The sequence below is a fragment of the Hirundo rustica genome, chromosome 15 (assembly GCF_015227805.2).
Source record: "Hirundo rustica isolate bHirRus1 chromosome 15, bHirRus1.pri.v3, whole genome shotgun sequence".
Classification (NCBI taxonomy): Eukaryota; Metazoa; Chordata; class Aves; order Passeriformes; family Hirundinidae; genus Hirundo; species Hirundo rustica.
The window spans coordinates 7,665,798-7,952,396 of NC_053464.1; the positions used below are offsets into that span (position 1 = coordinate 7,665,798).

Sequence of the window (286,599 nt, forward strand, 5' to 3'; positions counted from 1 at the left end):
AAATCAAGATAAAGGCAAAATTTCAGTGTGCACAACTTGGGGTCCTTTCAACTTCACAAATTGCAAGTTCTCTTCCTCTTTCCCCCCTCCACTGTACCATTTATCTAACAATTAAGATTTTTAAGGACCTGACTCTAGAGATTTATTTATACAAAACTCCTCTCAGTACCACTGGATATTTTTAACATTTATGCATTTTGTTAAAATGATAAAAAATAGATGTTATTTTTTATGTACCCCTGCAAGTTTGGCTTTTAAAAATAAATTACCATTTCAAAACATGTAAATACCTCAGCTAAAAAAGAGTTCTGGGAATCAGTAATCTGGGAATCAGTAATCTACTATCAACTTTATTTTTAGCTTTGCCTGACTTTGAGTTTCATGTTGTTTGGGAAAAAAACCCAGAAGCTCCTTCTCCTCCCATTTACCCAGTGTTATACCGTACAATTTATAGTGACTCCAGATGGAAAAAACTTACTCCCATTTGTTTGCTAGCATGAAGATAAATATAGTCCCCATTCCAGAGAATTAAAAACAGCTATCCCTCTAAATCACTTCTATTTTCTATTAGAATTTCTTTTCCCTTACTTATGTGAAAGTTGCAGCTTCTTTTTAAAAAGAACAATTAAAATGTTTAATTTGAACACTCTCAAAATACCACACAGAATAAAATTGAAAAATTTTATTCAGAAATACAGGCAAAACACACAAAGATAAAAGTGCAGAAATTGTAAGTTATTATATAAAAAATTATTGGATAAACCCACTATATTCAGGATAAATCTAGACACAGGATTCATTAATGTGAGTCCTTATACAGTTTTCCTTCTATAGGCACTGGGGAAAGAGAGCTTTGCTAACACTTAAATTGACAATAAGTATAACCTTGTCATTGTGTCGCTTGAGTAGATGTTAGAAGCTAAAATGGTCCCACTGGATTTATTGGAGAAAGTTATGCAATGAAGAAATGTCCTAAATTGAATCTAACAGACCTTGAAATGAGAAAATAGATAATGCCAAGATATCATCTCTTTATATTTTGTAAAATAAGAGGTTCTTCGATGTTAGTGCCAGCCATCCTTCCTGGTTCTGGAATTCTGTCTGAAAATGAAACACAGACAAAAGTATTCTCATGCATCTGGAGGTCCAAGATGATGTTCTACTTGTCCAAGGTTATCTGCTACTATTATCAACTTTGATGCACAATATCACCATGGAGAACCCAGGCAATTTTACAAATGAATGTTTCCAAGCAGCTGAAGAAGGTAAAAGCTTTTCATCACTAAGATTAGACTTCAGAGAACTTCCAACTGAGCTGCAGTGAATGAGGTAAAGAAACACCATATTCCACACCTTTTATCAGGATCCCTGGTCTGCTGGAATACTCATACATCTAAATAAACAAGGTAATTTCTAACGTGAAAAGCGAGATAGATATTAAATAGGAGACTTGGCTGGTTGAGTTTATGAATGGACTTAATTACCTGAATACGTAGCTTAATGAAAAGAGCTGGACAATTAGTATTTTAAACCCACTGCCTTTAGGTCTCCACTAACATACTCCACAAATACAAGCAGAAAGTAATTTCAGAATATATTTACTTGAAGCTTAAAAGCCTTAAAAAAATTATGCTTTTGTTTAGTTCTAAAAGCAATGTGCTGTTGTGTCATGATTAATCCTGAGTTCTGTAACTAACTGTAACCAATTGAATCTCCATGTGAAGTTATACTGGAGTCAACAGGGCAGGGTGACCCTGCAGAGTCAGCAGAAACAAAAGTATACTTTAAAAACAATTCTATACACTCTGTTTTAAAAATGGACAAATTTCTGACACGAGAAAATGTTTTCTAACAAAGATGTAATTTATAGCAGTTTTGGTATGGAAATTTTGTTTCTTCAGCCCCCTCTTCTGGCAGAAGAAAACCAGCACCGTCTTAATGGATTAAGTGTTAAAAGACTGCTAGTGCTTCTCACACTTAGATGTCAGTAAGACCTCAGGCTTCATACTTTTGAAATTTCTGTATCCAAATAGTTGGTAGTATTAATAGGAGAATAATAAATTTTCACAGTAAAAAATGAAGCAATATGCCAAGCAGACTCTTGGAAGGAAAAAACTGGACCAGTGAACCTTTTCATTCTCTGGCTTAGGCGGTCTTATTTGTAACCAGTCCAAAAACAGAGCAGAAAAGGCAAGTAAGATCTAGCAGTGTTTACTACAGAGCGATGAACTTTGGGTTTAAGCTTTTGTGGCAAATAGGGATATGAATTATGTTCTCAGGAAAGGTTTATGCCATGTAAAGAACTGACAGCTGAAGAGTTAAGAACTTTCTAAAGAAATCAGGTTGGACCAGATAAGATAGACAGATATGCCCACTATTTAATATATTTTATTGAGAATTTAGGTTAAAATGTTGTATTAAATTCCCAATATAGTGAGACTGTCTCTAGCTGACCCTTTTCAGATTTGTAAAAATGTAAGAGGGTACAATTTGGCCAGTTGGACTTTTAGGGAAATGATAAAGCCATTTGGTGCCAGATGAAAGCATTCCTTGCACAGAGCAAGAGGTACATGGTGTCCAGCTGCATGTTTATGCAATGGTACAGGAAATCTATAAAAGTCACAGATAAAGTTCTGCAAAAATGACATTGCACCCACCTTTTTGATTTCTCTCAGCAGGTTGTTTCACAGGGTTCTGCTTTGGATAAGTCAGCAAAGACACTTTAGGAGGGATATTCTGGGTACTTTCTTCTTTATCACCATGTAAGAAATGAGAGAGAATTCCGTACAGGAGAGGTCTGCTTAAGGGGGAAATACAGAAGTAGTCTATAAAGTCTATGAAATATTGAGCATTAAAACTACACCCTTCCCCCAGGACTTCTCGGATCTTAATATTTACTTCTACAATATGTACAGATGTCTTTAATGACTTAAAACACATCCAAATATCGTGACATAAATAAGCGCAAACCTAAGCTCCCTGTGAACATGAACACTGCCCTGAAAAGCTCAGACTACGGGACACTCTCCACTGAACTCCAGCTTCCCTGGCGGGTGCAGAACTGGAGTGTGTTTAGCACAGAGGCACAAATCCACGTTCTCACCCGTGGATCAGAAGGATCCAGACTCACAACACATCTTTGGTGGGCTATATGCCAGCCCACCACAGCACATCTCAAACCGGGCTCCTCCTAAGCACCTGAGAGGTTCAGACAGCACAGGCTACAGAGAATGCTGGACATGTCTGAGCCTGCTTCAGCCCCCAGGTCACTACTGCAATTGTATTGGAGTACTCTGACTTTGTATCTATTCTCACAGCAATCTTTTTATTGCTCCGCACAGCAGCTCACAGCCATGCAAAGAGCAGATCTACTTTCTGCAGAAAACAGACTGTACTGGTAAGAGAGCTGTGTTTTAGTGCACAAGGGCACTATCTGGAGAATGCCACCGTGCTGGCAGAATTCACTGTTAGTTTGGAGTATATCTGAAAATGTTTGGCGTCATGAAGCTGAATCCAGCATATTAGAACAGGCCTGGGATCAGCCACATTTCAATTGGTGAGAACATTTATATGTGATTTATAATAACGCTAAAGGGAAAAAATATACTGGTATACAGAACACAGAATATACAGAATATACTGTGCATTCTGAAATTCCTCCTTACACTGATTTTCCACTTGCATCTTCAACTATATTCAGCTCCTTGGCAAGAAATTGTCTATCCAAGGGTACTTCAGGCTGCCCGGATTCTGGAAAACAAAATCCCTGAATCTTAAGACTGGTAAGAAAAATGTCACCAATTAGCGGAAGACTGCAAAAGATCATGAGAGCACACCCCTCTCCTTTAGACTATTAATAACTAACAGTGTATTTGAATTCCAGGGAACTTGCTTAAGCATTAATGATTGATACTGGCATAATTTACAATAGTACGTTACAATTTTTATCTTCACTCTTAAAGAATCTAAGAAAGATATTAAAGAAGTTTTACAGTATAAAAATAAATTCATCAGACAAACAACTCTTTCTCTAAACTACTCTCAGGGATTTCAAGAAATTTGAGTTGGCAGGCTGTTATCAGGTTTTCCTGCTCTTCAACTACTGTGTCAGGTAAAGGAGCAGAGAGCAAGTTTTCTTGAAAACTAAGGAAGTAATTTGGCTTAATGCTGCAAGTAGAGCTGCGGAGAGATTGTCTGTACCCTGTTAATTCCCAAGGGAAGACAAGATTATGCAGCTTGTCACACTTACTAATTCCATAGCATCAATGGAATTATTCAGCCAAACAATCACTGATTACTATTACAGCGATGACACAAATTCACGGCCAATACCTGCTATCAAAACAGATGCTGTGTATTTATACTTGTTGTACTCCAGGTATTCCCGAATGAGCTCATTGATCAGGAGGTTCTCCCGGGGCAGCGTCGGCCGCGGCTCGCTCTGGTCGTCCAAGGCATTGAACACTTCAGCTCTGATCCTCGCTTTGATTTGGGCAAGAGCTCCTCTTTTTTCCAGTGTGTCCCTTAAAACTATCACGATAAAAAGGCGCGTTAATTTAAAGGAAAAGGCGTTCAAGCAGCAGCATTAATGAGCCCTGATACAAACAGAATTATGGCCTATACCCAGGGCAACAGCGATAAGGTATCTGCACCTGTGCATGTGCCAGTACCGCCCCGGTCTAGGCACGTCACAGATAAAAGTTAAGCCTTCAGAGAAGTCACAAATACAATTTTTTTTTTTTTTTTTTTTTTTTTTTTTTTTTTAGTCGCAAGCATGCGTTCTGGCAATTTAAGAAGTAGGACGTTTCTGCACCAAGATGCGTTTAATACTGAAGTATACTGAAATACAGCCCACAGTACATAACGGGGGCAGCGCCCGCGGCAGCTCTGAGACACATCCGGGTGGCCGCGGAAGGCCGGGCCGCCCTCCCGCCCTCCCGGCGGCCCGAAACATCCCCGACCGCGGCCCCGACCTGCTTTGAGCTCCGCCACCGTCGCCATGGCCGCGCCGGGACCCGGATGGCGCCGAGCGCGCTGCGCAGGCGCGGGGCTGGGCGGCAGCGCCCTGAGGGAACAGTGCGGGGCCGGGAGCTCTCTGAAGAGACAATGCGGGACCGGGAGCGCCCTGAGGGGACAGTGCGGGGCCGGGAGCTCTCTGAAGAGACAATGCGGGACCGGGAGCGCCCTGAGGGGACAGTGCGGGGCCGGGAGCGCCCTGAGGGGACAGTGCGGGGCCGGGAGCGCCCTGAGGGGACAGTGCGGGGCCGGGAGCGCCCTGCGGGGACAGTGCGGGGCCGGGAGCTCTCTGAAGAGACAATGCGGGACCGGGAGCGCCCTGCGGGGACAGTGCGGGGCCGGGAGCTCTCTGAAGAGACAATGCGGGACCGGGAGCGCCCTGCGGGGACAGTGCGGGGCCGGGAGCTCTCTGAAGAGACAATGCGGGATCGGGAGCGCCCTGAGGGGACAGTGCGGGGCCGGGAGCGCCCTGAGGGGACAGTGCGGGGCCGGGAGCTCTCTGAGGAGACAATGCGGGGCTGGGAGCGCCCTGAGGGGACAGTGAGGGGCCGGGAGCTCTCTGAGGAGACAATGCGGGGCTGGGAGCGCCCTGAGGGAACAGTGGAGGCCCGGTAGCTCCCTGAGGGGACGGCGCGGGGCTGGACGGCAGCGTTCTGAGGGGACAGTGCGGCTCCCGCCCGGCCCCTCAGGGAGCGGGAGCTCCAGGGATTCCCTCTGCTGCCAGCGGCCCGCGGGCAAGGTCGTGCCGGGATAGAATAACCAGCATCAGCAGTGCCAGCGTGCTGCCCGTGGAGCTACCGCTCGGTGTCCTGCTCTGCCCGTCCGTAGTCCAGCCCCGCCAGTTGGGCAGTGTCAGGGCTGCCGTGCTTTCTCCCTCTGTATTTTCAGAGGTTGGCAAAGATCGGGGAAGGAAATGGGGAAAATGAGCGAGAATTTCTGCCATGTGTGTGGCGGAGGAGTGTTGCACCGAGTCCCTGACAGATGTACTGTTGATTAAAAGGACTCGCCAAAGCTTGAGCTTCTAATGAAAAGGACTTGCCAAAATGTAACTGTATACGGGGTATTTTGCAAGCCTGAGGATCCCTGGCGTGTCTGGAGGCTTGTGTGTGTGCTTCGTGTTGCTGGGATGAGTCAAGAGTGTTTATTTTGTCAATGCATTAAGTATTTCCCAAAGGAAATGCAGCCGGTGTGGGTGAACAAACTGGATTTGCTATTGTTTAGATGGAGTAGCCTGCTGGGGCTTGAAGGAAAATGTGAGTTGTCTTAGGCACTAAAAGCCTAAGATAAGACTTAAGTGTTGGGGTTGGGGAGGTTGTTAGGATTGTTTTCTTTTGTTTGTTTTTACATTTCCTCTCAAAGGAAATATTTATATGACTGTCTTCCAAAGCATCTCTGGTAGAGGTCAATAAATAAAATTTAGGAAAATCAGAAGTGATGGTGAAATCAGCGTGTTTCCTTAGCCCAGCAGTCGCGCCTCAGGCTCGCTGTCAGTGAGTCAGAGCAGTGCTTGCCCCTGGCCACCCTGAGCCCACTGCCGGATCCCCTGGGCGACTCGGGGGACAAACAGCTGCTTATGTTCAATGTTACGGCATTTTCATAGTCCAAACATGTTTTTCTTCATTCTTCCAAACTTCTCCATGACCTTGTGAGTCAATGATCTATCACACCTGAGTTCCCATTGATAAGTTGTTGCAGTTTGCCACACTGCTTCAATTTCCTGTCCTACTTGAATTTGTATCCGACAAAAAAAGGTCATATAGAATTTCCTGCGGTTCTTTTTATTACTTGAAAGGGAATGTCCTTTTTAAACAAGATTTCAGTTTCTATTTCTTGTATTAATCTGTGTTTTAAAAGATGCCGTTACAACAATGGCTTGTGAAATCCATATTCAGTGACTTTCTGGTACTCTGAAGCCTTGGTTCTGTATCTCTGCAAGTTTGGCTTGTGTCAACTCTGGTTTTTCTCTTCCACAATAAATATTTTGAATCTGTTGCATTTTTCTTCTGAATTCTTTTGCTTCCTCTCACATTAATTATTTACTCTGTGTTTTGACTGTGCTTTGGTTTACAAGGAAATAGAATTAACTGGAAGAGCACTAGTTTGAGATGGAAATAAAAGAATCATTATTTGATTTGAGGAAAAACATTGACATTGAGCATGATGATAAGTGACATTGGGACAGTCGGGCTGAAAGAAAAGTATTTGGAATGTGAAACTTAAATTTTGTTAGTCTTTTAGCTTACAGTAATATCTCAAGAAAAGTGTGTTAAAAATGTATCTTTCTAGACACTTCTCACTTCATGCTTATTTACTGTCTTTAGCATATAAAAACAAAGGGAATCATACTTGAACATTTAGCTGTTCTCTAGCAATGCTATAAAGATTTTAACATGATGTGGATTAAAGTGTGGATTAAACTGACAAACTTGTAGAACTTCTGACACCCAGTGTGTGGTTTGATCTTTCAGTGATGATTCTGCTCCATCCATCAATGCAAATGCGCCTGGGTTGGGCTGGGCTCAGCTGCTGCTGCCCTTCGACCTGACACCCTGAGAATGTGGGATCCAGGGGGACAGACAAGAAATATTGCAGTTGGATGGACAATCTGGCACAGCTCTGAAACTGCAGCTCTGAAAGTGCAGGTGAATAAAGCAGTCTGTGATATATTTTTTGTATGTGTGATGCCTGCTTTTAAGCTATGCGTTAAACAAATGAGACCTGTCTCTTTTTAACAACTTTTTCTGTTACCATAATTGGTAACTGGAAGGACAAGAGCATTTTCAGTTGAGGTTTGTGTGATTAAAGATTTCAGATGTTACTGCAGAGTACTGTGTAACCACCCTGCTATTTCCTGCAGCATGTCATGCCATTCCTACATATGTACCACCATACTCCAGTTGATCTATTCTGGTAGAGTAGTCAGGCGAGCTGACTGTGGATTTAACTGGTGCATTTTAAATAGGATGTGAAGAGTGCACCGTGAGACACAACCTAGTGCAACCACAGGGCTGTGCAGTTAGCTCAGCTACTACATATTTTGATGCAAACCTGGTTTGGATGAAGTTGTTTTCGTTCTGTTCGTGTTAGTCAACTTGAACTAGTTTAGGGCATTGAAACCAGTACAACTGGTTCACGCTGAGAAGTGAGCTATTTGAAGGTGAGCTTAGGCTTTCCCCGGGGCTTTCCCCTAGGACCCTGGCTCAGTGCCGCGGTGCCCGGGTGCCAGCGGGGCACTGCGGTACCTCTCCTCCGCGGACTCGTGCGGACCCAGTTTCCAGGGGCCGGAGCAGTGCCAGGGAGAGAGAGATGCCGTCATGCCTAGCGCTGGCTCCGGTCCAGCCCGGCGGGCAGGTGCGCTGCGGGTGCGAGGCGCAGGACCATGGAGGCTGCTGGGGCAGCTAACCCCAGCAGGCGGGCGCTCCTGCGGTGCTCCGGGAGCGGCGATTCCGCCCCGGGTACGCTGCCGGGGGCGCGGGGCGTTTCTGCGTTGAACAAAGGCACGCGTCGGGCTCTGGCCGAGGCTCCTGGGCCCCTCGTCCGCCCTGATGCGAGGCGTTGGTGGCCCCGCGGGACGCGCCCAGGCCGGCGTTGCGAGCGCACCCCCGGCACCCGCACGCGGCGCTGACGGCCGCCCCCGCCGAGGCTGGGCTGGGCTGCGCGGGCGGCGGCGGCGCCGGGCCCGGCATCCCCGTGACGCGGAGCCAATCAGGGCTCCGAGCTGGCGCTGCCGGCGCGGCCCCGCCCGCCGCCGCTCGGGCAGGAGAGCTGTGCGCGGGGAAGCGCTGCCGCGGGAGCCCGCGGAGCCTCGGCGCGCTCCATGGGGATCGAGAGCTTCTGCAGCGCGGACGCTTCCGAGCCCTTCTGGGTGAGCGGCGGGACGGGGCCGCGGTGGCTCGGCGGCGGCTGCCGGTGTCGGCTGCCGGTGTCGGCACGGAGGGATGGCGGGGAGCCGGGTGGGGCTGGGGTGGTGACGGAGCCCGAGGGGGCCGGCCCGGCAGCGGGGGAGCGGGAGCCTGCGGTGCAGGGGCTGCCCCGGGCAGAGCGCGGGGGCTGCGGTGTTCCCCGGCCGTGCGGGGCGTGAGCACCGGCACGGAGCGGCCGCGGGCCGGCGGAGGGGCCGTGCCGTGCCGTGCCGGCGGCTCGTGGTCTCCGCCTGGGCGCGATGTCCCCACGGCCGGGTCGCGGAGCGGGCGCCGGCGCGCCTCGTGTGCGGGGCTTCCGGCAGGGAGATGCTTGGAGGTGGAACTGGCGAGGCGATGCCTGCCCGGGAGACTGGGAACGAGCTCCCGAGCCGCCGGAGCAGGTCTCTGCCCACGCCTTTGGCCGCTCGGCTGCGTTACTCGGGGCCGTGAGGGTAACAACAATAACGGTGTCTGACGGCGGCCGTCACACGAGAGCGGTGCCCGCTCTGAAGGAGGCCACAGACGCGCTTTCTGCAGCTTTATCGCATGTTTGTAGAGCACTATTTTCGCTCTTCCTTAACGAAGAGAAGTGAGCGCAGCTGTTGCGTGTGAGTTGTAAGGCAGCTGTGCGCAGGTGAGCCATGTGGCGACGTTGCGGTGGGGTTTTCCTCAGCTGAGACACGGAGACCCGAGGGTCCTGGCAGCAGCGAGGCACCTGGGAGAGCAGGACCGCGCTGAAAATTCATCTGGGGAGCAAACTGGTTGTATGTAGAGGGAGGTTGTGTGGATGAAGCAAAGAGCTGGAAGCTAGAAAAACAAATGTGGAGTGAGAGCTACTGAAGTCAACATAAGGAAAAGAGCTACTTGTGTATTCATCGTGCGTTTGCCAAATCGTTTTGAGCTAATGAGCTTCCTTACTAGTGAAAAAATAAAATAGAATCAAATGTCTCAATAAATATCATTGTACTATTTATCTCAAGAACCGTTAGGATATTACTGAGGAGATATTTTTAAAATCTTTGAGATTAAGACAATTTTTTCCAGCTGATCAAAAGTGACCCTGATAACTTGCTTTTACATTGTTTATACTAATATCTCTTTTCTGCTGTTTCTCAGGTTTTTCAGAACTGGCTAAATTATGAGTTGTCATTATACATATTTTTTTCTCTTCCCTAGAAGGAGACTTCATTTGGAGGGCTTAAGAGAATGCATGTTTCAGAATGAGTTTATGGAAAACCTGACTTGAGAGAGTAGTAGGATTGTGAAAAAGAGCTGCCAGCTCATTCTTTGAGCTGTGGAAGCGTAACATCAAGTAGACACAAGAAATACACATAGGATGTTGGAAGCAACTAGTTATATAGGATTTCTGGCAGCAGATTCTTTTAGTACGAGAACTGTTCTTATGTGTATTACAGCCCTTTCTGGTATTTTTGTCAAAACTACTCCATACATTTTTTCCACTAGTTGCATTGATTCACAGTGTGTTGGGATTTGTCATCCTTCTCCAAGTCACATGGACTCTGCCTTTCATTTCTTCCAGCTAAAGATCCTGTGGGTGTGGTTGCTTGATTTCTGGGTTCTTCTGATACTGCAGAAGAATAATTGTGCATTTGAGTCAGGGTTTGATGTGCCTGGAAAAATCTTCTTCCATGCTGAACTTGTCTTCTTAAGCAACACGCTGTTTCCACTTTGTTGTTGCATCATTCCCAGTAGGGGAGAGTAGAAATGCCAGTTCGGGTGCTTATGGGTACTCTGCTGCTGTTTTGTCTGATATTTCCATTATTGCTGCTCTTTAAAGCCAAAGTTGTAGTGGATTTTCAGAAATTGTCTATGTATACGCAATGTTTATTGGGCTTTTAGCTATGTGCTGTGGTTGGGCTGCTGTTCTTCCTGGCTTCTGGACTGCACTCTTGTGCTTCTCAGAGCTGGGTGATAGCTGGATACACAGTGGCACGTGTTATTGCATTCTTGTGGTGGCTGCATCAGCTATTTCGGTTGGTCCTGAAGCCTTGCGAGTGGAGCAGAGGGATTTCTAGCAAACTTGGCTTCAAGGAGATGATGTGTTTTCTGTCAAAGATGATCCTGAGTTGTGGGCAGCTCAGTTTTGAATTGTGGGGGAGACTGTGGCTGAAAGGACCTCATGGACCCTTAAAACTGTGTGCTAATCTTCTTAGGCTTTGCTGGCCAGGATTTTTCTTGTTTGCACACCCAAGGAATGTTATTGTTGAAAGTTCTTGTCTGAGAATTAAACAAATTGGTTTTATTTAATACTTACTCTGAAAGGTCAGGAACCTAAGGAAGATTGCCATCTTCTTCACTCGGTTATTTTTTTTCTTTCTCACTATCTAGCCTATCTCTGTGCCCCTACTCAGTGTGTTAGCTTCGCTGCAATCAGATTTTACTACATATAGTTGTTTTATAGAACTTAACTGCATCGTGCTTTCTTTGAACTTTACAACAAGTACTGTTAACCTTTGCTTCCTTTAGCATCACTGAATGTCTTGGCATGAATATTCCATCCATAACATAAAGAGACGTACAGCTGTGCAAGGTGAAGTTTTTATTTACTGATAGATGTTGATGAGAGTAAAAGCTTGAAAAACCGTAGTGGACTCAGGGTAATGTTTTGCACTACTTGCATTCCAGTTCAGTGAATTTAAGGGCCTGTTCAAGCTGTAAAACTTTGCTGTGCCCTGACACACTGAGATAGCTTTGGCTAGAATATCACTGCTGTCTGAGTGCTGTCTACCTTGTTTCAATAGCAGCACGCAAAAATGCAGAGGTGAAGCAGGGTGAGGAGCACTGTGGTTCCAGGTAAGCAGGATAAGTGTCACAGCAGATGTAGAACTCACTGTACACTTTGGCCTCCTGACCTGCCTGTCTGGAGATATCTGCACATGCACAGTTGGTGGTCTCAGTCCGTGTGCATTTTGAAATAATCTGCTGTTTTTTCTTTGAGTAAAGTCTTGATTTCAGTTTTTTTTAGAGCTTGTAAACTCTGTAGTATCATGTTTAGAGAAGTCTTTTCATGTTTGAAATTGCTAAAGGAAGAGGTTAACAGTTGCAGTGACACTGAGATTTCAAAGCTCTCAGTAGGGTTTTATGAAAAAGAAGTGGGAAATACGCATCTGAAACTTTTGAGGTACTTGCTTATACTTAAGGGAATGTGAGATAAATGGTTTATATAAATATAAATTCTTATCATGTCTCTCACAGGCAGACACGATGTTTTTTTAAAGTTAATTAAGATAAAAGTTCTTTATTTCAGTGGAAATTTAGCAGAATTTTTTCCCACAGTTTTCTAATCGGGCTTTTCATTGTTGGGAAATAATTAAAAGCAAGTAATTGCAATCACTTCTAGGAGAAAAGCAAGTTTTCAGCTTCTCTGTTTTGTTTTGATAAGTAGAGTCCTGTAATGATTCAAGCTGTATCTGTGGCTGTGTAAACCCTGGCCTGTTTCTTCCCTGTTTGTTCAGAAAGCTTTTGTGAAGCCTCTTCACTGTTAGTAAAGAAGGGGCATCCACACACTGTGCTAGGTTTAGCAGTTCTTTGTGTGAAAACAAACTGCGTAAGAAAAACAGCCTGGGTGAGTGAAGGTGAGGCAGAGCCTCACATAAGATCTAGGGACCAACTTGGAGGGATTGGGCTTTGCTACCTTTGCCTTTGTGTAGAGCTCTGTCTGAGGCTTTCAGGTGTGTTTGTCTGCCTAAATAAATGTATTTTCTTAGTGTTTGTGCAAAGATGTTATGTTTTCTATGTGGTTGACATTGTTGTAGTGGGAGAGATCCATAATGTAGCTTGATAGAATTTTATTAAGGGAAAAAAGTATCCATATTCTTTAATGCATTGCAGCTATTAACTGAATTTTGTGAAGTGATAGTGTGACATAAATAGCTGCTGTGCTTATGTTATTTATGAGGACACCGGTAGTTTTACCAAAATAGACTTCTGAAGAAAAAGCAGCCTTCTTATGTAAGGAGCAATTTCGTGTTCTGAAGATCTGTGGCTTATGCTGTCACACATCAGATAGGCAGTAAATTGGCACGTCTCTTGGAACCCTGCAGCTCTTTGCACTGTAAGATATGTCTTTAGTGCTTTTTCAGTGTGTTTGTGGCAAAGCTAGGGAGGGACTTGGAGGTGCTGTGGGAGGGCACTGGGTGAGCTCGATAAAAGCTCCGATTTTAGTCTCTGCTAAAGAGTGCAGATCGCAAAACTGCTTGTATTCACTGACACAGGAAGGTCAGATGTGCACAGCAGTTGGAACAGAGGAGTAGCAGAGTGATAAACAAGGAAACCTTTACACACAATGGTGCTTTATTGTAATTAACAGCAGATTGCATGATTCTCATGCCTTGGCTGTTGAGATTTTTAGCAGTGAAAGCCAGAGCCTTATTTGTCAGCTTTCTTCCATTTATGAACGGGTCTAAATGTGCACAGAAAAATTAGACTTAGATTAGAAATGAAATGGATAACCCTTGATCCAGAATAGATCAATTTGAGGGAAATACAGGGAAATTAAGCCTGATAATCTGTTGTTGATGGCGATTTTCTGAACAGATGACCTGTCATTCTACAGCTGGCAATTCAGAATTGCTCAGGGAAGTTAAATGAGGGAAAAAACCTCGGCAAAATGCCTGAATAACTTGTGCTGTTTCATGCAATTACAATGCAGTTTACATTGAAACACTGTGCTATACTGGGACGCAGCGAAGGTCAGCCCGGGTTGGCTGAAGTCACTCTGGGTCACATCTCTAAAAAGCCTACTGCCGGGTACTGACCTTTTGCTTACTTTTAATAGAGTCAGAATTCCTTGCATTAGTGTTTTCTCACTCTTTACATCTGTGGTAGCTTCAGATACAGTTTATCTCAACTTAAGCTGTTACCTTAGTCTCTTGGTAAGGTTATTGCCCAGGTGTGTTCAAACTTCTCAGTGATTTGAACTCAAGGTACAGGCTGTTGGATTATTAAGCAGAAGCCCTGTGTTCGGTGCAAGGAGATGAGAGCAGGAATCCTTTCCTTCTATCCTTTTAGGTAACTGATTTCAGTGAAAAACTTTGCAGAAGAGTAAAAATGATCCTTAGTCTGACACTGGAAGTGGTAAATATTTTGTTGTTAAGTGGCCAAATGTTTTGTCATGGTACTTGCAGATATGACAGGGTTTGGAAATGCAGTGTCAGTAGAGAGAGGCTAAGTTCTAATTTTGCAAGTGCTAATATAATCTATTATATGTTTCTCTGATACAAAAAAATAGCCACAGTTTGGAGGCTTTTAGTTTTTAGATTACAAAGCTCAGCTCTTGTAAATGCCACAGCTGCAGATGCTCCTTTCTTTGGCAGTTTGTTAGCACCTACTTCTTATTTTAGGCTAAAAGGAAAAAAAACCCCACCAAAATATTTTTTTTTCTTGGAATTTTACACACAGCTGCAGCTGATGCAGTGCTTTCTATAATAAAGGATCTCAGCTTTTTGTAAACATTAGGGAATACTCATGTGTGGGTTTGGGACAAGGAGGGATGGACGCCTGATTTAAGTTCAGGACCAGTTATTGGAAGGTAGAGGCTTTTCCTTGTCTGTGTTAGCAAGTCAAATCTGTGTTATGTAAGTAATTACCGTTGAGAACATAAACCATTAAAACCATTTATAACTTGCTAAAACCATTTCTAATAGAAAACATTATGAGAAATCGAGGGCATTTTCTCATCACTAGAAACAGTGGTGGCTTTTCCCCCAAAATCTTCTTTATATAATGATAAAAAAATTTAGGACCCTTGTTTATTATGTGGTTATTATTTTTTGTAACTTTTCCACCTCTTGCTCTAACAATCTTGTCTTTGACAACATTAAGATGCTTAGATTTCAGAATCTGAAATGAAGGAGAGGCACTGTGTCCTCCCTTTTCTGGGGTCTTAATCTGCATGTGGTATTTTGGGAAGCTGGGCTAGAAAACTTTTGTAGGGATTCTAGAGTACTTTTCTTGTACAAGTATCTGTTGCTTATCTTATCAACTTGTCACTCCCTGTGATGCAGCATGAACAGTAAGCACAGCAGAACAAATCTGATGCTGATGAAGATTGTGCCATTTTGCTTGTTTAGGCTCCATTCTAAATATGCTCTTAGACAAATGGTGAGCCTCAGCACAGGTTTCATGATCTGACTCCAAAACCTGAATGGTGGAATGAAGGTGACATATCAGGTATCAGGGACTTTTTCAAAGCAAGGTCAGAGCTCCTTTAAAGCAGCCTTAAAGAGAGAGGTCCTGTTCTGCACTTCTTTTACCTTGTAGGCTCGGCCAGATCTTCCGGATCTCCTGTCTGGGGAGAGGCAGGAAATTTGCTGTCCTAGATAGATACCATAAGGCCATTGGCTTTTAGCCTACACTGAGAGAGAGAGTGGTTCAGTCAGCTCATGGTTTTATAGGTGCTACACTGGGAGGTTTTTCAGTCCCGTATCTAGAGCTGGCAGATTGTAAGACTTCCTATTTCAGTGGGAAAGTGATGATTCTATTATAATGAAAGCTGTCAGCTGCAATTACAGTGTTAGTGCCTGAGAGAGCTAATTACTTTCACTTAACTAAATGTAAACATTGCATAAAACAGAAGGTCTTTTACTGTTGGTGAGATAAAATTGAGAAACTTTATCTTGGTATTACAAGGGAGGTGGTTCTTCTGTGGGTGATATTGAAGAGTGGGTGCACAGTATCAGTATCAAACTCCATTTGAGGGAGTAAGTGTTGACCATGATGTTAAGATTCCAGCATGTTTTTGTAATTTCATTTTTTACATAGCTGTGTGGTAATGTTTTAAGTCACTTTTCAGTCACAGTTTGGTTCATGCAGGTGGATTTAGCAGTGTGGCTGGCAGCCTGCATCTCTACAACACTCGCACACAGCAGGCATGAAACCGAGCAATTTGGGACTCTCCATTTCTGCCATTTAGAATTTTAAAATGTGCTGTGGGTCAAGTGGGATTATTGATGTGAGAACAAGCAACCCCTGGCTGCTCACTTGACAGCCTTTCCTGGCTGCCAGGAGAGGCAGCCAGCATCAAATATTGCTGTTCCTCAGATTAGCCATACTGGAAACGTGCAAGTGTCCTTGGTCTGTCTTCCCTCAGCAAAGGCAGAATAATTGGCCTTTTGTGTTGCAACTTTGTCTTACAGTTCTACTGCCAATGCTTTTATCTTAGCCTGTTCCTGAAATTTTAGACAGGAATTAGTATAGTTCGTAATTTTCCTCAGTTTTATGCACTGTTAAGTAAATGGTTTACCTGTGAATGGATCCACTTGATTCTGGGGAATGCCAAGCGCTTTTTGTGCCCTTCTCGTTAACAGAGGGTTTCATTTCAGATGTGATAGGAAGCTTTTTTGTGCCATGAGAGAAAACATGCTACAGGGCACTAAAACTGTGGACTGGTATTTTTGAACTATAGTGCTGATGATAGAAAAGAAAACTGAGAAATAGGTCAGGTAAAGTTAAAAATACCCATCTGCTATTCTGGGAAACGTTAAAATCGTTAAGAAATTTTTGAAAAGAAAAGCCAACCTGAAATTACTTCACATCTGAGATGTGGCTCCTCTGGACTACGCTGAAACTAAGCCAACAGTGTCTCTCTCCCAACATCCACCAAGAAAGGAACAAGGATCAGACTGTTTCTTCTCCAGTGAGTTCCTGCAGTCACAGCTTAAAATAAAGGCTGCTTCTAGATTACACAGTCTAATAGCTAGAGACTTCACCCCAGTTTTTCCACCTCTTCCTTTATGGCAGGAGGCTGTTAGTTTGTGTAGGCTTTCAGGAGTTGTATGTCTGTCATTTGATGTGACTTTGCAAAGTAGGAGAGTTAACTGATTGGTCAGAGTGAAAATTTTTAATCTTTGAGCTGAGAAAAATGGAGTAACTTCATATTTTAATAGAACTTGCTAAAACAGTGTTTCTAAAACTTGAGTCAGAAAAAATGTCATTAATGTGCTAATTAATGTCTGTTAAATACAAAGGTCTGCTTCAGTGAGTGTTTCTGCATTTTGTTTGTGATGGGAAAAACACAAAACTGAGACTGGGTTTATATAAAGCAAAGGAGAAGCATGTACTTTCCACCGGCAGAACTAGTCCAGACTTGTGTAACTGAACTGTAATTTAAATGTGAATGCATGCTGGTTTCATGATGAGAGTGACATGTTTTCCAGTCGCAGTGGAATCTCCTGAAGCTGTGGTGTCCTCCATGCAGAACTTAGGGTGTGCCTGTGTTTTGTAATGGATTGAGTTCCTATTTGTCCCCTGAGGGTGATCCCAGCTGGGTTCAGACTGAGAGCCTGCTGCTGATGTGTCCTACAGACAATCCCTTCCTGCTTGGTGTGTCACTCCAGTGCCCCAGTGCCTTTTGGACTGGTGTGAACTGGGAGCCTCCAGTGGCTGCTGGCCAGTGTGCGGGGAGCCCAGCACGTGTGGACCTGAGCTGGGGGGCTCGGTGAGGACACTGGGGGCTCAGCAGCAAGGATGGAGTCTGCAGCTCTGTTCCTGTCTGTGCTACTGCCTCGTGGGGAAACAGCAGGGAAATACTGCTGTGTCTCTCTCTTCACGTGTTCCTTGCCTTTTGCCACCTGAGGTGAATGTAAAATGGAAGTGGCTTCTGCGTCTCGCTTGTGAGTTGCCATTTCTTTTGTACAGAGGAGTGTTTTTAAAGATAGCATCAGCCTCTGGATGAAATCCTGGAAACATGAAAGAACTGATGTTGGTGTTAAATTCTAGCAGTAGTCTTGCCCAGAATTGCCCATGTGTCCCACTATTTCTGTTCTGAACCCTGAAGCGCCATTGCATGCTACGCTCTTGCCTTTTATGCAGACACCTCCTGATACCTTGTAAATATAAAAGTCAGATGGAAGGTTGCACGTTTTTAGACTGTCCTCCAGCCAGTGTGCGCAGTAGTCATGCATACGGCACTTCTTGCTTTTACTTTGCCACGTGGCAGTGATGTGCATTGCCTGCTCTGACCTTGCTGGTGTTTGCCAGATTCATTTTATAGCAAGCATTTACAAACAGGGAGAAATAAGTTAACTTTCTAAACAGTGTGTAGATCTCCTAAAGCTTACTCAATAGAAAGCACTGACGTGCTTTTGTTTGTTTCTTGTAAAGCTGATTACATCCTGTTGATTTACTTGTATAATCATATAACTATCTTTATTTGTGAATTGTAAACTGTTCTGCAGAGTCATGAGGCTTTTTCTTGGCTGTTGTGCTGGAGTAGAGCAGCTGGGACTTGGAAAGCCAAAAACATTTGTGTGGTGGCTAAATGTAAGGATGACTCAGCTGAAATTTCTGATGAGTTATGCAGTCAGGAAACTTAATAAGCGTGTGGCTTGCCCACAGCGTCTCACAGCTGCTGCCTTGTCATGAACAACTTGTGACCCCTCTGCAGACACAGTCAAACATAACTGGGCATTCTTATGTTCTACTAGTGTCAATTCCCTTGAATTTGCTGTAGTAAGCACAGAGGTTTTTTTTAAAATGAAAAATTAGAAATGACACGAAGTGAGAAGAATTTTTAAAATGCTGTGGGATTAAAGGAGAAAAATTACAGCTGAGTGTCCTGTGTATGCTGTGTGTTTTTTCAAGTCCTAGGTTCTGATAGGAATTGAGGGAAATGGGGAAGGAAAATGTCTTCTGTTCCTCTTTAGATCTATGTTCTCTTTGTAATTGCATTTGAAGCTGTTTATTCAGTGGAACAAGGGGACAACCAAGGATCAAAGTGTGGTGATTCTGGGCAGTGGGATCTGCTTTTGGCTTTGATGTTGGAATAGAGGGAACAGGCACTATAGCACCTTTTGCTTCTGTTTCCTCATCTATAAAATGTGGATAATGGCACCTGTTTCAGTGACCACCTCAGGCTTTTATAAAGGAGTAGGATTACTGATGTTATGTCCCAGTAGTGGTACTGGTGTTTTGTGTGGTGTAAGCTGGTAAGCTGTGCAACTGCCTGAAAAAATGCTTTGCCAGTGAAAAGTTAACACTATAATCAAAAAGCCTTTGGGCATTGGACTGCTGTTCTTGCCTCAGTGGTTTTTAAACAGAAGCCTGAGAGCAATGCTTTGGCTGTTGAATAATTACAGTCCATCTACAGCTGCAAAATTGTGCATTGCATTATTCTGTTGGAGCATCAAAAATCTACAGCACTTGAGAGAAACTGTTGCATGTGATAATTTTTCAGCAAAGTCAATGACTTAAAGGTAAAATTTGCTGAAAGAGATTTTCCTAACTCAGAGCAACTATAAATATGGTATGAAAACTCATGTTACTACTAAATAGTCTGTCATTGTGAATAAGCCTTGTGCCAGTGGATTAAAATGGTCACATTTTTATTACTGTGAGCATCAGTTTTGATTTGATTGTATGGTGATTTATCTTGGGTTTGAGAATTGTGTTGAGAGAAGTAGGAAAACATTGAATTATGTCAGTTTACATTCTTTCCTTGTTGAGTAGGAAATGAACTGCAAGGGTGAGACTTTTACTTGGTTCTATGCCTCGCTGTTGTGGATTTTTTTATTCTGAGTCCCTATTTCTGATTTTCAGATACTGAAGTTTGGTGTTGGCTTTTTCTGTAACTTCGCCTGTTTTCTTGCCCCAGGATTGGAACCTGACATGGCACACAGAAGATCCAGACTTCACCCTGTGCTTTCAGAACACAGTCCTGGTCTGGATTCCTTGCATTTACCTGTGGCTCTGCTTCCCAGTGTACTCCCTGTACCTTCGCCGTCATGACAGGGGCTACATCCAAGTGTCAAACCTTAACAAAGCCAAAACGGTACGTGACTCTTTGAAATCAGAACTCACCAGCCTTGTCTGGGAATTGGAATCTCTTTCCAGCTGTTTTTTAGCACTGTATTGTTTTGAGCATCAGTCTTGACCTGTGTGCCCACTTCAGGTTCAACTTATTTGTTCTGCTTGTGTTTGATTTCCCAGCCTTTCCTGTTTCCACTGCCCTTTCCATTGTTATCAGGCTTTCTGAAATTTACCCTGGCATAGCAACAAACATGCAAATCCTTTTAAAGACCAGTTGGAGAAGACTGTTTTAAGGCAGCTCAATCTCAAATCTTATTTCTATCGTAAAAAGAATTTATTATCCTGTCAGCTTCTTAAGTTACACTGCATACATTTCTAGAGCTACTGCAGGTGTTCTATTCCACTTCTATTATGAAATAGGTACTTAATGTTTTTGGTTTTTTTCTTCCCTCTAGAACAAGTGCAAAATTTTAAGAAGGGCTGTAGTAACATGGTGTATTGGAGAGTTTTTTTTTCCTCAGCAATCTCTTATTCAGGAGACCAGCTTTCTGCTCCATAATAGACTGAATTACATGGTATTAAAAATCAGTAAACTTTTTTCTTCTAGTAGGAATTCAAATAATTAAAGCCAAATTGCTTTTCTTTTGTGCATGACGTAGAATTGCCCAAATGATATGATCTAATTATGACTCCTGCTAACATATCTAGTGTTCATCTGTATATTGTGCTGCATTATCTTTGTGAATTGATGTATTAAAGACACTTTTTTTTATTGCAGGCTTTGGGCTTAATACTGTGGATAGTCTGCTGGGCAGACCTTTTCTACTCTTTCTGGGAAAGAAGTCAAAATATTTTTCGAGCTCCATTTTTCCTCGTTAGCCCTACAGTACTGGGTATAACAATGGTAAGTTCTGCACGGCCATTGTCCATGCAAAGCTGTAAGCAATAACATCATCTTGCTATTATTCACAGTGCTGTGATCTTTTAAGCTGCAGCCTTTATGTACAGGCTTACTCTGTAGCTGAGCTGTGAAATATTGACTCTGAAATACCTGCTTTTTTTAACTAAAAAATGAGAAAAACCAGACTCACCTGTCTGCTCCAGTGCGTTGCACATCAGCACACAAGGCACTTTCAGTTGTCTTGTCTTATTTGGTAGGCCTGAGATAGCATCCATTTAATGGTTTGGTTCAGGCATGGGGTAGAGAAATCAACTCAAGAGAGCTGATGGAACCTAGATAATACAAACCACTGAACTTGAGGGAGACTTTTGAAGCATCTCATTACAAACCCTCATGTATCATTCTTGAATGTGTGTGATCTTTGTTACACTTGATGTCACAGTGGAAAGTCTTGAAAGCCATGAGTCACACAGGTGTCCCCAGCTATCTCCTTTGAGCTAGATGTGCTGGGGTTTTCTGCTTTCACATCCCTGCAACCTGCACTTCAAGGAAGATGCCTTGCTGTTCATTGCTGTCAGTTACCTTAGGTTTATCTCAGACTTGGAATGGCAGTGATTAAACGTGATGCTCAAGGGGACACAACAACCAAACAAAAACCTCAAACAGCCCTCAGACATACTGACAAGTGCAAGAGCTGTTAAATAGTTTGTGGTCATTTAATAATGCAACTGTCAAGCTTTTGTCAGGCTGATTGAAAATGCATGTTGCAGTAGATAAGTGAGATGTACCAGCTTCCTAAAAGACTCTAAAAACACACAAAATACAGAAATAGATTAATACTTGGTCAGTGTTGTTTGGTGTTGTGGCTTGTATGGAAAGAAATCTATTTATTTTAAAAAGAACTAGTCAGGAAATGCCGTAATTCCACGTTGATTTGTGATATAGAACCAGAAAAGTAAAGAAGTAAAGGTTGGCAGCTTTTGACAGTACTTCTGTGTATGTGATTGTTTATTTCTATGTAATGCATATTCCTTTTGCCTTTTTTGTCCGCTCCTTATCTTTACTGATACAGAGAATTTCCTATTTAAATATATTTTTGAATTACACTTAAAATTTAAGGGGTTTACAAGATCTGGGAAATACTGGATTAGAACTGTTAAATAACCAGACTTTAGCACAGTACGTTTCACATGTGCATAACATATAGTGAAACTTAATTTGTGAATATGTTTTCATCTTATTTATCTATAGTTGCTGGCCACATTTTTAATACAATATGAAAGAATAAAAGGAGTCCAGTCATCAGGTGTAATGACGATCTTCTGGTTCATCTCATTGTTATGTGCCACAGTGATTTTTATATCCAAAATAAAGCATGCCTTAAATATGGTAAGTGGTTTTTAGCCTCATTCAGTTGAAAATAATCCCAAATGCTGCAGTGATAGAGCAGTTGCTTGGTAATTACACCAGTCAAATCCATTAATGGTTCATTTAGTGTACCTTCATTCCTTGCGTTGTAACAGCCAAGGAGGCAAGAATGAATGTCTTCTGTTTTGAAAAGCTCATGACATTCATAATGACTTTAACTGTAGCAGCAGTTTCCGAGAAAGTCGGGTTGGCTGTTGGAGGGAGCGGATGTGTTTGCTCGAGTGCACTCGAGTTCTGTGTAATCTTTGATATCAAACTGCTCTGGCTGTTGACTCTTACGTCATCTTCCTGTTGACTCTGTAGTGGATTTCCTGGAACGCTGTTCAGTGCTGCTGTGGTCTCACCTGCTTGGACAAAATCAAAGAAATATTTTTATGCCGATTTGCCCTGTAGTGAGACCATGTCAGATATCAGATTAACTGTGGAGCTGTCTGAAAATAGCGCTTTTATTTCTTGAAACCTTTAAGCTGCATTGGCAATTTTGAGAACTTTCAGCCAACTTTTGTCTTCAGCTGTTGGGAGTGGGATTTTACTGGGGGTGTGTGTCCTTCTATCCCTGTGCTTATCAGTCCCAGTCCAAAAAACTGAAGGAACTTAGGAATTTTGCACACAGTGGAACAAAGTGTAATGTAAATTCTGCTCCTCTGAATCTTATCTTCTGTGTGCATCCTAATTAAAACAGTTTCTTTCAATTTCCCTTGCTACCCAGTGCAAAAATGTTTTGCTCCTGTAAGGAATACACTCACTTCAAACTGGGGCTGTGTTGGCACAAACCATGGGTTAAAGAGAATTTTTTACATGAGAAATTCATGCTTGTATTTTAATGGTAGTGATTGAATAAAACCAAATGCCTTTCACATTCACTCCCCTCTCATTACCTTCCCTTTACCAAAATAGACATTGACTTTAATTTGCACTGGGGTGAGTAATGTAGCACTTAGCTTGCAGAATTTACAGTAAGGAGCTGTGTTGTTTTTCATCATAACGTGTTATTTAAAATAAATTCCTCAAGCCTTCTAATTGGAATATTCCCTTCCTTTGCAGGGTGCTGATGAGGATGCATTTCGTTACAGCACCTTCTGCATCTACTTCATCCTGGTATTAGTAGAGCTCATCCTGTGTTGTTTTCCAGAGCAACCACCTTTGTTTTCTGAAACAGTAAATGATCCTGTGAGTGCGTCTGTACAGAGTGCCAAGTATCATATATGCAGTATTCTGTGTAATGAGCCACAGGCCATAGTCTACGAGATGACAAATAATTAAAATTCTACTTTTTAGTTGGTGATAAAAAAGAAGCCCGTAACTTGTAAAAGGGGCTGTATGGAAGAAAAAGCACAAAAATACTGTTGCACTCGTTGCTGAATAGCATTCCTGACGGATAAGTTATATGTATTTATATTCAGTAGTGCTGCTGGCAGTCAGTGGGAAATAGTGGTCTGAAATGCTGTGCTCCTGATTATCTGATATGTTCAGTAGGCAGTAGCATGTGGATTCGGTTTCATTTGAGCATGGGGAAGAATTTAGACCGGGAAAGCTTTTGAACCTGGGCAGATGTGTTTGATTTCTGTTTTTATCTCTCTTGTGTCATGTGAAGATTTAACCAGCTCGGATGTAAGAGCAGCTAATGTTAGAGGGTGGTTTGGATGTAGATGTTTAATTTTACCTAGACATGATCTTTTTTGCATGTGCTCTTAATTATATGTAGCAGCTCTATGGCCTGTATCTAAAGTGATCCCGGGGATGCTGGATCATCCTTGCACCACCTCTGGGTTAGATGTTCAGAGTCACAGGGGGGTGAGCTTGGATGTGCCAAGTTTAGGAATTCCAGTTTTATACAAGGTCTAATTCTGGGAATTTTTCCTTTGTGATTAACTACCTAATTAACATATTTGTGCCCTCATATGGTAGCATACCTTGCATTGACATGGGCACTGGAGACACTGTCTGGCCTCCACTGGCCTCTAAAATTCCTTCAGCTGTTTGTTGTGTTGTTGATATGGAGCACTGCTATTCCTGTGTCCCAGTGGTGGAGCCTGCAGACAGCCCTGGAGCTGTGCTGCTGTTTTCTGAACATAACAGCAGCATAAATGGCAAGTTTCAGTAATGTGAAAAACATAGTGTAAACAAAAGGAATTTCAAAAACACCTTTTCTGCTTTGTTTGTTTCTTTTGGCCCTGCAGTCATTCTGTATGTGGATTGATTTCTTTTTCTCTCCTTTAGAATCCATGTCCAGAGTTCAGTGCTTCTTTCCTCTCCAGAATCACATTCTGGTGGATCACTGGGTAAGATCAAACTGTTGCATAAGGCACCAGTCCAAGTTAGATGGCATTTTAGGTTCCTGCTTTCAGAGTTTAATTAGGAATAATAATGCAACAATAATTTTGGTTGTTCTGGTTGTTTGTTTTGTACATACCTTAAATTAATAATAAAAAAAACCCCTTAATATTTTTTTTTAACTTCCTTTGTAGGGTTTTTGAAATTTCACCAGTCTGTATTTAATATGTTTGATGAAGGAATATAATGAAAAAACAATCATTGGGAAATATAAGAAAGGAGAAATTGTCTGCTGTATACAAAAACTAAGACATTGAAAACTATTACCTCTTTTTGTCCAATAGGCTCTTTTTTTTTCCATTAACTTAATTTTACTTACACTGTATGATCTGTGAGCTAAAACACAGAAGCATGTAAAATAATATTGGTGTATAGTTGTGGCTGGTACTTGGCCAGAGTTCCAACAGAAAGCTAGATGAAAGGAATTGCTTTGTGAAATTAAAGGCTAATAAAGATTTTGAAACTTGCTAGGCATGGGAATATTAATTGCCTGGCTGATTTTCAAATGAGATCATTTTATCCTTTCTTTTATTTTCCCTGGAATTTGAATTCAGTGGCATAGCCTGGATCCTTAGATGTTTTGGTGTCTAGTTCTCCCAGTAAAGAGAGGAGGATGTATGTTTTAGCATCTGGACCTGTGTTGCTGTGGGCACTAATGCTTGCTTGCATCTTTGAGGAGAGCTGGCTCTGTTCTGGGGCTGGATGCAGCTGTATCTATCTCTATCTCTGTATATACACAAACATTTCTAGTGTTCTTAAAGTTATCTTGCTGATTCCTTCTAATACAGGTTGATGATTCAGGGTTATCGGAACCCTTTGGAAGCCAAGGATTTGTGGTCATTAAATAAAGAGGACAAATCAGAGGAAATAGTGCCAGATTTGGCTAGAAACTGGGCAAAAGAATGGTCAAAGACCAAGAGGTAAGTTCAGTTATCCTGCCTTTCAGTTCTGCCAAGATGCAGAGGTTTAGAAGCTTGAGTGACTCAGCCTCTGCTTGGAGGCGTTTGCCATTTGTTACCAAACCTGCTTTTGGAGGCCCATGTGGCTGCTGTCTTTGTCCTCGAGTGCACAGAGAGCAGGAGCCAAGGAGGGCACTGTGTTTCTTCTTTATGAAGAGCTGCATTGGCTTTCCCTTAGTCTTTCATGGTCCAAAACTTATTACTGTGACTTTTGATGTGTGGGTTTTTTCCCTGGGCAGGGAATGTTTGGACACAAACTGCTGTTGTGTAATTTCGGAGCTTGGGCTCCCTCTGTAGTTGGCGAAGCCTCGGGAGGGTAATTCAGGATGTAAAAGTGAGCAGCTTATTCTTTTCTTTTGCCTATATAGGGAGTCTGAGCATCTAAGCCAGATGACTAAAATTAGAAAGGCTGCATGCCTGCAGTCTCTATCCTACTTTCATCATCCTTGGCTGCAGCAAGTAGGAGCACCTTTTCATTGAAGGAAAATTGTGTGCTTGCTCACACAGTGGGTTTTACATACAGCTTGTCCTCAGAAGTTCAGAGCGTGGAGTTTAGCATAAGCCAGATGTAAGAGAAGAAATGTGTTCAGTCCATTGGGGGTGTCTTGGCATTAGCCTGACTTCAGTTGTTTAATTCTGGTGGTACAGTGGAGCATTGATTTCGATTAAAGTTCAGCATACTGGGTTCTAGGATAATAATGTCCTCTGCTCTTTAAGCATATGAGTTACAGCTCTATTCCTCATTCCCCAGGGCAGACTTAAGGGAGAGATTTACAGGAATGTCACCTATCCAAGCAAAGAAAGCCATTTCTGAACAGTCAGCTCATTTGGTTATGTTGTGTGATTAAAAATGTTTGACAGTAAAACTCAGTTAAACTGCTAAGAATCACAATAAGCAGCTCATTTACATTTCATTTGTATAGTGAACATTTTTCCAGTTGGCTTTATGCTTGAATAAAGGCTACATTCTCTACCTAATCTTTTTTCAGGCAACCACTAAACATGATATATGCACCCAAAAAGCAGCAAAAATCAGGCGACTCAAATGGTGATGTGACAGAAGAGGTTGAAGCTTTGATTATAAAACCATCTCAGAAGAGCTCTGAAGCATCTTTATTCAAGGTGTTATACAAAACTTTCGGACCATATTTTCTCATGAGCTTCCTTTTTAAAGCTGCACATGACCTCTTGATGTTCGCAGGCCCACAAATTCTGAAGTAAGACCTATATACTTTATTGCTGTATTAAAAGTGTGTGAACAGGATTTAAGACATGCTGGTATTTCACTTCCCATGCTGCTTTGCCTTCAGCTGATACCACGAGGAATAGATGTCAAACAAGGGAGAGACCATGGACAGACATTATTTCAGCCCATAGCTTTTCAAATTACAATGTTATGCAATAAATGTTTGACTTCTTTTCCTTTCCAGTACTGGGAAGGCAGGGAGGAACATAATCATCAACAGCAGGAGAGTTTACTCAGTTCTAATCTGTAATTATTCTGTGCCTACACATCAGAGTATGTGATGCCACAGAGAGCTGAGGGGCTGGGAGGGGTTGTATTGCTTTGAGCTAAGGAGTAAAGGAGCTGCAAGTGATTGTATTTCAGCTGGACGGGATGTGAGACTTCTCAGTGTAGCTCCAAGAGGATGCTGCACATGTAAGCTATGTGTTATTTTGTGTTTCAGACTGGTGTGTTGAGGAGGGAGTGATGAGTGCTCATACAAATTGATCTCCAGTTTCTAAGAAGTTTGTGTTTTATCTAAGTTTGGTACTTCAGGTGCTTGCATGACCCGTACAGTGTTTGAAATAACCTAAGGCTGAAGCCATGACATTTGTTTTCCACCTATCAAGAGAACTCATTTCTCTCTCCACAGGTTGCTGCTTGACTTTGTAAATAACAAAGCTGCCCCAAACTGGCAAGGCTACTTTTATACAGTACTGCTGTTTGTTTGTGCCTGTCTTCAGACACTGATTCTTCACCAGTATTTTCATATTTGCTTTGTAACTGGAATGAGGCTCAAAACAGCCATTGTTGGTGTGATTTATCGAAAGGTAGGTGTTTCTTTAGATGTGTGACAATGCTGCAACTACAAATATGCAATATTTGGCACTGTGAGAATGCATCGTTAGAGTCTGAATAATAAGGTAGGAGACTCTGGTATGATGATTCCTAACTCTTAATAGAACTAAGAGCATATGTAATTTAGAAATAAAAGCCTTTAAGCCTGGGCAGTTTTCTAATTTGCTACTTAATGTGAATCTTCTCGCTGTCAAGTAAGAAAACTTTCCTCATTTAGACTTGGGGTGTGCAGTGCTTCAGTTGGTGCAGAAATTAAAGATGTATCTACATTTACAGCTTCCTTTGGGATTTACCAGCAGTTCCATCTCACCTTAGAATAAACTGGCACATTTTAGCCTGGACTGTGGACTGACAGCTCTGTGTGAGGAAAAACGTGTCCCAGCAAATGAAGATTCCACTTCTTACACTAAAACAAGAACATGTAACAAACGGAGCAAACGATACCCCAAGCAATAAAACCACCAGCCCATACCCCAAAGTTTGCTTATTGACTTTAATTCTATATTAACTTAAACCCAGCTGATTGATTCAAACTGTACAACTTGCATTTTGCAGGGTGTACAGGGTAAACAGAATAAATCAATCATTTTCACTGCTTGAAATTCTAAAGTAGTTCTGTAAAGCACTTCAATTCTGTGGATAAAATGAAAATGACTAAGTGTGTCCTCATATTGTTTTAATTGTTATTTATTTTTATCTACACACAGGCACTTGTTATCACAAATTCTGCTAGGAAGACTTCTACTGTGGGTGAGATTGTGAATCTGATGTCTGTGGATGCTCAGAGGTTCATGGACTTGGCTACATATATAAACATGATTTGGTCTGCCCCTTTCCAGGTGATACTGGCGCTGTACTTACTGTGGCGGGTGAGCATTGTGTGTTTCCTGTTTTGGCTTTGGCACTGCGCACACCTGCTGTTCAGACCACTGGAGGGTTTGCAGCAGTGAGGGGGAAACGCTGTTTGTTAAGAAGCCATTCAGAGCTGCTGTTGCCACTGCTGGCAGGAAGGAAAGCAGGAGATTCTGAATTTGCACATCTCAGTCCCTGTGGGGAGGATGCAGAGAGGAGCTGTTATCTTTTGGGGGCCTGCAGCACCCAGAGTATCTCACTTGTCCCTTGATTTGAATAAAAGTGGTCTTGTCTCTGTGCTCAGGGTAACCATATGAGATGTTTGCTGTTTCTAGTTCACGCAGCACTGGGCTGACTCTTCTTCAGAAGAACAGTCAAATCAGACAAAAATGGAAAGTGTTAAAACATATTTGCGTGTGTGTGTATAGAGATCTGTTTGGAGAGAGATTGATCTATATGTTTTTCTATAGGGGGGCTATATAAATATAAATATATATATATAAAATGTTTGTTTCAAGAGACAAAGTATATAGCTATTAACCTAAACCCCTTCTTGATCCTTCTCTTCTTCTCCCAAGCTGAAAACCTATTTCAGAATGAGTTTTTGTAATGTATGCAGTGGTTTGAGCCAAGATTTAAAAAAATTAGTTTGAATAAATACTTACAATTACCTACTTTTCAGAACTTAGGTCCTTCTGTGCTGGCAGGTGTGGCTGTCATGATCCTTCTGGTTCCAATAAACGCTGTGATGGCAGTGAAGACAAAAACCTATCAGGTTAGCATCTCTATATAGTGCTTTTAAGACACATGTATTCTTTGGCTTATTCCTGGAGGTTTTTCCTTTTATTTTTTTCCCTATCCCTTAAAAAAAGGGAAGGGAAAGAGATGTTGTGCATTCAGAATAAGCAAACTCATGTATTTTTCAGCCTTACAGCTTATCTGTATTTAATGATCTAAAAACCTGCAGTAGTGAAGACCAAGGCAGCACTTTAGGCAGCTTCATGAGATGTCCAGTTATTGAATTATTAGGAAATAGTTCAGTTTTTAACTTGCCTAAGAACTAAAGTACGAAGAAACTAATGTCTGCCTAATGAACCTAATGGCCATGAATGAAATATTCACATTTCCAGGATGTGTGGCTTGTTCCTTTTTGTTTGTTTGTTTCCTGGAGAGGTGAAGAAGCCTCAGTTGTTGGCTGTTTTTATCCCTTGTCAATTTTATTTAGTGAGGATCAGTTTGTTACAAAGAGCGAGCATAATTAAACATAGACTCAAACTCAAGTTGGTAGTGCTGAAAATAAAGCAAAATCAAATTTGGTCTAAGGTTAGATGCAAGCTGCACATCTTACACTGGCTTATTTTTTAGCTGCATGTTGTACCTGAGTCCCAGGGCTCCCTGTTGCAGGGTTAATCACACTTAAAGCAGTACCACACTTGTTTTGATCTTGGTTTGGATTTGTAGTTACATGAAGCATTCTTTTAATTGGTTGAAAACGTCTTATTAATTCTGCATATTTGTTTGTTCAGATAGTATCTCAGATTTCCTGCTTGGGAAGCTAGTAAGCTTTTGATGATAATGAGGTAAATTTGCCATTGCAAAATACAAAGCTCAGAACTTTGAGGTTCTGCCAAGTATTGTGCTCTGTTAATTATTTTTTGCAATGTTGTTTTTAGGTGGCTCAAATGAAGAGCAAAGACAACAGAATTAAGCTGATGAATGAAATTCTCAATGGGATTAAAGTTCTGAAACTTTATGCTTGGGAATTAGCCTTTAGAGAGAAGGTATTAGAGATCAGACAGAAAGAACTCAAAGTCCTAAAAAAATCTGCTTACCTTGCTGCAATGGCGACCTTCACTTGGGTTTGTGCTCCGTTTTTGGTAAGTGAAACAAATCTAGAAGTCTTTTCTCCTTTTTGGGATTGTGCTTTCCAAGCACTTGAGGACATCTTTTGGTTTTGTGTTTTAATGAGTTGAGCCAAAGTGCCCTGCAGAATTGTGGGTCCTTGAACACTTAGGGGCACAGTTCTCTGTGGAAGGAGACTACTGTTTTCTTGGAAACTCAGTAACATCCAGTTTGGATGTGTTCTAGAAGTTAATGGCCAAAGTACTGGAAAATAAAAACCTCTTCTGCATCCTCTCCTGTTTTTAGTAGAGTGCTTGAGGAATCCAGATGAAATGTGTGGTCAGATTTAGGAGAATAAAATATCCCTTATTTCCATATGTTTCTGAGAGCAGCGTGTCCTTACATAAGAGTTCCTGACTCACTGGGATGTTGTGCTCCAGGAGTGTCTCTGGCTGGGATTCTCCCAGCATCTGAGTAAGAACAATATGAAAGAGGCAAAACCATTGCGTAGCCTGAGATGGCTTCAAATTGTTACTTAAAAAAATAAAAATCTGTGATATGTGAAACATCCCTCCTGTGTTTGTGGTTAGCTTACATTTCAACTAATACAAGGGAGAGAAGAGTGAGATCACATCAAAATTGCTTCAGACCCTATTAGAACAAGGGGCCATTGCTCTTGTCTGCAGAAACAATTAAAAGCCATGACTACATTAGGATAAAATATGTGCTGTTCCAGTTGAAGGTGTTTAAGTGTACTTTCCAGTCTCAGATTCCTTCCCTGCAAACATTTTTAGTGTTTACATTATGCTCGGGGCATGATGAAAGGCAGAGAAGCAGTGCCCTGGGTAGGAAGCATCAGCTGCATTCTTAACTGAATGCTTTTCTAAAAGAAGTCTGAGATTATCTTAATATAAATACATTATTCAATGAAATTTCTAAATAAAACTCTGCAGGTGGACTGCCTAATGCTGCTGTGTGGAGCCTGAGAAGACAGATTGGTGTAATGTGCAGCTCTGTTCCAGCACACGGGGGATGTGTGGCCCTGGCTCCACGGGGGCTTTGCCACTGGGGCACAACCCAAAGGACAAGGCTGCTCTTCAGCATCTTGTTTCTAGGATTTTTGGGGTTTTTTTGTATGTTTTGATGAAAAAATCATTGCAAGTGCCTACTTGAAAGCACTTTTGACATTCAAAGCTTTTATTTCCTCTACTCCTTCCCATTTCTGAGGCCAGGGTTTTTAAAACCATTGTTTCGTAACAATGTCAGGGAATCACTGGTTTTGCTGTACCTCCCCTGTGCTTCGTGTGCTGATAAGGGTGTGTGTCGGGCTAACTGCTGGTAACACAAGAGTGCAGACATAGTGAGGTTATTCTCTGGACCCTGTCTTGTTTCTGATCTCCATGGGAGGGCTTTCTCCCTGGGATGTGGTTGTCCAAACTAAGGGCTGTACAAACAAGCTACTGTCAGCTGCTGGGCCAAGAACAATACATGTCTTCACAGCAGTCAGGCTTTTTTACAGAAATGCTGATGTCTTCAGTGGATGCTGTGCTTAGATGAGACTGTTCCTTAGGTGGAGAGCTCATTATTTCAAGTCTTTTAGAAGGGGGGTTGCCAGAGGTTTATCTGTCTTGATTGCTTGTTTTAAGTGACAATCTGTGGGGAAAAAGCTGCTGGATCTTGTGATATGCTGAGGTGTGAGGGTGTTATCACAGAAGAAAACACTATGAAGGGAATAGTTGTGAAAGCAAACATCTGCTTTTACTTGGTTTTCTTTAATTTTACTATAATTTATTCAACACATTTAAAAAAGAAGAGTGTATGGATTTTTGGAATTATTTTTATAGCTTATGGTTCATGATAAAGATGGCTCAGTGTAATTTTCCTGTTCAGTATGAAACTGGAACAGTTCACAACAGAAAAGGCTTCATCTTTGCAATGCAATAACATTTCAGGTTTCTTGTCCGTGATAAAGTGGGCTGTATTTGGAAATCTAGGGTTGTGGTAGTCTCTACAAAGTATAAAATGGGATAGTATTGAGGTGCTTTTAACTTTTCTGTCATTATATGTTACTGATCCAATATCTGATTCTTTGAGGAGTGTCTAAAAACTGAAAGAGATCAGGAAAAAAGACAAATGATCATTTCTCTACTTCCCTTCTCCTGCCGTGTGACCACAAATAGCCTGGGACATTTGCTGTGTGAGGAGAGTGAGCACTTGCCTCTTTTTGAAGAGGAGCCATCAACTTTTTACAACAGCAGATTTTTCATGTGTGTGTTTTGCAAAAAATCTTGTCAGGGAGAGAAGGTTATGAGAACATTCCTCTTTCTTTGATTTAGTCTTATTCCAGTAGTCAGACTGAGTACTCCTGATCTGGTGGCTTTAAGACTTGACCCTCACTACAGCCTTTGCTCTTGGTTTCAGGTTGCCCTGTCCACGTTTGCTGTGTTTGTCCTGACAGACAAGAGCAATGTCTTGGATGCTCAGAAGGCCTTTGTTTCTCTGGCATTATTCAACATCCTCAGGTTTCCACTGAACATGCTTCCTATGGTCATCAGCAACATAGTGGAAGTAAGACTTCAGTCATTAACAGGGTTTTTTTGTACAGAAGGAGGCCCTGGGTGGAAGGATTACATTCCCCTGCTTTAGAGAATGACCACTGGGGAAGTGTGGCCATCTCTGGAAGGGACCTTGCAGTTCCTGTGTGTGAAACAGTCCCAGTTATGGTGGATAAGTGTTCCTCACATCACCTGTATTTCCTGTGGGTTGGGAAGCGAAAGCTTGGCTCTCCAAGCAACTATGCAATGGATTTAAGGAGGGATTAGGAGTGCATAGTAATGATATGAAGTGTTCGTGGCACAAAACAGTGAGCACTTAAATATGACGAGCAGAGGATAAATAATTTTGTGCCCTTTTTCTATGCAGGCCAGTGTCTCCTTGAAGCGCCTCAGGGTGTTCCTGTCTCATGAAGAGTTAGATCCAGACAGCATTGTCAGGGGTCCCATCAAAGAGGGTGAGTTTCTTTGCCTGTTGCAAATCAGTGTGTGCAGGTTTTGGGTGGTTTCTTTCGCTTTCTGAAACAAATTCACTGCATTTTTGGTGGATTTTGCTGATAAATTTGAGCCAGACATGAGAGAAGGGAGTTTGTAAAATAAAAATTATATAAAAGTTCTTCCTTCTCAGATAGTTTCTTTCCTCTCCACAACTGATTATGCAGTGCTGGAGATGCAGCTGAATTAGTTGGTATCTCTGTGTAGCTGACAGTCATGTACCTCCTGGTTCCTGAGCAAGGGTAACCTTGGAACCTCTGCTGTCTTGCTAAATTCAGAAAAAGCAGAACACAAGTTTTTGGTAAGCAGTGGGTTGTTGTTCTTCTGAAAAAGTAGCTTTATACTTCTGCCCATGTGTTTTAGATTGACTTTGGATTGTGAGCACACAATTTAGCTGTTTGCATTGATTAGTACTTTTATAAATACGAGTTTTCTCTTTCAAGATCAAAGATGCATTGTTGTGAAGAATGCAACGTTTAGCTGGGCCAAAACTGATCCTCCTTTGCTGAACAGGTAAAGATTGGTGCCCTTTATTCCACTGCATAATCTTACTGCATCATAAATGATCTATATTGGAATTATAACATACATACGGAGAAGAGCTTGTTGCCATAAAGAAAGAGAACAAATAACATCAGTTCTATATATATATATTTAATTGGGGCTTTATGAACGAGAGGGATTTACAGTTTGTTGCATTTATGGAATGCATAGAGAGAAGCAGCAGGAGAGGTAGGGATCGAGGAAGAGCGGGCTGTGGGGATTTGAGCTGCGGCTCTGTGCTGCAGAGGGGATGAGCTCCATCTAGGGGATGCAGCCAGCTCAGCCCCTCGCAGGCAGCTCTGCTGCATCCCCCAGATTCTCCCTGTACTCTGCTGTCCTTGATCCTGGGCTGCAGAGAGCAAACAGTGATGCAGCTACAAGCTGTCTTCCCTGTGCCCTGTTTCCTTCCTTAACTTCGGCTGCTTTTCTTTAAATGGCAAATTCTGTGGGACAAAACCACTGCATTTATGTTTGTGTTCATAGGACACTTGAGAGAAATCTTGGCAAGATTGGGTCACAGTGCTTTTTTTTCTATTTTCTTCCCCTTTTGATTAATTACATATTAAGATTATGTTCTATGCTGGAAGTATGAGATGAATTAGGTGCTTTCTGGCTGAGAGGTTTGGATTTTCAAACAGTTACAGTCTCAGTGCTGAGTCAGTGTTTGCAGTGGGTGTTCATATTGCACCTGGTTTTAGATGGGCAGTTCAACTGACTGTTTAACTACTGGGGTGTGCCAGCAAGCAAAGCTGAATTATGTGCACTTTATTTCAGCATTAATTTCACTGTTCCTGAAGGCTCCTTGGTGGCTGTTGTTGGTCAGGTTGGCTGTGGAAAGTCTTCACTGCTGTCTGCATTACTGGGGGAGATGCACAAGAACGAAGGCTACGTGGTTGTCAAGGTGTGACATGTCTGGAGGATTGTTCAGCTGTTTGTGGGTATTTCCAGAGGGATTCTAGATCTCCAAGTGGTGTGAAGAGGGAAGAGACAGCCTTTCGAGTGAATGCACTTTTTAGGCTGTTCTCCTGGCAAACCATGTGTATGCCTTAGCCTGCACTCTGTAATTGCCTGTTAAACCTTGACCAAATAGCATCCAAATCTCTTGGTGTCAGATTTAGCCAGATAAAACAATGGAGCACTCAAAGATGAGTGTTCTGGTGAGTCTTGTTAGCAGCTGGGTATGAGCTGGGGAGATCCTGTTACGTATTCTCTGTGGGAGAGCAGGTTTGGGTTCTACCTCCTCAGACATCAGAGAATTACAAGGAGAGAGGGTGCACCCAGATACCTGAACATGGAAAAAGCTGCTGTTGCAGTTTATTCTTTCTTGGACGTCAGAGCTGCACAGAGCTAACAGACAAAAAATGACCTGGAAAGAAAATTGCTTCAAGAGCAAAACAAATCTGTCGCATTTAAAAGTCTGTAGGTTTGGCCACTTTCAAAATTGTTGTGGAAAAATAAACTAGTCGAGATCTGAATCACTAATTATTAGTGCAGCAAGAGAAAGCAGAACTGATACTCAAAGCAAAATATTCTGCTATTATCTCAGTCTCCTCCTTTGAAGCGACTTTTATAGAAAACCACTTCCTCTTCTTTCTGCAGAAATCTCTTGGCAGGGGTGCATTTGTCAAACACTTTCATTCCAGATTAAACTCTTTTGTGCAGAACATAATTTATAATTATATGAAAGAAGTAATGACTTTTGACATGCAGTAATTGTGCAAACGTTCTCTAAACAAATATTTCCTCCAGATTTATGTTAATCGTATTTTGTTTGAAGTCCTTTATTTTCCATCAATGCACTTTGTTACATTCACTTGTAGAGAGGATTATAAAAATAACATTTTGGAGGAGGTGCGGGCCCAAGAACTGCTTTGTTTGGAAATGACCGTAGGTAATTTGTGAGGTGATTAACACTGCCTGCCTCACAAAGCCCTGCTGTGCCTTGACTCTGTGCAGACTCTTAGTCTAAAGTACTGAACTTCATTTTTCTTGCAGGGTTCCGTAGCCTACGTTCCTCAGCAAGCCTGGGTCCAAAATGCAACTCTGGAAGATAACATTATCTTTGGAAGGGAGATGAGCGAGAGCCGGTACAAGCGTGTGGTTGAGGCTTGTGCCCTGCTGCCTGATATAGAGATTCTTCCTTCAGGAGACAAAACTGAAATAGGAGAAAAGGTATTTCAACACCCACTCCACCATAACAGTGCTATTGCTTGTAGTTAAGGCTGTGTGGCTCTTATTTTACTTTATCTCCAAGTTGTATTGAATTTAAAACATTCAGAGCGGAGATCCTATGGAATAAGAGGCAGGTTTGAACTCTGTGTTTTCCTTCTCTTTAAGCCTCAAATGGGAGGAAAGTTACAGTCCTGTAACAAATATAGTCGTGTCCTTAGTTACAAATATAAAACCATCTTGTAGTGACAGTTTTTAATGGTTTCTAAGTTGCCACGGTTATAGAGCAGAAAAATATATAGAAACAGGAAGAGAAAAATTTTCTGAACACTTCCGTTTCATTAAAAACAAGCAAAAACCCCTCCAACCTCACCAAAAAATCCAAATCCCAGTCCACAAGGACAGCCATCACCCCAAGTCTGGCCCTTGATTACCAAAGCAGGTGTGGTGTGGGATTTGGAAATGTGCACGGATGATGCTGTGCTGTGCAAGCAGGACCCGCTGTCCTGTCCCAGGAGCTGGCAGATGGTGTCTGTCTGTCTGTCTGTGTGTGTGTGTGTGTGTCTGTGTGTGTGTGTGTGTCTGTGTGTGTGTGTGTCTGTGTCTGTGTGTGTGTGTGTCTGTGTGTGTGTCTGTGTGTGTGTCTGTGTGTGTGTCTGTGTGTGTGTGTCTGTGTGTGTGTGTCTGTGTGTGTGTGTGTCTGTGTGTGTGTGTCTGTGTCTGTGTGTGTCTGTGTCTGTGTGTGTGTGTGTCTGTGTGTGTGTCTGTGTGTGTGTCTGTGTGTGTGTCTGTGTGTGTGTCTGTGTGTGTGTCTGTGTGTGTGTCTGTGTGTGTGTGTCTGTGTGTGTGTGTCTGTGTGTGTGTGTCTGTGTGTGTGTGTCTGTGTGTGTGTCTGTGTGTGTGTGTCTGTGTGTGTGTGTCTGTGTGTGTGTGTCTGTGTGTGTGTGTCTGTGTGTGTGTGTGTGTGTGTGTGTCTGTGTGTCTGTGTCTGTGTGTGTGTGTCTGTGTCTGTGTGTGTGTGTGTGTGTGTGTGTCTGTGTGTGTGTGTGTCTGTGTCTGTGTGTGTGTCTGTGTGTGTGTGTGTCTGTGTGTGTGTGTGTCTGTCTGTGTGTGTGTCTGTCTGTGTGTGTGTGTCTGTGTGTGTGTGTGTCTGTGTGTGTGTGTGTGTCTGTGTGTGTGTGTGTCTGTGTGTGTGTCTGTGTGTGTGTGTCTGTGTGTGTGTGTCTGTCTGTGTGTGTCTGTCTGTGTGTGTCTGTCTGTGTGTGTCTGTCTGTGTGTGTCTGTCTGTGTGTGTCTGTGTGTGTGTGTCTGTGTGTGTGTGTGTCTGTGTGTGTGTGTGTGTCTGTCTGTGTGTGTGTGTCTGTGTGTGTGTGTGTCTGTGTGTGTGTGTGTGTGTCTGTGTGTGTGTGTGTCTGTGTGTGTGTCTGTGTGTGTGTGTCTGTGTGTGTGTGTCTGTGTGTGTGTGTCTGTGTGTGTGTGTCTGTCTGTGTGTGTCTGTGTGTGTGTGTCTGTGTGTGTGTGTCTGTGTGTGTGTGTCTGTGTGTGTGTGTCTGTGTGTGTGTGTCTGTGTGTGTGTGTCTGTGTGTGTGTGTCTGTGTGTGTGTGTCTGTGTGTGTGTGTCTGTCTGTGTGTGTGTCTGTCTGTGTGTGTGTCTGTGTGTGTGTGTGTGTCTCTGTCTGTCTGTGTGTGTGTGTGTGTCTCTGTCTGTGTGTGTGTCTCTGTCTGTCTGTGTGTCTCTGTCTGTCTGTGTGTCTGTCTGTGTGTCTGTCTGTCTGTCTGTCTGTGTGTGCCTGTGTGGCTCTGAGCTGCTCGCAGGGACTGGGATGTGTGCTCTGCCTGGCTGCAGGGGGCCTGTGGCTCCCAGCTGGCCACAGAACTGACAGCCCCACGTGCAGTAGAGGTGCAGCTTTACCTTCCTCATTGGTCAGCAGGCCGGTCACATTGTAGAGTGTGAACAGAGTTTGGTTCTTAAATCGCAGGCAGCACTGCAGAAATACAGCTGAGGAGAAAAGTAGCCTCTGGATGTACAGAGTTAGCTAGGCCAGTCAGGGTTCATTGCTTTACAAGACTGGCAAATGTTATTTCTTTTTGGCTAGCCCCTCACTGACAGTGAGAGCAGAGGAAATGTGCTTCTTTGCAAGAAGGATTGTGACTGATTGCTTATGCTGTTGTGGTACTGAAATTATTTGTGGAGATCTGTTTCATGCAATGTTGAAATTCCTCTAATTTAAATAAACCACCTGTGGCTTGTGTCTTTCGTGAACTGTAGCAAGATATCTTCTTTCAGCTGTAAATAAAGGATGGTGTTTTCTTGTTTCCCCAGGGTGTGAATTTGTCTGGAGGACAGAAGCAGCGAGTCAGTCTTGCTCGGGCAGTTTACTGCAACGCAGATGTCTATTTACTTGATGATCCTTTATCAGCTGTTGATGCTCATGTTGGGAAACATATTTTTGAAAAAGTTATTGGACCAAAAGGAATCCTGAAAAATAAAGTATGTTACAATGTCTCTAGAGAATTCTTTTTCTTGGCTGAGGTCAGATGATTCCAAGTTTGTCAAGTTGCATATTTAGACTTCTGTTTCTAACATCTGAAAAATGAAAGGATCCTTCTGGAATTTTTAGAGAGCTTTTAAAAAGCACTGACATTTTTGTAGTGAAAGGTGCTTTGGTTTCTGTAATTCAAAATTATTTGATGGTAAAATCAAGATAATGTTCTCTTAAAAATGCCGCATGCCTGTCCCTCATTACTGTTCTCTTATGCACAGAATTCAAGCAGTAAAGAGCAGTAGTTCAACTGTGTATTCACTAATCTGAGATGACAAAAACCCTTTATGATTCTTTTGCCTTTTAGACTCGGGTTTTGGTAACCCATGCAATCAACTATCTGCCTCAGATGGATACAATTCTGGTAATGACTGATGGAGAAATCTCTGAGATGGGCTCTTACCAGGAGCTGCTGGAGCAAGATGGGGCTTTTGCCGAGTTCCTTCGTACATATGCTAATGCTGAACAGACCATGGAGAACAGTGGTAAGCTCACAAATAAACTCTCTTGATGTCTGTCATGTTAATAAGGGAGTCCTGTTACAGGAAAAACAGTAGTCCTGGTAGGAAAGCTAAAATATATTACTGTTTCTTGTGATTGCCTATTTAGGTAGAGGTGCTTATTAAAGGTGTTGAAGGTTGTGAGGTTAAAAATTCTTTCCTAAAATGAGGAAAACGTGTAACAGATCTGCAGTAAAATTTCCTCTCAGTGCATTCAGATGGTAGTGAGACTGCATAAAGGCCAGCTGGGCTTTGTACACCCTTCCTGTCTCTGTTAAGATGTGTCTTCTTTATGCAACTCATTCCTTTGGGTTTGGGGAGGAGGAGGAAGCAGCTCAGTGTTCTAGCTATTGTCCTTGACTTCTGCTTCTGCTTTACAAAACAGCTGTAAAGCTGCCCTGGTACAGGAATACACTTCAGATCTGTTTTTCTTTTATCTACAGACAGTTGCAGTATTGGATTTTAATAGGGGAATTTAGTCTTTGCCTCCAGCCTGTTTTCTTCACTGGCTTGCCTGTGGTGATTTCCTGACACTCCTGCTGAGAAGTGCATGGGGTGCCTGCACTCTGCTGGCTGGGGTAAAGTTGGTGACACGAGTTTGGGAGCAGATGCTGAGTGCTGCAGAGAAGGCTTTGGGAACAAAGAGGGCCCCGAGCCTGCTCTGTGCTTTGTCTTCCATTGGAAAACCACTGGCTCCTTCCCATTCCCTGGAGGGAACACAGAGGTGGTTTTTGGTGTACTCCTCATGCATCCATCACTGGCAAAGTGGAAATGGTGCTACATTTACCTGCACTGATGCAGCTGGGAAGCGTTAGAGATGTGTTGAAGAGCTTCCTTTGGCAAGGAGCTGCTCCTGGTGCTCTGTCAGGGTTGCCTGTGGGAGGATGGTCTGCCTTGCTCTCTGAAGCTCTACGATCCAGGCTGGCACCAGACTGCCCCTGGAGTCTGGGGGTGGGCAGGGTTTGTTCCTGTGCTAGGTGGCACCTTCTCCTGGCTCCCTCTTCCAGGGAGTTGGATTTGGGGATGATCTGTCATCTCAAAGCTCGAGGTCAGGCTGCCCTGCTGTGGGCTGGCATTCCTCTTGGGAAGCTCTTGTGGTAGTCCCAGTTGTTGCTCTGCAGACTGGGATGCTGGCTGGGGTGGATGCTCTAAACAGCAAATACTGCGTGGGTGGGTGTCTCACTGAGGAAGGCACTGTGGGAGCAGGATCAGGTTAACTTCTGTGTATTTTCTGTAGGTGCTCTGTAGCTACTTGGGGCACAGTCAGACTTGTTGCAGTCTTCAGCACGTGTGAAATTTGTAGGCAAATTAGCTTCCTCTGTGCTTCTCTAGGCAGTTAGCAAGTTAACTTTAATATGAAGATCTGCCTCATTTAATAGCCTTGTTCTTTTAGTCTTTGCCTCATCCCATTTTCAAATGTGGAAGAGTATGATTTGGAATCCTTTTCATTAAACTGAATTGCTTTATTTTTCCATTTAATTGCTGAATTTTCTTTTGGAAAGTGAGCCAGTGCTTTTGCCATGGTTCTCTGCAGTTTTCTAATAAGAGGCACTTTTTAACTTCAGATCCACCCTGGTGATCTGGAGGGGATTGCTGTTTCACAGGGTTGGCCTGTTTGCAGCAAATTTGTTCATCAGTTCCAGTCAAGTGATCTTCTGCCAGTGGTAAAAAGTGAAAAGCAGAGGCATTGTTTGCGTGATTCATTGGGAGAATATTCGTGTTTATTGGATGTGTAAAAGGTCACTCTTACTGGGAATCACAGGCTCTTGGATGAGCACAAGTAGTCTGTGGTGGGAGTCAGACTGAGCTGGCTGCAGGGTATCTGCACCCCCACTTTCCAAGGGAGGCTCCTTTATGTCTGGAGCTCCGTGTTGGCAGCCTGGGAGCCCAGTGGGTTGGTGTTGTGTGCCTCTGGGAGCCCAGTGGGTTGGTGTTGTATGCCTCTGGGAGCCCAGTGGGTTGGTGTTCTGTGCCTCTGGGAGCCCAGTGGATTGGTGTTCTGTGCCTCTGGGAGCCCAGTGGATTGGTGTTCTGTGCCTCTGGGAGCCCAGTGGATTGGTGTTCTCTGCCTGGAGTACCTCTGCTGCTGCAAGGCTGGGAAAGCCTCTCCTCCTACCCAGCCCCTGAGGTCTGGCTGCAGCTCTGGTCCCTGTTACCTCCCAGCCTTCCTCCCTTTGGGATTCCTGGGGGAATCCTCCCTCTGCCCGTGTGCTGTACCGCTGCCTTTCCCATCCTCAGCTTCCTGGGGTTTGTCTGGGAAAACTGCGCTTGTGGCTTGGGATTAAAAATTGGTCCATTTCAGCAAATTTGAATCTGCCTTGGGTTTTGTGGTTTAGGTTATTCTGCTTGGATGTGAGGCTGTAAAGATTGAAAATGGTAGAGTGTGTTCTGGAAAAAAGTTAATTATATATGCTTTTAGAGTCAGATCCTTCATTAGAAGGAACGATTCAACCTCTGGAAACAGGTAACTTTGCCATGTGGCTTTGTGTTAGTGCTTGCCTTGGAGTAATATGAGTAGCTGCAGTTTATTTACAAGCGACTGAGTCATTATTAGAAGAATTTATCTGTGCAGTAGAAGGTATTTGCATGATTTGCATGTCCTTAGTTGTGTGAGCTGCAGCAGTTGGTGTGTGGCAGCTTGTAGGGAACTCAGCAGCAGCAGTTCTGTATCTCAGAGGCTTCCATGAGGAAACTGTAAATTACCTTTGTAAGAGACACCCTGGACCGAGAAATGTAGTGAGTGTACCAGGAGTGTCGGTCAGGATTGAGCCCTGAGGGTCCCTTTTGTTCTCAAATGTGTATTCAGTACTCACAGCTGTTCCCTTCTACAATTTCTGGGTACTTTTTTCAGCAGAGCCCTCATTAGGGGGCTTATACCCTAAGTGCAAATGTCAGATTTACCAAGGCAGTCTTGAGCTTTTTTTTTTTTTTGTTGTTGTTCTCAGAGCTAAATGCAGTATAAGCAAGAAATCTTTGTAGCCTGCAACATGAAATCAAATTTGAGCTTTTAGGGGAGGATGGTTTATTTGTGGTTTTGTTTTCTTCAGCAATGTTCTAAAGCAGGATGTTGCTGGAATGCTTGCTGTTTTTCATTATGGGAACCTTTCAAAACAAATGCTGTCAAGTGCTTAAAATAACCAGCAGTCCCATCTTGGTTTGGTCTTATTCACATAAATAAGAACTAAGTAATTGAACTTTTTCACATTTTCTCCTTTTTGTCTTTTTAAAACCACGCTGAACATTTTATTTTTGGGTTTTTAGAGTAATGAACCAATATTCAATTTGCAGACACAGAAGGGAAAGCAGCCCACACTTAATGTGTTGCTGATTTGTTTTATGCATAAATTTTCCTTTCGTATAAATATGAAAATGTCAGACTCAATCTACACAAATTTTCCTGAGTACCTTTTGAATATATTCACGTCAATACCTTTGCATAAACTATGCATAGGTCCTTCAAAAATGCAAAACTCTTTGTTGCAAATTCTGAATTAACTTCCATATGTGACAGTAGAGTTCCATGTACTGACAGTTAACTTTTCAGGACTCAGACATTTGGTTTTTGTAAGGAAAATTGACATAACCTGTAAACCTAGAAGTTTTACTCATGGCGCTGTATTACACTGAATTAAATTTCTCAGAAAAGGTCAATATTTCAAGCTGACAGGTTTTCTGGTGTGTTTTAGACACGTGTCTCGTGTGTGCTGCATCTTGGTACAAGCAGGATGTTGTGGGATAACAATTCATGGAAGGATCTCTTGCTTAAAATTATCTGATTCTTGTAGTTGCCTAAAACACCAGGATTTTGCACATTTCTTCTTGCTCAACTTTGCAGGAAGACTCAAAGTTACAAGCACGTGCCTGCTGTTCTTACAACTTCACTCCATCATTTATAGAATGTCTTCTCATTGCATTTTAAAATAAAAATAAATTTTAACTAACTCTGTAGAAGCTGTGGTTTGAAAAGGAGTGGCTGGAATGTTGGGTTTGTTTCCACGGAGTGGGTCACATGTGACTTGGTATTGCATGCTTGAACATAAACTATGTCCTCATAATTGTATTACATTATTACTGACCTACATTTGCTAGAAAAATAAATGTTCCCTGTCTTGGCAATTTACCCTGTTGGGAGTTGAGCTGAACTGATTTGTTCACCTGGTCAATTTTCTGTTATTATCTGTAAATACTTGTGCTCTCTGCTTTGTTTGCATGTTAAAACTGCAGCTGGCAGTTAGGATTGAAATGAAATGCTTGTGTCTCTTAGCCTAACCATTTTCATGTTTATTTTTTCACCCTCTCAGATACGAATAGTCCATCTGCAAAGGAAGGCAAGCCTATGGAAAATGGAGTCCTTGTGAACGAAGCCCCTGGAAAGCTGATGCACAGGTGTGTGTTCTCCTTTTCTTCTTTTTTTTGCTCTTGCCCCCCATCCTTTCAATCCAGCCACTCAGAAGTGAATAAACAGTAATGTGATGGTATTTGGTAGAGGAAGATACATCGTGCTGGATCCAGAGCCCGAGCAAGGCCAGGCTGCTGCTGCTCTGTGGCTCCAGGTGCAGCAGTGGGAGTGCAGCAGCAGGCACCTGGAGCCCACACACACACACACAGCCTCCCCCAGGCCCCTCTGGCTGGGCAGGACGAGGTTTGCTGCTGGCAGTACGAAATGCGTGTGTCTGTACAAGGTGCATCTCTGCAGTGGCTGGGCTCAGCCCTCCCGGGGCCTGGGAGCTGCCCCTGCTCCCAGCTGCTGGCACGAGGCATTCGAACCTCTGGGGCTGCAGCTCCACCCCAGGCTGGCACAGACTGTTTGCACATTCATGTCTGCGCTCACACAGCTCTCATGATGTTCTTTCCATGTGAAGAAACTCTTGTGTAATAGCAGGACATTGTGGGTTTGGCTTGCATAAAAGGGAGAGTGTTTTATTGGCTACTCCAGCTTTTGTTGTTCCTAAGGCTTCTGCATTTTACTGCTGTCAGGTGGGATGAAGTGCCAGCTGGACCTTTAATCTGACCTCATGCAGCTGCTATTCTGTTTGCAATGCCTCTGATCATCCCTTTCCAAAACCATCTCCTGGTCTATGCCTTATTCTTATGGTGCTCTGGGGACACTGTATTTCTGGAAGCTATCGAGTGCCTGGGAGTTAAATGGCCATTTTTGAGGGGAGTGTGCCTGCCCTTCCTGCACTCCAGCAGCTGCTGTGCTGATGATGGGGTTTGGAAAGGCTGCTCTTGATGGTCACAAAGCATTTTCTTTCTGGAGTGTGAGTGTGCAACCAAGACTTCTTTATCTGGTGACTCTTACTTGCACCTGAACGTGGGTCCTTGGGACCTGAGTGCTGTCAGGGAGGGGTAGGAGCGTGCACTGAGGGGAGGAGGGAGGCTCCAGGAACCCACGATGACAGGTTGGGACATCTCCACAGGAGGGTAAACCACCGATGGGAGCTTCTTTCAAAGCCTAGTTCTGGGGTAGCGCTTCTCCTGGGTCCAGCTAGGATTAAAAAATTAATGTCTTCAAGCAGGCAACTCAGTAACTCTTCAACGTACAGCAGAGACACCGGGAAGCCTCAGCACCAGAGCAGCACAGCAGAGCTGCAGAAGCCACTTGCTGAGAAGAATTCCTGGAAACTGACGGAAGCTGACACAGCCAAGACTGGGAGGGTAAGGTCTCTAGTTCCCAATTCCTGTGCTCTCTTTCAACTTTGGAAAAATCTGTTTCAGAAGAAAATAACTTCTAAAGACCATGTAACTGGTATGAGAATGGGCTGAGGGAATTCTTGAGCTGCTGCTTGTTGTGTAGTAGTTGATGGAAGCGTTCCTGTGCCCTCTGCTCCCGAAGCTGAGCCCTGTGTTTGCCTGCGGGAAGAATGTCAACACCAAAGCGTGTGAGATGATGGGCCTGACCGCATCAAAGTGTACGGGGAGAAAGGAAAACCTTGCAGCTATTTCTTGGAGAGAAGTTGTGACAAATTAGGTGACCTAATGAAAAGTGCCCTTCAGTGTAAGGAGCTGCAGTTGACTCAGATGAATTTAAGCCAAGTTTCCACTGTAGACATAAGAATCTAATCCCAGGATACCCAGGGCTTTTTGAGAAACCTGAGACTGAGGTTTCTGGGAAAGTGGCAGTTACAGCTCCTAGCAGTGTTGCTTGAATCCAAGCTTGGATTGCTTGTTGCTGGTTAAAGATAGATCATAGGATACAAGCCATGTGGAGCAAGGGTTGGTTTAAAGGCTTTATCATCTTCTGGTACAGAGAGCCAGAAACTGGAACTCCTCAGTGAAGTGCTTGGCTCTGCTGGTGATGCTCTGTGTTACTTCAGGCAGCTCCCTCCCTACTCCTCCCTTCCCTTGGATGACAAGGGAGGGATGATGTGTGCCTGCCCTGGGGGAATGCTGCATTTGGCATGTCTCTTTGCAGCATGTGTTCCCAAGCAGAGGCTCTCTGGAGTGCAGCTGCTGTGTTTTCATGGCCTGATGGAAGGGTACTGCCTTTAAATAGATATTGGACAAGGGGGAGTTGCTGGTTTTGAAACAGAGCTGCAAAATGAGTATTTCTTTTTGTCTTCTTCTTCAGGTAAAGGCATCAGTGTACTGGGAGTACATGATAGCAATTGGGCTCTTCATGTCTTTCTTGGCCATTTTCCTCTTCATGTGTAATCACATAGCCTCCTTGGCTTCCAACTACTGGCTGAGTTTATGGACAGATGATCCTGTTATCAATGGGACACAGCAGAACACGACTCTCAGACTGGGAGTATACGGAGCACTGGGAATTTCTCAAGGTTTGCTTGGTCTTGTGTATTTTAAGATTTGCTGATTGAGTGTTTCTAATGCTCTTGGTACCTGCAGTAGCATTTTGCTAAGGATTTGAGTATGGGTTTTCACAGAAAAATGAAAAACTTGAATTAAAAAAAAAAGCAAGCAAACCAATCTATACAATTATTCTGTTAAAAATGTGGTTTTCCTTTAATTTGTAAATGACATTTCTGAAAGTGAGAAGTGTTTTTCTGGCAGAATTGTGACAAAATGTGTGATCTCAGATGTGTCTCCTTGGCCTGTCAGCAGACTGCTGGCCTGGTGTGCAGGGGCAGTTTGCACAGGAGGCTGTGGCTGTGCTGCCTCCCTGCAGCCCCAGCTGGCTCAGCTGCCCTGGCTGGGGTTTGTTCTGCCTGCTTGTGGCTCCATCCAGGGCACTGTGGGGAGGCTGCTTCAGTGATGTTTTGTTTTGTGTCCTCTTTGTGGTTTAGAGTTTGTTTGCCATGAAACCCAACACTCCAACTACCCCACTTCAGAACTGCCTTGAAAATCCCACATTAAAAAACAAATGCCAAGTGCAAATTCAGTGATTTTTGGCCAGGGAAAGTGTTCGAATACTACACAGATTTTTGTAATGGGAGAAGCAATGAAAGGAATGTGATGTTTTCGCTGGTTTTGTTTTTTTTAACTACTTGACATACTTGCTGAGTCTACCTGAAGTGACTCCTAGTTCTCAGGATTATCATCCTAGAGGCATGCTAATGCTAAGTGATGACAAAATGAGGAAAATGTTTTGTGTGAGAGGTGGCAGCAGTTCATAACGAGTCTCCTTTTGTAGGTATTGCTGTGTTTGGCTACTCAATGGTTGTGTCAATAGGAGGAATCTTTGCGTCACGACACCTGCACCTCAACCTGCTGCACAACGTCCTCAGGTCTCCAATGAGTTTCTTTGAGCGCACTCCCAGTGGGAACCTGGTGAACCGTTTCTCCAAGGAGTTAGACACCATTGACTCCACCATTCCACCCATCATCAAGATGTTCATGGGCTCCACGTTTAACGTGATTGGGGCTTGTATCATCATTCTGCTGGCCACACCCATAGCTGCTGTCATCATTCCACCCCTGGGACTTGTCTACTTGTTCGTGCAGGTAAAGGCTGTTGCCTGGGGGAACCAGGACCAGCAGTCACATCCTCTGTTATTTAAGACACTTCTTACCCTGCACGAGGAAGGATTTTAATGTGTTGGATTTGAGTCGTGCATGACTGACTGTGCTTTGCATGGTTTACTGATAATCTGACGGTAGCACAGCATTTCCTTCCTTTGTCAAGTGTAAAGTGACTTCTGTGCGAAAGTTAATCCTTTAATACCTACTTTATAAAAATGCCATTAGATTTTGTGGCAAATTTTGCATGACTTGCTGCTCAGAGCCCAGATATGGAAAACGTGAGCTTTTCCAAGACTTCTTTCCAAACATGAGAGTGCCTTTACAGGGGTGTGTGTGTGTATTGCTCATGTGCCTGTTTCATCAGAGTATTGTCTGCAGAGCAAGAGTGGATGGCAGCCTTTCACTCCTGTCCTGTGTGGGCAGGGTGTGCTTGCTTCACTCTGGCTTTACTCCTAGAAACTGGTGGAGCCAGCACAGATCGAAGAGAAGCAGCTGGGGTTTGACTTTGGCTCTTGAATTTGTAAATCCTTTTGGCTCCATTAGTAAACCTTAGGGTGGTGATATGTGTGTTTTATACTGTTGAACTAAACTTGCTGATAAAAGGAAGAGGAGAAAACGGCTCTGGCACGAGATGGGTTGATTGGCAGTTGTGTAGAGGCAGCAGAGTGCACATAATGGTCCTTTAGGCCTAAAAGTGTGTGTTCCCATGTGTAAGTTGGACCTCTGTCACTAACAGCCCAGATGGCAGGGGACTGTTTATGATTCCCCTTGTCCTTCCAGACACAGTCTGGGTGTAACCGGAGTTCTCATGCTCTGATTTGCAGAGGTTTTACGTGGCCACTTCGCGGCAGCTCAAGCGCCTCGAGTCCGTCAGTCGTTCTCCCGTGTATTCCCACTTCAACGAGACTCTCCTGGGGGTCAGCGTCATCCGGGCCTTTGAGGAGCAGAAACGTTTCATCAAGCAGAACGACATGAAGGTGGATGAGAATCAGAAAGCTTATTATCCAAGCATTGTTGCCAACAGGTACCAGTGGGGCTGCAGCAGGGAACAGCAGTTACCTGGGGAGGACGTGGATGTGCTGGCTGTGCTCCTTGTCAGTCACAGCTCTTGGCACGCTTGTCCAGGGCAGGGAAGCACGTGCGGATAAATCCGTTTCAGAGATGTTTTGTTCAAACTTCTCTGATGAAATTAAGATTACTTCTGAATCTCTCACCTTTCTGAGAGTTCCTGCCTTGCTTCTGGGTTATATTCTTTTAAAAGTTTTGATTTATTGATCCCTATGTTCAGAAAGCAGTTGTAGTTAAGAGAGGAATTTATGCACCTGAAAGACTCATTAATTTTGGATGCTTCTGGGTTCACAGGCTGCTGAAGCAGAACCTCAGACATCTTAGAGTGCCTGTGTCACTAGGAGGACACACATGCTATATTATTAATCTTTAAAAAAAAAAAAAAAAAAAGGTGTTACAGACCATTTGTCGTCCTGATCCCTGTGGGTGGAGGATGGAAAGATGTTTTTGTGCTTTGCAGGTGGCTGGCTGTCCGTCTGGAGTACGTGGGGAACTGCATTGTCCTGTTTGCAGCGCTGTTTGCAGTGATTGCACGTAACAAACTCAGCGCGGGGCTGGTTGGCCTCTCAGTGTCCTACTCACTGCAGGTAATTTTGCCTTTTCTAAAAGGAGCAAAACCTCTGAATCGTTAGACTGCATCAGAAAGTCAGAACCTTGATATGGCTTTGGATGGAAAACTAATATAAGGAACATAGAAAATAATAATTACAAATAGTATCTGAGAAGGCGCTGGGAAGTTTCTTCTGTGCTTTCCCTGTGTGAGGGGATGTGGCCAAGGGGTTTTGACCCGTGCATCTTCAAGGCATTTAGGCTTTCCTCCTGTCCAGCACTGATTAGCCAGGATCTTGCCTGTGTTTAGCATTCCATGAAACTGCAATGCTTTGGCTGTTCCATGTTTTTGATTTATTGCAGGTGACCTATTTAGTGTAATCTGCTCTCTGACTTCTTTCCTCCTTGCAGATTACAGCGTACTTGAATTGGCTGGTTCGCATGTCATCCGAGCTGGAAACCAACATTGTTGCTGTTGAAAGAGTCAAAGAGTATGCTGAAATGGAGAAGGAGGTACATGGAGTTGTCCCCACACGTGGGGAAGCCAGTGCCCTGTTCTGAGGTCTCGGCTGCCCACTGCATGGGCGGGGTGTGCCTGTGCTCTGAGCTGAGGGGTGGGACAGGGCTCTGAGTGCCAGGGGCTGGCTGGGTCTCAGTGGGAAGCTCCTGTTGGTGCTTTTGTGTGTATCCACTGGTGTTTACACAGTGCAATATAGGAAATGGACTCTTCTGTTCGAGGCTGAGCAATAGGACAGCACAAATGTTTTGGTTTCCTAAGATTTTAAACATCATATTTTTATTTGTTTCTCTTTTTGGACTCAGTATGGGGAATAAAAGAGTTATATTTTTTTCTTGTTTTGATTAAAATCACATAACTCATTTAATGTGCAGTTGTTCCCTTTATGGTTACAGAGTTCCCTGGGTCTTCTCTTTGCCTTGCCTGTCACTTGAACCCGACCTGGGTCACTATTTTTGCAACCAAACATTATGAAGATCCTTCCTAGAACTTTTTCTTAAGTTCTGGTAGCAGACCAGTGTTTATACATGTAAAAGCCTTTTTATTTGGCAGTGGCAGTGAATGCAGTGGGGTGTGTTCTTTCCTTTCTCACCTCTGTGGGACGCTGAGGCAGCAGCTTTTTAGCAGCTCATTACTGGTTTTAGTGCACAGTCTCAGCTATACTGCTGCTGGTTGCTCGTGTGGCTGCCCCGCGTTTCCGTGCCGTGGTGGGGTGTACAGACAGGTTGTGTGAATGTGTGCTGCCTGCACGATTCTGCCATTGGCAAGAGGAAAGTTGATCCAGCAAGTGGGACTTGAGATAGCCAAGGCCTTGGCTACTCACTTTCATCTGTGTTGAAACAACTCTCTCCTTCTCTTCTCATCACAGTTCCTTTTGCAAATTATCCCTTAAGAAGGATTTTTCTTAACTGTCACCTGAGTCCTCTGAGGCCATGTTGGTTGAAGCAGGAGCTGATCAGAGGTGTTTGTGTGGCTCTTTCAGGCTGAGTGGAGCATTGAGCAAACAGCCCCAGCCAGTAGCTGGCCCCAGGAAGGGAAGGTGGAGTTCCGAGGCTACGGTTTGCGCTACCGTGAGGACTTGGACCTGGTGCTGAAGAACATAAATGTTACCATCAATGGGGGTGAAAAGGTAAGGGCTGAATTCTGACAGGGTGTTGACTTCACAGGTCTGCATGTGTAAGCAGAAGAGGGGCTTAACCCTGTTCTGTTCTGTGTCTGGGGCTCTTAAGAACTAGAAAAACTTCAGTGGAATCAGCCCTGTTGTAACTGCAGATGTTGTGGGCTCTCAGCCTTTGCAAGGTGTGTTCTGCATCGTGGATAAAGACACTGTTATGTGGGGCTGCCAAGTATCATTTGGCCTGGTTTCACTGGGAGGTGAGGTTTATCCTGTCTTGTCTCCCCTTCCCAGGGAATTTTACTAAATTGTTTGCCATAAGCAAAGAGTAGGTTGCAGAGAGATTAAGTTAATTATAATCTCAGGAAAATAGCCTACAGTAGAGGGGGGAAGTGTCATCTAGGAGCAGAAGCTGCAAGATGAAAGTGCAGGAAAAAATGGGAATTCAGGGCAGATTCTCTGGATCTGGCCAAGCCGATTTGTGTCTTTCTCCTCCTGCTTCCTTGCCCATGCACTCACACGTCCCACCCCAGTCCTGTGTGGATTCTCTGATGTCTGTTAATAGTATGATTTTGCACAGCAGCTTAAAAGGTGGCCATGACAGATCTGCTATCCAGCTTCCTCATTTGTGGTAGCCAACGGGCCATTTGTTTTCTCCTGAGTGCACACCTTGTACCTACAAATACAGGCAGAATGCTACCTCAGGTGGTTAGAATGGGCAGATGGCAAGAGGTCTATCAGCCAACCAAAGCATCAATCTTTTATATTTCAAAAGTATTGATCGACACTTCAGTCTAACTGGGAAGTAAAACAACGTGAAACTGAATGCTTTTGGCGTGTGGATAACCCCAAAAGTGGGACAATGTGTTGGTTTCAGGTGGAAATGCTTGGAAATGCTTTAGCTCTTTCCCAGAGTAAGTTGATCTTGTATTTCTTCCCAACAGATTGGAATAGTTGGAAGAACAGGAGCTGGAAAATCCTCACTCACTTTGGGTTTGTTTCGGATTAATGAAGCAGCTGAAGGTGAAATTATTATTGATGGGATTAATATTGCGAAGATCGGGCTCCATGACTTGCGCTTCAAGATCACCATCATCCCTCAGGTAGATGCAAAGTCCTGCCACTCCCACAACTCCTCTGCTCTTTGCACTCTCTTTGCACTCCAGTGCTCTTTCCATAAAGTACTGAGAAGAAAATTGTTATTCCTCCTCTGATCTGGGCTGTGAAGTTCAGTCACTTCAGCTTGCTCTTTCATGGACTTGAAACCAAGCTTTTTTCCCTAGGCTGGTTTCAATTTGCTGTGCCAGGTAACAAGTAGGAGCTTGGCTGTGCCTGAGCCATGTTGTGGAAGCAAAACATTGGCCTCGGGATTCAGGAGCTGATCACTTACATGCTACAGGCAGCTCAGCCTGAGTGGGAAGGGCTGATCCCAGCTTGGGATCCCTTTGTGAACTGGGCACAGTGTGTGCTATCAGGGCTTTTCTTCCCAGAAACCTGCACATAACCATCCCCAGCAGCTGGGGGTTTGACAGTCCTAAACATTTGGAAATACAGCTTTATGAGCATTGGATTTAGTCTCAAGTGTTTTTGTTCTTACTGTGTAGCCTTTATTGCCTGTTCTGATTCAAAGAAAGACTGTAAAATGTGATGTTTTGAATTACCATTGCAACACATTGGCAAAAACAAGTGAGCTCACTGTAAAAGGTTTACTGCAACACCTCTTTTGGAAATCGGGGGGGGGCATTTTGCTTTCTCCTTTTGATTGTTTTGCATCAGTATTTCCAAAATAGTATTTCTCCCTGTCCGAGGGGAAAAAAAAAAAAAAAAACAACCAACTAATCTCATTCATTCTGCAGCTGAAGAGTTTGGAAATATTTACAGATGGTTAACTCCCTAAGAAGTGAAAAGTTGACCTGGTAGTCCTGGCTGACAGAAGGTTGAGCAGGGAGGGCCTCTTTTTTAGCCTAGAGGTCCAATAAAAAGAAAGTTGGCTGGGGTTTGGGTGCTTTGGTTTGTTTGTTTGTTTGTGTTTTTTTTTTGGTTTTTTTTTTCCTGAATTCATGAATTACTGACTAATGGAAAGGTCTGGACCGCAAGAATCTGCAAAGGGAAGAGGTCAGGCCCCCCAGAAGCAATAAGAGTGAGGGAGAATAACTTTTTATTGGGAAAAAAACGAGTCCTCACTCCTAAATTCAGTAGATTAGCTTGTTTGCAATTGCATCTGTACAAATTGTTTCCCTTTGTTATCAAAGAAATATTTTTGGAGCGTGTGCCAATTGTCTGTGAACGTTGTCAATTACCTCTTTCCATGACCAGGATCCAATCTTGTTTTCTGGCTCTCTGCGGATGAATCTTGATCCTTTCGACCAATACTCCGATGAAGACATTTGGAGGTCTTTGGAATTGGCTCACCTGAAGAACTTTGTATCGTCCCTTCCTGATAAACTGAATCATGAGTGTGCTGAGGGTGGTGAGAACCTCAGGTAGGCAAAAGAAAGTATGTGCTGAACTGAATCATGAGGGTGGTGTGAAAGTTCTGATGCCCCAGCCTTGTGTGAGAATCTGGGAAGGCAGCTGGAGAATTCTTAATGTGTGACCAGGCAATCAACCAACTAGGTTTTATTCAACATGTTTTCAGCTCTTGAGGTTGGGAATTTCAAATAATTTAAGAAATACTTTGAATGCTGGGAGGTTTGTCAGCTTGGGCAGCCTTGGAAAGCACTTAGGCAGCAGCAGTTATTCTAAGGAAGATGCTCACTTGCTATTTGCAGCTTATCAGGGTTTTATATGTTCCGTTTGTAGAAACCGTTTCAAGTGCACTCCTCAGCACTGCACTGATTCAGTGAATCAGCCTGATGCAGTTATGCTGAAACCACTTGTACTCTCTTACTACAGTGCCAGGACCTCATGTGGGGAGGGTGTAGTTTCAGATGCTGTTAGATATTCTGCAGGGAAATCGTAAGACCCACCTTGTCTTTGGAACAAGGAATTGCCAGGTTTCAAAATGAATACTAATAAATGCCCTAAACTTGTTCTGACTTTTCTCCCCACCTTCCCATCCCATCTGTGCAGTGTGGGACAGCGCCAGCTGGTGTGCCTGGCACGAGCTCTGCTCAGGAAATCCAAAATCCTGGTTCTGGATGAAGCCACAGCTGCTGTTGATCTTGAAACAGATAAGCTCATACAGTCAACTATAAAGTCTCAATTTGAAGAATGTACTGTATTAACTATAGCACATCGTCTGAACACAATCATGGACTACACGAGGTAAAGTGATACTGCTTTTATCTTGCTGTGTTCCACTCAAATGGGATCTTTGTGTTTAGTTGGAGGTTTACTGGTTCGTTTTTAGCTGCCTCTGCACAGAGCTGCTGCAATCCCTGTTTTGAGGGGTAGGCTGTATGTGTTGTGGCTTGTGGTGGCTGGTCTCGGCCTGGGGAGTTCCTCTTGTCCCTCTGTCACACTGCTGTTGTGCTGTTCCTGCCTGGGCAAAATGGGAAGGGGAGAGAGGCAAGGGCAGGGGTCTGTTCCTGGGTCTTGCCCTAATTTAGGTACAGACAGCATAAGGAGTCCAAAGGGGCAGATCCTGCCCTCTGAAGTTTATTTGGTGTTTCACTTTCCATCCCTCCTAGTTATAGTTCACACAGCCTCCCTTGTGCTCAGCTGCCTTGCTAAGGTGTCACTGAGGGCCAAGTTGTTGTCTCACATTTCAATTTTAGGGTCTCTTGTCCCTTTTATCACAGATTGGCAGAGTGACCAGTGGTAGGATTTCAGTGTAGTTTTGTTTGTTCTGTCAGTAGTGACAGATGAGAGAGAGGAGCGCTGCCAGCAGGGAACACGCAACTGGGCCGTGGCAGGTGACAGCGGGCACCAGCCCCTGCCCAGGGCTTGGTGACCATCCCTGCAGTGCCTTGCCATCCCTGGGGGCAGCTGGAACAGTGAGCAGTGAGCTGACCACTGACTTGGACATCCCTGTGCCAGCTGCATGTGTTTGTCACAGAAGCTGTGTAACAGCAGTTGGAGACGTGTTGAGGGAAGCTTATCCCAGCTCTTGCAGGGTCTTGCATGCCCTCACACACCTTGACAAGAAGTGCTGCCAGCTCCCTTCTGGCTGGCTCAGAGAGCAGTCCAGAGTCTCCTCTGCAGGAGGAGGTGTGTGCCGTGTGTGTCCCTGTGCTGGGTGTGTCCGTGTGTGTGCCGTGTGTGTCCATGGGCCGTGTGTGTCCATGGGCTGGGTGTGTCTGTGTGTGCCGTGTGTGTCCATGGGCTGGGTGTGTCCATGGGCTGGGTGTGTCTGTGTGTGCCGTGTGTGTCTGTGTGTGTCCATGGGCTGGGTGTGTCTGTGTGTGCCGTGTGTGTCCATGGGCTGGGTGTGTCTGTGTGTGCCGTGTGTGTCCATGGGCTGGGTGTGTCTGTGTGTGCCGTGTGTGTCTGTGTGTGTCCATGGGCTGGGTGTGTCCGTGTGTGTCTGTGTGTGCCGTGTGTGTCCATGGGCTGGGTGTGTCTGTGTGTGCCGTGTGTGTCCATGGGCTGGGTGTGTCTGTGTGTGCCGTGTGTGTCTGTGTGTGTCCATGGGCTGGGTGTGTCCGTGTGTGTCTGTGTGTGCCGTGTGTGTCCATGGGCTGGGTGTGTCTGTGTGTGCCGTGTGTGTCCATGGGCCGGGTGTGTCTGTGTGTGCCGTGTGTGTCTGTGTGTGTCCATGGGCTGGGTGTGTCTGTGTGTGCCGTGTGTGTCCATGGGCTGGGTGTGTCTGTGTGTGCCGTGTGTGTCCATGGGCTGGGTGTGTCTGTGTGTGCCGTGTGTGTCTGTGTGTGTCCATGGGCTGGGTGTGTCTGTGTGTGCCGTGTGTGTCCATGGGCTGGGTGTGTCTGTGTGTGCCGTGTGTGTCCATGGGCTGGGTGTGTCTGTGTGTGCCGTGTGTGTCTGTGTGTGTCCATGGGCTGGGTGTGTCTGTGTGTGCCGTGTGTGTCCATGGGCTGGGTGTGTCTGTGTGTGCCGTGTGTGTCCATGGGCTGGGTGTGTCTGTGTGTGCCGTGTGTGTCTGTGTGTGTCCATGGGCTGGGTGTGTCTGTGTGTGCCGTGTGTGTCCATGGGCTGGGTGTGTCTGTGTGTGCCGTGTGTGTCCATGGGCTGGGTGTGTCTGTGTGTGCCGTGTGTGTCTGTGTGTGTCCATGGGCTGGGTGTGTCTGTGTGTGCTGTGTGTGTCTGTGTGTGTCCATGGGCTGGGTGTGTCTGTGTGTGCCGTGTGTGTCCATGGGCTGGGTGTGTCCATGTGTGTCTGTGTGTGCCGTGTGTGTCCATGGGCTGGGTGTGTCCGTGTGTGTCTGTGTGTGCTGGGTGTGTCCGTGTGTTTCTGTGTGTGCCGTGTGTGTCCATGGGCTGGGTGTGTCTGTGTGTGTCTGTGTGTCCGGATGTGTCCATGGGCTGGGTGTGTCCATGGGCTGGGTGTGTCTGTGTGTGCTGGGTGTGTCCGTGTGTGCTGGGTGTGTCCATGTGTGCTGGGTGTGTCCATGTGTGCTGGGTGTGTCCATGGGCTGGGTGTGTCCATGGGCTGTGTGTGTCCATGGGCTGGGTGTGTCCGTGTGTGTCCATGGGCTGGGTGTGTCCATGGGCTGGGTGTGTCCATGGGCTGGGTGTGTAGATGGCTTTGTGTCCACGTGCTGTGTGTGTGTCCACGTGCTGTGTGTGCAGATGGCTGGGTGACCTTGTGCTACATAAACAATGCACCACACACACCATCTGCAGAGAGGTGGGGAAGGACAGTGAGAACCTCAGCCTCTTCACACAGTCAGCACTGTCTTCGCTTGCAAATAATGGCTGTGCTGCAGTCTCTGTCTGTACACATACATCCATCTTCACTGGCTTTCTGGATCTTCTTGTGACCATTTTTTCTTTTTTTTTTTTTTTTTTTTTTTTAATATCTCCTTGTTTTACAGAGTCTTAGTCCTGGAGAGAGGAGAAGTGGTGGAGTGTGGTAGCCCAGACCAACTACTTCAGGAGAAAGGCATTTTCTATAGCATGGCCAAAGATTCAGGCTTGGTGTAGCATCTGAACTTGGCTATTTACTGTGGGGAAGAGGGAGGTGGTACATTTGGGGAACTGTAACTTCCCCTGAGCTGGACTGAACCACACAGCTGAGTTTCAGACAGTGAAGTTAGCCAGAGCATGGCAATGGAAGTAACATAAAGATGCAATTTTTTCTTATTTTTTTATTTCTCCTTAGCATTGATTTTAGCCACCTTTAGGAGAAGCTCATACACTGTGCAAGACACTTCAGAGACTCCTGGTTTTTGCCTGAAATCTGTCATTTTACACTCAAGTGTACGGTGGAGTGATTAATCAGAGAAGTTCAGAAAAGCTTTTTCTTCTCATCTGCTCTTATGTTCTGAAGTTTTCTCCCCTTTTATTTTTAGTTTAAAACATTTTTGCAAAAGCTAGTTATTTGCTTTTTTGCGGATTCCTCATTTCATGAGCCATCTATTGTGGGATGCACTTGGAACATTTTGTGGCATATAGTACTATAGTCCAAAGATTTTTCTTCTCGTGAAATAAAATGTGTGCCAGACTTTCTCATTATGGCATTTACTGTACATGGTTAATGCTTTATGCATTGTCCTAAAGGTTTCACGTGTTTACAGCGTAGAGCAGCGAGTTCACTGTCACGTCAGTAGCGCTGATGTGGAAAAGCACAGTCACCTTCAGAGCAGTGTCTGAGCGCGTCTGGAATGAAATCGCTCCAGACGCAGACTGTGCAGCAGTGGGTGCGCTGCCGTGTGCAGTCCCTGATCTCACCCGGCTCGCTCAGGGGCTGCGGTGCCCGGTGCTGGTGACACCTGTGGGGACGAGGCTGAGCACTGAGGATCCGCCTGAGCAGAGGCTGCAGGCTCAGGGGGACGCTGATTGTAACACCCTTGGCTTTGGCAGTTCTGTGCTTTCATAGCAGCTCTGCCACATCCAGGACCATTAGCCTTATGTCAGAGAAACATGCCCTTCATGCTGCTGCTGTTGGCTCTTAAATTTTGTGGGAAAATGTTCTGTTGCAGTTGTTTAAAAAAAAAAAAAAAAAAAAATTAGTGTTTTTGAAGTTGTGTATTGGAAGGGTCTAACAATTAAAATGGCAACAGAGTCTGGTTTTCAAGATCCGTGTTGAATTTTCATCCTTTTGTGGTAAGATAAAAGTTACTTTTCTAATGTTCTGATTAGTCTTATTTTAAAGGAAAATGCTGGAAGAAAGCAAACTAAGTCAGATGGATCCAAATACTCAGCACTGAGAATGTGGACTTCTGTGATTGATATTGCTGACCTTAATACTAGACAATTGTCCTTAGAGTAAAGCTATTTATTTTTTTTGTAAATTATGACTCTCTGAAATTGAATAGACTGAAAATTTCTTTGGTATTTTTTGTAATGACAATGCAAATATTTGCAAAGAACTTGCAGTAAAAAATTGTTTGAAAGAAAACGTGTTATTTCTTGCCGTGTGTTTGACAAAGGGTTTGCTTTGTCAGTTCAGCTTTTTGCCTTGAAAATAGAAGTTGTTAGTCCTGCTTAGACTAATCATTCTGCTTGGCCTGATGTCTGGGGCTGTTAGGGTGCTGGGTCAGATGTCATCAGTGTAGATAACTGTGCTGTGGCAGGGCTGGATTGTTTTGTGGTTTGCTGAGCAGACCAGGTCGTAAGGATGGATCAGCAGAGCAGGAGTCACAGTGCCGTGGACCTTTGTCACCCGCAGTGGTGTCCATGGCCTGTGTCTGCCACATCTCCCGAGCTTGCTGTGAATTTTCTCTGTGGAAATGGAATGAGCAGGAGCTGACTGGGGAGTTTGGGGATGAGCTGTGAGTTTTAGTTTTTCAAATCCCCCACCAGTCGTGCAGCACTGTGATGGACAGAAAGGTGGAGGATGCTTGGAGCACGTGGTTTACAGGAACAGAGCAGGGGGTGTGTGGATAAGGGCTGTGGCTGGTGATGTACACTGAGGTGGGGATGGAGCTCCCTGCAGAGACCCAGGGGAGGAACTGTGAATACCACTGAGACACCTTTCCTGCTTGGGAACAGTCATCCTCCAGGGACACTGAGATCCTCCCCTTCCACCCCATCCCCGGAGAGCCTTGCAAGGAACGGGGAGAGGAGCTGCTGTACGGTTGAATTCACTGTATCTGACGTCAGTGCACGTTGATGTATCTTGGCTGACATTATTTACTGCAACATGGAAGATTTCTCACATCTGGAAAAGCAGATGCTGCCAAAAAAACAGCTCAGAATTTTTAGGAGACCTGCAACAACCACCCTATTTCATGTGTGTGAACAGAGCTACTTCGGCAAGTGTTCCAGTCCTGACCCACAGGAAGATCCTTTCGTGGTGTGACAACAGGAGCAACTGTGGCACAGGAACAGCTGTGCTTGGGGTCACTGACACCTTTAACGTTTTGGCGTTCCCGTGCATCTTGTGACCATCTGGAGACTGGGAGTGCCACTTGCACAGTACATGTTTGGCACGAACTTGGTGTAAATGAATGCGTGACACCTTTGATTTATTTTCTGGCTTTAGCAGTTTCAGTATCGCCTTAAACTTGGAATCATGGGACAAGGATTTTTTTTAAAGTAGTGTTTCTTTCCTACATGGTATCTCCAAGTGTTAGCTCTTTATTGCTTCAACCAACTTCCAGATAACTTCTGTGAGACTTGAGCTCCAGATTCATCACAGTGCTTGGACATATCCCTGGGGATTCCAGCACACCTGAAACATGGCAGCTTTTTTCATATGTAATTTTGGAAATTGCTTTTCTTTTTCCTTTTCAACACAACTTGATGTGTGAAAGCTGACGGTATTTTTGCTTGCTCTTAGTTTGGGTTAGCTGACAGCAAAAATGTGCCCTTTCAAAGGTCACCAGCGCAAAACTGTTTTCATAATTGTCTCCTGTTGCCTTCCCTCTTCATTACCAACTTAGGAACAGAAAACGAGGAGAAAACACTTGAAGATGTTTATATTGGAGATTATGGAACGCTAAAAGATGGCGTTTCAGAATTACCCAGCAATGTGGGCAATTCTGTTCCTCTTTGGCCTCAGTTAAAAAGGAAAAATACCTAACTTTTATCTCAGTATTTCTAAATGCTCCTGGTTTTGAGACCCATTGGTAAACCTTTGTGGACCACTCATAACTGGTATCTGGTTTTGGAATTGTTTTGTCAGTGCCCTCAAGTATGAAATTTGGAGAAGGGAGAGAGAAAAAAATTCCCAGTACCTGAGCACCAGTGTGGAAGCAGGCACTGGACCTCAATATCTTACGGACTTTTCCAGCAGAAACTGTTCTTGACTTGGGTGCAGAGGCCACTGAGCAGCTGTTGGAGAATGAACTGCTGGGTTTTGCCAGTGTGGGTTGATTTTTGCAGCTGGAACTCTCCCATTCCCTCCCCCTTGCCCCTTTCTATGTTATATTTGCTTTAGTTTACTGAAGAGACCCGTTTCAACAGTTGATTCTATTTTTATTTCAGCTCTCTAGAAAATGGGGTGGTTTAACAAAAGTCACAGTAAAGAGCAGTATCTCACAGTGTGTATTTGTCTGTCACACTGTCATCCTGTGATTCCTGAGGAGGGACTTGGGGACACCTCTGGCTGCAGATGCTGTGGGAAGCCCAGGAAGCTTTTGCTTCTGTTTTGGTTTGTCAAAGCAACATCTGACAGGTGACCATGCCAGAGGCTCTGCAGCACCAGGGTGGCACATGCAAGAGTCAACCTGCACTCAAAAAGGAAACCAGGAAAGAAGCACCAGGTCAACAGGTGAGATCCCGCTGCTTTCCTCATGTGCTGCAGGGGTCAGAGAGGGGAGGGCACTTCCAACCAGGCCAATTCCTCATGGCCAAATTCAATTTGGAAATGTTGTCAACGTTTGGACATGCCCTGCAGTGAGCACCTGGCACTTGGCAGTGGGAATGCTCCAAGCCCTGGGTAGGAGTGATGGATGCTCTGCTGCCGCTCCCAGCCACGTTCCTGTCCTGCACTGCTGAGCCCCTGCTGGGGCTGGATCTGATCCCCAGCTGTGACAACAGGCAGCCTGTGCTCCCCTGCTAAGTGGCATCCTGCCTCCCCTTCCTCCTCCAGTGTTTGTGCACTTTGGATGACGAGCTCCAGCTGCTGCCCTGGAGTCCACAGCTGTGTAAGAACAGTGCCTGGGTGAGCAGTCCTTAAGACGCTGACAAAATACAACATTTGTTCTGCCTGGAGCTTAAGATCAGCTGAAAACAGCTAAATTTCCTTGCTACCAGTTAAATTCTTCCTCGCTCTCCATAAAATCGTCTTGGCTTTTAAAAATAATTGTGTAATCTTGAAGTATGATGGATATTTGGGCTCTATTTACAGTATAAATTGGCAATGCTGTGATCTTTCTCTTCTGGCTTGCTTGCTTTTATACCAGAAAAGTATTTAGGTCCTGACTGGCTCATTTTCAGCAGTCGAGTGAGGTTTTGGTATCTGGAAACATAACGAAAGTGGAATTGCCGAGTTTCCTATGGAAATAATGTGTATCCCAAGTTACCCCTTTCCATCTACTCACTGCAGTTCTGGCTCAAACAAGCTTTGCTTGAGTGTCAGGCATTTTAGAGAGAAACCAAAACAACTCAATTATGAGGTCAATTACTTCTGGTGCTGGTGCTATGGGATACTCCATGAGTGAGTCATGCAAGGCCTGATTCTTCCATCAGTCTGTAGAATAGTCCCTTCTGAGCTATTAAATGTTCTGGAGTATCAAATTCTGCTATCCGACCATTCTCCATGACTAAAATCCTGTGAACATTAAAAGAAGTGTAAGTTTGGGGATACACCAGCACATATAATAAAATTGGTAATTTCTACTTAGTTTTAAAATAAGTTTCATTACTTGCTGGTTATTCAGCCAGGCTTTCCAACAGCTTTTCTGCTGGGAAACAGTGCTGGGATAGAAAGGGTTTCTGATCAGTGACTGTTCAAGTGCTGGGTTTGGAAGGAGGGGTTTTTGGCAGCTGAGACTGGAATGAGGTTTATGAACGGGTATTGGGTATTTTAGTTTCACAACTCTCAGGTGATGCAAGGAGCTGTAGTCATGGTTTTGCTGTGAGTGAGGGGGAGAGGGCTGTGACACAGCATGAAAGGCATCGTGTGGGAGTAAAGGATCTCTGATTAACCTGCTGGTGCCCTGTGGTTTAAGAGAGATCTTCTGAATTCCAAAGCTCGGAGGTTTAAACACAAAGAGGACAGAAATGAAATCGCTGTTCACCAGCTCGGTGTGTCAGTCACATCAGCTGCCCGTGTGCCCCCTGCTCAGAAATGTCTTTACCTGTCACAGTCCAGGACGGTGTTTACCCGGTGAGCGATTGTCAACACGGTGCTGTCTCTGAACTGAGTCCTCAGCATGGACTGAATCTGGACATCAGTTTCTAAATCCACTGCTGCTGTGGCCTCATCCAGAATGAGGATTTTGGCTTTCTGCAGGAGTGCTCTGGCCAGGCAAAGCAGCTGTTTCTGACCAGTGCTGCAAAAGCAGGAGGAAGGATGGTAGACTGAGGCCGGTAGTCACTTGGGGTCAGAACTGATGATTCATTTGAAATCAATAATGAAAAGGTGATTGTTCCCTTTCTCTGAAAGGGTGATTGAGGCTGGTGGCACTGCAGGTAGGTAACAGCACAAAGCAGCCTAAGGGAGGGAGGGGAAGGTATTACCATGGCACCCAGAAGAGCTGCACTTGGAACAGATTGCGGGGTTTTAAGTACTGCACAAATGCAAACCACCACAATGACTAAGTCTGAAAGGTCTTCCTTAGTGTCTTATGATTTGATTTCATGCTGCTAAACAGGACAGTAATGGAACAATTTGCAATCTGGATATCATTAAAGAATATTTTTTTAAAGGAACTATTAAAGCCTCCTTATCCAACCAGCTCTGTTCTCCTGGCCCAGGGGCTGACACTGCCCTGCCACTGTCTTTCTGCAGATACAGGTACCTTAGGTTTTCCCCTTGGTCGGTGCACTTGTATTCCAGCTGCTCTGGCAAATCTGCAACAAAGTTCTTGAGCTGAGTCAGTTCCAAAGCTGTCCAGATGTCTGCATCAGTGTATTGGTTTAATGGGTCGAGATTCATTCTTAGGGAGCCAGAAAACAGAACTGGATCCTGAGCACAGAGACAGTACAAACAACTCCTGAAATGAATTATAAAAACGAGCTCCTGGGTCCTGCCTACTGGGTGGGAATCTGTGACTGTTACACTGAATGGCAGACGAACTTGGCATAGAGGTTATTTCCAACTTGGAAACTGCTGAATGTCCCTCCTCTCACAGCACCTCATAAACCCTTCCCAGGTGTTCAAGACACCCTATGACTTTGGAAATGAGTTTCATACCTGGGGAACAACAGTGATCTTGGTTCTGAGGTCATGGAGACCGAGCTGGGCAATATCCTGTCCATCGATTAGGATGGCTCCTTCTGCAGCTTCCACCAGTCGCAGCAGCCCCACTGCAAGGCTGGATTTCCCAGCTCCTGTTCTGCCAGTTATGCCAATCTGAAAAGTGCAATGGAAGGACTTGGGTTTGGATGTGGATTGTTTTCTCACAGTTGGACAAACGTGTCATGTAGTTCCTCTTGGCCTTTTGACGAGAGACAGCTTTGCATGGATCTGATCTTTAGGGCTGTTTGTGATTCACACAGTCTGGCAATACTTTCTTAAATGGATGCATTTATAGTTTGCAATTGTTATGTAGAAAAAAGGAATCACAAAATCCTTTGATGGGAAGAATAATTACAAGACTTAGCAGTTCCAAGAGGGCATTGATGTGGAACTAGACTGAAAAAGTGGAATTCTTTTGCTGGACAAGGTGTGCAGTGTGGGAGATGGGCTCCTGCTTTCCGGCAGCTGCCGGGTTGCTGTTGCTGGGTGCAGGCAGGGGCTGTCAGTGCCCAGCACTGCTCACACTGCCAAAGGAGGGGTTTTTTACCTTCTCGTGCCCGTTGATGGTCACGCTGACACGCCTCAGTGCTAACTCCAAACCTGGTCTGTAGCACAGGCTGTAGTTTCTAAATTCAATCCTTCCCTCAGTGGGCCAAACTTGCCCTTGAAGTTTGCCATTCAGAGTCCAGGGTGCCTGAAGAGATGGAAGCAAACAGCAGTGTTGAAGGCTGATTTTAATGACTCAGTCAAGTGGCAATACTGGAATGGGAAGTTCATGAAGACACCCGTGCCAACTGCCCTCCAATTTCTCTGCTGTTTTGAAACCAGAAAAAGGCCTCTAACTTTCATACTGCACATGCTGGCTTTTTTACTTTATCCAGAGATGCCAGTCAGATTTTCTTTACTGAAAATGGGGAAGAACGTTGCTTGCATGTCAGAGTTCTGACATTAAGTGGTTCCATAAAAAAAAAATTTATATGCTCCTATAAACAGGACTGTGAAAGCCTCCTCTCTCAGGGCAGCATATGGAGATATAATTTTAATGATTACAGAACAAAAATTACTGCACTGGAGACTTCAGCAGCTCAAAGGCTATCTAGGAGCCATTAGTTATCAGAAAGTTACATCTGAAGTCACATAATAAGTACTCCAAATATGGGCAGGAAATGTCTCATTCCATGAGTGTTAACAAGTGAAGCTATTTTAATGGCAATCCAAGGCCTAACTGTGTCTGAAGGAAATAATGATCAGAGGTTATAAAACAAGTCTAGTCAGTTGGATAAAACCCAAATGCTACAGTTCTTTAAAGGAAACATGAGTGGCCTTTTAGAAGGGGAAAACGAGAGTTTTTTCAGGTGCAACAGGAAAGTTACTCATTGAGTTTGCAGAGATGTTCAACCCCTTCTAGTAAGGTCAGCAGTGGATTAGTTACCTCCTTAGGAGTCCTCAGGTATTCTCTCAGTCTCTCCACAGAAACAATGTTGTTCTCTATTTCTGTCCAGGAGCGAACCATCCAGTTCAGAACTCCAGTTATCTGCCACATTGGAAAAGCAGCATTAGGGCAGAAAAAAGAGCCCTGACCTGTGGTCAGGAGTTACCTGGTACTTTGTCTTAGTGTTTATTTCTAAAGATCTCCTCATCAGCTAATTATATGAGAAATTAGATTACATCAGAAAACCTTAAAATGCTGAAGTGAAAGCCAGGTCCTGCCATAGTCCCTTCAGCCTTTTTATAGAGAATGAAATGCTACTGACTTGGATGCTAAAAGATGGTGTAGCTGTTTTTTATTCTCTTGTGTTACTAGTCTACAAGCAGGTAAGACAGGTGCTAAAGACCTTGCTTCAGCTGCCCAGGGCTTGCTTTGACTTAAATATAAGTTCAGGTGCAGGAAGAAGAAGATGGCCCATATGTGTGTTTATGAGGTGCAGCACCTAAGGGGCCATGTGCTCCAGATGCTCTGGATTTCAGCAATGACAGCAGGATTTGGTAGGAAAAGGCATCTAGAAAGGCACAGAAATAGTTCGTAATAGGAATTAAAATGCAGTTGCTTTTGATGAAGGCAAGCATGGTACTTTTTCCACACTGGGTTACCTGGAGAGCATAGGAAAGGGAGAAGCCAGCAGTTCCTGGACTGAGCTGTGTCCTGCCCATGGCTGCAAACAGGGCTGCAAACAGCACGATGCCATTGCCCAGGAACTCCAGGTTTGTAGCAAGCCACCTGCAGGAGGAGGGAGCACAGAGCTGTTGCTGGGTGCCCTCTCCCTTTCTCCCAACACAGGATTACTTTACAGAACGCTCGTGGAGCTGCTGGGCAGATTTGTACCTGTCAGCAACAGCTCCAGGAAAGCAAATTCGCTGGTTCTCATCCACTAGGAAATTGCTCTTTGAAATAAACCTCTGCTGGTCTTTGTGAGCACGGATCACGCTGCTGCCTTGGAAGGTTTCTGAGATGTGGGAGTAGATGGGTGACCTGCTGGCAGCCTCCATGCGCCTCAGCTGGCAGGAGGTGGTGACATAGAAGTGCTGGTGCAAGGGGGACAGAAGGGAGAGTCGGTAGAAGGCTTGTGCCTCTGGGGAGGTACTCTGCAGGAAATGTGGGGAGGCCTCAAGCAGTGCAATAATACACACTATCCTTGTATTACAAAACCTGTGCATGTAGGAGATGACTCTGGAAGATGAGGCAATCTTCCTGCCTCTGTTATGGCCTGTCTGTATTAGGAATAACTCCGTGGTTGGGGTAAAGGAGCCAGGGTGCTGTGAACCCAAAAACCCTCTCCACTCAGTTTCTCCTGCAGCTGAGCCCTATGCTTGACAGAGATGTATTTACCCTCCTCCAGTGCTCAGTCTTGGCTGGCAAACATGGATATATGAAACAGTAGCGTAGGAATTCTGCAGGAAAGGAAAAATGTTTTGGTTTTCGTGTGATTTACACTAATGGAGATGAGGGATATAGCCCTAGGCAGGATTTGTTTCAGACATCAGAAAAACACAAACCTCTTTGTGAGGGTTTTGGGGTGCTTTGGAAGGTTGAGGTGATGTGGGAAAGGGACTGACATTACTCTTGCTCAGATGCAACTTGAGATGATGAAACTAATTTCAGCATGCTTTCACTCCTAAGAAACGGAAGGAGGCTTTCTGCAGGGACGTGGCTGTGCTGCTTCAGCCTCTCCTGCGTGTGCATCTGTGAGCTCCTACCTGGAATGCTGCATAAAGAACAGTCAGGGGCACTATGGCCACTGCTGCCCATGGTGTAGCCACCACAATCACCAGGTAGATCTCCAGTAAGTTGAACAAGAATCCCAGCACGGACTTCAGCTTGTCAGGGATGACAGAATCAACAGCATCCATGTCTCTGGAGAAGCGGTTCAGCAGGTGTCCAATGGGTGTCTGCTCGAAGAAGAGCATTGGGGATCTCATGACGTTGCTCAGCAGCTGCAGGAAGAGCTGGTGTGAGGCCAGGACACCCCCCAGCAGCACGGCTGCTGTGCAGGCAAACCTGCCAAGGGCTGGAAGAGAAAAATGATCATTACTAGGTCTGAACAAACCCACCTTGGAGTTCTCCTTTGCAAGACGTGATTTCCACTTAGTCCTGTGAATGCTGCACCCGTGTGCATTCAGGAAGGTGCAACAGGAATTCAGCCACTGTTTAGCAAGAATTAAACAAAGCCTCAGAGCTGCAGGGTCAGCTGCCCTTTCTGTAGAGTAGTTACAGAGCGGCCAAAGACCTTCTAAGCCAGCTTGATGGGGGGGCATGGATTCAGGAACTTAAACACGCAGAAAAAATTATTCATTCATCACAAAATAAGCTTGACTGGGATTATTTTAAATTGCTCAGTGATATTTTTTCTTTTTCTTTTTAAATAGAGTGACTGAAAGAATTGTGGCTATTTTAAAAGAAAAAAAAGAAATGTAAAAGTCCACAAGTTTCTTCTTTTCTCCCTTATGGGACCTAAGCCAAGATTTCATTCAGCATGGAGAAGAGCCCCCACTTGCACTTTGATATGATTAATTTATGCTGGAAGAACGAAAAGAGATAAAAAACATTCAGGGTTGTGGCCAAAAGCCCAGGAAGCTGAAATCCCAATGATATGCACTTGTTTATATTCTGAGAAAACATTCTGGACATGGGAAAGGGAGGCAGGAATACAGAGAAAAATTAGGTGAGCAACTTAAACGAACCTTGAACCACTCCTAAGGCTCCAAAGACTCCAACTCGGAGCTGTGTGTGCTGCTGTGTCCCGTTGTGCACGGGGTCATCTGTCCAGAGGCTGAGCCAGTAGCCCCGTGAGAAGGCCATGGCCTGCTGGCACGTGAAGGACAGGACAATGTACACACACAGGGCTGGACCTGTCGCCTTCAGGTAGGCTCCAAACACCCCAGCACTGACCTGGAGAGAGGCAAGTGGGGAAAAAGAGGAGGAGAGGTTGGGAGGGTGGAGGTTGTTAGCAAAAAAAAGCAGCTCTGAAGCAAGCAATGATTTATTATGGCATTTCTCAGTTATATATCACAGCCATAGCAACCATGTTGATTCTTGTTTTGTTTGCTCATGGATGACTAATGAAGGCATACTTAAAGAAATCATTAATGAATGATCATTATCAACTGATGAATGTTATGCAATAGGCTCATGTTACTTTGGGATTGCATGTGAGGCTTTCTTTATGTCAGGCAGTGGTTTTCCTGTGCTGTTGGTGTGAGAGAACCGTCATGTTCACGCTGGGTGCTTGTGTGGGGGCCTGCTGATCAGGGGAGGTGAGGAGATCCCAGTCTGGTGAGTGCTGGGGTTCCCTGAAGAAAAAGCTGCCTCTTTTGGGGTTTCTGACTTAGTCTAATTATTCTCAGTATAGTATGTCCTTGTCTCAGTTATAGGGCAGACCTGTACAGCTCAGCTGCCTCCCCTGGCTGTGCTTTAGCTGAGGCAGGGAGCTGACCTGCCTGCCATGAGCGTGCTGTCCCCATGGAAGGTGCTGTGCTTACCCTGCCGTGCTGAGTCCTCTCTGCCTTGGTTAATCCTCCCCTGGTGGCTGCAGCACTGGTACACTCTTGGCTCACAGGAATGGTTTCCCTTCTCACAGCACATTTTACCGAATTGCCACTTCATGAAGAAAACAAAAATACTTTCAATTTTTAGCCACCCCTAAATCCATGCCTGTTTTGAGGGCTGCAGTTTTCAGGGTCCTCCAGAGTGACCCCAGCCATTGTCCATGTTGTCACAGGGACTGGGCTCTGTCAAGCCACTGAGGAGCAGAGGCTTCAAGCATTCGCTCTCTGAGGCTGCTTTGGGATGAGTCTGACCTTACAGCCCCACAGGGAAGTGAGCAGCAACCAAATGTAGCAAGGAGCCTGTACCTGAGCTCTGTCCTGCCTCCTTGTGAAATACAGAAGAAAGGTCAGTCAACTTCCACGTTCAGGAGCAGCCTTTTACCTATTCTTCAGTTTTGCTGGTTTGCTCTTGTTATTAATTTACAGCTCCATCCCAAACCTGTATCATCCTCAGAAAGAGCCTCTGTGTAGGCTTGTGTGGGCTTTTGGAGTAAATTCTTCAATGTCTGAGACTGCTTTAAGCTCACCTGAGGGGTTTCTCCTGAGATGGACCATTCCCAGTGGTGATAGCGCCTTTGGTGTCTCCCACAGCTGTGAAAGAATGTAGTTTTATTCTAAATGCTTTAGAATCCTGTTTTATCCTATAAAGCTTTTGAAAGACAGGTAATATGGAGGAAAGATTCATGAAATTTTTTTCTAAAAGTAGAAATATCAAGGTGAGGCTTGAAGAATAGCACATACAGTGGGTAACAGTGTACTGCATGATTATTGTCTACTACTACGGATTCAAGAACCAATTTTGAGGTGATGAGTCAGCTGATTTGACAGGCATATTTTCCCCATAAAAAGCAACACCATACTGTGATTGGATCTCTGCTTTTAATGTCCATAATAAAACAGATGTGATATGAAGGGACCCAACTGACTGATAGACCTAGGAAGAATGATTCCAACCCATCTGGCTTACCTGGAAAACCAGCATGTGGCTTCTCTTCTGCAGTAACGTGTGAACGAAGAAATTCTGCAAAGGCCCCGTTTCTCTGTAGCAGTTCTTGGTAGGAACCAGTTTCTGAGATCATTCCATCCACCAGAAAGACAATGTTGTCCACTTGAGGCAAAATGTTAATTGTGTGAGTCACCAGCACACGAGTCTGCTTGAATGAAGAGGGAAGAGTTACAATTGTTCTGCTGTCAGTGCTGGTATCAGTATTTCAGGATCAAATTTAGGCCTCAAAAATTCATCAGCCCGAATGGAATTAAAGGGTATTTCCTTTTATTTACATTTCTGAGCTTATTTGCACAGATAATTGGAGGACAAGATATAAGAAAACTAATTTTCCCTAGATAAATTGGCATATTCTGAATTTCTAATAAAAATCAAGCCCTTTGATTTTTATTAGAGTACACCTTAAGTCTGATACATTCTTTTTAGCCAGTCATTCTGTTTCAATACAATAATTTTATTTGGATACTTGCAACCAATCCTCATGGACAGAGAGATATTTATAACCAGATATGGTTAATTGGACTTTCTAATGCAAGAAATTGCCTTCTTCCTGTTTTCCTTCTATAATGGGAAACTGAATTGAGTGTTTCTAGGCAATTTGTAGTATGAATCCAATAGAGCTGCCCTAGCATCCCTTCTCATGTAACCATGTTAATTACCCAGATTGCCTGACAGCAGAGGAATGTCAAGGAAAAACAAAACACAACCGATACAAAAAGCATGGAGGAGAAGTGTTTAAGTGATGAAAACTGTAAAGGTGCCGCTGAACTATTCAAATGTAATGGGATTAGACATCATGGTGATAGAATTTGGAAAAGATCAGGCAGCTCTTCTGAACTGTGCTAGAAGTAAATTTCAAAAGGAGGGAAGGATGTCGACAGAAGAACTGTAAAAAGAACAAAAGAAGTGTAAACTTGCTGGGGCAGTAAGGCTGGCATGAGGCATGTGGTTTGCATGAGGATAAAGACAGCCTTTCTCCTCCTGGCTGAGATTCCCTGCAGGACTTGGAGGTGCTGTGTGGCCTGCAGAGATTCACCAGTACCCAGCTGCCACTGTAAAAAAGCATTTGTGAGCCCTTGATAAAATGAGCAACCCACCCTACTGGGAATATTCTGGGGGCTCTGCTAACTCGAGGCATTGTGCAATTGTTTCCAGTTTGGGTTCAGAACACACCTTGTCCTTCAGTAAACCATTGGGTCCAAGGACCTGCTCAAAAATGTGCTGCCCAACGTGGGCATCAACAGCTGACAGGGGATCGTCGAGCAGGTAAATCGAGGCCTTCTGGTACACGGCCCGAGCGAGGTTCACCCTCTGCTTCTGCCCTCCAGACAGATTGATTCCCTGGAAAATACATCGATTTTGTTTATTTCAAAGCTACAGTGTATTTCCCAACTGCTGACTCCCTTTTATAGTGAGGCTTTATGACTTCCTTATTCTTAAATCAATGCATCTCCCCCACTCCCTCCCTCCAAAAAGAGTCTCTTGAACAACTCCTCTCTCCTGAAAAAGAGCACCCAAGAATGACCTGGATGTGTTGATTTTGGTCTTAAACATCTCTCATATCTCTGGTTAATCTGTCAGAAAATGGCTTAAATTAAATTACATCATGGCCCAACTTTCCAGAAATTCTTGAGCACCGGCCTCTTGTGAGTTTAGTTTTTTTGTGTTTTCATCACAGCTCCCAAAGCTGGCCAAAACATAGACCCAAGGCAGTACCTTTTCTCCTATTTCACTCTTCTGCCCTGCAGGAAAGGTCTCCAAATCAGGGTGCAGTGCACAAGCCTCTGTCACTCTATTGAACCACGCTTCATCCATCTCTTTCCCAAACAGAATATTATCTTCCACTGAAGCATTTAGAACCCAAGCTTGCTGGGGGACATAAGCTGCAGTGTCCTATAAAAGTGGAAGAATTGACATTGTGAGAAGCCACCTTCAAAGACAAGCTCTCTCAGGTGTGGAAATCTGGGATGATCATCACCACTGACAGTTCTCAGAAGGCTTTGCAAAATCTGAGTCTGCACTGTTACTACCCTACAGGGGAGTAAACAGAGATGCAGGTACAGGATGCAATTTACCAGGATGAGACTTCAGCTCACTGTCAGAGGGGGAAATAGAACTGGATCTTTGAAGTACTATTCCAGGTCCTATTCCCAAAGTTCAGGCTCATCTGAGAGGTCAGCAGCACCTTCAGATATTTAAATATGGACAGATACATACAGCCTGTGTTAAAATTCAGCAGTAAATGGGTTTTCCTCAAGTACCTGATGCTGTGCTTAATACCTCACAGTTCCTGGAAGCAGCCAAATTACAGAAGCAAATGCTGAGGGGAACATTCACCTTCATGGTCATGCAGCCGTCCGTGGCCTGCAGCTCGCCCAGCACCGCTGCCAGCAGGGAGGATTTGCCTGCACCCACCTGCCCAACCACAGCCAGCAGAGAGCCCTGGGGCACGCTGAGCTCTATGCTGGGGGAAGAAGATCACCCTCTTACCACATTTTAGATAGACTTTCTGAAAAGAAAGCAGTTGTAATAAATAATTGTAATTGTTATCAAAATCCGTGCTGTTGTTGGGTATGTATTGAGCAAATCCCCTCATTTCATCCCTTCAGACACCTCCAGCCTGAAAGTCTTCGTCCACGTCTCCATCCGAGTTTCATACCCAGATCCCCATTCTTTGGCTAGCCCAAAGCACTGCATACAGAACACTCCTGAACATCAGAACTTTTCAAAGCTTTTCTTTTCTAAAACATCAATGCATTTTGAAATAAACGTGTAGTGATGTCATATATAATATCTGCATTCCATCTGTTCTACTCTTTTTTGCCTTAAATCGCTGTAATTTCGTATTTGCTCAAGAAAACTGTATAAAGAAAACAGTCTCCACATAATAAGGCAACAGGCATCTTCCCATTTATGTGCTCCTCAACATAAAAGCAAAATTACGTCTTATCTGATTTTATAATTTTTAGAATGCAACACTGAATATGAATCAAACTCAGAAGCCTCTGGATATTCCACCCTGGTTTCACTAAGGCCCTGAGGAGTTAGTTCACCCAGCCTCCACCCTGTAGTAAGGGTAAGTCTGTACCTTCTAAGACAAGGAGAAGTTTCTTTGCTCCAGCAAAAAGTCCCATTTCTTATGGTGATACTTGCCTGTACTAAAACATCAAGAGAGACCTCTTGTAAATGCAAAGATGGCTACAGAAACGTTCCAATTTATGTGATGTTATGTTTCAGTGTGTATTTATGTTACAGAAAAGCAACCTTTATTATGAAAAGAAGGGGTAAATCACCAGATTAGATTTAATTGTAAGAAATAATGAGGACAGAGAGATAAAGTGACAGTAAGGGGCAAATATTTTTCTCTTGACTATATGGTGTATATACCCTTAGAAGCTGAATGATGGAAATTATTCCTCTTTTAAGACAAAAGTGCTAAAATAAAAGCTCACCACAGCCAGAAGTGTTTCTGCTTGAGCTCTCAGGATTCAGTTCTTCCAGATTCAGAAAAGCTGCTAAGCGGTTTAAGGAAACTTTGGCCTGAAATGAAGCAACACACAGAATAAAATAAGATTTAAAGTAGAAAGAGAGCACAAACCCAAAGTGGAGACAGCTTGAATACCCACTGAGAATACTGACTAGTGCTATGCTGGAGATGCTGTAGGCTTAGATGGCCAAGGCAGCTCCTCCTTATGTTACCTGCCTTTATTCCCACTTAGCTTAGGAAAACCCCCATATCCTTCCCTGTGCTTCTGGATCAGTAAAATTGGTACTTCTTCATCCAATTCTTCCTGCAATCTTTCCAGTGATTGCTTCTGTACATGAAAATCTGTGACAGTCTTGGAGTGTAAGAGGGAAATGAATTTCCTAATTTCTTACTGAACAATTAATTGCTTTTCTCTCTAGCCTGGACTAGCAGGGTCTCCCCTACGGAGATTTTGCTCCACCTATTCTGATTTCTGTGATTAAAAACAGAACTGGAAGCCCCTCTGAGATCTAATGGTGCTTGTACTGAGCTACAAAAGACTTAGGAGTAATTCTTGTTGACTCTTTTGTCAATATAAAGGAGCCTTTCTGAAAAGCAATGCCACAAAGTACCTTTAGCTGCAAGCCCTTGCACTCCACCGTTTCACAGTGGCAATTAAATAGCTGATGTGCAGAGCCCTAAGAAATCCCTGCCTTTACCTGCTAATGGGGATATGTAAAAAACCCTTATGGCCAAAGGAGGAGGGGCAGGGCCTGCAGTTAACCTGGACAGCAGCATTGATGGAGAAGGGCAGGAAGGAGTGGGCAGTGTTGAGGATGTTGATCAGTGTTAGGGACACAAAGGCCTTCTCAGCATCCAGCACGTGCGTGTTGTCCACCAGGGTGTACACAGCAAACATGACAAATGTGATCTGAAAGGGAGCAAAAGACAAACCACTTGCTTCAGAATGGCTCAAGGAAGACAGGCCCTCCAAGACTCTGGGATCCACTTGGTTAAATCCAGGCTATCACCTCCTGCAGGTACCACAGGAAAAGGTCTGGCGTGTTGGTGACACAACCACGTTTGATCATTGGATGTTTGTTCTGCTTTAAGGAGGTTTTGGTGCAGCAGCCACAGCAACTCCTGTGACCTCCAGCTCCTCCAGGGAGATATAATCTTTAGCTGTCCACAGGAAAAATCTGTCCAGGCAGGAGTACAAAGAAAAAGGGAAGTAACAGTACATGTTTTATGTAGGAAGGTGATCCACTCACCAGGAAAGTTGATGAATGGAAAGAAACTAGGGATGCTGAGAAGAGAATCTGAGATCTTTTTAAGGCCTGAAGTTCTTGCCTTCGTATTCCAAGCACTTTCTCCATGAAGGTTTTCTCCCAGCCATACAGTTTGATTACTTTAATGTTACTGAGAATGGCATTGGTGAGTTTGGCCCTCTCATCCTTATGTTTCATCTGGGTTTCCTGTAATACATGTTTGAGTTTTATCATTGAATAGGCTGAATGTTTAATGGTGCAATTATTCTGAAGAAAAAATACCATATTCCTGCCTCCAAGTTCTGAATAAATTTCCCTACAGTTGAGCTGTGTATACTGTTTTGCTTATGAATCTTCCAGGCTGGGAAATATTTTACTTTTCATCTTCAGAGCTTTATTTTTACTGGCAGTACATGAAAATAACAGAAAAGTAGGGCGAACATAGTAAAAGACTGAACATGGAAGAGCTTACTCTAAATTTCAAGACACTTTGCAGGCTTCAGATAGTCCTATGTTACTTCAGACAGTCACGGTAAGCATGAATAATAAATATAAGTAATCACATAACTCAGTGAACCACTTCATTTTTATGAAGGAAAATGTACCTGAAACTGACTCCTCTTCTTGGTGATCACAAAATTCAGAGGCAAAAGAAAAAGAAATACAGCAATTGCAGTCAAGGCAGATGGCCCTAGAAGCTGTATGGAGACAAAAGGAAAGAGAAGGAACTCCTGGTGATGACTAGAAAGATTTTTTTTTTTTGTTCCCTTGTTTACCTTCCCTCTTATTTGAACTCATGTATAACATCCCTCTGGCTAAGCCTTGACTCCAATCTTGCCTTTGCCTTTCCTGGGAGCTGTGCTCCTAAGCACTGTGGATTGTTAACTCTCCAGGCAGGATAACTCCTGTCATCAGGCTGTGCTGAATTTATTCGCTCCCTTGTTAGGAACTAGACGGGCGCTGAAGGCGATCCAGAGGCACGCTGGCAATCCCAGCCATTCCCGGCGCCTCCCGTCCGTCCTGGATGCGTTCAGGAGGACATCTTGTGGCTGCACAGAGTAAGCGACCCCAGACGGCACCAGGTTCTCCCTTAACTAACAAACCCAAACCCTCAGCAAAGTATTCTTGTAGCATAAATATCCCAGCTTGTCTGCGTGAGATGAAACGGTGGCATTATCCTGGGACAGCTCTTGGATCCCAGGGCTCATAACAATTCTGTATCAACACCTGTTTGTCATGGGTTCTCATCCCTAGGGATGGCTGGAGAGGGGAGTGCTGGTGGACACAGTTACAGGTACTGTGCACAAATGTCTGGGAACACCAGCAAAGAAATGTAATTATGCTCCAGCCGCATGCAACTTGTCAACGTCATTCGAAAAGGGATGATGACTCCTCACCAGTCTGTACCACTGATTTTTCACAGCCACAGCATCCTGCCAGGCACGAGGCACAATCCATCCTGGGTAGTACAGGAATGCCTCAAAGGCCTCTGGAAAGCTCCTGTGAATCACTTGTCTCTATACTGCTCACACTTCCATTTGCCAAAACCAGGGACTAAACAACAGGGCTCTGTTTTGCTGAGGAAATACCATACACTGATTAAAAATGGATCTTTTAGATTACCATCCCTTATTTCTAATTCATGTTTTGCTCGCTCCTTGCTAAACTCCTTGGTACCTATGAAATTCAAAGCATCCAAGACTCCTTCTGAATGGCATGTAACTTTGCTTCAAGCTCTTTCACTGATCTTGTGGTAATCAGGCTTCAGGATGAAGTATGTCAAGTTGCTACTTCAGACCATTCCCTATTATGTTCGGGGACTGTTCCAAGGAGCTGGAACTGGACTTTCAGCCTACACTGGGCCACCCACCACCTCTTGGCTGTAAAGAGAAGTGACAGGAAAATCTGAAGCTGAAGTTTATCAGTCAGCTCACAATAACCATACTCAATCTCCTAAAAGAGACTGAATACACAGGTGAGAAGATGAACTGAAGGATCAGACAAGGAATATATATCAATACAAATATCTTTCAGAAAGAAAAGTGAATGCACCATGCTACAGAGCTCAGAAAAATATGGCAATTTCATGTAATTCAAACCAGTAAGTAGAATTTTGAATCCTCCTTCTTCCTTTGATATTTAGACTAGAAAGAGATCAATAAATAGTGTCATATTTTACCTGCCACAAGAAGACAAAGCAGATGATAATCCGAATGGGAGCCAGCCAGGTCCCATTGAAATAGATAATCAGATCCATTAGCTTCTGCACATCAACAGATACCAGATTAACAATTTCACCTGTGGTTGCTGCTTTCCTTGAGGCATTTGACATAACTAGGATCTAGACAGGGCAGAGTAGAAAGGACATCATCAAATAATAGCTTTGGTCCATAAGTCAAGCAACATTCTTTTCCTCATAGAGAACAAAAAGAGGGAGAAAAACCTGAAATCCCAGGTTTGAAACTATGCTGCTACCTGGGCCATGTGACTTCACTTTAATATAAAGCATTTTCTCCTTTTCCCCAGCCATCACCTACAGGATAAGAAAAGTTCATGCTGATTTTTTCTGTTTCCTTTTCTTGGCTTTTCCTTCTTAGGGAAGCTCTGAAAAATGTACCTGCCGTGTACTCGGCTCAGAGATGAATACAGGACAGCTACATCCTAAAACTAACGACCTCTCCCCTGATATTGCTATGAACAATGTGCATCATTTCTGCTAAGGTAGGGCTAGAAAAAAGCACAGCTAAAAAAGGAGCTGCAGCCTCACCTTCCTGTACACGAGGCCTGTTACTGCAGTTCTCAGCCTCAGCCCCAGAACAAGGCACATGTACATATAGCGCTGCTCAAACACGGTCTGGAGACAGCCCAGCAGGAACATGCTGAGGGCATAGAAATAGCCAAGCCAGCTTGGGGCTGCCTCATCCTCAAAGAACTTCAGGAAAAGGCTGCAAGACAGGAGCAAAACGTTGCTGAGCCCACACAGAACCGATGAAATATCAGACACACAGAAATAAACTGGCAGAAATATTGGTGATTTTTTCTGTATTCTCTCTGGCTGAGGTTTATCAGTAAATAGCAGAAGAATTGGAACAGATAATATCCTGATTTTTGAAATCTAGCCACTCGTGGTTTTGAAGCAATCTCTGATCTCAGCATCCTCTTTGGGTAGAGCTCATCCTCAGTGTTAAGGATGGCTCCTGATTTTCAAGAATTTGTCAGAAATATGCAAAGTGGTAGCTGTAATCTGAGTCATTGACATTTCCAGAACTTCTCCTAAGCTTAATGACTAAGAAAGGATTTTGCTCATGAAAATATAACGTAATGCAGGTTGGTGTGTACCAACAGAACCCACAAAGCATTTTATCAATGAACAAAGATATTTAAGATGTGTAGAATGCACAGCTGTGCTCTTTCTTAGCAAGGGAACATGGAGCCTTAAGATTACAGCAAGTGGCAAGTGATGTGATATAGAGAACCATCAAATAACTCCTGTTGTAGTGAAGTTGTCAAATGGCTTGGTGCATCCTGTCCTTCCCACTGCTGGAGCACAGCAGTGCAGACAGTGTGCACAGCTTCACACAATGGCTTTGTGTCTTCTCCTCCTGAACTGACCCTGGGTTTAGCACAAATGACACCTGAGTTCCTTTCATCAGCAAGAGCAAATTTCAAAAGGTTTGTGTGTGTGTGTGCTGATATACACATCTCCGAGCTCATGCACACAGCAATCTTGTACATGTGACAGAAACAGATCATAAATCTGCACATACCTCAGTACCTTTGGGGTGGAGAACAAGAAGACATCACAGATAACTAAGCAGACAGTGCTGAGAAGGAAGTAAGTTCCAAACATACTCCAAAACATTCTCAGTAAGAGGCCGCTCTGACTCTGCTTTGATTGCAGTAGAGCCTCTGTCTCTTCAGCTTCTGCTGTGCCACTTTCAGTTTTCTGACCCTTCCTAAATGTAGCAGACTCCATTTTCCTGAAGGAAGAAACAATGACAAAGTTACCTACAACTGGAGAAAGGTTGGGCATTTTGTACCTTCACAAAAACACTAAATATCTCACTCTGGGTCTCATACCATGTCCAGTATAAAAGCTCATCAAAAACTGGCCCCTCTCACAGAAAGTTATTTCCGTGCTTCCAGGAGTGGGAGGATTTTCTCCAGCAGATTTTAACACTTAAAACCATATTTTGCACAAAGGGACTCCCACACCAGTACCTGTGAGGGTATTTGCTTAGATCATGTAGAACTGCCCAGCTGAGCCCATGGTTTGCTCTCCAGATCAAATACTCACTGCTGGGTTCTGCTGTGACATTTCTTCCACTCTCTTTCTGCCCAGGCAACAATTTCTTCAGAGGAATCCTGTTTCCTCACTGGCCACAAGTCATCCACTCCCAAGGCGTGCTGAGAGCCTCTCAAGAGGAGCCTGGAGGACACAGACTGCAGTCAGGGGAGCACAGCAGGATCCGTGGTGTGCGTGACACTTCCAGAACACAGGGGCATCAAGGCAGTGCACCACAGAGAGCACACAGGCACTGACGTCCCAGCCCTGCTCAGGCCTGTCCTGCCCCACAATAAACATCAGTGTCCAGGAAGAGCAGTTTTGCTGGGAATCCCCAGGCTATCTTCTGTCAGCACAATGGGGATTTGCAAGTCAGCCCTAATCTCTGGTCCATACTGAGAGTCCTGGGCAGTGGAGAAGAAAGTTCAGTTTAACTTTCTCTGGGCTCCATGAAAGGCAGATGAGACCTGATCACAGTGGGTGTGAAGGAATATAATTGTTTTACTTGTGAATGCTCAGCAGCACGCTGAGCCTATGCCCTCTTCACTGTTTTCCCCTTTCCCAGCATTTGTTACAGCAAGGTCTGGCAGGCAGAGAGGGCTGTGGTTGGTGTACAGTGATTTTTTGAGATTGATGAGATCTGTTTCAAGATTGAGAGGGCACTGGAGGGGTAGTTGGGAGGCAGAAGAGAATTATCTAAAATTACAAATTTAGGTTTTAAACTATTTTGAGAAAAGTAAATTAAATTTTTATAATTTGTTTTTCTGAGAATACCTCACAAGGGAAATAATTTAAAGAAATAATTTAAATCCTCACTCCATAAGCTAACTCAGGGGCTGAGATATTTCCTGCTGGCTGCCATCCATACCCTCTCCGATCTCTGCTGCTGCTGCTTTTTTCTGATATTGTAGCAAAACCACATCTTCTGTTTGCTTACCCAGAGAACCACCAGTATGTGATTTTGGAAAGAAAAGAGCTGCTGGCTTCTGGGCACTGATTCTGATGGGAGAGAAAATGTGTGATATTTAAATATAGAAAAGGGCATGTGTCAGATGAACATAGTTCCCTTCTGTGCTTCCCCAGGAAAAGAAATCAGGGTAATCCCCCCTCCCCATTCACTGAACCAGAGTAAGTGTATTGTGGAGCCTCAATGGGATTGGGAGATTTTGGAGAATTTGGCTTTGCATAATGTCTCAGATGGAAGAACAAAGAATGAAGTTCTTCACACCCAGAGACATTTATCTTCTTAAGCACAGAGCTTTTCCATACTCATACCACAAAGAGAGTACTGCAGCACAGGAGAGCAGCACTAGGGGAAGCAATAGACCCTATCCACTGGTTTCAGTGACAAGAAAAATGAGTATGGATGGGTTTTTAGTTTTAAAAAACTTACATAGAGAGACAGAGCACTGTTATCCCGAATTTTGCCAGTTACCTTTTGAAACTGTCAGCTTTTTGACAGAATGATGTATCTTACATCACCCAGATACTCATGTGCCTGTGAATCCCCATATATTTAAAATCCTGTTTCAGCAATGAAGCAAACGATTAGCAAAAGCTACCTTATACTTACAGGATTGTTGTCAGCTTTAGAGAAGAAGGGAGGGTGATCAACTAAGCAGAACAACACAAGTTCTCCTAGCACCAGGCCAGCATAAAGGTAAGTTGTAACATGGTGGAAATGGTCTTTCAGGAAGCCCTGAGGAATGGAATACTGATGAAAATGAGGAAAGAACCTTCATGCTTAACCAGCAGAGAAAGAGCATCTCATATTCTACCTCTGCAAATAAACATTCACCACAAACATAAAGTGTCATGAATCATTTTTCTCAGCACATATTTTAAAAGAGGAATTTGATTCTCCCCCTTGCAGTCAATGAGACAAAACCAGCTGTTGTTTAGAGACTTTGTAGTCTACACATTAAAGGTATATTATCTCACTTACTCTTTCCAGGGCATGCTGAATTTTGGAACTAAACATCGCAAGTGCAGCCATAAATGAGAGCAGCCAGTAAATCAATAGGACCCCTGAAGACTGGATGCCCATCATTCTTTCTGCTTGGGTAAGGAACAAGGCAAGGACCTGTGGGGAAGTACAAATTTGTCCAAATAAATACCTGGTAATGGATGCCAAACATTGTTATCATTTTAATGAATACAATAGAGAAAAACCAGTTAGCTTCTTGGCCAAACATTTCAAGATGCTCAGAGTTGCAGTACTGTTCCTAAGAGGCTAACACTGAAAAGCTGTATGTGCAAAATGTGCACTCAAGAATGTCTACAGAGAAGGCAAGCAATAAAATTACAACTGGGCCAACAGGCTGGAAGGATTTAGGCTATGAAGATACAATGACAGAAGGGGAGAATTGGCACTTTTTTATTGAACAGAAATCACATTTCATTCTAAACCATACTAAATCACATACTGTGGTTATGAGAAACGAAATCTTGTCTCATTGTTGTGAGACCTATTTCTAAACCCTACTGAAACCTCAGCTCCTGCCAGGTGTGCTCTGCCCACAGGGTCTGCCCCAACTCCAACCCCCTGATGTGTCACACAGCAGAGAGGCACAAAGTGCATCCCCAGCCTTCTGCTCCCCATCAGCCAAATTTGTGCTCAGAGATAGCGAGAACCACGGGAAATACCAGCTCTGCCCCAGGGGGGCTAAGCCTGGCCATGTGCAGGCAAACAAGGGAGGAATTACCATTGTGATTCCCACCACAGCAGGGCTAATGAAGAATGCTGGGGTCCGTGGGGTTCCTTGGCTTTTCTCCCACACCATGAAGAAGACATTAGAAAAGCACAGTATTACCAGGATGAATCCAAGGGCCTGGGGCAAAGACAAAAACCACACACTGGAATGAACTGAAATGCTGGGACAATCTATCAAATTGAATGATCCAAGCTGCCTGGGCAGTAAGACTGGAGAAGTGGAAGATCAGGCTTGGGACAGAGAATGTTATGGGTAGTGTCAGGGAATCAAACGGAAGGAGAGGGGAGAAGATTTTATGACGTATCTTCCTAAAACTTTATTTGATTTATATTGACCTGAGTCAGGAAATATCAAAAAAAACCTCATAGACATGGATTGTCAGGAAAGAATGAATAATTCAGGAAAGTTAAGATCTGCATCAACACTGAGGTAATTTTAGGAACAAACCCTATGCTTTACCCTTACCATTTTGGCCTTGAAGATGTGGGACATCCTGATGTAGCCTCTGTTTCTGTGTCGAAGGTACCAGTAGTAGAAAGGAAAACAGATCCAAAGATAGGCACAAGGGATCCAGGCAATGATGGAGCTCTCGAAGCACCAGGTCATTCCCGGGATGTTTGCATGCCATGTCTGGTTCCAGTCCTGAAACAGAAACAGTGCAGAAGTGAAGGACATGATGGAGAGCAAGGCTGGGGACAGGAATCCCATGACGGAAAGAGGAAGCAGATAACGACTCGCAAACTATGACGGTAGTTTATCCACTTTGGGGATGGAAATCTATGAGTCCGGACTGATCGACTCACTAGAGCCCTTTTAAAGGTATCTCTGTAGTGGGTCCGGACTGCGTCCTCACTCGCAGCTCATCACATTTACTGCAGCCTTCGGGCGAACACTCGTCCTGGGCAGGCAAAGGCCGCGCCACAGCCGCCCCTGACGGGCACAGCGCGGCGGAGCGCGGGCCGCCCGCCTCCCCTCAGCGCCGCACCCCGCTTCATCGCTCACTCACCCGGGGCCCGCACAGCGCCGTGCCCGCACCCATGGGCGCTCCGCCCTGACCCTCGGCCCGGGACCCTCGGCGCGGTGTCCGGCGGAGTTTCCTCGCTGCGCAGAGCTCCGATCCCGCCGGGCCTGGGAGCGACAGCGGAGAGCTCCGTGCGGCCAAAGTCCGGCCGCGGCAGCGCTCCGAGGCGGAGCCCCCGCCACCGCCGATCACAGGAGCTCCCTAAGCACAGACACTGAGTGTAGTTTGGAAAGGAGACATCGTTTATTCCTTCCACAAATTCAGCACGCCAAGGGGGTAACACCAATATTTTTTAATACAGTAAAACTTACAGGAACGCGCCCACCTAAGACATATTCTCCACCTATCTGATGCATATTTATATGGACATAACTTTACGCAATGCTTGAAACACGAATTTATTTTCCTTATTGAGCAGCTTCTGTTGTAGAAATTACCTGACCTCAGCTACGTTCACAAAAGGTGAGCACATACAGATCGAAGACGAGAACTCCTTTTGTCCAAGCAACCTGCACCAGCCACACCTACAAAGGTTGCGAAGGTGCAGCTGGGGATGGATAGACCCGGTTGAGGCACCACCGGGATGGGGCCAGGCCCGGATTCGGGGCCGGGCTGGGATCAGGGCCGGGATCGGGGCCGGGATCGGGGCCGGGATCGGGGCCGGGATCGGGGCCGGGATGGGGCCGGGATCGGGGCGTGTCCAGCGGGGCGTCCCCGGGCAGCGGCCGGAGTCCTCCGGGCCGGCAGGAGGCGCTGTGGCGGCGGGGCCCGGCCCTTCCGGCGGCGCTGGCTGCGGGCGGTGGCGGCCGTGTGGGGATGCGGCCCCGGGCGGCGGTCGCGCTGCTCTGCGCGCTGTGCTGCGCCGTGGCGCGGGGCTCCGAGGACATCGTCGTGGGCTGCGGCGGCTTCGTCAAGTCCGACGTGGAGATCAACTACTCCCTGATCGAGGTGGGCGCCGCCGCCCCGCCCGCCGCCGGCCCCGGCTGCGTGCCGGGCGTGCCGAGCGCTGCCGCCCGGGCCGCGGTCACAGGTGGCGGTGGAACTTCACTCTTCTTCACCCTGGCGCTCTGCAGCCTGCTTGCCATAAACCCTGTCCTGCTGCCCCCCTGGCACGGCTGCTGCCGGTGTGCACTGGGTTAAAGTGCCTGGTTACAGCGCTCCTCGCCTTTTAAAAAAATACCTTTGTGTCTGTTTTGTTTGCTTCTTTTAGATTAAGTTATATACAAAACACGGTACTCTGAAATACCAGACAGACTGTGCTCCGAACAATGGGTATTTCATGATTCCCCTCTATGACAAGGTAAGACACAGGTAAATGCCTGCGCTGTCCCCTCTGTGCTGGAGGCAGCAGCTGCCTCCACCTCCATCTGCCGAAATATTAAATCTCAGAGTAGCACCCACCCATGAAATATTTGAATCGGGGCATCATTTAGTTTGGTTTGGATCGAAGTTTCAGCTTTTTCTTTTTGTAATGCAACGACTTCATTTCTCAGTGCTAATTATTAAGAGAAAAGCCAGCTAACTGTAGCTGCAGTTGCATTAGTGCTGTTTATTGGAGTGACTGCAGCATTGGGAGTCTGAATTCCTGCCAGCAGCTGTGTGCTGTAGCTGTACAAATACTGCACAAAAAGTACAGGCTCCTACAGAGTACAGATAAAGCTTTCAGATTTTTACCTAGAGAAATGGAAATAAATGTATATGAGAAGGTGTTTTGGTATGACCACATTGAAAATAACCTGAATGGTTAATTGCATATATTAAAAATGTTTTAAGGAAATAATGATTCAGAAAGCTCAGAATGTATCAGTAATTTGATGTCTACTTAGACAGGAAAGGTGTTTACAGTCAAGTTAAATTAAATACAAGGTACTCTTTGGTGGTCTAGGTGTTTTGCTCTTTTAAGGAGCTAGTTAGCTTAGGGTTCAGAAATAGAAACTCAAAATGGTTTGGGTTGGAAGGCACCTTTAAATGTCATCTAGTCCAGCCACCAGATAATTCCTTCCCTTCCCAATCTAAGAATGTAACACAGAACACATGTGGTGCTCTCTGGTACAAAAGGATCCCTTGTATTGATCCCTTTTGGATCAGAGCTTTTAGGAGGATTGGAATTTTGTTATCCTGTGTCTGGGCAGAATGGTTGAGTGTGACCCAGCGGAGAAATACCAACAGCTGATTTAGAGCCCATCTCTAGGGGCAGGTGGAGGTGGATTTGAACACTTTCCAGCACTCAGCTGCTTGACTGTGAGCCAGGTTTGTGCTGGAAGCAGGATAAAGATGGTGATACTTGATTTCTTCTCTTGACTGGATGTGAGCCCAGCATCCCAGCCTGTCTGGGTAGATATGGCTGCTTCTTTGAACAGTGTCATAAGCAGGAGGAAAGGAGAATGGTGGAGAATGGTACACTCAAGTCTCTGCAGCATGATGCTTGTGTTCTGACTTTCTTTTTCATCCTTTAGCTGAATTGAAGTTAGATCAATGAAGACAGTTACTGCTTTTTATTTTTTAGGGGGATTTCATTCTTAAAATTGAGCCTCCCCTAGGGTGGAGTTTTGGTAAGTGCTTGCATGTCTTCTTATAATAGGACACTATCTGCAGTGTGGGACTTATCTCTAACTTGCAGCTGGCAGGGAAAATGGAGCACTTTTCGAAACCTATAAACCATGCTGCATGGTTTAATAACTGAAATGTATTTACTGTACCAGGGGGACGTAAAAATGAGTGGTAGACACTGACAAAGTCACCCTTGAACTGATTTGAAGGAATTGGGTTTTTGACAAAAAGGGCTGCAGCAGGAGGAGGGGAAGAGGATTTTCAGCATCAGTATTTGGGGGTGCTTTAACTTTGCTGAAGAAAGACTTTCAGAGCAACACTTGCCATACTTGAATGTATACATTTCTGTGACGTTTGTGTAAAGCTGAAGCAGAATTTCCTTGTGGTTGCTCTGTCACTATCATGCAGTTTCATCGTTCTTCTCTTCCAGAACCAACCAGTGTAGACATCCATGTGGATGGCATTAATGACATTTGCACGAAGGGAGGTGATATTAACTTTGTGTTCACAGGATTTTCTGTGAATGGAAAGGTTAGACTCTTTTGTCTTTATTTATTCCACTTTATGCTAATTCTGCCTTCATAAAAACATTCCGATTCAGCTCTACACGTTATTTTCATTCATTTATACTTCTGTTTCTTTTTATTTTGACAGGTTCTCAGCAAAGGTCAGACATTGGGTCCTGCTGGAGTTCAGGTTGTACTGAGAAATGCTGGCAGTGACTTAAACATACAAGCAACCATTACACAACCTGGAGGAAAGTGAGTGTGGGTGGTGCATACTTAATTCATCTGTTCATTAGCACAAGATCCTTTCAGTGCAGCCATACTGTCTGGGGCTGTACGAATTCTGAAATATTTTTTCTAACGTGTGACTAGAGTCTGAATTGTTTTTCTGTGAACAAATGTTTGTGGCTGTTTTTGAAGAGACATGATCCCTTTCTTGCCTTGCAGGTTTGCTTTCTTTAAAGTGCTTCCTGGCGAATATGAAATCTTTGCATCACATCCTACCTGGATGTTGAAAGAGGTTAGAACCTACACAAGTTCTGGTTTGCCTGTTTAGAGAGGATGGATCTGCTAGACCTTGTCTGCATCAGTTAGTGTGAGGAACGGGTTTTGTGGGTTTTTGGAGTTCTTCTACATCTAATTCAGGAAGTCAAGAAACTGCCTTGTACAGACCGGTTTGGGGATGGTGAAGCCAGCCAGGAAAGGACTGGAAAATGAGCTTTTGCTTTCCACCTTCTGGTCCTGTACATTTTGCAAGAATGTTGTAGCTCAAATCCTTCCCTCTCAGACTGCTTGTTTTTTGAGGAGCTCCGATATCCTGACCATTTTCTAAATCAGTGAAGCGGGAAAAATACTGTTTTAGAAGGTATCTTTGCTTTAGTGTCTTAGTGTCCTGAGTAGCCTGGGGACCCTCTGAATCCTGCTGCTCTGGCTTCTGTTCCTGTTGTTGAATGTGCAATCTGTGATTATTCTCTAGGTGCTGTAAATGAGGCTTCATGCCTGCTTTTGATGAAGATGTTTGTTTCTGTATTTCAGTCGAAGACAGTGGTGCGGGTGACGAGTTCCAATGCTTATGCTGCCAGCCCCCTGGTTGTTGCAGGCTACAATGTCTCTGGGTCTGTGAGGAGTGATGGAGAACCCATGAAAGGGGTCATGTTTCTCCTTTTCTCTTCTTCAGTCTCTAAAGAGGTAATTCTTGATCAGTGCCTTTTCAATATGAGTATGATTATAAATACGAAAAACCTTCTAGAAGATTCTAGAAGAATCTTCTAGAATTGTATTGCCCTGATACTTGTCTGTCCTTCAATGGCCTGTACAACATCTCAAACGTGCATTTGGTTCATTTGTGTGAATTTTTTTTTTTCCCAACAAGGCCCTTGTAATCTAATGTGACCTCCAAAGAATTATTTCATAATTCATTGTACAGTAGCTGTAGTTTGTCTTCAGCATGACATTTTAATTACTCTTTGCCCTTTTGATGGGAAGACAAAGTTCAGCAGCTTCTATTGCCACCTTACAAGTGCATCAAGAAATGAGTGTGAAACACTAGGTCATGTAGAGGTGAGCTCTGTTGTGCGGTGTTAACCCTGTCCACAGAACTGAAGTCAATTAAGACACATGGTGGAGTTCTGGGAATGTTGACTTTCCTGGTGTTCTGTCCTTGTTACCATAAAGTTGATTATTTGCTGTTTCTTCCTGGTTTACCTCTACATGAATTTTAAGCCATGTCATCAAACTTTGCCTCTGAAATGGTTTTATACTTCCCATCACTCATTCACAGCTGAGTATTTTGAACCCTCATGTATCCCTCCTCCACCCCAATTAGTTTCTCTGTTCTTCTTTGAGATAAAAAGTTGTATTGCATTTATTACTACAGGATGTTGTGGGTTGCAATATTTCTCCTGTGGATGGGTTCCAATCAAGAGATGAGTCTTTATCCTATTTGTGCAATGTTGTGTCAAAAGAAGATGGATCTTTCAGCTTTCTTTCTCTGCCAAGTGGAAAATACACTGTGGTAAGTGAATAGAAATTCATTGCTTGTCTATTCAATGGGTTGTTCACTTTCATTTTCTAAACCAGAGTGTGCTATTGCCACCTCTTCTCCTTTAAGCTGTTTCCCTTTTTTCCTGATCTCTTTCATACATCTGGGTGCTGTGGGAGCATGTTCTCTGTGCATTGTCTGCAGTGATGGTCCTGCATTCTCAGTCTGTGTGGTTTACAAGTGGGATTCAGGCTTCTCTCATTCCTTTAATCCTTCTAGCAATCATGCAGTCTCCTGTCTGTAAGCTCTTGCACATCCAAATATGCTGTATTCTGACTAGGGGGTTGCTTTTCCATCTTTTCTGATAGTTTCGTGGTTTCCATCAATCTTAAAATATTGCCCATACTTATGTCTCCCTGCCCCTGAGTAAATTTTTCCGGGAGGTTTTGCAGCTCATTTGACCCTCGGTAGAGGTGTCTGATGGCAATAAGGACATGAAAAGTGGTAGAGGAAAACCATTCTGTCATCACAGCTTAGGAGTCAAAGCCGTGTGTCTTCTTTCAGATACCATTCTACAGGGGAGAGAGAATCACCTTTGATGTTGCTCCATCTAGACTGGACTTCCTTGTAGAGCATGACAGTTTACAGATTGAGGTAAGGACTGCAGAGGGAATAATGCTTTTGTGCCACTCATTCCTGTAAAAGCCTAACTGATTTTAGCAGAAAGCAGCTGTATTGTGGAAAAACTTCTTTGTAAGAAGTGGAAGACACTTGTTTATGCGCAGCAGGGAGAAGTTTCTAGTACCGAGCTGCGTTGCAATACTTGGGTCCCTTTTACTAGGAAGAAACAAAATAGGACAAAGCTGTCTGCTGTGTTCGCTTTCATGTCCATGTTGTAAACAGGCAGTAATCTTCCAGGTTGCTTGTATTTCCTTGTTGAGATTGTCACATCTCTGGAGAAGGGCCTGTAGGGTTTTCTGGTTTGCAGAGGGCCTTGTGCAATGGCATTATGATCTGTGACTGCAGCCCGCTGAGCTGTACCAGTGCAGATAAATTGAGAATGTGTGTTTTGTACTTAGGGGAGCAGTATGCCTGGAGATCAGTTTGTACTTTCACTGTGATTATCCTGGTACATTTTTTTCCTAGAGCTGTAAATAAGTGTCCTTTTTATGCGTGTGGAGAGAAAACAGTTGGTGTTGATTGCTGTAGGTGTGTGTTTGCATTTCCTGGGTAAAGACTGATGTTAATTTTTTCCCATTTCAGCCTGTTTTCCATGTGATGGGTTTCTCTGTCACAGGGAGGGTGTTGAATGGTCCTGAAGGAGAAGGAGTTGCTGATGCCACTGTGACTCTGAACAATCAGATTAAAGGTAGGCAGTGCACTAGATCTTTGTTGCTACAGGGAAGCCTTTATTAAACTCAGGTGCAGGTCTAGTGTATGGTGTGGAATTTACCCTTCAGGATAATACGCTGCTGTTCTTGCAATTTATTTGAAAAATTAAAGTGGCTTTCATGCAGTTGATAAATTTTGCATTTTCTGGTTTAGGTGCGAGCAATAAGTATTCATTTGTTTGGCAGTTGAAAATTTCTTAATTGCTTTCAACCATATATGTCAGATTGTACTTTGAAATACAGAAATGAAGGTTCATCTAGTAAAAAAGCGTAAAACTATTTGTTGTGTAATATGAATTAAAAATAGCCTAAAGCAGTGTATGCCCTCTGGATCTGTTGATAGATAGGATTAACATATGCTCTGGCTTTTAACTCTTGTTATTTGTTACAGTGAAGACAAAAGCTGATGGCTCTTTCCGCCTTGAGAACATAACAACAGGTACATACACAATTCATGCCAGGAAAGAACACCTGTTTTTTGATACTATTACTGTGAAGATTGCACCAAATACACCTCAGCTGGCAAACATCATTGCAACAGGGTAAGGACAGGTGTCAGGATGAAAATGCAATTTGATGTGTGGATGAGGCTGTGAAAATGGGTGATCCTTTCCCATGCCATGCCCAGAGTTGTGTAGTGTTGTCAGGGGCTAGATGTTGCTGAAGAAATTCAAGGTAAATAGGGCAGCATGAGTGCAGGTTTTATGCCCAGTATTTGCTCAATAATAGTTAAGGTTTAGAGCATCCTCTTAATAAGCTCTCCCTTGCAGATGAAGACACTAAGGAATGGGTAAATTAAGAATTTTAGAATGGCTTGTGGACCAAGAAAGCAACAGAGAAGCTTTCTGCCACTTCTTGCACAGAAGGAGGGTATCTGGAGTCACACAGCTGTCTGGTGCAGTGTGGTACCAAACCTCTGCATTTTACTGCTCACTCTAAAGGTCATTGTTGCCTTACCTGAATTTCTTTTTCTGGTTTGATGCCTTGACTGTGGTCTAAGGCCGTGCAGTGGTGGGAGATACAGTGTGAGCTGAGGAAGATGAAAGGGTTGTGGTTCTGTGTCCAGGACTTCAGGGGAGGAAACAGTGGCAGTGTTCTGGAGAAGTAAAAACTTGGAATTATACTGAGTCGAATAGCAGTCAGCTCCTACAGACATAGCCAGCCAATTAGAAAAAACCCTGTGTGCTGCTAAATAATGGGGTACAGTTTATTCAGTGACTAAATATGTTGTGCTGTTGAAGGCAATAAGCAAAACTTACCAGCTTCTAATTTGTCATCTTGTCCTGTGCTTTCACAAGTGCAGGTGTACCAAGGTTGTGTTCCAGTGGATTACCTATCATATTTGAGATTTTTGACACAAAACATTTGAAACTATTTAAAACCTGAGGGGAGAAACTCCTAAATCCATTGCCTGCTTAGCACAAAAAAAAAAAAAAAGGAAAAAAGCTTGAAGTGATTGGGTTGGTGGCAGGGAAGAGTGAAGCCGGTTGCTTGCAAATCTCTCAGGAGAAACCCTGTACAATCCTGTGTTATTACCTCGACATAGTGAGGTTTACTTTTTAAGCAAGTTCTAAAGCAAGTGATTTTATATGATCTTTGTCAGATCAAGGTATTTGTTCTCATGACTGGCTTTTATTTAACAGGTTCAGTGTGTGTGGCCGCATCTCAGTTACTCGATTCCCTGACACAGTCAAACAGATCAGTAAATACAAGGTAACCATGATACCTGAGGACAAAGACAAAGCATCACTGGTTACAACAGAAACTGACCCTCAGGGAGCGTTTTGTTTCAAGGCAAAATCGGGTACATACAATGTTCAGGTAAGAATGAGCTTCCATTTCTTCACTGTAGGACTGTCATGGTGCTTTAGAAGATTTTGAAATTTTGGAAAGCATGTTGGAGAGGCTGGTTTTGCTTTGCCTGGGATTTACAGTAGATTTCCATTTTGTAATTTCTGATAAATTGAAGACAGCAGAGTGGGTGTGTTTGGTCTGGTGTCTGAAAGGTGGTGATGCCTTGATGTTATATACTCTACAGGTAATTATTCCAGAGGCTGAGACCAGAGCAGGGTTGGCTTTAAAACCCAAAATGTTCCCTGTCACTGTTACTGACAGACCAGTGATGGATGTGACCTTCTCTCAGTTTTTGGCATCTGTCTCAGGGAAGATCTCTTGTTTAGGTAAGTCCATTGTGAAAATGAAATGGCAATGGGATGGAGAACTTCAGCACTGCATGTGTGAGTGAGTGTTGTTGACATCAAGAAAATTGCTGTGGTTAGTCCCATCAGCAGATAAGTAAATGTAACTTGCAGTACATGGGAAAAGCAGCTCTTCTTGGCAGATGTTGTGGCCTAGTAAGGAACCTTAACAAAGTCTGGAGTAAAGTTACATACCTACTTCTAATACTTGCTAGGGATAAACAACTCTTCCTTCCTCAGAAGATGGCTGGGTTCTGGAAGGAAATGGTCCTGACTGCTACTTGAGATACTGTACATCAATCAGAGAAGTACTGGAGGTGAAAAAGAAGTTTACCAAAAAAAAGGGGGAAAAAGCAGTGCATGTAAAAACTGTAGGATAGATGCTCAAGCGGTTGGCAGAACCTTTCAAAGTCTGTTCTCTTTCATAAGCTTGTTTACATTTTAGTCTAAGGTTCCTCTCTCCTGCTATTTTTCTTGATTACCCACTGATTTCAGCAGATGATTGGAGCCTGATTTTTATCATTTTTGCCCTTCCTTTTTCCTCTGAATCCTCCCTGCACTTTGCTCTGTCTCTCAGGTGTTTACTGGGCTCTTAACTCTGCAGAGTGAGGTGAACCCAGGGATTTAATGTTGGGCTCAGGTGTTTTCTTGCCATTAGATAAAAGAACACGATTAACAGTCTCAGAATCCTGCAGAATGCAAAAAACCACTGGTAAACATGTGCCTAAGAAACAAGTTTTAGTTGGAAGCATCCTCTGCTGGGAGGCAGGAGGGTTTCAGCGTTAGCACCCCTGCGCTGTGGCGGGGCGTTGGGTGCAGCCTCAGTGCCGTGTTCTCTCCAGACGCGTGCGGTGAGCTGGTGGTGACGCTGCACTCCGTGAGCCGCCAGGGCGAGAAGCGCAGCCTGCAGCTGGCCGGCGCCAGGGACTCGGTGCCCTTCACCTTCGAGGGCGTGCTCCCGGGCAAGTACAAAGGTGAGGAACTGCTGGGGGGCACCTTGCTAGCTCGGCTTGTGACCTAATCTGAGCACTTCTGTTATCATGGACACCTCTTGCGGTTATGCCCAACACAGCTGTGAAACTTGAGAGAATCTGGAAAAACACCTTAAAACAGTGCATCAGGTTTTCTTAATGTTGGATGTTTAACCCAGTTCAGCCCAAAGGTTACTGCTCCCTCTGAATTTTAGGGTCTGCGTGGGTGGTGTGGGGGAAGTGGGCTTTATCATGAGCTAGCTTGTCCCAAGCCTAAGAACAGGGACCCACTCTAGTTCTGCTTCCAGAGTGTTGCTCCTAAGAGGAATATGTATTTTGGCCAGCCTCTCTTGGCCTGGGAAAATAATTTGTTTCCAGGGAAGGGTGTAGAATGAGTATGTAGATCGCACTCTTTATACAGGAGTGGGAACATCTTTCCGCCAGGTTAAGTTGGGGTTAGGTTGTGATATCCTCTGGGCTGCTTTGCCTGTCACAGTGGTAGTGCCCATTGAGGAGCCTTCCAGGGTGGCCAGGCTTCATTATTCCTTTTCATAGCACAGCTTTCCTGCTAGATGTGTTGGGTTCCTGGTGATGCTGCAGTGCTGTGAGCCAGGTCTGTTATTACAGGCGTTGTCGTGTGTTTATATTTGAAGATTATTGTCAGGAAGCTAGAGAGACACAAACTTTTTATATCAGAAAACCTGCCCTTATTTACTCAGTTTGACATTACCAAAATGCTTTGTGTGGTGTATATTCTAGTAAGCATTGTACATGAAGACTGGTGCTGGAAGAATAAGTCTTTGGAATTGGAAGTCTTGGAGGAAGATGTGTCAGGAGTAGAATTCAGGCAGACTGGATATATGCTGAGGTGTTCTCTTTCTCATGCAATCACACTGGTACGTAGGAAACAAATGTTCTTGTGTGTTTCTAGTGACCTTGTGAAGGTGGGTAGGATTATGCTTGGAATCAAGGCTTTCTCCTGTCTGTGGAGGGTCACAGAGCACAGGAACAGTGATCTTCAGAGTGCTTCAAGATTTGTCTTTTAAGACGGGTAAAATGGTCTTGTGATGTTAGATGTTACAAAATGGCTGGGATTGATGTATCTTTAGGCAAATATTGTTTTCATTTTGATGTGTGGTAGTTACTAATAGTGAATTGTGCTGTGGCTTCACAGGAATTTTATCAGGACGGAAATGGACCTGAGAATGTTGGTGTTTATAACCTGTCCAAAGGAGTTAATAGATTCTGTCTTTCAAAGCCAGGTAACAGCTTTAAAATATTAGTTTAAAAAAAAATGAAAAATAACCAGTTAGCAAATACTGCTGGGAACTTCAAAATAATAAATTGTTGTGGTTTCTGAAAGGCGTTGTTTTAATTATATTTGTATATAAATGATCTGTTCCAAGTTTTTAGAATTCTCCATTTCTTCTGTTATTTAGTCCTTCACCAAATCTAGATTCCAGAATTAAAATGTTACTTTTTTTTTTCTTGATGATGGAAGTATTTAATCTTTGATGAAGGAAGATCATGCTAAAGTAATCTCATTCATACGTGTTCTGTTTGTCAGACACATTAGCAGGTGTCTGTGTGAAAGGCAGCAGATGTACAGTCACATTTTGTAGCTGTTTCTGTACCTCTGCTCTCATGTGATTTGGAGAATTCAGCCAAGTTGAATTTTTCAGTGGGTCATTCTTTGCCTTGCTGTTTGTAGGTGTGTATGAAGTGACCCCGCGCTCCTGCCACCAGTTTGAACACGAGTATTACACCTACGACACGTAAGAGTGTGACTGTTCTCACCTCACACCTGCCAGCAGGATTTTCCATAAAGCTCCCTTCTCCTGCTTCCTCTCAGCAGGACAGGATGTGTAGAGGGAGGCTCTAGCAAGGTGTATCACGTGTCCTTTTGTCCTTTCTATCTTAAAAGTAATAAAAATCAACTGAAGATAGAGTTTAAAGATGCTTTAGTTACTTCAGATGGGTATTTTTGTCAGCTTTCTGTCTATTTAGTGTTGGGTTTGCTTTGTAACAGAGAAGAGTTATTTCAGTGAAAACTGTTGGTCTCTTCTGGGAGCTGAAAGGCAAAAGATAGGATAGTAAGATTACTAAGAGGCACTTTCCACTACTGCATGCCACTGGTGCCATGACCTCTGGTGATCTGATCCTGCTCACCCCATTTTTTGCAAGCTGAATAAATGCTCACCCTTATCACAAGTAAGCAGTGCTGAACTTCCTCAGTCAGGCAAGTTTAATTAGTTATTTATAGATTGTGGTCTGGTGATGCGTTTAATGACACTTTGACAGATGAAATCAATCAGATCAGCTTTAGCTTGAGAGGAAGCAGAAGGCACAAAGGAAGGAATTGCTTTGGGGCTCGAGTTGGGAAATGCTTCCTTCCCAATAGATGACCATCCCAGTGCTACAGCTTTGCTGTGTAATTTCTGTATCATCTTTTATAAAGCAGTTCAATCTCAGGGGTGAGAGCACAGACTCTGCTAAATAAGATTTGCTTATTTGGGAAGAGGACCTTGGATCCATGTCTTTGTTCCTTTGATTTGCAGGTCCTCTCCCAGTATCCTGACGCTCACTGCAGTTCGCCACCATGTCCTTGGCACGATTGTAACTGATAAACTGATGGATGTGACTGTTACCATTAAGTAAGGACAAAGAAATCGTGGGGCTATAAAAAGTGGAATAAAAAGACATTTCTCTCATAAAGCTTTACTCCAGTTTTAGTGCTGCTGTGGCTGCTTTCTAAGGGGATGGCATCCTAGCCTGGGCTGCAAGAGGTTTTTCATGCTAAGATGTACCTTGAGTTCTTTGGAAATCCAGCCTCATTTTGAGCATTTTCTTGTGATTTCAACATTGGCCCTCCTTACTTTTGTGTCTTGGTAAAAAGGAATGATTTTCTGAGTTTTTATATACATAATGAACTGATGTTTCAGAATTCAGAGGGTCTGAGCTCTTTAAGGCACTGGTATCTATTTTTTCCCTTTTTTTCTTTCCTCAGAATGAGAATCTGCTGCTTTAGAGCATTGTAACTGGTGTGAGGAGGGTTGTAAAAGGAAAAGCATGCAGTGTGATTACACACTAATGCACCAATTTATGTTCAGCTGAACAGACAGCTCACTAGGGAGCACTGATTTGTGAACAGCTTTAATTGTATGAGGTGCCAAATCTGTCTGAAAGTGTCTGATAATGATGAGTGTTTTATTGATACTCTGCTGGTGTCTACTTGTTCTAGACTATGGGTTCTCAAAGTTTTTTGAATGCAGAAAACATCATCTTAGATGCCTGCAGAGCATTGCCTCGAGTTCTCCAAGATTAATGACCCTATCACTGCCACTGCTGGGCAGCTCCAGCAGCTGGAGAGGAGACACAGACAGCAGAGAGCCATTAGGGTTTAAAAAACAACTTAGTGAGGAGGTGAATATTGTACCAACCTTCTCAGCTTGCTGGGTTTTTGGAGACTGTTGTCTAGTGGCTTTGAGGGCAGCTTAGTTGCCACAGATATCTCTGATCAAGCCTACCTTAAGGTTTTCAGCTGGAGTCCAGTTTGTGAAGTGCCAGCAGCATAAAGGGAACAGCTCTGGGTTTTAAAGCAAGCCAGTTGTTTTTACAAGTCTGTGTACCAGATCCATGGCTGTGACCCATTAACTTTCAATTAACAAAAAATCCCAAGCAACCTCAACCAAAAGCAAAGCTGATTCGCACCAGTTCTTGATAATGGCTTGGTATTAAAAATAAGACTTTAGTAATTTATTATGAGTATCTTGAGATTGTGCCTGTACAGATTTTTAACAGGCTTTCAGACAAAAAAAAATTTACATGTCTCTGTATTGTGTCTGGACTGCAGAGAAAGAATATAAAGCCTTGATGAAACAGTGTGATAGAGCAATTGTAACTATGTCTCTTAAAAAGACAAAGTAGAATATAGGTGAAGACTGAAGCAGGAGGCAGAACTCTCCTGATAATCTAAAGTGGCTGTAGGAAAAGTGATTGTGATCATTTTGGTTCAGTCCTCAGAGAATTCAGACTGTTGGAGAAGAGACAAATGATAAGATACAAAGGATGATTGGAGTCTAGAGGAAAATGCTAGAAAAGAGTGGATGTAATATTGGGGAGAGTGGAACGAAATGCATTGTTCTGAGCTGATTCTAAGAACTTGGTTGATTTATCTAGCAATCTGTTCAGTGGACAGTGACAAAATAGCTGGGTAGTTCAAATGTATAGAACAGATAGGTGAGAACTCAGAGCTTTTCTTTGGAATTGCTGGCTCTCAGAAGTATTTATGTGTGATAAAAGTTATTTTCTCCTTATATTCTCTGCTCCTGAGGGGTAGGTTCTGAGACAAAAGTTCTTAGCTTGGAAAAAAAAAGCAAACTTAGCAATCTTTTTATTTATTTTGTGCAACTCATCCTTTCTGTATTAAGCTTGTTCTCTGGTTTGACATTCCAGCCTTTCTCTTTTGGTTCAGGTCCTTGTTAAAGATACTCTGGCAAACTGATCCTTTTGCCTAAAAATTTATGACTTCTGTGCTTTCACCAGAATAAACAGGGCAATTAAAGAGGGATGGGTTTAAAAAATATACTGGGTCTTAACTGCAGTGGTGTAAAGGCAGTAATTAACAGATTCAGCAAGCTGTTATCTCTCTGTATGGAAGGAGATGATTGTGGTTTTTGTCCGTATTTTCAGGTCATCCATTGACAGTGAACCTGCCTTAGTTTTAGGGCCCCTGAAATCTGTTCAGGAGCTCCGTCGGGAGCAGCAGCTGGCAGAGATCGAGAGCCGCCGGCAGGAGAGAGAAAAGAAGGCTCAGGAGGAGGAGGGAACAAAGCCACCAGTGCAAGAAATGGTGGAGGAGCTCCAAGGACCATTCTTATATGACTTTTCATACTGGGCAAGGTAATACCAAGCTCCAGTGGGCAAGGTGTGTTCTTTGTACTATTGTGTGGAGTTTCTGCCAAATAGAACAGTGATACAGTTCCAGGTAGGACAGAGCTGCTGGCTGTGTGCCTTTGGAGACTCTGAGCTGCAAGGAATCTTAGTACCACATAGTGAGAATTTTGCTTGGGTTGTTGTTGATACTTTCTTGGAGTATTTAGATGCATTCTTGCACTCTGCTGTACATGAGAGCTGCTAATTCAATTTTCTTCTAATTATATCTTATTTGTGTTTTACAGGTCTGGAGAGAAAATTACTGTAACACCATCATCAAAAGAGCTGCTCTTCTACCCACCTTATGTGGAAGCAGTTGTTAGTGGAGGTAAATATAAATAGTTTATTGCTTGGAAGGATTAGATTTTTATGGTTGAAATGTATCTGTGTAGATAAATGTATGAATAACTCAAAAAGTAATGTATGAATAACTCAAAAAGTAATGTATGAATAACTCAAAAAGTAATGTTATGGAAGTTTCAGTTGCAGCTATTTCTTTGGTCCAGTTTAATTCTGGAATTTGGAAGTTATTTGATAGAGGCTGCAAGTACAGTTTTTATCAGCAGAATATTCTCCCAAGTGCTGAAAAACCACCTGGCACAAGAGGAAGGCCAGGTTTATGGGTATTATACCAGGTTCTCAGAATTGTTCATAGTACTGTGACCTAGAAAAAGAGCTGTGTAAAAACAATGTTTCTATTTTGAATTTGTTACCAAATTCAAGTTTCTGTTGAAGTTTTTTTTACCCACTAAATTACAGTAATAAAAATATTCACAAAAAAAGATAAACTTCAGATTTGTCAGGGTTATTATCAATTACTGATGCTGCTTGTTAGGTTAGTGTCCATCTTGTCCTCAGGTTCTTAACTTGAACATATTTTGTTTGAAATCACTAGGAAATGTTAAGTGCCTCTTTTCACGTGACTCTGTTTGCATGTTCTAAATGGATTTGAGGGAGGGAAATAAAATTTTGCTTAATGTCATTAAACATGACATATGCTCACCTGAATTTGAACTCAAAAAATCTGGTCAAAGCTCAGTGTAGTCTGGCCAGAAGGGAGTTTCATTGCCGTTGTCTCCATGTGCAGTGTATGTAACTCACTGAGACCTCCAACCTCTTCAAAAATCTGTCAGTTTTTTGGGGAGATGTGCTTATAGCTTCAAAATGTAGTTACTCATTTTGGTACTGTTCAGGTGTTGTAAGATGTGTGAAGAGGCCATGAAATTGTGTGGATTGATACCTTGTTTTAAGATAAAAGGCCACCGGCTGATCACTTTGGAAGTAGTTAAACTCCTGTTGTAAGCCAGAGTATCAAGTGTATTTTTGACCTTTTTCTTTGCCTTAAATCCCCTTCACAACGACCAAGAGAGTTGTCCTGGGAAGCTGATAGAGATTCATGGAAAAGCAGGCTTATTTCTGGAAGGGCGAATTCATCCTGAGTTGGAAGGTGTTGAGATTGTCATTAGTGAGAAGGGAGCAACTTCTGCACTCATCACAGTTTTCACTGATGACAGAGGCGCTTACAGGTAATGAACAGATTTGTTTTGAACCTTTGGATTCTTTAGTTAGGCAAATATGTATGTGATATCCAAGTGCCTTTTTTTCTGAAGCGGTTTCTGTTCTCCTTGTATTTGAAGTGTTGGGCCACTCCACAGTGACTTGGAATACACAATCACTGCTCAGAAAGAAGGTTTTGTTCTGACTGCAGTAGAAGGAACAGTTGGAGACTTCAAAGCTTTTGCTCTTGCTGGGGTGACATTTGAGGTAATGTTCTGAACATTTTGGGTTCTAAATGAATAGTGTGTGCAGTTTGAGCTGGACAGGCAAAAAGTTAATCCATGTCTTCCAAAGACAAATGGGTGTGGGATTTTGGGATAATTTATTACTATTTGGATAATGATTTTTGTCATGAGCCAAATCTCAGTGGATGAGTTCAGTTGTAGACCATGACTTGCCATGCAGAAGGTACTTTGCAAGGTTTATAGAGTGAAAGTTGGAGTCTGCAGTCCAAAAGACTGTCTTTATTTGCTTTTGTAGAGTTGGACCACTCTGTTTTAATGAGTTTTATCTCTCAAGGTGTGGGTGTAGGGGTGTTCTGGTCCAGCTAATGCCTGGTTCCAGTCTTAGGGATGCTTTGTTCTGCCCCCCTGTGGGTTCTCTGGAGTGGTAGAGCATGGCTGCTGTGGTGGCACATGTTGTGCCATGGGCTGTGACTGCTCAGGCTTTGGGAGCAGAGGCTCTGCAGCCCTGGGGTCTGGCAGGAGGGGCAGTACAGATGTGGTTAGTTCTGCTCTCAGCTGGGTGCTCAGAGCCAGCCCAGCTGGGCACTCTGCAAGGGGCTTTTCAACTGAACCCTTCTCCAAAAATGTTTCTCCTTAACACTTAAAATTACTGGTTTTTCAAAAACAGATCAAATCAGAGGATGACCAGGCTCTTGCTGGAGTTCTCTTGTCCCTCAGTGGAGGGGTGTTTCGGTCCAACCTCCTCACACAGGATAATGGCATGCTGACGTTTTCCAATCTGGTAAGTTGAAGTTTTTCTTCTGTGCATGGCCATGTGTGGGGCTGTGTCCTTTGCCCTCCCAAACAGGGCTCTCTTGAGTGGCAGGTGTTCTTTGAAACCCTAACCCACCATGAGAGATGCAGATCCCTGAGAAAAAACACTTAAAATCATAGCAAGGGAAAGATGTGAAATCTAACATGGCAAGAGGTTTCTCCCCAACAGGTCGTAGATGAAGTTGATTGATCTCAGTTACTAATTTGCAGTCTGTAAACATGGAACAAGCCAATTTGTTGATGATCATTGGAGAGTCTTTAGGGGGAAGGAAATCTAATTACATTATTGATCTGTATGTGTGCAGACATGCTTGAATAGTTTCTTTGCAGACATCCTTCTTCTGTGGTCACTTTCCTGTCCTTGAGGTCTTGTAAGGTTTTAGGGTTGTAGTTTCCTTTCTCTCTTAACACTTTGTCATCAGGTGGAATTCCATCAGTTCATTGTCCAATGTGCTCCCTGTTTTTCACTGCTTACTGTTCACAGTGCCAGGTTTAACCTGTGGTTGGAACAGAGGATAGCAAAGCATATTTGTTTGGAGTTGGTGAGTTTTTGCATCACTATGAGTAAACAGCTTGTTTTGTGCCTCTTTGCAGAGCCCAGGGCAATATTACTTTAAACCCATGATGAAAGAATTTCGGTTTGAACCATCATCACAGATGATTGAAGTGCAGGAAGGACAAAATCTCAAAATCCAGATAACTGGTTACAGAACAGCTTACAGGTCAGTGGAGCTGGAATCCATGGAAAATGCTGTGGGCTGTATCAGGATGTGTTGTGCCAAATGTGTTTCCACCCAGCACACCTCTGTTCTTGTAGGTTTGGAGGAGACTTTCCAAGTCTCAATTTAACTTAAGTGTGCTGTGTATAAGTACTTTTTTTGCTCTTTTTTCATGGATGTGGATATATAGCTAAGCCCAGATGGCAGAGCTATAGGAAGAAACATGACTATGAAAGCACTGTCTCAGTGGCACTGGAAACGGTTTGTGCTGTGTCCAATGGGAGAGTATTCCAGTTATGGTAGACCAATTCACATATCTGACTTCAAGATCCTTCCTTTCCTTGCCCTCAGGGGTAAGAAAGTACTGCTTTTCATGGAGTTCTGGGAACTTGGATTCCTAAAGTTGTGCTCTAAACTGCGGCAAATTTTAATGATTTAAACTGTTTTATACACACATTATAAATACCCCTTTTATTCTCCATGCTGTGGGAAATAACATTAAGTACTTTTCCCATCAGTTATAACAATAAAATGTCTTTAAAATTGCACTAAACCAGCATGTGCACACCTGTAGCAACTGGTTCTCTTTATACCTTTAGCTGTTACGGCACAGTTTCCTCTTTAAATGGAGAGCCCGAGCAGGGAGTCTCAGTGGAAGCTGTGGGACAGAAGGATTGCAGCATCTATGGAGAAGACACAATCACTGATGAAGAGGGCAAATTCAGGCTCCGTGGCCTTCGGGTAAGGAGTAGGAGGCTCTCTGTCACTTACTTTTCTGTCATTGTGACAGTGGGGCAGTGAAATGGCTTCTGTTCAGTAGTTGCTGGTTTCTGTTCTCCCATCATGTTTGCCAGCTCAGACTCCCTTGAGTCTCTCTGTGTGGAGAAACACGGTCATGTAGTGAACATTGAGCCTGATCAAAGGGGAAGGGGAAAGCTTGTGGTGTGAGTCTGTGAACTTGCTGGCAGCATTCTGTGCTGGCCTCCACAAGCACTGAGCAGTTGGTGTGGCATGACACAGTCCCCTGGTCAGTGCTCGGGTGACCAGCAGGGAAGTTTCATAGGCAACAGAATTCAGGGAAGTGTTTAGTTTCTCTTGTGAAGGTACCAACAGCCTGTTTTTAGCAGCATATTGGGTGTGTGTGTGATGTTGGTTGCACAGCATGTATGTGGAGTAAGGGAATGGGGGAGCTGAATTTATGGCACCATTATGTAAGGAGTCAACAATTTCCTGAAGTAAAAGGCAAAGTTTGATCAGGTTTTAATCCTGTGTTTTCCTTTATCACAGATTATTTCTTTTAATATGATGATGTAACAAACTAATGAAAGTTCTATATGGCCTTTTCTTACTTTCTGACAGTAAACATTCCTAATAGTGTTATTGAATTAAATTTTCTATTTGAGATATGGAAAAACTTAAACTGCACATAGTTACATCTGTTTGGGTGGCGTATCTTAAATGGAATGTTAGAAGATTTCCTGTACTGCTCTCTGAAAATAAAGTATGTATTACTCAGTGTTGGGATTTATCATCTGAATGTTGCTTTCAGCCTGGCTGTGTGTATCACGTCCAACTCAAAGCTGAAGGCAATGATCACATTGAAAGAGCTTTACCACAGCATCGGGCAATTGAGGTAATTTTTTTCTCTTTTCTTCTAGCATCACTTAAATATGAAATGGGTCTGTCCAGGAATTCTGTCTGTTCTGTCAGCAGCAATGTAGTGAAGGCATTCTGTTTAGACAAGTGCCTTTCAGCAAGTTAGCTCCCTAAAAACAGGCCCCACATTGTGTGTTAGCACCATAGCTCAAAACTGAAGTGAGATAACAAACAGTAAACAAGTGAAAAGGATTCTTTCACAGTCATGAAAACTATGCATCCAGGAATAAGAGAATAAATGTATGGAATATCTTTCAGCATTTCTTTGTGATGTGGAACAAAGCAGTGGTAGCTTGAGGACGTCATAAATTATTGTATTGTCCTACCATTGTATTCAGTTATGGACTGATAGACATTATTGTTTTATTGGGTCCAAATCATGCAGTCTTGATGTAAGTGAAATTGTAATTTGGACTAGCAAGTCTTTATAAAATGCAGTAATAACTTTGAATTGAAAACTGGTGGAGTCTTGTTAAATATTCCACATTAATCAACATCTCTGTGCATCTCTCAGCACAGATGCAAAATACTGAGACCAATGTTCTGAGATCAGGCAGTCCTGTGGATGTACCTCAGCCTTTTCCAGAATCATTTGTTCTTGTGGGACTTCCATTTTTAGTTTAGCTTAATGTCACAAACCTCATGCTGATAGTGCCCAAGTCTGCAATTGCAAGCTGTGCACTCTGGAGAACTAGGACTTGCAATGGGAAAGCTTTCAAGCTTCCATGTGGATAGTATAGAAGAAAATTCACTTTTTATTTAAAATGATCAGCAATATTTGTGTTGTGTTACCAGTTGTGTTGCTGTCCTGTGTTAACTGTGTCTCTGTAGGTAAAAACCTGAGTCTGTTTTCCATTGCAGGTTGGGAACAGTGACATTGATGATGTTAATATTATAGCGTTCCGGCAAATTAATCAATTTGATTTAAGTGGAAATGTAATTACAGCTTCTGAATATCTCTCCACATTATGTGTAAGTTCAAGCCTTTCATCTTTGTCAAGTGTATTTGTTACTGCTTTCACAATGATTTTTTTTTTTTTTTTTTTGCGGGGTCACTGGAAATGGTTCAGTAGCCAGAGTACACATTAAATTCATATTAGAACTAATAGTTTAATGAAGGTGAATTTAAATTCCAGATAGAATGAAGATTACAGTGTTCCTGATGCTTTGCTTTAATGTTTCCATTTTTCATGGGAGTATGTTTAAGAAATACTTTCTCTGGTCGGCCTGTACATTTTGGGATCTATATCCCTGATTAGGGATGCTCTGTCTGTAGAGAGATCAAGTCAGCAAGGGTGAAATGAGTCATTTGTATCAGAACTGCATTAAATCCTGAAACATCTGAAATTTTTGACCTGTATGTCAAAACATGAAGATACCATGTGAATCCAATGGTACCACAGGACATGTGAATTTAAAAGTGCATAATGATAGACAGTATGAGACAAATAGGAGAGTTGAAATTTTCAAAGTTCAAAACACTATTGTGGTCTGAAAAAGCTTGCTAAACACTTCTGATCCTTTTGGTTTAGGGAGCAAATGCTGGAAGTGTCTGCAAGAGGTGTTAGTAGGGTAGGAATTACAGTGTCATTTCTCAGGTTTAAAAGCTCCATAAAGCGTTACCTATAAATCTAAATTCAGTGTTTGGATTTCTTTCACACTAGTTTGTTATGCATCTCACCTGCCAAGATCTCACTGCTAAGCTGTTGGGTTTTTTGGGAGACATCCAAAGGATCCAACACTCCGAGCAGGTGTGAAGGGAAAATGTGTCACCTTCCTGAAGAGCCCTTGAGCTTGTGTCCCATCTTTCTGGGGAAATTTAAACCCTTGCAGTTCAGCCTGAGCAAATAGGAATTGATGTCAAAATTTGATTATATGGAAGTTATCCAAGCCTGTGCCTGCTTCATATGAGGTGGGGTCTGGTGTTGCATGTACTGCATGTGAGCTGTTGATGGGTGCATGTCATCACCCTGGCCTCCAATGCAGACATTCTTGTCTCTGAAAGATGTGCTAAGACTGGATGCAGACGCAAGTGAGAGTAGTTTTGTGATCAACAGCACAGACTGCTTTTCATACATTGGGTATGTGAAAATGTCAGACAGCAGCCGTTCCTAAATTATTTCAAGTTCTGTAAAAAGACTCTTTCTGTGACTTTTCACATCCCAGATTAGAACATTTCCAGGTGTTCTTACTTGACAACTTTATATGATGAATATAATACTCTGTTTACATGATGAATTTTGAAGTGCTTTTATCCCTGAAGATGTGGGATGTCTGAAATATCTATTGTGGTGCAGGCTTGGAAATACCTGGTTTGTGCTTTCTTCTTCACTTTCAGGTGAAGCTCTACAAGAGTGAAAATCTTGACAACCCAATTCATACAGTCAACTTAGGCCTATCCCTGTTTTTTCATTTCCCACCATTACTCCGAGATGGAGAGGTAAGAATATTGCTGGAAAATTAGCTTAGATCACTTTATTTTTTTTTCCTCTAAGGACACTGAAGTGTAATTTGTGGTGTGCCTGCAGAGATGTATTCATGCTGGACTAACCAGTGTCTTGGAAGATTTGAAGCCTGTTTAATTGCCCTTTGCCTTTAATGTGATTTTGTCTCAGACTGCTCCTGATGCTGTAGCCTGAGTGTGTTTTTTACCCACAGAATTACGTGGTGCTCCTGGATTCCACACTGTCTAAATCACAGTATGACTACACCCTGCCTCAAGTTTCTTTCACTGCCGTTGGATATCATAAACACATTACACTGGTCTTCAGTCCCACTGTAAGTACTGAATATTTCCATGTTCCAGTGTTCACCTTGGGAACAGTATCTGGTGTTACAACCTGCACGTATTTCCTGCTCTTGGCCAAGCTTTCAATTGGTGTAAATGTAAAGAGGCTTATGAGTGGCATTAGAATGACAATCAGTTTGGATTTGCTGTGTGTTCAGTTGCTGGTGGAACAGGAGGGAGACATGGAACATCAGCAGGAAATGAAGGGTGCAGATGTGCCTGAAAGGTTCTGTGCTGACATGGCTGCTGCAGTGGGGTCACACAGGTGTGGGCAGCATGGGACAGGTAAATGGAAGCACAGCAGGCTGACTGTCAGTGGGGACTGACCATCAATGAATTGGCTTTACAAAGCAGCACGCCTCAGGAAGGGGTAATACATGAGTGACTGATCCAGAGGGGGCCTTTGAAGTGGAAAGTAAAGAAAAACCTAGAACAGCACTTGGAAGGAAGTCAGATGAGAAGGGCTGGCTATGCCTCATGATCCTATTGCTGATGTTTCTTAGAGCTGAGGGATTTCACAGTCAACTATTAAAAAAAAAAAAAAATAATCTCTGCGCTGTTTCCAGAGAAAGCTGCCTGAACAGGATATTGCCCAAGGGTCTTACATCGCGTTACCGCTGACGCTGCTCCTGCTCTTGGCTGGTTACAACCATGATAAGGTGGGTCAGGGGTGGTTCTGCTCTTACCAAATATTATTGTCCTATCAATGGATGTGTTGCACTGTGCTAAGTGAGGGTTTATTTGGTTGTTACCCAGAGAGAGGTGCAGTCACAATCCTCTTATGTGATACGTGAAAAGCCACAATCTAGCCGTGTTTTTGGACAATTACCTTCCTTTAAAAAAGCTTAGTGTGATGGGGAGTTCCTGTGCTGTGGCTGAATTTTGGCTTCTCATTTGATGGCTCTGAGAAAAAACAATATAGCATCATTAAAATTCAGATAACCAGTGATAATAGGAATGAACATAATTTTATTGGCTTCAGGAACAATCAGATTGGAAAAAGTCTTGCAAATCTTCCAAGTCTGGTCTCCTCAGCTTTATACCCTACTCTTTATATCCTCCCTAGTTCAAAAGCTCTCAAGAGGAATACAAATGCCTGCTATACAACCCCCTCTGTCTTTGTTATCAAGCTGTGCACTTTTAGTCTTTTCTGATATGACTGGATTTCTGTTTTACCAAGAAGAGAAATGAAATTTGCCTGCGCAGTTTGATTTCCTTTCAGACAACCACTTTAGGTTTTGATGATCAGAAATTCCCAGAAATTTGGTTTGATTCCTCCCCAAGATTTGCTGCCGTGTTCTGGTGTCTTTGTAGATGGGCCATTGATGCAATAGATTCTGTTACGGGCTACACATCTAAAGAACCATACCACTCAGACCTTCCACACCGCTGTAGCCACAACTTGCTTCCCTTTTTTTTCCCCAGCTTATTCCCTTACTGCTGCAGCTGACAACTCGACTGCAAGGGGTCCGTGCTCTTGGGCAGACCGGCTCCGACACTGGGGGCTCAGAGGATGCAAAGAGACAAACGAAAAAACAGAAGACGAGACGGACGTGAGCTGAAAGGAAGGATGGGATGAAGTGATGCTCTGTCAAACTGGGGCCTGAGGAGGCAAAGCCACTAAAACACATTTTTGTTGAATTTGCAGACTTGACATTTTCTGTTTTTGCTACATGAGCACCATTTGTCATGTTAGCTCAGTTTTGGTTGTAAATTTTCTATGGAGTCTATAGATTTCCTTGTTGTAAAGTGATTAAATGAATGCCTCTGCTGTCACTGTGAGTGCATCTCTCATACTTGAAGACAATTAATGTTTTTTTTTTTTTTTTTCTTTTCACTGGAACAGGTCATGCTGTCCTTATTAATGATTTATAAAAGCAGTGGTAATAGATAATACTTGATTTCAGTCTCTAGATTCTGGAATGATTTTTCCTTACCTTTTGAAATACCCACTTTACAGAAGCAGCACACAGGGATTCTACTAAATTGGTGTTGCTTGAAACAGAATTTATGGGGACATAGCTGGACTGGTGAATTATGTCATTGTCAGTTCCAGTTCAGCATCTTGACTGAAGAGTCTCTGTGACTTCAGTTCTTGTCTAGTGATTGTTGTCTTTGATTAAGTTTTTGCCCAATGAAGACAAATTCTCGTTGTCAGGTAAGGTTGGTTGTTAATATCAGGTAAGTTCTAATGTTCCTACTGCAACAGCAGTGTTTCAGTTTTACCTTCCTGTGCAGTGTGATCTCTGTAGACCTCCAGTATTCCGGAGGTGGCTCCAGCTGGCTGCACTCCTCCTTCCAAAGCTCTGCTGTGTTCTTGGTGTTACCATTCACCCATGATGGTCACATCTCCTGCTCAGGCCATGCTCAGCCTTTTTCCCAATTAATGATTGATTGATTTGTTTACCTTTTTTTACCTTTTGGGGTTTTTAACTATAAGGAACATGAATTTTTTGAAATCTCCAACGTGTACAATCCCAGTAACATAGTCTGTAATAAATAACCGTTTCTTACAGGTTCTCTTTTGATTGCTGCATGAAGTAAGTAGTTGGACATACACAGTTTAAATGTTAATGAGGCTTTTTATTGACAAATACTATAAAGGTTAACAGAGCATTTGAAGATGCACATAAATGCCTACAAATATTGCAAAGACATTGGTACTGCCAGTAAGTGGCAATGTTTCTCTTTTACAGTACTTGAAATAAAAGTCCCCTTACATTTAAATGTTAAAGCTCACAAACCCTGCAATTCTTAGAAATTTGGATGCTGAAGGTTTTACACTGTTTTTGTTGCATTTTGCAAGATTTTGGACCTAAATAATTATAACTTCATTCGGTAATGATTTTAATCTCTCAGAGGGAAATTTTGTCAGGACCATAACAAGAATGTAGAATGTTGAAGAAGCATTATGTATAGAGCTTGAGATGAAGCTCTAATAAATTATCATGCTCTACTTAAATGACTTTGAATTTCATATTGCTGTGATGAAATATGTGGGGAAAAGACAAGGTGTTCTAAGACTTACAATAAATTGTACATTTTCAGTACATTTTTATTTTAAGCTGGTGAATGTTAAGAAAGTTATTGCTACTTTGGGGAATGTATGAGGAAGAAATGCACATATCCATGTGCCTCAGAGGAGTTCAGATATTCTGATCTCTGAACTGTGAGACTGACTGATGATTGAACTTAAACATTGGAACTGCTATTAATAAAAAGAAAAAAAGAAAAGTGGCAATTCTTGTTAATTTAATGTTTGCTTCTAAATCTAGAATTTGCCCAGTGTCTCAAAATTGTCTTTTTCTTGCCTTCTGCATCACACTTGTCACTATGAGTCCCATGTTTTGAGGTTTATTCTGCTGTTGAAGTGTTAATTCCTACCAAAAACTATAGCTTGAAGTTCCTCAGTTGGCAAAGAAGTTGTACTCTCTGAGAAAACGGGGAAAACTATAGCATGAGATAGTTTTCCAAAGCAGAACTTAATGCCGAGGAATCAGTATCTTCAATTACTTATAGAAACCAATAATCATATACACAGGCCCAAGCAGAAAAACGAGTGTGGCCTCTGCAGTGCCCAGAGCCAGAAGCCTGAAGCAGGACAGACAGACAGGTGTGTGTCCCTGGGCACTGCCAGGGGGTTTCTACAGACACTGGGGGTGCAGGGGCTGTACCTGGCCCCTCTGCAGTGCTCCCAGCCCCTCCCCACAGCTGCAGAACGGCTCTGGAGCACGGACAGCATCTCCTTTGGGCAGCAGCCTTCAGTGCAGAAATGGGGATTGGGGTCAGCTCTGCCCTCTGTTCCCTGCTGGGTGCAGTGCTCACGTGGCACTTACCCTGCATAGCTGAGCTTTGAGATTGTGCTCTTAAGACTTCAGTACTGGTTGGACTGGCCCTGTCCAAGTTATTGAAGATGTCAGTTAAAGCTGCTTGTTGCGTCTTTCATTAGTTTATGTTAATGCAAGGAATAAGTGCAGGATGGGACTAACACAATATGTTGACTTACTGGAAATCTTTCAAGACTCAGTGTTTGCAGGCACAGCAGTGAAAAAATGATTAATTAATTTGCTTGGTGGGTTAAATATGGGCAAATGGCTGAATTCTGTGGGTAATGAGAGAAAGGCCCTCTGGATAAAGATAGCATTGCATTTTACTTATTTTTTCTGTCAGAAGTAGCAATATTACATCTGTTTGGCTGATTCATCAGTGATGCACAAAACTCTATTGTTTAAGATTGAAATGGATCATTAATATTGAGTTTTAAAATTTCTTTATAGATGGTTCAGCTTAATTTCTAAATTTCTTTATTAGATGTCTGTCACACTCCAAGAACAAGTGTTTTGATTAGCATGAGCACCAGTGTTAAAGATACAGCGATTAAAAAAAAAGTTGTGCTTTAAAAGCAAGAAAATAAATACTTAAAACAGAGAGCTCAGTGCTTCCCTTCCCACTGAGGGCAGAATTTCAGGAGGAAACCTCAAATCTCTGTTTCTTCTTTATGTGCTGATAAAGTGACCGAGGCTCCCCACCTTCTACTGGGTTACATTTTACTCAGCAGAACATGAACCTTGCCAGCTTCTCTAACCCACCCAGGAGAGAAAGAGATGAAATTTAAGCAAACAGGCCATCCTCTGACATGGCACTTCAGTGCTGTGGGGTGATCCTTAGGTATTTTCCTTTGTATCAGAAAATGTCCCTACTGGGAAAATAGATAGGCAAATCTGTGGGCTTTCAGCATTGCCCATCTGAGCCAGAAATTTGATTCCTGCTGCTCATCTTCATGGGAATTTTGTTCCTCAGACACTGGAAGTGCAATTGTAAAAACAGCAATTCTAAAAAATAATGAGTACCCCTGTGCTGAGGAAACGTGGACTAAGCAGTGAGGCTTTTGAAGGTGAGATGGCTTTAGAATTCCTGCCAGAAGTCTGAGTAACTGACTTGTCCAGCAGACCTGAGGCTGAATGTGGAATTGAACCCTGAGATGACTGATGTCTAATTTTCCTTCTATTCAGTATTCCTTGTTTTGTACAGCATCTGTATTTCTATTTTTGTCCACTCTGAAAGTAATTTAAATTGGGCTTCTTGCAAAGGTAAATGCAGTAAAATGAGTGATGTAGAAGAGGCCTGAAAGGCAGCAAATTTCCTGAGCTGAGCACAATAGCGTTGGCCCACATCACACCGAGTGGTGGGTTCACTTTATATGTGGTAAGTCATGATTTCCTTGCAGATAGATTAGTGGCTTTAGAAAATATCTAAAACTCCAGTAAATCCATTTCTGGTGCATTATTGACTGATGCCAGAATTCTTAGTGGTGTTTTTTGGTTTTTTTTTTTTTTTTTACTTTGAAAAGAACATCAATGAGTTTAATCTCTGTCATTCAGTCATTTGTTTAAACCTGGAATGGGCCCATATGTCCTTGTACAAATGAAGAACAGCTCAAGGCTGATTAGTATTCCCTGAGCCTTCATGGATTATTATTAGCAACTTTTCCCCCTTGAATGTTTACAGAGCTTTTGTGAGCTTTTTACATCAGTTAGCTTGTCCTTTCAATTTTCTATTATACCTTTTGTAATTGCTTTCTGTCTATATTTGATATGTTGTTGCTTTACTCCAGTAACTTCCATTATCACTTTTAGCTTTGCTGTTGCTGGGATCAACCTGATTGCATTATTTACTCTGTTTGCTTTAAAAATCACTTCTTCCTTGTTCTCCCCCCTTCTCTCCCACCATCTTTCTGGGAATATTTGAGCTTAGCAACATAATGCTGTCTGAAGTCTTATTTGTTAGCTTCATAGCCTAAGACCATGATTGCTTGAAGCCAAATGATATGTTATCATAAAGCACTAAACACCCACAGACCATTATTGAATTTATCATAGCTACAAGATACACAGTGAAAGATAAACTTGTTTTTTACTGCCTGTGGAAGCCGGCAGGTTGATTCCTCCTTTAATTCTCTTTTTTGTCAATACCAGAATAATTAAATCCCCATCACTAAGACCCTTTTTTTCACAGCTCTCTCGCCACAGCCAGTCCAACTACTTTTTTTGAGTGTAGGGTTGTGGTAAAACACAACGAATTCCCACTCCAAGCCTTCCTGCTTGTTCATGTGCTCCAGTGCCTACCAGAGGCTCTGCTCCCTGCCACAGGAGGGGGTGGGAGGCTGCCCAGGCCCTTCTCTCCCCTTCTCTCGGTGTGATGTGTGACAGACGTGGATGGTTCCTCTGCAGACAAGCTCCAGAGTTCATGAGGTGTGTAAGGGGTCTGGGTGTGTTGGTTCCTGCTGCACACACACAGGTCTGACAAAGTTCAACCAGCACCTGCCATTCCCAGCCCATCCAAACCAGCCCTTTCTGCTCTGGAGGACTGAAGTCCCTTATTTGCAGAGTGAAAAAATTACTGTGTTATAATAAACATGGAACGTGGACCCACATTTTCTTACGCATTTAAAACCAGAAACGGAGTTTCCCTTCTGTTCCACGCTCCAGCTGTATGTGCTGTTATCCTTGGGGAGGCTTGGTGGGATTGCAGAGCACAAGAACAAGCAATTCTCAGTGGCATTAAGGAAGGCAGGACCCACTTTAACTACTAAGTGCCAGCTCTGTAAGGAATCTGATTTGCACATACCTCACAAAACTCTAAATAAAATCTCTAGATAAAAACAGAAAAGATTTATCCTGCACTTCATTAAACATGAATATTTGGTAAATTTAATTACTTAATCTACTACTTGAGAACTCTGAAGAGTCAGCTTTGTTTATCATTTTAGGGAATGGGGCAACATTTCTGCTTAAGAATTAATTACTAGAACATAACACAGTTGTGATACCTTGTAGGGATTGAGAAAAATCCCACATTTCTCAGGAGAGCTATTGGTCTTTTTGTCATTTGTAAAACTGACTTTAAAATGATAGCATTAGTGATTAAAGACTGAAAGGAAGAAGTCTCAGAATAACCAATGGATTCTCTGGCATATGTTAATATATTCTGTTTGGAAAGGTTACTTCCATTTATATTCCAGATGAAAATACTTGGTGACTTTATTGCATGTAATCACATTTTTTTCCTACAGAAGCCGAGTACTCTGGTTAGCACTGGGAATAATAATAATAGTAATAATAAAAAAAAGGTGTTGAATTAAGTGAATAAAGAAGTGTTGATTTAAATAAAAACACATTTTAAAAGATTAGAAATAAACATACTGATAATTTTTTTATTATATATAATTTTTCTCTTGATTATATCTTCTATAGTAAATTTCATACTATAATGTTAAAAAAAAGGAACAAGAACATTCAATTTAATTAAAAAAATCTGTAAATTGTTGATCTAAATTATTTTAATTGATTTTTATGGTTGTTTCATTTCATTTGGTGACATTAAAAAATCCAAAATAAACAAGAATGACAGAAACGAGTCCAGAGTAAGCCTGCTGGTGGCAGGGCTGGAGCACCTCCCTTTGGAGGACAGGCTGAGAGAGCTGGGAAGGTTCAGCCTGGAGAAGAGAAGGCTCTGGGATGACCTTGTAGCATCTTCCAGTGCCTAAAGGGGCTGCAAGAATCCTGGAGAGGGACTTGTGGCAAGGACATGTTGATTGGCCAAGTGGGAATGACTTTAAACTGACAGAGGGTAGACTTAGAGTAAATATCCAGAAAAGAATTCTTCCCTGAGACATTGATGGGGCCCTGATACAGACTGCTCCAAGAAGCTCTGCCTGCCCTGTTGGGGAGGCCCCATCCCTGGAATTTTCCAGATCTCTAAAGTGGTTTGAAGTTTAGAAGTTTTTTTTCTCTTACTTTTCTAGGTTAAGACATAAATGAGACTTTTCTCAGTTTTTCCCTGAAATCTTTTCCACTCCTTTACATTCAGTGTCACCTTTGTCACTTGAAGCACTCATTTGAAGAGTAGGACATCATTCAGATTCCAGTCACTCCTCCCTGCTGGATTGGGTGAAGGGGATCTCAGCCTCTCAAGAAGGTGTTTTCAACATAAAGATAGGAGATCTGGGCTGTGAATCAGCTGCTGCAGCGTTTAACCCAGCACAGAAAAACCTGAATAAAGAAACTGGGGATGGCAACTTCAAAGCACCCTGTTAAAAAGCTACCAGCATTGAAGGGAAGTAGTTTTAGGGAGCTCAGGCACACTGCAGTCAGGTGGCTGTGAGCATCCCCTCAGCTGACAGCAATGTCATCTGCAGGTAAAGATAATCTCAGGCAATGTTTGCAGGATTATTTAATCTTTGCTGGGGGCAGGACCAGCAAAACCCAAATCTCTGAACAATCCAACCAGCTGGGGCCACAAGGATGTCTTAACTGGGGAAAGAAACAAGTGGCCAGGTAGATTTATTGCAGCTCAGAACATGCAGGTTCCAGGCTGTTCCTGGCTGCGTGGGTGCTCGTGGCTCCTGAGGAATCGTGATTAATATCTCAGAGAGCCATCACCTGTACCCTCCTCTTCCTCACTTTCGAAATAACCTGTCTTGCCCGGCTCTGCAGCTTAACCTGAGGCAGCAGCAGCTTTGCTGGACTGCCCAGGCTGGAGCAGCCCCAGGGCAGGAGCTCGAAGGCCAGGCTCGGTGGGGAGATGGAGGGCTGGGATAAAAGGGCCAGCCCACAGAGGTGAAGCCCAGGATCAGGGGCAGCTGGTGAGGGAAGCCTGCACGGGAAAAGGGCTGATGAGAGGGGTGCCTGGGGTCTGCAGCACTGGAGGGACCCAGCTATGGCCAAAATCCCTGCAGAAAGAGGTGCTGAGGAGTTCCCCTGTTACGGCAGGAGGAGACTGTGCTTAAACCCTCAGAAACAAAGAAACCCCTCACAGCCAAGGTGCTGAATCTTGTGGATGAGATGTTTTCTACTTGCATCTCCTGAAGAAAGGCTTTACCCTGGAAGCTGCAATGCAAACTGAGTTTGCAGAGTGGGAGGCAGTGAGGAGACAAACCTACAAACCTTTCCCCTGCACCACAAGGTCAGCTCTCCCACGAGGAGCTTGGTCATTTTTGGGGATAGCTGTGCCTCAGTGCTCCTGTGTGGCTGCCAGTTGCTGTGATGGTGTTCAGTGGCGTTGGCTCCTGCCTTCTGTGGGCAGTGAATTACAAACTCGCAGCCTCGCGTGTCTGACCCGCCCTGTGTGGGAGAACACACGGCGATGGTGCTGAGGGCAATCCTGCCCCTCATCCACTGCAGCTGTGTGAATTAGCAAAGAGTGGGAACAGCCTTGCCCTCACAGCTGTGGGTGATGAGAGAGTGAATTAGCTGGAGTTAGTGGGAGTCTGCTGGCTGTGCTGTGAGGGGGACGGGACGGAACAGGATGAGCTGGAAATGCAGAAAGAAGAGAGAAGAAGGAAAGAAAGAGCCAGAGCTGTGTGGAGCAGCTCATGGAACTGCAGCATAGCAAAGGTATGAAAGACTTTTAGATAACCAGGTACTGATACTTGAGGCCCCCTGAAGTTTTTAAAGAAACTCTTGTGTGCTGGGGCTATCTTGACAACAGTGATGGTGTTTACTGATGTTGGCTTGTGTGGGCAGTGAATTAGAGACTTGCAGCCTTGCATGTCTGACCTGCCCTGTTCCAGGAGCCTACTGTGTCTGCCTGGAGATTCCTTGGAAAGCAGGGAAGAGCCTGTAGCAAAGTTCTGGGCTTTGTGAGCCTGGGACAGCTTGCTCATTGCAAATGGGTTCTGAGGGCTCCTCTGCTCAGCTCTGACCTCGCTGCTCAGTCCGGGCTCTTCAGGTGCTGCTTTGCACTGAGCTGCACTTGCTGTAAATGAGTGCTGCTTCTCCTGACTGGGGATCTAATTATTACTAAACTGCAAATGCACTTGCAAGGGAAGTGTTTGAGCTTGTAGACTGCTTTGGAGTTTGCTTTTCTCCCCTGTGTGGTGTGGTTTTTTTTTTTTTTTTTTTTTTTTTTTTTTTTTTTTAAATATTCTTGTTCCTCTCCAAGTCTTTCTGTTCCTGGGAGGACTGAGGAATAGATTGTTTTCATTATCATTATTTCAGAATGGGGGGCAGGAATGGATAATGATGCTATTTCACACTTCCTTGGGTTGCCATGTGGTGATGACATATGCCCTCCAGCAGGGAGTACTAACAAGTGGCTCTCAATTTGCATTGAGCCATACTGCCATTCCCCAAACTCTGTATGTTTTCTGCAGTACGTACAACCTGGTACTCCCTAGACCTTTGTAAATACTGCTATTCAAAATTGCTGTGCAGTCACTTGAGGATTTTTAGTAACATCTCTGACATTCTGCCTTCTACCTCCTCCCTCCTCTTTTGGTCTCCAAGCAGAAGAGGTTTTAATAGGCACCCCAATAATACATGCCCCCAAACAGAAAACAAAATAGGCTTACATAGTAGTTTAGAGGACTCTTAGTAGGGTATAATTATGGATGGATCCCAGGCAGCACACAAGAATTAAAATGTAACTTTTAAATTGAAGTTAATATTTCCTCTTGACCTGCTGTGATCTAAAAGGAAGATCGTCATCTGTGTCTCACGTGTGATCTAGGGCAACTTTTGTCTCTGTTCTTGCCTTGGATAATACTGGGTGTGCCCATGTTCCCCCTGGGGACTGCAGTCTGAGAAGGTGTGAGCCAAGCAGGACGTTTGGAGTTGGATGCTTGCAAGGAAGGAGAGCAAAGCTTTGCTGGTACAATGGGAACTGAAGTATTAAAACACATCTGGTCCTCCCTGAAGCGGAAGAGCTGTGGGTGTTGGGGTGTGGCTGTGCTGGGGCACATGCTGGTGCTGTGCAGGATTTTGAGGGCTCAGTGTTGGTGTGTGCAGAGCAGCAGGTCAGTGTAATGAGCTACAGTGAAGAGCCAAAGAATGGATTAATTTGGAGGCGAACCAAAAGCTGTTTAATGTATCCATTGCAGCAGCAGTGCAATATCTCTGCAGAGAGCACTGGATGTGTGAGGTACAGACATGTGATTCCTGGTGTGTGACAAAGAACAGACTCGCTCTGTGTCCTGGGCATGGGCCAAAGACTTTTCCCTTTCCTTTGTAGTAAGGAGAAAAGATACCATAAATAAATCAAACCTGAGAGGAGCAATTCCTTCTCCTCAGGTGGCTCATCAGAACTGAATATGATAAACATTAAGTGACAGCAATTTCAGTATAAAGTCAATTATCTATGCATAGCAAATTAAAATTAGACACATCCTTTAGTCTGGAAATTCATCCTAATGGAGATACAATTCTCCTTCTGTTGAAGAGCAGAGTCCCTTGAGTATAACAGCGATCAGTGTGCATCAGCTCGGGAGGAGCATGGACTTGACAGGCATGGGAGGCCACTGGCTCTCCCCTCCCTGATTCTGCTGGAGAACTTTTACAGGATTGAGACACCAATCTCTCATTACCCTGAATGTTGACTGAAAGCTTGGAACCTTTAGAGGATAATAAATGTGGCTTTTATTTTTTTCTTCAGAGCTGTTAGAATTTCCCCTACTCATGCAGTTTTCAACAGAGGCAAATAGTGCAACCAGAAATTATGCAGAGTTACTGGAATGCAGCCTTTTAAATAATGGAAACAAACAGGAAAAGAGTTCAGAACTGCCAGCTGGTGGTGTTTTCCTGCTCTTCTAGAAGTGGAGGAAGGAGTTGGCTTGAAAAAAGGGAGGCAGGTTCAGAAAGAGTTTAGGATGGGGACACAGATTTTTGAAAAGATATTTGCTTTCATTTCTGCTCTCCCATATAACCTGAATTGACTCCTTAACTTTGTCTGCTGTTTTCCCTTCCTATGCTTTACCTTCTCTGAGTTTTATCTCACTATGTTGGATAGTGTTCCTTTTGCTTTATTTTTTTTTTACTGCTCTGAGGCACTTGAATATTGCAGTCTTTCATCAAAAGCATAAACAAAACTGTCTTCAGTTTAATAAAAATAAATTATTAATTGTATTGAAAATTGATAAGAAACCTGGAAATTTGGATGTCCAATCTACTCCTCCCCTCATCATGTTCTTCATACTCAGCTGGAAATAATGTTTGAACCATTTTGAGGATGGGGTGGAACTTCCACCTGCTGTGTGGATCAGGTTTTTCTAAAACAAGTTCTCGTGTGGCTCAGAGAGTGAGAAAACTCCTTCAGAGCTCCCTGCTTTTGGCTAGGTCACTTTTATTTTCAGCTGGCTGGGGAGGTGTGTTCTGGTGTGGTGCAGGATCTGCTTTCCATGGCAATGCCTGGGCAGCAGTGCCTCTGCTTGGCTGAGCAGCCCCTCTCTGTGAAAACTGGGGAAAAAAATCCCCAAAATCTGTCTTGCAGGAGTGGAGTGAATGTGCAAGATTACTGTATTAGCTCACTGATGGATTTGCTTCTGCAGAATGAATAACTGGAAACTAGCATCCAATTTGTTTGATGGGGAGGAGATAAATCTCTAAGTGGGATCTTAATGACTGTAATAATTAATGGTTTAATCTAAAGCACTTGGAGGATGCCCTGTGAATGTCCAGTGTCACATACTGGGTGTGGGCACCTGCACAGAGCCAGTGCTGGGGGTGGGTCTGGGTGGGACCCCCAGATCAGATTGGCAGCCTGGTTTGGTTTGAGGTTTGTAGGGAGAGGTGATAGCTCTTACTGCACCAGCAGGTGAAGCTGGAAGAAGCAGCAGGCTCTAGGGTGTGTGAGCTTTTCCCTCTCATGAAAACACAGAACTGCAGGATATTCTGAGTCGGAGGGGACCCGCAGGGAACACAGAGTCCAGCTCTTAGCCCTTCACAGGACATCCCCAAGCAGATTTTCATCAGGTTTCTGCCTTCCCTATGGGGTGGGGGCTGCTGCTTCCCACGAGATGCTGGGGCTGTGTCTCCTGTTCTCCTTGGGGAGATGTGGCTGCCAGCCCTCTGTACGTTCCTCTTAAGGCATTTGGTGACCCTTCAGGCTCTGCAAACAGGGCTATTGTGTGATATTTTCCTATCCCTGAAACTATGCTTTTATGGCTAAGAATATTTAAATAGCTTGGGGAATTCTTGTTTTATCCTGACGTTTATTCCACAGCATCCAGTGCTTCCTGCCAGACTGCAAACATTTACCTCATGTATTGCTTTGTCTGGTGAGTGTTGGTGTTTGTGAGTAAATCACATCCTTGCAAGTGTTCCATCCCATGGATTTTTGCTTAGGATGGGCTGACCTGCAAATTTGTGGTGTTTTCCTTCCATTCCTTTCCTTGTGGGCTGTACCAGTGCAATCTGCTCCCAGCCAGGCTTTCTGTGCTTGCTCGCCACACTTCATCATTACAGAGCAAAACCCTGTAACAAAATGTTTGCTATTCCTCCCTGCTGCAGGGAGAAAGTTCCTTCAGCGAGCTGTTTCTGGGAAAGTTGTACCTGGAAGGTTTCCCATGCTGTTTGTTCAAAGGGTGCTTGAACAAGGTCATGCCTCCTTTGTGGTGGAGCTACCCTAGGAGAAAGTGCCGCTTAAAATCAAGGGACTTTCTCTATGTAAATCTATTTTACTATTGCACATTAAGGAAGCAGTTAACCTTAAGTCGTCCTTCTGCTTGGAGAGAGCTGCTGTTAAGCTTTTTTGACCTGTGGGCTTTTAGAAGTTTTAAGCACATGTTAACAAGATGAGTTCTCAAGAGGAATGCGAGTAACCTGCCAGTCAATCCTGGCTGACAGGGACCTGTCACTAAGTGACACTTCCTCTTGGGGAGGGCTGAAGCAGACATTAACAAAGCCTTTCTCCTCCCTGAAGGAATCCTGCCAGCTGGCAGTGGCTGTTCCAGCAATGGGAGGCTTTGGCAGGCAGCAGGGTGAGCTGTGGTTATTGAAAAATAGGCTGAAGTAGCAGCAGCTGGCAGCTTGAAGCATCTCTGACAGTGTGATGATAACCTGTCTAGTACTGTCATCATTTGAGCTCAGCAGGACCAGAAAAAATCCTGATGATCTAAGGAGGATATGGAAAATCTGAGTTTTTTCTACTTTATCAAGCAATGGTTGTTTTCTTGCAGCATGAAGGATTGTTTTAGCATTTGCAGAAATAAAGCTGGAGCATCTTGACTGGTCTCTAAGGATGACCTAAGTTTTACAGTTACACTTTTAGTGGGAAAATAAAAATGAGTTTGAGCATCAAGTTTCTTTCAGAAATCCTATTTCTACAGCAAACACCTTATCCCTTTGAAGGGAAGGAGTGGGTGTTGCCCTCTCCCATTTATTGTGTGACTCGGGCAGTTTGTTCCAGCTTGGTGAGGTGAGTTGTGTGATCTGCAGCGTAACTGGGAAAAGAGCAGCAGAAATGCTCAATGTCAGTGGGGGATTTCCATCTGCAGGAGCAGGCAGTGTTCCCCATGACTGGGGGATCTGAAGCTCTGCAGTTTCAGGGTCAGCAGGGACAACTTTCCCCCCGGACAGGTCAGCTCATCCTGCAGCCACCCCAAGCCCACTGCAGAGTGCCTAATTAATAGCTGCTTAAATGAGCACCTGAAGTGCACAGCAGGGAGGAAGCCAGGGTTTCAGTCTGGCCTGGAGGCCTTTTGTCCTGTCTCTGAGAGTGTTTGGCTGGCATTTTAGAGAGCAGCATTATTGACTGTCCAAATGAATTATTCCACACAGCCAGACTGAAGCTAAATAAGCCCCAGTTGTCCCTTCTGGAAAGGATTGGTGCTGAAATGAGGACTGCTGTGGTGGGCATTGAGAGAGGAGGATGCCAGACAGACTCATTTCAGCTTTTAGTCTGGAGAGAAGGCACAAATTTGTATTTACATCTTCAAAAATGAATGAAGCTGTCTTTTTTCTGGTGAGTGGAAAAGGTGCACCAGAGGGATTGATATATTCATACACACAGCACTGAGGTGTTTCTGGGCTCATCCCGGGACAGGATATTGTCCTAAAAAAGCCAAAATAGGGGTATGGCAGAGCTCTTGTACCTTGAGCAGCTGGACAAGCTGCACAAAGTATGGGTTGGAATCAAAAGCTTTGGAGTCAAAGACGCTCTTGGGAATCATGGGCACCTCTTGAATTCTGGAACAAAGCTTTGTATTTCAGCTCAGTCCAATGCTTTGCTCCAACAACCATTATTTCTCATTAGCAGGTACCTAAAATTGCTCTGGAATCTGTCTTGTACAAATGTAATAAAGTATGTTCTGAGTATTTATACAGTGCCAAGTATTAATTAACATGAAAGATACCAGCAATTGACTGAACCCTCTGCAAGTAATTTTATTAATGTTTAATCCTTATTAATGGCATATTATAATTATTTGGGTACATGTTTTCCTATCACATTTAGCACACTCAGGCTCCATCATTTCCTTCACAATGGAGGTAAGCTAAACCTCAGGAACAAAGCTGAGCTGCAGTTTCCCAGCCTGCAAGCACTCCACTTAGAAGGAGCTGCTGGAAAGGGATGGAGCATAGAAACCTCCCCAGGGAACTTCTGAGTGCAGGTATGGATTTGGAGCTGGGCAGGGAGGCCAGTGCTTTTCTAATAAAACCAAATCCTGTTGGAAGGTGTGTGCCTGACTCCTTGGAGCCCTTGAAAATCCCGTCTGGGAAATCTGCCTTGGGCTGTTTTTGGCTAGATTTAATGTTCCAGCAACACACTTGATTAAATTTTGCATGATGGAATTGAAAGGATTCTAAGCACCTGATGAAAACTGTGATTCTCTAGGGCTGCAGTCCTGGTACAATAAACACCTGAGCTACAAGTTTGAAAATTATATTTTCAAATGGCACAATCCCTTTTCTAGCCCCCCTTTTCCCCACCAATCCCGAGATGGAGAGATGGAAGCCTGCACTGAGTGTGTTATCAACACCCTGGCATTCTCTGAGTGGTGGGTGATAATAAATTGATGACCTTCCAGTGATAAGAGTTGCAAAGAAAAACAACAAAGGGGCAAAGAAGGTAATTTACACTTGCAAGGACAAAATGTACAAATCATATCAGAGATAAAGAAATGCCCAGGTTTATGATGACGCTCTTTGTTGTATGTGATGTTATCACAAGATGCTGTAGCTACTTTATCTTGTATCTCATATAGAGACTAGATGTGACAAAAAAAGAGTTCTAAATCAAAAAAAGCTGTGGGAATTAGTTTTGCTGTGGGCATTCTTCTTTTCTTGAATGAAAACAGTAAGAGCTAAATGAGAGCAGCGAACACTCTAACCTACAGCCGTTGGTGCCTTCCTGGTGGCTTTTTTTGTCCTTTTTGGTTGTTAATGCAGGAGCATCCAATTTCAGCCTTGGAAAGTGTGCAGCTCTACAAATGCCTGTGCATCATTGCAATAGGTGTTAAGAGATACTGTTAGAATAATATTTTGGTTCTAGAATAATGGCTTGTTAATCTAAGGAGTGAATGGGAGTGAAGAAGATAAATGAGCAATGAGTTTGGTTCCTGAAGCAATGTTTCATTAACTGGGGAAAAAAACTAACCCTGCATAGCTGCAAAGTTTGCCAGTACAAGCAAATAATTACTTTGCTTTCTACCAACTAGATTTTGGTTTTCAATAATTACAGGAAACACAAAGGTTTCTTCTAGGAATTGTTTTTTTTTCCTGTTACTGTATTAGTTGAAAATATTTACTAATGGCTAAATATAATGAATATTACTTTTGACTATCTTAATTTTCTTTAAATGGAGCTTGCTGAAGGCACTTCTAATTCATCCCAATTACTGTATCGCACAGTTCCTGTAAAATTCATAATTAGACATGATGCTTTTTTGAGTGCAGAGCAGGAAGCTTGCTTTGCTAATAAGGTGTGATTTCCCCAGTCACCTTTTTAGTGACAAATGTTTATTACCATAAATACTGTAGGATACAGCAGAAGAGTTAAAGGAGTTGATTTCTGTAGTGCAGGGGGCTCCTGGAAAAACACTGATGGGAGGAACTCCTTGGCTGATACGCCAAGTGTTGGCATATCAATGAATATTAAGGGTGTCAAACAGTGGAGAGTAATCTAAATTAAATTAGCCGAACAACCTAAGACACTTAGAAGAACAAATATCTCTAGCCACAAGAGGCTCATTTTACTTAATTCAGAAATATTGAGCAGTTTGTATAAGTGTACTTGGAATGCTATGGAGATGAGAATAGCACCCTTGCTAATCTACTGAATGACAGAGTTAGGAGTGTACACCAATACCTAATATCTCCTTGTTTTCATTAAAAACTGCAGCCTTCTGCTTGTTTTTATTAAAAAACTGCAGCCTTTTGCTTTCTTCAGCTGCAAATTATATTGACCACACAATGGAGCAAGGCACCTAAGCGTGTCAGTAAAAGCAAAAGACATGATATAATGAGATACAATGATGAGGAGTGTGGCACAGCCTTTCCTTACTGTGCAGCCACAAATCCATTGCCTGCTGCTGCCTATGGGATGGTGTAAAAGGGGTCTAAACAAAATGTGTTCAGTGTCTCTGGCCATGGGGTTATGTGAAAAGAGAGTCTTGCTGATGGCTGGTAATTCTGCTTAGCTGCCCTTTAGTTGTTTGCCATGATGGGGAGGATGCTTCACTTGGGGGCTTTCCTGGAGCCAGTTGGCCAATTTTGCAAAATAAAAAACCTGTTGATAACCACGTGGTGATGACAAAGTTGTTTCTGTGCACAAGTTTGGTACAGAAAGGATGTTTTTCCTATTAAATAAATAGACCAGGTTGGCTCAGTCTTCAGATCTACCAAATTTTTTTCTTTGTTCTAAAAGCTAGAAAAATAGCTTGACACTTGTAAAATAATCATCAATATCCTCTTTTCTCGTCTTTAGTGCATTTAGATGTCAAACTTTTCTCTTAGCGTATAAATAGTCTCTATGGATTGCATTGTAGTTTTTATGGGGACTTTAAAAGGTATGGATTAACTATTTACCGTTCCCAGTTAAATCTGTTATGAGAATTAAAAGAAGTCATTAGTAACCATTCAGTGTATAAAGCCAGGGAGAGATAAGATCTTCCTAATTTATTGATCACTGTAGTGTCAGTCTCAACACATGGGATTATCAAGGAAGAAAGTGGCATGATTTTTTTCTGTGGTTGTCATTGGTAGAGTTGAGAATAAAACCCCTCCTGGGTCCTCCAAAGGCACATGGTGTTTACTGGACAACGTAGGCAGGGTTGAACTTGCCCCTTCTGGCCACCCAGTCACCACTGTGAGGGGAAGATTGAGTTGTTCTGCATCCTGAAATTCCTGATTGCACTGGATTTGTGTGAAATTGGACTGAAGGAAAAGACCAATATGGGTAGTTCAGCGGGGAAAAATATACAAGATTCTTAGATCATGGCTTTTATATTATTTTTTTTTTCATCTACCCATTGAGCTTTTCCTCTGTTTGGCAGCACAGAGCACTATGGCAGTCAGGGACGGACCTGAACTGAAACCAGGCTGCTCCCCCAGGTCCTGGGTTCCTGTCACAGCAGTCTCAGCTCTCCCATTTGGGGAGATTCAGTGCTGAGCCTGTGTGCTGAAGAGCAGGGTTGGAGCTCTGCAAACAGCTGCATTCTAGAAATTCACATGCAAGTGTCCCCTAATAACAGAGGCTGCACAGTCCCCGGGCTGCCCTGGAATCAGCAGCAGCACTTTCAGCACAAGTGGGGTCAGGTGCCAGTCACCAGTGCCAGGGTGAGATGTGCTGCTGCTGTATGAGGCAGCAAGGAGGTCAGCAAGGCAAAAACACCCCCACCAAAAAATCAGAGCATTTTACTGAGGAAAAAGGGTCCCACACCACTGCATGAACACAGACTAGTTAGAGTTTTAACTGGAAACGTACCAGAGAATTGGATTTCCTCCTAAATAGCAGGCACTTATTGACTGCCAGCAAGACTCAGATCCTTCATAAATCATAAACCAATCAATTTAAAATACTTTTAGTGTGTTAATCTGTCTCAAACAGGGGTTACCCTGGCAGAAGTTGATGCAATGGCTTAAAATGGGAGCTGTGAATGCAGAAGAGGAGGACTGTTAAGAAAAGTAATTAATGTTATTGAAAATAGAATTTGTTCTTGTGAGGTGGGAGTGCTGATTGAACACATGAGTTCCACTCAGGTTTTGTTGTGTGCTGGATTATTTTTTTTTAATAACACTGCAGGCAAATTGTGATGGAAAAGAGAATCACTGGAGTGGAGATTTTTTTTTTTTTTTTTTTTTTTTTTTTTTTTTTTTTGAGTGTTTTATTTAAAGTATCCTAGGAAGGATGCAGGGTGTGTTCTCTGTGAAATAGCTCTTCTGCTATTGTGGAAGAGAAAACCTCCAAACTGATTTTGAAATTAAATAATATCTGTTTGATGTTAGTAATTTCCAAAGTGTCACATTTAAAATTTAGAATAACAGATTAGCTTTGGCCTCTGAACTTTATTAATAAATTTGTTTCCCCCCCTCATCTGACAATAGAATTTTCTTTACGCTAAATAAAGAAATTTTAAAGAAAAACATATTTCTAAGCCTTAGGTCTCTTCAGGAGCACCGAAATTATGGATTTACTTTGTCCTCGATATGTAAACACAGATGCAGTAAATTGTTTGTGAGATGCTTCTGTTCCTACCTGAACTCCTGCAGCTGTGACAGCAACAGGCACCTGTGAATGTGCAGTGGGGTCTTTATTTTAAGAAGGGTAGAATAACCCTCTGCTGTTAGTAAAAGCAGGGGTTTTTTTTGTTCTGTCAGTGAACCAAAATAATCAATTTGCTTGTACAGCTTTGCTGTGGAGTAGTGTGCCATTTTTGGAGCACTTGCATTCTTGACTGGAATGCATTTTAATTATCTTTTATTTTAACATTTTTCCATCTTCCAGGGTTTTTCCTCACTGTTTTTTATGTGCAATAGTTGAACTATGGGCAAGATAAGGATGCTGCTCATTGAGAAGTGTGACAGGCTGGCATTAACCTGTCCAGAGCTGTGGCTGGTGGAGCAGATACTGTTTAGATGAATTGTATATTTAGTCCCTAAAAGCTTTTCAACACTAAACCAAAGCCCTTCATTTTTTCTAATGATGGTGTAGCATGAGATCAAAATCCTTGTGTTTGTTCAGTAAACCATGCTCAACAGGAAGGCACCAGGACAGTATTGCAGGGGGATTCTGCCTTTTGGAGGGGTGCAGCAGGCTGTTCTTGTCCTTGAGCTGTGGTTGCAGGGCTGTTCCCTCTCGTTGCTGCCCGGCTGGCAGGAGCTGGGCTCCCTGGTGTCCCTGGTGTCCCTGCTCTGCTGCCTGAGGACACACTGCATGAGGAAGCTTTTGCTCTCTGGCCACCCAAGAGCCTGCTCTGGGGGCACCAGGTGGGGCTTTTGCCCTGTCCCCTGGCAGAGGGTGCTCTCTGATGCCCAGCTCAGTCTGTGCCACACGTAGTTGATCCTCTAAGGCAGTGCCCGTGGATTTGGGTGTGTGAAGGAGAGTGCCAGGGGAAGGCTGGGTCCATTTGGAGATGGAAATCGGAGCAGGGATGATTTGCAGCAGATGTTGCTGCGAGGGGATGTGCGCTGCTTTTGTGGATTTATTTTCTCATGGGCTGCTCTCCAGGGCACTGGAGGTGGAAGGGATTGCTGGGGTCCCTGCCAGCTCCTGGCTCTCTGATGGTTGCTACAGACAGAACGTCCAGGGCTGGCTGTGGGAGAGCTGCCTGCTCTCTTTGTGCTTTTGGACCCGAGGAAACCCAGCTGCTGTCCTGGGCAGGCAGGAGCCTCCAGCTGCTCCCTGGACACAGCTTGGGAACCAGCAGAGACCCAGCTGGGAGCAGGTTCCCATCTGGGGGCTGAGACACGGGCACAGGACATGGCCCTGTGAGAGGGGCAGGAGGGTTTGGAAAGGAGATGGAAAAGGCTTTTAGAGGTGTTGGTCACCTGTGCTCTTATTGAAACATCCTTAGCAGAGCCCTGCAAGTGATCACTAACTTGTCACTGCATCCTTTGAGCCTTTTGGAAGGAACTGGTTTTGGATCTAACATAGCATGATTGCTGCTCCTCCTGGAAACCTACAGATCTTCTAAGTTAAGGATTTTCACTCGCCAAAGCCCACAGGCGGGAGGCCAGGGCTCTGAAGCCAGTGGGTTTCTCCTGAAGATCTGAGGCCATTTGGTTTGTAATAAACCCATTCTCTTTTTTGCATTCACCAAACCAAAGGTCCTTTTTCTGCTCTTAGATCCCATCAATGGATGGGACTCCTGGAAACCCCGGAGAGGTGGCTGAGGTGTTGTCCAGGATGGAGATTTCGGCATGGAAATTGAACGGGATTTACAGCCCAAGTGTGTGAAACTCCCACTAGGAACTGCAGAGAAATGCAGAGCAATGAGAGGACGGTGGGGAGTGAATCACAGGAGACAAAATTCGTGTTCCTAACTTGGGCTGAGAGTGGCTGACTAAAATGGAGATGGCAAATCTAGAGTGGAGCTGTCATCACTGCTTTGCTGTCTGCTGCACATCACCAAGGGTGGAATCTCCCTTGTTGCAGATGGTGGGGGAGGAGAGAAACAGATTGGGCTCTTGTTTTGAATCAAAACTCCAGGAAGTTGTTGCTTGGAGAATTAATTTGGCCTGGTGAATGTCATATTAGCACATTCAGTGCACAGAATGCCCTTTCTGGAAGTTTCTATTGATTTTTATGACAAATGAAATATTGCAGAGTATGAACACAAATGTTATTTCTCTTCAGCAGAGATATTACAAAATCCTGTATAATTCTAGTAAGACAACTGCTGCAAAGGGACTGTAGGAGTCTTAAATGTGGAGGGACCCGATGGTAAATCTCATATATGAGAGTTTCAGCGTGAAGATATTTCTGTTTGAGCAATCTAAGCCCAGGTGAATTATACTGAATGCACACCAAGTAATTCTTCTCCTTTTCTGGGATTTTTATGACTGAGGCACAGGTGACATTCAGTCATTTCAGTGTGTGTAATTCAAGCATCAGTTTTTTGGCATTTGTGTCCTTAATGCTGATTAAGAGCTCTGCCCTGTGTAATTCCATGAAGCCCTTCTGGGAACAGGTTATCAGAGGATCAGGTTTTACAACCTCTACATGATTGACACTCTGTGTGTACCCACGTACCCTACGCACACACCGTTCTGCCTGGGCTTTTGCCCCTCTTCCTCACCCCACGCCTTGCTTGTGCAGTCCCTGAGGATGTGAGGTCTGATTAAAGTTATTGGTGCTGCTGTGTCAGCAGCTGAGCCCGCCTGGCTGACACTTGTCACAATCCAGCAGAGCCCTGCTGTCCTTGTCCCCTTCCCTCTGAAAGAGACTCAGCTTCCCCTCTCCTGCATTTCAGCCTCCCCGTGTCTGGGTCTGGCAGTGGCTCCAGGGACCTGGCACATGCCAGAGGCTCAGAGGTTCCAGTGGGAGGATGAGAATTGGGAGGGAATATGTAAGACCCACCTGAATGACTGGGCTTGAAATGTGAGGCAGCTGAAGAGTTCTAGAAAGGTCTGGGAACATCTTGCTCCAAAGCCCTGTCGTGGGCAGGGACACCAAAGGTTTTGTGAAGGTTTTACTTAAAAGGAAATACTGTGCATCTAAATTGCAGCCACTGATGCAGACTCTCTCAAAGTGTCAAACTTTGGTGACTGTACATGGTTGGATTAATCTTTGCCTACAATAAACTTATGAAAATATATGAAATGCCTGCATCTATCTTGCTGCCACTTCACAGCTCTCTGGAGATTGACATGAGTGCCCAGAAAAGATGGTGAGATCAGATGGAGCATATTGCTGTAATCTGCTGGGATGATTTCCCAGGAAAACTTGATTGTTTTACATAATCCTGTCAAAGGCCTCCTAAGGTAAAGTAGGAATGCAGTTAAAGTGATTTTTTTTTTTTTTTTTTTAATGTCAGTCTCTCCCTATTTAAGCTATCCTTGCCTTTTTGTATGGCACTTGAGCTAACATCTACCCCATCTGTTTTTTGACTCTGAGATGTTGTTTACACTTACACAACTGCATTTTAATTTTGATGTCAGTTCTTACTGGCAAGTGCTTATGTGTATGGAATAACTCTAGCCCTTCAAGAGGGGGATTGTAAGATATCAGAGATACTGCCAGGATAAATGCACCTGCAGTGAAGTTTCCCAGCCTCCAGACTGTGATAAATGATGCCTCCTTCTAAATTTTTGATGCTAGGATAAATCTTGAGGTTATATTAAATTGTGCCTTTTTTTTTTTTTTAATAACACTTCAAAGGCACTTTCTCTTGCCAGGATATGTTTAGAATAAATAATGCTTAGCCCTGTAGCACCGCCTCATGTCTCTTCTGGATGGAGATTAAAGAACTTGAAATCTGAATACTCCCCTTGCACCACCCCCTGCTGCTCCTCCCTGGGTGTAAAATCCCAGACTTGCTCTGGATGCAGTCTGGATTGAGACAGGCAGCCAGGAAATGTCAGAGGCTCAGGATTTTTCTGGCACCTTGCAGTTGGCTTAGAGGAGCAGGATGTGCAATGTAGCCAGGGGACAGCTGTGCTGCCTGTGCACTGCCACCTCGGGAGGTATTCAGCCATCAAATGACAAAATTCAATGGCACTTCAATGCACCAAGAAATTACCTTGTTTCCCCATTTATTGATGGTTTTGTTTTTACTTTTTTTTTTTTTTTTTCTTTTGTGGAAAACCAGTTTAATACTCTTTTCTCTGAATGAAAACACGTGAGATCTTTGTGACGTTTGTGTTACTCAGTAACTGTACTTTGCCCATAGCAGTTAATAGGCTTTGCTTCTCTACCTGCAGCCAAGTAGGACAGAGGTGGTTGTACAGGGAGCTCCTTGAGAGCAGCATAAACCTTTTAATAAATTTAATTTGTCTGCAAAATTTGTGATTTATGGTTGTGTTTTTAAGAAAGCTCAAGGAGTAGGGTTCTGTGTTTGGCTGACTTTGACAGGTATGGCTGTATTCTGTAAAAGGGAGGTATAAGCTGTGATTGCAGGAAATATGGATGTGTAAATACTGGGGAATTCATGCTGGGAAACATTCTTGGATGACCGAGAAAACTCCCTATACTATTTAAATTTCATTTTTAAGGTTATATTTTTTAGCTTTTGGTTGAAGCATTGTAAAGCAAACAAGATAGCAGTTGATTTGGAGGACAACATTGTGAATTATGTTTCTGGTGGCAGAATTGCAATTTCCTTGCAAGAGTGAGATGCTTAAAAATGAATGAAGGCTGCTAATAGTACTGGCTTGGCAGTCCCCCTTTGTTCATAAATAACCAAAAATTGTATTGTGATTTGTATTGGCACAACATCAATTCAACAGACCAGCATTTTGGAATCTGAGTGTTTAGAGGTAGATGGCATAGATCATATTCAAACAGCTTTGTGGCTTTTTTTTTTCCTTTTTAAGAATAAATTTTCGTCACTTTAACTATACTGTTTAAAATCTCTGGCTTAAATATGGGAAGGGGAAAATGTTGTTGTTTGCTTTTAAATTTCCTTACATAATATCCAAAAATGATGTTCTGTAATCCATCCCAGTGTAAGCTAAATTAAAAATGCTCTGTCTTTCTACAGCAAAGTTGGTCAATAGCTAACCTGGAAGATTTCTGTGCTGTTCTTTTATACCAGGAACAAAGCATTAGAAATGTAGTCTGGTCTAGCTGTTCTTAGACAGAAATACCTTTAAGCAAGGAGGGTATTTTTGTTATTGTTTCCAATATTATGCCCATGAAGGTAAACCAGCCTGACCCTTTTTTAAAAAGAAACCAAACAATAACCCCATAACACCACGCACCCAAGGACCCCACTGAAATCATGGAAAATTTTAAAGAAAAGGTAGGAGCAGAAAAGCCCCAAATTGTCTGGATGAGATTAACTGGTAATTAAAAAGCTAACAAATTTGAGTTGAGTGGATTCACTAGATAAAACACCAGGAAATCTAATTTGCTCAGCCATTTATTTTATATTATTTATTTTTATTCCAGGAAGATTTTATCATGGCTTCTATGAAGCTCATAGGAGCCCAGTCAGATGTAACTATACTCCTGTGTAATGATCCACATCTCTTACATTTTATATGTGTTATAATTTATTTTATTTATGAATAAAAGTACACTGAAAATCTAAAGAGGGTATCAAGACCATTTCATTGGCAGTTTTGGTGCATTAATGCTGAGACTGCAGAAGGAGGCAAAGTTTCAGGTCTCATCCCTGAAATACATCTGGTGACCTAAAGTAGGGCATTTTCATGGTTCCCTCCCATTTGTAAAAAAAGCATTTCTCTGTTTATGATGTTTGAAGTGTCCTCTTACTGCTGGGTCCTTAATTCTTTACAGAGCAGGATGCAAATGCAGCTGCACTGTTTGGTTAAATATGCTTTGGAAGCTAACTGTTGTCTTAAGCACTTTTCTTCAGACACCTTTGGCAAATCCAAATATCCAAAATGAGAATTGCACAGACTGAAAGAGGGTACCAGTGAAGACTGTGCTGATAGCCAGATTTGTGTGGGATTAGATGAAGCTGTGCAATAGTGAGGAGCTTTGCAACGTGGCTGCACAGGCGGAGTTTTATCGAGTGTCCCTGTATGACTGGAAGCGATTTTAATGCCCTGTGTAAACTGAGCTGGCACTGATTCAGCTTTATCTTATTTTATGAAAGAACACGAAGACTGGGAGCTTTCAGGCCTGTTCCATGGCTGCAGGAGAAGGGCTGGGTCACTTGTTCCCCTGAATCCCCAGCAGGACACGTGCCCAAGGTCAGAGCCCCAGCACAGCTCCTGGCAGCTCACCCTGCTGCTGCACCTTTGAGCTCTGCACTGGCCTTGGAAAGCAGGGGCTCACACAGGTCTGTGTGCAGTTAGAACTGGGGGATGTTTTCTGGGGAGGAAATTTGCTGGATTTTTTGAGGAGACAGATCTCTTAAACTTGGGTTGCGTCTTATTCAGATGTGATCTAGTATTCCAGAAGTGGCAGGAAACTTTTCAGGAATGTTGGTGTTTGTAATTAGGCTGTTCCTAAACTTCTGGTCCTCAAAAAATCCTTCAGGGGTTGATCTGAAAAGGGAAATTTATTTCTTTAAAAAAACTCAACATTCTACTTTTCGCATGAGTCAAATGAACTTCTAATATACATTTTAGTTCTGTTACCAACCCAATATATACATTATTCATGCAGATCTGCATCTCCAGATAATTATAAGGAACATCCTGAGTAACATCAGAGGTTTTTATGCTGGTGTAGGGAAGTGACTCATGCAGCAAGAAAAGCTCCTCATGTTTCAGCCTGTGGAGAATGACACCCTAGAAGGGGCTGGCATGACCAAAGAACAAACTGTTGGAAGTGAACTCTTTTGAAAAATGAAATTTCTGTTCGTCCAGAAAAATCTGCATTTGCAGGTCCACTCTCAGATTTTGTTATTGAAACTACAGGTCAGATCTGAATGTTCTTATGTACAGCAGTTAGATTCCAGCTGGTAAATGTAAATTACAGGTTAAAACACTGATTTAAGGGAGGCTGTGGAAGGGCAAATAGAAGCAAAAGGGGAGAGTCCTTGAGTGGTGGGTGGTACAAGCAATGATTTTTGTTTCTAGGAAAGGAACAGTTGTAAGCAGAATTTTTGAAATGTGTGTAACTTTAAATAAGAATGCATAAAACCTAAAAGCTCTTGGGAAATATAAAGTCTATAAGTAGAAGGATTCAATTAAAGTCAATCTACATGTCTTTGTTGGAAAAAACCCCTAGGCAAGCCTAGAGTTTTCTCCTGAGATTATAAGTTTGGATATAATTGCATTCATTTAACTTCCCTAAACTGTTTAAAGATACTTCATTTAGAAATCCACAGTTTTCATCCTGAAGTACAAGGATAAGAATGGGAAAACTGAGAAATTTCAAAGGCCAATAGGGCATCACTTCCTTGGCCCAAAGTTCTGTGGGATGTGTTCCAGGACCTGTTTATTCGGTGATCACAAGGTAACTTAAAAGCTTAATATTGTTTGGGAGTGACAGGTGAGTTGTGCTAAATAAAGCCTGATTTTTGTCACGTGCACTCTAAGACATGGGCTGTGAGAGATGTTGAATGAAATTAATATCCTGGGGGAAAAAAAAAATATCCAGTAGGGACTCTTGGAAGGGGAATATCCTGGGCAATCAGGAGATGTGTGTTACCCCAGAGCAACATGTGACACTGGGCAATAACGAGCAGAAATCTGGGGAACAAGAGGCAAACTTCTGTTGCAGATAGTCCTGGACTCTTTTAAAATGGAGGTTGCAAAATTTTAGGGTTTGGAAAAAAACCATAGTGCTTCATAGGTTTCAGAATGTATCTTCAAGTGAAAAAACATATGAATTCAATCCACTTAGTGTATAAAAAGAAGATTGAAAAGTTGCTTGATAAAAACATGCTTAAAAGGTATACATGGGGTTAAAAACCAGGGCACTACTATATATTTTTTTCACTTGTGTTGCTAAAACAGGACTAAACCTTTTTGGGAGAGATTTTAATAAAACATGAGTTCTCCTAATGGTAACAAGAATCAGTTGGCAGTTCTTTTTTTAATGGAATGGGAGCTAACCCACACCAGATTCAGCTAGGAAGCGATGACCACGTGCTCTCCAGGTCAGCAGTACTTGAGTGAATAAAGCTGTCTTGAACATTCTCATAATGTTCTGGTCTTACCCTGAAGTAGTAAATAGCAATCAGGTGTTGATCTAATAAAAATATTTACCCAGGGTTAGCCAAGTCTATTGGTGCAGAATGTCTACAGTACCTGCTAGTCTGCTCTGTTTACCCAGCTTGGACCAGAATTTTCCTTTTTCAGCAGCTTAGACCCTCTGCAGCATTCAGAGATTCATTTTCATGCCCTCTCAGCCTCTGACCAGGTGCTACCTTGCTTCTCTTGATTGAAATCTTGCCTGGGTTGACCTTAATGCATCTCCCACCCTCTGCGGAGTTCCCTGCTGTTTCTACATTTGAAGCTGTGTAACTTAGCTGGTCAATATTTCCATTCCTGTCTGCAGACCTTTAATTGCACCTTTGATCCCTCAGCCTTCCCAGCTGGGTGCCTGGTCTCTGAGGCTCAGATCTGCACTCCCCTGCCCTTTGGCTCTCCCAGCTCCTCACTTTGCTCCAGTTCAGTGGCCGCTGTGGGTGGCTTTGCCCAGCACCTACAGCAGAGACATTTGTTGTGACATCCAGGCTGCTCCCTCCTGCCAGCAATGAAGTGTTTGGGTTACAAGGGTATCTTATAATAATGTCTTGGGTTTTCTTTTTCTCCTAATAACCCTCTGATCTACATGCTAGCATTTCTGTCCTGCTGCTCCTGGTCTGTAAATGCTGTGTGAGTCAGTTCTTCTGTGCATCATCTGAATCACAGAGCCTCTTGTCCACACCAAACCTTTCAGGAGCTGCTGGTACCTACAGAAACACAAACCCCAGCTACACCTTAGTGCCACAAAAGCCACTTTACCAACAGAGTGCATATTTTAATCCATCCTCTCCTGTAAGCATTTTAGGCACTGAACTTACTGCTGCATGCAGAACTCCTGATTCTTCTGATTTGTCTGCAGCCTTGTCCTCCCTGGCTGTGGGTGTCAATGTGCTGGGTGGATCCTCAAGTGCATGACCTGAGCTGGTCTCCTGAAGCCTCAGGTCAGAAACTGATGTGTTTTACACTGTAAAAATGGATTGCTCTGTCTGATTCCCTCGTATACATGTATTAAAGCAGTCCTGAGCAGGGAAAAGTGCGTAAAGCTGGAAACTGAAGCACCAAGCTTATTCCCAACTGTGACTGGTTTGCTACTGGAATTAAGCAGTTCCTTTGCTCATTCTGATTTAAATTTATTCCAGTAATGGCATAGATTGGATGGAAGGTCAGCTGCTAAATAGGAAGTTTACTGATCACTGCCGCACATTAATTATTTGTAATTGTAACACTGCTGCTGCTATGTGCATTTTGGGCAAAACCCACAGAGAAAAAAGGTCCCCCTATGTCACCAGGTAGATTGGATGACTTTGTTTCTGTGGTGTGGTTGGTTGTTTTTTGATCCTGTCTGTGATGCTTTAGTGGCACTTTCAACACTCACAGTCAGGCTGAATCCAGGAGTTCTGAATGGAGAAACTTTGGCTTAATATCTTCAGTAAACATACTTGAACCCCAGGGATTGTTTTGTTATGCAGCTGAAATCTAGATAATTTTCTGATAGTTTGTAATCTTTTCAAGTAAATTTTTTCTAGTTTCAGAGAAGACTATAACTGACTTGGAACTCCTACCAAACTCTGGCAGAACCTTGCTGAGAGGAAAGCTCACTCTTATTTACAACATGCAAAGCTCTGTTTTTTTCTTACCAGAATTTAAAGAGACCTTTGTTCCTATTCCCCTATCTAAGGATGCTTCTCTGTCTTTACTGGTTCACTAACAAATACTATCAGTGCTGGAAAATGGGTTAAACTAAATGAAGTGCTACCAGTACTTAGGCTTAGCTTATTGCTGTGATTCTTTGTTTACTAATTGCCAATATATCTACAAAACTCTCGTGATGGGTATTTCTGTGGCCAGATTGAGAGACAGGAGCCTATCTGCTGGAATTATGTAATAATAGCATTTATCAGCTTTTCTACAGGTTGGCAAAGCAACCAGCAACCAGCACACAGCTGCTGCAGTGGCACCAAGCTGAGATGCCCTGCAGAGATGCTGAAATGAGCATTTTAGAGGGGCTTTCACAGTAGCCTTTTGCTTAGAGGTGCCTGAGGACAAAAGTGGGGGCTAGCAGGAGGAGAGAGCAGGCTGAGCACCAAGCCATAACGTGGACTGGGAGGTATTTGGAGGAGTAAGATTTGAGGCTGCCACTGCAGGTTTCCCTTCCTACAGCTACTGCCCTGCACCTCTCACACCAGATGAAGAGCTGCTGAGGGCAGTCTCTTCCTGATTCTGTGCAGAGCTTGATATAAACCAAGCTGCCTTTATTGTCATCGTCACTAAAGTTTCTGCATAATAAATAGCCCCCAAGAGTGAGATTTGGATTCTTCTTCTACCTACAGTTTTAAGTCTGTGCACTAAAAGAAATGCAGAAGCTTCACTCTGAATCGAGGACACTTATTCCTGAATGTCTTACCTGCAAGAGGAGTTTGTGCATTTGTGTCCAGTAGTTGATGTTAGGATTTTATAGAAGTAGGTGTTATAAATATTTTTAAATAATCTCATTGCTAAAGTAGGTAGGGTAAAATCTGTGAAGGGTATGTGGGAGAACATGAGCAAAAGCGTTTGCCAGGCTGCTGAGCTCATTTTCTGTTAGTTTGCTTCTTTTCATTTGATATGAAAGTGGTGTAAAGTGGAAAAGAATCAAGTCCATCTAGGAAAACCAAATACATTCTTCATGTTGGCCTGTGGGACAAGGGAATAATTTTCTTTGAGCAGAGAGAAAGCTCAAAAGTTCTATCAAGTCCTACACTAAGAATTTAGAGCATGCTTGTTCCTCTATCCTACTTCTGCTTGAGAGCTGATTTTGGCTTCATGTGCTTGTAATTGAAATTTGATGTTGATCCTATTATAATATCGTTGGTATGCAAAATGGCACACACTGACTGTTTGATTTGTAAATGGCCGCTTTAAAATGGATGATCTTGAATATTAATGAAGCAGGCTTTCAAACAAATTGCCATTTTCTTCTCCTTCTCCTGTCCCTTTTTTTTAATGTAGGTGCAAAGGATTTGACAGTATGGAAATCATGAAAATAAGCAAATTCATTTCATCAAGTGCACCATTAATTATTCATTAACTATTTGAAAAGCAACATCTCAGCTCTGTGTGTATATATATAGTGTCATTCACCATCTACTCTATGTAATGTTCTCTGTCCTGGTTTCAGTAGGTGTTCATTATTAATTTTTATCCTAACTTAGAAGACTGTGGTTCCCTTCCTTAGGTGCTTTTGAACGGATAAGACCATTGCTGCTTCTGCTCTAACTACAGGGGCATTTCAAGTGATGTATTGTGTGCAGGGCAAGCCTTTTATCAAGGCAGGATACAAGTAACTTCACAGCTAGATTAAAGGTGCTTTCATACTTAAAATGAACATTCAGTTCATCTTGCGTACCCTGTTCTCTAGAGCTGGTTTGTTTCATTCCACATTGATTTATATTCTCAGGAATCTGTATTCCAATTCTGAAGAAGAGATTAGAAACTGCATTGCAATGAACTTCTTCAAAAAGGCCAAGTTCTGTCATGTAATGAAGTAAAAGAAAAATATGAAGTAGAATTTTTTTAAAAGCAAATTATGAAATAGTAATGAAGTTTATCCTGTCATTACTAATAAGAAGATATAAAAATGAAAAAATCAGCACAGCAAATGGCTTTCAACTCCTGGATGGATTTCAGTAGACTGTCCTAGGCAGAACCAGTGTTGCTTTGACTGTAAATCCAGGTGTGAGACCTAATGTTAGGGTGTCATTCTGAGAACATTGAGAGCTGACTGGCTTTACTTGGGGCACTAAAAGTATTGTGCACTTACAAGTGCATGAAAGACTTATGGAAGTGGGTTTTCTGACTCTTGTTGGACTCTGAACATTATATTTTGACCTCATATCTCAGAATATAAAGCTTTTTACCAAGTCCTGAATGTCATGCAATTAGATGCAATTGAAAATCAATAATGTCTGGATAAGTGATGTTGAAAAATTATTATCAAACATCCGATCAGTTAGGCAATGGAATCATACACTGAGCTAAGCAGGAGGGGAAGCCATTATCAGCAAAAGTTGTGCAGATTTCAAAGAGAACAGATGCCCAAAGACAAAGTTGATAATAAAATCAGAAGCATCCCAATCTATGTAATTTATTCACTTTACTAAGCTCTTGATCCAATTTGCCATATGCTATTGGATATAAATTTTGAGTATATGTTCTGTTTTTCTCTTATGTGCTTATCATTACACAAAAATATGAAGCACTTCACCAGGAGAATGTTAAGGATCTGGTGAGAGCAAGGACATCCCAGAGGTTCCTCCTTTGGTTGTAACAAGGGCCGTTGAGTCTGGGTTTGGCAGCTCAGGTTGGTAGTGTGTGGTATGGACTGTGAGGGGTCCGTAATTGCCAGTAAACTGCTCTGAGAGCAGCCAAGGGAAAAGGAGGCTGGGACCTGAAGTGAAAATTTACTTTTCCTGGTGAAAGCTCTATGGGAAAGTCAGAGAAACAGGGTGAAATATTGGTTTCCACTGTTTGTGGGGAGGTGGCAGAGCTGATGCACCTGCTGAGCTCTAGAGGGAAGTCTGTGGCCGTAAATAAACATTCTTGATGCAGGAAGTCTGGAACTGTAGAAGTAGTAGGAGTTTGGGGTGATATCCTGTTCTGTCAGAGTTAGCCTGCACTTGCTAGACCTCTGCAAACCTGTGAGGTATCCAGGTGTGCCCTGCTTCACTGCCAGAGGCATTTCTCATCTGCAAATAAATATTCCTAGATTGTAATTCTCCAGATAACTGGGGACAGCAGAGTTGTTTGGTGTTTCATGTCCTGAAGGGACCTGCCTGTCGTGGGTTTTTTTGGGATATGGGAAAATCACGTAGGAATGGTAGGGAGCTAGAAGCTAATAGTGAAACCTGTTTATTTTCAAAGAATAATAGAAGACTCACCTAAAGTCAGACAATCTAGAGATGTGTTCAGAATGTATAATTCAGCAAACACTAAGGAATAAGACTTGAAATATGAAGGAACAAAGCCTGCAGTTAAGTTAAATATCCAATTAAGCTATCTGCTTGGCTGCAAAACATCATCCTGACAGACAATTTGTTCTGGGCAAGTCAAACATTCATTCAGCTATGAATTTATACAGGGCAATTAAAGAAACGAATCTGTATTTGATGTGAAGGAGTGGTAAATTGGAAAGCTTCCGAATTAATGTGGACTTCCCTGCAGTCTTGCCACAGAATGGGGAAGGAAGTAGTGATTTTCTAGGTGACCCTGTAGTACCATTCTTCTCTAGAATGTCTCCAGCAGGACAGTGGTACTGATTTCTGATTACTGCTGGAGGTGCTGAGTGCCAACTCAATTTTAACAGCCAGACACAAAAGAAGCATGGACATGGTTAAAGATAATATGTGGAATAGACTTGCAAATTGTTTTGCTAAAATGGGATTATTATCTTCTTACGTGAAAGATTTCAGGGGTTCTCTCCCTGACTGTAGGATTGCTTCTGGCTCTCAGATGTGCAGCTCACTTGGTGTCTGGACCCTGGCTGGCACCACTGAAATCACCAGCAGCATCTTCCCCCTGCAGCAGGGCCAGCTGGGGCTTCCAGCACGTTGGGTAATTTGGATTTTGCCATCCCAAGGGTGATTATCTGTGGCTGGCCTGGGGCTGGGCTGCTTCTGCCCAAATGAGAAGAGCAAAGGGAAAGATTGTGCAGGGGGAGACATCCCAGAGCTAACTTTGAACCTCCAGCTGCCTCTGAAGGAAGCAGGAGCAAGGAACAATTGGAGGATTGAGAAATGACAGTGTCTGTTTCTTTAGGGCTCATTTCAGGAACTTGGAACTTATCAAATGTTCAGCCTGAATGCGTGTGTTACTACTGTCTCATTTGCATGCTGAGGGTTACAGAATGCTCCGAACTTTCTCTTAAAAAAATGTCTGTTATTAATTTTTATGAGATTACTGTTTATATGAGGACTCTGATATAGAGCTGAGAACCTATTGTAACCTATTAAATTTAAGTAAATTTATTTTTCCTGCTTCATTTGTCTCCTCTTCCACTTAAGAAACTGCTCTCGATTCTTCAGCTTCTAACGAATAAAAATTTTGCACGTATGGGAAGTTCAGGGCATGGCCTCCCTGTCTGAGCTGTAAAACACACGGTGCATTATTACTGCAGGTACATAAATAACTTCCCCACTTTCTTCCCCACTGCCCTTGCTTTTGGCTCCATGGGCTTTACTTTAACCAGCCAAAGGATCTGTTCCATTCCTTTTCCCTGCAATGACAGAAACACTGAGAAACCTGGAAAGGCTGTGATATTTCTATAGCTGATATTATCTTATTGTTCACTCGTGTTCCTGGAAGCAAACCTTTTACTCCAGACTCCCTCTCCCTAAATATATCCTGATCCTAAAAATGGATTTTAGCCTTTTGAGGTGTGGAGAACTGCATTTGTGCTGATAACTTGTTGATATGGCAAATTTTAGTTTAATGCAAACTGGAATTGCTGTGCTCTATGAAAGTCTTGAAAAAGCAGAATTTATAATAGAAGTGGCAACTGACCAATGGGTAGTGAGGTTATAGAGGTACTGCTATAATAAATTGTTTTGACTTTAACGGTGACATAAAGAAAGCCCATTTGGTTTTAGAGCATAATTATCCCATTATTCTACTCTCTAAATTTTGTTTTACTGCTTTCTCCTAAAATAAATTTTATTACAACCATAAGCATATTAAGCCATAAAGCAGTCTGTCCCTTGGGCAAGTGTTTGCAGTTATGGTGTGTGCTTTGTGCGTGTAAGACAAGCCATATATTATGTGACATGTGCAGGGACCATAAACTCCACCAGTGCCTGAAAACCTTAATGTCCCACCATAATCACAGTTCAAAAGTTTGTGCAGGTTTCCCCATTAAACCGTTGCTGAACAAGCATATTCGGTACACAGAGCACAGCTGGAAGGTGTATTTCCTTAAAGTTCGGAAAAGGAAACCAATTTCTTTTAGAGTTAGTGTCTGTGGGGTGTTTTTTTTTTTTTTTTTAGTTAATTGAATTAACATTGGTTGTGTGAAGTCGCATCCACAGTTCCTTGAAATAGTGTGTTTGATATTTTATTTTGGAAAGGCAGTGAACTGAGGACCTGAACTCCTTTGGAGCTGCTCATGGCAATCAAGTTGCTGATGCTTAATCTCTCCACCTCTCCTTCACCACCACAGGCTGGGGTCCCCCAGCTGCTGCTTCCACTGTCTCCTGTTCAGCTGGAGCTGTTCTATGGCTGCAGACCTCGGGGTTAGAGGGCCAAACTGCTAAATCAAAGCAGATGCCCAACATCCAGACAGGCAGGCTGCCAGTGGGTGAACCTGCTGATGTAAAGATGGATACAGACATGTACAGATATCTGCATTCTGTTTTGCTGTAACTTCAAAATGGCACATTGGTTGAGGAAATGTTTTCCATTCCTGCGCGTGTTGTGGCAGAAGTATTACCCATTTTTGAGAAAATGTATAGGTAGTGCAACTTGTTTAGTCAGTATGAATCTTCATCTGGTTACCTGATTTTTAGCTGTGTTTTCCTTCATTGGTTGTGGTTTAACAGCTGAATGTGCCAGCAAGGGTTGGATCCCTGTTGTGACTGGAGATGTGCCGTTAGCAAACACAGCTTGTCTCTTTTGTTTATTAATTTCTGACTCACTGAAGTAATCTCTCTGTGGGTAAGGATTATTTTAAAACAATGAAGATGGGCAATAATTTGCTTGGATGAGGTAGCCTAGTTTTGTTCATCCAAGCAGGGAATGCCAGATAAAGAATAATAAGGCTCTGCTGTAACAGTGCTGAAGTTCTCGATTAGCTTGGCCATACAAGAGCTCTCAGGTGAGCTCCCAGCCCAGCTCTGCCCTGGACAGCCTCTTTTTGCCATCAGAGCCCTCTGCTCTTCCTGTGCCTTTCTGCATAGGATGATATTAGTTATTGCTTTCCCCACAAAGCTCTGCCTTGGGAAAATATTAGTGTTAAATGCTATTTTGCAGCAGGCACCTTTTTGCTGCCAGCCTGCCTAATTTTCTTTATAAGGGGGCAAGAGTGACCTCAATCTCTGGCTCCTCCAGGGCTGCAGTCTCCCAGCACTCCTGCCTCAGGTCTCATTTTCCATCCCATACTGGCCGCATCTCTGTGTGTGGGTGCTCCATCACAAGCACCCCTCCCACGTGCTGCATGCCCTAAATTATGGCTGTGGATTTGTTCTGTCTCTGCATTGACTCCTCTGTATCAGGGTGAGTGAAATACCTCATACCTATAGTGCTGCTGGGGTGTGACCATTCATATTGATCAGACAAAATGATGGAGCAGGTAGAAAAAGAGATATCAACAATGCCAGCTGTCTCCTGGGTGTGATGGAGCACACTCCAGAGCTCTTCCCCTCTCCCTGATCTCCAAAGGTATCAAGTAAGAGAAATCACTGGCAACTCCTGTACTGCACCATCTACAGAAATAACTTATGCTCGTGAGAAATATTTATTCACTGTTCTGGTGATTATGATTTCATGTTGTGATGGATTCTATGCGTCTAAGAAGAAGTACACTGATATTAAGTGTATATTTAAAGCCGCTATTAATAACAAGCAGTAAAATCTTTGTAACTCACCGAAAAAAAAAAAAAAAAAAAGGAGGAGAGAAGAATGAGGTGCTATGGAACATCTATCAGCTAAAGAAGAAAAAAACCCCCCTTCCTTCTGTATTTCATATAAACAAGTCCTACCTAAAGCTTGTTTGCTTAGGTTAATTCCTGTGAGGTGGGAGAGAACTACCAGCCTGCATGTGGACCACCTCACAAGGCAAATGCATCATTCATGGGGAGGTATTGACTTGTGTACTACACTGCACGTGCTCTGCCTTAAATCTGGAAAGCCATCATTTATCAGTTTGACATTTTCTAAATCTTACCAAGCACTCTAATCATTGGTTGCCTGCTCTCATTGGGGTTTAGCTGGGCATTTGACCTTGCCAGCATTCCTGACTTTCTTTATCAAGAAGAATGTGTTTGAAAGGGGTAATGTGCAGCAGGTATCCTTTAATGATTAATGTAATGGAAAAAAAAATAATGGAAGGTTCTAGGGAATATGATCAACATTTTTCAATTAGAGAACTGGTAACATTTTAATTAGTTACCACAAAGTTAGTCGATTAAGTGTTATCCCTTTCAAAGATGTTTGTTTTCCCCTCCCTCCACTCCCTGCTTCCACAGGTTAAACCAGGGAAATTGGTCTTTCCTGGGAATTAAAGTGAATGCACCACTGGCAGCACTTTCACAAATTTGGTAATGGTGGAAACAGTGAATTCCCAGCTTGGATCTGCCTTGTGCAGTTCACGCAGGTGATGCAGCCTGCTCACCTGAGGACAGCTTTGGGGAACTGGAATGTGGGGGAGAGAGACAGTGACACAGGGAACATCATCCTGCTGAAAATCCAACTCCTTCAAGTTACGTTGGCTTCCTCCTGTAGTAATTCTGGCTACTGGAAATGAGTGAGAGCTGGAATGCTTCCAGGAAAGATCCTTCACATCCTGCGTCATGCCCTGTCTGGAAGGAAGCATTTTGTGCAGAGACTCAAAATTTATTCTGACCCAGGTGGAGCTTGGGGAAGGAAGGTATAGTTACCCTCCTTCCAGATTCTTATCTCCCCATCTCAAACACTTTCATCCACTGTTTGTTAGGGTGTGTTGTCATCTCTTAATTATTGTAAGAATTAATGTAAGAAATTAAATTACTTTTATTTTTATTTTTTTTAATACATGCATTTGCACATAGGAAAAAGGTTTCCTGCTAGGGCAAAAACCCTTTTTCTCACTTATGTCTCATGTTTTATCTTGCAACAGAAACATTTGTCTGATACACTCTTGGAAGCGAAACACTGCTTGCTTTTTTTTCCTCCATGTGGTTGCTTAAGGGGAGAAGTACGCCAAGATGATCTATTGTGGGCAGTTAAGTAAATCCAGCACCGATTTGTATGCTGCACTTTTATCAGTAGAACATTTCTCATGGCCTTATCAGGGCAATTTAAAAATATGCAAACTATTGTCAGGTTCCATGGAGAGGAGGAAAAGGATTGCTGAATAATTCAAAGTGAAGCTCTAGTGGTGGGCCTGTCTCCAGCTCTGTCATTTTTCACCATGCTGTGTATAAATGACTGTCTGCTCAGTCCCACTCTTAGATGTTGACCTTCCTGTACTGACAAAGAGATTCCTTACTCCTCTGACAGTAACCTTTTCAATGTGATCACTTCTGTGCCATACAGTATTAATGGAGCCACAATGAATAATAAATGCTTTTCAAGGCAGCCTGCTTGTTTCAATTAGATCTCTGGGTTTCCCAGGAGCGGCTCCCATTCATTGTCGGGTGTGATGTAGATGCTCATGCTGGCATGTGCAGGCTGCTGTTGTAAGAAGAAAAGGTAAATGGCTTTGCTTGAACATCAAAGGATACTGTGTGACAGATAAAGATTTTATGGATTGATGCTTGCCGTGCAGAAGTACATTTATATGGTGCAGTGTGTGGAACAGAGCAGGAATTTTGGACCAAATCTATGTGGGCTCTCCAGCTGAACAATGTTAACCTTTGTGCAAGGTAGCTTGGGCCTGAACCTCTGGCCTGTGTTGAAGATGAATAAACACAGATTTGGGTTTTTTTTCTTTTTTTTTTAGCACTGCCATGATCATTTCAGTAGATAGGACTAATCTGATATCTGAAATTGTCAGGAACCAAAAGCGTTCATAGCACTTTTCCAGCTGTAACAAAAAAGGACTTTCTCAAAGTCTTTATATAGACCCCAGAATCTTCCACCTTTTTTTGACATATTTGAAGGAAATGAGAAATGTTCTAAGGTTAAAATAAAAACAAGTTAAATTAGCATGTAGACTCCAGATGATGTAGAGTGCTGGAGACGATTAATCGTAATAAGGCTGTGAGGGGGGCTGTGGTTCCACTGCAGGACTGGGTTGCCTTGGAGGAGCACATCCCACCAGGCATTTCCTCCCGGGCTCTGCAGAGATTTTTGTGTTTCTGGGCAGCTCACTGATCCTCACTCCTGCCAGCTAGTGGGGATTCAGCAGGTGAGAAGTTGCACATAACCAGACAACTAAGATTTAGCTAAAACTATGGGAGGGGTGGTCAAATGTTATCCAGCTCTTCAGACTCCAAACTGATGTGGTCCACACCAAAAGTAAGTGATGTTTGGAAGTGTTGCTGCCTTTTCTGTCCACAGAACAGAATCCCTTGTGCTGTTTCCATCAATAGACATTGGGCAGAAGGGTGAAAAACTGTGCGTCTCTTACCTTGCTTTAATTTTGGTTTGACTTTGATTTAATTATTTATGCATTGCTATTAAACTACGACGAGGGAAAATTTTCTGTCTAGTTTAAGTAGCTGAATGAGCTATGGTCATTTATGACTTTTTTTAGCTGATTATAAAATCTGACAAACCTATTAAGTGGAAATTTAAAATGAAGCCCCTCTGCTGATAGTTAAAGTAGTGTATTGTTAACAAAACCTCCTGCAGGCTCCCTGTAGGCATTTCTTACAGGGAAATAAGCAACCCAGATTCTCCTCCTGTGCAGCAGAACAAAAGCCCTGCTTTTATAGCTTCGTGCAGGGTTTTATGCTTGGTAATAACATGAATTTGTTTCCATTGACGAATTATGTTGGAAGAAAAATCCTGTTTTCTGGTATATCTTGCCTAAATACCTTGGCTGGCTGGCTGCCCTGCAGGATGCCTTGTAGGGCAAGAGAGTCTGCAAATAGACTAATCACATGTTTTAGTGCATCTAAAATGATTTCTTTTCTTTTTTTTTTTTTTTCCCCCCCTCAAAATTTTCTTGCAAAGGCAGTGTTTTTCTTGTGGCTCCGTGTGGGGTTTGTTCAGCCTTTTCATGCTTCAGCCAGGGAATTTTGCATATTTTTTATAGAATAGAGAAAGAGCCATGGTGCTGAAACAGAAGGAGATGATGCAGGCTGGTGACAGAGTTCTCCTCTTTGTCTCTACCCTTCCTGCAGCTTAATTAAATTGAACACCCTGTGTCCCAGCTAAGGGCGGGGTTACCCGAATGGCACATAAACTCTGGTGTGAGTGTCTGTACTTCCTTCTGAGACCAGCACGCCCTGCTCCTGTCCATTTAACTGGTGTTAAATGCAAAGAATTTTGCTGTACAGGGTCAGTGTTCCTTGGCATCTGTCACACAAAGAGCCTCAGTGCATCCCTTTCTGCACACTGCTCTCCCAGAAGATGAGCCAAGAGCAGGCAGAGCTTCTCTCTGCGCTCCATCTCAGCCTAAACTTTCTGCAATGCCTCCCTCCTCGTGGAAGCCCCTCTGAAAGCCTCTATGGGGAATGGTGATGGTGTGGGAGAAGCTCCCACCTGGACTGCCCCCCAGCTTTCCCCTTCTCCAGCCTCTGCTTGAGGAGAAGGAAGGACCTGGTTCAGAGCCCTGAGAGCCTTTGCCTGCCATTTTCCCCAAGGCTGGCAGCTAAACGATGTGTTTCAAGAACGTACTGTGTACTCCTAGAATTTCTGTGAGCTTTAACAATATGAGTGCACTGAACCGTGCTTTGAACCTTTTTACAGCATCTGTCCTCCATCCCATTAGATCCTGGATGCTGCTCCTGCATGATAACCTAATTGCTTAATGTCATCTTCAATGCCTGGCTCTCGAGCTTGGAGCCACGAGTGAGTGTTTTAAGTGAGTATGAATATGTTTTAAGATGAATATGTTTGAATATGCTTTAACTGGATATGTTACACTTGTGAGTGTAGCTGGATTGTGGAAGCACAGATTTTGCCATGGGGGGAAAGGCTGCTGGATCCTGCTCCCTTAGCTGCTGCCCATGGGAGGTGATGGATCCAGAGAGAGGTTTTTATTTTTTTATAGGGATCACACCACCACGGCTATGACAAGGCACTGTCATTGTGTTGGATGTACCTGTGAGCTGTGATGACATCATATCCTCACAGCCCTGCAGGGATGGCTCTGCCAGGCACAACAAACCCAGCAGCCATGGGAACATCCTGGCCACAGCCGGGGCATCCCCTGGGGCTGCTCTTTAGGAAGGATCAAAGCGCGAGTGACTTCAATCATCCCTTAATCTGTGACCTGGGTGTGTTTTAGTGGAACAGCTCCAGGCTGAACACAAAAGTAATTCTGAAGGATCCAAGGATCCACAGGGAGAACAGAAGACAGACTTGGCATGTGATTTCCCTTTCAGTGATACCAGGGCTGAAGTGATTGACATAAACTTACCGCTCTCCAGAAAGGTGGCTTAATTAAATTTACACTGAAAATCTTACAGAAGAAAAAAAACTTAAAACATGAGCATAGAGTAGTTTGAATGTTACCTTTGTCAGCTCTCTTCCTCCTCTTTCCACGTGTTTTCTTATGACTATTCTTTTCTTTCTGGAATGTCTCCCAAATTCACTTTAGCCTGTTAAGTCTGTAAACATTTACTCAAAGGGGTGATGCAGATTTACTGGGAGGAAGGGAAGTGCCAGGGCTGTTTGCAAGGTTGTTTTTGAACCAACCAGCCTCATGTTTCTGTAATGAAAAAAAACCCCAACCAACCAAAAATAAAATCCAGAATGGAGTGGCTTTAATTATGTTGCACATAGTAATTTGGCAGGGAAATCATTTTGAGGAAAATCTACTCCCAGAGTGCAAGCGAGCCAAAAAAACAGGTAATGAAGAAAGAAGATTAAAAATGAACATTGTTGGGAATATTCTTCAGCTCCTGCATGACAAAAACCAAAGTGATGAAATATAGATATGCAAGCAGGTGAAGGCAGTTCATAGCATCCTTAGGTATACATCAGGCATTCTTTCTGTCATAAATTTTACAGCACCTTTTGCCACTCTGGATATTTAACTTGCAGATGAATTACTTTTGCTTGCATCAAATGCATCACATGTGGATAATACTTATGCAAATCACAAGCTGGTTTATTTTATGGTTAAATATTTGAAATAATGTCTTTGTATGGGTTTGATTTTCTGCCTTTGACTTGACACCATTCTTCTGGGGGAGAGGGTATTGGATGCATTTTGATAAACAATGCTGAAATGACAGATTTAGGCTTTAAATGAAATTGTGTTCCATAAACTGTGAAACAAAGAGTCATAACTTACCCTTAGCTACATACATTTCAGGGAAAATTATCTTTCATGCTTTGATCTACACTGTATCATTTTACTGAGTGGCCTCATGTGCTGTATCAATCAAATCCACTGAAGATGGGTGAGAATCTCATTTAAAATCAGAGAATACAAATCATAGATTCATCTGCCTGGTGGAAAGGGAAAATGTTCCATGAATCCCAGCTTCTCCAATTACAACTGAATTATTTTTGTAAAACTCTGGAGAAGAAAATCCTGCAGTCCTGGTTCTCATGTATTTATCTGTTTGCTTTCACTGCTTATGAGAGCCCCCAGCTTCCATCCTGAGCACCTCCCAGCCCTGCTTGTCCTTCTCCTGAACACCTGAGCCTGGCAAAACAGGGTGGCAACCTCCAACAGCCTTTGCCCCAGGATGGTTATCACACACACCGCCTCCCTCTGTGCCCAAGGCCTCGGAGAGCTCACACCTGGGATCTGTGCCAGATCCTTTAACGATGATCACTCACACCCTGATCAGGGGCTGCATCCCCTGATGAGGCTGGGGAGGGGAGAAGGCAGAGGGAGGAGGGATGTTCCCCTCCCCAAACCCACAGGTTTGCTGGTGAATGCTTCCAGATGCTGCTGCCTGGGAGTTCACCCCAAGCTCTGCTGAAGGACTGTCCTCAAGGACTGGGATGGGAAGTACATTCCCCAAATAAATAATTTTAGGTTGCCAGTTCCCGAATTGCAATGCATCTGCTGCAGTCTCTGCAGAGGGGAAGAAAACAGGAACAAAATCTGGTTCTTATAAGAGTTTTTCGAGCTGGAGTGAGAGTTGTGTTTCAGATGGGGAATCTTCATGCAGGGCAATGCCTCTCTCTAAATAGAGGTCTCTTTTCCAGTAATCACTTAGTGTCTCTTGCTTGGTATTTGTAGCTCTGTCAGGGTGTTGTCAGGGTAGTAAGGCTTCTGATGTGATAAATTTCATCTTGCAACTTCAGTCCCAGGGAAAATGAGATCATAGACTTGAGAGGAAAATACTATTTTTAAAAGCCAGAGGTGGTGCTAGTAAGAAGTTGAAGGGAAGTTAACTGCTGCAGGTGAACTCTGGGAAGCAGGAGCCCTTGCAGAGCTTATGTCTACCCACTTTTTCCCCTTCTGTTTCTTCATCTATTTTGAAGTGTAGTTTGTGTTGCTTAGGATACTTCCACTGCTTGGTATCACGCTGTTCTTTTACCCTGCCTGGCAAAGGGAATGTCTGTGGTTTCAGGAAGTCTGAGTGACAGGAGCCCTGCAGGATAAACTGGACTCCAGAATTCCAGAGTGTGATCTCCCGCCCACCTTGCCCCTGGTCTGTGAAGAAGATGATTTAAGGAAAACATACAAGGCTGCCCTTTGACATTTTTCATTTATCTATTTATTTTAGGAGAAGTTTTGGAGAGGTTTTCACATTCTCCCTCTATCTCCTGTGCTTGATTTTGGACTTTCAGGAAGAAGGTCGTTCTACCCCTTCTTTTCTGTCACGTTTCAAAATGTCACTTTCTTTTCTTCTTTGGGGTGCAAGAGCAGTAAGGGAGGGCTTTGTGCTGCTAATGAGCAGTGGCTCTGATATTGGCATTAAGGCTGTGTGTTAGCAATCTGAAACCTCCAGGAATGCGTCCTCTTCCCCTGTGCCAGTGTGGGAACAGCAGCAGGGACACTGGCAGCTTTTAGCTTTATCTTTTTAACCTGGGAGCTCCTGGGGCAAGTGCAAGCTCCTTGCTGAGGATTCTGCAATGCTCAGAACAAGGAGACCCTGCGCTCTGAGGCCTCATGGTACTTTGTGATATTTGTAATAAATCCCCCAGTTTTCATTCTTTATGGAGAAGATCAATTATTCACGTCCTTAGTTACCACAGAAAAGCTGTAGCAGCCAAGGTGGGGCATATCCCACTGGGAACTGCTGAGGGTACGTGTGGATGCAGAAGTCCTTTCCTCCTGGTTCTGGCTGCTTGTGCAGGTATCACAAAATGTACATACAGCCTCTAGCAGCTGCCTGCATTTTGGCATGAGAACATGGAGTTTCAGAACCGAGGTAGAAATTCCATTTAAAATATACTAGGAGGGGAACATCTGTGAAAAATCACAAGAGAAACTTAAACATCTGCCCCTTTAGAGGGAAATTGCCCATTTTCTCATTTTATTTCAGATAAATCTGAGTGCTGCACTGTTTACATATGCAAATACTGATTTGAAATGGAAGAAATGACTGATTAATTTAGCTCAAACTCTTAACAGATGCATTGTTTTTAATGTTAATTGAACATTTTGTTCACAGGGTTACTGATTTTTGCCACAGCTTAGCCTTTACCTTTGGGTGGTTTTGCATCTAATCTAAACCTGCATCCTGTGCTGCTTCTGATGTTAAAGAAGTTATTCTTAATTCAAGTGAAGTTCTCTCTGTTTATTGTGATACTGAGAGACAAGGGAGAAGGGAAGAAAAGAGTTCTTAGTCTTGGCACCTGATTGCTGGGCCTTTTTCTTTGGTTACTAATTTAAATACTGTGACTGTTGAAATAATTCTTTGTAATCTGTGAAGATGCCTTCTAGCTCTCGCCTGTGCTTAGTTGGGAAAACCTGGACAGCTCTCCCATCACCTGGTGAATTCCAGCCTTGGCTGAATACACAAAGCCATAGTAATTCTCCAACATTTTAAAAGCCATTAACCTCAAGTTTTAATGGGAATCAATGCTAAAGCTTCCAACTTTAGACCTTACCAGTCTGGGTAAGGACTACTTTGCACAAACAAAAAGAGGGCTCAATTTTTCATTTAACCTTTCTTTTTTCATCTGTCAGCAGTCTATAACTAATCCCTTTCCTGCATATCCCAAGGTGATTTGAAAGTGGGTCACCACTGAGCAAATGTGTGATTAACTGATGGAAATGCTGTGTTGCTGTAGTTCTCTCGTGTTTTTAGCAGCAGTACATTTACAGAGTTTGGTTGTTTGCTCAGTCTGGGAGGAGACAGAGATTGCTGTGAGCAGATGACAGGGTGTCACACTTGGTTTTGTATGTGAAGTACAACGTATTGTTAAAGTTATATCTTTAACCTTTGTCTGTCCCTGCTTGTAACCATAAATTTCAATTATCTTACAAGCACTTCTTTGTTCAGCTTATTCTGCCAGATGTAGAGGTGTGCAAAAATGCTCCTCTTTCAGGAGAGACAGCCAGAATTGTCTTCTTCTTGCAAACGAAACAATTCTTTCCACTTCCTAGCAGCAGGCTTTCTTAATTAGAGAAGAGACTTTGCTGAAGGTCAAAGCCTGTGACACTGAATTTCACTCAGGCTGGGTGTTACCCAAAGGATTCACCAGCTTCAGCTGTCACAAAAATGCTTTGGCAGTGGAGGCAGAGCTCTCACTTTGTGTGCATGAGAGAACAAAAGGTATATCACATTTCCCTGAGACACTGTGTGATTACTGCCTGTGCTTTGAAATCTTCACTTTTAACTGATGAATTTTTGGACTTGAAAGGTCGTGGGGATAGTTGTTGTTTTAAAATGGAGTGATTTTTAACTTACTGTTTTGTCTGTTCTGTAGCAGGACCAGCCATTAGTGGTGATCAAATATGCACGTGCAGTTTGGGTGATGCTGTATTTGGAGTGTCTCCGTGGAAGTTAAACCTCTCCCATTAAACTTGGGTGTGAGGGAAAAGAGATGTTTGCACCATAACAGGATGTAGGAGCTGAGAGCAGAAGTGTAAGGTGCATGCAGACCTTGGAAATGGGAACTTGTGATATGCTGGAACTTCTCTGAAAGGGGAAGAAGCTTTGTCTTCACTCCCAGGTCCAGCCAGCAGAATGGATGAGAGCTGAGCTGTGCTGATCCACACAAGCTGAACCAAAGGCCGCTCTGTCTCTAGCTGGAATAAATGTGTGCTGGTCCTTTTGTCTCATTGGGGTTAACCTGTTATGTTCTCAAACACCTCCAGAGCATCCCATTGATAATTTCAGTGTTATAGTTAAGAATGTTTGTTGTAATTGCATAACGTAATCCTACATATTTATTAAGTCTTTGTTCTAGCTGGCTAAGTCTGTGCCATCCATCCACCCACAAAAGAAAAAATACAAAAAGTGCATCTCTTACTTAAAAAAAGTTTCAGGAATTGATATTGTTGTGAATTAATTCCGCATGACAAATACTGTGCAGCCTCTTACTCTTGTCCTTCCTGTCACCCCATGAGGGGGGAGAACTGGGTGCAGAAGAAGTAAAACTCTTGGGTGGAGATAAGAACAGTTTGATAATTGAAACAAAATAAATGATAAGAGCAGTTTAATAATTTTGGAAGGAATGCTCCAGTGGTGGTGTGTGCAGCTGGGCCCGCCTGTGCAAGCTGATGGGATCAGAAGAGGGGCAGCGCTGGCCTGGGGTGTCAGACCAGCTTGTCTGTTCCCAGGAAACTTTTTTATTTCCAATGTGAGCAGTCGAGTGCTGTTTGCTTGTGAGAAAGTAGGGTTACACAAACCTGTTTCTGCAGAAAGCCTTTGTCCCGTGGGTGGGTGCCAGACCCTCAGCTGATGGCTGAGCAGATAATCACAGCTGGGCACAGCCCTGGTGGGGGGGCTGAGCTCTGTTCCTGGCTCAGCTGGAGACTCCAGCAGCTCTTCTATCCCATGTGCATGCCCTGACTTTCCAACTGCATTGTTCTAAACAGGTGTGACTGTAAAATACAGAGGTAACATTCAGCATATTCGAGAATATTTACTGTTAACGCAGCAACAACTTTGGTTAAAAAAATATTTGCCGTAGGACTATATGTCCTTCTGAAAGTGAAGCTTGAATTAGGTGGAAAGCTTGCTTTCTGTTAATTAATTGCCTGTGCTGAAGTCAGTAAATCACTTCCATGTTTTTAGATTTCTTTTTCCCCCTCCTCAACTTTGTAATTGAAATTTTTCCCAGATATCCTTGCTTGGTAGGATTTTCTCTTGGAGAGAAAGTTTTATTGCAAGCTTCTCTTACGAATATATTTTTCCTATGATCTCTAAATCATTTGGTGTATTTCTATCCTGCTGTCAAAATGCAAAAGCTTAATATAGATCTATCAATCTTACTTGTCTGCAGTCATATATCTATATATGCCAACTCATTTCTAGTAGCATAGCTTTCATCTTGAAAATTGCTTCTGTATTTCTGTATCTACCAGTGCACTACTTTTGAAAATGTGGCAACTATTTAGCCTGCTTACTACACCTAAAAAAGCACTTAAAGCTTTTCAGGGTGAGGTGTGGACTTTATGACTAGGAAATCTATCTACATTTGAAAATGGTATTCTCTGGAGAAAAAGCAAAACTTTGCATCTTCCTTATGTGAATGTGGGACAAGTTCATAAGGAGTCTGTCACTGGCAAAACTTGTAATTGAAGGTTTTTAAGCACTGTCAGAGTATCTTTACTTCTGGCATTCTGGCTTGATTGAAGAGATGTAAATATCAGCTTCATATCCACTCATCCATTATATTTATGAAACTGTGGGCTAAGACACAGAATTCCTATTTGTAGCTTTATTGGTTGTTTTTTAAGATGTCTTTTAATCCTGCCAGTAGGAAGTCATAAAAGGTGTACTTTCCCTTATGCCAGTGAGAATTCCTGCAGCTTTAGTTTTAATAAAACGTATAAACCAGAACAATATCAACAATATTGGTAGATTTAGTATCCCAGCACACATTTGAAGTAAGCATGCCAGATATGAAAGGCATAAACTTTGTGTACATTTATTTGTATTTTAAATGTCCTTGCAAGATAACCTTTGAGGAAAGAGTTGTTTGTGCAATGATTGAGAAGCAGCCTGACTTCATCACAATGACTCTTGATAAAATTACTTTTGCACAACACAGTGAACAAAAACCTAATTTAATTTGTTTTATGATGCATAGAGATGAGCTGGAAGTATTTGTTTATTTCCTTTCCTGGTTCTTGACCACAGATGTATTTGGAGCAGTTAATCTTCCTTAGTTTTGCTGGACTTGTCCCTTGAACGTGGGAAAGCTAAGCTTTTTAATGTCATTTTTCTCTGTTTTTTACTTCAGAGATGTCTGTATCTTCATTTTATACAGAAATCTTCTTTCCTATTAGGTTTTTATTTTTTTAGTGGAAGATGGTGCTGCTGAAAAAAAAGTGAAATACAATTATAATATTGTGTCAGAAGCTTCCTTCTTATTTCACTCTTTGCACAGAAATAGAGAACATTTATGTCTGGTTGTTGGTGTCCTAAATTGTCCATTTGCATTTTCTTAAAAAGATGTGGTATTTAAGATTTTTCAGGTTAAAAAAATTCTCTTTTAAATGGTGGTTTCCCATATCTGATCATCATAGGGGAAAAAAAAAAAAAAAAAACAAACCTTAAATCAGTTTCCCAGTTCCCAAGACACAATTTGCTTTTCTGTCATATTTTCAAATGTAACAGGACAATTTGCCCAAACCTAGAGCATTTCTGGGTGCAGATGCCTTCATGCTTCAGCCATTACCTACATCATCATTAGTCAAACCTTAAAAACGTTATTCCACAGCTACTCATTAATCTGGCAGCAAGCTGGAGATGTTATAATTAAGGTGGTGGCAGGATTTCCATTACTGGCTATTTTCCTCAGCAGAAGGAGCAGTTAGTGCTTGCCAGCCAAGGGAATGAATCCTGATGCAGGCTGCCTGGTGCAGCCATCAATTCCCGGTCCTGTCTCGCTGACCTCCAGCCACGCTCCCGAGCCCGTCCCCGACAGGCAGGGAGAGCTGATTAATTAATTAGCAGTGAGCCCTGAGGAGCGTGGGGGATGTGGGGATGGAGCACAGGGGCTGATCCATCGCTTACACCCTGCCCAGACCCTGGCTGTGTCTGTGGCCTTCCCCCCTGCTCTGCTGAGATGAGGTGTAGGGGCTGAATCCTGTGTGCAGGATAAGTCATTTGTAAATAGGTATTTTTTAAGCTGGTTAGAACTCAGCCCTCCAATGAAATACTCTTGTAATATTCAAAGGAAGTGAATTCTGTTGAGATTTTGAAGGAAATGGAGCTAACCCTTGTAAGGCAAGCATGGCATCCACCATCAACGTTGCAAGATACAGATTAACAGATCACCTTGATTGGTGTTTGCTTGCACTGAATTATGCAGACAAGGGAGTAGAGGGTGATGTTGAATGACTTTTTGTCCACTACACAAATCAATGAATCAAGACATGAAAATTTGGTGTTTGAAGCATCTTTCTCTTGCCCCTTCTTAACTTTATTTTCCCTTGCTGGGTGTCTCATTCTTTGTGAATCCCACAGCGTGTAGAGCACACCTTATTCCTGCTCTAGGAGACAAACACCAGGGAGATGATGTTTGTGTTGGCATCATGTGAATGTTTTTAGGAGGATCACACAGTGTCAAGAGGATGCTGCCTCTGGGTGCCATGAGCTTCCTCAGGATCTGACACACCCCTATGATGTGTTCACACACCGTTGGAAAACAGAGTTTGGGGTACAGGTTGTAGCATTTATTCACATTCAAAAAAGGGCTTAAAATGTAAAATTTGTATGGAAGTTGATAGGTTTCTTCTCTAACTTCCACTGATTTCTTCAGCTGGCTAGAACAAGGTGATGCATTTTATTTCTATTTTGCATGCCTTTGTCCAGACCTTCCCTGCTCTGCATCAACCCATGTAGTGTGACTGCAAGAGCATCTGTGGTGGCCTTTGTCTGAGTAACAACCTTCCACTGACACTGCTGGAGTTCTCACTTCCTGAGGCCTGATCTCCCTCCTGGAGTTCTGGTTTCCTACTTTGGTACGAGTCTAGTGCAGTTCTCTAGAAGGCCATATCCCAGCTTTACCTGTAATTCCCTTTTGAGGTATCTTTTTTCCTAACCTTTGCTTTTAGCCCTGGCATCTACAGTTATTTTCCCATTTTCTTCCTTTTTTTTTTTTTTTTTTTCATATGGCCACTTACTCCTTTTTTCTACAACTATCCAGTCTTCTGAATCTTTTTGAGTACTTAAGACTCCTATAGTCCCTTTGGTACTATATATATTATTCACATTTATAAATTTGCTTGTCAGTCTTGCTATTACTGTCTCTGTCTGCTTTACTGGATGTTTTACTTTTCAGTGTAATTTTCCTCCTTTATGCTGTTTTTAATGATTAAAGAAAAAATTAAAAAGAAATTTTAGGTCTGCCTGTTAAATAAAGCAGAATTTAATTATTTTCTTATTTTTCTTAGAGTAATCTATGACAGGCATGGCAGCACTTATTCGTTGTATCCTAGGGGAGGAGGATCTGAATTTCTGTAGTCCTCCTTCTGAAGAATCTTTTGATCAATACAGAGTAATTTTACCATCACATTGCAATATTATTGAACTTCAGGAATGGAAGTAAGAAAGGAAATAAAGCCCTGTTTTGCTCTGAGTCCTGAATTTGATTTGCATTCTAGCAAGGAGTAGAGGGCATGCTTTAATTATTTAGGAGGATCTCTTCTTCCACTGTTACTTTTTTCCCAAGATTTTTGTGTATTCTTCATTGCACTGGCAATCCCTCTCTTTCCTCCCAGTCTCGATTTTATGTTGCAGATCTGTTCCTTCCCATGGCTTCTTCCCCTGTGTCATTTTAGAAGCCTGATTTCCGAGGTTTGGCATCCCATCACCTCCAGGGATGAGCCCTCTGCTCCCCCCTGGCAGCTCCATGGGTTCTGTGTGTTCTCAGCGCTGTTCTGCATTTCCACCTCTCCAGGAGCTTTTTTCATCTCATCCTCTCTTGGGGATTGTGGGGAGAAGATTGATCTGTGCTGCTGTTCCACAGAACTTGAAGAACTCTCTCCTTCAGACTCTAGAGACCCTCTCTGAGCACATCACTGTCCTGATGGGAACGTGGGTAGTTCTGAGGTGCTTTGTAACCATTTCCAAAGGCTGATGCTTTTCAGTCAATTGCTGTTCTGCAATCCAGCACAGGAGTTTTCAAGTCATTTTTAACGAGTGCCTTGCTGTGCAGATGGTTTGGGAACATACTGCCAGTTGTACCAGCTCCTGAAGACTGATGGGTGGTATTTACAGTCTTGCAAGCTACACTTGTGTGTGGTAATTGGATTTCTCTTAAACTGTCCACCCACTTTCCCTAATTATCGCTTAACGAGGTCCTTACCCATTAAAAGGATCAATAATGTTCTTCCTGGAGCCTTCAGACCGAATACACACAGAACAGACACCTGAACTGGAATGGATGAGAATGTAATTGTTTATCTGAGTAGTTTGCAGAAGGTGAATGTTGCTGGTTTCAACTGGGTACAAGCCAACAAATTCCTTTTTGCAGTCTTGCTGCCTTTTCTTTTAATGCTGCTTGGGTTTTTTTTTTTTTTTTTTTTGTGGAGAAATTAACTTCTGTCCTTGGAGCAAACCCTAGACCCCAATCACTGAAATTATTTAATTAATGCTTTTTGCTGTTACTTTAAAATTATATTAGAGGGCATCATAGTTGTTCTGCCTGCACTGCACCAGCCCCAGTTTTACCTGGCGGGTCACGGTGTGGCACAGTGACTGCAGGCTGCGTGTTCTTGTGCTCTTCAGAGGCTGGAGTCCAAAGGATGCTCAAAGCTTTGTGGCTGCTCAACCCTGAGAGTCAGTTAAATGTGAATTCCTAGAGCTGTGATGGGCTTTGCTTTTTCCTTAAAGCCCAGAAAATACCCACCTTTGTCTGTGAGAGTGTTGTACATAGGTTTGGCTTTTCCCAAATGTAATTTTGATTATTTTTTTATCTTGCCTTAAAAACTGAAATGAGTGAATCAGAGTTTTTAAAAGAAGGCTATTAAAATAGCCACCCCATTAATATTATTAATAGATTACCACATAGTGGCTTTCAAGCTGGAGGATCAGAAAACAGCAGACAATGTGATGATTTTCATGCTGCTGAAATGGAACTGCCTCCATAAGGAGAACCAAAACTGTATCAGGCAGTCTGGAGTTCCCTTGTATTTAGGAAAAGAAAGGAAATGAAAAGCAGTTTAATCTGCTGGGAGTCTTAAAGAGAAGTCTTGAACTGTGGGGGCTGTGGTGACTGGCAGTGGACATCTGTGACTGTTTCCTTGTGCATTCTGTGTATTTGAACATATCCAGGTGCCGCAGGAAAGGATTCACCTGGCTTTGAAAAGGCTGTGCTGTGAAAATGGAGAACTTGCATGCAGTCCCCTATTACTCCCTGTTCCTACATTCTCCAATCCCAGAGCAGAGAAATTATGTGGAAGAGAACTTTGGATAAAATAGGATAACAGCCAAGAGCTTTGAGAGTAAATGACCTTAATTTTTGTTGATGAACCTGGAGAGATGGGTTTTGATGGATAGTTTTTAATGATTGGTGCAAAGAGGTGACTGGCAGATCAGGGCCTGTGTGGAAATGATCCTGGGAATACGAACTGTTGAGGATGCTGGCATCACTTGGAAATTCCTCTGATTTTAATTAGAGAAGCCTAGAGGGATTAAATAAAACTATTGGAAGCTGTGGAGTTCTCTAACCAAAGAGGTTTTTTTTCCCCTCAGTTTGCCCTATTTGGCAGCTGACTTTTTTACTAGGCTCACAGTAGTTTTGGAGGTTTTAACGGTGTGTCAGTGCAGGGTAAAGCATCTTCTTTATCTGAAGGAGTGTGTAGGGAGAAAAGGTTTCTTCTCTTGTCTCGTTAGCTTCCTGCATGCCACTCCATGCAGTGGGAAGTTTCAGAATTTTCATGGCCTTGTTCATCTGGAAGGTGAAAACTCTGTCCTGTCATAGTCTACTGACCTGTTTATTTCAGACAGGCATAAAAAAGCAGCATATTCTGAAATTCTGTATTGCTTTCTGTCTCTTTTGGCTTCAGAGCAACTTTTTGAAGCAAGTATAGACTTGGACACCAGTTACTTAGTCTGGGAAATTGTTTTTTTAATCTATTATGCTGCAATTACATTTAAACCTATGGCAGCTTGTGGCTCTTATATGAAGACTGAGTTTTATAAGAAACAAATTTGTGTAAAATCCTTTCAAGCCAAGAGGGGCTTTGCACCCATTCACTGGTTTGTCTCTTGGGAGCTGCTGCTCACGTGGCTGAAGCTGGCTCCTCAGTGGAGCTGCTTCTCTGTTGTGCAGGTGGTAAAATATTCAGTATTTTTCCAGCAGATGTGTGCAGAGAAGTTCATTAATTGGCCAGTTCTTCATCCGTTCTTGCCAACACTCCCTGGTGAACAGACATAGATTTTGGCAGACGGATACAATAATGTCCTAATTTGGAAATAACTCATGTCCTACTCGATCTTGCTGCAGGAATTTTATTCACGCTGAAGCTGGATGGCTGTGCTGGGGTTCTCAGCCTGCAGGATGGGGTTTGGAGCTCCTTTCACCACATGTGTGGAGCAGCTTCAGAGCCCCAGCCAGACACCAGCTGTGGCAGGGACCCCTGCCTGCTTCTGGAGGGAACCTGTGTTTCTGGAGGGGAGGAGTGAGCTGAAAGCCAGGATGCAGCACCCTTGGCTTGTGCCAGAACCCACAGCAGCCACGGCTGTGGCAGGGACAGTTCTGTGGCCTGACCAAGCAGCCCATGCTCCACAGGTCACCCCAGTGAGTGAAACCACTGTGGCAAACAGCACCCACTTCAGCCTGCTCTGTAACAGCTGCAGGAAGAGCTTCTGCCCTTTGATGCTTTTAAAAAAATCCAGAGTGGGGCCTTAAATGATTTTCCTCAATAAAAAGAGAATCCTCTAAACCTTCACTCTTGTTTGTGAGTAGCTAGAAGTAAAATCCTGTGTAAATTAGGGGGTCTGAGAAGTTTCTGAGGAATACTAGTCAATGAAATGTAGAGTTTTACAGCTGGAGCTCAGCAGTGGGGTACACAGAAAAATGGAAGAACAGGTAGGGGGAGTGTATCATGCTTGGACTTCAGATGGTAAGAAAAAAACTTAAGGTGCTGAAGCTAAAATATAGTTCAGAAGTGGTTATAGGTATGATCCTAAGCAGGAAAATCAAGAAATACTTGTGGAGATTCATTAAAGGGATGGTGCACTGATCACAGAGGATTTTAATTACTTCAGGTTTGACTGGAATAATAATTGCTTAATGCTTGAGAAAAGATACATGTGTTAGTGTAAGGGTTTGTTCACTTGCTTATACAAATTATAAGGGAAAACAATCTTAGAGGATATTTTGGACACAATCCCAGGAACTGAAGCAGGACCTGTATGATAAATAAGATAGATGCTGGTGAGCTTTTACAAGGTTGAGTGATCATACTGCTATTGGATTTGAAATATTCATGAGGGTACAATATGAACAAAGAGTAATGGCATACAAATATTAAACTTTGAAAAGTCAGTATTCGAAGAAGTACATTATGAATTGGAGAGAATTGATGGGGATGCAACTATTGTCCCCAAAAATGTGTTGGGAGAGAATGGAGGAAATGCTTTGGGAACTGATAAGAAAGATGCAATCTATATTCTTTCCAATAAAGTGTAAATGTCAAACATGTCATCAGTCATCTCAAGGCAACATTTTAGCAGTGAAATAGGAGACTGCAGAGAGATTAGAAAGAAGAACCAGCCTTGGTAAATTATATAAAAAAGAAAATAACGTAGGAGCAAAAATAATATATGGAGGATACAATGTGAGACTTGCAGTACCAGAGAAAACAGCAAGGCAATTATGTTTGGAAAATGAAACCTTTTTCTGCCTTAAAATAATAATGGGAATTAGAGAGATTAGAACTAAGTGAAGTTCAGTTCAAAAAACCCCCATCTGTTCCTGCCACTTCATGGTTTCCTAATCCTTTTTATCTCCACAGACATCAGTTCTTGCTCTTCAGAGTGATCATTTGCGTGATTTGTTCACTTACATTTCTGGCCAGAATGATTCCTAATGAAGATCATGTTTGATTTTTGCATTTATTATTCCTGTGTAAATTTCCAGCCAATTCCTTGTATTCCCCTATTCCTCTAAAGAACGCACTGCCTTTTGAATTTATTGATATCATTCAGAATTTCAGTGGTTTAAGGTTTCAGATTGGGCTGAACTACATACTTGAGGTTTAAATGGAAATAATCTTTCTCCCCATGGTAACCATTAATATTCAGACATTGGGTTGGAAAGTGTAGCCTTACAAAGTGCATCTGACTTGTTCAACTACCTCAGTGAAGCTTCTACCCCTCCCATGTAGGAATCAGGCTCAGACTTGGTGGTTCCTCAGAGCGGGTGTCCTTGCTCTGGTAATCCTGATAACCTTGTGGATCATCCAGGTTTGGGGTTAGCCCCAGCTCAGCTCCTGGCTGCCAGCCCAGCTGTGCATGGAGGTGTGTGCTTTACAGAGCAGTGACTGCAAGCACCACACCCTCCATTTGTGCCTTCTCCTGCGTCTTCAATATTTTGACCATATTTTAGCCAACAGGTGCTTTGCTTTTTATTCCTCTCCTTCCCTCTTTTCTCATTGAAGAGAAACCTTTGTGCCCTTACTTTTTACAGAGTTGGATTCCCCTACTCAACTGACCTTAAAACATTGACTGTTCTGTGGGTGATGTAGCGTGCTCACTTACGTGACTGATAACAGCACAAATGTCATGAACCCTCTGTCTTCAGGTGCTGAAGGGAACCCAGCATCCATCAGCCCTGCTCCTTCTGAGCCAACTCCAGGACAGCCACAATCATAAAAATGTCTGGTGCTGGGTCCAAATTTTCAGCAGCTGTAATAAGCCTTCCAGTGAAGGCAGTGGAATTGCAACAATTTGTAGCACACAATGAGATCTGTCTCACCGTGTCACTTGTTTTTGAGAAAAGTGTCCCAATTGTGCTGCGCTGTGAAATTCCTGTAGCGTTACTTTTGTTCATGATCTATGTCCTTTGCCAGGTGCACTGTGATGTGGGGATCTGGTGATTCTTGTAATTCAGGAGAGAAGACTCAATGAGATGGAAAGAGAATGCTTCTTTTTTTTTTTTCCCCTTGAAAAGCTGTTTTCTATGTTCATTTCACATCTCTTAAGTATTTCACTGTGGGCTGAATGATGTGAAACAAGTTGAACACATTCAACTTCTCTCTGGTGGGACTGCTTAGAATTTCTTACAGATACCCTCAAATATCTTCTGAACAAAGTCAGTCACCAAACTGTTCAGTTCAAGACTCTTCTAAGTGTCCTCCTTTTGTGATGAGGATCTCTCAAATCAGATCCAATTTTCACAGGAGAGCAGTTTCACTGCTGTTTCAATGGAAATTATGCTTGTAGCCTTGTACTTATTCTGTGGGTTTTAGCTTGAGTAATTCAAAGATATATACCTGTGTTTTTTTGTTTTAAATGTCTGTCCCGTATAGGTTTTGATCTTTGTGTTCTGGAAAAAAGTGCTTGTTTTGTAGAATTGAAAATATTTTGAATGCATCACCAATAAACAAAAACTGAAATAATTTATGGAGAGGAATAGAGCCTAAAATTTATGGATAAACATTCCAAAGCTCCTTTCAAAAGACTATAGATAGGCAGTAGTACACTAGGCTGTTCTCTTCTGTTAGTGTGTACACAAACATGGCCATCAAATGAATCTCCTTTAATTGAAGTTTTTAGTTGAAATTAAATCTCTCTGTAATAAACAATGGGGATTGTTTTTCAACCCATTTATACCTCTAGTAATGAAATCCAAGGATTTGCTGCCTGTAGGGGTGTTAGGAGGATAGGGAGATTTGATTGTCTTTCTTGAGACCATATTATTTTAATTTTTCTGCCTAGACTACGGAGGCACAAAAAGCAATAACTCACTTATATGAAGACAAAATTCTCAGGGTTGTTGTCATGGAAACGAAGTGGAAGCAGCTCCTTTCCCCTGAACGAATTCGATAGCCAGGCTAACCAAGATTGAGCACAGGATTGTGAGCAGGCTCTCCCTGAGCAGGCAGCTCGGGGAGCCCAAACCTGCTGGGCATCCCCAGCAGAGCTGAACAGGTGGCCTTGGGCTGGTGCAGAGTGTGACAAGGACAATATTAATTTGTTTGGACAGGGACATCACCAGACAGGTTGCTTTTCTTCTGTGTTTTATGTTGGCTGGACTCAGAGTTCATGTTCATTAACCCTGTTAGTTTTTGGATTCTGAATCAGAGAGGCTTCAAGAGCTGTTCTGGTCACTGGCACAAATCTTGTTTGTGCTCACAAAGCTGGGTAATTATATTGAGGAAACGAACCAGGAGCTCAGGAGCGTTGGTTTCTCTGCCCTAAAACGTGCCTCAGCTAGTGATCTTGTTTTTTCTGTAGAGAAAAGCCAGCAGATTGCTAACCTTGGTGCACACTTTTGCACCTGAAATATGGTATCTTGCTGCTAAAAATTTATCATAATACAGCTGTGTTCTCCCTTTAAATACTTGTTTTATGGGTTTGCTTTATGGGCTCTGTCAAGGAGGAAGAGCTTGCTATCACATTTCAATCCTGATAGCTGCACAGCAGCAGGGAGTATAAGGAAGAGAACTTGGAGGGAGATGGTAGGATAAGAAATGGTTTTATTTTAGTGGAATCTTGGTAATTAATATCCCCCTGTTGGGCCTGACCCGAAGTATATTCAACACCAATGGAAAAAGCTCTTGCTGGAGTGTTAATGGCCTTTAGGATGATGATTTCTATGTTACCATGAAACAGCCGAGTTGTTCACGAGTGTGGTCAGTCTGCTCTAGTGTGACATATCCGAGTATCCTGAAATAAACTATGGAATATGTGACACTCCTTCAAACAGAGACCGCTTAATGCATGGATACAGAAAGCTTGAGGAGAACTGAGGTGGGGAAGATGAAGTGGTATCTGCTCTTGTCTTTCCTTAATGTCCCTCATTACTCCTTTCACAGGAAATGTGAGAAGGGCAGGAATTACCCTTGCAAACTCTCCTGAAGGCTGAGTTACGGGTTGTGCAAGTATTTTCACAATTCAGAAGCTTGGCAGCAAGTACCTTGTGCCAGCACGTGTAAATGCTGTGGAACAGCAGGGAACCTGATCAAAGTTCATTGTCACAGCAGAGTTAATTAAACTTGGATAATCTCAGTCATGAGATGTGGTATCAGAGGTTCATGTCCATTTTGTGTGAGGTACAATGGGAAGCATGGGTTGGTCAATGAGCAATACTTCTCTTTCTGTTGATGTTTAAGAAGATATTTATTGGTTTGTATTGTATCAGAGCACACAAGTGCAAATCAGTCCAGCTGCAGAGCTGGCATTCTGTGTCCACAGAAGATTATATTTAATTTTTCAGAACAGCTAGAAAAGTGAATCCTTAATTCAATCAAGGAAAAATAGTCTCACAGAAATTTGAACTTGAATCTGAATTGAATTTACTTCAGTTCAACTTAGGTGAGAAAATATCTGAAGAATCCAAGTTTTCAGTGTGCTTGTGGTTTGCTGTTTATGTGTTTATGTGGCAGGTAGAGTCCATTGCTGCTTATCATTTGCCTTTTTATTTTTTATTGTGTAGGTTTTAAAATAACACTTTGTTGTTTTGTTTTGTTATTGCTTCTTGCTGTTAACCTTGTGTTTATTGATCCGTTCTTATTCTGGAGTTTCCCACTGCTTTTTCAGGGAGGATGTCTATAATGGAGGTATGTCTGTGTGCTTTATTAGGGTTTTAAAAACACCCCACTGTTTTGCATACTGGGTAAAACCTGAGTTTCTTGATATCTCTTCATGCTTTCCACACCTCTGCGTGGCAAAGGTAAATCCATATATTAGAGCTGCACGAAACAACCTCCTTCGCTACAGACATTTGAACAGCTGCACGTGAAAGGATGAAAATGTTTTGCCAAGTTAATCTCATATGATTTACTGCCTATGCCTGATTTGCTTGGAAGTGGCTATGAATATTCTAATACCTTTTGGAAATTACTGACTGGGCTGACAGCAGCTGGGAAAAGCTGGGAACTTTAGGAAGGCTGCCTGTGGAACACACACCTGCCTGCCTGCCTGGAGCAGTTGTAGGCAGAATCTTGGAACAGTGAAAATTCATTGGTATTTGTTGCAGCAATAAAAATGATGCTGTCTGCATTCCCAGGAGCTTCTGGGAGACTGAGCAAATACGGGCATGGCATTTGCAACCTGTTAAGTAAATTTATGGCTGGCATTTAGGGAGTTAGTGCTAGCAGGAAAGGTGAGGTGGAAATCCCAAGGAGGGTCTGTGCCAGCCCTGCAAACTCTGGCCAATCCTGTGGATTTTCCCCATTTCCCTGTTTCAGTGGGGAGCTGCAGCCAAGGCATGGGGTGGGCATTGCCCCTAGGGTGTCTGTGCCCCTACACTGGCCTCACTGCTCTGATGGGGCTCCTAAAACTGACACGGGGACCCATGTAAATATGGAACATGGACATGCATAAATGTATTATTGTGTCCTACTTAAAAAAAAAAAAACAAACTAAGCAACTTTTCACACAAAATTCTTTCTGTGCAGTTGTTGAGGCAATCTGCAGTTATAACTGTCTGCTCAGTTCAGCAAGGTGGCTGAATTAAATGCTGAGGGTTAATTAGCTGATATCTGTGTGTGGTTGGATGATGTCTGTAAACCCCTACAGTTTGTACTATAGAAGGGTGTTCCTGACTATGTTTTTCCTCTTTGACAGAAAGGTAAAACAAAGTGTTGCAGAGAAATGAGCTCCCACTGAAGCAGGAGAGTTTGGAAGAGTTGCAAAACGTAAAATACCTGGCTATATATTGTGTTGAATTTGCAGTTAATTTGTATCGTGTCACTGCTCATTTAAAAAAGAGAAATTACCTGTACAACAAAGGCAGAAGGAGGTTTAGTTGGCAAGGTCATGTTTGGTTAGAGTTTGGACTTGATCTCAGAGGACTTTTCCAACCTGAATAACTCTGTGATTCTGTGAAATATATACTTATGTGATACATATATGTCCCTTGAACTGAGGCGTTGATATTTCAGAGATATTTGAATCCAGGATTTGGAGTGCTGGAGCCTGGTGTGAAGCCCTTTTCTTGTCAATCGTCTTGCTGACTTCAGATCTGAGTCTTTAGATCTGAGCTAGCAAAATGCAAATGTTACAAATAAGTTTCAAGGAAAATAATTTTTTTTTTTTTTGATAGCTGTGGAATACTGCTTAATGACATTTAAAAATTAATTTTCCTTATGTATTTATTGTATGTTATAAATGAGTCTTACTCTTCACAGTAATCACTGAATGCTGTTAACAGTACAGGCTTGTTTGACAGTGCTGAAAATTTATGGTAGTAATTTTAAATAAAGGCAGTTTATGCATTGCCAGAAGAAAGGAAATATTTTTTTATATTTCATCTCAGGTTTTATAATTCTAACTGCTAGCATACTCTACAGAAAAGTTCATAGACTTTGCAAATACATTTCCTAAATACCTTATTTTAGCTATTTGTTTCTGCAGTCATTATTCTTTACAAGTTTTACGTTATTTTAAAATAATACAACAATTCTTGCAAATGCAGCTCATTAATTTTTTGAGACTTAATTTGAATTGAGGATTTCACTCAGGGGGACTTGTGAAACTAGTGAAAAGTGATAGATTTTGCTAAATGCAGCTGTTGCTAGTACATACCAGAGGAAAAACTTAAATTACACAATGCTCCGTATTTAGATTTAAATATCTGTCTAGGTCTGACACTGAGGTATCTCTGTGGGGTACTTCATGTGCAGCTGCAATAAAAAATACAATTTTTCCATGCACGGGCGATGTGACAAGTGATGATGCAGCTGGGAAGATGTCAGTGCGCAGTGAGCTGTAGTTGTCTATCCCTGAATTTGTTGCAGAACTGGGGCAGGTTTGGGGAGGAGGGAACAGTTACATGAGAGACATTTAAAAAGATGATTCCTTGATGGCAATTGAAAAGATAATTGATGATTGATTTAGGATGTTTTTAAAATTACAACATTTGTTTCTCCTTTTTGCCTTTAAATATTATCGAATACCTTTTATCAGATCTTCAGGAAATTCTCATATGGCAAGAGAAATTAATTCTCACCCACTGCACAGGACTCACTGCCATGAGGGTTAACCAGGATCCAAAAATGCAGGGTAGAGCTGGGAATCTACAAAAGTAACAGGACTATTTAATCTACAAGTCTTTGGGGGGGAAAAAAAAAAAACAAAACCAAAAAAACCCAACCAACAAAAAACCCTTGTGCTTCGGAGTTCAAGCTCACTTTGACCTAATGAGAGCTGGGAATTCACCTCTTGCGCATGTGATTATCTGTTTCTAAATCCTCCCTGAAGCATCAGGTAAGAGTTCAGCCACAGGAACACCCTGTCTGACATGCTGAGGTATCTCTCAGGAATCACTTGTGTGACCTTCTATAAAGGGCCGTAGTGAAAGGGGCAGTAATTTTCAGTAGAAGTGATGGTGTAGGTCCCTGGGTGTCTGAGCTTGGCCCTTTGTGCGAAGCTTTTGCATTAATATGGGAAAGTCACCTGGACTTATTTCTAGGAGGGGCTGTTGGGCTCTAAGGCTTGAATCAAACCCTGAAAATTTTAACTATTATTCCAGAGTTACCTGGTATGCTAATGCAGCGGTTTGCCTATACTGATCACACAACTAACAGAGAGCAATTAAGCTCCTGAATTAGCCAACTCAGTTAATTGCCAAAGGTAACTTGAAAGACGGATCGGGGCATAATGTACTAGCAAAGAAGAAACGCTGCAGATTGAGCTAAATCAAGTTAGCTGAGATCAATGTGTCCTCTGCCTTGTGGAGAGAGGGACAAACCAGTAACATGAGCTTGCTTAATTTGTGCCTGCCTCTCCCAGGAAGAGTATCTGCTAGAGTCAGTGCTTTTATTTTTCAGGAGGGAGATAACAATAGAGAGGAAAGCAGACCTGATAAAATTTTCCCTTTGTTCTGACTCTTTACAAATGTTATTTTAACGCTTTGTGTACTCCACACGTTCAGGAAAACCCCACAATGTATTCAAGGGTGACTTTTATCAGTCAGTTGCCATCAAGTCTCGTGTGCTTTGAGCAGGACAGGAAGGCAGCTCCCTGATCTCTCGTGCCTGAGACAGTGAGTCCTCTGTGAGCCCAGCCTGTCCCTTCAGAGCAGCTTTGATAAGCTTTCAAACGGGCATCTGCACTGCCAGTCACGAGTGTCAGGCTCTGGGCTGGGAGAATCAGGGTTTGTGTCAGCTCTGACACTCTGTCACTGGACGTAGCACTCACCCTCCATTTCTTTGGTTACTTGTTTTTTCACAGCTGTCAGCTGGGGTAATTCAGAATCTTTCCTGTTAAATCCTAAGCTCTCTCCTAGCTTGTATTTGTTCCAGATCTCTGTTTATTATAGGTGGCTGGATATGTCTGAGGAAAGGAGAAAAACCAAAGTTTCTGTTTCACAGATATTCCTATTGTGCTCAGTTTGAGAATGAATTCAGAAAGTAGGAGTTTCTGTATAAATAATGATGGATTTTTGTGTTTGTGAATACAATTTATTGCAAGCACATAATCATAAACATGTGAAAGGCAAGGATGTTTTTCTCCTCATCTTGTGCAGATTGTTAGAAAACGGTGTACTTTTCCATTAGCAATGAAACAAAAGATCTTTTGGAGGCATCTGGGGGGATCTGGGAAAGGAGAGGGGAGGATCCATCAGTCAGAGCAAGAAGAGAGAAATCGTCTTCTTCAGGTTTTCACAGACCAGAGTTCAAGTACTGGGGAGAGAATCTAGATCAATATTCTGGGTACTTTTGAGGAAAAAAGGAAGTGTGGGAAAAACTTGGGTTTAGGTGATATTTTTGTTCTTTGAGGAAGATGTCTTCTGTTAAATTCCTCGTTTGTCTGCTCTTCAGGTGAGATATTCTGTGTCTGGAAGACAGAGTTATGGCTCTCATTGCCATGCCAGGAAAAAGAATCCATGGCTCTTCCTGGCTCTGTCTCTGGGCTGCGTGAGTGGGAAATGTTTTAACGTGTTTGCAGGTTAAATGTTTTCCCCCTGTTGTGACCCTGTTAAATGTTTTAACCCCGTGTGTGCAGAGGGTTCATCTCCTGCCTTGTTTCCGTGGGGCACAGCCTGGGAGGGCTGAGCAGGAGTGGCTGCTGTCTCTCTGCAGGGTCAAACACAGCATTGTTTGTAAACCTCAGGCCAGATCAGAATAGGTCCCTGAAAACCCAAGAGACATTAAAACTATAAAAATGATTCCAATGTGTTCTCTGAGTCAACAGGGACTTGGATTAGTTTCTCAGGTAGCTTTAGTGATGGTTCTTCCTTTAATAGATCTTGCTTTGGCACTTGAGATTATTTATTGCCGTTTATTTTTAGTCCTATAAAAGAGGGGCTGCTCTTTAGGAAGCCCTCTGTTAGCAGTAAAATCTGCTGTGCACAGGAACACACTCACACCAAAACCTCAGCTGCTCCAAAATCATCTCTAGAGGGCTGATCTACATCACTTTCAGATGTTATCTGTGATTATGGGATATAGGGGCTCACTGAAGGAACTTTGGAAGAGGCTGTTGTAAAGTTGGAATATGACTTTATTGATGTTGTAACGCATTTTTATGTAACAACATATTGATAACAACTTTTCACTGCAAGTTAGTCAGAAAGGCTTTCATTCCTCGGGGGCACGTTGTGGAGCCAGTGATATACTTTTAAAAATAAGGTCATTGCTGTGTGTCACGACTCATGCACTCTAGAGCACAGTAATATTTGGAAATTTGGTTTGGGGTTTTTTTAGCCTATACTTGGGATCCTAAAGAGCAAAGGTTGCTGGAAGAGGCCAAATTATACCCAGCAACCATGTTTTTCAGACCTTGTTCCCTTTTCCAAAAGTGATTGCTGCTGCCCCAGGGAAACACTGGGATGTATTTATGTCACTAGGGATTGTGCACTTATTCTATTGTTTTTTCACGGTGTTCCATGTCTGCATAATTGATGTTTTAGCACTTTGCATGTATTTATCTCTTTGTTAATAAGACAAATACTCTCAGACTCATAAAAAACAGCTGACATGAGCTAAAATGGGATGTCCTGACTAAAGACCTTAAGTAAATAAACAGCCTTTAATATGGCCAAGTAGTGCAAACTGTAATTACCTGGGGCTCCGTGCTGTGGAACTGGAAGAAAAGTCAAACAAGCTAATTTCATTATTTTAATGGAAGTTTGCATCCCATTCATTAGACTGACATATGACTTGTCATTAGTAACAGTTCGTTTCAAAAGCTATGGTGGATAAAAGTTGATTAAAAATTAATGAGGCCCAGACCCATTGCATTATCATAGTGTCAAGTTGTTTAAGTCTGTGGAGCTAAAATAAGAGCAGGCTTTAAATACTCTCTTGAGTTTTTCTGTTTCACATGATTTATATATTTACGCTCTCAGTCATGGAGGAGCAAGGACTTGTGAATACTTTTCCTTGCTATGGATATCATCAATAAATTATGCAGTTAAATAAGTTGCTAGCAAAACCGATTGCTGTGTCATACAGGTGCATTTTTGGAAAATACATTTTCTTGATAATCCAGTAAATATAGACTTCATTATCTGGAGCTCTAGTTGCCCTCAATTCCCTGGGAAGTCAGTGGCATTTGATTGGCGCCTAAAAAGCTAATTGCCCATGGCTGGAGCTGCCTGTCCTCCTGCCAGCATCAGTGCTCATGTTTAGTTTTAGGAGCAGGGCTCTGCTCTGAGCAGGCCAATCTCTTTAAGCATCAGCACGTGGGTAATTTCCCTGGCAGCACTAACTGGAATACTGGATGCAGGTGCAGTCAGTGGAGGTGGAGCTGGTTTCTGGCACGGAGCTCCTCTCCCAGGCTGTCAGCAGCCCTGGTGTGACGCCACAGCGGGGTCAGCAGGACCTCAGGGACAGGCTTTGCTTCAGCCCAGCAGCCTCCCTGGGGCCTCGTGAGGCTGAGGTTCAGCTTACACCCAAAGCACAAAGCTGCTGAGCGTTTTATTAACAAATATTGACTGATTCAAATAGCAGTCTGCATTTCTCAGGGATTTTGCAGCCCTCCCCGAAATATCTTTGTTGCTTACTGTTATCCCTTCAATATGCTTAACTTCAGTTCAAATGTCCTGTGAAACAGCTGAACTTAAACCAGGAGATTGTCAGAGAGCTCTGTAGTGACCATATGGTGTTATAAAATCACAAAAATGTGAGAGAGGGTTGAGCCGGTTCCGATTGCCAAACTTGCTACTTGCTTCTAATAAACACTGAACTATCTGGCATCTGCTATCCCTCAGGTAATACCATCAAGAGTGGAAGTAAATGTTTCCTTTTAATTGCATTGTTTATGTCTAGAGGGTCCAGGGAGATCATGTGATGTTTATCTAGCTTTTTCATGCGTACGGAATCAGCCGTTTCAGGGAGAACTGTTATTCTTGCCAATTTTCTCTTCAATTAGATTGAAGTTTCACTTGTCATTTTTTTGGAGTTGTGTTCTGTATGAATTCAGAAGTGAAAATCCCAGCAGTTAGTTTCAGTATGTTTCTTTTATTTTCACTCTTACTTAGTATTTTGACAAGGAAAAAAACTAGGTCAGTGCTTTCAAGGAAACCTGTGGATGAAAAGTGCAGAATGATCCAGATGTAGGGTTCTTTGGGTCAGAGAGGGGTTTGGGAATTGAGTTCTATTATTCGAACCAAAAGGAATTTAGTAGAGTTACAGTTGAGGGAATTTCTGTGAAAGCCCTACTGAATGTAACTGCCCCCACCTCCCCTGCAAAAAGTAGGAATCTATTACATGGAGAAAATTCTTTGCGCAATGACTAGAATTTTGTACAGTTATACAGAACTCTCTCATGCTTTCTGTAAGAGATAATTAGAATAAATTGTGCATGCACCTCCTTGGAATTTTCTTCCTGTAAGGAGAGGATAATCCTGTCAACAGGACATTTCCCAGCAATGATCCCTGGGCTGGTTTTGGCAGGGACAGAGTTGATTTTCTTCACAGGAGCTGATAAGGGGCTGTGTTTTGGATTTGTGCTGGAAGCAGTGTTGATAGTTCAGAGGTGTTTTGTTCATTTCTGGTCAGCACAGCGCCGAGGCCTTTTCTGCTCCTCACCCCACAGTGAGGAGCCTGGGGATGCCCAGGAGGAGGGAGGGGACACGGCTGGGACAGCTGAGCCCGTGACCCGAGGGGTGTTCCAGGCCTCACCATGTCGTGCTCGGCGTACAAAGCTGGGGGAAGGAGGAGGGACAGGCAACACACACGCGCCTGGAGTGGTGGCATTTCTCTCTCCAGGACAGCATGAGGAGTGCCAGAGCCCTGCTCTCCTGAACACCTGCCTGCCCATGGCCAGTGCTGAATGAATTCCTCCTTCTGCTTTGCTGTTTCTTTATCTGTTAAACTGTGGGGAGAGTGAGGGACCAGCCGTGAGGTGTTCAGCTGCTGGATGAGGTTCAACCTCCATAGTTCTGAGCAGAAATGAGCTGTTCCTTTGCCAAGGTTAGGAAACATCAGGGATATGCTCCTGACTGAATTGGGAACTGACCCAGGGGCCCAAGGAATTACGTGGGTTAAGGAAGGATTTGCTGTGTCAGTGGGAGGATCTGCTGCCTGTGGGAAGGCTGGGATTTGGTTCAGCTGGACTCAGCGGCTGCAGGAGCCACAGCTGCAATGTGCTCAGAAAAAGCAGCTCCAGAGGAGCAGTGGAGGCCTGTCAGCTTGACAGACACTGCTGTACAGCTCATGTCACCCAGGAGCAGTAATTCCCATGTCTGACTGGCAGGACTCTGAGATAAACTCACCTCCTGGATGAGGTGCTCTGTGGCACCGCTGTGAGCGGTCACAACCTCTTCTTGGGGCTCTTCCGAGGGCTGGGCACGGTTTTGATGATGCAAATTGTTAAATTCCATTAACATCTCCTTAAGTATTTGAAATTTCCTGCTCTTCCACAATGTGTGAGGTGTTGAGTGGTGGTGTAACCCAGCAAACTTACAGGCACTTGTTCCTCCAGCATCGGCTCAGTGCACAGAGCCTCCTGGCACTGATGGATGCACCTGCCTGGGACAGAGAGAATGCCTCATCAGGAGTCCCTTCTGTCCTCTCCCCCTTTCCAGAGCATCATTTGCTGCCAGGGGAGTCTGGTGTGAGCTGGGGCTCTGCCTTGGCAGCTGCTGGGCAGGATTCAGGGCATGGGGAGTGGGGCAGGAGGGTCTCACTGGCACCTGAATGCCATGAGCTCCTGGAATTCCCTTGAGACCAGGGCTGAGGCCAGAACTGAGAGCAGGTAGGAAAGTGCCATTTTAAATAAAAAAGGCTACCTGGGAAGGTATGCAGTGTGCCCATAGGCTCCTTGGGCACGTTGGAGTTATCTCAAGGGCCGGTTTCTAGCTGTTTGAGCCTGATCTCTGTTGGTGCTGGCAGCCCCTGGCAGATGTGTTCATCTTTTCATGTGCAACTAATTAAGTTTCTGCCTCTTTATCACCACCTCTTTTTGTGCCAAAGGAACACAGAGTCTTATGAAAAGCAATGTCAGACTTAATATTTGAACTAGAGAAGAGAGATAATAAAGATGACATATTGTTGGAGGGTCATCTGTTTGTGGTGATTGAGTCATAAATAATTCATTGTGTGGCTACCAAGGATACAGAAAAGAGATTTGTAATTTCCTTGAGCCTGTAAATATCCAAATGTTATACTCAAAAATTAAATAAAAGCAGTTATATCAAATGTATCCTGTAGCACATCTTGTTTAATCTGAATATGTAGAGCTGGCCGTTTTTCCAGCCTTGGAAATAAAAAGAATTTTATAAATGTTACATATATAGGTGCTATGGGTCGTGGAGCTGATGAGTTGTTTATCATGATCTTGTCTAATTTGTGTTGTGGTGAAGGAATCATGCAATAGATGTTTATATTCTTAGGTGAGGAGTTTCTGTAGGGCCGGTGGGTGCTGAGTCTGAAGTCACTCCTGAGCGGCTCCGTGGGTGCGTGGAGCTGTTTGACAGCAGATGATTTGGCAGCCTGTGCTGCATTGTGCCGATAATTTCTGTGGCAGTGCCGAGGCTGTGGAGGAGCCCCTTTTGGCACCTCAGAGAGGAGCTGTGGCCTTGGGTCAGCCCCCCGAGGGAGCTGCACTGCTGGGTTCCTGTGGATGCACCATGGAGGATGGTGGTCCCCATCCTCAACACCACGTGTAGGCATAAAAAAGTCCCAGGGTATCAGTGACTTTGCAAAAACACTGTAAAGGCAGTGATTTTAACTGAAAAATCAGTGTTACTTTCATAAATAAAACAATTATTTTCTTTCTTGACTGGGATGGCTTTCTGCCGAAGGGACTGGGGGTGCTGGTGGCCAGCACACACCCATCACTGGGGGCAGATTAAACAGCTTCTGCTTCTTGATTAAAGGAGGAATGAGGCCAGATTTTTAAAGACAATGAAAGAAATGCTTCTGTGTGACAGAGGCACTGGGGGCAACTGGACTTGGTTAGAAGTGATACCAAGATTAATGTATTTTTAAAGAATTAGAGCTAAGAAGGTTTGGTGGTTGTTGTTAGTTTTTTTTGTTTGTTTGTTTTGTTTTTGTTTTTTCACCTATAGAAGGCTTCTGTAGTGGCTTGGTTTTTTAGTTTGGTTTATGTGGTTGGGTGTGGTTTTTGTTTTTTTTGTAACTTAATTCTGTAAACGAGAACTCAGATGAAAGAGTAGAAGACTGGAAAGTGTAACTCTAGTTCTGCTGTACTTTCCCTTTAATTTTTGAAATTTAAATCTGGGATTTTTCTTTTTTTGAGAGTTGGTGTATTTGGAATTGTAGGTACCCTTTAATCTTTAAAATAAGAGATTTGTTAAAAGAATAGAGATTAATCAAAGGAAGATTAAAGTTAAATAAAATTCAAGTCTTTGTTTAGGGCTGATTTTAAAAAACATGAACTCATGACATTCCTACTGAATTCACTAGGCCTGGATTTCATCCAGGTTTTCTCCCAGTTTGATTTAACTGCAGATGACTGGAACAGATGGGAGAGCCTTGCTGTAGGTGTGTAGCCAGTGACATTGTTCAATGATTCCTCCCTTTGCAATTAAGTTTGAGATGGACTTCGGCAGAGCATCCATGGTGCCTTTCGTGCTGGCTGAATTGTGTGATGCTGCTCAGGTTGGGTCTCTTCTCTGAAATCAAACACAGAGGGAGGCTGTTGTATTCTCCCTTGCTTTTACAGATAATACCCAGGAGAGGAGCTAACAAGAATTTGAAATGACATGATTTTTCTAATTAGTGTAAAATTGAATAATTTAAGGAATAAAATAAGAGCAAAACAGCAATGAAAGCAATAACTTCCGCTTCTTTGTTGTGGTAAAATGGAGTGTTTGAGAACCTCAAGCTTATTCTAACAGTCCCTCCCCAAATAGTGGGAGGGGTATTTATTCAACTGGAACAGACAATGTATATTTTTAAATACCTGTCTCAGATTTTATAAATAATAGTTAGACCCAATCATGTACAGGAGATGTAGTGTTTGTTTGTTTAATTAGGAAGCTGAGCTGAGCTAAATCCTGTGGCAGATGTTGCCATGTATAATGTAATAAATAAAAGTCTTTATGGGACCCAGCAGGCAGCAGAGCTCTCAGTTAGCAGATGGCAAAATATTAAACTGGCAGTGCAGGAGCTTAGCTGGCTGTGTCAGCTGGACCAGACCCAGGTTTAGCACAAGCATGAATCAGCCTCACATAGGAGGTGTCACCCAGCCATGGATGCTCATGCTATCTTTAATACAGTACATGATAGAAGATTTTTCATCCAGCAGGATGATGTTGCAGCAAGAGTCAGTCTAGGCTTAGCATGATCTCTGCTGTGCGAGACAGCAAAAGATCTTTCACAAGAGAAGAACAGAGCAGATGTGCTGCTCAGTCCAGGCTAAGTGGTGGTACTGAGATGTCAAACCTGTTAGAGCTAGCCCTGTGGGGCCTGGCAGGTGAGAGAATGCCTTGTGCTTCGGAGAGGTTGCTGCGTTGGGCACTTGGCATCAGCTGCGGGTCTGTGGCAGTGCTAATGCACAAAAGCTGTCCCTGTGCAGTGAGCCAAGCTGCCCTTTCCCCCAGAGATCAAAGTCCTGCAGGATGAAAGGACTTCTGCCCTTCATTGCTGCGCAGACAGGTCGTGCTTTTCCCCTCAGTCCTCATCCTGGCTTTCCTTTTGGTGTAAATGCACACACATCTCTTGAGGCACGACTCCCTGGGCGTCAGTTCATCTCCTGAGCTCCCTGCCCTGCAGAGCAGCTTCTCCAAAAACCTCTCTGGGTGTGTTCTCCCTGCAGCTCCCCAGGCCCCTCTGTGATGTGCCTCCCAAGGGGATGGCATTTTCCTTGGGCCCAGCTCAGGCTCTAATTTAGGACCAATATCACAGTGTTTTAGGCAAGTCTCATGATGTTTAAGCCCATCTTAAATGCAGTTGTCTGAACAGCAGGTGTTTATGACAGTAAAACAGGATAGATTGCAAAGCAATGGGGAAGGGAAAATGCTTTGTACAAACTGCAGGATCTAGCACAAAGCAGTTCATCACCCACTTACCACAGTGTCTTGCATGTGCATATGTTGATTTTAATATCCACCTTTGTGGAAAAAGAAGGGTTTCCAGTGATTAGCTGCTTTCTTTGGCTTTAGAGAAGGTCATACAAGGATGATAGTGAATACAAGACTTTTGGCTGTTTCATTCTTTTATCTTTTCTCTCTCCTGTTGGTAGGCAGCTCACACCAACTTTTGGACAAAGTGGAAAATTAGGAAGATTTTAAAATTATTTTGAAAAAGAAAGCAAGTTGTTCACAAGGCTCTGTCTGAAAAATACACCCCAAGCAAAGTGCACCTTGTAAAACAGCAAATTGTTTACAGAAAATGGTGTAGTGTTTGCTGTTTTAGTTATGCTCATTTAAATTGAAAAAAATGTACTAAACCTTCTCTCTGAGGGATAAAACATACTGCCTTTTTAAAACACACATTGCCTTTTGAGAAAGCCACTAACCTAATTTACTGCAAGTTTTCTTGTGGTGTTTTTTTTTTTTTTTTCCCCCTAACACCTCTGGGAAGATGGGATGGATTGAGTTGAGGTAGAACACCCAGTATCCTCCAAAAGGACATTGGTACCCTCTAGCTGAGCTCAGCTATGACTGTGTTGCATCAAAACCCCACAGGAACAGCACCAGTAACTCATTCCCTCAGAAAACACTTTGAGACATTGGAATATTTTGCGTTATTTGAGGTACCTAAAGGATATAATAGTAGACAAGCTTTATTTTCTCCCATGCATAATGAAGCCCAAAGCTCTGAGCAGTTTCACAAGGTGGGATGGGAGGGGAAGGTGACTTTGCACTGGTTTGGTTTCCCTGCATTAGGAGATGAGCCAGGATTGCTCCTGCTCCTGCAGTGCAGACTCTTCTAACAGCTGACACTCAAAGAATCTCACCTAACTGCTCCAAAGGCTTTCTGACTGTACCACACAATCTGCTGGTAGCCTTCAAAAATCAGCAGGTCCTTCTTGCCAAGAGAAAACAACAAAGCTTTACTCCGGGAAAATCCTGTGGGATGTGATGGCTAAGTCTCATGTACAGAAAATGACAACGCACAAAAAGCTGATTTCCGTCTTATCTTTTTCTTAGTACGTGAAAAAGTGACATTTCAGTAGTTGCCAGAACTTCTAGGCATTGATATGTTGGCCCTAAGTTAGGAAGGATCTGAATCTGTGTGGTATGGTCAATTTGGTCGCTGAATTGAGATTCCACCAGAGGAGAAATTCGGAAGTGTCTGCTTGACTTCAGTTCTGTTGGCTTCTTCCAGAAGCAACGATCTTGGCAAGAAGAATGGTCACCAAGATCACCCACAGATAACTGTATTTGGGGATGTGAGAAGTTAACTGAGAAACATCAAAATTATTGAAGGGATGTGTGTTTATTTTTTTATATATATATATATATATATTTATATGTTAGGAGCACCAAATCAAGGACATCTAGAATGAGAGTCATGTTCAGAAATAAACCCATTAAATACTAAAAATCCTTGATTTCAGACAGTTGAGGTTTGGAAAATCTCACCCTAAAATCCATCTGTTGAGTCCTGACACCTAAAACATCTTATTAATATTAAATGGAGTTCCTCAATTCAGATTATTCTCAGTCTGAATGTTTGATGAGGAAATCTTTCTAGTGGCCACTTTTAAGCCCATTTAGGTTTACACAGTTCAAGTTAGATTCAGATCAGTACAGTGCCTGCAGTGATGGTTAACAGTAATCCCTTATCTCCTAAAGAATTATGTGGGAATTATGTTCTTTGTAAGAATTTACAAAGCAACAGATGATGTGTCAAGACATTAATTTAAACTATGAATCTGCCCTTGCTTAAAGATGATCTTCTGCAAAAGAAAAATGAATAAAATGCTAGTGCCAGACAGGCAGAATCTGTGGATAAGTGCATCAATTTCTGTTACTGACAGATCTCATGTTTGTAATAAAACTGAAGTGCTGTGAGGTCAGTATCAGAATGAAACGACACTTGTTTTCACAAACATGCTCATGTGATGGTAATAGTAGCTATTAACAGGGTTGGCACAGCTCTCTGCCAAATAGAAAAATGAGTTCCCCTCATCACAAAATGAGCAAAGGTGGAGGAATAATAAATCAGAAAATTAGTTAAGACATCATTTATCTTTCATGGCTTTGTGACATTGCAACTTAGAGTCCTTCAGGACATAAATTTATTTATTGCATTTCATGGTTATGAAAACCTGTCAAGGCTGGTATCAGGCTCTGGGAAGTAAGATGAGCAGAGGTAACTCTGTGGTGTTAATTAAATGTGTTTGCATGCTTTTGTTCAAGATATGGCCACTTTGCTGTGACCTGTTGAATTATTCTTCTTCCCCTGAGCCCTTTAAGGAAAATGAGAATTCCAAACCGAGTAACTTCTGTCTAAGAACTTGTAGCTCTGGGTATTACAGGTGCTGGTGGATGGATGGCAGTAACCATTACATAAAATGAGATGAGGCTGTGCTCTCTTCAGCTTTTCAGTTCTATGTGTAGATTCTGTGCAGTTATTCTAGACTTTCAGTTTTTAGTTTTAGGCTCTGTCAGCATGAATAACTGGTGCTATCTACATTTTTTATTGGGTATTTTTTTTGTCCTTTAAGGATTCCTAAGTATTTTGTAGTTATATGTCAGAGAATTGCTTCACTTGTCACAGAAATGCACATACTATTTCTCTTCTTCCAGACATTCCATCGCATGATAATTAGAGAGGGAAGATGAGATGAATATGTTGATCTGTAACTCTAAAGAGGAAAAATAGTAAGATTCTATCAATTTGTACTTTTCACTCTGCTATTTCCTTTGGAAAATAGCTAATCATATATGATAAAATTGTTTCCTCAGTGTAGAGTTATTAACAATTTATGCAACATTTTGGAAACTGAAGGAAAAGTAATTGCCTAATACTTACATGCATATTTCAAATGCCTAGCTTCAGTTTTGCTTTTGGACCAGAGATTTTTAAGTCTGTCTTCAAATCCTAGAATGAACATGCCTGTAAATATAATGCTAACTCTTCAACCAAGGAACTCCCTTAGCTGTGCTCTTCCTCCAGAGGTTTGTGACAACTTCTACACAGGAGTCACAATGACCATGAGAATGTGCAAGGTGTTGAAATGGAAAGAAAATGGATTTTTACTTGCATTCCATTTATCCTGTAAATATTAAAGGATTCCTTTGCATGGTGCCTTAAGGTTTAAAAAAAATCCCATCCTGAGACAGCAGAAAGTGTTGGAGGAAGGATGGAGAAGGAGGGAAGGGAGGGAAAGGTGTCCCCAAGGGTCCATCTTGCACACTAATGCTTCTGCAAAGGTCTTACCAGATATTTATGAGAAATGCTGTAGGACTGGGAATCCTTATCAGAGATGAAGAGTGGTATAGATGGTTATTGGATGGGAGAATTCCCAGTGTAATTCGTTAGCAAAATGACAATAAAAGAAGAAAAAAGACCATACTGTTAGGCTTTTTTAGCATTATTTAGAGTAGAGACCCAGAAATTTCATCTGGTTGGATTGTTTTGTTCTTTTTCTGCTGAGCATGTTTTGCTATTTAGTTTTCCACAGGAATTTTAGCATCCCCAGCAAGCAGCATATCACTTGTACAGGAGCACTGTCTTTCCATCTGCCCTGGGAGCTGAGCTGCTCACAGATTGCTGTGAGTGCAGCGCTCTTTAATGAGTTGAGTTTCTGGAATAACAAAACTGGTTTGTTTCTTTGAAATGCAGGTCAGGTGCCTATGGCACTGGGCACAGAATCCATGATGTGGCCAGCAAGCTCCCAGGGTCACCTGAAGGCTCTACACACTCTCAAAGGCACAAGGGATGTGTCCTGTGTATGCAGGAACAAAAAATGAAGGATCTGATTTTGCTTTTGATGCATTGTGGTATTTTCTTGGGGACCTGGAAAAGGAGGTATTTCAGCATGGATTTGCAAAGGGACTTCTCACTTGTGTGACAGAGCAGGGAGGTCAGCTGTAGGTCAGCATGGACTTTATTCTAGGCTGTTATTATTCAGTGCTGTTTTCACACCTCCATTCCTATAGAAAGCTGATTTTTGCATGCAGCAGATCTTTGCATTCACAGAATATGCTCTTGAAGCAAAATAAATTGGTCTGGTCTTTGGAGACTGAGAGCCTCAGCGGGGTGTGGGGCAAGGAGGGATCAAAGGAGACCTGGGATGCTGCAGGGAGGCAATGGGCCAAAGAGCGGGGCAGCTGCATCGTTCTTAAAACAAGGTAATGTTGTCTTTGAGCTCTTGTGCAGAGGCACTTTGAAAACCCCAGTACAGATGGAGACAGAATGCCTTCTGTAAAGAGGAGGTGGAGGAGCCAGCTGGGGATGCCTCAGGCACCGCTGCTGGGCAGATGGAAGATTTGCTGGCTCCGTAGCTCATGGCCTGTGCCCTTGTGGCAGAAAAGAAAAGCGTGGAGGGTGGCTAAGGAGGCTCCCTGTAGCAGCACGTGTTTGGAAGAGGAGGTTGTTCCCACAAAGGTGGTTGTGGGTTTTTTTGGATGCCTACAGTTAGGAGCACTGGGAAAATGGATTAAATGTTTGATGAAGCATGGGATGCAGCTGTTACCCTCTTCATGCCTTTACTGTTCTCTCCTGTGTACTGCCAAATATATGGTGGGCATCTAAGAGCAATAATTAGCAATTTAGTGGCTTAGGAGGGAAATCCCAGAGTTAGATATATTTTAAAGGGCACTACAAGTGCTCCTACGTGCCCTTTGGGTGGTGTGGCCTGATGGCCCTGCCACAAGCACACCCTTCCTCCCTGTGCAGAGCTGCTCAGATCTCCATTCCCCAGGCTCTGCACACACAGCTGTGCTGCTCTTGTGCTCTTTTGGAGCTTAATCCCTTCTGTGCATCTCCACACGTGTGTTGTGTTCGTGATTATGAGACTTGATCCTTACAGAGCTGCTTATACTCCTGATGCTGCTTTTTGCTTCTCCCCTGCTGCCCTCTGGTACCCTCTGCTTTCCCTCACCTTCTGCTTATTTACAGACATTTGTCCACCTCCCTCTTTTGCTGTCAGGGCTCCATGAAGAGTGAGCCATCAGCTTTGCTGGGCTTTTTCATCAGGTGTGCACAACACTTCGGGCTTTGGAGTTTACACTGCCTGCTGTTCTGAGATGAATATTGTGTATCTGTGCTATGCACAGCAAGTAACATAACACATCCATAATCTCTGTGCATTGGGCAGAATTTCTCACTTCATGCAACATTCTCAGCTTGCTCCAGCAATTTCACAAAGTCAATCCTTATCTATTAGCACATAGCAAAAGCAGCAGAGAAATATATATGTGGCACAGGGCTATTTATTTTGAGAAAATTTTCTAAGTGTATTTGATGAATAATTAACCTATTGCTTTGGAGCCAAACCTCCTTTATGCTAAATAACAACAACAACAAAAAAAAGCCCAAAAAGCAAACCAAAAATTTAGGCTTTGGGTACTTGACACGTTCAGTGCAAGAGCTGACTCAGCTGATCTCTGAACTGAGTTGATCACAGGTCTGGCTTCCTGAGTTATGCAGTTACTGTACATAGATGTAGATGATCAGCTCAGCATAGCCACCCTCACCCTTGAGGGTAACTTGTGATTACTCTCGGAGCTTTACATCACTCAGGAAGTTCATTTATTATGTGCCTTTTTGGGAGAGGTCCTCTAAACTCAGCCAAACTCACCCCTGCCAGCCCTCTAAGTGCTCCAGTTTGTCCCTGCTGCTCATGCTGACTCCTGTCCAGGAGGGAGATGTGGTCTCCAGAGCAGCTCAAGCATTCCTGGTGTCTCTTCTTTCCAGACACCTTTGGGGTCACGCTTCCCTCCAGCAGTGGTGCTGCAGATGGACCCTGCTGTGTTCCTGAGGTATTTGATACTGAGCTGAGGGGCTCACCTGAGTGAGATTGATTTGGGGAAGAACAGTTGGGAGCTGGGGCAGGGAAGGGGCCCTGCCTGAGAAGGGGTTTGTGCCTGTGGCCCTTGCATGTTCCTGTGCAGGAACTGCAGCCTGGCGGTGCCTTGGTCCTTGGGAAGGGAGGCTGCTGTCACACTGGAGCAGAGGGACAGCAGGCCAGCCTCTGTGGTCTCTGTGCCAGTGTCACAGGTGCCAACCTCGTTGTGCAGAGGCAGGGGGGACAGGGCCAGGAGGGAGGAAGCCCAGGCAGCCAGGCTGTCCTACAGGCAGGGCTCCCTGCTCCTCACACACTGCACTTCTCCAAGCAGCTGGGTGGGCTGGCACCAGGGAAGGAGAGCTGCTTGTCCCACAGACACCATGAAAATTGTTCCCAAGAAAGAGCGACTTGGCAGCAGCTCCCTGGGATTTGTGACTTTGGCAGCTTGTCAATGGTAGGGGGTGAGAAAGAGGCGTGGATGAATTATTCTGTCTCCACAAGATTTTTTCCTCTAGGGGATCCAGGCACAGTCTTCCTCCTCCTGAGCTTGCCTTGCTGATTTTGTAAATCTACAGCATGCAGGAAAGGTCCTAAATGTCACCTAAAAATATCTGCCCATCATGGAGGCTTATTCATGCTGGGCCCTTATGGAGCATCTCAGCCTAGGGATGATTTTTCCTTGATGTGCAGAGTTATGTGGCAGTTATATGCAGACATGGGACTGCCTCTGTCTCATTCTGGTTAGGTGGGTGGAAAATAGTGTGAAGAAAGTGTAGAAAAAAGCAGGAGAACAGCACTGACCCGGGCAAATATATTTTCTCCAGCCAGGAGAAACCTTTGTTGAGTAAAACAAGGAAAATGCACCTATTGTCTGCTCTTTGCAATGAGATTTATGGCCACAAAAAAGTGATTTCATCACTGCCACTTCCAAAAATAAAAGGTCAGCAATGAAGTCCCTCCCCAGTCCTGAAAAACACTTGTTATTTTCCCAGCAGTATTTGAAGCTAAGCCCTATTTGCAAGTGTCTTACTATAATTGTAAAATTTTTTTGTTTTTAAAAAAGGGATTCATTCGCACGGTTCCTGGGTTTGGGACATCACAGGGACTGCCCAACCCTTGGGAAGCTGAGATAAAGTGGTGGGAGCTGTTTGTTCTGCATCTTGCCCCTTCCCCATGTCCCCAGCAGATATTTTCTGAATTAATACTGATTTTCAGCAGTCAAATACTTAATGGATTAAAGGCAGCAGCGAGGGAAAATCCCAATTTCTGCAGCCAGCAGTGCTGTGTGAGGGTGTGGCAAGAAGTGGTTTGCTGCTGGAAAATGTCAGCGTGGTGTGTGTGGCTTTGGGTGACAGAGGAGAGGACGGAAGCTTTGCTAGACGGAGCCACGTTCCCCGTGTCACTCGTGCTGCCAGCAGAGCTGCCACCGCGCCGAGCTCAGCGTGGGCACCTTGCAGCCCCCGCAGAGCCACCTGGCAATGGCAGGGGCCAGCTGCGGGGTGCTGGGCTGGGAGATGGATGGATCCTCAGAGCCCCCCTGCCCCTCTGTCACAGCGCTCAGCAGAAGGGAAAATGCTGAAGGCAAGTGCTTGCTACCTCATAAACAAGCTAATCTCTTATCAAGTCATTTATTTTATGTAAAGGAAGAATTCTGGTTTGCAAAGCTAATCTGTCTTGTCTAAACCCTCTCTTTTTTTTATCTTTGAAACCCAAGTAAGTGTCCAATCTATAGTATTTAGTAGATAGGGTTTGGGATTCTTATCGACGTGGTAATCTTGGTTTTGCACTTTCTGGTCACGTTTCTGAAAAAAAAATCAGCTTGAGAAATTGACATATTTGACAGGGCATTTGCTTTTCTTTCTTTTTTTTATTTTTATTTTTTGAATGTCTGAGACATTTCTGCTTGGAAAGTGTGTATTATAATTATCAGAAGGTTATAACTAAAATTTTCCTCAGACTAAATGACTTTAAAAGTCCTGGGTGAGACAATTTTCTTATTTCTTTGTCTTCTGTATTGTCAGTCAAAATATTTCACAAGAGCCAGGAGATGCCATATTTTTCAGGGGAGGTAGAAATCAGTGGGGAAAAAAAAAGAAGAGATTTAATCAGATTTGATGGTTTCACTTCAAGACACGCCAGCAAATTTTTACTTCTAATTATTTCTGATGTTTGTGTCTTGAGATTCTGAATCTGACGAGCAGGAGGTGTCTCTTTAAGGCACTGAGTACTTGCTGGGGTCTGGAGGGCTCAGGCCTTCAGCAGGTCAGCGTCACATCTCCGAACTCAAATGTCCCATCTTCACGAGCATTTTGGTAGAACAACATCAGTTCATAAAGACAGGGATGAAGCTAATGTGTGTAGCCAGGAAAGTGCCACGTGTGGGAACGATGGCAGGTTTGTGCAGTGGCACCAGAAGCTGGCAGGTGAGATGTCTTTGGGCAGGAGCAGTGGCTGGTTTTGAGGCACTGAGGGTGTTTGTGTTGTGGCTGTAGTGTGGAAGGGGGACAGGCAGCTGGAGTCCGTGGTGTTTGTTAAGGGCAGGGCAGCCTTTTGAAACAACAGAAATGGTGTAAGGAGATGAATGTAACAGATGATGGGAAAGGAAGAGACGGAGGAGAAGCCAGAAGGGGGAATTAAAAATTTAGGTGCTGTCAGTCTCAACTGTTCTCATGCTGTCCAACACAGGAAACTACTAAATGCTTTGTTTCCTGGTGCTTGGGGCAGACAGGGTGCGCAAGAGTCTGGCAAAGAAACACTTCAGGTGTTGTTGCACAGTCCGTGACTCCCTCCTGATGCTGATGGTATAGGGAAAAGTTGTCTAAGTTGAGGTACCCAGCTGGGTAATGTGTTTGTCCTCAAAATCATGTTTTCCATAGCTAAAGAACAATTCCACTGTAAAAAATTATTATCACATTATTAGCTCACCTTCTGATTTTTTTTTTTTTGTTTTTTTTTTGACACCATCTTCAAATAATAGATATGGCAACAAACCAGGCTGATTAAAAACAGCAAACAGGCTGAAACCCTTTTCCCTCTTCAGGAAGTAAGGCTTTCTATCCAGCTTAAAAATAACTCTGCAGATGAAATTCTGTAGTGCCTAATTCAGCAGTATTCTTATTAAGCTGTCAAAGCCCCATATGCAGTGGTGGGTAATGTTAACTCATCTCCTGAGGGAGATGTGGGTGAGGGACCTGATGTCCATTAAGTCTTGGGGCTGTTTCTTCACATCAGCTTTTATTTTTCATACAGGAAATCCAAATGTATAGCTATAGAGATAATTAGCAAGTGTGAGACTAATGTGGTTTTTTTGACTTTTGAATGTGCATGCTCTATTGGTAAAGTGTTGGCTCCTTTTAGGGCTGGGGTATTGTGGAAAGCAGAGGGAGGAGAAACCCACAGCAGGAGTCATTAATTAGAGGAGATGATAGTGTGAATGTGCTGTAGTACACTCAGGTGAGTCTTTGTACACATTGATTTATACATTATTAAAACAAACTCCTCAGTTACTTTTAGGATTAGTGTGACAATGTATTTTTGTTAAAGCCAGGCACAGGGGACAGAGAGCATGTTCTGGGGTAGGAAATTAGTTTCCCTTTTCCTAGTCTTGCTGGACCAACTTGATTAAAACTGATTTCTTCACACATTGCTCTGCTTTATCTGTCTTTGGCATAACTTCTTTTTGCATTTTTCATCATCACATAGGTAATGTGTGAAGGAGAAACTGGTCCTTCCATGACAGAGGAGATTTCAGCAGCTGTTGCAGGATAAATGCAGGACCCAAAGGGGACTTGTTGTGAAGTGGTTTTAAACATTGCTTTGACTTAAAAGTAAACTTGCAATGTTTGTATCTTTATGTTATTGTTTGGGAACTTCATTTACTAACTGAGGAAAACATTTTTGTTCCTTCAGGGGGCCAAAGCCAAGCTCTAGACTTTGTTTTCTGGGAAGGATCCTGATTCTAGTCTGGAGACAAAGTCCAAAGTTTAGTTGTAATTCCCTACAACCTGTGAAAGTATTGGAAAAGTTTTGTCAGTCCCTGTGCTGCCTCAGGGCCACTGTGGGACTAAGTAGGGCTCGTGTTGGCTGCAGTTCCTCACCCAGGAGAAGTTTCTCCACCCTGCTGAATAACTCGCAGTGTGTAGCATACCCAGAACCCAAAATGAGAGAGGTTTGGGTGGGCAGTAGGGCAGGGGGATGGAGGACTCCGTGGAGTGATCAGCTGTGACCAGTCAAAGCTGGGACTGTGGAAGGTGTCACATGCTTGGGACCGTGCTGTGAGTTCCCACTCTGACAGTGTTAACAAGTTTTGCTATAATTCAGTTACTCCTTGGAAATGGTTAAAGCAATTTAACAGCAAACTTGGCATAATTACTAGTTAATAGCCAGAGCCAGTGCTCCTGAAGTGTAAATTGTTTTGGTATTGATCTAAGCTTACACTGTCAGCATTTTGTATAGACTAAACTTTAAGTGCTTAATTCAGCTGTATGCAACCATTAATTTTGTTTCTTATCTGCAAACAAAGGTGCAAGTGGTTATTCTATTTTTCTGCAATAATAAAATCAATTAAACTGTTTTTCCCCAAACATAGATGACCTTTGTAAGCAACACATTTGAAATGCCAACAAGTGAAAAGAAAATTATGACAGGATCTTGTGTTTATTAAGAGAAATGGAGGACTAGATAGCAGGTGAACACTGTAGCTGCTGGCCAGGCCTCCTTTGCACTGATTTCCTGGAGTGGCCGTTCTGTGGTCTGACCTGTGTTCCATCAGCCTTCCTGCAGTTAAGCTTATGATTTTGTCTCCAGACCTCTTCCAGTGTAGTTTATTTACATCTTGGTGAACCCCAGGAAAGCAGAGAGAAGGGGAGACCTGTGTCACCATCAGCTCAGAGGAGTATGAGCAGAGTCAACACACACATGAATAATTGGAGACATCTTTGCAAGAGCAGTGCTCCATCTCCAGCATGGAGGAGTTGCACAGTTAGGATCATTTACATTTACTGATAGCAATTGGTTGTTTAATACTTATTACTTTCTGCCCAGATGTTTCTGGTTTGCTCCTCACACGGGGCAGTTCAGGGCTAGTTCCTTGAATTTAAAATCCAGTGTCTCAAGTATTTATGAAAGTTCGTTTTTCCAGTCTGCCTCAGGGTGTAGATGATTACAGAAACAAGTTCATTATCCGTGAGTGGATGCATTTAATTCTGTTGCTCAACACCAGCACGTATCTCTGTGCACTGCACCCCGGGTGCCTTAGCTCCACACTGAACATGGTGTTGGTGTTTGGCTCTTTCTGTGCAGCCAGGACTGCAAATGCACAACTGTGGGTTCATAATCTTTTAACTGCTGTGGCATCAGACTGCCTGAATGGCAGTGTACTGGCACTTCATGTCATTTACAGCATTTTTTCCTGATATCCAGAAGGGCTTGATTCATGCTTTTCAAGTCTTTTCTTAGACCTCATGAAGAAGGAAATGAAACTGATTAAGGGCCAGTAAATATAACTAAAATATATATATATAAGTATCACAACTTTGGCTGGATCTTTGTTATTAATCAAATGTTCTCAGTAGCCACAGGTTTAGCTTTTTGAAGAGTGTAATTGCAGCATGTGTTGAGTTTTGCTAATTTAGAGCATCAGACATTCTCCAGTGAGTTCAATAAAATAATTTTGTACATGTTCATATCCATCTGACAAAGGCATACGGTTTAGTGGCTTCATTATTTGTCTTAAATTTACAGAGAAATATTCACATTTCATTAATTGGAAGTATTAGAAAATACCCTAATTTTGAATAAGGAATTAAGAAAATATGCTTACTTGAGAAAACCAGCTTTGAAAAACAAAATGGAACATTCAGCACTGCAGTAAAATTACATCAATAAATAAAATTATAGAGAAACGGAGATTACTGTAAAGTGGCAACAGTAATGGTGGTTATTCAGTGTTACACTTCAACTTGAAATGATGTACTACCTTGTCAGCAAAGAAAATTCTTAGTTCTCATCTGCTAAGGGCTCTAACAAGCAATAAAAGAAAAGGCTTTGGTTCATTTACCCCTAGAAGTCGACTCAAATTCAAAAGTTATTTGAGTTAATGATGTATGACCAGAAGGATATAATATAGATTTGGCTGACACGAAGGTCTTGTACCTGATGTATGACAAAATATGCATCCCCACCAGTCCTGATGCCTGTGTGGTGCCATGTTCTGAGGTTTCTTGAAGTTTCTCAGGAAATGGGCTTCAGCATGGTAGAGTCATCTGGACAATCAGCACATCAGCAAATCCTCTTACAATCACTTTCCTCTCTTTTCTCTTTAGAATATCGCTTTGGAGACACATTTCCATTCTGTTCTCAACTGAGTGTGCTCACACATTACTTCCCTCTGCTCTCTAGGGAATCCTCCAGGGCTCCTGAGCCTCCTGCCATCACAGCTCTCGATACACAGTCCTGTTTCAAGGGATGGTAACTGATAAGAATAGATTGTGTACTGCAGATCTAAATGCAGCTTAGTCAAGATGAAGCTGCCCACTGGCTTCTAGCAACTGTGTTGGACCTAAGTTTTGCAGTCTCATATTGGAGAGTGTGGAAGTGATGTGTTCCTAGCAGAGTGCTGGGAGGAGCTGTTTGTTGGGTTTTTTCAGGTTTTGTACAGGAAAAGGGAAAATAAGCCAGCTGGTGGAGTGCATTTCCTTGCTGCCTTGTGTTCAATTTTCAGGCCAAGGATAGATGTGGTGCAACACCTCACTCCCCTGTTTGGAGTTAGATGTCATCAAAACATGGATGGAAGGAATTCAAGAAACATATTGTGGCCTGTTTTGCTTGCTCACAAATCTTTGTTGTCTGTTTTGTTGCAGACATTGGTGGGAAGGTTTTGCAGCATGGTTCTATTCACTTGGATTTCCAGATGAGGTACTTTCAGTGATTGATTATGATCTTGCAAAACATATTTCACTCTCAGACACATTTTGAAAAGCATTCTCTGTTCCTGGGGATGATATTTTGCAAAATGTATGCGTTCACATCTTTCTCTCTCCTCCTCCTGCATGGGGTTTCTAACAACCTAGAATTAAGGTGGGAGAGATGAGTAACACAGAATTGAAAATATCATCATGGCTCTTGCATATGCAACAACAGCTTTGGAAATGCTAGCTGATAAGTTTTCTTCACATTTGCATGTAAAAGCACTCAACTTTGCCTTCCCACTTCCTAGAGTGGAATTGAATACATTTCTCTCCGTGACAATCAGTTCTACCTCTGTAAAAGTGATGAGAAGAAGCCTGTTACTGTATGATGTATGGTCACTTAAGCAGCTCTAATTCTTTCAAGGGCTCATTTATCTCTCTAAGGTGGTAATGGTGATAATCCCATTTACGGCAGTTGTGCCATATTACCAGGAGGATCAGCACACTCTAGCAGCTGACCTGGGGACTTGGTACATCCTCTGCTCCCACCTTGCTGCTGACTTCCTCTATGACCTTCAGCAAGTCCCCAGCCTTTCCTGGAACTGCCAGAAATCTCCCCATTACTGAGGGTAATGATACTGAAATATCTTTGTAATAGCATAGGAGATCCTTGGAAGTAATAGTCTTACTGTACATACCTTGCCATGTATGCTAAATTCTCTTCTTTTATTATAATGTTGTTCCCAAGAGAATATTAAGTGGACAGGGTGACATTTTCTGTAACACAAAGTTCTGGTCTAATTCCACTCTTGTAAAAGTTTATGAGCACTTTGACTTCACTGTCCTGTAAATCATTCATTGTGCTAAACTCTGTCTGAGAGCCATTCCAGAAGATGGTACAACAATTTTTGCTGATTTCCTTTTCTTCTCATATTACATAAGTACTTTTTAATCTGGACTGGAAGAAACCAGTGGAACTTCAGGGGATGATTTTGTGGTTTTGAGTCACATGGTTTAGGTGCAGAGTGTCTGAAAGACCATTTTTTTTTTCGAGTGATGACATAATGTTTATCTCAGGATGGTGTAAGTTCTGGCACATCTGGTTGGAAAGAAATGAAGCTGTTGACACGGCCTTATTTAAAATGATTCTGTCAGTCCAGGGTAGTTTTCAAAATCCTGTGGTCCAAACTAAAGCCCATTTTTAATCATAAAAAGAGATTGAAGAAGGGAATGTCATTTTTTATGTGCTTTTATGGCATAATTCACAATGGGACTGAGGCTGGGTTGAATTCTGCTCACAGCTACAGTAGCAGTGTTTTAAATCAACAGCAATGGCATTGCAGTCACAGTGCTCTAAGGATGTAAAAAATATCATGTTCACACAGTGATGTTTTATCCTTTGTTCAACCAGTGCAACCAGATAAAGCAGGTAAACTTTCAGGCAAGGGTGGTAATTGTAAAATCATAATGTTTGCGGTAAATGTTAACGTTAATAAAAATATTGCATGTTTCTTAGCAATACAGAGTTAGAAAAGCTTTGTACCAAATATAAAATAATTGCTAAGCTAGAAATTGTACCGTGTTTGAATCACTACAAAAGGCCTTAGCATTAATAATCTATTACTGATTTTCATGAAATAGTTATTATAACAATAATTGTGGTTATAGGCTTAATTATAATCACTTGTACATGGACTGCAACCATGCCCATGCCAATATATTGCTCTAATAGTTTGATTTTCTGCTTTATAGAAACCTTACCAGGAAAAGCATAAACATATGTGTACAGTAAATTAATATTAATATTAATCAAATGAACTTCAGAATACTATTACAGCAGTTGGTTAAAAACATTTCTTACAGCAGTCTGGTTCCCCAGACTCATCTGGGACGTGTCCTCTCATTTGGGACCAGATGTTGCTATTTTGAGGAATAGTTGCCATCTCAGTATCTTGTGGCTGAGGCTCTTGTGCTGGAGGAGGGGCTGATGTGGCTCCTGAGCAATCCACCACCCCAGTCCTTTCTCCTGCCGCTGCCGGGAAGTTTGTCAGGAGAAGCAGGAGGGACTCCCTTGCACGGGAGGGAAATGCTGGATGTTGGGGTTAGCCTGTGTTTAGGGCAGGCTGAGGACAGAGCAGAAACCCCGATACACCAAACTGGGCTGGCATGAATCTTCCAGACAGCAATTCCTGGCAAACAACTGGTTACTCGAGAGCATGTGGAGCAGGACAGCTTCCTCAGATTTGTTCTCTTCCGCAAGCTAAAAAAGAAGTGCATGCTGTCTAATTATGCGAGTTATTTTTAGCTGGTTGCGTGCTGTTCTGGTCGTTGTTGTGGAATATTCAGAACAGGAACTCCACTTTTCCTGTCTGTCATCTCTTAAAGACTTTCCGCAAGTGAAGGTTTTCTCCGTTTGTACCTATTTTAAAAAATCATCTCAGCAGCTGTCAGAGGTTTATGGGGAGGGAGAGGTGTCTAAATCTCCTGAGAGGAAAGAAAGGTGGTGTGCTGATCACTGCTCAGTGGTGAATGATGTGGTAGTTCCAGAGGCAGGTATGAGCTCTGGAACAATCCTGCCACAATTTCATTTTCCTTAGTGCTACAAAATAATGCTGTAATGAAATATTAGTGTGTGTGCAATCTCTGCGTGTCACTGCAATTATTCAGGCGTTTTCGTGCTCGTTGCAGGAAAACTTAGTCAAGCACAGCTGTAAATAAAGAGGAAAAACACTGATTAAGAATGACTTAGGCCACTGGGGAAAATTGTGTCCCTCCTAAGCAGTACAGATTCCTTTGGGCCTGCTGCATTGTAAAGAAGTATTTGACTTCTGGGCCCCAAGGAGCAGAAAGGTTGAAGAGCTTCACCAACACATGTAGAGCATTGATTGAAGAACACCAACACACTGCTGTTATTTTATGCTGCTATCATATGCATGAATGCAATCTGAGCAGCCTGAGGGACATAGAGGACTCCTAAACACCAAGGTACAATGAACAGGGAAACAAAAAGCATGGAGGTCTCTCTTGCTGCATGGGTGACAACATTTTGCCAAACTTTGCACTGCTGTTTGAGCTTTCCAGGGAGGAGAAGTCAGGCTTCTCAAGGGCTCTGGTGCCTGGCTCAAGGCCACCAGGCTGGTGGGAGCTCCTGCCTTGCCTGCTCAGTCTTAGTAGATCAGTGTCTGTATCTTCAGATAACTAAAAGTGGTTTTTAGTTTGGCCTCCAAGAACAGAGCACAAAAAGAAAATAAAGGATATCTTTTTTGTTTTGTGACCATTGCCACACCTTCCTTACAGGTTTGATCCCTGGGCTTTTTGCCTTAACTGCATGGTTTTTTTCCCTAGAGGAGGCACCCACTGCTTCCCTCCTAGAGTAGCAAAGCACACACTTCATTTGTAAATTCTTTTTCCCCCTACTCTTTTTGTAAAAGTTGTTTCAAAGCAACTTGTAATTTTACCCCCTAAGATTTAATCATTATTTTGTATTTGAAATACTTTGGCTAATACTAATAGCAGTCATGTTCTTCCAGGCAGAACTTCCCAGGTGACTGCAGAATTTTAGAGAAAAATTCCCTAACTGCATTAATCATTTTTACCATGTTACTTTCACCATATTTCAAATTATTTTGTGCTGTTCATATCTGGTTTGGTTATAGGCAGGGGACTGTCATACTGATTTCCATATTGCTCTCACTGCACTGATTTAACCCATCCTGGTCTTTAGGTGATTTCCCTTTGTGTTCTATATAGGAGACATTTGATAGGAGGAAACCTAAGTGCAAGGTGATGAATTTATTACTCTGGGCATTTTTTATAGGAAGAAAATTCCTATTCCCTTTTAGTTTTTTTTTTTTTCTTGACTCTGTTGATTCACTTAGAAATAAGCTTGGAAAAGAAATCAGCGTTCAACTGTGCTGATGGTCCACAGCTAGATCTGCACTTCCAAGAGGTGAGCTCCAACTTAGCACTAAACAAGGGACACAAGGATTTCCAAAAGCATTTGGCATCCTCAGCTCTACTGGAAATCTGAGCTGGTGCATTTGCAAGTTAAACTTTTTAAATGCTCTGTCACTGTTGTCAGCATTTCATTATTCAGTGATGAATTAGCCAAGTAGAAACATTAACTTTTCTCTGGGATGCAAATTTGCTGTTGCTATTTTTTCCTATTTATTTTTGAGACATTTATTTTTATACAAAAAGCCTGAAGTGATGATGATGATGATGGAAAAAACCCAGTTTCTTTCATTATTTTCTCATTCTTCCCTGGATGAATCCTGCTCTGTAATGTTAATGTGAACAAAGCCATTCAAATTTTAATTCTCTAGCTTGGTGCAGCCTTTCAGGGGGACAGTTTTAACTTGACAATGTACTAATTCCTGAGGAAACCATCCAAAAAATATGCTTTGGCTGTCATTTCACCCACTCCCGTCTCGCACTCTCCATGACAATCAGTTTTCCAGTGGTACATTACTAACACTTTGAACAGAAATACCGTTATTTATCTAGCAGGCTTTCGTTGCCTGCTGCTGTCTTGGTCGCATAATTAGACATAACTTTTTTTCTTAACTTGCAAGAGCCTCCCCAAAAAAGTAGATTAGAAAGAAATGGAGTCCAGGAAAGGGAAGAAATGGAAAGTATTTGACAGTGTTTCTCTGCAGGTTTTTTTTTTTTTTATTCTTAGCAAATATTAAGGAGAGGTGCTGTAAGCTCCCTTCAAAGCAGGGTGACATGCCTCCTGCTGCAATAGGAATTTCATTCCTCACTGGAAGTGCAAAGGTGTCTTTACATGTGTAAAAGATGTATGTTTGCAGGGGAAAGACAAACAGCTCAGCATTTTTTAAAGGGGAAAAGAATTACATATTTTTTGTCACCTAAAAGAGGAGCTGATGCATCTCACCCATAGGTGAGCAGCAGTAAGCAGTCACAGCTGGTCACTCATCCCTTGGGGTAATCCAATAGAGCACCAGTTATTACTCTTAATTGAGAAAGTGCCTTCAAGTAAAATTAATAATGTGATAATTAATTTTACTGACAACAAAAATCTTCACATGACTCCAGATGTACCCCCTTAAAAACAATGCTCTCTGCAAATTAAACTGGGTTAGCATTGGCAGTGCAATTCTCCAGTATTTGATGGTAGCATTAAGAACACTGTAAACATTTTCCATTAGTTTTCTCTGGCTTTGCTTTGCAATCAATATGAATCAGTGAGAAATATGTTGTTGGAATGTAAAAAGCAAAAGTATAATTTCTTATTGATTATTCTAACATAGCCAGACACAAAAGAAAACAGTGCTTCAAATGCTAAAACAGGGAGGAAAGAAAGTTAAAGAGCATGATCAATTTATTGAATTCCAAAAGTTTGTGGCTTGTTTTGAAAAAAATTCGCCATGAGTTTCCAGTGATTTGGTTAATGAAACTCTTCCTTGATCTTCTCTGGACAGTGTTACAAAGAAGGCAGAATTTGGAGTGAAGTGTGTATGGAAAAGCCTGTCCCCCATGAAGATGGGAGATCCCAGTCTGAACTCTGTTAGATTGTCTCAGTAAGAGAAGAGTTAAAGGCTAACTGAATTACTCCGTGCAAGAAACTTCTATACAAACTCTTCCAAAATGTTTTTCCATCAAGATGTACCACCTAGGTCAATAACTCATTTGATTACTCTGTGTTGCATGCTCTGGGTTACAAAACCCTGCTTAAACTCAAGGAACAGTCTGGTCTTGTCATTGTATCTCTCCTGATTTCAGCCTTGAAGCTCACTTTGAGTTCTGAGATTTTTTTTCAACACTAGGATGAAGTTGATGAGGTCTTTAAAATGTGTACTTGGAGGTATAAAGATATAAATCTGTGTAAATGTGGGGCGTTTTCCCATTTAATCAGACATTAAGATCTCTCCCTTCTCTTTTCTTTGCTGAGGATTAAATTCTTCTTTAATTTTGGGGCTAGTGCTGTAGAAAGAAGGCAGAGGTGTTGCATCCTGGCAGATTGTCATTTTTCACCCTCAGCCAGGGAAATGCACTGAGGACAAGCTTCAGGATCTTGCTTCAGTGTTTTATCTTGATATTTTGTGTGTTTTCACCTGTAAGAAACAGTAGACTTCGGTTGTCTGAGCCAGGTTTGTGTCTGTCTTGTTTTCATTTGAGAGAGCAGTCTCTGCTCTGCAAAAGGAGCCCGAGTTCCTCTGTAGCAGACCTGAAATACTAAAGGTCCTGGAGGTAGTCTAGGCTCAAACTGTTGTTGCTGTGGTTTTAAGGACATCTGATGGTATTATAATTGCAAATTCTATTTTGGAAATACATTTCATGTGGTAGTTAAGTGCTTTGATGAAGTAGTGTAAACAACAGAGTCAACACATTTGATATAGTGCAAGTCTGGAGATTCAATTTCATAAGAAAGAAATCCTATCCAAAATGCGACGGGGAATCTGAGGAGCCAGCGCTTATGGTAATATATATAGCTTGGTGCTGGCAAAGTAAGCTAAGGATTGCAAAATGTATTTGATTTGGCTCTTCTTGGAGATATTCAGTGTTAAATTATCTAAGTGTTAAGATTGTGATCTGGTCTTTTCTTGTCAGAGTGCAGTGTCTAGTTGTTTTTTACATTTTTTTTTTAAGGGAAAATACAAAAGCTAGAAAGAGGTATTTAGAGTTGAAAGATGTTTGCCAGCATATGTCTATGGAAATTGATGAGAGGAAATGGTAAAAATGCTTCTCAAACCCAGCACTCTACTCCTCCAAGCCCTGCAGAAGACCCAAAGTTCAAATCTTATCAGTGTGATACAGCTTGTGCTCAGAGCTGCTGCATTTCAGGAAGGGCTTCTGGGAGCAGTTGTGAGAGAGATGTAGATTCTGCATATTTTCTTCCTTTTTATAGAATAATTTACAAAGTTTATTGGTTCTTCTCCAAGTATTGGCACTGGTTTATGTGTGGATTAAGGCTGTGCTGGTTGACCTGCCCTATATCTTTGTCTTCTCAGCTGTGACTGCAGAAAGTGGCCCTAAGGCACAAGTCCCACTAATGGTTAGGGAAGCCTTGTGTTTGAACTTTCAAATCCTCTCATAATTGGAATTTGTCCCTAATACTGAATGACACTGAAAACACCAGAATGTGCGAAAAAAATCTTTGCCATTTTGAAATATCATCATCTGCTCTTTGCTGGAATATCATTTAATTCATCAAACTGCTTCATTAATCCAACAGACTCATTCAGAGAGACATTTGATCACATGCATTGAGTCATAATGTCATCCTAACTACTTCTGAAATCATCTGAAAATCTATTCCTGCCACAGAAGCAGTAACAAGACTGTAAATTTGAAATGAAATAGAAAGGTAGATAACTGGATCGATGATTTGTTAATGATGATATTGAACACCCTTGCTCTTGATCCCCCAAAAAATTTTAAAAAAGTGGTGTGGGCAGGGTGTCCAAAACTGACAAGGTGCCAACACAGAGCTTGTGTGCAGGGATAATGATGCTGCTCGTAGGGCTCTAAGCACCATGCCAGGGTGCAAAGCTTTTGGCACAGCTGGCTGTGGTGGAAACCCATCTGTATTTCTCCCTGCACAGCTTTGGCTTTTGTTAGATGAGAGGGAGCAATTGATCCTGACTGTTTCTTTTCAATATGCTGTGCAGGAATTACGAGTGCCAAACCCAGAGCATGAATTAGTTCAGCCTTTTGGTCCTTCCTCTGGGCCAGGCCAGCTCTGTGCTGCAGAGCAGCTGCAGTGCTGTGGAGACACGACCCAGGGCTGCTTTGTGCATTGCTTGTGGTCTTCGTGACAACGGCAGCATCACACGGGCACCTTCTGCTGCTTCATGGCTTGTGCCCAGGCAGTGGCAGAGGCTGGGCAGTGCCAGCCTGTCACCCCGGCTGGGCAGGAGCTGCTCCTGCTCCCGCCACTGCTCCGTGCTCTGGGAGCCTCTGCGGGCCCATCGCACGCTGCTGCTTTGAGGGCTGACAGGGAACAAATTTCTGAATCTCAGCCCGGTATCTACTACACAGATGTCTGGGAAAAAAGGCCTGATTTTAAGGTTTTTTTGTGCATGGTGACTCAGGCAGGCAAACCTGGGTGTTGATTGAGGATGTGGGTGAGTGGCAAATCTCTCACCTGGTGTTTCACCCCATCTGCCTCCTGCAATAAAAGTTATTCCTTGCAGGATGACATTTAGCTTTAGGCACAGGAGGCTGTTGCCTAGAGCAGCACGTTTCCTGCAGATGGGCAGCCAGGACCCATCACCTCTCTCCTCCTGGCAATCCATTGCTGTACTTGCTGCTGCTGAGGAGGGCAGGGGAGCAGCTAATGGCCAGGGGTTCCAGCCTGCTGTGCCACAAGGGTGGGAGCAATTCCTGGGCACAACAGTCCCAGTAAATCCCTGATTTGGAGAAGGAGAAAGTATCTCCAAAGATTTGCCCATGCTTCTCCAAATTCCTGAACTGGCCCTAGTAAATTAGATACGTGGAAACTCATTGCTCTGTCTCAAAAATGAGATTACAATCACCTACTACAAAAGATGACTTTCAATTTCAGATGGCCTTAAGCTCCTTATGCCTCTGGGCGTGTGCTAACTAATGGCACCGTTTAGCAGCCCTGTTTGCAATATATATTTTGTAAATTATTTCTGCCTAGATTTCCCCAAATAAATTTAGTTTGCTGTTTAAATGAGTCTCAGATACAGTCCCAGGCTTTGCTTTCAACAAGCAGTTGTCGGAACAAACCATAGTGCTCATAAATATTTGCTGAAAGCAAACAGCTGGGGCAAAATTCTGGGCTTTAAGTGGCTGAAATGGCTGTGAATATATTTGTTCTTTTCTCACTGTGATTATTCATCACTCTTCATCTCAAAAGGAGAATGAAGCTGAAATCATATGCAGTGCTGCTAAGTAAGAAAAGCAAAGGCTTTGTTAGAGAAACTGGGTGTTACATGTCCTTAGGTCTGATCCCCTTTACTGCTTGTATTTAGTTTTTCACTGAAACAGTAGTTTCAGGAGATGCATCTTGCTCATCCTGTGTGCAAGCTTGTGGGATTTTTTTTCCTAGTATCACTGTCATAACGATTTACTGATAATATCAGAATCCATGGACTTTTGATCTTTTATGTGGAATAAATTGGTACATTATCATGTACCCCTGTCAGTGATGCCAGAATCCAGCAGTTACTAATCACTAAAGGTTGGCTGACATTTACCCTGGAGTTTCCACAGCTATTCAAGTGCTGTATCATCAGAAATGGGACTTTTGCTGAAGTGACAGCTGCTATCTGCTGCATGCAGCTGATCCCATCTTGATTTCCAGCTTATTCTGACCCTGCTTACAACAAGACAGGCATTGCCTGGGTGGGTAAATTTACAGTGAGGGAACCCTATGATTAAGGATTTGACTTTAGCCAGCTGCTTTTATTCCCCGTATGACAAAAATAAGACTTGCCTTAATTCATGAATTTATAAATTGGTCCACCAGTTTCTTTTTAAAACACTGTGTGGTTTCTAGAAGGGAATAGAATATTGACTGGGCCAAGAACCATCTAGAGTTTCATCAGAACCTCTGTGAAAGCTGTCATCTGATGATAAAGTTTGGGCACTAAATTGCAGCGGGTATGTTTTAAAAAAATAATTTTACCAATGGCAAGAGAAATTTCCTGAATGTCCAACCTTTCCAGCGTGTAGCAGATACAGGTATGGATGTGTGTTGATGAGTTCCCCAGTAAGCTGGAGAAGGTGTGAAAACGGCCTCTTGAAGAGCCTTGTGTTTCCAAAGGCATTATTCCACATATTGCCAGTGCCAGAGCCAATGAACAGCTGACATGATGCACGTGATAGGTGATGTTCTCTAGTGTTTGAAGAGGAAGAGATGGTTCCAGTCTTAACTTTTGCTTATCTTGCATTCCTTGGGAGATAGAGGTAATTACAGTATCCAGTTTTAAATTACTTTTGTATCTGCAAATACTTCCCAAGATGATAAAATGCAAGCAAAGAGTATACAATTAAATTAGGTAGTCATTTACTTTCCATTAATTAGATTTTGTCCAAATCTCCTTTCCATTTTTGCTGGCTCCTGTCTATGTTCTCCTGTTTAAATACTTAAGCTAGTTGATCTGTTGTTGGAAGGGCTGTTCTTTTGTACACAGGTAGTTAAAACATGTCATCACCACATTCTTGTTATTTAGTTCTTGTCTCTTAAAGTCTGGTCCCTGCTTTGCATCTCTCGCTCTACCCAGTGGAGTAAATTACTGCTCCCCTCTTGGAGGACAAATGTGGATGGCCAGGTAATGGAAGAAAAGGAAACAGTTTTCAGAAGAAAAACACACAGTTCCAAATTTTTATGCCCTAAATCTTGAGAGTAACAAGATAAAATTCAAGTTCAGGTGCCGCAGGAGCCCCAAGGCATATGGGAAGCCTTGTAAATATCTCCTGCATGATGTCCTGGCAAGGTGCATTTGTTCAACCCACCCTTTGGAAACAGGGAAGGTATTTTTCTAGAGAATGAAAAAATACCAGTCTTCGTTCTGCCCTCATCTGGAACTGTACAAACGAGTTTGCAGAGGAGTGTGCTGGACATTTTAAGTCTGTTCTGCTTTTTCTCAAAGGTGATGAGAATTAGCATTGATGCCACCAAACAGATTTTAACAGCATAGATCACGTAGTTCCTATAAACCAGTACTCGGTTTCTGTATTCTCTTAGTTTATACATTGTCGGCTTTTTCTTTAATGAAACTGCCACAATTTAGGCTCTTTCCTGGTATTTAATACCTGTCATTGAAAGGAATTGTTGCAGAATGTCTGTTTCTAGAATATCTATCTGTCTGTCTGCCTATCTACCCTAACAGTTTCTGTTTTTAAAAAAATGGTATCTTGCAAGCACCACCAGTCTCCAACATAAATTCTCTTTAGTCATGCTGCTGCGTTTAAGTCTTGGCTGTTTGAAAGAAGCCAGTGCAATCAGAAACACTAAATTGCTAGGATTATAACAAAAGTGAATAAATGCTTTGAGTATTTGTCCAACATCAAACTGTTAAGATAAATTTTATTATTATTGCATAATATACCTATATTTAAGCTTCCTGAAATGAGTACTTAAACCAGAATTTTTCTTTCCAATATGAAATTGTCTGAAGAAAATGGCCTGGTAAGGTTAGATAATATATCCTAGTTATAGAACTTAAGCCCAATAGGCTTTATCAAATTATAGTAAATGATGAAGTATAAACTAAAAGAAAACAGTTTTGTTTGAGTGATTGGAACCTGTATAACAGAAGAAAGCAGAAAAGATTAGTTCCATAAAATTGGTTTGAAACAACATAAAGCAAGCTAAAGTTTCTGGGTTCTAAGCACGTGGGGAGACCAAGGGACCCTGGAAAGCTGAAGATGCAACCTTGTGTGTATAATGCAGTATTTATAATTAATGTGAAAATGGTTTGCATCCCCTTTACCTGCCCTTGTTATATAAGTAAGATAAAAATAAATTGTGCATTGCTTGAACTCTTCATTGTCAGGATAAACATTTCTTGGAGCTGTTTAAAGCTCCAATCTAAAAGTATATCATATATTGAGAATAAATTGGCAAAATCTGTTCATGTGATTAAATTATAAGTCTAAAACTGCCTCATAAATAGAATGCCTTGTGGAGGAAGCCAGTAAGAATGAAAATAGTTTGTTTTCTATTGAAGATAGATAAGAAGCCATAGATCTCTGGGTAGAGAGCACAGAAGCTAAATGGTTATTTTCATACTGGAGTACACACCACATGGTTTTATGCCATGAGTCCTTGTTTAAGAGCACCCTCCTTGTACAAAAAGGTGAGAATTTTAATATAGTTGTGTGCTACCGATGCTCCAAATAGAACTTGTTATTAGCAGCTGCAAATTGGCAAAATGTGTCAGCGTGCAGTGACCCTGGGAATTAAACTGAGCCAGGACTTGTCCTGTGCATCTCTGGTACCTGCAGTATCCAAGGGCTGGTCCTTGATCAGCTCACAAACTGAAGTTCTGAAGAAGTCCAAGTTACTCTTTTGCATCAGAAAAACTCTGCCTTAAAGGTGTTATGGTTATTTGTAATTCTCAAGGATCAACTGTATATCTGATCTTTAGATATTCTGCTGTGCCTAGCCAGCGATTCCTTGAACTAATTCTGTTGTAATTAATGAAGACAATATCTAATCCCTTTTTACCGCAGTCTTCAAGCAGGCTCGTATCTTCTATGCCACCAATCCCAATCATCAGACAGCTGGAGCCATTCACTCTGTAACTTTTTAAGGAGATAAACATAGCCAGAGTCCAGTGGCAAAGTTCCACGGTTTTAATGTAAAACTGCCCTTCTGCTGGGGAGCCAGGAGGAGCAGGAGGGAGATGCACAGGAGTTCCACAGGTGGGGTGCTGAGGGGAAAGGGTGCTCTGAGCCTTTGCTGGGCTCCTCTGTAACCAAGAACAAAACGGGAGGAAATTACTGATCTGCTGCTGTGATCTAATCCTAGAATAGACAGGCTGTACAAGAGCTTCTGTTTTTGAGAAAGATTCCTTTAGTTAATTTTGGGTGCCTGCTGGGGTCCGGATTTGGGCTCTTGTCACTTATTTTTTGAAGCATCTGCAGAGAAAAGCAACACGTGCTCCGCTGTGCTATTCTGAACTTGCTGGCTTTGCTGTCAGGCTAATGAGCCTGTCACATGAGGCTGCTTTCCAAATGGTAAGGATCATTTGGATGAAATAGTACCAGAACGTGTAAGAAAAATAAGTTGTATTCTATTTTTAATGTAAAAGGGAAAAAATTACCCGGCAAGATCCAGCAGCATCTGCTGCTTTCAGTTTATTGCACAGTCACAGGCCTCTGGGCTTTTTGGCAGAGAAATGGGCCCCAATGCAATTAGAAGATACTTTTGGGATCTGAAAACCTGGCACTTTCTAGGCCCTTTACCTGGTGGACTTTGAAGCTCACGCTCTCTAGAGCATTTTTTCAAATAGCTGCCAGCTCTCTGGGCAAGCAGCACATTCCTGAAATAACTTCCATTCTGGTACTGGGTGCTGCCTGGATGGCAGCAGTCATGCTTCCAACCCCTTTACATCTGGCTCATATTTAGGATATATGGTACAGTGAAAAACTAGAGATTCCTCAGCAATCTCTGGCCTGAGAACTTAGTTAAAATGGGGTTGAAGGTGTTTTGTTGTTAGATAGAATGTAGGGAACTGCAAGTAGATTGGGTTTTTTGGTAAGGAATTTTGAGACTATTGCCATGTCAACTTTTGTTCTGACTAATAGAGGAGTATGGCTATTTGTCTGTGGTTCCTGAGATCACATACTCTCTCCTGCAGATGTGGGTAAAAACATTTGTTAGTTAGCATGGCAGTAATTTTAAGGATCATTTACTATGTTTTGTTACTGATTTTAGAGTATTGCAAGGAATTGACTGAACAGAGATATCTCTGGTTGAGAGTTGAAAAATACAGTGTAATAAATATAAAAGGTCTAATGGTCAGAAGAACCAAGTTTGAAAACCTCTGAGGTGTGGTTGTTGTTTTTGGTGGGTGTGGTTTGTTGTTTTTTTTTTGTGTCAGGAGAAATTCCCTGTAAGAGTAATAAATGTTGATCTTTTGTCATGGGTAACCTGACTTATGAGCTCAGAGCTGAATAGAATCATTCTTAGAGCCCCTCCTCGGGGACAGCTGGGGGCTCTCCCAGCCACAGACATGTGCAAATGGCTGTAGCAGACAGAGGGCTGGTGGTGGAAACAAACCAACATTGCCAGGTTAAGAGAAGTGGGTATAAACAGTGAGGGAGCAAATAGAACACATAAAAGGGAAGGAGAGCATTGCTTGGGATGGAAACCGCAGCAACCATCTCGGAGGCAGCCTCAGTGACTGCAGGTTCCAGCAGTCCTTATCAGGACCAGGGTAATTGTTCAGGCAGCTTCAGCAGAGCAGTTGATTTCCAGAGGGAATAGCCTTTGCCAAAACATCAAAAGAAGCCTTGAGTTAGTTTTGAAGGCAAGAAGAAAGTGCAGGGACAGCTGAATCTCCAGCCCAGCAAGTTCTGAGACTCACCTGCAATCAGCTTCTCTGCTAAAGAGACATCGGCCCTGCTTGTCCCCTCTCATAACCGGGAACCTCTGGTTTCTGCAGCTCTGCCTGATACAAATTTATGCTTTCAAAGTGCAGAGCAGTCAGCGGGTGTTGGCCATTCCAGGCAGTGATTAATGCTCTCCTGGTTTTGATAAGCCTTTCTGCTTCTGAACTTTCAGCTTGCACGCGAGTTTTCTGCGTAACCTTTTCTCAGCATCCTTGAGGGCTAGAAACTGGTAAGGAGGGAGCTGAGTTTCTCAACTAATTACATCAGTCCCAGTAAAAAGTTTCAACAGCTGCCCCAAATACTGTAGGACTCCAGATAAAACTTAGATAAATGAGACGAGATGTTCTGGAAAAGGAACTGCAATGACAAACATCAATACGGAAAAATCAGGAACAGCAGCATACTTGGAGCTGTATTAGCCTCAATATACGCAAATACATTTCCAAGCACCAAACTGTATTTTCAGTCAAAAAATATTTAAAAGGAAGAAAATGAAGGTCTTTAAGTTTTAACATCAGTTAATAATTTCTGACATCATATATGTCTCTTTTTCTGCAAATGGGAAGTATTCTTAGTTGTCCACTGTGCTGTTGAACACTGACAAGTAATTACTTGGACAAGTAATAAGTAAACTGTATTTTAAATTATAAGGATGATCTTGTATTTAAAACTTATATTTTTTAATAGTAATGTCTACTTGAAAGGAGTTCTCAAAACTGTGCTACCAAAATTCAAATGTTCCTGCAGGCAGCAGTCATAGGAAAGAGTTGCTTCTAAAAAGAGTTTAACTTTGGGAACTCCTTTGATGCTGTGCCCTGTCTGTGTGTGCTGGGGACAGGGGCACACAGAGGGTGCTGTGCCCTGTCTGTGTGTGCTGGGCTGTGTTGGGGCACACAGAGGGTGCTGTGCCCTGTCTGTGTGTGCTGGGCTGTGCTGGGGCACACAGAGGGTGCTGTGCCCTGTCTGTGTGTGCTGGGGGCACACAGAGGGTGCTGTGCCCTGTCTGTGTGTGCTGGGCTGTGTTGGGGCACACAGAGGGTGCTGTGCCCTGTCTGTGTGTGCTGGGGACAGGGGCACACAGAGGGTGCTGTGCCCTGTCTGTGTGTGCTGGGGGCACACAGAGGGTGCTGTGCCCTGTCTGTGTGTGCTGGGGGCACACAGAGGGTGGTGTGCCCTGTCTGTGTGTGCTGGGCTGTGCTGGGGGCACACAGAGGGTGCTGTGCCCTGTCTGTGTGTGCTGGGGGCACACAGAGGGTGCTGTGCCCTGTCTGTGTGTGCTGGGCTGTTTTGGGGCACACAGAGGGTGCTGTGCCCTGTCTGTGTGTGCTGGGCTGTGTTGGACACACAGAGGGTGCTGTGCCCTGTCTGTGTGTGCTGGGCTGTTTTGGGGCACACAGAGGGTGCTGTGCCCTGTCTGTGTGTGCTGGGCTGTGTTGGACACACAGAGGGTGCTGTGCCCTGTCTGTGTGTGCTGGGCTGTGTTGGGGGCACACAGAGGGTGCTGTGCCCTGTCTGTGTGTGTTGGGCTGTGTTGGGGCACACAGAGGGTGCTGTGCCCTGTCTGTGTGTGCTGGGGGCACACAGAGGGTGCTGTGCCCTGTCTGTGTGTGCTGGGCTGTGCTGGGGCACACAGAGGGTGCTGTGCCCTGTCTGTGTGTGCTGGGGGCACACAGAGGGTGCTGTGCCCTGTCTGTGTGTGCTGGGGGCACACAGAGGGTGCTGTGCCCTGTCTGTGTGTGCTGGGCGGTGTTGGGACACACAGAGGGTGCTGTGCCCTGTCTATGTGTGCTGGGCGGTGTTGGGACACACAGAGGGTGCTGTGCCCTGTCTGTGTGTGCTGGGGACACACAGAGGGTGCTGTGCCCTGTCTGTGTGTGCTGGGCTGTGTTGGACACACAGAGGGTGCTGTGCCCTGTCTGTGTGTGCTGGGGACAGGGGGCACACAGAGGGTGCTGTGCCCTGTCTCTGTGTGTGCTGGGGGCACACAGAGGGTGCTGTGCCCTGTCTGTGTGTGCTGGGGACACACAGAGGGTGCTGTGCCCTGCTGAGGGGCTGCTGGCTGTGCCACCTGCCTGCAGAGCAGAGACCCCTCACAGGCACAGGTGGGGAGAGCTCTCTTTTGCCAGGTGTGGCCAGGGAAGGGGTTGTGACCACAGCCCTTTGTCTCCTTGCCTGTAGGAGTAGGGGTTGGTGGAACGTTCATTTCTGCAGACAGCCCAGCGTTCCAGTGTGCAGCACCACTGCTCATAGTGCCTCTTGCCATGTTTTATTAAAGCAGCAAGTGGGAAAAGAGCTCTTCTGACAGAAAGGAAAGGTGTTTAATACTGGAGAATACGTTTAATATGTTTCCCTTTCATTAAACTGGAATAGAATTCACTCTTTTATTGATGGGAGGAACCGCATTTTATTAAGAGTAAGGTATTTTATGCATGGGGAGCTATTAATGTTTGGGAAGTTTTGTTTTTATGAAACTTGAAATGCTTCTTGTATAAAAAGTTTTATACAGGAAACAGAAGGATTTGAAGGAAACAGGTCTCAGGAAGGCTGAGACAGTACTGATCAGCCAAGGGAAGGCAGCATGGATTTGGGAACAAGCACTGAGCAGTAAATTTTGCATTCTCTTGCTTTGCGGTCAGTCCTGTCCCAGCTGACCTGAGCTGCAGCCCCTGGGGCTTTGAGGGTCAGCGCTGGGTCCCAGCTGCCTGTGCCGCCTCATCCTGCACCTGCACCTTGGTGCTGCAATCTGCATTGCCTGAGGGACCTGTGGCTGTTAAAAAGCACTTCACCTGTACCTTTAATGATGAGTTTCTTGGTGTCAGATCTAGCAGCAAAACATTTCACTGACCAGACTGTTTATCCTTACATGGTGTTTCTACAGAGAGGTTGCCTGTAGCAACACCATTAGCAAAAAGCCTTACAAAGAATTTACTCTTTGGACCTAACAGAAATATTCAAGGATTTCAGCAAAAGGTTGGTATTTAACTAGCAGATCTTACTGGTGTTTTTATGTGACAGAATATGCTGAACTTGAAACAAGAAGCTTTTCTTTTGAATGAGGATATTGGCCTCATAATGAAATTGGGAAAAAGAAATCTGTCTTAAACAGAAACCAAAGAGAATTACAGACTGCTTTCAAAGTTTTTTGTGTTTTACAGCTGGAAAAAAATTTCTTCCCTTTTAGAGGTTCTGTTTATTTTTAAGATAACAATGGCCTATTTAAAAATTTCTATACAACTGTGTTTTGTCACGCATTCATGTCCATTTTGCAAACAGGTACTTGGTACTCATTAATTAGACAAAAACAGTTCTGAAGACTTGAGGTGAGTGGTCATTCTCTGGAGAGTAATGCAAAAATATGAGGAACATCCAAAACAGGAGCAGGAGAAACAGGTGCCACTAACACCTGACAGGGGAAACCTGAGTGGCTAAAAGAGTGCCTGTGAAAACCACACATGTTCTGCATTGCCTGATTAAGTGAGCTTGGAATGAAAACACTGTGGAGCTTTATATGGATTGATGCTGCTCTTTGCTGTAATTTTCAACACCTCTTTCATCAAATTAATATCTGGAGCTTTACCTAATATTCTTCTTCAGGAAAAAAAAAATCCCCAAAACAATAACCAGCACCTGCCCTTGTTTTGGTCTTTGCATGCAGCTGCTTGGGAAAAGAATGCCTCATGCCGAAAAAGCAAGGGGCTGACCAGAGGGAGCAGAGGCAACCTGGAGGGAAATGTTATAAGCTCAATTAATCCACAAGCGGCATGAGTTTGGCAGTCTGTGATTTCACAGGTCTGGTTTCGAGTACCCAAGGCCACCCCATGGCTTTGTGCACCTGTCAGGTCTGCTCTGCAATTTGGATCTAAGCAAGGGGCAATGCAAGGGAGCAGAGCTGGACGGGCTGTTTAATGTGTGGCTGGTCTGCAGGGAGTGCCTGTGTGTGCAGCTCTGGCTCATGGAAACAGATTGCTAGGAGGAAGTTCAAATTTTGGGTGATGCTCAAATCGCTGTCTGTGAATAGCGAAGTCCAGAGGCTGCAGTTCTGCAGCCATGGAGAATGAGGGGCAGTAGCCAGCAATCGATGTGATTGCATGGAAACACAAATAGCAGGTTGTTCCTGAGGCTTGGCTCTTCTCTCACACCATCACACACTGCTGGACGTCGTGAAAAAAGCACTTGAGGGAGATCTGACACCAAAGAATATTCCTTACAAGTGTAGACCAACCTTGGGTCAAGAGTGAAGTTTATCAGCGTATAGAGGGACAAACAAGAGGATACAGGGTCTGATAAAGCAGCTGGCTGCCATTACAGATGAAATTCATTAGAAGTATAGAGCCAACGGCCTCTTCCCCAAGCAGAGCACAAGCATGGCACAGACTGGTGCTGCAGCCTGTGCTCCTGCTACAGCAGCACAGCAGCGAGGAACAGCCCAGGGGGCAGCTGCTGTCTGCACACACACCTGGGCATCCTGCACACCTGGGAGCTGTGGATAAGGACTGGGTGTAGTGTGTGAGCTCTACAGAAAATGGGATTTTCCTGTGTAATTTACAGACAATTCTGGTATTCCTTGGCATAGCTGGGCAGCTTGGACTTCACTGGTAGGGTTTGGAAGCTCATTCAGAGAAGTCTTGGGGCTGGGCTCCCTGGACCCAGGGCTTCAGACTGTGTTGTCTGTATGGTGTTGACAAGGCACAGGGCCAACATTTAATCCTAAATGTAAAAAAGAAAATCAGCTTTAGATGTCACAGGTTTATTTTCAGCTGCAGCAAAGGCATCGTACCGCAGCAGCAGAGCAGTCAGAGGTTTGATGCTAACCAGGACGTGTGATGTTGGCTTTATGAACTGGCAGCTCCAGTATTCCATGGGAAATGAGTAACCTCTCCAGCAGGATTATGCACTCAGCAAAACGAGTGACTGAAAGGGACAGGGCCACCAGTGCTGGGGAGATGACTCTCTCATCCTATGGCAATGGATGGGGGCTAAGGGAGAGATTTGGTTCCCAGCTCTGCTCCCAGGACAGCGTGATTTCAGTTAGGTTGGTTTGCACTGTCCTGTCACAACGTTCCTGTCTGTGTCAGATGGGTTAATGCAGCAGGTGAGCAGAAGGATGTGTTTAGCACAAGTCTCTGGTGCATACACACAGTTTTGTTCTAGAAATTACTTTCCAGGGAGCTTTCTCAAGCACTCTGAGAGAATAGTATCTGTTAGCTTCTGTTACATACTTGCTTTGTTTTCAACTTTACATTCTAAGCTGGTCTGGATGGTTTCATTTGTGTGAGCATACCAAATGTTTAAAGTGTAGTTTCATGTAGCATTTCTTCTCTAGCTGTGTGAGGATTAATCTCAATGGATGCATTTTGGTGAAGGAAAGCGATGCTTTTCAGTAGAAAAAAATTATTTTGTCAATAGATCTTCTCGCTCTTATTTCAAAGAATATTTCCAACACAATTTTTGTCAGGCAGACAAAGATAGAGCACCTTATTATTTTAGTATTCAGTGCTAATTTGTCTGTATATTTTATTTCAACAGCTACCCTAATTTATAGCAGATGAGCATGTGACATAATTAATTTCAATTTTAACACTAATGATGGATAATATAAAATCTCTAAAGGCTTACATGTAAACAGCTTTATGCAAAGGAACTATGAATAATAGGAAAGGGAAAAAAGAGTGAAAGTTTATCTGTTCATTTCCTTTTTACTCATGTTTCAGTGTTTCTAAATGAGGAAGTCTCTTTAAATCTATTTGTGGATCATTGAGTGTCAGTTGGAGGAAGGTTATTTGGGCTCTAAACATTGATGTTCAGATTTTCAGACATTTTCTTAGTATTTCTTTATTGCATCTGACCTTTGGCATTAATTTTCCTTCATTCAAAATTTCCATTATATTTTTCTGAAAATGCCAGGGTCAGGAACTTAAAGAATAAGTAACTGTTTGCTTTGCTTTTCATCAGTGGTCTGATTGGAAAATCCTATTTCCCAGGAGCCCTGCTTATATAGAAACACCTGGAGTAGACTCATCAGGAAATTAATATTATATATATTTTAAATATCACTAAGGGGGGAAAAAATCTGGTTATTGGGTGTTTGGATCTGAGATTATTTTGCTAATTGCTAGAAAACCACACCTGTGTGTGTAAACTATGTTGTTGTCTCTCTTTTCAGCCTACTTTAAAAATTTGTCCCTCTTCCTTTTATGATTTTATGCTTTGAAGAAACCATTTAAAAAAAAAAAAAAAGGGAGCTGGTAGTGGTTACTTTGATTTTTCATAGGCCAGACAAGGAACCCATGTGTATTTCCACAGGGGTAGGGGTGATTATGAAGAAATGATGATGCTTCATCAGTGTCATTCAAATTATGCACTAGAGACATGAGACTGAAAAGCCCACAGCTGAACCATTAGTCCAGTTTGCACACAGTTCTACTCTATAAACATGTATATAAATATATCACTTTGTACACCATCAGAAGACCTGGACTTGGTTCCCTCTTGTGCAATAAATGTACACTGTGACCTTGGATGAGAGGTGGGCCGTGCTTTTACCGCAGCAATTCATTATTTTTGAATGTCCAAATTATCACAGCAAATTCATTTTGTTCTCCTTAATTAATTTTTTAGGAATGCTGATAACCTTCAGCTCCTAACAATTCAATGGGATTTGTGTGTAATTGGTGCTTCTGGTAGATGAGGTCTGTAAGCTCCAGCTGAGCTCTCAAACATGGCAAACACAGGAGCACTGCAAAAATCGGTAGCCACTTTGGAAATGTTGGACCTCAGTACTCAGTGTACTTCTTCCCAAAAATACAAAGCTGGGATAAAATTCCTTTGACAATGCTTTCAGAGCTGTGAGGGGAAAAAGCTGCCATAAATGAGTATTGTTTGTTACTAAAGCATCCTGATGGTTTCTGTGCTCAAAATGCTGTTGTAACTGGTACATCATTCCCGAGTTTGTTCCCAAATCTCACCTACCTTCCTTCTCCACTCTCCTCGGAGTCAGATCTCAGGGGACTGCAGTGGGGTGTGACAAACATCTTTGATGAAAGAAACAAAAGTTTCACTTTCTTTGTAAAGTTTAACAAATATTGGTGAGAGGAAAGTGAGTTCAAACACAAGAATTTCGGTACTTCCACGCTGGGGCTCCTGGGTGGCAGCTCCGTTCTGAAAGGGAGGGCAGCTCTGATACCTCCCTTAGGGTCCTACAGTGCTGCCCTGTGTTTGTCCTTAATTGTGCTCATAAAAGGCTGAACTGTTTTCCTTCTGGCATGCAGGAGCCACCCTAGCTGGGCATTATTTCTAGAAATGACAATACAGAAAAGGAAGAGCAGATTTTTTCTCAGCACAGAGAGGTTTGGCTTCTTCCTCCCACTGCGATGGGGGGGGGAAAATCACTCTTTAATTCCCACCTGTGTCTCATCAAGCTCAGGCATTTACTGGGATAATGCAGTTGTTCAGAAGTTATGCTAAAAGTATCATGAAGAAGGGCTAAGCTTTAATTGAAGTTTTTCTGTTCTCTACAACACGGGAATACTTGCATAATTAGCTGGTTTGACACAAGATATTCTGTATATGCACCTGAAAGGGGCACAGGCACGGGGAATGTCATCTACTAATATTCCCATCAGAAAGCAATGCTGTTTTAACAAAAAAACAAACCAACCAAACAAAAAAGTGTCACTTGAGCACAGAAGAATTTCTGGTGCAGGTGAAAAAGACAGGAATTCCAGGAAGCTTCTGCTGGCTTAGGCAGGAGCTCAGGGGTTGAAGGGCAGCACCCCAAGGCTGGGATGTGTTCAGCCCATTCCTCCCAGCAAATCTGGGTGTGTGTGAGCAGGAAGCCTGGGGCTGGCTCCCTGGGGTGCCCTTGGAGACTAAGGCAGGTTGAGACAGGCCCAGCTTTACGTGCCAGGGCAGGCAGAGCCTGGTGCCACCCTGCCGTGAGCCCTGCAGCCTTGTGGAGGGGCAGTGCCCGGTCACAGGTGTGTGCAGACCCTGCTGCACCCTCCCTGGAGCTGATGTGGAAAGGGAGGAGCATGTGCAGGAGCAGCTCTGCAGAACAATATGGAAGCAAAGCATTTGGAAAGTTGGAGCAAATTTTTAGTTTTTCCATAGAGAAGTGAATGAGCCACCTTGAAATTTGCCCCGTCTTCTCATGATGTAAAAACTTTTGTTCAGTATGGTTCTGTCTCTCCTGTTTGAAATACACACAGAAATGTAGGAAGTCCTGCAAAATTTAGATAATTGAAATATCTGCGAAAAAAATGCCAGGGACGCAATGGAAAACAATAACATGACAGGAGAATGCCTATCTGAATGATCATTTTGAGTTTGGTATTGAATATATTGTCTGGCTATGGAAGTGATCGATGGACAAGTATCTTAGACTGACAAGCTGATTTTTACATTGTTGATTGCTGCTCTCTCCTCTCAGCTGATGTTGTATCCCTTGAATGTTTCTAGGACACAAGGGAAAATAAAAAATACATTAACTGCTCTCTTGTTTCCAATTGCTGTAATTGATTTTTGAGCGGGACCTCCACTGGGAAGTGAGCCTTACTGTTTAAAATGTGAAGTAGCGCCATGCAGGTGTGTATTGATCTTTGGTCAAGGTGGAATACAGAAGGAGCTGTGTTCAAAAAATCATGGTAGTTGGAAAATTAATTATTTTGAGGAACCTCTGAACAAGGCTGCCTTTCTCAGCAGCACCTGTGAATGCATGTGAGATAATGGGTGGATCCCCTAAATCAGTATTTCCTGTTGAAGTCTTTTGTTGCTGATGACATTGAGATAGTATCATGCTGAGTTATGGTAACAATTAAGAGGTTGTACTACTGAAACCTGTTTTCATCAGAGTCCCCTTGGATCAAAGCACTTTTATGTCTCTCAGCTTCTGTATCCCAGAAGACTTTGATCATAGGGAAGGGATTCAGTGTGATAAATTTAGCAAAGAATGAGAAATCTTGTAAGACTTCTGAACAGAAAGTAATGACTTTAGCTAGGATCTTGTGTAATTGGAAGGAATTATCCTACCTACAGGATACAAAGGCCACAAAATCTTTTGTTTTCCTGTTTATAGCCCCATCACTGTCTTATGTCCTGATGTGCCTCTTAAAATTGGAATATTTATGAAAGTGAAGCATTTTTTTTCCTTCACCAGGAGTCATTTCCTGCAAGTGTGTAACCAAAGGGGTGGCTGGTCTGATGAAGACACTGTAGCATGGACACAAAGGCTGTGATAATGTGGAACAGGTTTTTGTTGGTTTTGGGGTGGGTTTTTTCCCCCCTGGTGGAGGCAGTGGAAGAAAGGAAATAAAGCCAATGGACAATTAAGGATGTCTCATCCTTTGAAGATCTGAAGGGGAAAAAAAAAAAAAAAAAAAAAAAAAAAAAAAAAAAAAAAAAAAAAAAAAAAAAAATCTCTGCCATTCCATATAGTCTAACAGCAAAAACATTGATCTTCAGAAGCAGCTTGAGGTAGGAATAAGAGTCGTACCAAAAGAGCTCAGCAGTCTCCGGAGAAGGCAGTAAACTTTCCTGGGGTGTGGAAATCTGCATTCTTTCAGCTGCCTCAGAAATGCTTTAGGAAGACTCCCCCTCAGTTTGGGGATTGTCTGGAGCCTCTTGGTTTTATCAGCCAGTTACTACACTGTCACTAGAAGAGCAACTTTACCCTTAAACGCTTTTGCAAACAGAAGTATCTTTATCCTAAAGTGTGGTGTTGTACCACAGCATCTTAGGCTGTGCAGCCCCTGCAGAGGAAGATGTGACCATGGTGGGGAGATGCCTGCTCAGTTTTTTGGTTGGTAGCTGTCAGAAAACTTCTTAGCTGGACAATTCTGTCCCATTTTGGGTCTCTGGAGGAGGACACTACAGCACTATTTATGGACTCTTCCACCACTTGCATACTTGGTTGTATGTAATTGATGGATTAAGTTGAGTAAGTGCTGCTGCCTGTTCAGCTTGTAAGGGACAGCTTAATCCGCCAGTTTTAAACTGTCATTCTGTGCTCAAAGGTTGAGTTTTTCCACTTCAAAAACCATACAAAGTATAAAATCAGTATTTCTTATTTAAATTGGTTTCTATTTTTCAGCTTGAATATTTAAAATAGAGTCTGGAATTTGAAGGTGTTATTTTAAATTTAAGAAAGTAATGTTGCATAGTACTAAAAGAAATACATTGGCATAGAATCTGTTCTTGTGAAATGTATATTTTATTCTTGTAAACTTGTTCCCCTTTAGTAAACAAACAGAACCAAAAGATATATGACCTTTACAAGGAATACAACAGGTCCTTTGTGATAATACTATGTCCTGAATAGCTCTTAGACTGTTGAAACTATACAGTCAAATGCTGTAGATTTCCACCTTCCCAGCCTCCCAAAGGACTGGACTGAACACAGCTTTGAAGAGCACACAGACTGGGCAGCTTACTGAAGAGTTCTCTGTAGCAGACATCGTGTTTCCATTTTGTCTTCTGCCTTTTCTCATGGCCTATCCCACACAGAAGATCCTCACCTCCATGATCCAGTGTTGCCAAAGTCTGACAAAGCTTTCTGTTGATACCAGGCAACCCCAAACCAATGCAGGCTGGCAGATGAATGGATGGAGGGGAACCCTGCCAAAAGTAACTTGAAGGTGGATGAGCTGGTGAATGTGTGCTTGCAGCCAAGGGAACCAATCATATCTTGGGCTGCATGAAAAGAAGTGTGGCCAGCAGGCTGAGGGAGATGCCCCATCCCTGGCAGTGTCCAAGGCCTGGTTGGACAGAGCTTTGAGCAACCTGGTCCAGGGAAGGTGTCCCTGCCCATGGCAGAGGGGTTGGACTGAGGTGATCTATAAGGTCTCTTCCAATCCAAACCACTCCATGGCTTGAGGAAAGCTAAATGAGATCACCACCTTTGTTTAAGTTTTGGACCAGACTGTGTCCAAAACGTGCAATGAACACAACTGACTGTAGTTCCTGGTGAAGCTGCAGAAAGTGCCACAGGTGAACCTGACAAGTCCTGTTGAATGTGCGTGTTGTGTTCTCCTGTGATTTGTGTAAATCTTCTCTGTGAACAATTTTTGCCTCCAGATATTCACTACATTCTACCTTAGTCTCATTTTTCTTTAAAAAAGTCCAAGTCCGACCTCCTGCCAGGTGCTGCTATTGCAGCTATCAGTCTCACTTCTTGTCCCTTGTACAAGACATTTCTCAGAGTCCTGACATTCACAATGAAGAAGGAATCAAAAGATGGAGCATTTTCCTTCCTCACTTATCATCCAGGGGACTATGTCTCTGTTAAGTGAAAGTCAGTGACATCTGTGTCTTAATTATAGCAGACAGTGGGAGCTGGATATACCCGCAAGACTTCATTATAATAGAGGCAGCCTGAAGAGCTGGTATCAACAGACTCATTAGTAACCATGGAAAGAAGGTGTTAATTAGGGAATGTGTGATCCTACCATAAGACCAATTTGGGGTAAAAATTCAGGTGAATGGTATGGAGATGAGCTGCCAGTGATATATTATATCAAAATTATCGTGCACATTGCACTGGCATTAATGGTGGCACAGCAAAGTGGGATGCCGGTTGATTTGCATTAGTGTCAAGTCAGGCATTTAAAACCCTAAAAATTAAATTAGGAAGTCTAATTGCCTGTTCAGAATCAAATAACACGCATTTTATTACCAAATTCCACCATTAACAGCCCAGAAAACCAATTGTGGCTGTCAGGAAAAGGGACAGCTGAATGACAAATGTAAGGGGGGAACCATCTGGCTGGGCATTGGGTACCGGTGGTGGTCCTGGTCCAGCAGCACTGCAGGGCTCAGGAGAGCAGCTGCTCGTGCTAAACTCAGCTGATCGTATGCTGGAGACTCTAGAAACAGAGGTCATGTGCCGGTTAAGGATAAACTGCAGCTTCACGCAGTCAGTGCTTGACAGAGATTTCCACGGAAACAGAAAGGAAGCAGTGCAGCTTGGCCTGAGGAGGGTGGGATCCTGTGACTAAGCTGCAGACAGGCAGAGGTTGAATAATCTTGCCCAAGGAGAGATTTTTTTTCTATTAACTTCCAAATATTTAGAGCTTGGCTTAAAAAGTGGCGTCACAGCATACATCAAACTGTGCTGATGGTGCAAACTGCAGTTTCTACCCCTGAGAGCTGGGCCTGTGCTCTGAGCCCTGTTGATTTACCCCCAGGTGACTGCACTCAGCTCAAAACCGCAGTCAGTTTGATCAGACCATCTGCAGGTTTTCCAAGAGGAAGTGGATGTATAGTCCGTGATGGTTTTACCCTTCGCTAATCTTTGCAACTGCGTATCCTGTGGAGGTTTCTCTAATGCTCCTCAGTCCCAGCGCTCACGCACGGTCAGTCCCTGTGCCAAACGAAGTGCCTCAATCAAGGCAGAGCTGTTTCTAATCAGCGCAGGCATCCCAGGGTAATTCCGTGATTTCCTTCTGCGCAATGTGAAGCCGTCAGCAGGTTCATACCATTTTGCTTTTATTTAATTACATCCCAAGGAGAGGACTGAGCTGGCAGGACAGCTGAGAGCTGAGGTGACCCAGTAAGGACTCCAGGCATGAAGGTTTCTTTCTTAATATTTCATGCAACATCCTCGCAGCAGCCCACGGCAGGAGGGCCCTTGCACACCTGCAATGTTTCTGTCCACAGCCACAGAAATATCCATTACTGAGGCTATCATACAGAACCATCAAATGGGAATTCGCTCTTGGAGGTCCAACGACACTTCCCACATGAGCTGATTAGGCCAGAGAGATGATGCTGAGACCTCTTTTTATTCTCTTGGGCATTCAGGGTTTGTGTCTGTCAGTGAAACCCACAGCAGTAATGAAGTCCACTGTGCTCTGAAGGGATATTTCTGTTCAGACCCCATGCACCTTACTGGCGTCTGTTCTGAGGGAACCTGCAGTGATGTCTTGGGGAAGATGTGATTATAGGATTCATTGCTGGTACCCTGTAGCCTCAGACTTTGGTGGGAGCTCTTTTGATTAGTGCTGGACAGCCTCTGGTGGCTGCAGTCATCTGCTTCCACATTTCCATGGCTGCACACACCTCTGGATGAGTGTTCACTAGAACGCACGCACGAGAAATTAGGTAAAAAGTGACAAAACATTATCCAGAAATTAGTGCTGGATATTTCTTCAGTTAAAAATAATGAGAGAAAGTAAAAAATAGAATCGTAGTCACTGTTCTTAAAAAAACGTGGGGATAATTTGGACTGTTCTATTTCTCTTGTACACAGAAGCTTAGGTGACTAAGGGCTCTATAATGTAATTAACATTTTCTACTGATAAGATTCATACTGTTTTTCCTGTCTTATTTTCTTGTGTCTTTTATTTCCTCAGCTTGCTTTCGATCTACCTTTCCAGCAGAGAAAAATAACTACTTGCTGCTAAATTAACACTCACAGATGGGCAATTTTTATAGGAATTCATTCTCCTGGTCTAATTAATGATGCCTAAATTTCCACTGGTGCCTCCAGTAATCCTTTGACAAAGGGTGTCTTCACAACCTCTGGAAGTATTAACTTTTCAAGGAGAAAATGAAGTGAAGCTGGAACTATTTAGGATGGGATTAAGAAGGAAGCATAATTAATAACAAATGTGCTTTGGAATGCCTTTTTGGTAAGGGAGTGAGTCCTATGCTAGCTTCTATGGAAAGTGTTCCTTACTAGACTGAGTAGGGAAAGGAAGGGAACAAGAGAGAGTAAACTTACAACTTACTGGAGGAGATGGAGCAGAGCAGAGGTGAAGCATCGTGCAAGCTTCTCCCCTGGCATTCCACGCTGACAAGAGTTTAGCGTTATAAAGAAGAGGAGAGTTCAAAAGCACAGAGGGAGACTCAGGAGCACAACTCCTACTCATTTTCATATACTGGAAATTTGGGAGCTGCTGCTGTGGATTTGACAGGGTCTCCCACCATCTTATCAGAAATAACACCTATTACTTTATCCAAAGCCTGCTGAAAGCAAGAGTCTCCCCCACTAATTTCAGAGTGTCTTCTGGTGAGCTTTAATAAAATGTCACTGTGCTGTGGCATATTACTCAAATGAAGCTGTCAGTCAGGACTCATAGCATCAGTCTATATTTCATGAGCTGGGAGATACATCACCCAAAAAGTCTGAAAGCACAGTCGGCTGAATTAGCTTCTACGATATAATTATGGTAAACCTGTTGATCAATACTGTGTGCGTTTTTAATACCTTCATATTGAGGCTTCTGAGCTCTCTATATTAATGCTGATAATAGTTCTGCTTCTTTCTGCAATCAAAGAGCTTAAGCTTGAGGTTTCTTTCTTCTTGCCTCTTGCTCCCCTAGTTAATTACTCCTTTAGCTTGGTAAAGCAAATGGGGATTCTATTATTTTACTAACTTTGAAAGAAAAGAAAGCAAGAATCTCCACACCAGGAGATGGGCTGATGGAGCGTGGGCACGTGAGGACTCTATTAGTGCAGTCCCTAATAAGAAGCCTTCATAAATCCTTTAAATATTGAAGGCTAAAAGAGCAGCTCTTTCACCAATAAGAGCTTATTATTCACCTGTCTTAAAAAAGGAATTGAGCAGTATAATCCTGTGTTCATCCTTCCTCAGAACTTGGTTCCAGTTTTCTGTTTTCTCTGCTTTCCCCTTGCTTGCCCTCTCCTCTGCATTGTGCTTTTTCATCTCAGTTGTTTCAGCACCATCACGCTTGCTCCAGGGCTCGGGCAGGACACAGGGCACAGCTGTTCCTCAGGAATCACTGCAAGGTTCTTTGAGGAGCTCTGAGTCTACCTGCCTGCCAGGCCACCCTCAGTGGGGGTGAAAGGGTTTTCAAGGAAATAAATCATCTTCATCAGAATTCAATTTAAAGATTAATGTATTTGAGGTCCTAAGATGATGTTGAATTCTGTTATGTGCAAGTCAAACTTAGGGATACCTACAGCCAAGGACTTCAGGAGGCATCTAAGTAGATTTCATGGTCTATTCATATATGTAGAAAGCAAATTAATAGATAAAGAGAGAGGTGGGACTCTTCTTCTATAGATTCTGATTTCACTGCCTGTAACAGAGTGCAGATCACACCTCCACCTTACAACCTTGCCTGTCATTACTTGGTGTAACCCATGCACCTCAATATGAATTGTATTTTACACAGGATTTTAGCTGAAGCTCTGATTGGACCCTCAATGTATTTTATGAACACCTGTAGTTAGCACAGGGGTTATTTTTTTCCCAAGAACTGTGCAGGGAGCTCCCTGCATCAGCTAAACCCCATCAGTGTCAAATGGGAGCAGAGGGTGTGTGGAGGATCAGAGCTGTGCTTGGCATAACAAACCCCCAGCAAAGCCAAAGTGTGCAAAATGTGCAAAGCCTACAGCTGCTCATCAGAAAAGGCAGCTTATAAATCCCCCTCTCCCATTACCTATAGGACTCCCGTGGACTGCACAATATATCACATTCATGCAAATGGCAGTCTAACTTTCCTAATGAATGCAAAGCCTAGTAATCCAATATATGTCAGAATATAGCCACAGACTCATAATCCTCTCTGTCTGCTGTTTGATTCATTCCATTCAGATCCTAATTTGTAGTAAATCTTGTATTTGGAAGCTGCTGTGGCTCATACCATTTGTATCAAGGCCAAGCTGGTAACAGGACTCTTAGCTGCTGATAAAATGCTACAATCAGACCCCTATATGTAATGGATTCTTCAGAAAAAAGTGTCATAGGTGATTATCTCAGCTATTTTCAGTAGGATTGGGGTCCTAAGTTCCTTTTCAAAATGCTCACCAGGATGTACAATTTCTTTTCTGTGAAAAATATCAGCTCATATAGTTGGAAAAGATTGAAAAGTATTTTCTCCCCCTAATAGAACAAAAATGTTTAAAAATAGATTAGGAAATGGCACTATTTACCATTCAAGGAAAATTTTATTTTCTATTAAATGAAATTAAAGTTATTCTTAAGTTAGTTTAGTACACAAATTCTGTTGCCTGAAGTATCATGTTCCCTGGTGCTCATGTAGGGTTGCATTTGCTAAACTTGGTGACCTTGATTTAAGCATATCAGTTCAGTTCAACAACAGGTCACCACCACATTAGCTTCAGGTGAAATAACTTAATTTGATTTTCCAAAGCAAGATTTTCTTTATGTTGAAAATGCTTATTTTCTGAGAAGCTGTTGATTCAGTGGAAATTAAGCGTTTAGTCAAAAGCCATTCAAACATCAGCAGAGGATTTGGAGCAGTTTTCTGGTCCATTATGCCAGTACCACAGTGCAGGCAGTGCTTTGATCCCAGTGTGGGTATTGCCAAGCTGGCTTTAAAGTAAAGCTTCCTGGGTGCTGGGCTTAGTTAAACTGCAGCAGCACAGGTTCGGAGTCCTGCTGAGAGGCAAAGCAAACTGCTCCGTGCTGAGAAGTGACTCAGCAGTGTAGGCACAATGCATCTTGTGAGGCTGTATTTGGAAATGTGGGAATCACCCAAAGGCCCTGAGCTGTCTCAGTGAGCTTGGAGCAGGCTGGATGCTCTGGTGGTGTTGGTTCCCTGGAAGGCACCCGAGGTGTCCCACGGCACCACGTTTCCTCCTGGGGAAATGCTGGCACCTTCCCTGGAGTGAGACCTGACACAGCTCCCACCAGCAAAAAGGGAACTGCTCATCTTCTCTCGCTTCACAGAGGGTTTTAATCACCTGAATGGAAGGGGAAAAGTGACGCTGTGTTATTGAAGCAAACAGCCCAAGTACCTAATGCAAAATATAGCAACTTGCTAAAATCTTATACATTTCAGGGTGAGTCATGGCTGTGAGAAATGAAACAGGATTTGCATTTCACACCGTGACTCAGCCTCTGCTGAAATAGCTGACAGCACCTGAAAGAAACCAGTAAAGGATCATGGCAAAGTGCACGATACTGGTTCATTTGGGCAAGTACTACAATATGTTTGTGCTTCTAACATCAGGAATATAAAAGTTTATTTTTGGAAATTATTCTCTGAAGGTGACCGAGATGTAAAATATGATTTTAGAGAAGTGCAGAAAAGGAAATAATTTCCAAGCTGAAAATGAAATTTATTTTCTTGAACAATGGGTATTGATTTTCTTTTTTTAAACAAAAATCTCCTGTGGGATGAAAAAAAAAACATTGCTGGTAACACCCTTGTGGCATAAAAATACTTCACCTAAAATATATTGACATTAAAATACTTTACTTAAAAATATATAGACATAAAAATTGTATTTTTTTTTTCCACATTTCAGGACTTCCCATTTTCTCAATCTGCTGCCGTGTTTGCGGAGTTCAGATACGTTTGGCTCTGACAACAGAGCTTCACGAAACAAACCTCTAATTTCCTTCCCATCTGAGATAATTAACTTTTTTTAATTCTGGAAAACAAATTGTGCCGCAGTTTCACGTACATCCAAGCTGTCACAAATTCCGATTTTTTTCCCCCCCAAAACTATTTGTTATGGGAAGAGCGCAGTCCACGTTGTTCCTGTCCCAGTGCGCCTGCTCCTCATCATCTAGGCTCGATGGCAGTGCGGAGTTTCATCCTGGACCCTCAGGAGCCAGGTGTGCCTGTGCCAGGAGGGAGCGAGGCTTCAGGGCTCTCTGCTTTCTCATTTGACCCCAGGGCTGAAATGGGCCCTTCAGAGATGCTCTCCTACAGGTGGGACAGGAGAGATGATCAATTAGTGTTACTCTGGTACTCAGTCATTAGTGCTCAATAGCTGTCACCTTACTTGGCTGGTGCTGGCTGATGCTCATGAGTTCTGATATGTTTTTTAATGATAAGTAGGTTAATCCCTCTTCTGGGCTGAAAACCATGAAGTTAGATGCAAAAGTCCCCAAAGCAAGAAGACTTGCTTGGAAAAAATTACAGAATTGTAAATCAAGAAAGCAATATTGAACTTTAGAAGACAGCTTACAATAATATGACACTTTATTCTGCTGCTGCCTGAGGTTTATAGATACTACTGTCACTTTCTTGCTGTTCTCCACCAGTAGTAATTTTCTTTCAATCTAATTTTTATTTCCCAAGGGTTTGCTAAGGTTAAAAGTGCTAGAAAACCAATGACTATTCACTTGCCAAAGGACAATAAATTAAATTAACCACTCTTGGTAGCCAAGTCAGGTCTGAACTATTTATATGTAAATAGGTGCAAAACCCTGATGGCATAGTGCATGATTATTAGCAGCTCATTGCAAACTCCGTATTGAAAATTAAATACACTGGAAAAGCAAAGCGTTTCCTTTAAATTCTGCCTGCAAGAAAAACTTCTGGATTCCTGTTTTCACGGTAGCTTGTTATTACTGGCTTGACTATGCATTAGAAACCTAATTATTCAAGGTCAAACTTGATGGGATATTTTACTAACTTGTTTTATTTTAATTATCTTAATAATCGTAACCACATAACCATAGTAGTGATTTCCAATCGATGGGGTAGTTTTAAAAAGGGTCACATTGCTCTGCTGCTGTCCAGGAAACGGCAGCTACTGTCCAGGGGTATTTAGTGACCACGCTGGTGTGCTAAGCTCAAACCTCTCAGTGACCCTTTCCCACATCCAGTTTGGTGGCCAGGTAATAACAATTCATCTGTCAGTGTCACGCTGCTGTGGCATCTTTTTCTCACAAGATCCCTTGGATTGTAGGTATGGTCCAGGTTGTTTGGGATCTCTGGGATGGCAGCTGGAGCTGTCCCACGCCAGCTTGGCAGCATCAGTGCCCCGGAGGTCCCTGGTGCCTCAGCTGCCAGCACAGGCTCCAAGGGTTGGACATCTCTGCTGGTCTGCTCAGGGCGCTCGGAGAGCTCTGCAATCCACTCCCTTGGTTAATTCTGACACACAAAATTGCGAATTCTGACAGTGCAAAATTGTTAGAACATGGTATTCTGAAGAGAAAAAGCCCCCAAAACAACAGTGTCTAGAACTCGCCCATTTCCCAAGCTGAAAGGATTTATAGAGGTTGTACGTTTCTTTCCAGATGGCCAGCACTGCTGTTGTTTAATGCAGGATTTTTTCTGTACATTGTCATGATAGAATTCTCTTGGTTTTTTTCCTGTGGCAGAAAACTAAATTTTTGTGAGTAAAACGAAACAAAAATTGGGCATTATTCAAAATATAAGTTTGCTGGTTCTGTTGTAATGTGTATTTTAAAAGTATGTTCAAAGACGTGAATACGCATTTGAAAAACAATTTTTAAAAGATTCATAATCTGTTACACTGCATTTTTGATCAAACAAATGTATTTGCTTTACAACTGAGTCATTTTAATGATTGGCGTATTCTGCCATGAGAAAATTGTACCTATCAGAATGATCAGAAAAAGTACCAAATTTTTAGAAAAAGTACCTCATTATAATCCTACTAGCTTTGAAATGGAACCATTCCAGGACAATCCCAACATCAATAAAAATATCTCATTTAAAGCAGAAGCTTCAGCCATAAAATATTCATTATTCTGTCATTAAAAGACAGTTAAAATGTGCATGTCTGGTGAAAACTCCTGAATTGTTTTGCTCGTTTGAATAGGAAGAGAGAGTTTGCTGGGAGCCCTGTGGGCAAATCCATACAGAAATTGTTTAAACATCCCTTCAATATTGTTTAATTATGACTGAGTGTGCCCCAAATAAGTAAATGAGACAGAGAAATAGCAGCACAAGCAATCTTTGTGTTCCCCACTGATCCTCTCTGTTATTTAACACAAAGCACGTGGAGGTTTGTACACACTGTGAAGAGCATTGTGGGCAATTCAGGCTTTTTTTGCAAAATGGGATTTCCTCAGTATATCACTGAGCTCTTTTTAATGCCATCCTTTTCAGGGCATCTGAGAATATTCAGCATCAGGTCCTGTCTCTTGATGAACAAATATGTGTTTCTACAGCTGCGTAAAAAATTGCTGCATTAATTAATGTCCCCATTGAACATCTGGATCTGTAAGCCTGAGTATTGACCTTTGAATTCGTGCTTAACCTCATTCAGCTTTTTTCCTGATTTAAGATTGTTCTTCAGTACTTACCTGTGTTTAATTAGCTTATCCTACAGATTACTAAATCCTTCCTAAAGGTCATTAACCATCCAGTTCCTGCTTTCATTGGTAAGGGAAGCAGGTTGTGGAGCTGAGAGTGTAGGCTGGGTTTAAACAGGTATTTAATAGTTTTGTTGTTGGCATTTAGTCTGTTAACAACTACTTTTCTCTGAAATGTTATCAGACAAGCTGTCTTTAGTGGCTTTAGATGTGGCCCACAATTTACTGAATTGACTACCGAAAGTAGTAAAAAATATCGAAAATTGATTATTTCTGCAGAGTTCTTGTGGTTCCTGCAGTGCCTCTGTGAGCAGAGGATTTACCCTCCAGAGGCTGCAGCATGACACAGGTATCAGGGCTCTCATTCCAATTTGTGAAGGAATACTAAGTGAGTATCAGTCCCTGGTAATTCCATCTGTACGAGGCTACTGCTCTTGAGACGTTACAGCTTTGAGATCACGAGCCCGTAGCTGCAGCATCAGAGCACCATAGTGCAAATACAATCACATCTTTCAATAGGCTGAGGGCTGGCTGCATGCAGTAAATGACATTTCCATTAAAACACGTGTCAGTCAGTACACTAATATTTGAAAAAGCCTGTGTGTACACAACAGGCATTGATTTCACATAAAGTGTCCCTCCGTTCAACATACCCCGAGGTTAACGCTGAGACACAATGAATATGGCTATAAACCACTTTCTTTAATGTTTTCTGCTTCTATCAAATAGGTGTGTATTCTTTCTTAATTCTGTTTGGGCAAATAACTATATGACTCTCCTAAGAAACTGACTGTGTGAGGTGCTGCTATAATTTTTTCACATAAAATTGATATTTCAGTTAATGTGGAAGTTATGGCTAAACAATTTCTGGAAAAACAAAGACCAAAACACCACTCTAGTGTGGTGAGCAGCAAATCTATAAATTTCTGGCATTTCTAATTCATTAATCACAGATGAGTCTAGGTGCAACTGAGCTACAATATCCTGGGAGAGGAATGGTCCTGGGAAGGATTCTGGCACAGACTCTTCCTCAGACATTTTTCTTTCAAAAATCTTTGGTTTCCCACAGAACATCTCAGTTACAAAAGTTTGTGGTTTTTGCTTTTTCCCAAGTGGTACCATGCTGTGCTTTAGTTGTCGTACCATGCTGTGCTTTCTACACAAATGTGTAGAAAGATTGGTAATTTTGAAGTAAAGTAATTTCAAATGGAAGCACAAATCTGATGAGCAGTGGCTGAGGGAGCTGGGGGAGTTTATCCTGGAGGAAAGGAGAAACTTCTCTCCAATTCTGACTGGAGGCTGGAGCCAGGTGGGGTCAGGCTTTGCTCCCAGGGAACAAGCAATAGGATGAGAGGAAACGGCCTCCAGTTGTGCTGGGGTGGGGCAGATGTGTGAAAATTGGAGTGGGTATTTGGGAACATTTCTCCCCCAAAGATTTGGCAAGGACTGGACCAGGGTCCCCGGGGCAGCGCTGGAGTCACCATCCCTGGAGGCGTTTTAGGGGACAGGGTTTAGTGGTGGATGTGGCAGCTAATTGTTGATTTGAGGACCTTAGGGCTCTTTTCCAAATGAAATCTTTCTGTACTTCTAAGAACAACAATTCAATTGTTTTAGATGGAATTCTTTCCCATAATTATCTCTGCTCTTGCTGCAGGTCTGCAAAACTTTAAAAAATAGGTTAACAGTTGGACTCAGTGATCTTAAGTCTTTTTCAACCTTGTTAACTCTATAATTTCATTTTGTCATTAGTCATAAAGACCTGTCTTTGCAAGAGTCTGTGAGTGTCTGTCAAATTCACAGGTAACAGAGGGAGGTCTCTCTTCTCTTTTGTAAACCGTCGTTGACAGAATCATACAGATAACAAATATTGCCCTTAGCTATATTTTCCTTTGTTAACATTATACAATTTGTGACCATATAACAGCAGATTTTTGCCTAAAAATTCTTTTGAAAGGCAGACAGTGGACTGAAACCCCCCTCAGATATCTTTAAATAACAAAATGAATTATTGCAAAGCACTTTTAAAAGTACTTGCTAGGCTCTGCATTTCTGTGAGTGTATTTCTTGTGTTTAACAGAAATCAAGAAACTCTATCCTGGGTGTAGGTGACTGATCTATCACGATTCTTGTTTTCCCTATCATAATATCACGCTCTCACAGATTGCGGGGGTTATTCCAGACTCTTTTGCCATCTCATGCAAAAACTTTCCTTTAGCATCAGGAAATAATTTACTTAATGGGAGAATAAGTTATTACCCACTTCTCCAAAGGAGCTTTGGGCAATACTGTGAACAATAAAACTGATCAATGTGAAATCTATTAATTTTTCTTTTAATTCTACAATATCATAGAACTACTCAATCCGTACACTTTGCTATGCAAATTGTCTCCTTTTTATTTATTTATTTATTTTATTTTTTGTGAACTGCACGTTGTGCATTTTCCTTACCCCTTCCACGGACACCAGATAAAACATTTTCAGACATGGCTGAGGCTGCTCTTGCTGGGATATGTTAGTAACAAATCAGAACTTGTAGGGATAACATAGCCGGGAGCAGGGGCTGGAATTACCTGCATTACTTTATTACTTAAAAATGTTTGCAAAGAACAAATTGAAGCTTGGCTGCCTGCTTTGTTCTTGCTATGTTAATTGTGAGTTTAATTTTAGTTATTGACAGTACATCAGATGGTACTTCCTCTTTATGTGGAGTTTTAACAACTTGTTCTGGAAAATGATGCAATTTTCCAGTGGTTCTTTTTTTTTTTTTTTTTTTAAAATATTTAAAAAATGAGATGCAGTTGTTCTAACAGCCTCTGGCAATCTGGAGAGGAACATGCAGGTGGAGTTCACTTTGCACATGTTCCTGCTGTGTGCAGGGGTTGTTTACTGCTCAGCAGAACAAATTGCTGAGTGTCCTTCTGGAGGTCTCGAACAGTTTAGCAGAGAAATCAGAAATTATGTTGCAGGGACTGTTGTTTTTCACTACGTGCGAAGTCAAACAAATGGTTTGTGAGGGGTCACTGCCTGCTGTTCCCACAGAACCTTGCAGGAAAATCCCTTCTGGCATTATTTCTACAGAGGTCTGCGTTGTTTCCTACTCAGATCAAGATGAAGGACTTTTCTAAGTGCTTATACATTTGCTGATAATCAGTCTCCATAATAGAGGTCTGCACACTTTTCTTCCCTTTCATATCTGATTTGGTTGACCTGTTTACTTAGGGGTTTTTTTATCTTCCCATTACTGTTCTGGTATTTGGTGGTGGTGGTTTTTTTTTTAAGGCATGCCAATCTCAGAGAGGTTAGAAACAAATAAATTATACTGTACTTCAGAGTCAGAACAGGAGCCATATCTGGTTCTGTCGTTCTGCTAAACTTTATGCAACAAGAGAGACATAATTTGAGAATCATGCTTCCTGCAAATATTGAAATATTATGCCTTTTTTTTTTTATTTTTAAACATGGTAACACCCAAAGTTATTTTGGATGAACATTTTTCTTCTAAGAGAAGAAAAAAACATTTTCTCTTTTCAGTCCTTCTATACAGTTATTTTCACTATTTCCCTGGAGAGTTACATCCTCAAATTCTACTAGCCACAACTGAAAATGTCGGTGTCATCCCAGGAACATCATAGAGTGTGGGACTGCTCCCCTCAGGAGCTGAGTGTGTAAACAGAGCATGATGGCACTTTCTGTAACGTGCTGATGAGGCAGGCACAGTAAATGACTTTCCTGAGGCTGCAGTGTCAGTGTGACAGGTGTCGCTTTAGGAGAGCGATGTTTTACAGCATCCTCTGATCCCACCATTCCTCGCTTCGTGGACACGCTGTTGGTATCAGCTGTTATTGCAAAGGGAACTAGGGAAAAAAAATCAAGAAAACTCTTGTGAGTACAGCTACAGCATGTGTCTGGAGGATGTTTCAGCCCCAGCCTGAAGAGATTAATCTGTGGGAAGCTCCAAACCCACAGAGAATAAAGGATGATATAGATCCCCCAGCCTGGAGCTGTGCAGTGGTGCTGACCTAATCAGTAACTTCAGAGTGCGTGCTGGTCGCTGGTGAGAGAAGGGCAGGCGGTGCAAATGTCACCCCTGGCATCCATAACTCCAGGAATAACTGCACTAATGACATCCCTGCTGTGCTGCACTCCTGGCCACCGGGACACGGCCTCCTGGAGGTGTCTTTGCTTTGAAATAAAGCAGCTGAATTCTGTTATTCTGATGTGAAAATCCACTGGGAGTGGTCAGACACGAGGTCAGCTGCTCTGAAGGGTTTGTTCCTGAGTTTAGCCATAGTAGACATCCTGCTGGAAGCTCTCTCAGGTAGGATGGATGTGACAGAAAAGCTTGGATATTGCTTTAGAAGTGATGAATTTTAAAGGATTTGTTAGATTCATTTCAGAGGTGAGAGGCCTATAGTAAGAACAGAAGATAATAATTAATAGGTGTAAAATAAAGTTAATGTACAGAGGGAAAAACTATCGTGCAGCATAATGAGGAAGAGAAGGATGAAGGTCTGAGGAACTTGATAATTAAACCCTTGCTGGGGGGGGAGTTTAGAGAGCCCCTATGTCTTTGTACAGGAAATAAAAGTCCTATAATATTCATTGGAATGCTTCAGAAGTAACACAAAGTGCTATTTTTCTCTCTCCTTACACAAGAAACAAACTTCTGCCCTGTGGTGCTTCTGCTAGACCTGAGAAAGGTGTCAAAGAAGCACCAATGACAGAGATTTTATTCTTCATTTCCAAGCAGGAGTGTTTATTCTCAGAGACTTCCCAGCCCATTTGGATGAAGAACAGTCTCTCCAGATGGCCACGCTCATTTGTTCAAGGGCTGGAAAGCAAATTCCTGTTCTTGAATGTTCCAGCCATATTGTAGATGTATTAATGAGATTAAAAGTAATGCCTTGTTCAAGTCCTTAATTTCCCTTAAGGGGTTTCTTAGAACACAGACCAAGGCCTGACTTTCCTGCTCAGCTCTTCTCTTCAGCTGCTGCCACTGCTGTTACCCTCCCCCTCAAAACAGATGGTGTTGTTTTCCCTCGGTTGAGTCCAATTTGACCATTTTCATTTATCATGCAAACCTCTTGAGGCTTTTATTCAATCTCCAGGGAACTTTAAGTCTGATCTTGCAGTCTTAGGCAGTTCATGTATTAAAATTCAGACTAGGAAATGAATACATTTTGCTGTTCCATTTCATTTGCCATTAAGCTTTAATTTTACTTTTTCCTGTTTTCTTCTGGTTGATATACCTTCCAAACAGGTTCTTCTACTCTTAAAGCTCATTCAAAATCAGGTTATCTTCATTTTCCCCCAAAAAGAAATATTGGCATCATCTTAAAAATGTGGTATTTATGTACAAATGCCATATTTATATCAGTTAATATGAAAATATATTGGCTTGCAAAAAGTATGTGCTTAACCTTAGGCATGTAGATTTATTTCTTTTCTTGCTGATTTTTCCAAGTGGAACATACTAACTAGCTGCTGGCTCAGTATGAAATATATAGATGTGACATTCAGCTTTAGAGCTGGGTGAAATACCTGTAGTAAAAGACTTATTCATTGCTCTAGGGAATCAAAGAATCCGAAGGAAATAGAAAGTTAGTGAAATCTTTTACAAAAAGAAATAACAGGCCCTATTTTTGTGCGTGTATATCTGGCTGAGGAATAAATTCAATCTCTGCTACAATCTAATATCCTTTATGTATGAATTTATGGGACTCCATATGGAAAATAAAAGGCATTTACAGATCAACAGGGAGGAATTGTGGGCACAAGAATTTAATGAAAAAGAAATCCTTGCAACTTTTCTTTTGTTGCATTATTAAATAAACATGAGCAGACCAGTTGTCTGAAGGAAGATATCCACTCCTAAAGCATTCTTGACAAAATGTTAACAATTCCTTTCCAGGAGGAATCTTGAGAAAATTGTATATTACAGAATTGCCTGTATTGCAGAAATTAAGATGAGGTCTGGGAGTGGAAGTGTTGATACAGAAACACCTAGATGGAAAACAGAACAAGTGCAAGAAGTCTGCCACTTCTGCGCACAAAGGAGGCTGAGAAGGTTGACAGACACTTGCACTTAAATTCATATTTGGAAATAGCTTTCTGCTTTTTCTTTATGTGCTTGTCTGTCCAACTATAATTATCCATCCTCTTTTTTCTTCAATTACATGCTGTATAATGTTTAGCAGCTACTCCAAGAAGCAGCTTATTCCTGTGTGACAAGATTTAATTAAACTTCCACTGAAATAATTAGTGAGGGTATCTCAAAAGGCTTTTTAAAATCAATGCAGTACTGAGAAGCAAATAGAGTTAACACTGTCATCAAAGATCAAAGTCACCAAAGAATGTGACCGAAAATTAAACCCCCAGCAACAGTGTAATGAAGAAGCATACTGAAGCAGTTGTGATTTTCTGCCTCTTGGGTCCTACCTACAAATTGATTTGACATGGAAAATTTCCCTCAGGAAGCTTAAAAATAGTAAATTTCCATTAATTACATAGCAAAGAATGTTCTTTCTATAATTTATAATCCATTAGGGAGTTGGTTTGGGTTTTATTTTATTTTCTTTTTTGTTGCCTCTTGCTCCCTTTATGTGGGTTTTCTGCTTTGCCAGTAGAGATTGGCTGGGGATTGGTTTGGGTGGTTGTGTTTTCTGTTGCATTGCATAGCCGGAGGCACAGAAAAGGAGTAAAGTGCCCAAAGCGTGGGATTCCTTGGGCACACCAGAAATGGCACATTCTTGAGGATCTCAGGAGTCCTTCAAGCAGGACACTCTTATCCCTTTGTGGGGAGCAATTTGTATGATGAACCAAATCCTCCCTCTGCCTGGGGACTGTGCCAATGTAAATTGAGTCGGGGCTGATTGATTTTTGCGGGAGGTAGATGAAGGTGCCTTATTCAGCAGCACAGGGTGCATTGCAATTCCTGCCCTTGCTCGAGTCCTGTGCTGAGCTGCTCTGGGGGGTGGCTGGGCACAGTCTGGGGCTGCAGGAACGACGGGCACAGTTTGCTCTCCCCTTGCCTGGGCAGAAAACTGCTCCAGTGAGGGTAACTCTGAGGAAGGAAATGCTCAAAAACCTTCTCATCTAGTTTGCATTATGGGTAGGTTTTTTTCCCCAGGCACTGACATTTTATGGCTCCCTCTTTTATGTATAAGCACCCTAATACACAGTGAGCTTCTGGAGCTGTACACCACCACCTAGGCCATAATTTGGCCGGATTTTAAACTGGCCTTTTATACACATGCAAGATTCCTCAGAGGTGCAGTATGGGAAGTGTGGGAAACGTGAATTTGGCAAACGATGAAAATGCCATGGCCTCAGGGGACCAGACCATGGCTCACGGGGGAGCCTTCCCTGCAGGTGGGGCAGTGTGCCTGGCTGCTGTGCCCAGTCCCTGTGGCACTGCCACAGAGGGTCAGGGCGAGGCTGGGTCCTGAGCCAGGCTGGCTGGCCCGAGAGAGCATCCCCACGCTCCTCCTCCCTGCACCTCATTCCCTTTGTTGTTGTGCCCACAGCTGGGACAGCCGCTGAATTTCTGTGGTATTTATGACTGTATTCCTCTGATTTACAGTGCCTGATGCTAAGGAGTGTATCCCTGGGTAGAAATGTGATTAAAATATCAAGAGCTCAAAGAGAGAAGGGGTTTAGTGGGTATGTGCTGTATGTCACAGGTTTGTCATCTCTTCTGAGCTGTGCCGGGCTTGGGTTGAACTGTGAAAAGCTGAATAATTTATTCAGAAAGTTATGCTAACTCAGTATGGCACTGAAACACTGAAGATTAATAAATAATTAATAAAACACATTTATTGTGCAGCCATGTCCTTGTATGAGTAACTTGAGCCTTACTGAATACGCTGAACACTCAAATTCTGTGCCTTCAGGATCAGGATTCCTTCAGTGTTTCTCTTCTGCAGAAAAATAATTCCTTTAAATCCTCCTTAAGAATTTCAACTCAATAATTAAAATCAGGAACAATAAGCTATGTTTTTGATATATAGATGGGTATGTAGATATGTGTTTCTCTATCTGTAGGTATATAAATAAATAGAATTGAGGCCAATCTGTAAGCTGCAGGAGAAAGAGGGGACTAAATACAGTGAAGTACAGCCCAAGTGGAAGTGGTAGGAATTTACTGTACTCTAGTTTTCCCCCCTAGTGACTTAGCACCTTCAGAGCAAGCCAGTGCTGGAAAATGGCTAAAAGGCCGGGTTTGGGTTTTAGTTTTGAAATGGGCAAGAAACAGCAAAAAAATTCAGCTTAAAAATTACAGTTTAATGGTCTGTTAATGTGCAGTGTTAAACATTATAGTTATCTTTCACACCCTGCTAAATGCCTTTGACAAAGACAAACATCTTTTCTAATAAAGGATAGTAAGGGGAAGGCTCAAACCGCTTAAATTATCATGTATGTCATGATATTCCAGTGATTACATTTTGAGGTGCTCGGTCTTCAATATATGTACAAGGGTAAATCAAAGCATTGAGTGATGAGATGAGTATTCAGCACAACTCCCATGCAATATGGGATTGGCAGTGGGGACAAGAATTGCTCATTTTTGAAGGTAAAAACCTGATCCTGTTCAAAGCCTTTCCTGCTGAGAATCCTCATCCACATTCATAAATTTTGTTGTATTAAAGCAAGGGAGGCTGTGGGGTGTTCTCCTTGAGAAATGAGATCTATTTCTAAAAAAGACATTTTAAATATACTTCTGAACTAATTCTACTTAATATACCTTATGTCTCTATGTCTATGGCACTATCATTATTATTTTAAATATACAGTCAGGTCTTTAGATATTTTTACTTCTGTCCACTTAGAATGATTATCCTATGGTCATCTGCAGTCTCATACTTGGGCAGAAAAATAAGCCTGGTGCTTAGCAATTTATTTTTTTTTCCTAGGTTCTGAAATGCTTAGGTGTAGGCTCTGCAATAAGTCTTCTGACAGTAATAATCAGACAGGATGAGATCACAGAGGAGAGGAGACCTGGTATTTACAGAATAATGGCAATGATATCTGCCTAAGTGATGATGAGAAAAGAAGAGGATTTAAAGAAAATTTGTTTTCTCATTTCCTAATTTCTAAAAAATTGTGGGAGAATGTGGCAGTCACCCCTGTAATCACACTTGATTGATATATGGATAACCACAGTGTAGTGCTCATTCATGACACATATAGAACAAAAACATTTTCCTAAATGCCCCTTGGATAATTAAATAAATGTCTTTGCCAAAGCAGGCTTTGAATCACGATAATGTCCTGGGAGGCTATCATCACTTCCAGCAACCATAATCATCATCTCAGAGAATGGAAACACACTTAATCAGCAAACCATGCTACTCTGTGAATGAGCAAGGGAGGTGGCCTGCAGGCCTTTTATCAGCTGGATGAATAACCAAATGTTTACAATGAACTTGTCCCTTCAGTGCTGAGTTGAGGATTGCTCATGGAGCCGAGGAATGCTGAGGTTTGTGGATGGCAGCTGCGTGCAGGGCTTAGAGTCAGCTCGGTTTCCCTGGGTGATACTGCTCAGTCAATGAATATTCTTATTTAAGGGTATTCTTAGGGCAGTTACAGCCCCATGGGGAAGGACTTGGAGTATTGCACCTGTGTTAAAGTGTATGAGGGGTTTGAACTGGGTGAGCCACAGTGCTGGGCTGGAGCACCCAGGACATCCCATTTACTGCAGCTAGTTGTGCCCACGGATTTTGGAGCATTTGAACCTAAATCTCTGGGTAGTTTTCTTTTCTTGTTCTCTAATTTTTTTCCTCTGTTTTAAGCTGTTGCTCTCAATACTGATTTTGGTACCTGTCAATTTAATTTCTTTGCTGTAAGTACCTTACATAATAGCTTACCGTAGTGTAAATGTTTGTTACATTTTCATACTGCCAGAAGTTTACCTGTCTGGGACCACAAGCCTGTTTGATGCTGTTTATTAAATCAGTGTCTTCATGACATAAAGCAAAAAGGCACTAAAAATGCAAGAGCTCAGTCCTAGTGCTCCAGGCAAGGGATAATGGTGCACACAGAGTGGGAGGGAAAAGTCTCCTGGGGAATACCAAGGCAGATCAGGTCACTGAGGGCAGAATAAGCATTCCAGCTTACAGTGCTTCTGACAGGAACATGCTTGGGGTTGTCTCAAATTCACATCTGGTTTGCCAGCTGTTAAGGTGTGGGGTGCCTGAAGGCAGAGAGATGCAAACCAGAACAACCTCTGACCACAACGCAGCAGGATTTGGGATTTTTGCATGAAGTGCTCAGGTTGGACACGTCACACAGCATATGTTTAGGCAGTCTGTGGTTGATGAAGGAGCCTGTGCATGTTAGAGATGAGCGAGTTAAGTGTTAAAAAAATAGAGATTGAGATGTGAGCAGATGAAGACAAGACATGATCAGTGTATATCTTCTTTCAAAAAGTTAGCTGTAGGGAAAATATAAATCGTGGATAAGTCTGAGATGACATAAGGCTGTTGTCAGTCACCTGGTGAGGCTGTTCTAGAACAGCTGCTGCTGCAGAGAGCTCCTTCCCTTTGTGCTCCTCTGGAGCAGATCTTTGCACATGCTCTTGATGGCTGCACTGTAGAGGTTTCCTCTGAGCCCATCTGCTGCTGGCAGAGATGGCTGGAGACTGTGGGGGAGGTGGCAGCACTGTTATAGCAGCAATACTTAAAACCATTTTATTTTGAATAATAAAATGTGTGTCTTTATGACTAATGGAACAAAGAGAGAAACCATCTTTCCACTAATTCAGTCATTCCTTTTTCCTCTCCTCCAGCAGCTTTTGGGTCAAGAGGGGAAAATGTCCACAGGTGAAAAGTGAGATTTCTCAGTGACCCCTAAAGCAAGCATCTGTCGGCAAAAGATACATTGCTGTGGGTACTACTTAATAAATAAAATGAAACATGAGTCTTTTGATTTGTTTTGAAGGGCTGTAGAAGAGTTCATAATTCTGGGGAGGTCATCATCACTGAGCTCTTGATCCTGTTGGAACCAGAAGGAAGTTTATCCTAATGAGTCTTTTGTGAGAAGGTAATACTTTGCTACCACCTGGAGACAGGAGCAAGAGCAAGGACAAGGGGCATAGGGCATCTAGAGATAGCTGGTGTCTGAAAAAATCATTTAAAGAGGTGAGGTACTGGGCTAACTGTAATATAGAAAAGGAAATGCAGGGTGCCTGAGGGACTGGATGTGGCAGGAGTTTATGTGTATTGGCAGAGTCATGTAAAAGTGGGAGAGAATGTGCATTTCCAGACTTGGAGAAACAGATATGATAGGTACTGAGATTGTAATTGTTATCATGTTGTGGGATGTTTAGTGTGTGGATGAAATTTTCATGAATTAGTTTATCCTTAGCAGTAAACCTTTTAAAAACACTTTTCTTGGTGAGCCCTGTTTCCAAAATGCAATGGAAGTTACAAAACAAAGCTGAGGGGAAATGCCATGCTGAGCACAGCTAATGTTTGCCTGACAGCAGTGATGCACAGCCACAAAGCTGTGTTTATGCATGAAAATTGTCCTTCTGGCTTTAGTTACTTTTAAAAAAAATGCTTTTCAAAGTAGCCTAAGAAGTCTCTTTTCCCAGCACTCTATGGAGCTCGTGTTGCAGCCTTGCACTGGAGATCCAAACCCATAGAGCAGAGCACATTATGTGAAATAATTGGAAAATGGAGCTTTGTGAAAATGTCATTTGAAGCAATGTGGAATTGGCTGGTTGCCTTCTGTTTGCTTCTAAGTTCTCCAATTGTTTAAATACCACCTCTGTAACAACAGTGCCATTCACTTGACAATTTGTCTTTTTATTCCTGAAAATATGCATGTTGGATACAAAAATAGCCATTCTACTCGTGATCATCAAACTTCAGCTGAATTTCAGACAAAGAATTTGGCAGATCTCCAGATAAAATATTACAGAGCAGCTCAAGCAGGCATTAGTATTTGTTGCTTATACGCTTTGTGCTTCAAAATCTCTATTGTTTCTGACGTGTTCAAAAATAACAAGCTATTGTTCCCCTAAAACACAATTTGAAGCACATCTGAATAGAATATTGCATTATTTCTGCATGGGGATGTGTCTTGTGGAACAACAAAGGCTAAATGTTTTAGTGCAGGGGAGTTTCACCAAGCACCCCCCTCGGTGCGGCGGTTTGCAGGGGGCTGGTGCTGCTCCGGCTTGGCCGAGACACAGCCAGGGTGTCCTGTTCCACCCTGGAGAGGAAGGATTGGACTGGCACATCTCTTTCTCTGGGTGCACAGGACCCAGCTGTGTGTATCACTGAGGCTAAAACAGTGTGAGCTTCAGAGAGCTGTGCTGTGTTTCCAGAGTGAAAACCTGGCCATTGACTGACTCCGTGAAAAAATTCTCACCTCGGTCTGTTCCCAGGCTGTGCTCAGAGGAGTGAGCTCTGTTCACACAAATCAATCTGTCTAAAAGCGTGTGGTCCTAGTCAAGCACACACCTGTCTCGTGGCTTTAGTGGGGTGAGTTGTGTGTTTGTTACTCAGGTGTTGGAGAGGCTGGAAATCTGGCACTTGGATTTTCAGTCTTTGTCTCTTTTGAGACACCCTTGGTTCCTCTGTCTTTGAATTGTTACAGATGTAATTCCTGATTTATTACCTCCATTTCTTGCAGTTAATGAAATTTAAGTTATGTTAATTTTGAATAAATAAATGCAGCAAAACTCTCTGGGTAAAGTTTAGCAAAGCTGTGTTGGGTCCAGTAATCCTGACTGCGAGCCCAGTGAGCAGGACTGCAGAAACAGTCCTAGAACTTCACTACTTATTTTCCAAAACTTCTTGAATATACTGATGTCTTAATCACTTTGAACATAATTAGCTGTAAAAAATAAATGTACCTCATTTCTGATCATAAATCCCTACTTAAACTATGGGATATTTTAAAGCTGCACATTTGAAGGATTAGAGAGTGGAAGAAAGCAGCATTGTTTCTTTATCTTTAAGTCACGTGCAAACTGTGGCATCCAAGGACTGTCTTTTTGATAAGCTCAATATGGCTTATCTCCCAACAGAAGTATACATTGTTCTTCCCTTTAAATGTATCCTGGGATTCAGATTACTTTCAGCTGCTCCCTTTCTCCCCTTCTCTGTCTCCGACTTTTGTTTTTAACATGCAGAGAAAATGGTTTGCTTCAAAATATGTATCTTTTCATGATAAAAATTCAAGGAGTGGATGGGGAAAGATGTATATGCTTGGCTGGGCTAATGAGAAAATGACTCAGTCTGTGTGTCTAACATCTCGTATCACATAAAGTGGTTGACAAAGAAAAATGGATTTTGCTTTAAATACTCAGAGCTGCCATGATAACTGATCATATTTTGTAGATTACAATGGGCTTAAAGCAGCAGTAAACCACGAGCCTCACTGCCTGCTCTCTCAGAAGTTTATAAACACCGAATGCAGCTCAGTAACAAATCCTTGATTTGCATTTACGTAAAACATATTTTGGTGAAAGTAAAAACCTTAATTGAAAGAGGAGAGCAGAAATGCACAGCTATAACCTTATCACCCCTCCCAGGAGGATATTTCCAGGCTGTTGGGATACAGTATGAGCAAGAAAATGCTTCAAATGTTACCTTTGTATTCACTGAAAGCGAGGGGAGAAACTGCTTGGAGCTGTGAAAACACAAGATATTCAGCCCAGCATTAGACACTTGAGCTAAAAATTCACACCCAGACCTGTAATCTGCTATCACAGGTTGCATGAGAGACCATCAATGCCATTTTTATTGGTGTTCCCTCTTAGTGGAATCATCATGAGGAGCAGATTTCCAATAAAGCCACATATTTTGGTTGTTCATAGTTCTTCTTGTCCCCCCTCTCTCACAAGAGGATGTATCAGGTGAATTTAGTTTCTCCTGTGCGTGGTCAGATTCTCTGCTCCTTATTCAATCCATCCATGAATGAAGACATCCTGTCTGCGGGGAAGTGTAATACCAGCCTCTGTAATTTAGCACCCAGATGCCACTGTTGGAACACATGGGTGCACCAAAACACTGACGTTGCCCAACCGAAACTTAATGGAAGTGGGAAATTTCTGAGCCTGGAAAATGGGAGGGAAAATCGGTATCTTCAGAATTTTCCATGTTGTTTTTCTTCCTCAGTAAGTATTTTTTTTAATGCTCCAGCATATTTTATGGCTGTTTTATGGTTGGAAAATAATTTATTTCTAGATATTTGTAGATATTTCTAGGGTAAGTTTCATATGGTTGTTTATTCATCATGATATGTCCACTGTGTGCAATGCAAATGTATGATTCCAGACACACACATACGTCCATTTATGAGCTTAGATTTAATTTGGTGGTCTCCTTTCTTGTACAATTTTTGCATGAGAAAATAACTATAGCGTGACCTGAATTTTTAATATTAAATTACTTTTTATACTAATCGGATTCTACCAAGTTAAAAGCTGAAACAGTGTTTATATAAATAGAAATTTGACTGGTGTAATTTTGTCACCCTCCTAATAAGTAATTTAAAATGTATGAAATAATCTAGTTTTGTAAAACACTGTAGGGATATACACTGCAGTTATACTAATGTAAGTGTACTACCTTAAATTCCATTTATACTGACTTGTGAAACCTACTTCTTGTTTATTCTACTCTACAGAAAAAAATATTGGCAAAAATTTCTTCTTTTAAATTGGTAAAAGGAAAAGTGAATATGCTTTAGTGATTTAAATGATCAGTTTTATGTTTTCAGTTTATTCAAATAATCTCAGATTGCTATGAGTATCTGTGATTATGTGAATGTGACAGGTGAGAGGGATTTGAAGAGGGATTTCACTGCATTCTTTCAAAAGTTAGATGTTATTGATCTCCCTAAGTGTGACTCGTTAAAGACAGTGTTCATTGCTCTAGTTTTGCTCCTGTATTGCTTACTCTGTTAGCTAAACTTACTGAAGCCATCTTGTGAGTTTAGAACTCAGCAAATTAAGAGCAAAATAGAAAAGAATGGTTGATGAGAGAGCAAATGTTTTGGCATGTACAGAACATGGGTTCAGCTAATAACTCCTGTAATGCTGGGGTTTGTATTTGGTGACATTTAAAATGAGGATCCAGATGTCTCTGAACATTTACGTTTTGTTACCTCTGAGGGGATAGAGGGGATCTGACTTTCTGCAGTGGTATTTTTATGTGAAGCAAAAAAGAATTGGTTGAAATGGAAAGAAAATTATGTTGAAATTGAAAAAAAAGGCAACAAACTCATGGTATCAATTTTCAGTGGAGATCCTTCTTGCAATTTCAGCATTCCACCCTTTACAAGTCTTGCGCGTTTTTATAGTGTCTTCAATGTGCATTTAAAAATGCAGGTAACTTTTGGCGTAGGTAATAATTTTTATGTACTTTCAATTTCCTGTGCAGGAAAGAAGGTGATACAATTATGACTTGAAAATAGGAAGGTCAGGGAAAGAGTGGAGGAGAATTTAGGCTGGGTTGGTCGCCTTGGTGTTTGACCCAGAATAGTATTTTAACAACACTCAGCATCCAGCTCGCCATTTTCTTCCCTCATGGGTCAAAACCAACACCAGGCTGAGCCTACATAAAACAGATCCTTTTTGTTTGGTGTCACATCCCTATACTGAGTGTCCCTTTCTCTTGACCACCTGTCAGCAAAGCTCATTGGCTTAGATTCAGTCCCCAGGGCTGGCAGCACGTCCTGATGTCCCACAGTCCCTGAGGAGCACCGCTGAGTTCAGTGCAGGACTCGTGTACAAAAAGAGGGAGAAGCTTCTTACAGCAAAATCCCCATGGGGTATCGAGGTTCAGAAACCCTCTGCAGCAGCTGCACAAAGATATTTTACCATGCAAAAGCGTCCCTTCAGCGGGTGTGCACCAGCACTTCTGCTCTTCATAGCACTGGGTGGTTTGGCCCCTCAGTGTCCCTGTGGGAGACAGTGACAGCCATGGAGTTGTCCCCTGGCACAGCTGAGCCACCCGAGGCTGGGTCAGACACAGCTGGGCAGAGGGGCTGCAGAGCCCTTGGGAGGAAAACATGAAGCAATTGGAAAACTGCATTTTTCATACCTTTAACCTTTCATTGCTGTTGTTTCTTGCCCGTCCTGCCCGCCTCACCTGCGGCAGCGGTCCGGGCAGAGAGCAGGACGTGTTCTCACTGTGCCAGCCAGGGGACAAGGGACCTGCCTGTGCTGCTCAGACAGGCAAAGACAGGCTGTGGCACCAGGCACCTGCCTCTGAGCGTGCCCACCTTATGGCATCTTTGTGAATGAAATGGTACTGCACCCCTTGGTGCTGGGAAGCTGCTTTGCATACAGCTGCATGTCTTTAAATACCATTAACTGAAATTAATTAGGTAGCTGCTCCTTAATTCTTTTGACTGTAATCCCATATCACAAGAGCACCATATTCAATCTGGCACAAGCTGCTCACAGAAGAGACCCAGACCTAAATTAGCATCCAATCTAAATCAGCTTTAACCTCTTGAAAGTCCGGCTCATCTAGACTGGGTTAAAGTCATTATGGTGAACTCTGAGAGGGCTGTGCTTTGCCTGTGCTGCAAACATCTCCATAAAGGTTAAACCTGTGTTTCTTCAGTGCTAAGCATTTGTAACTGAATGCTACGGTTTTGTTGATGTAATTTAGAAGGGCAGGAGTTACATGGAACTCCTGAAAACCAGGGTGAGGATTAAAATTTCATCTGTCTAGGATTCAGGGAGCATGTGTGCTTTCACCAGAGTGAACGCAGGCTCACTAATGACATCTGTTCAATTGCTGTAATTGGTGAACTCTTGGATTAATGGCAAGGTGATAATTTCCATTTAGTAATGGGTGGTCCTGCTGTTAAAACATAAAATATATAGTAGAAATTTTGCTTGGAGAGCATTTTCTCCTTTACTTGTGGTTAAAGTCATATAGTGGAACAACTTAAGACTTTGTGCATTAATGCTTAGGTGTAAATACCAATTTTAGGAGCAAAAGAAATCATTCAAATCAACCTCATATCCATTTGTGATTATAGCAGACTATCGTTAGAAGAAGCGGGGCCAGAACAAATCAACCCTTCATAAATAGTATTCCTCTGAGTGAAATAACTGTACTAAGGTCAAAAGGTCTACTTTGATATGTAGTGATTATTTGTATGGTTATGGCTTTATGCTTCAGCTTGCAAAAATTTACATTGCTTATTACATATAAAGAACATTGTACTGCTGAAAAAGTTGTTAGTCTGGTGATACTTAGCTCTAAATATGACTTGAAGCAGGGTAGGTTTATTATTTAAATAGCTTTCAGCTGTGAATCCTTGAGATGTCTCAGTGCATGAACTATGGGCATTTTGCCATTTTTCATCATGATCAATGAGCTGATTTGCAAGGCAAGGCTCCTGCCTCCCTTCCAGCACATGGTGATGTGTTACTGTGCCTTTGGATATGGAAATATGCCTTACAACAGATGGACAAATATTATCACTAGGCAACTGCATGAAGACAAGATAATCCTTCTACAAAAGTGCCCATGGAGCTCTATGCAATCAGGGGATGCATTTTGTGTGTGTTTGTGTGCTAGGGAAAAACATTTTTTTGTTTGGTTTGTTGTCCTGTAACAGTGATGTTTCGGTGGTCTATGCCACTGCTTTGTGGCTGGTGTAAGAAATACCTTAGTGATAACTATGAAGAGGTGATGTTTTTTCTCCCCTTTACCTGGATGTTTTCAGTTGTGCCATATCTTCCTGAACAGATGGCAGGTATTCTTGTTTCCAGAGCTCCTGCTACAGCGTCATGCACGAGGGGCTGACAGGAGGACAGGAGTTTATAACCAGGGTGTATTGGGTGGTTCTCCTGTGCACGTGGTGCCTCCTCACCTCATGGCCGTGGTGGCGGTGCTGTGACTTAAGTTCTGTTTGCTGCATGTGAAGTGTTTAGAAAAGCAAACACCAAATGTAGCAACTGTCAGGAGGAAAATTTGGGGTTTTTTTTCCAGGCTGTTTGCTGCTGTTACGTTTGAATTGCAGTCACATCAGATATCCTCCCTTTGAATTCAGGGCTTCCTGTTGCCTGGCACTGTGCAGCCACAGAAAGGTCTGATCACTGCCCTGATGGCTCTCTTGGGTAGATAGATGAGAAACACAATGGCTTGAAAAAAGGAAAAGCAATGATTTTCATCATACAGGCTAGTAATAACAGCCCAAGAGGAGTGTGGTTTAATAAGGTGCCACTGGAAGCTGGGCTGGGCATCCCAGACAGTACCACAGAGCTTTTGTATCCTGTTTTGGAGCCTGGAGCAAGATAAACCTCTGCCAGAGCCTGAGTGGGGTACAGAAATACAGCGTTGCTTAGGAACTGGATTCCTCCTGGTTTCTCTTATTTTTTTTTAGTCCTTGATAGCACAAACACTGGTGAGTGGCCTTGCAGAGGAGAATGATGTTACCATTATCTCTGAGGTTTCTCTTACCATCAGTGCTGCCATAGAAATAAGACTTTCCACTTCTATGATGTTTAATTTAATCACTTTTCACAGATATTATGTGTGAATGAGGTACTAAATATTATGACTTAAATTTGAGAACATAGATGGGTAAATTGCACAGAGGAGAGGTCCTTAGTAAGGCTGCTTTCAGCTGAGGTCATTAATCCTACACGATCACAGTAAAAGAAGCGTGGTGGTGTTGTGAACCAGGCCCAAAGAATCAAGATGGGAACAGGCTTCTCTTTTTCAAGACCTCTAAGAAGGAAAAAGGTAGTTCTATCTATAAGTGTTCTGCTATTTGATGTTTAATTCTGCTTTTCTTTTGTATATTCCTAACTTATCAAATGTTGGCCTCATCCATCCAAGGCCTAAATGCTTGTGAAGAATTTTGATCCTTTATGTCAAACAACTATTTATACATTTGTTTATTTACTGCTGATTCTTACGGGTTTTTGATGCTTTAGGTGTGTTCTGAGACAGCCACAAAGCTCAACTTGCAGAAATTCAGCATGAATTGTGATTAAGGTTTGAGTGATTTAACTCCTCAAAAATTACTCAGGTGTAGTCTGTGGGCTGATTGTACTTCTCAGTCTTTAACCATGAGTTAAATGCTTTTTCGTTGCTCCATTCCCAACTGCTATAGAAAACAATGGATTCCAATCAGTTTTCTATCACTTGCATTCAAGTGTGGATTTCTTAAGAAGTCCTGATAAATTAGAATTGCTTTTTCTGAAAATTTAGAAATTAATATTACCATGATAACTAGACCTTGGAAGTTTTCTATCTATCTTCTTTATCATACCTGGCTCCTTGCCTTTCAGTGTGGCTCTGTTGTAGTTGTCAATCCCTCGGGAATAGCTGGTACCTGTTCCCTAAGGTCATTGTTCCATCACAGCAGCCTCCTCTCCTCTTCTTGGCTCCTTTTTTGTTCACTAATTTTAAGGCTAAATCTCTCTCTAGTATGTTTAGGGGGGGCAGCACCATCATTTGAACAGAACTGCTCTCTTTTGTGCACAGTATTGCTGCGGTGCTCTGGTTCAGACTGTATTGTTACAGATGCTTTCGTTTGCTGGACATGACCCTTATTCTCCTACTCTGTTTAAATGTTCTTCTTTCTGGAGGAAGAAGTGTCCAAAGCCATCCTTATTGCCTGCAAAAAAATCCCTATCTTTTGTTCATAAGTTTTTGAAAATCTCCCTCAAATTATTTGGCCTGGTAGAGAAGTGCTTATGTCCAGATGCGTTTAGAGTTCACTCACCTAATTGAATGAAATTGTGGAAGAAAAAGTGTTTTTTTCTTTTTTTTTTAAATTTTTTCCTTTTAGTTTTACAGGCAGATAATGCCCTTTCAATGTTCCCACCAGGTGAGTGTGCGCTGGCTGTTGAGGATGTGCAGTCCCTGAGCTCTGTGCCCAGCTCCTCGCAGTCGCTGAGCTCAGGCAAGGCTGTGTCCCAGCCCCAGCGCTGCGTGGGTGCCTCCTCCCCGTGCTGTCCTGTCAAAGCCTCCAGGTCAGCCCCTGCCTCTGGAGTGTCAGTGGGGTTTTTCCACTCTGGCAGCAGCTCTGTAGTGACCTGGATCAGTCAGGGAAGGGAACTGAGGAAAACTTCAAAGAGGCAGGGTAGCGGCACAGGGAGGTGCCCTGAATGGGAATGTGTTATAGAGGGAAAAGTCAGAGATGAGAGCAGCCAAATGAAAACAGCAGAGAGCTCCCAGGCTGGTGGCTGTGCTGGGGCTGTGCTGGTTTTGGGTAGTTTTGCCTTAGATTATGAGAAAACAGCCACGCCTGTAAACCCCTGTGTGTGAGTAGCTGTGCAGCTCCCTGCTGTTCCCAGAGAGGAACAAACTGTGTTATGGGCAGAGTGTGACAAATGAAAAGGTTTTTGAAATTATGTGGAGCTAAAAATGAATTAAATTCTCCTAAGGAGTAGTAGGGAAAGGGGAGAGGCAAACACTATTAGAAAGAATGGAGTCAGGGAGGAGGAGAAGGAGGAGCTGTTTCCAGGCAGCTGTGGATAATCCTGAGTGTGAATGAAGGACAGACAGGTTTGGGTTTCAGAACTTGTGGAACTGGGCTTACTGAGAGCAGAGAGAGATTGCAGCTATATCAAAAAACTTCTTTCATAACTGAGAAAGAAAAAAAATACCAGGTCACTGATGTCCTTGGTTTCATACAACTCATCTAAGAGCAAAAACTCAGCAAGAGGAGGAGAGACTTTTAATACATGGTAGGCAGGGAGAATATGTTATATAGAGGGGCGACATAACAGCAGTGCCAGCAGCAAAGTGCAAAACGTGACATTTTTATTACTGCTGCACTGTACACAGCATTGCTGAATTTGGTAAATATGAGAAGTCTGGAAGAGAATAAGCTGGGATGAACTTTGGTGGGCTTAAAGGGCTTGAGTATATTCATGCTTTTTTCATGAGGCCCATCTCAGAGTAGAAAAGGTTACTGCAAAAGGGAATGCAGTAGTGGTGGTGTAAGGGTTAGGGTAATTCTGTAATTTTAACTTTTAACAATTGTAATTAATTTCTTTCACGTATTAAAATCTTCTATCTTATTTTCTCTCTAAGACTGCTAATCTAGCTTGCCAAATGCAAAAAAGTCTTTTCTAAACCACCCTATCCAAACTGAATAGCACCTTTTTAAATGTGTGTTAATCATTGAGCTGCAAATAAATATATATAAACTGATATTTTCTTAATATAATGATTTAATCTGAGAATACTATGAACAGAGTAGTTTTCTTTAAAAAATACACAATTTTAAGGAGCGTCAATTACAAGTTTTTCATTCTGCTTTTTTTTTTTTATGCTACTGTGGACATTTTTAGAGTTACATATGGCTTTTAGCAAGTTCTCTGTCATTTATGAAGATATGGATCAGCTACACAAATTACTTATATTGTTACTTGAGATATCTTTTTTGGTTTTGTTCATAATCAGTTGGAAATATCTGATTAAAATAACATGCTTTATTAAATTTTGGCAGATCGTTATTTAAAAATAATAATGAGTTTGATGTAATGACGGGAGCGTGCGATGGAGCAGGTAAGGGGAAAAAACTAACCAGTGTTGGGAACAAATAATTCAACATTGTGGTGCCAAGAGGAGCTGTGTTTCTCCACTGACTGCTTCTGAAGCAGCTCCAACCCCTTCATATGCTGCCAATATCTTTATTGCAGTGGGCTCCCTATACCCCCGACTCCAGAATCCTGGAGGTCATCACTGAGTCCCTGGCTTCTCCAAAGGCTCTAGGTGGGACCACCCCTGGCTGCTGCCCGCAGGTTCTTCCAGCAGCAGGAAAATGAGCTGGGTAAGGACAGTAAGACATTTTGGCTTGCGCTGCACACACACTGGTGAAACATCCACTCCCTGACTTGGCAAATTATTCCTCAGTCACAATCACAGCCGCAGCTCATGTTGGTACCACGTCATATCTCTCAAATATCAAAATTCTCCAAGGGTATCAGCGCAGATTTTAAGAAATTGCAGTTCTGCTTTAGAGATGAGTAAGCAGAGGCAGAGGTAGTGGAGGTGTGAACTAAAATCTGCTGTTTGTGGTCCCAGGTGTGCTGTAACTGCTCTGTTATACTATTATATGTCTCTAACTCAGGCTTTGCCTTTTGCACCCATTTAACAGTTATTAACTAAAGCTTCAGAAATACCCTTTTCTTCTGAATAAGTTTTAGGGAGAATCTTGATCTATAACATCAGTGTTCTGTCTCCTACTCTATAAGTTAATAATTAACCTGCTATTGGAAGTGTCATTTTGCTCCTGGGCCTCCAGAATGATCAGGCACTGAAAGGATGCAGTTGGGTCACTAAAAAATAAATCAACATGTGTATGTGAGGGTGACATGTCACATAGACAGAAACTTTCCTCTGAACTTAATTCACTCCCCTCTGCCTTTCTGGGCTGTGGGCACCGAGATTATTTGGCAGCTGTTTGCCATAGTAATAAATTTGGAAATAATTCAATGAGCTCTAGTAGGAAGCCAAGGCTTCTGACAATTGCCTGAGGCTTCTGCAATCCTCTGGTGATACAAATCATCCTGACCTTGCGATGCCACTCTGGCTCCAGAGTGCCAGAAAGGAGGAGTGCCCGATGTGCTGTGGTACAGGAAGAGACATCAGCCGCTGTCGGTGCCTCCCTCCTTCCACTGCCACCTAATTGCTTGGGGAATTGGGAGAACCATAAATAAGAGAGATTAAATTCTGCTGCTGAGACAGAAGTTTGGCTTTAAAAAAATCATGAGTTCCAGAAAGCCATGCTTATGTGCAAGATGGCTGTGTAATTCTGGGACAGATAATCATAATTTGTAGATAATTTGGAGCTTGCGACTGCTTGTAAATCCTGATTTAAGGTGCTGAAATTATTCATTTGGTGTGGCATTGTTTGGGGCTGATGAATGTTTCCGTGACACCTGGTGTAAAATAATATTTTTTCCATGATAGTTACTGTTCTCACTTTTTTCTTTAAGCTCCATTTGAACAGGCGTGTCTGCTGACATGTCTGTTACTGAATCAGCTGAGCTCTCAGGGCATGAGTACCCATTGCAATTATGAGCATTTAAATGTTTCTCTAAGTGTAAAATATTTACATATTTTGAAAGCCTGAGGAATTGATGTTTCCTTGATATGACTTTCTTTGTCTGAAAGGTTTCATCTCTGTAGTTTACACATTACCCATTATTGTAGAATTTATTTTTCCAGCATTTTAGTGCAAATGCTGCAAAAAATAAATTTACACAAAAACTTTGTGACTAGAATTTCAGTAAACTTGGTAGACGGTCTTTGTGCATTGCGTGGCTCAAAATTACAGTTGGCCACATACTGGGTTCATAATATCAAAATTTAGTTCAGATTGATCAAAGCCTTTGTAATTCCTTAGATAAAGCTAGTTTCAACTGCAGGTTTACAAGAAAGCCTTTACTCAAAGCACTTTCAGGCATTGTTACTACAGTTTTTACGGCCTTTTGCTATAGCCTCTACTCTTGGGTGCTTGATTGCTCCTGGAGTGAATATTGACTTTCTGCTGAGACAGACATGGCAAGCTGATGTGTTTTGTTTAATGTTTAAAAGCTACTCAGGCAGCCTGAGGTTCACATCCACCTTGGGACAGGAGGGAGAGAACAGAAAAGCAAGATGGAAAGAAGAAAAGAATCCAGGGAAAAAAAAAAAAAAGACATTTGTAAAAAGAGTTCTTGTTCAATAAATTCAAATCTGTCTCTGAATAATAGAAAAGCGGATTTTGAAAAGCTTCTAAATTGTTCCCTGAACTGAGGTCAAGGAAGAAAATAATGCTATTCACAGTAGAACACGGATCAATAAGAAATCCAAATAGGATGGTGCTTTTTATTGCAGTTATGTTTGACAGCATGAGTCAATGTGGAGATGCAGACCCTCTCAGTTTAGAAGCCCCAGTTTTTCTGTATAAATAAGAGAGAGCTGTGCTTCCCAGAGGCTGTTCCTGTCAAGGATAAATGCCTGAAGTTATGTAGCTTCTCTAAGTTACAATGTTTTGTTTGATTCTGCATCTTAGCATGGCAACACACCCTTGAAAACTTGTGACACTTTACTGTTAGTATCACATGCCAAAAATGTGAATTTTTTTGTTCCAGATGTTTTTTTTTCCCAGATGTGGTTAGAGCCTTAGCAGCAGAAGTCACAGTAGCCAGCACAGTTGTATCTCCCTGATTTACAAAGTCTTGGTGCCAGTTAACCTGTATCTGTAAGCGCAAAGGTAATTGTGGTGTAAGTTTTGAAATGGGAGAGTCTTCTGGCACATGTGAGTCACCGTGTGCAGCTGCTAAGACAGCTTCAGAGGCAGTTTCTTTGAGCTCAGCCTGCTCTGGATTCAGCTCTTCCTTAACTTCTTCCCTCTTTTCCACTGAATACTGACCCAGGCTGTCCTTCTACCACGTCTCCTTCTCTTCTAAGAGCTGCTTCCCTCTGCTCATCTTCCCAGAGTATTACTGTGAGCCACCTATTTGAAAATTTTCCATGTTGCCACTTCCACACAAACCCATCACATCGTCAAATGCCTCAAAATATTTCTGCTGGGAAAAAAAAAATGTGGGACACTTGGCAGTAAACCAACTTTCATAAAGCAGTGCTGTTTCTTCATGCCTCAATCTGTTTGGTCTTTTAATTTTTATTTTTTTTTCATGTTTTAATTAAAAGTTATTTGGAAGAAAGGAAAGTATTCATTTTTTAGCTTCATCTTATTTTGTAGACTACCCACCAAACTGTGATATCTGGCATGCCTGAAGGTCTCCCACTTGTTAAAAATTAAGAAGAACTTGCAAGTGTTTGAAAGCAAAAAATGAGTAGCTCAGTTTTTATGTCTCCCTCCTCCAACTGGCCCAGCTTTAATTTCGGGTTATTAAAATTCAAATCATAGTAACACTAAATATGGTTAATTCCGTAGGAATTTAAGTGTTTTGAGTCTGCAGACCAAGTTAGGTTAAATAATACTGCCATGTGCTAATAAATTTTTGTCTTCCAGGATTCTACCCACAAAGATATTACATTAGAAAATTGAAGCAGTTGCTAGAGTTTCAAGCATATAAATTTGGAAGTATTCTAGCTTTGAAAAATGTCAAAAAATAAGCCTGAAATGATTCTCTGTGTTCTATTCGCATCAAATTAATTCAGTTTGAGAAGCTGCATCTGTAGATTTTCATTAGCATTACTTCCAAACCCAGTTACCACCCCGCTTTCTGGTTCTTGAGTGATGGAGTTATTGAATTCCTCACAGGATGAGGTTATCTGGGGCCCTGAGGATAAAATTCTGAGAGAGTTTATTGCTCTGATAGAATTTGTGTTTATTACTTACTATCATGAGACTGTTTCTGTGTTATTTATATATATGTTTATGACATCTCATATAAATTTCCAAATAAGAACAGGATAGTATAGGTCACATATGAAGGGATTTCAGTAGTCACTCTGCTAAAGCTCTATGGTCCTTCTGTATCATTTTAGCAAATTGACTAATAAAATGTTAAATGAGCTGTTTGGTGTTTCTATGGTCTTCAAGGTGACTGCAACTTGGATACAGTCTGTATTTTGCATAAACATTCCTCTTCTTCATCACCTTAGACTGACTCTCCAATGTGTTAATTCTTCTCATTTACGATTTTTGATATAATAAAAACAGCTTACATAGCAGAGAGAGCCTTAATTGCACATTAAACTGCCTTCTTTGCTGAGCTGAGGGAACTCACTATAAAGCAAATTTGAATTAAAGTAGTGCTGGCCATGCTCAGAATTCATTAGCTGTTTAAAAATCTTAGTACTGTTAGCTAAACTGATGTGGCTTTGAATGCTGATAAGGCTGGAAGCATAAATGCTGTATGTGCAGCATTGCTGGACTGTAGAAAGAATGGCTTAACCTGAACTCTGGCTTTTAAACATGCCTGATTTCAGTGGATTAATGCCTGTTAAGAGAAATGAAGATTTCCCATCCGTATAGGAAAACAAAGCGTTCTTTTCTCATGGCAGACTGGTTATGCACTGCTCTGCAACTGCCTCTGGTGTGCCCATAAAACTGACTCCAGCCTGCTCCCAGTAACTGGAACTTGCTGGGAGCAATATCCTGCTGCCTGTTAGAAAACCACAGCAGCCTTTTAACACCTTCAAGAGCCAAACTTCTCTCCTACTTTTCTACTGGATTGCATTATAGAATACTGATGTCCGTTTAGAAGCAGTAAAACAGTTTAAGAGTTTAAACTTAACTCTAAGTTACGTATTTTTTTCCTTAGCTAGACACATGGGCACCATCTACTGCCCCGTAGCACCTCCTTATTGATCTCTATTGCACTGCATGAAGCAGGCCAAGCTGTTGTCGAAGGCACCTGGGCTGGCCCCAGGAAGATGATGAATCAATAGGTTAAATTTAATTGATGTGGTGTATTCTCCTGAATGACTAAACCTGGCCATATGCTACAATGGAAGTGTACCTTTTATCTTTGTTTTCCTGGGTCTTAGGCTATAAAACTTTAGGCTACATCCTTTACTCAGGCTTACTGTACGTTTCTGATACCATAGTGCTCTAATATCTTGCTGTATGTCACTGTCATCTGGGCTGCAAGACTAATGCAAGAATTCATCTCGGCTGTGTTGCCCATATATCCTTTGCACAAGGCAAAAATATTTGCCAGACTAGAGACAGAAGCAGCAGTAGCTGAGTAATGTGTGTGCAAAATGATATATGAATGCAGACCTCGATTGACTGGAAATGAAATACTGTGATAAAAATCCCATTTCTGAAATGTGTGCTTGTGCCAAGGAAGGCATTGCCTGCTCTAGGTTTTTATAGAAGTTGTACAGTTTAAGCATTATTTTTTATATACTAACTGGAACATTGAGAAAGTGTACTAGTGGGTTTGGGAAAACAGTTATTGTAAGACTATTGCCAAATTACCCAGTCAGACTTCAATGTATGCACTTTACAGCATTCTGGTTTTTATGCCATTCTGGATTAGAAAAGCTTTTAGACAAGGGAGGGAAGGTGTCAAGAGATGGCAGATTTGAGGAAATGAAAAAAATTTAAACAGGAAAACATTTGTGTTACTTCAAGCTCATGATGTTTGTAGTAAAAGATCTAGTTTTGAGACGCTTGCTCTTTAATTTGGCAACAAAACAGCTCATGGTAAAAATGCTGTTTAGCTCTTAGATGTGCCTGTTGAGATGCTGATGAATAGGTAGTCTAAAAAGCACCACACCAGACTTGGACCAAGAATAGGAAACTCTAAATGTACTTTCTCTAAAAGTAAGTTCAAGTATCCAAAGATCAGAGCGTGTGAAAGCAGAGGCATGGTATCAATTTGATTTTCATCTGTCATTTGAACAGGTATGGAGGCACCTAAAAGCAGCAGGAGAGCAGCATGGAAACCAGGAGAAACACAAAGAAAGAGACAAAGGTAGGAGGACTCATGCTACAGCCTTTTGGGTGGGTGAAAGTTCCTGTTCTTCCTAAAAGCGGGTTCTGCTCAAGGAAGAGTTAGTTGCTGCATGGAGCGCCCGTGGAGCTGCCGAGGATTTGCAGGAATTGGCAGTGAAGGGAATGGGGCAGGAGCTCGGGGCTGCCGAGGTCAGGCCAGAGCAATGTGGTGAGATGAGGGCTCTGTGGGCGTACAGAGCTGTTCTAGGTTAAAAATTTGGAGGAATGCCTTGATTCCTAGCAGGTTGTGATAAATTTTGGAAGGTTTTTAAGCTCCAAGTGTGGGATGTTTTTGGGGATAAAAGCTTTACTTGCTGTGGGCGGTGTTTGAAGACCTCTGTGAACCAGCGTGAAAAGGCCGGTCGGCCTTACTGCTGGTCTAAGCAAGTTCCACTTCTTGGAGTTCTTTTTAATTTCTGCCAGAAGTTTGGTGTTGCCTTAAGTATGATAAATTATGGAGAAAAGCTCGTATCTATGAAAGTACTTTCTCTTCTAAGGTGGCCTGGAGCCCTGCAGACCCAGGCCGCTGAGGGACAGCCTGCCCAGCCACAGGAGCGCCTGGGGAACGGCAGCTCTTGCTCCAAAGAAAGGGGAGATTCACAGAGAGTGACCTTTCAGCCTTCAGAGGTTTCATATGTGTGCTCTCCTGAGGGGCTGTTATTTAACTACAGGCATCAGAAGGTGTTCTCCTGCTGGCTTTGCAGCTCTTGCCCATTGACAGGTCAGAGCAATCGGCGCAGTTCCTACCAGGCCGTGCCTTTGGAAAGGTCACGCACGCCCCGGCAAAGCCTGTCCCTCGCATTTTAAGAACAGTAGGAGTCAAATCTTATCAGTAACTGTGACCAACAGAGCTACAGGAGCTGCAGTTTAATATTCTATTACAGATTAGGAGTGCTGGGAAAATATCTGAAGTAAAACAAGGAAGAAACCAAACAAAACAACGCTCTTTAAGGCTGAATGCTTTTAGCATCTAGTCTGTCAGTACAGAACTTCTGGTTAATGTGTTGTGGATTTCTGAAGGAAACATATAAAGATTTCACTGAACAATCACTAAATTAGGGGATTTTTCTTAAGGAAAAAATTATCCCCCAGACCCCCCCCACCCCGCCCCCCCAAAACAAACAAACAAAAAACCCAAACCAACTCCAACAAATCCCAAACAAACAATCGGACCACAAAAAAGCCGAAGTGAATTTTACAAGAAAATTATAATTTCTTAGATGGTATTTTTAATGATAGGAAAGAACATATTCAGTGTTATGTGTGTTTAAGTGTTTAGTGCAAATGTGGGGTTGTGCCGGAGTACAGGAATGTTAAATGCAGTGCTGTCACTTGGCATGCTGCATTGCCAGCTCTGCTGGAGCTGGGAGCTCTGTGTGGTTGCAGCAGCTGCCTGTGAAACATTTCTGAAGTGATGGCTTTCCTGCAGCAGGGCAGACTGGCATTCAGAGGGGAGGGAGGGAAAGGAAGGTTGAGATACAGAAAGTGACATTTTGAGATCACGCATGTGCTGTGGTTGGCCAGACCAAAGATCCTGGTATCAACTAAGCAAGGGCACGAATCTCTTGGGGAAAGGGTTGTGTTGTATGTAAGAACTCAGAGTCACACCTATTTAAGGTTTAGAGGCAAGATAGAGTGTCAGTGGTAGGAAATTAAAAGTTCATTAGCAGCCCTGGAACCACACTGAGCAGGACATTTCTGTTCTCTGTGGGATATCCAAGCATCTGCTTTGCAATCAGAGAATGACTTTCCAGTGTAGTAATGGGAGTGGGCACTGCTAAAATTTCTGGGAGTGAGAACAGTACCAGAGATTATTTTAACTAAAATTCATCAACCATCTGCATTGTCTAAGCTACAGGTACCTCATGCTTCAGGATGAGGTAGCGACACTAAGCACATTAACTAGTTTAGAATCTGTCATAAGTAGGAGTGTTCTTAAAAAAGATTCTTTTCCCCAGCTGGAAAAGGAAGTAAAGCTGAACTAAATGACTCGTGTGTACATTATCAGTCTGAAGAGTTGTGGTTGCATGTAAAAGAGATTGTCACTTATCCAAGCAATGGATAAGTTATTCTGATTTGCTTGGCTCGATTTGTCTAAGGTACATTTTTCCTGCCTTCAAAATCATGTTTTAAAGCCACTTCATAATTCTTGAGAAGCTAGTTCATGACTCCTAAAGGTCTGTTTGAACATCAGTGAAGCTAGGTACAAGTATAAGCTGCTTCTGAAACAGGTGCTCAGCACTTGTAAAATCCTGCTAAAATGGATAAGCTGAAGCCTTCAGAACTGGAGGAATGCTTTAAATCCGACTTTCCTATATTCATTTGTAAAATGAGTATTTGTTTTCATGGAGTACAATGCATATATTCACTAATGTTTGAGGTTCTCTGTCATATGAACAGATGCATGTAGAATGAAGAGAGAAAAAGAGGTTATCCTGTCTGCTTTGGGATTTGGCTTTAGTTTGATTTATTTGTTTATAAGGCCCCAAGGCCAGAGAGTGTGAGATGAGGTTCTGCCACCAAGGTTATGCACGTTAAACTTGAAGCATGGCAGCAGAAAATGTTGATAGCAATGGTGTCCATTGCCAGCCATAAAGGCCTGCACAGTGTTCTTGCATTACATCTTACTGGCTGTGTTAAAATGCACTTGGTCCCTCACAGTCATTTCTATCTTAATAAAAACGTGCTGCTTTTAAAACTGTAGAAAAATTCGAATGGCAGCTTGGTACTTCTGGTAATAAACTGCTGCTACATTCATCCCATAAAGCAGCTACAGCAGAATTCTGGAGCAGCCTCAGCCAGGGCCCTGCACAGCCCAGCCAGGCTGGCTCTCCTTTCCTTGCTGCTGTAGCAGCGCTGAGCCAGAAGCAGGAGCTGTAAACTTTAAAATATGACTTTTCAGCCAGAAAGCCTTTTCTTGCAGCCCTGAAAGCTTTTCCTGCATTTCAAGTGAGTGGGAGATTGTTTCCCCAGTCATAAGTCTGTCTCTAAATGCTATAGCAACCAAAATTAGGCCATACATCATCCGAATAGTAGCTTTCAAAGAATTCTTTACAGGATCAATTCAGACCATATAAAGCAGTAAGGTTTTGAGCCCAGTCACGGAGAATAGCACCATCATGAATGTTTCACAGGATGAAAGGGACTTGGGTGGCAGGAAACAACACTGCAAAACTGCAGGAAGAACGTGGATTGGGATGTTGACTGTTGGATCTGTTGATTTGTGTGGAGAACTTGTACCTTCTCCATGGCTTTTATCAGAACTGCATTTGCTGTCTCATTGGCTTTCCTGAGGGAATTCATGGCATGATTGGGGTTGGGAGGGATCTTTCCAGATGGCCAAGTCCTTGGGGAGCAGCATGGTGTATAGACATAAGAGGTGTCTGTCTGCCCAGCAGCCTTGCTGGTTACTGTGTGTGTCGGGCTCTTACCAGGATGCTACAAGCCTGGCTGGCCTCGATGGACTTCAGGACCTTGTAAAGTGATGTGAGTGGAGCTCACAGCTCCAAGGAGAAGTAAAAGTTCTTGCCAAAGCAGTGAGGATGTGTAAATATACTCGATAAGCGTTCTCTGGAAATATTTCTTTACGTAAATAGCTGATAGGCAAGTCTGCAGATAGAGATGAAGTTATGGCCAAATTTATCATACCAGCAGGCTTTGCTGGGAGTACTAAATATTGATGTTCATTGTTAGCATGTGCATCGCATTACGTGCCATTCATCTCAATATAAATACTGAAACGTCTGACAAGGCATTACTCACCATGTATAACCTGTCAGAGCATGTCACTGTAAATCATTCATACTGGTGAAACCTCATTAATTAATGGTTAAGGTAAAAAACAAAAAAATACAAAAAACCCCCAAAAAACTCCAGAGATTTTTATTTCTGCATGAGGAGCAAAGTTATGTTTTATTTTACCAATCAGCATATTAACCTAGTGAAGTTCCCTCACTAGTTTTATGTGTTTCTGTTCCACATTTACAGTATTATAATGTCTTCAAAGGTGGATTTTTTTAGAATTTTCATAGTTTGAAAAGAATACATTTGATTAAAATTAATGAAATTTTTGTTCTTAAATCCTTGGGAAAAATCCTTGAGAAAAGTCAATAAAATTCTTGTAGATTTTAAGGACTAGTGCACCCTGGCAAGGAAAATCTTTAAATATTTTAGATTACAGTGCCAGTTACCCTAGATGAATAACCCTAATGCAAATAACCCTAGATTTTTGGTCCACAGATAACTTTTCTGTGAAAAAGTAGAACTTTATATTAAATATTTGTGCAGTATTTCTTGGGTCCTGCTTACAAGCAGGCTCTTTGCTGCTGCCTGGGTGATGTGAGTTTTCTCTCTGGAGAGCTCATGTGCCAGCACAGGAGGGCAGGGGCAGAGCTGCTGTGCTTCAGTTGATTTTAGTCATTTGATACAACTTTTCTTTCTTCCCCAGCTCGGATTTTTGTACACATGAAGCTGAAGTCAATTGGCTATAAAAGGTTATCAAACACTGGCTAATCTATCCAGTATGTATAATTAGAACTTGGAAGGAATCTTGTGGAAGCACTAACAATCCTGGAGAAGATAATTAAAGCTGAAATATGAATATAGTAACGGCCCCCAGGAGGGGAAAAATCAATCACATTACTGCATTAAAAGAAAGATTTTGAACCTTGACTCAGATACTCGTTGTGTTATGAATTGCACAACCTCCATCTGAATCTGCTTTTTAAAAAATTAACTAGAAGAAGATCCTCCTAGGTAACAACTAGTGGATTGTGATTAGTATTTGTTTTTTAAAAAAGGAAAAGATTCTTATTTCCAATTGATGCAGGGACTGGGAAGCCCAAGTGTCACCTCCTTTTTGCAGAGGTGCAGCAGGAGAGGATCTATAAGGTCCCCAGAGTTCCAGCAGAGTAAATAAGGGCAGAAGAAAGCTTTGGCAGGGTTACTGTTCCCTGGGCAGTACCCAGCTCATGCTGCACCAGAGGTGCCATGGCCAGGCTGTAACAGTCCCTGTGCAGCCCCACACAGGACCTGTGCCAGGGACGATGGTGTAGGGAGCCAGCTCGGTCACACAGCTTGATCTCATCTGGGCCTGTCACCTGCACATCCCACTGCTCCATGGACATCCCTAGGAACAAGCCAAATGTTACTTCCAGATTCTCCAGGGAGTCTGAAGCTAATCATTTTGCTTTGTTTCATTAGGCCAGCTGTAATGTAGCAGAGCTAATGCAGTCATATCCCAGTTAAGGTACCAAGCAGCTTTAGCTGCTTATCTGCCATGGAAAAGAACCACATTCACTTTTGCAATGAAAATTAAATGTGGAAATAATTCCCTTTTCCTTTTCGGAATATTACTGTGCTATTAAATAGGCTTAAGACCATTAAAGAGTAATGACATAAAGTTGCATGCATCATTATTTTAAAAAGAGATTGAATGAAAATATACTGTCTATCTATTCCAGCCCTTGCCTAATCCTCAGTTTAATAGAGATTTGTAAGGGCCATGATGCACAGCCATTTAGTAATGAAGCAGTCGTCAGTTTCTAAAGCAGGAGGTTTAGTATCTACACCATGAATGAAGTAAGCATAAAAGACATCAAAGATACCGTTTTCTCAGTCTCAGTAACTTTAAAGTTTTTCTATTAGCGTAGTCATACCTAGAGAAATGAAATGCAAAATAATAGTAGAATATCAGATTCTTTGCTCTCAGTTACTTAATGTAGCAGCTGGTTACAACTGATTTCTGTAGTTACCTGTACTCATGGATTACTTTTGGCTCCACTGCCCTGGTGTGACCAGGCTGCGGCTGGTGCAGCATCTGGTGGCTTCCCTCTTGTATCAGTGGGGAGATGAAACAGGAAGGCTGGAGGTCACGTCTCCACTCCTAAATCCCATGTGGTAACTTGGGGTACTGATTCTGCATCTTCAAAATGTGCCAGCTGAGCTTGGACTCTTAGCTATGGTTCTGAAAACTGAGATTTTATAAATATTTGTCTCTGCTGAATGAATGACAAGATTAGAGCATGGGTTGTCATCTCTTACCTCTGCTTGTCTAAGTTTGGAAGTTGTGTGTGTGTTTGTGGGAATCAAACAGCTTCTTTATTCCACAAAAGGAAAAAAAAAAAAACAAAAACCCCAGAGATCCTTCAGTGAAGGCTTTAATTTTATGTGAAGGAAGCCTGACCTACGCTGTCACTCATCAATGCATTTAATGTACAAGAGCTGCCTGTTGTCACAGAACAAAGAATTTGGTGAGGCTGAGGTGAATCAGGGTCCCTTGGCCGTGCAGATCTTCTGCCTCTCCTGTGCCCTGGCTCTCCCAGCTCATCCTCCCCTGTCAGGCTTTGGGCCAGAGCTCCCACAGCCCCTGGGGCACCACGTAGCACACAAGGGGAAAATGGTGGGACACCTGTCCACAAAAGTTTATAATCTTCCTTCTGGTACATCGACATTGCTTGGCCTGGTTTATATTTTGATAGCTCTCCCTGGAGTCTTGGATCAAGCATTCACTTAGAAAATAGTGTAGTTTCCTTAGGGAGGCTGAAAACCTGGAAGAGGTTGCTTCTCTGTTCCTGTTCTGTGAGAAAATGATGCACGTGCACACACAAACACAGAGAGAGCTCTCTGAAGGGCTGGAACTCAGCTCACTGCAAAAACCTTCAGCAATGTGAATATTCTGTGCAACCCATGGCAAGGCAGGTCCTGCCCTGTGACTTACAGGGGGCTGGGGAGATCCGTGCAGGGCCTGAAGTGCCTGCACTTCCCCAGCCTGTGGGTCTGGAGAGACCTGGGAGGATTTGGGTTTTTTTAAGACATTGCACTTCCAATTTATTTTGATTTAGATATAGAAGTAGATTATATCAATAGGAAATCTTTGCATCTGAGTTTCCTTCTTTCAAAATAAGGGCTGAAATGGAAAGGGAGATATTGCCAAATAACTGGAACACGTATTCAGAATAAAATATTCATACAAGGAGGAAATAGGGTCTGTGCTTAATAAAAGAAGTGATTGTATGCTGTGGTAGCAATTATGTACATTCAAATATTGTGCTTTTTTTCAAATCTTGACTATAAATCCAAAATATATAATTAATGATTCTATCAATAATGCATTTCTAATTTTAAGATATGAAATGAAATCCCCTTACTTGATTTTATAGGCTGGCCCTTTAAGAAAAGTCTTTCTTGGCATTGGGTCTTATTGTGAGACGCAAAGAAAAGATCAAGAGTCTGAAATCTATGATAAATTGACAGGGAAGTTCCTGCTTGAAGAATGCAATGTGTTTGAAGTTTTTACAGATCCCAACTTTCCTTTTACCACAAAGGAAAAAAAAGTGATTGCAAGATGAAAGGACCTTGTTGACTGTGCAGACCCATGATGGAATGCAATTTAATCTCTTTCAGTCACCATTTCTGCTCTGAACAGGTTAAAACAGAAACCCATTAATGTTTGATTGCTGCATGAAATAAATTGGTGGGCTCAGACTCACTGGGAGCACACCAGCTGTGCTTTATATGAAAACTACCCTTACAGGTGACTCTAAATTGATACTTTTGTGAGCTGTCTCAGGTCAACACTGAGTCTGAGGCAGACAAGAAGTGAAGGCTGACTTTATCAAGGGACTATTTCTGTCTCTGTTATGTTGGTTTCATGGATTTCATTGTTCTCCACTGATGTCCTAATTCACCATGACATATCTGGCGCAATGCTATCCTACAGGGTCCGGTGCAAAGTGTAACAGTGGGCACCAGGAGGAATTCCCATGGATGCTCATCCGTAAAAGGTGCAACTTCAGTGAGATGCCATAGTTTGAAAAGCCTTGCTCATGTTACTCTTGAGGTAGATTGACAAGGGGTTTGGCTTAAGAAAAACATTACAGCCAGTGTAAGGCAAAACCAAAATAGAGAGTGTCCTTTTTTTTTTTTTCTTTGCCCTTTGGCCTCTCTCCTTTCCCTTAATGTTCAGCTGTTGTTCAACCCCTTTTCCTTTTCCAAAGCCTCTGTTGCATTTAGAAAAGGTAGTTTGTCCCTTATAATATCAGTTGGCACTTGTAGCAACACTTTCAGCCATGTAAGCCAGTTATATTTACTAATCTTTCCAAACCCTCAAACTTGCAAAAGTGGCCAGATAGCACTTCTGGAAGTCCGTCATCCCCACCCTTTACGTGTTTGTGGCCGTTAACATTATTGCATTCTGTAAAATTAACTCTCTTAGGTTTGCTTAGGTAAACTTACACATTTCTCAATGAATGTTGGGAATTTCTTTCTTATTATAATCCTATTTATCAGGGGTTCCAGCAGTAATACGTACAAAAAGGGTACAAACCCAGAGTTTGTAAGTCTTAGTCTGGCAGATTCCTTGACTGCTTTACATCATTTGTGTTGCTGATAAATAACTGCTCAGTTTTACAGGAGGGTGATACAGTGTATCTAAAGATTTTAATCTGATTTTAATCTATTTAAAATAGCACTAAACCGTTATGAGCCATAACTATGAAATGAAAGTGGCAACACCAATTCTCAGTAAAAAAAATGATGGAGGAGCAAAAAGGGCAAAAGAAGGGGCAGATTTACAGGTGGCCCTGGCAAACACTGCATGGCTTCTTCCAGCCCTGCTGGAGAGAATCATCTGTTCCTCCTTGTGCAGAGGAAAGGTGGGCACGGCCAGACCTTGGCTCTCTGGGTGTTTGCTGCTGCAGTGGAGCTGCTCCTGGGGGGTTACACAAAAACAGTTCTCCAAGCCTAGAAGCACAAGCAGGGCTTAAGTCACTTTTACTATGTTAACAAAAACTGTGATGAGACAAAGTGCAGTATAGGGGCGTCTGGGAGTCAACCTGCTTAAGAATGCTTCCTATAAAGAAACACAAAGGTGAAATGCTGCAGACATGCTCACCCTTTAGAACAACACCTCGCTTCTAACAGTGAGCATTCACTTTGGAATCTTGATCACTAGTAGCTCAGGAAGACATATCTTCAAACGTGCAAAACAAAGAGAACAGTATTCACAGCTGAAGTGCTCTCTAAGAATTTCACTTCCCCTCAACCCGTCTCTCAAACTGAATTTCAACAAATGGCTCTCTTGGAGGAAAAAAAGAAAGTAGTTTTTAGCTGAAATTATTTGTGGAAGTGAACACAAGCAAGAATGCAGCTGCTGAGGAAAACAATTTCTTTCTTCTCTCTTACCTAGCAAGAGGATTCTTGCTGAGGTGAACAACTAACTAACAGGGGATCTGATCAATAAAGCTTTTGCCTGCAATGAAAGTAGAAGACTAAACACAAACTGTTTATTGTGTGATTAGAAAAGGAAATGGGTGTTGAACTTCTCATTAAGAACTGCTTGGAGAACAGAGCCCCATTGTGCTAGGGTACTGTACAAACAAATTCTGCAGGAGACAGTGCCTTCTTTGAAATGGTTATCCTCTCATAGGGAGCCAAGAGGATGGAAATATGCTTTGAGAGGTTAGTCTTCAAAAACCTAACATACAGGCAGTGTAATCAAACACCCACTGGGTTATTCATTGATTGTTAGTCATTCACAGTTGACTCTCAATGACAAACAAACTTATTTTCATCGGATTCTTTCATTTGTATTCATGGATGTTGGGCATCTGTGAAAGCGAGATAAATGTGAAAGGCGCACTGTGCTGCGGCCATCCTGCTCTCCCGATGGGATGCAGCAGTGGGATCATGCCTGCCTGCTGGAGCCTGGCAGCGAGGAACCTCCCAGTCCCAGGGAGCACTTGGAGCACAGACTGCCACTCTCTGCTTTCAGATTGTCACCAGGGCACCAGTTACTCCTAACACACAGGAGAGAAGTTAATTTTTCACTACCAGCCTAAAGACGTTTTGCTGTGTTATGAAAATGTGATGGCAGTAGGTAGAAGGCAAGTTTTTCTTTCTATAGAAATCAAATAGAAAGAAAATGTCATCAGTGTGGAGGTTTTCAGTATAATTTTTGTGATCCTTGCCTGGGATCATGAATTACATGGATGCAAAATGAGTGCAGAAATAAAATAGAAATATCTGCTGCATATATGGAGAGGATAGAAGAAGGAAAAGGAGAGGATAAAAAAGAATAATAAGCATTACTACACAGAGAAAGCTTTGTTTCTGAGACAGGGCATTGGGCTATGAAAGACTTACCCTTAGCTATTGCCTCTGTTAAAAGAAAATGAAATATAATAATATTTGGCCATGAATTATGCTAATGCCTAAATTTATTCCAGGTAAAAATAAGAAATTTGTATAGCTGAGGATTTAAGTCTATAATGGTGTTTACCAAGGAGGACAGATTACGGAGAGTAAAACATGTTTTGATGTTTCCAGCTATTCATATTACATCACAAGATTTGGAACAAAATTTGGCAGTCCAGGCACCAATGAATTGGTTTCTTCTCTTAAGGAAGTACAAGTCATACAAGACATGTTTAGGGCAAGAGTACATCCGGAGTAGCATCTTTATTTTTGATTTCTATGTTTCAGCGATGAATTGGATTTCCTTAGACTTTGTACCAGAAGGGTTTGGCTAAACACAGTGCTAGGGACGGGCCTAAAAGCCTTTTTGCTACTGGATGTAAAGAAGAAACAGTTAAGGTACAAGGAAAGTTTTAGTTGAAGAATGTGTGTATTTACATCCTAATTTTTATATAAAGTTCTGAGGTCATGACTTAAGTTATATATGGTTTAATGCACCAAAATTCTTGTATAAGCATTGTTAATTTAAAAGAAGACTATTCCCCAAAGCAGGGGATGCAGGCAAATGTGTCTATGGGCTTCCATGGGTGTGATCCTGAGAATCTGTGCCTCTCTGCTGCCTCTGTTGGAAATGACCTTGAGTTTCTACTCAGTGAGTTCTGGCTGCTCACAGGTGTGCTGTGTCTGAGAGCAGGGAAATCCTGCTGGGTGGGATGTGACCCTTCACTTCTCCTCACCAGCTTTGTGTATGGCTGCCTTTCTTTTCACAGGACTGTTTCTAATTGACACGTGGTCACTTGAGGGACCTCCCAGCACAGTTAAGATTTGTGAATTGCCAGAGTTAATGAAATCTCACAACACCTGATGCCTCCACTTGGAAACAGACATTCCTGTGTGCCCTCATGCTGCTGGAAAGAGGCAAAAGCTGTTGCAAATGATGTGGGGAGAAAGGGAACTGCTTGAGCCCTGGTAACACCCGCTGTGTCCCACCTTTCTGGCTCTGCTGAGTGGTTGCACAGTGAGACGAAGTTATTCTCTTGACAGAGTTATTTATACACTCTGTGACTCAGCCGTCTTCTGAGGGATGGCAGCATGCCTGCCTGAGAAACAAACTTTGTGCTGCTACTTGCATTGTTTTTCTTTAAAATATTCATTGCCTGATGTTAGATCAGTGATGGAAGTGCTATAAGCACCAAAACAGTGATGAAAAAAAAAAAAAAGTGGAAATTGTTTTATGTTAATCATAAACTGAAAAGGTGGTCAAAAGTGTTTTTGCTGTTTGTGTTTTCCTTCCTTGTGTCAATAAGAAAAGACCTTCTGCTGCAGGAGGATTCAAAAATAGGGAGTCAGTGTTTCCTCTTGAGCCTGAACATTTTACATCTGCAGAGTTTCTGTCTTGGTGCAATAATTTCAGTGGGTACTGTAAAATAGTTCCTAATTTAGAATAACAATGAAAAATCAGGATCAGTTCTTCCTTTGTTGCCATGCATTATGAAATAATTTTCTTTTGTATGAGGCACAGGTAGAGCTTCATGAGATTTCCTTGGATTTTTGCATGGGCTGTTTGCTTGAGTGGACAAAATTTAATCTGGGAAGAATATTCCCATTGTTTTTGGGAGAGCTCAGTTTGTAAGTCTTTGTATCACACGACTTCACCCTGGGTTTTGTGATGTCATTTTGCTGTGTATTTTTATCCATTTGTATGCGGTAAGATTGTTTTTCTATTTTGGTTATTTTGGGGTTGAGGGGAGGATGACAGTATTCCTCCCCATATCCTCTGGTACTTTTCTATTCGTAACAGTAATTGTTTTGAATTTTCTTGAGGCAATGAGCCATTCCACTGGTGGGAGATAATCTTTTTTTCTTTGCAGTGAATTATGTGTATGAAAAGGTGGAGTATGTGGATTGGGTTTTAACCTTCATTGCTGTTGGTTTTCACCTTTTTCAATTTTCTTTTCACACTGTCTTTTTTTAACCTAGTTGCTCATGATTTTGTGGTGTTGCCTTTGTTTATGCTGCAAGATATCAGAAGCTCTGTTGTGTCAGATGTTTGCATGCCCATTCCTTTAATCCAAGTAAATTCATCTTTATGAATTCAAAATAATCTTAATTCATATTGTCCTTGTTAATTTAAAACAGAAATCCCATACCAATGTAGAACTGCATTCAAATAAGAATTCAGAATACTTAAAGCCTGATCCTTTTGGTGTTATAGTGCACTTGTATAGCAATGTCTGGAGCCTCTTGGCTATAATACCTGTTATTGGGAGGGAAAATCATAGTAGGTGCAGAGGATGTGCTCACCTTTGACTGCAGCTGAACATGCCATCTGTTTGATCTTCAGCTCAGGTTTTTTTTTTAAGTAGATCCCTTGATGAGAAGGAGCTAATTGCTGGCCAAGGGTGCTCTTTTATCTTGCTGCAAGTTTCTGCCTAGCACGGGTCTGATGCACGTTCTTTGTGCTGTCTGGATCCAAATAATCTCCCATGTCATGAAAGTAGAATGTGTAGGAGAGGAAATCTTGTGCAGAGGGGGACAGATACTGATCACCCACGTGTGAGTGATGACCTTGTGTCCTAGAGGTGGGGCTCTCTTAACCTTATTTTACCTTAGAGCTGGATAAATACTGCTACTTGTAATCAGGTTTTCTCTACTGCACAGGAAATGCTGAGAAACATGAGAAACATGTTTCTCTCATTTCTGGATTTGGTGTACTGATTGTGCCTCATGTCCTTGAGAAAGGCATTTACTTCTCATGGTGACAGTGTAGGTGGATGTGGGTGGCTGCAAACAATACCTAAAGCCAAGATGACCAGAAAGGACATTTCACTTGGGTTAGATTAAAGTGGAAAAGTCAGGCTAATTCTAATGTCTCACAGGTGGAAAGGCACAAAATATTTGACAAGCTGAAAGCTCAATGTGATTTCAGTTACACAGACACTAATGACAAATAAGCAATTATACAGAAGTCAAATTTCTCCTGTAAATTTGTAACACAGTAGAACATTATGCATAATTGTGTTACATATTGTTTTAAGGATGAAACTCATATTCCAGGCTCCATTAGCTTTCAGAGTCTTTGAAATATAGCTGTTGAACACATCCTAAAAATTAGAGACAAGATTATCATTGATTTTTATTCACAAAGCAAGAGATTTAGTGGCGAATTGATGCTGCAGTTTCAGTTCTATTTCTTTAAATACCTGTTGTCTTAAATTTTGATGTCTCCATTGTCCAAATCCTTGCTTTGCCCCAGTCACGATTCTGGGTACAGCTTTTGATGCAGTTAACAGTGACTCAGCCATCGCTACCCCTGGGTTCCAGCTCTGCCCTGTTGGCAGAGGTTACAGCCTGTGCAGCAGGGATGCTGGAGGCAAATCTCTGATTCTGTCTTGCCCCTACAATTCACAGTCTGACACGTTAATGGCAGTTCAAATATCCTAGGCCATGAACTGGAGTGACTGAGGAAAGGGCCCATGGGATAGTAACTGGAATGTGAAAGTAGCTTAAAATCAATTTAGTCACCTGGAATTTCATTATCCCTTTTCTCCTGGCAACTTTGGACCAAACACTGAGCTTGTTCTCTCCTTATCTGCACTAAATGTCCATTGTTTGTACACACATAACGATTATTATCCAGAGTCAGAAAGCTGCCTTGGAGATGTGTCTATCTCAGAGGTGTTGTGAAAGAGATGACCCTTGGAAAATACTCTAAAGATCAGCTGATCATCTGAGATCAGATTACATATAAAATTATTATTCTTCTGTATCACGACAAATTAAAGGCGTGTGGTCTTAATTTTCTTAGGCTTCAGGTTGGAGAGTTTTTTGTTCTGTTTGGAGATGGGGGTGGGGCTCTGTTTCCCAGTGTGAATTCTCCTTAATATAATGGTATTTCTATTAGACATGTAAATTCTAAACTAGGAAGAGTCTTATTTCTAGGTGGTGTTAAATGCAGATAGTGTTGCTCTGAATCAATAGGATTAATCAATTCTTCCTGCCTGTTACATTCTCTAATTTCTGTTCTTCTTAATTGTTTTGTTTTGCTAACACATTGTGCCAATTTAGGTTTGTGGTTCTGGGTTAGAAATGGGGCTCCCTCTGTTCCCATCAGCTCTTCAGCTTTTGAAAACTAAAAGCCTTTGATATTGCTCTCTTTTTAAACCTATTTCTTAATAAGAATAATACAATATAAATTGCTGGCAAAAATAATGTTCTGAAATGTGGTTCAGAAGCAGAAATTCAACTCTGAATATCAAAGTACTGATAGGAACACCAGAGTAAAAAAATCACTAATCCCATTTCAATGCAGAAGTATGCTTTAGTGAGAGATGTTCCACAAATGTTGGATAGTACAAAAGAAATTAATATAAAAGAAATAGAAGGCTAGTATTCCTGCTTACCTTTGCAGAGGTATATACCTGCTTTTCCAACAAAGTCATGACCAATCTGTGGAAGCTATTATACAGCTGGAATAATACAGTACAAATTGCCTGATCCTCATGGATTGATGTATTTAGTGCTCTGCAGCCTTGCCCTCCTCCATTACTGTCCAGCATGGCAGGTGATAATGGGAGATTCATGGTACCATCATGTTTTCGTGTGCTTTATGATATTCAGAATTTCTGTATTGTTGTAGTACTGATTTTGTTGATCCATGCTGTGAGTACTGACCTGATATTTTTCATTCTCTGTCTCAATCACACTGCAAATGGAGGAACCACAGTAATTTTCAGGAATGGATATGATTCAATAGCAGCAAAAGCATGTTTTCCATTTGCTCTGTGATGAAAAGCTGTAGAAGAATCTCTCTGCAACAGGCTACTGACCCTTACAAAATGCTTTTGTACAAGTATACTCATTATCAGCCACTGTCAAAGAAACAAATTATTTCTTTCCTCTCGAGGTGAAGTGCTCTGAATGACAAGCACAGGAGAAATAATACAGTAATTTGATGATTTAAGGTGTGGGAAGTTGATTCACAGTTTACAGAAACAACAGTGATTGTCAGTCTACCCAGAAAGGATTTTTTGACTTCACATAAAGGGATGCTTTTGACGTATTTTGCACTAGAGTTTATTAAACAGAGGTACAGAATGAACACCTAATTTGTGTTGTTGAAAGGTGGTGTTTTCACATACAGGTGTAATATTTGAAATTACTCTTTATTCTAAAGACAAATTTACAGATCCTCCTGGGACCACTGTCTTGTGATGGTAACAACTGCTGACAATATTACACCAAGCTACTGAATGCTTCCCCTAGCATTGTTTTCTCCAAAAGTATTACATGTATTCTGCACAGGCCATGTTGACTCACACAGTTCATCTCTTTTGACTTTTATGTGTATTTTCACCCTTTCAGACAAGCTGAACAACCCTATTGATAGCATTTGGAATTCTCCTGGAAGCTCATTCTCCAAGTGTAGTTCTGGAAGGGGATCTGTTTGTAGGGCTGCCCTAAGACTGGGAGATTTTGGGTTGCATCTTTCAACCTCCTGCTCTGCACAGGGTACACGGTAATGAGAGAATGGATCTGGAGGGAAAGGGAGACTGAGAAGGAACAAGTATTTCCTGTGTGGCAGCTCTCTGACTTCGCTGCTGGGCTTACAGGAAGATGTAAGGAGTGTTGGTTTCTGCAGGCACAAAGCACAGCTTTTGGAAATGTCAGGCGCTCGCTCCTGGCTCCCGCCGAGCACCAGCCATGGCAGGCAGGCAGCCCCTGGAACCTGCTTCCCTTTGAGCCCCCAGCTGGAGCAGGCTCTGTGAGCATCCCTCCCAGGCACAGCACTGAGTGCACACAAGGGGAGGTGTGTGTTTCTTGAAGAGGTGAAGACTTGGTAGAAAATGTTTGCTCTGTTTCAGATACTGCAGAGCATTCACATCTTAAAACTGCCCTTAAGGAAAGGTATACGTCAATATTATTTCAGGCAGAATAAAAGGTAGAGTGTGTTAATAGAATAATAATGAAAGAAGCACTGAAAGGCTGCCTTATTGCCTGAGATGACTTTGTTGCAGCAAGGCAGGACTAGCATTCCATCAAATCATGAACTTCTTGTTTTGGAAGGAGGTCTCTGCGCCCACGCGCTCGTGTGTGGGCACCTCAGCTGCCCAATCCCGCAGCTGGTGGCCGCGCTGGCCAGCTGAGCTGTGCAGCTCCTGTGTCCCCCAAGAGGAGCTGCCAAGCCCTTGCAGTGACATTCTGAGTGCCTGAATGCCCACAGGGGCTCTGCTGTGGGGTGGCCTGACTGCAGACAAGCTCTGTGTGGGTCTGTTACCACAACCTGGAATAGAGTTAAACACACAGCTTACTGCATGGTAACGAGGTAAAAGACTGAAAGATTCTCAAACTGGCCATAAATTATATCTCAAAGTTCTGCCTCTTGAATTTTACATTCAAGAGCTGTAAAGTAATGACAGAAGGAGAAATTTCAGTATGGATAGCTTTTGCTAATTGAGCTAATACTTTCCAGGGAAAATGACAGATAAAAAGCACAATAGGATTGGATTTCTGCTGGCTCCTAGAACAAAATTCAAAGAGTAATTTTTTTCTGGGAGGTATATTCATTGCTGTCTTTGTGTTTTCCGATTCTTAGTTCTGTACTTAAAATAGTAACATCAGGAGATGCAGGAAAAATGAGATTGTGGAAGAAATCCTGAGCTGCTTTTCAGAGCAGTGCTAATAAGCAATCAGGTTTCAAGGAGATTAGACAGTAGTTTCAAACATTTCCAACATGAGAGCTCTGTGTATGTGTTCCTAAAAGTTTGCTGGTCACATGAAGGAGGATCTTGACAATTTTTCAGATAAACAGAGAAAGTAAAAGCATAAATCCTGTAAACCAGAAGTGGTTTAGCCACTGGAGCTATCACAACTGCCTGGATGGTGACGGGTCAGGGCTCCCCTGGGGCAGGACTGGGAATGGAGCTGCAGGAAGGGTGAGCAAACTCCCCAGCGGGTGCATGCTGGCATTTTCCCTGATGGGACACTGTACATGATGATCTGCATGCACAGAGCTGCCTCTGAGCTGTTTCTCTGCCTGCACGCCGTTATTCCAGATTAACTGTTGCTCTTTCCTGAATGCTCAGACCTAGTGCTGACAGCACAGGAAAAGCAAGGGCCTGGTGGGTTTCTTATCACTGTGTTGGTCCTTTACAGCACGAGAGGTGCCTTTGTTCCTCTGTTTTGAATCTCCAAGGGCACACATTTGTGATGTCAGGACTACTTCATGGATCTCTGAGTTCTGGCCAGAGAGGTCTCCTGGCATGGGTGGCAGGAGCGCTCGCCTCCGGAGCAGACACGGCAGCAGTGGTGTGGGACAAACTCCAGGAGCAGGCACACACAGGGCATGAGCTCAGGGCACAGATGGCAGTGGGAGAAGGGGAATGGGATTGCTGCAGGCAGACAAGGGGACACCTGGGCTGGGGGAGTCATGGCAGGTGTGTGGAAAGCAAAGGGGGAAGGAAGAGCAATTTTGCAAGGGCACAGTGGTGGGAAGGAAGGCAGGATTTGTTTTGAAATCAGAAGATTTGTGTTTTGTATCCAGAGAGTTGCGTTGTTCTTGTTTAGGATTTTGTGTTCTTTTTAAACAGCTCTGGAGACTGAAGCCTTTGTGTGCTTTTGGTATGTTCTCCCTGAAGGCTGCTCCCTGCCGTGGTGCCCTCCAGCTAGCTCCAAGGCTGCCTGCTGGGCTGCTGTGTCCTCTCCCTGGCTTCCCAGCTCCTCAGCTGTATCCCCAGAGGAGTTTGTTCCTGATTAGCACCAGCAAAACCATTACTTGAGCTTGCCATGCCCCTCACTCTGAGTCCTCAGCACTACGAGATGAGGATCTGTGGATGTGGCCAGGCTGCTGCAATATTCCAAGTGCACAGTAGGTCCTGGTCTCTTCCTCAGGAAACCAAAGCAATCTTCTGCCTGGGTTTGTCCCTGCCAACGCTTAGTGTTGCTAGAGGAACAATCAGTTACTTGAATGTCCTGAGAAATAATTTTAGCCCTGACATGCTTTTATTTATGTTCATTTCCTTTGAGTTAGCTGGACCAGATAATGTGCATATCTAACTATTTCCTTCTTGCAGCCAAGTGGGGAGTTGCTAGAGATTGAGAGAAGATAAATGTTTATATAAATCTTAACCAAAACTTCCAATAGTTACTGCAACCAAAAAAATGCTTCTTATATCTTATGTTCTTCTTAGGCATTTGTTACGCTGCTGTGACAAGATCACAAATTCATGTTACAAAGAAACCATACACATCAATGTATGGTTTTCCATACATTCCCTGCCCCTGGCTGCTCCTGTCACTGACAGAGCTGCCTGTGAGGATGCTGTGACAGCCAGAACTGACCTCAAGCCCTGCTCTCCTGGGGACTGCTGGGTCCTGCAGGGCAGGAGTGCTTTTGCTGCAGAGGAAAATGTGGTTTGGAGGCAATAGAGACAAAGACTGCGTTTGGAGTATTGGGGAAGAGGCAGTGTCAGTGCTGGGTGGTAACTACCCTGAGAAATCAGTATTTCAAGGCAGCTTTGGGACCTCTTTCTGTCCGAGGCTCTCCGAGTTCTTATTGTGGCTTATTGAGGTCTGTTATTTGTGCACTTCACAGGGTTGCTATGGAATTTATTAGGCTGAATTGTGAATGCAGAGAGCACTTGCTTTCAAAAGAGAAAGAAATATGGTTTGCAGGGCTGCCTACAGATATAAGAGATGCAAATTCTGTTTCTTGGAATGTTTAAAAATTACTCTTTTTTGCCCACATTTCCCCTCCATACTTGGAGTTTGGAGAATTTTGCTCTCTAATTATTTCTTTTGGAGAGAGTTATGTGAGAATAACAAGAAGAGAGAAACTCATGTCTGACAACTCCCAATTTCCTCTTCAATGTCCAGAAGGAGCACTTCCTAAAAGAAGGAGCATCCTCCATACATGTGCAAATTAATTTGTTTTTTCAGTAAAACTAGGAAGAGTTTGCATTATTTTGCAGAGGGATTTATTCAAATATACAAAAACAAATAGAAATTTGCTGTTTGAGGTATATTACTGTGAGAAGGAGGGACAGCAGAAGTTTACCTGGAGCAGGATCCATGAACCTTGGCGGATTCTAGGCTGGTAAGATTTCAGAGAGCCAGTCAGAGCAGCAGGATCATGTTTGGGGCTTACACAAAAAACATCTTGGTTCCCATCTTTGAAACTGGGAATGTAGGCAGTCCCTGCCAGAGTCTGGGAAGTCCTGGATCCCTGAAGTGCCTGGCAGGGAGCCAGACACCTGTGAAGGTGGGAGGTGGAGGAAGAGCTCTCTGTGAAATAAGGTCAGGCTTGGTTTTTACATAACAGTTCAGCAACACAAGTTCCTGTGTTTTGATTATGAAAGAGCCTTTGACTAATTTGATCCATGTGATGGGACAAGAAATAAGCCAGGGCTGGGGTAGTTTTAGATTTTACCAAGGAAAATCTTTTAGTTACAGAATTGGAAAGACTGGAAAAGGAAAATGGGAGGAAAAGCAATATTTCTAGATTGCTTAGCTAAAGAATAGTCTTAGTGCAGTTGGATAACAGTTACAGATGGAATTTGATACATGAAAAGAAATAGAGTTCTGGATGATGACCAAGCAATGTTCTTCAGAGTCTCATAAAAGCAAGGTAAAAATAGGATTGTTAGGAGAGAATTTGATCTCAAAGATATTGGAAGGTATTTTTCTAAGAGAGTACCTAAAGGAAAGTGAAAAGAGAAGCTACTCAGGGACTAGCTGTGTTGAGGTCTTTCTGCAAACAGATATTAGAGTTATCAATTCTTTACTTAGAAGAATTTTGTAAATTCTTTGGGGGTAGTTTTCATCTGTATCTGAAGGAGGAAGTCAAGTTCAAGACATTGAAATATAATGTAAAAAGGCAAACTGAAAGATACAGATAAACCAGAAATCCAAGAGATCCTCATACTATGTTTTGATGAATTCTAAATATGAAAGATTTATCTTTTAATATACTCCTGGGTACTTTCAGCCATCCCCAGATCTGCTTATCAAGGCTGTGACATTTTCCAAATGACCTCTCTACTTTTAGTAATCTTAAATCCTTTTCAAAAGCATATTATTGTTGTGTCTGAACATTAGATTTTAAGCAAGGTAATGGATTGTATTTTGAAGAGCTGCATGATCACTCTCATTTTATCTGTGCTAGTTAAACCTTGATTTTTTACCTTGCCTGGATTAGTTTCAAACCGACAAAACAGCTCTTGCTTGAGCCTGGAGGAGGATCTCAGTCTTGCAAGCAATGCAAAGTCACAGCTAGCTGGAAGATGTCTCAGCTTCAGTGTCAGTGTTGCAGGTGTTTTATATTCCTTCATTTTCACACTTCCTTCCATCTCAACCCAAAAGCTTACACCTTCACAAAGTAATGCTGTAATGATGTATTTCTGATTCTGAGCACTTATAACAGTGTCAGCTTTCCAGCCAGGGCAGTGACTGTAGCTCACTCCTATAAACGTGGGCACAGAAGCACGAGGGGACACAAGGGTGCCTGGTGGGCACGTCGTCCTCAGCAGTGGGACCAAGACAGAGCCCAGCCCTCGTGGTCCAGGGTCTGGTGCAAACTGCTGCAGCCATTGAGGAACCATTAGGGGTGGATTAGTTTGGAAAACCCAGCCAAGAAGCTAATCTAAAACAAAATTATGCTATTTCCTGGCAACTAGCAAAGCTAAATTAAGCTGGCCAATTCCTGATAAAATCACAGCAGGGGGAGCAGAACAAGCAAACCAGAACTCTGTTTTGCAGTTGGGTCCTGTGCTATTTTTAAGTCATCCCGACAGCTTGTTAAATGCCAGTCTGGAGAGCAGCTCAGAGTATTGGCTCTCACTTGAGACATTTTCCACGGGAGGCTGTGCCCTGAGAGGGAGGCTGGCAGCAGAGTGCCCTCCCCACAGGGGAGCCAGCCCCTGCAGCAGCCCGGGCACTCCGGCTGTGTGGCTGTAAACCCCTGCTCCTGGCTCTCCATGCGCTCTCAGCGCTGTTACACGCTCAGATTGTGCTGCGTGATTTTGAGTGACACGTTTTGGTGTTTCCAGACCTGTGTCCTCTCTGTAGAGCACGCTTGGCGGTAAATACAAGTTGCACGGGCACCCTGAGAGGTCTGGGCTGGGCCTCTGGGGGGCTGTCAGGCATCCTCGTGCCCAGTCACTGCCAGTGCACCAGTTTGAGCAGTAAGATAATGAATTTTCTGAATATCCAAATATATTTGCAATTCTGAGGGGGGAAAAAAAAAGCTTGCAACTGTTGTCCTCGCTTCCTGGGTGGGACCTGGTATTCACATCTCCTGAGTTGCTGTCACACTGAGGTGCTTGTGTTAGGAGGGGATGTTCCCAGTCTCTGCAAGATAACACAGCACATCTCAGCTCTCCATCGATGGGTGCATTTCATTGTCTGTAAAACATTTTGTGACGGACTTTGAATAGTCTAGGAATGTCAATGGCAGAGCTGGATTGAGAATTCAAAAGACTATTTACAAAGGATCATAGGAGAGGAGTGTCTCCATTTTCCTCTGTGAGGCTTTGTGGTGCTTGCAGCCTCTCATTTTCTATTAGTGACATGTTCTGCAGAGTGAAGCAAAGCTTTCTTGTACTTAATTCAGAGTAGCATTGCTTATGCCTTGTAAATCTGGTAAGAATTGAGAACAGGAGCACAGAGTCCCAAGCATGCTAATTCCGTAGATTTCTTTCTTGTATTGAAAATTTTGTGGTATCAGAAGCTGCATTTGGATAAGAGAATCCTATCACAATATACTTTACCATGGTGTAAGTGAAACCACATAGTAGTTAATTTCTTTTTGAATGCAGAAGTCTTTTTTTAAATCTAAGACTTTTCCTAGTCCTACTTCAGGCAGTATTTTAGTCCCGTGGGAGCTCCATTACAAAGCTCTGAGCATTGCACTCTCAGGATGGCTGGAGCTGGGGCACAGCAGAGGGAACCTGTGCCACCAGGGGAGGGCACTGGGACCAGTGAGCGCCTCATCTCCTGCCATCAGTGCAAGCATCGGTGTGCCAGGAGAACGGAGATGGAGTTCATTGCTTTGTGCAGTTTTCTTCATAAGCAAGGACTCTGCATGGCTTTTAGGATGATATTAATTGGTTTGTTCTTAGCATACAAATTAGTTTTTAAACAACATGATGATGGTGACTTGCCTCATCAAAGCATGTTAAAAGGAGAATAATATGCTGAGTGGTTTGAATAATCTTATCCTTGCTTATTTTTGCTGTACTTAGGAATATCAAGGAAACAAATTGATAGAAATACATCCCCTGATTGGTACTTTCTGTCTAAATGGAAAATGGATGGTTAATTGTCAGTAGGTGACTTTTTTAGCGTGAATTCTCAGTTTATCCATATATGCAGTTGGGGAAGCAAACTAATTGATTAATTAAAGTGTTATTTGCAAGCGCATCTGAAAGGATTTTGGTGCTTGAGACAATTCAGTCAAAAATTTCTTGTTGGCAAAGAGATAGATACACTGGCTGTTCAGTGCATGGTCTTGATAATGTTCTTCTTAACTTTATCCCTTTCTAATCCTTTCATTTTCCTCAAATGTAATACTTTCTAGTGAAAAATGATATAAAATATAAATATTATATATATATATGTGTGTATATATATATGTATGTATGTATGTATGTAAAAATATGTAGGGATCAGCTTGAACATCAAATGTGAAGTCACATCATCCTCAAAAGGCACCAATGAACTTCTGAGGGGATAAAAATGCCCCGAGAGTCCAGTGCTACAACTCCATACCTAATTTTATGTGCTAAAACTTTGTCTGTGTCATGTCAGCAGAACCAATACCCGCACAGCAGATAGGCACCTCTGATTTGCTTTTTACTCCCACTTTGTTGAGTTGGAGGTTTTTATTATGCATTTAATGACAGCTGTGCTCTGGTGGCCTTGATTGCTAAAATTGATGTCTGTTTACGGTGCCATTATTAGCATCCAAGTACACGTTGTTATTGTGTTGTTTTTAACATCCTGAAGTTGTACAGATGGAGGTTTCCATTTAAAACACTTGAGTGCACAGTATGCAGTACAGGATAGGGTAATGAAACTCCATCTTCCCAGTTTTATTGGCTTAATCATCTGTATCTCTTTATTAGTTTATTAAAATATTCCTTCCCTCCCAGCCTATCAAAATGATACTACCTAATGCACAGAGTTACCTTTACTTTAGTGTCAGTGAGTGTGAGGTGTTTGGGGTTTTTTTTAAATGAAATCTTTGTATTTTGGGAACTTCATTTTCCTTATCAAATTCCTTCATTTATGTCTCACTAGCTCCTGATGACAGTATGTTGAAGTGGATCCTCTCCCATTACAGGGTACCTACATGGTTAACCAAAACTCAGACCTGAATCAGATTTTATCTTCTTTGCTATAGCTTTTACACTTCAATCCTTACCCAGAGACTGCTTTTAATTTCCACTTAGAGCATCTTAGATCCTCTCCTCCTGTCTGCTACATCCTAGATCCCTTGCGTTGGTATAACCATAGAGAAGGGATTGGCATCAAAGAAAGAAAATAATTCCATATCTTCCTACGCTGAAAGGCAGTTTAAACACATGTCAGATTAAAGTTTCGTTGCCCCAGGTGGGAAGGTTCAGACACCCACCAGCAGCCGGTACCTTGCTCCCTCTGTAGAGGAAGCATCACCGTTTAGCAAGTTTAGCACATGTTTGCAAGAGGCACTAACATGACATTATTCTACTCTTATTTGAAATCCTGAAATGTTGTGTTAGATACTGCTATTGTACTAGAAGTGCATCCAGTAACAATAGCTCGATATTTTTACAGGCATCTGGGAATAGGTGTCATATTCATGGTTTCATTATTTTCTTATTTCTTCCATTACTGCTCTGTTGTTTTCTCCAAACAGTTTCAGGGGCTTAGGAGTTGTGTTTTGAGAAAAAGACTTCATTGTGGGTTTTGCAGTGCTGAGCCTGAACTGGTCCTTTTCTGGAGTCACCTATCAGTGTCACAGCAGTGCCCTTCTTGGTGCCTCATGTCCTGGCTGGCCCCTGAAGAGAGCTTCTAAAGGACACACGCTGCCAGGAGAGTTTTCCCATTTACCCTTGCACACACAAACACAATTTGGGAGTAGATTCCCAAGTGGTTGCATCGAGATCTTTTTAAGTACTCAGATATGAATATGCTTTGCATAATAATTATATATAGATGTAATTGCTGAAGTCTTCAAAATATGAATGTCTCAATAGATGATTCAGTTAATTCATGGTAAGTGCAATAATAGTCCCTGCTGTGTTTCACATCTACCTCCCTGCAAAATGGATTTCTATATTTAACAAAAATGTAGATATTTATGCACAACTCCATTTGTACTTGTGGAGTAAAAGTAGGAGAAACACTTAAATGGGACAAGTTAATATCTTATTCATAGTTACAGTGAACAGCGGGGGAAAAGTCGATACCAGCGTTGGTATTGTCCAGTGTGACAAATGATATTGTGAGCTCACGCAATACTTGCTGTAAAATGACTTTTTGAAGTAGGTGATAAAAAAAGAATCTGCTCACAGAATTCAATATTTGTACAGAAGTTCTTTGTTTCTTTTTTGAAGGCAAAACTTCAGTTTCACCGAATTGTTTCTGCTGGTGTTTGCAAGGCTGTCAGGACCAAAGCAATCCCTAGACAAAAAAGACTGGCCCAGAAACCTGATCCTTTGATTCATCTTAAACTGCATTTTCTGTTTTGTTCCCACTGCCTTTATCAATCTCTCTCTCAGCAGCACTGTGCAAGGAAGCAGAGCTAGACCACAGCTCTGAAATGAGCCCTTTGAGTAGCAGAAGAGATTTTGTGCTTCTGGAGAGCAACTGGAGAGAAACGCAGAGCCTGGAGCATCCCTGCTCCTTGAGGGGAGATTTTGCAGACCTGTGGCTCTTGCAGGGTTTTATTTATCTTCCTAGTTAGTATTTACAATATTCTTTAAAAGCAATGCATTTAATAACATAGGGTTCAGTGGAAAATGCTGTTTCATTGTAATTGTGTAGTATGTTTCTGTTTTCAAATGTAAAGTAAATGCCAAGAAAGGATATTTTGAGGTTGTTTTAAATTCTGAAAATATGAGTTTCTACTCCATAAATGCTTTAAAATACTGAAGACTTTAACTTATGAACTTGCAAAATTATTTTGGCAAGGCATTTCTGATTTCTCAGTATCATCTGAGTTGAAAGAGGGAAGGACGCCTGGGTAAATGTAAAGGTGTGGGTTATACACAGCTGTGTGGGGTAACTGCAGCTCCACCATAGTGATGGTGTTTCATAAATCACTTTTATAATGTCTCAGTGTTCCTGGAAGTTTAGTGTCTCGTTGTGTTAACTACAGTGAAATACCTCTTGCAAATCCCTTTATGAATTTCATGAGTAATAGTATAGAGTAGGAAAATAAGTCATTAAAACCTTTCCAAATTATAGGAAGCGTCACCTGTGTGCACTGTGTTTTCCCCAACTTAGCCTCTTACGTAAAAGAGTGGCAAATGTCATCTGGAAGTAACTCTCTGTGCTCAGGCCTGTCACACAAGCAGAGCCATCTCAAGCGTGAACTGTTGCTTCAAGCACTGTTTTCACCGGGAAAAACTTCCCTCTAAACCTTGGAGTGACCCATCCACAGTGTCCCTGTCCAAATCCGAACTGGCTGGCAGGACAGGGAGACCAAAACTTCTGATTAGTACTGAATTAACATTCTTTTAGATAAAAACCAGATACTGTTTATATATATTAGTCATTAGCATTTGTTAAACGGAACTGTGGAGAGGCATCAGAAGACACATGATCAGTTACTGTACCCCGTGGAAAAGCTGACCCCATCCCAGGATTTGATATTTTTCCTGTAAGCAGAAGAAATAATCTCAGAAGGGAAACTGTTTGCTTGAAGATTCCCTACAGCCAAGGCTCAAAGATGTAAAGGCAAGAGTGTTGCAGGACAGATTTTTTCCTTTTCTTTGGAAAACACAGAACTCATTTGCTTGGTCATACTGTACCTGTGCACAGAGGCAATTGGATATTTGCTTGGCTGCTTTTCTTGTTTCTAGTGGAAATACAAATTACAACTATAAACCATTAATCTTCAGTTTAGTTTTGCTAAGTATTGAGCAGCGTTTAAAAACAATTATTTTGCTTCACAGCAGAAGTCGTTAGAGGAGAGGGATTTAACAGCTGCTTCAGCTTGGGATTTGTACACGAGCAGGCTTATTTCTTGGTTATATGGTAGGAGTTACAAAACAGGTAAAATTATTTACTTAGGCCTTCTATTTAAAGCTCAGCTATGGTGTGACTCCTCCTCAAAACAAACACAGTGTTCTGGGGATAACCAGCCCCTCTTGGTTGCTAGGAGATGCTTGAATCCCAGTGCTGTCAGCGTGCTGCTGGCACCCAAACACTTTAATTCCATTTCTGGAATGCTCCAATGTGCAGCAAAGACAGTGAAATCACTACTAGGGCAAGTGAGAGAGAAGTAACGTCACTGAAATTGCCAGGGTTTTTAAAGTATGAGCAAAGTCATTGCCTTTTTCAGCATTTAAAATGTGTTTTATTCAAAGTTATTAAGTGAGGTACTGCATTTCTCCCACGTTGAGCTTCCAGAGGCTCTTCCCTTTGGGACATTGATTTGGTTCTCATACTGAAGAGCCTTTGTCAAGCCATTACAGCAAGGTGCTGCCCAGTGGGACTGTGTTCCTGTGGGAGCAGGCAGGCTCATGGCCTCCCCCTGCACATCCCAGGCTTCCTACAGGATAAAATGCACTGTGATGTTCATGGTTTTGGCCAGCGGATCAGAAGAGTTGAAGGTCTTGCTGTGCCCAACAGCTCACCAGTCTCTGGCTTCAGCTGCCTCCATTCATCCTCAGTGCCCACAAGAAAGATGTAAAGCCAAATAGAGATATGTAATAAATAGGACCTGACTAATTTATTCACTCAATAAAATATCCTAGCCTAAGGTTAACTGAGCAAAAACAGGCTCACACTAAAATGCTAAATTAAAACCACCCTGCTGTACAGAATCCATTGCTCGAGTGCATTTTGTAGAAGTTGAAAAAAGTGACATTAGGTGTAGAAGGATTTAAAGATTAATAGAAAGAGCACTCCTTGTGAGTGATTAATTTTTCTGTTATTTTTAGCATTTTATTTATAATATTTTAAAACAAATTGTATTGGCAACTCCTGAACAGAACAGCCTAACCACAGTTATCTATAAAGTTGTTAAAACCCAAGAGTTTTGATCCCTTTTTTCCACCAGCTAACCAACAGTTGGAAATGTTTTGTCCTCTGGTGTTTATTAGCTCCTTCTCTCTATCTGGGTTGTTTCTAGCTTTCAGCCCTAACTCACAGCAGCTCCATGACAGTGCTGCAGTCTGTCTTGCTCCAGCACCTGCAGGTCTGGAATGTCCCCTGGCACGGGATGGAAAGCAATCACAGGGCACCTTCCAACAAACCCAGGCGGCTCCCAGAGCCCCCTGACCCATCACAGAGAAATTTGTGCATGAAGAGAGTGCAGGATTCAATTTACATTCTGAGAGTAGGACTTGGACTTGTTTAAATGATTTGCATCCCGACCCTGTCCCCCTCTTTGCTAGGAATAGTGCCACACTCTGCAGGCAGCCCTGTGGTGTCAGAGCAGCTGGGGGCTGGTTGTGACCTCCTTGCACTCCTTGAAGGGAGGGTTACCCTGTTCTCTGTGTGATGCCTGTTTGCCAGTCAGCCTGGGTAGCTTGTCCTTTATCTCTGTGGGGTGGCTAGACCCCCTTAGCAGCAATGCTCATCACCCTGGTGTGGCTTTCTGGGGGCAAACTACTGCTACAAATCCCAGAGTGCCTATTACAGGCAGTGTTGGCTGAAAAATGAGGGAATCTCAAACAGTAGTTAAAAATAGGGAGGGTTAGAAATTATATAGCTGGGGGGGTAAAGTAAATTTTAAAACGTGAATGTTCAATGGGCAATACAGCAGAGAAGGGGATACAGCCCCATCCCTGAGCCTGAGGTAATTCTGAGCTAACCATGATTCCTGTCCCGTGCCTGCAGACCTCAGCTGTGTGGCCTTTCCAAGCTGATAAATGGCTCTTTGTAGCCTTGTACTATTTTTATTGCTTGCAACATTTGTTTTAGCCACAACAGGGAAGCATCCCTCTAAAAGTAAAATGCTGACACATGTGAAGGAAACCCACAACCCATAACATCGTTTAGCAGAAAGAGATTTTTATGTTGTGTTCTAGCTTCCGTCTCTGTAATGCATTTTAGTGATGGATGATGTTGTGAAGGATCCAGTTCCTGATGCTCTGCAGTCCACAAGGGGAGCAGCTGGAGTGGGATTGCATTCACCTGCAGCAGCAGAGTGGTTCCCCTGGGCTGTTTCTTCCCAGCACTGCTGTTCAGTCCTGACTCCTGTCTGCACCAGGGCAGAGGCAGGGAAAGTAGGAAAACGGATGTCTTCCTCTGTGTTGTGGATCCTCTTACAGGATATGGGTGTTAAACACACTCCTGTAGTGTGAACCTTGGATTTCAATATAATAATTCTTGCCTAGACTATTTCTCTAAGCTTCGTGTAAATTGCTAATGTCATTTTACTTATAAATTATAAATGTTTCTACAATATGCCAGGTAATTTAATACTCCCCAGAAATTAAGCCATTAATCCAATTTTCATCAGATATTTTTGTGCTTTTTCCTATAAAAATGCACAAGAAAGGCTCTCCTAAAAGCCAACAAATACTACATTGCCCTATGTCTCCTTGACTTCTGCCCCCAGTGCACTGCCAATAAAGTATTCAGCAACAGCTTGGCAGCTACTCTTCTCTAACTACTGCTTATTGCATTAGTGGCAATTATCTCTCTTTATATCCTTCTGCTGTTATTCCAGCTCTTGGGGCCATTTCCAGTTGTGCAAATACATATGCATGCTCTTGAATTCATGAATAAGATGAATAATCGCTTTGGAGTCTTTGGAACAACCTACCTCCTTCAAGATAAGGATGTGAACAAGTGTTCAATCACAGCTTTAAATTGTAAAGTCTTTGGAGCAGGAATTGGTTTCTGGTAGGTCTGCATAATGCATTTTGTACTAGAGGACCATAACTGGACTTCTGTCCTACTGTGAATAAAATGCAACGGTTTAGAGGTTTAAAGCTCTTTATAATATAGCCCAGTAAATATGAAGGTGGTACTTTTGAGACCAGTAATTAATCACAGCAAAATAATTGCCAGCTAAGGAGAAGTGGTAACCTCTGAAGACGTAATCAGGAATTAAAGGCAGCTAGGGTGGTGGTGTTTAGTAAAAATTTCAAAGTGAACCCTCTGCACTTGGAGAGACAAATCCTGTTCCTGGAGAGGAACCACCAGCCTGGTTCCTTCTTGCATGCAGAGGGAGGGCAGGACTCCCCACCAGTGAACTCCTTGCCTGCAGGGTCTCTGAGATCTCTGGACAAGCCTGACTCACTAAGCTGGGTGTCCTTGCCAGAGGGGCCAATGCCAGCTCCTTTTCCAGTGTGCTGGAAGTATGTTGGGATGGGAGAGGGGATGCTGCTGCTGCACAGCCCCCACTAAGACGATTTGTTTTCTGCACTCTTAGCTTTCTCCAGTGTTTTGTGGGTGGTTTTCCCATTTCACCTTCCCTGCAGCCCAAGGAGTGGTGTTTGCTTGCACACGGCTCTGGCAGTGTCCTGCTGGGATGTGTACGTGAACTCTTCACAGGAATTGCCCCTATGGGTTGCCTTGGGAGATGAGCAGGGACGGGTGACAAACTCACAGGCAGTCACTTGCTCCTGGTGTATGATTTTGCTCCCTGCACTTGCATTCCTGCAAGGAGCAATGGCAATGCCACCTCCTCAGCCTCCCCACTGTCCTTGGTGTCTGTGACCCATAAAGGGACCTCACAGAGCCGTGACAGGCTGTCAGGTTATAAGGACAGTACTTCTGTATGAAAGCCTGATATTGCCAAATCTTTCTGGGGTTAAATCTAAGCTCACGCAGTCAGTGGAAGGCTCTCATTGATTTTAGTGGACTTTGGATTCTTAGCTATATAGTTACAAGGCAGTAAGTGCCTGGACAGGCTTTAAAACACCAAGGTATTGAAAGTATTGAGCTGCAAATGGAAGATGTGTCTTCAGATGAACTGCTGAGCAAAGGCAACCATGGACAGTAGTGGGAGGGCACACGTTGCTTCACACCAGATGTGTTTGAATCAGCCCTCGCAACATTTTGGTGAGCAATTAGATGCCCTCACATTAGTGGAAATCTGGACACTTTCTTCCCAACGGTGACTTACTGCATGGAAAAAATGAGGTGTAGGAAAGTTTTGGATTGCAGCCCACTGGGTGGAAGTGAATGATCACAGTACTTGAGCCATCCTTCACTTGTGCTGTCATCATCTATTGGAAAGTTGGAGGTTGTAAGCAGCAGCTGTCCAGGGAGACAAATCAGTTGAAAAAAATTATGTCTTACAGGTTTCCAGATAGTGACCCTGGGAAGATAATCAATTATAAAATCAATGTAATACATGGAACTTGGGATCTCATTCTGAGCATGCTGGGCTTTGAAAGATTCTGGCTGTGTTGGAAAATATGAATGCTGCGGGAGTTATCCTCCTGTCTTTATAAAAAATGATTTTATAAGCTGAAAGAATCCTAATTCACACATGCCAGCACGTTGTCCTCCTCTGAGCGCACTGACTGCAGGTTTTCAGTGTTCCCCTTGTACAGCTCTTTTTACATGTCATGAAATATGTGCAGATATTGTGATACTGCATCAGATAGAACAGGTTTAGGGACTGGATCCAGGATCCCTGAGTGTTTAATGCAGAAATCTTGATTGCAGCAGTCAAGGCAAAACTTCCACTGACTTTGAAGGGGCTATGTGTTCTTCTTACCTTCTCTTCTGGAATTACCTTTTTCTTTCCCACCTGGACTTTTAAATATGAATTTTGATTATTAAATCAGTCTTTCTTACTCTTTAAATTATGTAGCAATTATGGAAACACAATGGCCTCCTCCCAAATGTGCCTATTAAGTATTTCCTGATCAGAGTGTTATACCTGCTGTAGGAGAGAAAAAGAAAGACAAATTGAGTGTCCCATAGCTAAAAACAAAGCTGGTGGCAGAGCTGGGAAGTGAAACAAGGCACTGAGTGCTTACCATGGAGCTGCCTCTCCTTAGTTGCTATTTTGTTCATTTTTCTATGTTTTTTTTTTTATTTTCAGAAATGCCAGACAGAGACGGGATTTTAAGCGTAATTAAAAGTCGTTAGGAATTGTGCCCCTCACTGTCTTGAGTGCTATTCTAAAAGCAAGGTCTCTAGAAGAAAGTAGCTAATGGAAATTTGACATTTGTTTTCAGGTATCTGCCTAGGAACACTTTAATGTTTAATGTTTGGGAATACAATGTAACTGCACTACAAAACCCAATATTCTTAAATATTCCATTTGAGAACCCCAAAGCAGAATATCTAATGTGTAGTAGGTTTCTCTGAATTATTTTCTATTGAGTTCATAAATGGCATAAAAAGATGCCATTGCTAGAAAGCAAATGAATTCTGTTTCTGGGAAGATGATTTTTTTACAGCTTCCTATCAAAAGAATTGTGTGTGACATCTATTGAATTTTGCTGCTCATTTTTCCCCAAATACAGGGAGCAGCTAGATATTGCTTTTTATTAGGGATAGTTTTTGACTCTGGACAGCTCAGAAAAATAGTAAGGTTTGTAATTTGGCTATTAGTACAGTATTAATTAAATATTAAAGCTAGAAGCAGAAAAGACTAAATGTAAAGTACAATGTGCAATAAATAAAATGAACTGTGACTCTTCCGCAACTCTGTGTGAGTTCAGTTCAGATGCTGGCTGTATCTGCACCTCAGTCAGTGTCTGCTGTGGAGGGGAGGGCTGTGTGTGACAGCTCCAGGCTTCCAGCAGTGCTGGAATGTTGTTAACATTCATGTCACACTCCCGTTCTCTACCACAGAGATAAAATCCTTCCATTGGCGTTGGCATTTTGCTCATCAAAGCCACAGATCCAGGACTATGGACTTTTTCTCCGGATGTGGGGGAGTTTCTTCAGTTTGAGGCTTCCGCTAGAAGCTCTGCAATTGTCGCCTCAGGGGAGTGCAGGAGTGTGGGGGGATTTCTGACGTTGCCCAGCTGAAATGGAGCGTTTGCATCCAGGGGAGTGTGGGCACTGCTCCTGCCCTGTGCCTCCGGAGCTTGAGCTCTGCCTCCAGCAGGAGCAGAGAGGAGGGGATGAGGAGGGCTGCAAATCCACAGTAGCTCAGCAGGTCTGGGTGAAGGCAGTCCTTCTCCTGGGTGCTGCATCTGTTATTTAGAGCAGGGACCTGCGGCTGGATTGGGGTGGGATACCCAGTGCAGGACACCAGATCTCTAGCCTGGGATGAATGCAGAAATGGGAGTGAGTGTGCTGGTGTTCTACACCCGTGCACACAAACAACTCTGTGTAAATGAGAGAGCATGAATTTGTTGAACTTTATAGCTTTTTTTTGCCTGTTTTATTTGTTTATAAATCTTGATTTCTATCACAGACAGGGCGCACTCCACCAGCCATTCTAAGCCAATATATGGGCCCACTGTGAACACTGTGACTTGCTCAATGCTTTAAAGACATGCTGAGCTTTGTAAAGAAAACATTAATAAAAACGAGCTTATAAGAGGCATAAAGTTCAAACACACTGTGCTTTCTTGTTTATCACAAGATTTGTATTCTTTTTTGGTTTTGGCATGCATTTTATTAAAACTTTCATCAATTTAATAAAACTTCCATAATTTTATTCGCTCTTTTCAATTACACGTTACTTAATCTCAAGCACCATTATAACCCATCTTCAAGAGATGATGTATTATGGGAACTCCTCCTTGTTGGTGTGAGGTATTTGGAAGCTGGTGATGGCTGTAGGTTTCTCTCCTCCCTGGCAGCTCCCCTAGGACGTGCTGCCAGAGCAAGGCTGATGGAGCTACATGATCATCAATCCACATTTCTCTAATTGAGGGCAATGTGAAACCTTCATGTTCCATGCAAGCTTCATGCCAGCTGCTGTTTGCTCCAGAAGGTAAGAGACAGACTCTGTTCTTGCTCTTCAGCAGTTTCCAGAAATTTAAGATGAATTTCCTTTAACTTGAGATCCATATGTTCATCATATTGTGATCAATGATAAATAGTTTTGAGTCATGACTGGTATTTTGAACATAGGATATTCCTCAATGTATTATTTTGGACACTTACTCCAGGCACATGGAGCAGTTTTGATTCAAGGTGAACTACATCAGTCACTAAAATTAGGTGGTTATTGCTAGAGGAAGAAATTCCTTCTCCTTCCCCTAGAAGTCAGCAGTGTATACCAGCATGCATTTTTACAATATTGGTTTTATAAGAACAGTTTCTCACTTTTACTCATTTGAGAATCGAATTAGTTTTTGCTGCTGCTTCACTGACTTCACAGAACATTTCCCCACGATCATTTAACATGCTATTAAATTCTAGAGTATGTTGTCAGTACATCTGATAATTTGATTTTGAATGATGTTTGTGTCATTACTAAGTATTTTAGTCAGCAACAACAATGTTGGTAATATGTAGTGATGCTTTTAACAACGAGCTCAAAAAGAAATACAGAAGCACTGGTGTAAAGGTGGCAGCGACCAGAATGGATGACTCTTGAAGCCATTATCTTCCAACAGCTTCTGAGGTTGAATTCACTTAAACTTGCTGCTTTTGCATTTTCATCAGCTTCTTCCGTTTCTTCTATTTAGTCAAAACTGTGCAAAATTGGATTTCCTAAAGCTATTTTAAAACAGTTTGGAGCTTCCAATCTACAAAACATGAAGTACTCTGCAGGCTGTACTTCTCTCTAAATGTCTTTGCATTGCATGTTGTTATTCAGGGGCTATCAAAGCCAGAGGAGACCTAACAGATTATTAACTGTGGTCAGCTATTCATTCTCCAATTCTGGGCCTTGTTGCACAGTGCAGCTCATTCCACTGGAAATGAATCCTATTGAAGCTGTGCCAGTTAGAAAGTACCAAACATGAGAAATGTTTGGTGTGATTGAGTGCCACATATGACAGAGAAGTTACCTTGGCTTAGGCAATTGATCATGTGCAAGATTTGTACAGAAGCGAAGAAAAAGGAAAATAAGGAAAATCCTGGTTGCTCAGCAATGCAGATTGGTTTTGTTGCCCATGAACGTTCATGTTAAAGTAAAATGTGTTTATGTCTGGGGCCCCATGTTGGCAATGTGTCGACAGCAGAGTGGTTTATGGGGTATCATCCCAATCCGAGGGCTCTGTGGTGGCTTCCTGTTCATCCTCTCTCACCAGAGTGGTGGTCTCTGTGCACTCTTGTGGGGTTGTGCTTCAACACAGAGCTGTGATGTGATCTAATTAAATACAAATAAATGAGCACCAATGACTGGGAGCCAATGTGACCTAAATTCACCTTTTCAGGTTCTGGAAGTGCCCAGACCCTGGTGTGGCTGCCCATAAAAGCTGGCACAAGCTCATACACCAATTGCTGACCAGTCCCAGGGCGGGTGCTCTGTCTACCTGCAGTCACCAGCCAGAAAATGCATGGGCTGTTCCAATTCCTGCCTCTTGCCCTGCTGACTTTGCCATCTCCGCAGAGGTTCACTGAGAAAGAAGAAGGTCTCTGATGGCTGGGTGTGCATGGCCTGTCTGAAGCTTTCTGGGTGCTGTGGCAGTCCAGCACCCTCGTGATTCCATCCCAGGGGATAACTCAGTGCAGCCAGGTGCTAAAGCAAGCAGGGCTGGGGCCATCACACTGAGGGTGTCACTGCACTGAGGGGACAGGGGCAAGGTGAGCTGGCTGTGGCTGGTCACTGTGCAGCTGGTGAGTCCTGGACAGTCCTGGGTGAGGGCACAGCTCTGACCAGGAGCTCACCTGGGCACGCTTTGCCCCAGCTTAGGGGATGGGGAGTAGCTGTTGGTCTTCAGGGCCGGGATCACTCCCTGGCACCCTTCGCTAGCAGGACAAACAGCTAATGGAGACTGCATCGCTTTGCTTTGCTTTGTCCTCGGGTTTTGGGGTTGGTTTGGTTGTTTTTTGGGTGCGGGGAGAAGTGATATGCCGTGATTAGTAGGAAACCTCTTCATTTGCTGCTTTATTGGGTTTTGTGTATTTTTGATTTCTCCCTAAAAGTCTTGTCCTAGAGAATTCTCCTGTGGCTTGTGAATGCTTTGCTTTGTGAACATTTAATCCAGCGTGGGCTTCAGCAGTAATTAGTAACATGGATATTTATGGAGACATTCTAACCTGCTTTGTTCATGAATATTTCACCATGGTGGAAATTTCACACCCAATAAATCACTAATGAAAATGTCATTTCCCAGCTGCATTTACCTGATGTTCTCTTAATCTTGCTGTACCCATTGGAGGCAGAATTACTGCCAGATTTGCAACACAGAGAGGAATTGATTTTTAATTAGTGACCCCAATAGTGTAGGTTAAAAATTATTTTTTTAAATGGTGATTTAATGGCCCTTTTCATATAATGGCATCAGCTTCACTGCCTGTACTGATGTTTTCTAGGCTGCCATTCAAGCGGATGCTTTGAAGGACAACATAACTGTTGGGATGGAGGGGATCAAGGAGAGCAATGGTGTGGGGAAAGTGGCTCTGAAACCAGGTGTCAGAGAATCCCCATGAAACCCGGTCCCCTCTGTACTGACAAACCTCACAAGCCAAAAGTGTCAGTCTACTTGCATTTGGTCTCTTCTCAAAGTGGTCCTGAACTGGGCCATTCAACTCTTGGATGACATTCCATGGAGGAAATAATTACAAAATAGATTATTGTGTTTGGAAAGATCATAAATTATTTTGCCTGGTTGATGAGTTTTATACATTTCCTAAAGAAACTTATAGCATGGCCAGCATTCCTGTGCACAGACATCTCTAATTTAAGGGAAAGCAGAATGGCACAGCACAAAAATTGTGTGCCTTCCCCGAGACTATCACTGCAGGTTAATTGACTAAATGAAGAATGCTAATGAAATATTAGAATAGGATGATCACAGTTAAAAATTATCAGGAAAAAGGGTATGAATCATGCCATAGGAGGGAGCTATAGCATTCTCCTTTCCTAGAAGTCAGGCTCTTTAGCTGCATTTTATTATCCTGCATATTGCTGACTGCAGATGCTCACAATAAAATAAAATTTAAAAAAAAAAATAAATAAATTACCTATTGGTCAGTGTCAGTGAAGCTGATTAGATCCTGTCAAAATCTGGATCTGCATGTGAGCTAGTAGGGGTGTGTGTCCCTGCAGAGACAGGTGCTCCTCTGTGTAGCTATGGCAGGGAGACCTCTGCGGAGAGGGGAGCACCACCACCACCACTCGGGATTTTCACCTGGATTCTGGGTGCTGCAGGAGTAAGGCTTGTCTGCATCTGTGTTGATGAAGCTCTTGATAAGGCCATATGTTTCTCATATGTCTGGTGTTGTGACTTTTCCTTCAGGAAGGATAACCCAGACTATCTGTGGGATAAATTTTGAGGTCTCTTTGTGTCGATTGTTGAACACACAAGTTGAGCGAATACCCAATATATCTGAAGTAAGGCTTTTTTTAATAACTGTTGTTAAAATATGAATTTAAAAGCTTGAACCGCTCAGAGTCCACCAAAATCAAACCCAGTTTTTCTTTTCACATCACTAGGTTTTGGGTTAAAGCTTAATTCCTGAATTTAGAGCGTTCATTGTCTTTCATGACTAACAACTGCATCATGTTGGAGACCATGGAGCTGTGACATGACTAAACACTCCTCTCCCAGGCTGCAGGCTCTTTTATATTTTATAGAGGCTCATAACTGCGGCGTTATTCACTGTCTTGAGACAACTCCTCTCTCCGAGGTGCTTTGTCTGAATCAACACTCCAAAGGCAACTGTCTCTCACACGAGTTGTCCTTGCCTTCAGCAGAAACACAGGGCACTCTGAGAAGAGAAGGCAAGCATCTCTTGGAGAAACAGATTAGCCATAAGAGTCACTATCGATTCCTTGGGGTGGGGTGGGGTGGGGGTGTGTGTAAGCTCTCTCAGGGGGAAAGCACCAAGTAAAAAAGCAGCCTACTCTGTACATCAAATCATGCCACAGGGTGTTGTAGGGTAACACAAAAATGATTCAGTGCCTTTTTGAGGGCTCGTTCATTTGTATTCTGCCTCAGTGTGCGTTTGCACTGTGTTTTGGTGTTTGCAAAAGCAGTGTTGATTTGGGACTATGTGCTTTCCAAGGCCCCATGCTCCCAGGCTGGTGGGACAAACCCACCAGTTCCTTCCTGCTTCCCACAGCTTTGAAGGGTAGCCCGGCTGTACCTCTGGTTTTAGGCCAGTTTTTTTAATCTCGAGTTAAGTATTCTCTGTTGCTGCAGTTTGCCAGCAGATTTGTTCCCCCTGTGCTGATGAGAGAGCTCCAAGCAGCCTGTCCATGAACTCAGCTGAGCAAATCCTGCAGGGCAAGTGGGGTTTGCAGGAATGGATCCCCAAGCTCACATTGTCAAACGCTTTGACAAAATGGCAGATGAAATTCATTGTTGATAAATGTGCAGTGATGCACATGGGAGGAAAAACACACTCGGTGATGGTCTCTGAACTAGCTATTAACTCCAAGATCTCTTTCCTGAGTGGTTTTATAGGACTATCCATTACACTGTCAATTCAGCAGCAAAGCAAAACTAAAAAAACCAAAACCCCAGCTAGAATGGGAGAAATTACTAGGAAAAGGGTGGAGAATAAAACAGAAAGCATTGCTGTGCAGCTGTATGGATCTGTTGTGTGCCCACATTTTCAACATTTTATCCAGTTTTGACATCCTACAAACCTCCCCCTCCCATTTCATAAAGGGATGGGACAGCTGGGAACAAGCCACCCTCAGGTAAGATGGTCTCATGTAAGATTAAGATCAGCTGAAAGGAGGTGCTCCTTCACAGAGCTGTTCTGAGCTGTGAAACTGTGTCTTCTATTGCTGTGGAGATGGAAGGAGCAGGTGTGTGAATTCTCAGAGCAGTGAGGTTCATTCATGGAAGAGGTTTGTGTATGTTTCCTCAGGCTCTGCAAGGACCTGAGCTGCTGGGTGGCCACGAGGCGCAGCAGGGAGCTATCACTCCCTGTACATCAGGTGAGATATCAGGCACCCTGCCCTTGGCACCTAGACACAGGAACTGGGACTTTTGAATGATCCCATACAATTTGTCTTTTGTCTCTGTCAAGCCAAAATCCTTTCAATACTCCTGAGCAGTGTGGACACAGATTATCAGCAGGAATTCCTAGAAAGAAGTCTCAGTAATGTCATTCATCCTGATTTAAGGAGACTGTGTAGCCTGACATCTGTCAGATAGCCTCAGAGCTCAGTACAGAAGCTTATTTTCCAAATATGACTGCTTTTTAAAAGTTATGGACACAGGGGACTTGGAGCTTAGTGTAATTTCAAGTTTCAGGAAGATATGGATGGTTCCAAGACAAATATTTGAAAGGACTGTTCCTTTGGAAGCGAGCTGGCTTGCTGCTTCTCCTTCCCATGCT

General features: G+C 42.6%; 4 protein-coding genes across 16 annotated transcripts; 2 read left to right on the forward strand and 2 right to left on the reverse strand.

Moving 5' to 3' along the window:
• Window positions 1–667: 667 nt before the first annotated feature.
• On the reverse strand, window positions 668–5,026 carry CEP20 (centrosomal protein 20). Of its 7 annotated transcripts, none has more exons than XM_040079127.2 (5): window positions 4,974–5,026; window positions 4,333–4,530; window positions 3,666–3,750; window positions 2,658–2,797; window positions 668–1,101 (listed from the first exon to the last, which is right to left on the reverse strand). In XM_040079127.2, exons 1-5 carry the CDS (start codon window positions 4,999–5,001, stop codon window positions 1,025–1,027), a joined length of 528 nt encoding a protein of 175 aa, XP_039935061.1. In that variant the 5' UTR covers window positions 5,002–5,026; the 3' UTR covers window positions 668–1,024. The 7 variants fall into 7 exon arrangements, 6 of the variants coding, with proteins under 6 accessions (XP_039935061.1, XP_039935060.1, XP_039935059.1 ...); XM_040079126.2 differs by having other exon boundaries at window positions 2,658–2,800; XM_040079125.1 differs by lacking the exon at window positions 4,974–5,026 and adding an exon at window positions 4,624–4,681.
• A 3,736-nt stretch (window positions 5,027–8,762) lies between these two features.
• On the forward strand, window positions 8,763–57,504 carry ABCC1 (ATP binding cassette subfamily C member 1). Of its 5 annotated transcripts, none has more exons than XM_040079308.2 (32): window positions 8,763–8,881; window positions 19,531–19,707; window positions 20,464–20,589; window positions 21,838–21,975; window positions 23,059–23,184; window positions 24,235–24,296; window positions 25,137–25,268; window positions 26,297–26,524; window positions 27,185–27,362; window positions 28,098–28,259; window positions 28,925–29,017; window positions 29,916–30,119; window positions 32,506–32,652; window positions 33,007–33,094; window positions 33,575–33,644; window positions 34,449–34,575; window positions 35,670–35,846; window positions 38,167–38,334; window positions 38,694–38,871; window positions 41,306–41,350; window positions 43,188–43,272; window positions 44,406–44,544; window positions 45,458–45,665; window positions 46,478–46,788; window positions 47,631–47,830; window positions 48,335–48,461; window positions 48,835–48,936; window positions 49,923–50,069; window positions 50,999–51,157; window positions 52,371–52,537; window positions 53,127–53,321; window positions 55,991–57,503. In XM_040079308.2, exons 1-32 carry the CDS (start codon window positions 8,834–8,836, stop codon window positions 56,097–56,099), a joined length of 4,623 nt encoding a protein of 1,540 aa, XP_039935242.1. In that variant the 5' UTR covers window positions 8,763–8,833; the 3' UTR covers window positions 56,100–57,503. The 5 variants fall into 5 exon arrangements, with proteins under 5 accessions (XP_039935242.1, XP_058278580.1, XP_039935243.1 ...); XM_058422597.1 differs by having other exon boundaries at window positions 44,433–44,544; XM_040079309.2 differs by lacking the exon at window positions 41,306–41,350 and having other exon boundaries at window positions 55,991–57,504.
• A 2,033-nt stretch (window positions 57,505–59,537) lies between these two features.
• LOC120759732 (ATP-binding cassette sub-family C member 6-like) lies at window positions 59,538–81,367 on the reverse strand. Of its 3 annotated transcripts, none has more exons than XM_040079313.2 (31): window positions 81,255–81,367; window positions 80,714–80,890; window positions 80,240–80,365; window positions 79,480–79,617; window positions 79,108–79,233; window positions 78,472–78,533; window positions 77,547–77,678; window positions 77,017–77,229; window positions 76,017–76,194; window positions 75,429–75,590; window positions 73,855–73,947; window positions 73,253–73,456; window positions 72,766–72,912; window positions 71,968–72,055; window positions 71,604–71,673; window positions 70,853–70,979; window positions 70,232–70,408; window positions 69,689–69,856; window positions 68,477–68,660; window positions 68,037–68,100; window positions 67,444–67,561; window positions 66,646–66,853; window positions 65,662–65,972; window positions 64,790–64,989; window positions 64,558–64,684; window positions 63,899–64,000; window positions 63,014–63,160; window positions 62,422–62,580; window positions 62,027–62,193; window positions 61,364–61,558; window positions 59,538–60,834 (listed from the first exon to the last, which is right to left on the reverse strand). In XM_040079313.2, exons 1-31 carry the CDS (start codon window positions 81,285–81,287, stop codon window positions 60,726–60,728), a joined length of 4,512 nt encoding a protein of 1,503 aa, XP_039935247.1. In that variant the 5' UTR covers window positions 81,288–81,367; the 3' UTR covers window positions 59,538–60,725. The 3 variants fall into 3 exon arrangements, with proteins under 3 accessions (XP_039935247.1, XP_039935246.1, XP_039935245.1); XM_040079312.2 differs by having other exon boundaries at window positions 79,108–79,248; XM_040079311.1 differs by lacking the exon at window positions 81,255–81,367 and having other exon boundaries at window positions 80,714–81,066.
• A 687-nt stretch (window positions 81,368–82,054) lies between these two features.
• Window positions 82,055–106,748, forward strand: LOC120759588 (BOS complex subunit NOMO1). Its single transcript, XM_040079008.2, has 31 exons — window positions 82,055–82,217; window positions 82,480–82,569; window positions 83,776–83,821; window positions 84,250–84,350; window positions 84,474–84,580; window positions 84,773–84,845; window positions 85,361–85,513; window positions 86,202–86,339; window positions 86,871–86,960; window positions 87,570–87,675; window positions 88,089–88,239; window positions 89,341–89,518; window positions 89,736–89,877; window positions 90,738–90,869; window positions 91,626–91,762; window positions 92,041–92,128; window positions 92,578–92,641; window positions 93,425–93,520; window positions 95,559–95,768; window positions 96,047–96,129; window positions 97,168–97,327; window positions 97,439–97,565; window positions 98,211–98,324; window positions 98,951–99,078; window positions 99,675–99,816; window positions 100,625–100,708; window positions 101,593–101,703; window positions 103,070–103,171; window positions 103,390–103,509; window positions 104,086–104,178; window positions 104,945–106,748. Exons 1-31 carry the CDS (start codon window positions 82,086–82,088, stop codon window positions 105,074–105,076), a joined length of 3,630 nt encoding a protein of 1,209 aa, XP_039934942.1. The 5' UTR covers window positions 82,055–82,085; the 3' UTR covers window positions 105,077–106,748.
• The last annotated feature ends 179,851 nt before the right edge of the window (window positions 106,749–286,599 follow it).

Bases quoted from the DNA above. Each gene is read 5' to 3' on its own strand.
- CEP20 (XM_040079124.1), bottom strand. From the start codon at position 4,660: ATGCACAGGTGCAGATACCTTATCGCTGTTGCCCTGG. The intron at 2,801-3,665 runs GTAAGGAGGAAT...TTCCCCCTTAAG, and splicing joins GATGCAAGTGGAAAATCAGT to CAGACCTCTCCTGTACGGAA. The intron at 1,102-2,657 runs GTGGGTGCAATG...TTTCATTTTCAG, and splicing joins TGCTGAGAGAAATCAAAAAG to ACAGAATTCCAGAACCAGGA.
- ABCC1 (XM_040079308.2), top strand. From the start codon at position 8,834: ATGGGGATCGAGAGCTTCTGCAGCGCGGACGCTTCCGAGCCCTTCTGG. The intron at 38,335-38,693 runs GTATGTTACAAT...TTTGCCTTTTAG, and splicing joins AAGGAATCCTGAAAAATAAA to ACTCGGGTTTTGGTAACCCA. The intron at 47,831-48,334 runs GTACCAGTGGGG...TGTGCTTTGCAG, and splicing joins CCAAGCATTGTTGCCAACAG to GTGGCTGGCTGTCCGTCTGG.
- LOC120759732 (XM_040079311.1), bottom strand. From the start codon at position 80,956: ATGGGATTCCTGTCCCCAGCCTTGCTCTCCATCATGTCCTTCACTTCT. The intron at 70,980-71,603 runs GTACAGACTTAC...TTCTTCCCCCAG, and splicing joins ACTTCTCCTTGTCTTAGAAG to CATAGAGCTCAGCGTGCCCC. The intron at 66,854-67,443 runs GTAAGCACAGCA...GCCTCTCTCCAG, and splicing joins AGAGGACTCAGCACGGCAGG to GTCAGTGCTGGGGTGTTTGG.
- LOC120759588 (XM_040079008.2), top strand. From the start codon at position 82,086: ATGCGGCCCCGGGCGGCGGTCGCGCTGCTCTGCGCGCTGTGCTGCGCC. The intron at 89,519-89,735 runs GTAAGAATGAGC...TATACTCTACAG, and splicing joins CGGGTACATACAATGTTCAG to GTAATTATTCCAGAGGCTGA. The intron at 91,763-92,040 runs GTACGTAGGAAA...GTGGCTTCACAG, and splicing joins TTTCTCATGCAATCACACTG to GAATTTTATCAGGACGGAAA.